This window comes from Cupressus sempervirens, chromosome 5, assembly GCF_028749045.1.
Source record: "Cupressus sempervirens isolate cs-2001-9-10 chromosome 5, ASM2874904v1, whole genome shotgun sequence".
NCBI classification, from domain to species: Eukaryota; Viridiplantae; Streptophyta; class Pinopsida; order Cupressales; family Cupressaceae; genus Cupressus; species Cupressus sempervirens.
In genome coordinates, this window is record NC_143122.1 from 32116067 (window position 1) to 32404424 (window position 288358).

The following is a 288358-nucleotide window of genomic DNA, read 5'->3' on the forward strand; positions in this document are numbered from 1 at the left end:
TACTATAGCTTGGCATCTATATTATACTCAACATCATCTTAGAAATGTCTTAAGTGTGTTGACACTCAATTATCAAGACCAATCTAAGACCAACACTTATCTATCTTAAACTTCCATTTCCTATATCTAGAATTAATTGGTTTAGATCTCAAGGGAAAGGTGTATTCTTTCCCCACCTTCATAATTATTAGATCCTAACTCACATTAATGCTCCTTTATCCCTTGGATTGCATTTCCTTGCTAGGATTTAACACCTTTAAGGTTTAACTTAAAAGAATATATTTCCTTGTAATCCATCCCTTTTGAGATGTGTGTGGCTATATGGTGAACTTAGGTTTATTCTTTATGATTCACATTTCCCCTAACATGCTTAGTCTAAATATGATCTTCCCATAGAGAAAATCTAAGTTGTTGTACCAATCCTAGTGATTTTTCTCCAACAGATATTTGGTAACCTCTGGGAGGCGCTTGTTGGTTGATTTTGCTACCACATAACCTTACAGATAGTGATTAATTGAATATTTCAAAGTAAGTTTTCTTTCATAATACCACTATAGGAGGTCGGTGTAGATGAATGGCATGCCATGGTAGCATTCAAGGGAAAAAGGCATTCCAAATCTAGTGGTAAAATTGTGCTCGATAAACTAAATTACTACATCCATCATGATGTTCTTACAAGGGATAACTTTGGACCTCTAGTACAATAGTCTATTGTGGTTAGCATGTATAGGTGTTTAGAGAATGAGTTGATAGTTATGTCTATGATGAAATCAAATACTCATTGGGTGAAAGGTCTAGGCTTAAAAATTAGTTGAAGGGTCATTGCATGATTTTTATCTCTAGGAGGAGAAATTTGGTAAATGTTACATTTCCTCATGTAACTATGGACATCATAAAAGAAATAAGGCCAATAATACCAATCCTAGAACATCTTCTAGGTCATAGCATTAGCTAAGTCATTTATGATCTTAGACTATCTATGGAATTCTTCAATCATTTTATTTGTTTTATCCTGACCAAGACATCTAAGATATATACCCTCAAAATTTTGACAAGACAATGTCCAACCCTTGATCATGAAATATGTGCTCTTTAATCAAAGGGCATGGGATTTGTGGTTAGGGATCCCCTTTAGACATTTTTTGTGTAACAAGAGGTATACAAAATTAGCATACCATGAGTCTTGGTTTAGAGTCTCCATGGTGTATGTTTGGAATTCTATTTTGGGGTCAGTTGAAGCCATGAATTTTAATAATCCTTGCTTGCAACTAGCTTTGCAAGAGGCATTTATAAATCTTATTCTTAGAGGATGGTCATCCACTTCCCATTTCTTTCATTGAGTTCACTTTGTAGAAGAATTGATTTGATCACTTGGACCAAAATGATTGCATGCAACTTATTTCAGAGAATATAATGTCATAATTTCTTCATAGCTCTAACAAGAGTGAAAACTCTCTTTTTAAGGGCGAAATGTTTCATTTTGACATTCTTTATGGAAAAGCTCATGAAAATATTGGTTTTCTCCTTTCCTTTGACCTTTTGAGTTATTATATTAGTGACAAAGTGTGTAGATGCAAAGGAATGAAAGTAGAACTAGGGATTGTAATTGGGACTCCCTTAGACTGGGTCCACTATCATAGCCTATTTTATTGGTAGAAAGGTCTTCTTTTCCTCTAGACTCCACTTGATCTTACTCTTCTTTTCACAACCTCAAAAAATCATGTCATGAAACATTGGATAAAATTTATCTTCTCAAACAAAAATCTCATTTCTTTGTTTCTATGAGGAATCTTCAAATTTAATAAAACCTCTACACTCTAGTGTTTAGTTGTACTATCCTTCTTAGAGATGATATGTCCTAGTAATTTTCCCTTAGTGGTCCTTAATGTAGATTTCTTGGGGTTTAATGAGATACAAAATCTACAATATCTCTCACAAATCTTGGTGTTGGTGCTCAAAATTGTAGTTCCAATTTTGAGTACCATTGAGAATTTGAGCCCTATAAATGCTTTTTGATGCACGTGTACCTAGTTGTACCTTTGAGCCTCATGAGGTGTTTAATGTTTCTTAAACCCTCCATTCAACATGTCCACTTTTCCCATGAAGTTAAACTAACATTCTAAGCTATTTCGTGAAGTCTCATTTCGAACAAATTCCAAATCTACATTTTCACCCCAAGTGTCAGATAGCGATAGGAGGCTATGTTTGTAAGTGAATATCTCGCACCCAAAAATGTTTCATGACTTACCACTTTGGGAATTTTTAATATCCATACCAGAGAACCTATGTTTCAAATTTTGAGTTGTTTTGAATATGTTTGACTAGGTTTTGAATCCCTCAAAGTTGATAGTTTACTGTTCTCATGTTTTTTCAAGTAATTCTAAAATATGGGAAGCCCTATTTGATGTGTTATAAATTTGACCCAGTTGACCCAAATGATGAAATTCCTTTTGCATTATATTGTACGCATCAAAGACTTGTTGTGTTTTAAGTTTCAGCTTATGATGAATCCGTTTGATCAGTCTTCAAACATGACTCCAAATGCAATTTATAACATTTTACTAGTGTCAACATTTGCAGATTTGTTGGAATCCCTATTTGTGATGTTATAACTCCTAATCTATGATTGGTAAGAATTAATGGATTATACCATTGTGTTGTCCTCTGAAAATAATTCAATTGTGCTAGTTTTTAGGTCATGAAAAATCCATTTGAACACTTTTCTGAGTCAATTCCATTTCAAAAAATCACTTGTTTGCCATTGTTCCTAGTCTATGATTCCAAGTAGCCTATTTTGATCATCTACCATTTGTGCCTAGTTATTTGCCATGAGCCCAAATTGCAGATCCATATTCTCCTCATGACAGTGAATCAACACCCCAGTGTTTGTTTTCCCAAGAATCCATTTGGTTAGTTTTCAAAGCCAAATCTAAATCCAGTTTATTGCTTTCTAACATGTTTGCTTGCAGGCAGTTCTGAGAGGTCAACTTTCACAGGAAATAGCTTTTGACCCTAAATTCGTCATGAGACGAGATTCAAATTGGTGCAAGTTTGCAAAAAAAAGATTTAATGTGCTAGATTTTAGAGCTCGATCAAGTGATTTGATTAGTTTTTAAGGCCTTTCAATAGACATCTTGACAAGAAATTCACAGTTTGTAGATGGGTGATAAAGTGAGCTTTAATTGACAATTTCTGGATCTATGGTAAAATGAGTTTTTAACGATCAATCAGTGATCAAAATTGATTCCAGTCAGTTCAAGAGGGTTGATGGATCAGTTTGCCAGTTTAGTTGTTCAAAAATGAAAAAAAAAATTAGTTGAACCCACCTTGGGGCTCGACTAAATTCCATCTAATTGATAAGGTATCAACAACAAAGGTTTGACTTAATAAAGGAATAGAACTTGCACATTGCTTTGCAAAGTTTTGGAGGCAACATGTGCAAGAAGAAGATGTCTATGATGAGAATGTTGCTTCCATGCTAAATGAGACTTCATATCTGTATCAATAATGTAAAATGATAAACTTGGCAATAGAGATCATACATTGAGTTGGTTTTGTTTTTCCTTTGGATTATTGTCAAAACCTTTTTCAATAAATAATTCAACATTCCTCTATAAGAAGTTCACACAAAAGAAAAAAGGAGCTCTATTTATTTGAAGGGAATTTTCCAACAATGAGGATTGCCAAACATATTAAAAGAGCACCAGTAAATCATAGGCAAGGGAGCTCCCACAATGTGAAGAAGAAGATCACATGGGGAAAAAGAGAAGTAGATCAAAGTATAAAAGACTATGCCATTAAAAAGAACAAGCTACTAGACACTGGGCAAAGAAACACATCTCTATCAACAAATAAGAGCAAGGCGTGAGCAATTGAAAGGAATCCAAACAACAATGAGTGGTCAAAATAGAACATTAGAGATAAAAAGGACTCACGCAATGAGAAATATGTAGCCCACATCCACCAAATAGAAGCAACTACAGATTAAGGAGGGACTACAATGTGGAGCTATAGCTGGAGTGTACACTAGATTGGAATATGGCATAGAAAGGGTTCGTGGTAGGTGAGACTGGGGTCCTCAACAAGATGCCACAAGGAAGAATATCAACCAACCTCAATTCACCCACTATTGGTGTGTTTGTTGATATGGGATATCCTTTACTTAATCGAGTAGTTGATGGATTCTTCAAAATTGGAACTGTGGGTGCTTCATGCATGGCTACAGAAGAGATTTATAGTGCTTTGGATAAAGGTAGGGTGTCAAAGCATGAATTGGAGAACACAGTGAGTGCCATTTCCAAAAAGTAGACCTTTTTTTGAGGCTTTATAATTTTATTTTTGGGTCACACCTCAAGAAGAGGGAAAAGGAGTTTTATACAAATGAGGGATGCATTCCAAAATCATTCAAATGCAAGCAAGCAACTGGCTAGAGCAAAGTGCAAAATGATGAAAATTCCACATTGCCTGTGTGGGTTAATTTTAAAGCTTTGAATACAATTTTACACTACATCACTAATGTGTTAAGAAAAGGTTCCTTTTGAAAAGCAAGTGTGCATGTGATGCTATGGGACTTGACCTAGATGCGACAACTAGAGAATAGAGGATATTAACTTTTGACCAAGAAAATGCACAAAGAATGATGACATCAGCAGATTTAAGCCACCAAAAAAGTTTTGTTTCCTTTCTATTTATGCTTTCTTCTTCTCTTTTGCAAGGGTTGGAAAATATTGGAAAGTTTCTCTGGAATGAAGGCATTTAGTAGAGTTGGCCCTAGAATTGATGAACTCTGAATGGAAGATCTGGGATGTGCTGGTTCCAGACCATGAAGCTTTTGCTTTGGCTATGATACCCTCTTCCCATCCCATCAACTTCTCATTCCTGCCATTTTCTCTCTTGTATGATAGAATTTTCTCATTGTATAGTCCAGTTTATTAGGTTCTTTGTGAGTTAATTTCATGCATTTGAATGTATTGTTTCAAGGAAATCAATACAAGGAACAACAAGTGTTTAGTTTCAATTCAAATCTTCTCTCCTTTCTCAGTTTAGCTATGATGTTTTATGGTCTTGGAACAAAGAGCCTCGATCATAAGTGTAATCCCTTAAGGCTATATGTTTCTTCACTGTTGCTTGTAATTCAAGGAATTATGTAAATGCTTTAGAGATTCAACTTGGTTGCAGGTTTATTGAGGAGGATATAAGGTAAGAATGAGATTTAAGTTCAACATTGATTTCTATTTACAATGTGAATGGATAGATCATATATCTGAATATATGAATAAGCATTAGATATCCAAAATGCATGAGGGAGATTCATGAATTGCCCAATGGATTAGGCACTAATCAACTACAAGATCATTAGTTTGTTTTCTATACTTGGTTTTCATCCACATTCCCCATCCACATAAAATCAAATCAAAATTCAAATCAGCTTTACATTTTATGTTGAAGATCTATAATAGAATACCCTCACTCAGCTTGTGAATATCATAGATTTGCATTTAGCTACTGTAGATCTGTGTTATTGCATGAGTTATTAGGAGAAATACGAGTTTTATCTACTTTGAATAGATTTAGGAATATGTTTTGCACTAGTACTATATTAATTGGATCTAAGGTTCACTCGCCTAGGTTTTGCAAAGCCTGAAATGAAGAAGGAGTTATGCCTTATAGTTGGCCCAAGACTACAGTCAGGTGTATCTATCATAGGAATTTGCTAGCCTTAGATGCATTTTTCTAGTTTCTTGGTTGTTTGTAAAACTATTAAATTAGGAGCTAGCAAAATGGTGACTCTATTGGGGAATGTATTGAATTTGAATGGTAGACAAAGCTTGAGAATTTAGAAGAGGAGATTCAATATAACAGGAGAAACACAAGGGAAGTAGTATAATAGTGAGGTAATTATGATGTTCTTTTCATATCCTTGCTGATTTTTGTGTTCCATAGTTAAGCTTTGTTCATGGAAAATAGTATGTTGTGAGACTTGGATTTAAATTTTGTTTTATGAATACTACAAGTCTGTATTCAATCAGTTCAGTCTTTACAAGTGCTATTATAAAGTTTTAGAGTCAAAGAATGGATCACTATCTTGTTCTCTTTTCAAAATGTTTGAGGATCTACAAGTTTATTTCATGCTGAAAGTCTAGTTCAGAATTAGATTAGTAATAATCTATGTTTCAAAATCTTTTCTCACAAATTGTGAGTGGCGACTCTATCTTTGCAACCAGTGGCATTTAATTGTATGTGTATTTTGTTGAGGACTTTCAGCACATTGTTGGGCAGATCTGAATTTGTTGTTGAATTTTTGTTTGAAAAGAGGAGTGTAGTTTGGATTTGATAGTGTAGAAGAGTTCTGTTTCAGCCTTGTTTAGAAGTTTCAAATTCAAGATAAATCTAAAGAAGGTTTCTGCTATGTACTATTGTTTCAAATCAGTTTATAGTTTTGTTCAAATTTAATCCAATTCATGTCTCACTTAAAGTGAGTGGCGACTCAAAGTTAATCTATGTACCAGTGTAGTATTATACATGAATTGTGATTAGTTGTTACAAGAGAAGAACAGATCTAAAGAGGTTGAAACATTTAAATGGTTGCAAGATTTGTGGTGTATTGATTCAAAAGGTTCATTAAGAATTTGATAAGATTTTGGGTCTGCTATTGTAAATGGTAGGCAGAGAATTCTCAACCATCCAGATCTTGAGGTATTCTCATTTTCATGTATTTTCTTTTCATGAAAATTGATTGTGAAAAGTGTTCTCCATCAAGTGATTTTCAGCATCGTGAATTTGATAAGATTTTGGGTCTGCTATTGTAAATGGTAGGCAGAGAATTTTCAGCCATGTTGATCTTGAGGTATTCTCATTTTCATGTATTTTCTTTTCATGAAAATTGATTGTGAAAAGTGTTCTCCATCAAGTGAATTTTAGTACTAAAAGGAGGAGAATAGTGCGATAAGTTTCATACACTTCATTGGATCAAGTTTCAACTTGTTGTATTAAGTTTATGAAGTGTATTTGAAGAGAATTTATTTGGTAGAAGGTTGTATAGATCCGCTAGAAGTTGTGAATCTAGGTATTAATGGTGAATGAGTTTTGAACCCTTGAAAGAATGTCAAGTTTTATTTGACCTAACATTCAGCCAGTTAATGAAATGCCTATATCTATTTCTACCAAGTGGTATATGCCATTATGTTTTAATGTTATTCATGGTTTCCCAAATGTCATTCCTAGTGATGTTAGAAAATGTTTGCCTAATTTTAGTGGGAACCATCTTGTTTCAGCTAGTCTGCATATTGAGTTGTTCAGTGATTTGATGGGTGACTATGAGATTGCTCATGAGGATGTGCACATGAAGTTATTTGTTCAAACCTTGGAAGGTGATGCTAGAGATTGGTTTTCTTTTTTACCAGCATGTTCTATTTCATCTTGGGGTCAGTTGCATTCCACTTTCATGGAGCAATTTGGAGAAAGGGTAAGCATATCTGATTCTTATGATAAGTTCTTGAAGATTCACATTGAGTGTGATGAACTTGTTCGTCAATTTAATATTAGATTTGCAAAAGTTTTGAATGAGATCCCTGAGAGTTATAGACTCGATGATCAAATGTGTTTAGCTATTTATTTTGATGCATTTGACAAGAAAATGAATTATCTACTAAGGGATAAAGAACCATAGACATTATATTAGGCTTTCGTGACCACTAGGGATATTGAAAATAATTTGAAGTATGGATTGACTAGAGGTCATTTTTCTATGTATGATTGCCGGTATAATGGTTATGAAAGAAAGGATGAACATAGTGTTGATACTTTAATCCCAAATCAGAATATCAACACCCCTACTATAATGTATAATCATATTGAGAATTTAAATAAAAATGTGTGTATAAGGAAGGTTAGTCTAGTTGTAAATGAAGACACACATGTTTTTGATGTTGTAGTAGTAAGAAGTATCTCAAACTTTGATAGGGTTGAGCATTGTGTTGGTTTTATAAATCAAAGTTTGGTTATAGCAGTAAGTTCCTCTCATGATAATTATATGTATGATGATGCAACTAATGCTTCAAAATGTTTTGTTGCTGCACCTAGGTCTCAGTCTTGTACAAGTGAGGAGGTTGAGAGTTATCTCTCTAGTTATGAATTTGGTGTTGCTGATCCAACATGTCATGGAGAGATAACAGAGGATGAAGAATGTAAGTCACATTCATCTTAGTCACAGTCAAAAGAATAGAGTGCATATATTTCTAATGCTTCGATACTAGATGGTAATATGAATTCACTTGATCAGTCAGATATGCAAGAAACACATTATCTTATTCATAGATTACATCATGTTGAGAATATTATTAAATCTGAAGTTGAAAGACAGTCATCTCAATATGAGTACAAAGAAGCTGAAAGTTATCTTCCAATTGATAAAGTTGAAGTTTCTGATCTAGTGTATTGTGAAGAAGCTTCATGTGAAGACAATGGAAAGACTTTTTGCTCAAGTCAAGAAGAGGATCATGATAGCATATGTCCATCTTCATGTGAATCAGATGCAAATTGGGAAGAAGAAAGAAATGATGGGAGTGTGTATTCTTATGTCAGTAAAGGTATGAGTTCTAATTCTAAATTTGAAAGTGAAGTTTCATTTCAGAGTTATACAAATCAGCTTGAGGTTGAAAGTTGTGAAGAAAGCTTGTTTACACAGTATGAAGACAAAGGGATTATCTATAAGAATGGATTACCTAATTGTGTAGATGAATTCCCTGAGCATGTGTGTAGTGATAATCAACATATAATTGATTCTAAGATTAATGCTTCAGCACCTATTGGTAAGATAAATGATGATTTTCTTGTAAGATATTTGAATCACCTCCATGAAGATAATGAAAGTAACTTTGATTTATATTCTACATGCTTCGTTGATCGAGTGGATGTCAAGTCTTCATATGGTTCTGATTTTTCTTTACATGCTGAAAGTCTCCATGAAGATGAGATGAAAAGTGGTTTTAAAGTATATACTAATCCTTTATATGATGAAGATCCTGATGATGAACAACCCATATTTTGTCCAAATGTTCAAAAAGGATCCCTACATGGAATTATCAATCCTCTTTTCAAAGAGCACATGGACAATTCAGATTTAGTTGAGAATGAGTTTGATGATGATACCTTGTCTTACTATTGTAAGAGGTCAGACTATTCTTCTTCCAAGTATGAAAGTGAAAAATGATGATTATATTGCATCTCGTGATGAGAATAACGTGTTTGATGAAGTTGTTATTGAAAATCAGTACACACCTTGTTGCAATTTTTATGATGAATGTTTTAATATGACTAATTCATTTGTTGATTGTGAAGAATCAATGAAGAACTCTAGATTAGTTTTAGATTCTGACATTGATGAAATTTGTGAGTACAAATTTGATTGCTCATTTGAATATCATCTAGTTATGCATAAGGATACACATTTTCAAGGTATGTGTGATCCCTTTCTCCAAGTTGAATATGAATCTTTCATATTCAAGAATGATAGCATGCATGAGTCATTAAATGAAGAGAATGTTTAGTTTCAGTCTAATATGTTTGAGCATGCTGATTAGAACTTTCATAAGAGAAAGTTGTAGAAAATGAAGCTAGTTGTTATATGCATTATGAAAGTGAAGTTGTAGATTCATTTTTACCAAGAGAGTTGATTCATGATGCTAATTTGATTGGTGAAATTGATAGAAGAAATATTTCCACTTTACCTCATACAATTTTAGATGACAATTAGGTTTTTGACAGAGGTAAAGGTTTTTGTTCAATTTTGGTGGCCCGGGGCCATTGTTTGTACATAGTAGAGGTAGTTGTTTTTGCTTTCAATAAAGTTGTTCAAGAGGAATTTGTGTTGTTTTGTGAGTGTTCTGCTTCTCCTAGAGATCTGAATCCTTGCCATGCTCGCAAGGGACATGCATCCCCAAACAGAGCCACTATTGGCGCTCAAAATTGTAGTTCCAATTTTGAGTACCATTGAGAATTTGAGCCCTATAAATGCTTTTTGATGCCTGTGTACCTCGCTTTACCTTTGAGCCCTGTGAGGTGTTTAATGTTTCTAACACACTCCATTCAGCACATCCACTTGTCCCATGAAGTTAAACTAACATTCTGACCTATTTTGTGAAGTCTCGTTTTGAGAAAATTCCAAATCTACATTTTCACCTGTGTTAGACAATGATAGGAGGCTGTGTTTGCAAGTGAATATCTCGCACCTAGAAATGTTTCATGACTTTCCACTTTGGGAATGTTTAATATCCATACCAGAGAACCTATGTTTTAAAGTTTGAGTCATTTTGAATCCACTTTACTAGGTTTTGAATCCCTCAAAGTTGGTAGTTTACTATTTTCATGCTTTTTCAAGTAATTCTGAATTCTGGGAAGCCCTATTTGACGTGTTATAAATTTGACCCAATTGACCCAAATGATGAAATTCCTTTTGAATTATATTGTAGTTTTCAAAGACTTGTTGTGTTTCAAGTTTCAGCTTATGACAAGTCTGTTTGATCAGTTTTCAAATGCAATTCCTAATGCAATTTATAACTTTTTACTGGTGTCAACATTTGCAGATTTGTTGGAACCTTGGTTCATGATGTTATAAGTCCTAATTTGTGATTGGTAAGAAAGAATGGATTGTACCACTGTGTTTTCCTCTAAAAGTACTTCAAGTGTACCATTTTTTAGGTCATGACGAATCCATTTGCACACTTTTCCAAGTCAATTCCATTTCCAAAAATCACTTTTCTATCATTGTTCCTAGTCTCTGATTCCAAGTAGCCTATTTTGACCATCTATCATTTATGCCTAGTTATTCATCATGAGCCCAAATTGTAGATCCATATTCTCCTCATGACAGTGAATCAATGCCCTAGTTTTCATTTTCCCAAGTATCCATTTGCTCAATTTTCAAAGCCAAATCCAAACCCAATTTATTGCTTTCTAACATGATTTCTTGTAGGCAGTTTTGAGAGGTCAACTTTGATAGCGAATATCTTTTGAATCAAAATTCTTAATGAGACAAGATTTGAGATGGTGCAATTTTGTAGAACAAAGATTCAGTGTGCCAGTTTTCAAAGCCCGATCAGGTGATTTGATCAATTTTTAAGACCTGTCAACAGACCTCCTGACAAGAAATTCACAATTTGTAGATGGGTGATAAATGAGCTGTAATTGACAGTTTCTGGATCTATGGTAAAATGAGTTTTTAACGATCAATTAGTGATCAAAATTGATTCCAATCAGTTCAAGAGGGTTGATGGATTAGTGTGCCAGTTCAGTTGTTCAAAAATAATTTTTTTTTTAGTCAGACCCACCTTGGGGCCCGACTAAATTCCATCTGATTGATAAGGCATCAATAAAATAGAGTCGACTTAGTAAAGGCATAGAACTTGCAAGTCACTTTGCAAAGTTTATGAGGTGACATGTGCAAGAAGAAGATGTCTGTGATGAGAATGTTGGTTCCATGCTAAATGAGACTTCTTATCTGTATCAAGAATGTAAAATAATAAACTTGGCAACATAGATCATGCACTGAGTTGGTTTTGTTTTTCTTTTGGATTATTGTCAAAATCTTTTTCAATAAATAATTCAACATTCTTCTATAAGAAGTTCATGCAAAAGGAAAAAGAAGCTCTATTTATTTGAAGGGAATCTGCCAACAATGAGGATTGCGAAACATATTAAAAGAGCACCAGTAAATCGTAGGCAAGGGAGCTCCCACCATGTGGAGATGAAGACCATGTGGGGAAAAAGAGAAGTAGACCAAAGTGTAAAAGACTATGCCATTAAAAAGAACAAGCCGCCAAAAACTGGGCAAAGAATCACATCTCAAGCAACAAATAAGAGAAAGGTATGAGCAATTGAAAGGAATCCATATAGCAATGAGTGGTCAAAATGGAATAGCGGAGACAAAAAGGACTCATGCAATGAGAAATATGTAGCCCATGTCCACCAAATAGAAGAAGTTGTAGATTAATGAAGGACTACAATGTGGAGCTATAGTTGGAGTGTACATTGGATTGGAAAATGGCACAGAAAGGGTTCATGGCAGGTGAGACTAGGGTCCTTGATAAGATACCACAAGGAAGAATATTTGCCAACCTCAATTCACCCACTGTTAGTGTGTTTGTGGATATGGGTCATCCCTTACTTAATCGAGCAGTTGATGGATTCTTCAAAATTGGAACTTTGGGTACTTAACGCGTGGCTACAGAAGAGATTTATAGTTCTTTGGATAAAGGTAGGGTGTCAAACCATAAACTGGAGCACACGGTGAGTGCCATTTCCAAAAAGCAGACCTTTTGTTGAGGCTTTGTAATTGTATTATTGGGTCATAGCTCAAGAAGAGGGAAAAGGAGTTTTATACAAATGAGGGATGCATTCCAAAATCATTCAAATGCCTACAAGAAATTGGTTGGATCAAAGTGCAAAATGATGAAAATCCCACATTGCCTATGTGGCTTAATTTTTAAGCTTTAAATATAATTTTACACTGCATCACTAATGTGTTAAGAAAAGGTGCCTTTTGAAAAGAAAGTGTGCATGTGATACTATGGGACTCGATCTAGATGTGATAGTTGGAGGATAGAGGACATTAAATTTTGACCAGGAAAATGCATAAAGAACGATGTTGTCAACAGGTTTAAGCTATTAGAAAAGTTATAAATCTGGCTGGTCACTACCTCGCTAGCCAGAAAATTCCAAGTTTTTTGACTAGTGACATAGCGAGTTGTTGAAAAACCTCCAAATTCGACAAGATAGTCATCAATCCCGCATGGCAGTGATGCGGCAGTGTTAGCAAACCAAAAGTTGCCAAGTGGCACCTCATGAGTGATCAGAGTAAGATGCCAAAAAAGTTGCTGCAATCTAGTGCTCGCTATGTCGCCATCAAAAAATGAGAGATTTTTTGGCAAGTGACATAGCGACTTGCCAAAAAATCCAAGAATCTGGTGAGGAGCTAAATGAGATGTGGGACCTACAACAGTCAAACGACTAGTAATATGATGACATGTGGTGCCATTGGAGAGATTAAGTAGATATAAAGGAGTTTTAATTTTAAAATAATATCCCTTGTTTGCACATCCAATGGAGAATTTGAAAATTTTGGTTTCAAATAATGAATTCCTATGGTTTAAACTATGGAATTTTAAAAAAAATTCAAATTCATTTTTTTTAATGTGCAAGGCCATAGCAAGAGCCTAGATTTTCAAAGGAGCATGACAGGGGCATTTTTTCATCAAAATGTGCACTCCAATATATCGTCGAAACTAGGAAGAGATGAACTTTCCAAATATAGAGTTAGCTTTTGCACACATTTTCACTAGTTCTCACTATAAGTCAATTTGTGATTCCCAAGGCATTCTTAGCAAAATAGGCAGATTTCATTATTGATCATGAAAATTGGTTATAAGGAAGATTTGAAGACCTTTTGAAGCCTGAATGTGGTAAAAATAAGTTGGAAAAGATTATTTTGCATTCTTGAGGCCATTTTAACTAATTTTCACTTTTTACCATGAGTTCAGCTTGGCATCAAAATCAATTATAATGGTGAATCAAATATCTTAGATATTCCTTTCTTTTAGAAACAAATTATGAGGATTTGATTCTGGCAGTTCAGGCGAGAAGGTAGAGAGAGGTTTTTCATCTTCTTGGGAAGGAATTCTGAGGGTACACTTCTCAATTGCAGATTCAATCTGAGTTTTGTTTCCTTTCTATTTATGCTTTCTTCTTCTCTTTTGCAAGGGTTGGAAAATATTGGAAAGTTTCTCTAGAATAAAGTCATTTAGTAGAACTAGCCCTAGAATTGATGAACTCTAAATGGAAGATCTAGGATGTGCTAGTTCCAGACCATGAAGCTTTTTCTTTGGCTATGATACCCCCTTCCCATCCCATCAGCTTCTCATTCCCTCCATTTTCTCTCTTGTATGATATCATTTTCTCATCTTATAGTCTGGTTTATTAGGTTATTTGTGAGTTAATTTCATGCATTTAAATGTATAATTTTAAGGAAATCAATACAAGGAACAACAAGTGTTTAGTTTCTCTTTAAATCTTGTCTCCTTTCTTAGTTGACCTATGATGTTTTATGGTCTTGGAACAAAGAGCCTAGATCATAAGTGTAGTCCCTTAAGGTTGTATGTTGCTTCATTGTTGCTTGTAATTCAAGGAATTATGTAAATTCTTTAGAGATTCAATAGGGTTGCAGGTTTATTGAGGAGGATATAAGGTAAGAATGAGATTTAATTTGAACATTGATGTTTATTTACAAGGTTAATAGATAGATCATATATCTAAATGTATGAATAAGTATTAGATATCCAAAATGCATGAGGGAGATTCATGAATTGCCCAATGGATTAGGCGCTAATCAGCTACAAGATCATTAGTTTTTTGTCTATACTTGGTTTTCATCCACTTTCCCCGCCCACATAAAATCAAATCAAAACTCAAATCATCTTTACATTTTATGTTGAAGAGCTATAATAGAATACCCTCACCCAACTTGTGAATATCATAGATTTGCATTTAGCTACTGTAGATCTATGTTATTGCATGAGTTATGAGGAGAAATAAGGGTTTTATCTACTTTGAATAGATTCAAGAATATGTTTTGCACTGGTACCATATTAATTGGATCTAAGGTTCACCCGCCTAGGTTTTGTAGAGCCCAAAGTGAAGAAGGAGTTATGCGTTATAGTTGGCCCAAGACTGCAGTTAGGTGTATTTGTCATAGGAATTTGCTAGCCTTAGATGCATTTGTCAAGTTTTTTTGGTTGTTTATAAAACTATTAAATCAGGAGCCAACACTTGGCAAGGTGCATGATGTGATCATGCTTATCCCTAGAAAAAGATTATGAAATCATTTGTGTAGATAATTATGCATTTGTTAATTAATCCTTTGAAAGATGTATACATTTCCTTTTTGGAATGTAGCCCTAGAAATGATCAGCCCAAAGGGCATCCATCTATAGGAAAATTTGGCCACTTGGTGGTAAATGTCATCTTAAGCTAGTCTTCATGATTGATTATGATATGAGCCAAGTTCGAGCTGATCATGGGATACTTTAGTCACCTAACCATAGTTATTAAAATATTTTCTCATTTGGGGTTTACTACCAACTTTAATTTGGCTTTGTTCCCCATCCAAGGAAGCCATAGGTGGGAAAATTCTCTAAAAATATACCTATTTCAAGATTTTGACCAAATTATGACTTATTAACATCATGTAAGTTTTAGGGATGTCTACCATTTGGATTTCAATGATATTGGACACCCAAGGTTCTTGGGTGAGCTAGATCTAGCCATTTTTAAGCTCAACCACTATCTTGACAATAGTCTTATTGAGTTCCACTACAACACCTTTCGATGATGTAGGGACCAAGTTGAATTTATTGCATATGGAGATAGGAATGACATTACCCAAAGCTCCTAAATCCACAAAGAAAATGTGCAAGATTTTACAATATATTTTAAAACTTGGTAGAAACTGAGGATCTTTAGTATTTCCTTGAAAGATGGTTATATTGACATCATTACAAGTCACATTCTTGTAATAGTTGGTCGTGCCTTAGGTAAGTTAAGTTATTTTATAAGATCCTTTTGTCATTGGAGTAGTTCAACAAAATGTCAATCAGGGACATAGTAGTATTGGTACTCTCCATCACCCATGTTATATCAAACTTCACTTTGGAGGAGCCTAAGCCTTTCATCAAAGAGCTACAAGGCTGGTCCTTGAGAAGGAGGTATATTTATGTTAGTATGCAATTCCAAGGGTATAAGTTTATCTTGCATGGGACTAACATTATGAAGGGGCCCTTTTTGCATTATCTTCCAGTGTTTTAAGAAGGCCATAACTTAGTGAAAGCATTGGCATCATCAGTAGGGATGGAGTCATCAAAGAATCCTTAGATAATGGGATCCTTATCTTCTTGTTCACCCTACCCATAGAAGATAGTTTTTTAGATGAAGGCAGAATTGGAAGGTTCTATTAGTCTTTGGGGTATTCTTCTTAGGATCATGATTGCAAGTCTGAGTGGGAAATATTGGTTAATTTCTCTAAGGTGGCATAAGTGGCCTCCAAATCTAATCTCGTATCATGTAACTAACAATAATTTATTCGGGGGTAAAATTCCATGAGGAGGAAAAAATACTAGTTATTGCATTCCCATGATTATGTAGTGGACTTGGGTGAACTCTCCCATTATTTGGCATGTTATTCCATTTTTAGTTACCTAATTATTGGATTCAATTTCCATTATTGGTTCCATAGGGACCAGAGTTACATGAACCTCTTTGTTCTGAGTATATATTCCCCTATTATGGAGGGATGGATTGTTGGCTTGTTATCATAGATTTGTCTATCTTGAGTTGGGTCATATTATTAGCCATATTGGTGAAAATCCTCTAGAAGGTTTCTATGCCAACTAGAAGACACAAAATATAAACATGTATTTCTTATGACTATACCTGCATGCATGTCGAGGTAATAGGACAATAAGGTATTTCTCACTAGGGACTTTGTATGATGATATGACCTATGGGGTCATAGTGAGAAATAAAGTCATGGGTACCTAAGATACTAGTGGCTAAGTCCAATAGTAATATTCTAGAGCTAGGGTAGGAGTGACTTATAGTGTGTGAGTATAATGAGAGATGGGATAAGCTTGTAATCCTACCACAAGAATCATGATGTAACTGCTTGGGTAAGGACCTACTCTTGGGTCTAGCTTTTGTAGCATACTTTTTTGAGCATCAAAAAAATGGTAAGATGGACTAAAATTTCCAAGCCAAAGGCATAAAATTTAACTAGGGTATCATGGTCTTCTTGAGGTAGGGTCAGTATGATATATATTGACACAACTCTCTCGATGACATTGAGGTACATCCTTAGAGAAAGTTCTGAGTTGCCATAAAAGAATCTAAACATCACTTGGGGACCTATTGAAATAAGTTGTTAAATATAGGTAGAGGTTTATTTGGTTCTTTTTGGATCCCAATGAAATGATTATGGTACATGGGAGAATTGACCTAGGACTGAAATGTTGAGAGAAATGTTCTCTCTATATAAACCCATCTATTAATGGAATTAGTGAGAAGATTAAGGCACAAGTTCATCTCATTAGGGCCCAAGGTTATTGGGGATTTAAACTAGAAAGAAACATCTTTGGGTTCCACATTGTTTCTAACCAAAGCATCCTTGAATGCCCAAACCTATTCTTCCACCATTCATGATCCCAAATGCTTGAATTTTGGGCAAAGTTTCTCAGGGTTGGATGACATATTTGTTGGAATTATTGTAGAATAACTGAGAGGGGGTGAATCATTTATCCAAGGTCTAGATGTACATATAAAACTTTTCAGATTAATCAAATCTGTATCCATAAAATCATAACATGCATCCATCAATTAGATCATACTATACCTTAACTTAGTAGGTTACTATTCTAGGTCAAAATAACTTTGCATAAAAGTAAACATGAGATACCATAAGAACATTCACACAATTCGACACAAGGATTTTATGTGGAAACCTAATTTGTGAAAAACCACCAGTGATATGCTAGTAATTCTCACTCTTTTGAGGTGATGCCCTATGAAAGACCAACCCTATTAAAGGTTACAATACACATTGTTAAATGTGAAATGTTTAAAGGGTTTCAATCATCCTATTAGGAGTGAGCCTTATTAGAGTACTTTAGAACATTCCATTAGAATATCACCTAGTTAAAGGATTTTACAAATGATTGTTAGGTCAACCTTAATCAAAAGGATTTTATCTACACTAGTATAGTTATTAGAAATAAATAATAGAACTTGATCTCATAAAAACTTACAACTTAATTTTTTATTATAGATCTCTAGTTTAGTCCTCCATTTTTCTTGGCATTCATACTCTTCATCTCTAATAGCTTATTCACCCTTCAAGAATTCAACCTCTTAAGCCTTCTTGCTCAGCATGCCAATAGTATTCTCTTCTATTCGACCACTAGATGAAGCAACACCTTAGACTTCTTGTCTTCCTTAGGTTCTTGCACATGACAACCTTTTCTTTTGGCCAAATATTTCTATAACTATAGAATTTAGATCTTTTTCCACTTAACCACAACTATCCATTTTAGGGTTAAGTAGGATTCAATGAAACTACCTACATTTCCATCTTTATTCCTCTACAATCTTCCTTGAATTTTCCTTGACATGGTTTAACTTGAACTGTGTGCCACCATATCATCATAGTTTTCTTCCACATCATTTAGAAAATCAAATTAGTTAGCTCAAATTTGTGAAATCTTTGATTTAACACTATTTACTATCACTTGCAACCTATACTATTATGTCACTTGGCCAACACTAGTTCACTTAGAAAAAACTAAAGTTTACTAGTGCTTAACATCAACTAAACTTTACTTGGCATATACTAACATTCAATCAACTTGTACTATTTGTCTTCTTTTCTTAGCATCTATTAAATTTCACTCAGCTTCTACTATTTTCTGGTCAACTTCCACTGACTGCTTGACAAGGCTTGACTGACACTTTACGTAAGTAATATTTTATTTTAGGATTTAAGTAGATAAATAATACACTATAGTATCAATGCCTTACTTGGTCTGAGTGATCCTTTTATACACCAAATAACTCAAACTTTCTCTAAGTTCTCTTATTATCTCCTCTTCATCAATCAACCACATGATAAAATTTAGACCAAAAAGCAACTTTCTCATAAGTAACTAGCATGTTTGAAATCATTGAAAAAATAATGATTATTCCATTACAAGTTCTGCACTTCAAAACAATATATTTTCAACAATATTATACATGGTAGGAAAACATGCCAAGGGTGATAACTGACTCCTAAGGAATGCAAGATATTGTGGGATAGGCATTATCCCTTTTGGTAATTGGGTCACATGTGATAGAACTTTTATTAGTGGTGGGTTAGGGCTTGGTTTTCCTTACCCTTCTTTAGTCTATTTTTCTTATTTCATAGTGTGGGTCCAAGTTCTACAAAATTTATAGAGATGATAGATGATTGAAGCTATCAAAGGTGTCTCACAATAAAGGATCCCAATAGACATAGGATTTGGGAGCTATGATATTCATTAAACTATTGGTCAAGATTTTCAAATCAACAACTAAATCTGGGTCAATTTGGTGAACTCAAACTTTCTTGTGCTATTTTTTACATTGCAAAGAACCAAATGAGACCAAGAATCACCATGGTATGCATGAAAATCACATGAATGTTTAAATGGGAACTCCTTCTAGTGTGATTTATCTATTGACAAAAAAAAAAATTCACACACTACCAATAGAGTAACAATTGTCACGAGGCTAGAATGTTTGGCCAACATCACCTAAAAGAGAAGAAAACAAAAACTCTCTATTCCAAAGCTCACTATAGACCTAGTATCAATCATACAAGGAATAGAAAAATTTGGATAAGGAAGTGACTATATTTATAATAAGGTGAGAAAAATCTTCAATAGTTCTCTATACATATTAGTTTACACAATGATTCACTTAAATTGGGTTGGATAAAAATCTTAGGATGGGACTTGGTGGATACAAAAAAGTAAATAACAAAAATGAAAGAGCCTATAGCATTAGAAACTTAATATACCTATTGTCAACTTTTGTACTATTATTATAACAATGAATGCTTGGATGTTAGGATAACCTAAAGACATGCTTGATCAACCAATCTAACATAAAAAAATATTACAAATGTAATAGTATCAAGGTAAACAAGATCATTTAGTTTTATCCAAGCCAAGGAAGATAATAGAAAAAAAATAGAAAAATCTCACTGCTTTTGATAATAAATGAATCCCATAGCAAGCACTCTAGGATTCGTCTACTCAAAAGACAACTTATGAATACCAGCATGCATTGGTTGAAATAGAGAAAATGCTCTGAGGAAGCCAAATTATAGAAAAGACAGTGCATTTTTAATTCATAACAATGGTGTTACAATAAAATGGAAGGTAAAATCATGAATTTAACCTACCCTAGAATAGTTGACATTTTTGTCATTTGTAGACAACTATCTAAAACTTTGGACAATAAACTAGCTCCTTGCCCTAATTAATTTATATTCAACCTTTAGTTTCTAAATCTATAAGATCTACTACTACCTTCACTCAGAAATAGCTACGGAAGTGAAAATTACACCAGAAAAAAGCATAAAAGGGAGAAAGAAAGAACCAATGAATAAAAGAGGGTATTTCCCAAAGAAAGACTTGAATTTCAAAAGGACTTGAATTTCAAGACTCCTATATATGATACATTTTTTTGTAAATAGATTTGTAAATAAATAATGAAAAGATTTTATAACCAAACTCACAAGACAAACACAATTTTCCAAAAGTTGAGGAATATTTTGTTTCTTCAATTCCTCTTTAAATTTTAATAAAGCTCAGCTCCCTTATTAGATATTTAATTAATGCACTCTCTTAAACAAGGATTACTTTTAACCAGAAAGTAATAAGGAATCTTCTCATGTCCCCTTTTCAAATAATTAAAAATAATATCTTTAGCTAAGGCTAACAAGCTCAAAAAAGTGAAGTTTCAAGAAAAGGGGCTAATATTTAGAAACCAATGGATTAATAAATGAAAATTATTATTAAAATATGTATTATTGAACCCTCTTGGTTGTGATTTAGGGTTATGCTCTTTTTTAAAGGGGTTTGGAGGCATTTCAGGCTTATTTTAGAACTTGATATTTGCTCATTGCTTTGTTGTTCTTCAGAGGCTGCCAAAATTGTGTAGAAGGAGACCCAAGGATGGGATTTTATAGGTTTCTAGGAATGCCAAGGATGGGAGTTTGAGGCCATTCCATGTGCAAGCTCATGCAAAGTTTTTCCTTGTGCTGAACAGTGCAAATTTGTGAGTTTTTAGGTGTGTTTCTTGTAAGAGTTTGGTGTTTCTGGTTGAATATTTCATATCATTTTGGTTTTCTATTATATTTTAGACATTTAGCTGTTAAAATATAGTTGAATACATGTATTGGGTCATGGTTATACTTTTTTGATAGATTATAAGTGTTTTGTGGTGTTTTCAGGCTATTTTGTGTTGTTTTTGGCAACCCGATGAGCATTGTTTTTGTCCTTCATTTGGAAGCTGTTGTGTAAACTCTATGTATATCTAGAAATTTCATTTTTTGGGATGTTATGCTGAAAAAATTTCTGTAAAAATTTCTACTTTCAGATTTATTAATAATATGTGAAGCTGTGAAGTTTTTGGCACTATTTCAGGCATACCCGATTTGGGTTGTTTGATTTTAAAATCTGATTAGAGGCTTTAAATATCATATAAAATCAGAAAGGGGAAATTTTGCATCCCATCTATTCTTGGATAGGGGGATAATCAAATAAATATAAACTAAGAAAAATGTACATTCTACAAAGGAAAAGGAATTCACAATTTCCCCATCAACGACCATTCAAGAAAGATATAGAATAGATAAATTATCTAAATCACACAAAATATATGTACTTCAATAGTAGAAAAAGATCCCACAATTTGATAGTGATTTAATCATAAACCAATAGTAGACCATTCAAAGCATAAAATCTTCAAATCTATTTATAGAACCTTTATCATTCAAAAAAAATCTTGTTTTTTCCTATAACGAGAATTCCAAAATATTTTCATAACAACTAAACTAAAAATCAAATTATAGTTCATAGTTTGATGCCAATCAAAAATTTCCAACGCTCTATACTACCAATTTTCTAGCTTAAAATAAAGTAGTTTATGAGAATCTCCATCAAAACCCAATTCTTGAACAATTAAAAAGTAGCTAAAATAACCAAGTTTTAATGGGTACATAGACTTGAGAAGAAACTAATTAAAAGTGTAAACTTGAAGAAGAAAAATAAAGTGGAAACTCCTCAAAGAGAGTCTTCATCCTATTTCTTTAACAACTCTTCTTCCTCTTTATCCTCATCCTAGTTGGAAGATCCTTGCACAATTTTCTAGACTATGTACATGCCTATGAATTTTGACATCACATTCTTGTTCGGACTCTTTATGTACTACAGGAAGCTTTTCCATGTGTCCCTATCCTATTTCATTTTAGTAACACAATCTAAATACCCCATAAAAATTTGGTTTCACATGTTGTTCATAGTTTCCACCTTATATATTTTGGTAAGATCTACTATGGTCAGACTGGTTCTATCTTTGATTGTGTGTAGGGGTTCTTCATATTGCTTAATGAATGCATTTACATTTGAACCCCTTCTATGAAAAGTTTCATAGGAGTCAAACTGATAGTATGCAATTCCTTATTCATTCTATCCTAAACCATTTTGAACTCCCTCTTAAAAGCTTGTCTGTGAGAAATGGCTAAAATATAGTTAGAAACCTGCTAGGATATGTTCTTTCATAATACATGGATCAACCCTGCATCAACCAGTTAGAAAGGATTTTCCTCCAAAAATTTATCCAAATCATAGTTTTCCACATCTACTAACTGAATGACCATGGCTGATAGCCTTTTAGATTCTTCTTTCCATACTATCACTTGTATATGGGTTCCATCTATCACCACTTCAACAAGAGTAAATATCTTATGTAGGTCACATATAAACTTAGTGAGAAGGTTTATCATACAATCTATCCAATTATGGATGATGTAAACTATGGCCTTCCCCTATCTTAAGTCATTAATTAGTTGTTGATTCTTGGGTGCACTAGGATCAAATTTTGGCTAAGATGTTCACCATCAATTGCTCAACTTTTCCCTTTTAATGATTTTATGTATTTTTCCAATGCATGGATTTTTGCCTTTAATATCTTTTTTCCAATGCCATTCATTTGCAATTGTAGAATAATTTGTTTTGTGAATGATTCCACCTAGTGTTATTTCATCTCCCAATTTATCATGCCCAAATTGGTGTGATTAATATCAAAATTACTTAAATCCAATGCACCAATATCATCTTTGTGATTATAAGTGGTCAATTCAGCAATGTTGTTGCCTATTTCCTAGTCAAACACTATTCTGGCTGAACCCTTAGTTCTTTTGGACTTTGAGGCTCTAGTAGTATATTCACTCACAATATCATCAACAGGGAAGAAAATAGGAACTAGGCTCCTCTTTTTGGTAACTGAGGCCACTAGCCAATTTGGCATGGAATCAAGAACCTTCTAAGATTCATTTCCTTTAACTAGAGTGTTTAGATTACCTATCCTCTAAGGAGAGGTTCCCACAGTCATTTGAATTCAATAAAAATTATCAATGGTTACATCACCTATATCTTTATCATGTTTACTATTAACTTGAATAGGTTCACTAGGCCCAACAAGCGTTGTTGTCTTGGTTCTATTCTTAGAATGAGCCTTTTGCACTAGTGGAGGGTTATTGCTTGGCACCTTATTAATCCTTGCAAATCTCCTACTACATGAAAATTTGTGATGGACATAAGAATAGGAATTGGTTGATTTTTTAGCATCTTGGGTCTTTCTCATCTTTATCCAAGAATTTGTTCCTTCAAGCACATTTTTTGTTCTTTCAAGAATACCATCCTTTTCATTAGAATCCCAATTTATAATGGTTTTTCTAGAAATCAAAGACTCAATTATTTAGATGCTCATGAGGTCTGTATTATCTTCTTTAATATCTATGAAATCAATATCTAGATCTGGGAAATAGTGATTCTAGTATATTCTCTTCTCCAAACTTCTAGTTCATCTGCACAATCTTCCCAAAATTCTTCAATATTTGGAATATGCAAAATCTTCACACAAGATTCAAACAAGCTACGAGCTATCCCTTTGCTATGAAATTTTTGTTTAGCATGATAAGAGCCAAGATGAAAATTGATTAAGTCTAAACTTGTTCATGTTGCATCCTCCATACTTCTATAGGTTAATTTACCTAGCTTGAGTGGCAAAATGATATCAAAAGCTTCATCAATGGTGAAATTTTTTATGTCTAAAATAAATTTCTAAGACACCTCTACCAAGATGAAGCAATCAAGAGAAAATCTATGGAGATGTAAAGGTCTCTCATCAAAACCACCTACCCTCATATAAGTAAATTTAAGAAATTGAATGTATATATTTCCAAAAGTTTGAACACACTTCTAAGATTCATGAGAAAATATTTGGTGAGGAGAACTTTTCATTTCAAAACACAATTTCCCTAGGAAAATATCATTAACCTTCCTGAATTTTTCCAAAGTTTTTTCTCTATGTAACACAAGTTAATAATTATATATATTGACATCTTTTTTCTAGGGTTTATGAGGTAGATACTAGAAATCCTAAGTACTAGCCAACATATATGTTAAATACTAAGACATATGAAAATTATAGTTCATGCTTAAAGCTCCTCTAAGCTGATTTCTCAAAGAACTAGCAATCAACTTCTCCTAGTCTAAGAATTGAGACCCTTTCAACACAATCTAAATGTAAAAGTACATCCATTGTTCAAACAAGGACACATATCGAGAACCAAAAACTTGGTGAAATAGGACCATTATGTCATGAACTTATGAGGTAATTTTACCTTTCTTGAGGGTATTGGGTAACCTTGAACCACCTTTGTAAGGAGTTTTGGTTTAGCTCTTTGTAATGATATTTTTATATACATTAGACTTTTCTAAAAATCTGGCTAGTGATAAGGCAGGAGTCAAATCTCTAAATTCTTGAACTTCAAGATAAAATAGCTTGGACATGGTTTCTCTAGTGATACTTAGTAATAAACTTTTATCCTTTTTCAAAATATTTCTAATAGGAATATCATACATTTGGATATATTCCTAAACGAATTTTAGAGATGGGTATGTAGGCAGGAAGGTAGAGGCCATAGCAAACTTAGTATACAAGACTTTAGTAGAAAAGAGCTCTGCAAGTTTCTCACGCAACCTTTTTGATATCCCTCCTAGGTCAACTCCTAAAAGGTTGATATCCAACACAATGGGTGACTTGCTATTTAGACTATGGTTACTCATAAACATATGCAAAGGGGACCTCATGATTTAGATTTCCCTCCTGTTTCTTGAAAATTAAAGAAGTTTTGGTGTAAATAAGCATTTACTATTTACACTTTACTTAAGTTTACTTAGGTTAATGCATATTCATATTAGTTTTCATGTAGACACCTAGGAGTTTACATATTCATATGAGTTGTCATGTTGACAACATATTAGTTTGCACTCCAATTGAGCAAATGTTGTCTACTACATCTCTTTATGAGATACACCTTTATATTCTTATCCTCTCATTGTTGCACATACATTCATGCACAATGGAGGATAATCTACTCTTGATGGACATGTGCTCAGTTGTTATGCTTATCTCTTGCATACTCCTAGACATATTAGTTACCTTTATATACAAGTCTCTTCTATGATGTGTTAATCCAATTATTTGATTAATCCAATCATCTAATATCCATTTTTATTTGGTCATATCTTGTCTCTCTTGAGCTTGTAGATATTGGCATTTATTCTTTCCTCAGGAAAATTCTTACATAGTATTAGAGCTATACCAAATTCTTAAATGGTATCAGAGCCATAATATTTTCATTACATAGCCATTGGAAGATTTCTATTTTGCAGGTCAAGATTAGAGCTTGCTAGTGCAAATTAGATGTTTGCATCATATTTAGAAGGTCAAAAAAACCCTAAATAGACTCTTGTTTCATCAAAATTGGACATCTAATGTGAAATATAGAGTCATTTTTTTTGGAGGTACTATGGCGGTGATTCAAGAAAAATAATTACAATGGTGATTTTCAAACAACAATATCTCCCTCATACAGACTCCTTTTTTCAAGAAATTTTTTTGTTTTGGGGTATAATTTCATGATCTACACATTGATGCAAGTTGTTTGTAATCCTTGTTCCTAAATTTTTCTTAAAATCACAAATTCTAATTTTTGCAAATTTAAAAGCTTAGTTCAAGCTCATTTAGACACATATTCAGGTGCTATTTTTTTTGAAAGTACATATTTTTTGTCTACTTTCTAGATTTGGTATTAGTTTGAAGTAATTCTTAGTAGGCATAGTACTTTCAACATTTGGTCATTTTTGGCCTATTTTGGCACTTGTAATTAATTAGATCCTTGAGAGGTCTTGTGTCTTATCATGTTGAGTCTGATATAGATTCATATTTGTTGCTGAAACCATCAAAATTATAAGTCCACTTTGGTTCATTTTGACAAGTGGCAATTGTATATGTACTAAATATAAAGTGCCAAAATCATCCATTTTGGGTGGGAGTTCTTTGATTGAGTGATTTGGGGGGTGTGTCTCAAGTGTTTTTGTTTCTCTTTCTTTCATTTTGCATTATGGGTTCTCCTAGGTTTCCACTTTTAACTCCACATAATTATGGTACATGGAAAATAAGAGCATGGAGTAAAATGAAGGAAAAAGGTTTAATTGATTATGTTGATCGAACCATGTTTGCACCATCTAATCCTGATAAACTAAATGAATGGAATTATAAAAATAAGGTTGATATTGGTACTTTGAGAAAGTATGTACATGAAGATCTTATCTTCCATATTGATAATTGTAAAATAGTAAAGGAACCATGGGATAAGTTTGCTAGCTTCTATGCAAAAGTAGACAAAGCTAGGGGTTTTGAACTTGATAAAAATCTCATGTCATTAGATCCAAAAGAGTTTGACAGTATTCAAGACTATATCACCAAAGCACATAAGCTAAGGTCAATGGTTAAGGATTGTGTAATTACCATAGAGGATGAAAAATTAATCTATAGTTTGATGAGAAAACTTCTTCCAAAGTATACATTATTATTTTTGAACTTCAACACTCTTAAGCTGACCTAAGCTTCTTCCTACACCATGCCTTCATTTGATTGCTTCACAGAGATATTAATGGTAGAACAATCAAAATTGATGAGCATGGGGATTCTCAAATTTTCAAAGTCCAAAGCATTGGTGGCTAGTAAAGGGAATCAAGAAAAATGATCTAACAAGAAGAAGAAATCATGGCAACAAAATTCACAACAAGAGAAAGAAAAATCAACCTCCTCACCACAAGACAACTCCAACAACAAGGGAAAGTCATCCAAGAAGGAGTTTCTTACTTGTTCATATTGCAAAAAGAATGGAAATGAAGAACATCATTGTTATAAAAATGAGATAGATGAACTCAAGAATCTTCTTAAGAAGAATCAAACTAGTCTACCATGAAGAATGACTACTTCATGATCTTCTTCACATTCAAATTTTGATAAAGAAAAGTATGACATGGGAATAGGTCAAGCCTTAGTAGCTACTTCAAGTCAAGATTCAAGGACATGGCTTCTAGATTTAGGCACTTCTCATCATATGGCATCTTCATAGTCTATGTTTTCATCATTTGATCCTTGTCATACTCCACCTATCATGATGGAAAATCATACTTACATGAATATTTCTAGGAAAAGAAATATTGATAAAGGGGAGAGATGCTTCAAATATGTATTATGTGTACCTCACCTAAGTCATAATCTTCTTTCCATCTATCAGCTCACTCATGGAGATAGAAGATAGATTGTGGAATTCACACCTGATTCAATTTTTATCAAAGAGTTGGAGACTAGAAAAATCATTGCTATAGGGGTGGTTGATCACACATCTAGGCTATACTACTTCTCTAATTTTTCTGATGATGATGACAATAATTTCTCAGCAAATTCTTCAGCAGATTTTGATCATATTTCTAGTGATGATTTGAATTTTGAGGAAAACTATGGCTACTTGAACTTGGGTGTTCTCACATGTGATCAAGTTCTTGAGCCATCCATTTCTTCTCCTCCTACTAATATTATATCTACTGTTGTTCCTAATGATAGTTGTATTCACATACCCATGGATTCAAGTGATTCAATGCAACAAGATATTCATTTTCTTATAGACTTAGTTTCATGGGATGACTACTTAATAGACATTTTTAGTTTGTTTGTGGAGTTCTACATTGCAGATTTTAGAGACACTATTGATGACATTCATCTTCTCTTTGGGATAGATGACCATTCTTTAGTTGTTGTGAGGGAACACTTTGACCCTCATATTCATTCTCTACTTGATCAGTCTTTTGAGGTTGAAATGATGGTAGATCCTTTGATACAAAAGTTGGAGGAGGTCACTTTCTCTTTAGAGGAGACACTTGAGTCTTTGATACATGTTCTACATTCATCCTCAGTTGAGCCTAATTTGTCTTTTTTACTAGAGTGGCATAGTACACATGATTTGGAGGAGTCACCTTTCAGTGTTGGCATGAGGACACTTGAGCAGGTTTCAGAGATTTCATACATTTTGAGGTTTCTTCCTATAGAAGGGAGAGGCTTCATTGATACACATTTGGTTTTGTTTCTTCCTAAGAGTAGGAATTTTTCTCTACACTCATGGATGAATTTCTACATTGAGCCTTATGCATCTACCATAGGTGTACATTCTACATTAAGGGGGACTTATTTGGTCTATCTTCCTCTTCTTCTTTCTTATCGAGGGGATCTTTTCCTCACATGAGGTCTTCTTCTCTCTCATTTTTTTTTATTTCATTTATCTCTCTTTTTAGAGGGGAGTTTTTCCCATGTGCCTTTCCCTCTTTCTCCACTTTATGAGAGATTGAATTACATCTATATTTTGCACCTGCATATTGTACATAGGTACTTAACATGTTCTAGTAGTCAAGACCCATCTTCCATTATTATATAGCTTTTGTGAGCTTAAGTACATTTCCCTAAGTTGCACGTAAGGGAGGTGTTGGTGTAAATAAGTATTTATTATTTACACTTTACTTAAGTTTACTTAGGTTAATGCATGTTCATATTAATTGTCATGCAGACACATAGGAGTTTGCATATTCATATGAGTTGTCATGTTGACAAAATAGTAGTTTGCACTCTGATTGAGCACATGTTGTCTACTACATCTCTTTATGAGATACACCTTTACATTCTTATCATCTCATTTTTTCACATACATTCATGCACAATGGAGGATAATCCACTCTTGGTGGGCATATGCTTTGTTATTATGATTATCTCTTGTATGACTCCTAGATGTATTAGTTTCCTTTATATACAAGTCTCTTATATGATGCATTAATCCAATTATATGATTAATCCAATCATCTAATATCCATTCTCATTTGATCATATCTTGTCTCTCTTGTGCTATCTCTTGAGCTTCTAGATCTTGGTCTTTCATTCTTTCCTTAGGTAAATTCTTACATGGTATCAGAGCTTTACCAAATTCTTACAAGAAGAAATTAAAATTTGTTATACTAACAAGTGAAAGAAAAAGAGTTAAAGAACACAAGAGTTACCTAAAGAGAAATGACTATGATAACTACAAAAAATAATTCTCCTTTCTTAGACTCCTACTAATAACACTTAAACAACTAAAGAAACTTGGGTCTTTTGAAAAAGAGACAAAAAATTTACTCATATATAGTTCATAGCAATAATAGGAAAATAATCATGATTAGGACAAATTGAACTGCACATTTCATAAGAAAAGGAGGATGGGACAAAATGGTGTCTATCATTAAATACAAAGAAGGTAACTTAAATGATATTCTGACTCTGAATGTGCCAATTTTCACTTTTGACCCTTAAAAATAAATTAATGTATTATAAATAACAATTTCATTACTTCAATTTACTACCTTTTTGAAAATGATGAAGTCATACACAAGTGTGTTAGAATTAATGAGGTATCCAATTATCTTCTAAAAATTGAGCATAGTGACACATTAGGCTAGGGCCCACTAATGACATTGCATGAGAACTATAAATGGATTAAAGTGTTGAACCTTTTGAACTTTGTTCAAATGGTACAACATGTACAAGAGGTTCGTGTTTACTTTTCTTCATTCACAAGTGATACAAAAGGTTCAAAAGTTACTTAAAGAAATTTGAATCTTTGAACATGATCTCAATCAATATGTTTACCAAGGAATTCTAGGGATGAGACTTGGTCCACAATAAGCATGAAGGAAGTAGGGACTATAAGGATGAGGTTTGTGAATGAATAATTAAAAAAGGGTTTATTGAACCTCAAATTGCAACTAACACTAGTCAGAACCAATGGTTCAAAATAAACAATTGAAAGAAAGAGTGAACTAGAAATATAAAAATGGTGACTCTGAAAAATCCTAAAAGAAAAACATTGAAATATAACTACCACATAATGCAAACTTTCCTGACCAAGTCACAAGGAAGAGGGAATTCGGGACCCAAATCTATAATTCATAAAATTTTAGTGCTTCTAAAAGAAAGTGAATCTCCTTATCATAAAATATTTAATCTAGCCAAAAGGTTCCCTCCATACAAAAAATATTGCATGTACGAGAGTCCACATTATGAACTCTCCCACATCATAACACTTGGAGTGTTAGAGATGAAAGGGGAAGCCTCATCAAAACTAGGAGATAAAAAGTTTGATGTTGCTCTTACAGAGTGTCGATTGTCGATTGTCCAAGAATCCTTCTATTTTTTCTCATTTCTTCTAAACTTCACTTCTTGGGAAGCCTCATCTCATGGTTTAGATCTTGGAACCTGGCTAAACTTGGCTAGCTTGGAACTCTTGGGGAATCATCTTTCCATGTTCACTTGGAGATGTCCATTTTAATGGGCAACATCCATCTTTTATAATTTACATTTTCCCTTATCCCACCATGAAATTTGAGGATTTTTTCTAGTCCTCCAAAGTTAGTTCTCATTATGACCTATGAAGATTGGACAAACATCAATATCATGATCCTTTTCAAGAAAATATAATCATTTTACTTCCTTTATTAGACTCAATATTTTAGGTTTTTTGGGAACTCATGTCTTCTTGTCCTTTTGAAGGATAAATATGCTACATGGAGAAGAAAAATGAAACCCAAAATCATGGTAAGTAAACTAAATCCTAATAAAAGATGAAATAATGGTATCCAAAATCCATACCTTAGAAGAATGAAAAATATCTATTGCCAAGCATAGGAGATGGAATCCTCAAATCCCATAAACCTATAATTTTAAATCTTGTGAGTGAACAAAATAGATGGATTCAAATGTAACACAACATCAATCATTTCCTCTCTATTAGAAACCAAAAATACATCACCCAAACTAAACTTATGGCAAAGTGGCTTACAACACTAAGTTTTTCTTAGGTGATTGACAACATCACTTATTCAAAATTTACTTGTGGGATGCATGGGATCAATAAATGATGATTATGTTTGATGTGATAGGTATTTAAATTCAAAATACTAGGCAACTTATTATAAAGGATGCTAGGCACTCAACCCAAGGAGGCAAGTGGCATAAAAGTAGATGATTAAGGGAATAAAATAATCATTAAAAGACACCCAAAATGTAATGGAACTACCAAAACAATACCAACAAGCCACCACTTACCCTACTAGGACTAAATTCACATGTGTGCATGTCAAAATTGTCAATATGAGATTATTTTGGAGTAAAAAACTTGTAATGGAACAATCGTTGTTTTCTCACTAATGTCAAACCTACTACTTGTTGGTAAGAAAACTTCTTAGTTAATGAGAGTACTATTATTTGTTTTATTGATGGAGAGGATTTGATCAAATAAGATAACAAGAGCACCTAGGGGAAAGGTTGAGTTATGGTATGAAAAAGGAGTGCAAAGATTGGTTAAGATAGTGAGGATATAGTGTATTAATTATCTATTGAAGGTCATAAAGTTTGAATACACTAACTAAGTCTAGAAGAACATGTTAGAATAATTGATTCTACCAAGCTTGACTATGTGGACAATAGGTGCTAAGTAAAGTTAGTGCAAGCCCAAGAAAAAAATTAGTTGGAGCTGAGAAAAGTGAAGATTTAGTGTATGCCAAGTGAATTTAGTTTAAGCTAAGTAAAGTTTAGCTGATTCCAAGAACTAATAAACTTTAGTGTTTGCCAAGTTAACCAAATGAAGACAAGTGGAAGAATAGTATGGAAAATGAGTGACAACATATTGATTTCAAGTGCTAGTATTCATTTTAAATCATAGATTTGATGAATTTGAGCTAACCTTTTTATTTTCTTCAATTATGTGAAGCATGTGGAAGATAACTATGATAAGCTGGTGACACAAAATTCAAGGTAAATATTTTTGAGGTGAATTAAGGAAAATTGAAGAAGAAGTTTCTAGAGGAACCAAATGGAAAAGTCGGTAGATTCATTGCATCCTATTAAATCCTACCTAACCCTAAAATGGATGATTAGGTTTGAATAGAAAAAGATCTAAAATCTCTATTTATAGAGAGAGTTGGTTGGAAACAAAGGTTGTCATATGCGAGAACCTAAGGAAAAAAAGGAGTCTAGGTATTTTCTTCATTTAGTGACCAAATAGAAGAGACTACTATTGGCAAGAAAAGAAAGAAGGCTTAAGTGTATGAATGCTTGAAGGGTGAACAAGATATCAAAGCTAAAGTTTGTGAAATCCAAGTAGAATAGAGGACTAAACTAGAGATCATTAATCTACAAGTGAGTTGTAATTTGTTATCAAATCAATCCTTGTTGTTCCTTTCTAATCATTGTATCAATCTAGTGTAAATCCTTTGGATTAAGGTTGACCTAATAGTTATTTATAAATCCCTTAACTAGGCAACATTCCAAGTGAATGATCTAAAGTCCTCTAATAAGGATCACTCCTAGGGTGATTGAAATCCTCTAACTAGGTCACATTTTATAGTTTTTATTGTAACCTTTAATAAGGTTAGCCTTTCATAGGGCATCACTTCAAAAGAGAGAGAATTAGTAGCATGTTATTGGTGGTTTTTCCCAAATTAAGTTTTTTTGGGTCTCAGAATGGTCTTGAAATTTGAGTGTTAACACACTTAACCAATTCCACCATATATGTCAAGTACACTATGTATGCTGAGTGAGTTATAGTACCTACCAAGTCAGAATCTTAATATGTGTTGAGTGACTTCATATACCGAGCAGTATTCAGGTGCTGACCAAGATAGAGCATAGTATGTGTTGAGCAATTCAAGAATATTCATGTGCCAAGCAACATAGAGTGTAATAGGTGCTAGCAATCTAGAAATGTAATATGTACTAAGCATCAATAATATAGTATGTGCCAAGTAACACAGAATTAGCATACAAGTTTGTACTCTCACAAACTTAGATGTAAAACATTTTTGGAGCTAACATAGAGAGATTTCAAAAATGAAAAATGATAAAGACAAATTATTTACATTTCCTATGTGATCTGCATCTAGCCAATCCGAAAAATGGAAATGGCATGCAACCAATAAGAAAAATGCAAGGAATGAACAAGTATTTGAGATTCAATATGGATCGTAGATCCATACCTAACCCTAAGTCTTCACATTATTTAAAAAGGAGGTCAAAAACCCATTGCATGTGTGGATGAGAATAGTGTATGGGGAGATTATAGAAAAAACTTAGTGTGAAGAGGGAAGGACTTAGAGAAATAGAGTAGCATTTTCATATCCAGTTGATCAAATTAGGACAAGGGATAAGGGACAATATTAGATATCAAATCTCAGAGGATCAAAATCAGAAGAGAGCAGATCAAGTGCTTAAATCCAATAGTTAGAGACTACATACTATCAGGTCAAATGTTCTAATACTTTCTTACCATTGTGCTAGATACTAAAATCCTATATTGATAGGTTAGCTTAATAGGTAGGTGGGAAAACCTTTGGAGAAGGTGATTGAAAATCCTATGTATTAGGTGGGTTTAACAACCTACTGTAAATCCTTTAATAGGGTGACACTTCATGTAAGTGTTTGTAAATCCTCTAACCAGGTCACTATTGACATACTGTAAAGCCTTTAACAGGGTAGATCATCAGAAGTGGTTGAGCATGTTGCTACAATAATTTTTGTGGGTGCCATCCGCACCCTAGTTTTACCTTCTTATTCCTAGAGGGTTTCTAGGTTACCAAATCTCTTGTGTCATGTGTTGATGCATGCTTTCATTTCATGTATGCTTGTATGTTTACATGCATGTACTCTACTTTCAATTATGTGTATCAACTCAACTCAAAAGTACTCTTCCCATTTGAACATTCCAACAAGTGTATCAAAGCATTGGTTCTCACAAGGAAAAGCCTAATAGATTGGAGAAAAAGGTTAGAAGATGGAAGTCTTCAAACTTGGGAATATTATTGACAATCCAGTTATTGATGTGCATCTTTCTCTACACAAGGTAGAGGAAGCCAGAGAGGAACTTAGAAAATCCTTGAAAAGAATAAAGGAGATAGCCATAGCTGAAAATGACATACACTACAAGGAGATTGACATGACACAAGTGTTTTCCAATGGAGATTCCAAGGAGTTTGATGCAACAATAGCATAAATGATGGAGAAAAATAGAGCACAAGATAAAGAAAATAGATTACTCAAGCTTGAACAAGAATCACAAGCCATAATGCTTTATTAAGTAACTAAACAAAAGAAAAGAGCTATTGAAGACAAGGCCATGATAGAAGATGACAAGAGAAATCTCATCAATAGACTAGAGAAGAAGACAATTGAGTTTGAAAAGATCTCAAACATGTAGCTAGACACCTTAATCCAAATGATGAATGCTCATCATGAGCTAAACATGAAGGACATTGAGATCTACACCATAAATATGTAGAATGAACAATTGAAGAATGAACTAAAGAGAGAAAAGGAGATAGCAAAAAGCTACAACAAACCCAATGAGGCTATCAAATATTTTGAACAATTACTGAAATCACCAAGGGCTAGTAATGATACTTTAGGATCTGGCTACACTAGCACTAAACAAGGGGAATCATCCAAGACTGTAGAAGAAAGAATCAAAAAAAGTAAGAACACTAAACCTACTTTTCATTTTTGTAATAAAAAGGGGTACACTACTAATGTTTGCAGAAGTAAAAAGATCAATCAACAAGACATATCCATAAACAAAGGTTATTGTCACAAGTTTAACATGCAAGGACACTCAACACAAGACTATAGAACCAAGACCATGAGGATACCAAGATTTGATGGTCACTACTACAATTGCAAAAAGTATGGACATAGAGCTTTTGAGTGTAGATCAAAGCCTATGTGGACACCAAATCAGCCTACAAGGAGAAACAACTATGCACACCAGTACAATTGTGATTACAATACTAGGCAAAGTTGTCACTACTATTAGGAATATGGTCATGTTCCTCATAATTGAATAGGAACTCATTTGAAGGGAAATTACAGTAGGTGGTTAAGCCAAACTACATGTTTTAGTTGCTTGAAGATAGGACATGTTAGTGGGAATTGTCCAACAAAGGCCAAGGCACACAAGTTAGAAGTCAACAAGGGAAAAGAAAAAGTTAATGTGGAACACATCAGGGTAGAAAAGAAAAATACATGGCAAAGAAAATATGGATCAAGTACATCCAATGGAGAGCTCACTTCACCCAAGAGGTCAAGTGATCACAATTCATCTAAATAAGCAAAGGAAAATGTATGGGACTAATATACTAAGTCAAAGCATACATCAGTTCCAAAAGAACAAAGAAGTGTTGCCAAGAAGAAATCTGCATGGGAAAAGATGTCAAGTTAAAAATTGAAAATTTTGAAGATGTTGAACTACCCTTGGATGCCGAGTGAAACTCCAATAGATGCTGAGCTAAAAATACTAGTTGATGTGAGATGAGATATGTTAGTGGAAGTTGAGTAAGTGAATTAAAATGGGAGTTGAGTTACAATGAATCCTTCAAGTGCCGAGTGTATAGCTGTAAGCACTATGTAATAAATGGTAGGTTTTAAACCTAATAAAGTTGAAAATCACTCATTTTCAAGCCATTCAAACACAAAGAAAAAATGAAAAGAGTAAAGAGGCAATCAAATAGTGATTTAGCAGTGACTTGCATCGATCCCAATAGCAATTCAACTCAAACTCTTTGATTCAAAGGTATTTCATCAAGTGCTGAGCTATGTAGTATTTGAAAGTTCATTTAAATATTAAACCCTAGTTTGGTCAAGATGGAATCTGGGTCTAAAACCATAAAGGGAAAGAATGATCATGAGTTTCAACATGTTAGTAATGAAGTTAAATAGCATGAGTTTAGGCCAATACCTGAAGTTTCCTATAAAAATGACCTAGCTAGTGCTTTTTTAGTTATTCTAAACAAAAAAGAAATGGTTGAAGACATTAGGAAATGATATAACTGTAAGATTGGAGCCATAGGTGACCCAAAAATTTTCAATTCCTTTGACAAGCTATGTGACAAGGGTATATTAAAGGATGAGTTTCAAATTGTTGAGAAGAAGGGTTTAACTAAAGCCCTAGTTTTCCCCATTATATTTAAGACTGAATGGATTGATATAGTGTTGAGCCAAATTATGATGGATCATTTTTGTTAGAAATAAGGCTAGTAAAGATCACAAAGAAAATTTTTCATAGGGTCACTGGATTCCCAACCCTAGATCAACCTAAGACCTTGAGAAGTGACAAAAAGGAAGCCATAGAGAAAAACACTGGTGCCAAATGGAACAACAAGGGAATGACCATTGATACCATCACTAAACCCCTACTTGATTTCACTATTAGAGTCATATCTCATAAATTTTATCAATCAAGAAGATTGAAAAAAATGCCATGTATAGTAGTAGATGTTGCATACAAACTTGTGAAGAACGACCACACTTATGATCTAGCAGAGCTCATGCTACAAAAAATTAATGAAAACTTGGAAGCCATAAGGAAATCTAAAGGAGTTGAATGCAAATTTGGATCAGTGTTGGTTTGCATATTTGTCTATGTCATGAAAGAATTTCCTTTAGTTGGAAAGGTAAAATGGGATCCTAACAAGACAATTGTTACACAAGTCAATGAGCTTATTGAGAAAATGGGAGATAATTTTGATGCTTAGATGACAAGATACTTTGAGGACTTCAAGAAGTCCATGAAACAAAGGATGACGATACTAGTATCATTGGTTGAGCAATATGTAAATGGTATTCGTTTCTTGGTTGACATAGATTGCACTTACATCCAAGAAGTGATACCAAGAATAAGATGGCTTATGTCACTTGGTAATGAGCTTGATGTAGACCAAGCTTCAGCTACAATCACTGCTTTACTTGCAAAAGAGATTGACAAGGATGCTCCTCATTTTGGTACTTACGATATTATCAAATCTAGGGTGGTAATAGATTTGAAGACAGCCTCTACAATGAAGAAGAAGGAAAAAATGATGAGAAATCTCAAGAAAACATTTAGAGATGATATAGAAGCAGAAGGCATTGCACTAGAAGAAGAAGAAGTGGAAGGAGGCAGTGAGGAAGAAGGTGAGCAAGGGCAAGAGCCATTGGAATTGACATAGGGCCTAGGAGAGGACAATGAAGAAGGTGCTGAGGAAGAAGAAGCCAAGGAAGCACCTACTAAAGTCAAAGCCACCAAAAGGAAAGCTAAAACTCAACCTACATCCTAGCCCAAGGAAAAGAAGGGGACAAAGCTCATTGCAATCAAAGAAAAGAAATCTACTACAAGGGCTACCACAAGAGTTGCAACTCAAAAGGAAAAATATGAAGCCAAAGAGAAGAAGAAGGCTACAAAGTAAATTGGTGAAGAACCAAGGAAGAGAAGGAGATATGTTGCCCATCTTGACTCAGATGAAGAAAGAATAGAGTTAGATGATATCAGTCAGTTTAAAGTGGAAAGTCATCCCATAAAGTTTTCCATTGACAAGTTATGTGTAGATATTAGAAAAGAAAACTTAAATGGTTTAAAGACTATTGAATTTAATAAGCTCAATAAAAAAGAGCAACATTAAATATAGGAATCAATGCATGTAATGTTGGTTGAGTACAAACGCACACCTCTAGAGTTAGATAGTACAATGCCCAAGAAGCTATACAAGATAGTTGTAGATAAGTGGAATTTTTGTTTGCAAATGGAAAAGGAAATAAGAGAATCAACCCTAGCTAGAGTACTACTAGACCTGACAAAAGGTCAAATAGCTAAGGTGATTAAAAGGCATACTATCAAATTTTCTCCTAAAAATAGAGCATTTTGCATCCTCCAATATAAGATAGAGGATGTTGTAAATAAATCCACAAAATTGTGGAAATCGATATACAAGTCAATTGATGATGTATTTGATGAGGAATATAAGGCAAAGGCTAGCTCAATGAGAAGAGAAGTAAAAGAAATAGGAAAGAAAGAGGAGAAGAGAAGTCAAGAAGAGAAGAAAAGTGAAGAGGAGAAGAAAGTTGAGGAAGGAAGAGTAGAAGAGGAAGTAAATAAGGAGGAAGAAGAAAATACAACTAAAGGAGAGGAAGAGGCATTGGATGAACAAGAAGAAAAAAGTGTGCAAGACAAACAAATGCCACCTCCTAGCCCTCCTCATGTCATGTCATCACATCTATAGAGACCATAATAATAAAGGATGCTATTAACACTTCATGTGAAAACATCAATCCTTTAACTACAAAGGATCTCTCAAATATCCTTCTCCAATCCACTCTATAGGCACAGTTGTGTACAAGCTTTATATTGGTGACTATAGATGAACTAAAAAGAGCAATAGAAACACCTCAAAGAGAAAAGGTGAAGCCAAAGGAACAACCTTTTACATACAATGCTACTAAACTCCTACTACTTCCACCACCATCTCCACCAAAAGCAGTAAGTGATGCACTTTAGATGCCAAGTGCAGCAACAGGGGAAGAAACAAGAAAACAAGAACAATTAATAGGTTCACCCCCAACAATTGATAGTGATAAAGGGAAATTAGAAGAAAAGAAGGAGGAAACAAGAGATGAGGAGCAAGTTGTAATATAGACATTGGTTGAATTACCAAAATCTAGTACTCCCACTCAGACTCTTTAGAAGTCAAACACTAAAATGATATCAATGCAAGTTCAAGCACCAAGCTTGAGCTCTAGAAAGGTAGCTAGGATACTTCACTATGGAGATCCTAAACTTGATGAAGAGATATCATTCTCTCCTATGAATCCAACACCCTCACCATAGAAAAGATAAATGAAATACAGAGTGTACTGGATAGGAGAAAAAGTCAAGAAGTATTGAGAAAAGAATACAAGTATAGTCAAGCATTGAATGAGATAAAGGACATATTCATGGATGCCTTCAGCTTGTAGTTACCAAATGAAAAAAAGCCTATCATAGAACAACTATCAGAAATAGTTGATCTGGTGACTAATGCAGACCATGATACAAATGAAAAATTAATGGAATGGTCAGAATGAAAATTCTAGGGCAAAGTAAATTAAAAAATATCAAATGATATATCATTAGCCCAAGTTGAATTGGCTAAGAAATTGGAAAGAGTAAAAATTGTACTTGGGAACACTTTCTCTTTGTACAAAAAATTGTATAATTTTTCCAACTTCACACAAGAGACTAGCCAAAGAATAATGATCTTGGAAAGAAATCTCAAGATTTCTAGCATGCAACTTCCAATGAATCCAACTTAGAGTGAGAAGCATTTTGCATAGACACTTAACACATAAAGGGAATTAGCTATATTAATAATAGAAGAGGAAAGTATAAAGGAAAAATTGATGCAAATCTTGTCCTCCATAACCCCACACTTAGAGGTCCTCCACAAGGAGAAAGCATATGCAGAAACAATCCTAAAGAAAGATCCAAATATTTCTACCCTAAATGGACTTGTACATCTTGTTGCAGAGACTTCCATCCAACACAAGTCACTAGACATTGCATTGGAAAATTGGGATGTAGCTTTGAAGATACTTTTGGAGGTAAATAGTACATTTTTGGCTAAGTATGGTATTACTCCTTAGAACCCTTTGACATTAGTGTCAAAAAAGGGGAAGATATAGACATTAGGGGGAGATATGTATATATGGGGAGATATATGAAGATATATAGAGAATAACAATTTTTTTGATAATTTTGATTACATTCTTTCTTTCATTTTGAGAATAAAGTGGAAAGTTTGTAGATAGCCAAAAAGGGGGGAGACAAGAAATAAAATAAGGTGAAGGGGAGATGCAAAATGATGCAAAATTTTTACAAGCATGTGGAAAACAAATCTGAAATAGGGAATTCATAAAGACCAAATATAGTATATAGGCACAAGGAGCAGGAACAAGACAAAGGATAGAGTGAATTAGGCACATCAGCATAGAATTTTAGTCTCAAGAATGGACTAGGCATAATCAACTCAGGAGGAGTCATAAGGTATATTTTTTCTCACAAAATTTTGAACATTTTTTCAAATTTTGCATGTATGTTAAGCAAGAGTAAAAGATTGTACTCAATTAGATTAGTTCATTAATGCATAATTAGGTGTTTTTGACACTCATGTCAAAGGGGGAGATTGTTGGTTTTTGAATGGTCTTGACATTCGAGTGTCAACACACTTAACCAATTCCACCATACATGTCGAGTAGACTATGTATGTCGAGTGAATTATAGTAGCTACTAAGTCAGAATCTTAACAGGTGCCGAGTGACTTCATGTGTTGAGCAGTATTCAGGTGCTGAGCAAGATAGAGCATAGTATGTGCCAAGAAATTTAGGAATATTCATGTGCCAAGAAACATAGAGTGTAATAGGTGCCAAGCAATCTAGAAATGTAATATGTGTCAAGCATCAGTAATATAGTATGAGCAAAGTAACACAAAATCAACATATGAGTTTGTACTCTCACAAACTCAAATGTAAATCATTTTTGGAGCCAACATAAAGAGATTTTGAAAAGGAAAAAGGATAAGGATGAATCATTTACATTTTCTATGTAATTTGCATGTAGCCAATAAGAAAAATGGAAATGGCATGCAACCAATAAGAAAAATGCAAGGAATGAGCTAGAATTTGAGATTCAATATGGATCATAGATCCATACCTAACCCTAAGTCTTCACATTCTTTAAAAAGGAGGTCAAAAACCCATTGCATGTGTGGATGAGAATAGTGTATGGGGAGAGTATAGAAAAATTTTAGTGTGAAGAGGGAAGGACTTAAAGAAACAAAGCAACATTTTTATATCTAGTTGATCAGAATTGCACAAGGGACAAGGGACAAGATTAGATATCAGATCTCAAAGGATCAAGATCAAAAGAGAGCAGATCAAGTGCTTGAATCTAGTAGTTAGAGACTACATACTATCAGGTCAAATGTTCTAATACTTTCTTACCATTGTGTTAGATACTAAAATCCTATATTGATAGGTTGGCTTAACAACTAGGTGGGAAAACCTTCGGAGAAGGTGATTGAAAATCCTATGTATTAGGTGGGTTTAACAACTTCTTGTAAATCCTTTCCTAGGGTGAAACTTCATCTAAGTGTTGTAAATCCTCTAACTAGGTCACTATTGACACAATGTAAAGCCTTTAATAGGGCAGACCATTAGAACTGGTTGAACATATTGCTGCAATAATTTTGGTGGGTGTCATCCCAACCCCGGTTTTATCTTCTTATTCTTGGAGGGTTTTTGGGTTACCAAATCTCTTGTGTCATGTGTTGATGCATGCTTTCATTTCATGTATGCTTGTATGTTTACATGCATGTGCTTTACTTTTAGTTATGTGTTAATAAGGGTTTAAAAACATAAAACTAGTTACTTCTGATTCACCCCCCCTCTCTCAAAAGTACTCTTCCCATTTGAACATTCCAATAGTTTTTACATAAAATTCATTTTGTCAAATGTGTTATTGAATTTATTATGTTTCATGTTTACATTTCTACAAATCTTTTTTGACCTAGGACAATAACCTACAAAGTTTAAGCAATGTATAGTCTAAGGGATGCATGCATAATAATGTTTTATGGATATGGGTTCACTAAGCTATGAAAAGTTTTATTTGTACATCTGGACCTTGGATAAATGATTCAACCCTCCTCTGAGTTATTCTAAAGAATTCCAACAATTGGTATCAAAGCCATTTTCTTAAGAGGACTAGTTTGAAGGTACTAGAAGCAAAAGATCAAGATATCAAAAAGAGAGATACCCAAGTTTAACAAGGATAACTTCCTCACATGGAAAATTCTAATGAAGCTACACCTAGGGGGTCTTGGAGATCATGCACAATCTACAATTATCACTAAGTATGTCAATCCTACTAAAGCCCTAACTATTGAATATCTAAAAAAAAAAGAAAGAACATAACCAGACAATGTTGGGGATTGCTTCTATCTTAAGTTATTCAGAGTTTGATGATATCAAGGGTTGTGACAATGCAAATGTGATGCCCCCTTCTAGCTAGAGACATCACTTTAGCTGGTGATTATCCTATTAGAGACCCTCGTAGGCTAATAAGATTGGATAGAGGGTCACCTTGGTGTGGAGATCCTCCAAGGACATAAGAAGAGTACTCTTCTAGGATGCCAGAGTTTGTTTATGATGAGTTTTCCTTTGAGTTTGGCTTGGTCAGGCTATTTTTAGCAGTTTTGGAGTTCTAAAGATAGAGCCCTTCCATTTTTAGAAAAGGGGTATGGTCATATGCAGTTCTATCATGTTAGCTCCCAGTCCAAATGACATTCAAAAATGTTGAGTAATAATGGAGATATTAATGTTTATTTAGTTAAAATAAACATTATTGGTTTTGAGCCTATATTGTTAAGTTATAATATATAACTTAAGTGAGGGTCATGATATCATAAAAGGGGCCATCGTTTCAATTAATTGTGGGTCCAAGCTTATGGAAAAATTAAAAGGGGTTTTCTAAGTTTTAATGTAATAACATTTTTTATGTTATTATTATATCTTTTATCCCACATTGAGCGTGGAGACTCATTCTAGAGTTGAGGAGTCCTTATAAACAAACCTTGTCTTCCTTCAAGAGCAGGTTATGAGAATTGCTTAAAAACTTTGCCTTGTGAAATTTCTTGAAGTTGTGGCAACAAGGGTTTCTACAAGTTTAAAAAGAATTCAGACTGTGGAGAACATAGTATCTTCAGAGTTGATGCAATTTGAAGGTGTGAAATATCACTTGAATTTTGCCTGTGAGTTGACTTCATTCTGGAGTCAATATTGTGTTTAGTAGGAAAGAATTGGATGAATCTATTACAGGTTGGAAGGGGTTATAACAGCAGCTACAGTGCTGTGAACAGTACAACGCTACAGTGAATTAAAAATCAAAGATTTAATATTGTGGTTTTTGATAGGCGCTGCCCAAGGAGGAAGCAACCAGCAGCGTGGTTGCGTATCAGAGACAAAAATCAGGTTTTTTTCAACTATTAATGATGATGTTTTTAATGTATGCTTCCAGCAATAAGTATTGTACAAACATTAGGAGCCATCTGAATAAATGAATTTGATTAGCATTATAATTAGATTTGAGTTATAATTTGAGGTAGATTAGTTTTCAATATTTGTATTTTCTTTTCATCAACTCAAAAACCCAAAAATAGCTTAAAACATTCAAAAACAAACCAAAAACAATTATTTCACCCAGGGAAACAAATAGTGATTAGCGTAGAGCCTATTTGGGGTTCTTACATTGGTATCAAAGCCTAGTTCCTGCCATCCTAAGGGTTCGGGGAGTCATATGCAGCCACCAGAAATTGGACCACATAGGTACCATACTCGTAGGAGAGCTCTGATTGAAAGAGAACAGTTACAGGAAACAGGAAATATGGAAGAGAGGCATGATGGTAGTCCACCTAGAAACAAGAAGAATAATGATGATCAGGATACCAGAGAATTCTACCGTGCTATGGTTACAGGGCAGCAGCAGATGGCACAGGCATTACAGGCACTCACTACTATGGTAGAAAGGATGAACCCAGCTGTTAGATAGAATGGGGAGCTAGGAGAATAGGGAGATAATAGGAGTGCTACAGGTAATCAGAGACCACAACGGACCCATTCCAGAATAGCTGATAGGCCTACATGCCCTACATTTGTTCTGGAGGAGCCTGAAGAAGCTCCAGTAGAGGAGGCGACAGGAGACCCCATATTCGCAGATGCACTCATGGCTGCAAATGATGAATGGGAATTATTAGCTCCACAAGTTTGGGAGAGGATGACCTTTGAACACTTTTTAAATCAGAGGGAAGAGCATTACAGGTCACTCAGACAAGATAGGAGGCCTAGAGGTCAAAATAGTGAGCTGAAGAGGGCTACAGGCAAGCTTACTATGCATACATTTGATGGGAGTGGTGAGATGACAGCTCAAGCTTGGATTCATAAGCTTGACACATTTTTGACACTGAGGCCAATGACAGAGATTGAAGCTATCAAATATGCCACCTTGCATTTGGAGGGAATAACACATGATTGGTGGTACCATGGTATGGTAACACTTCAGCATAACCAAGTGATAGAATACCAGGACTTTGTGGATAGGTTGGTTGAAAGATTTGACAAAAAAGATCTAGAGATTTACTTCTAGGACTTAGCACAGCTGAAACAAACAGGCAACTTGGAGTATTTCATTGGTGAATTTCAGCGGTTGGCAGTCATGGTACCAAACATTTCAGAGCATAGATTGATAGTTCTTTTCATTGAGGGCCTATCTGAACCATTGAGAGGTTGGATAAAGGCATTTAATCCTATTTCTTTACAGGAAGCGATGAAAAAGGAAAGAAGTATGGAACATGCAGTCCCAACAAACAAATTTCAGTCCAAAGGAGCATCTTCTAGTAAGGATAACAAACCATTTTATAAAAAACCAGAGAGGACTGATTTTAAAAATGATTCTAAAGATAAAACTCCAGCACCTTTTGACAAGGAAACATTAAACGATTTGAGGAAGAAAAAATTATGTTTCTACTGTAAGGGACCCTATGTTGCAAACCATGATTGTCCTCTTAGGCCAAAGGGAAAAGCTAACAGATTTATGTGGGCATACTATGAGGAATCAGAATAAGATAATTCAGATCAGCAGTCTGATATAGAGGAAATAGATGGTGAAAAAGAGGAAGACAAGGCTGAAAACTTGTCTAAAATGGATTCCAAGGATGGGGAAGGAGATGGGCAACTTAGGGAAGCTCGTCTCACTAGTATTAAGCAAGAAGGGTCATTCCGGATGAGAGGAGTACTCGCTAGACAGTGAGTCATAACATTGGTTGATACAGGTGCCACTCATAAATTCATTGATGCTAGGATGGTGGAGAAGCATGGCATACAAACAGAGGAGTTTGGGGGAATTAGAGTGAGGGTAGCGGATGGCTATGTCCTCAAATGTGATCATAGGATCACTGGACTCCCATTGAAAGTTAATAATTATGACTTTAAGGAAGATTTTTATGTTGTACCTATGGGAGATATAGATATAGTTCTTGGGATGAGTTGGTTGCACGATATTGGTGAGTTCACTCTTAACCTCAAGGAGATGGAGATGAGGTTTAAAGTGAATGGGAAGACACATATTCTTAAGGCAATCAGGGATAGTGATCTCAGGATGGTCTCTTTTTGTAGAATGGCTAGATTGATTCGACATGATCAGGTAGAGTGGGCAGTAGAGTGCATGTTGATGCCATCACAGGAGGGACAGCATAAGATTGAATATCCTCCTGATATCCAGGAGCTTAGAGTTAAACACTCTAAGGTGTTCAGTGACATTCCACCATGTAGACCACCAGACAGAGGTATTGAGCACATCATTGAGTTAGAGGAGGGGGCTAAGCCCATCATGATTACACCTTACAGGCATCTGAAGAGGTTGAAGGATGAAATTGAGAAAACCATAAAGGAGTTACTTGCTATGGGCCACATTAGACCAAGTAAGTCTCCTTTTGCTTCTTCTGTGGTGTTAGTAAAGAAGAAGGATAGGACATTGAGGATGTGCATTGATTACAGAGTGCTTAATAGGAAGACGATTAAAAACAGATACCCTATTCCCAGGATCAATGAGTTAATAGATGAGCTTCATGGAGCTTGCTTCTTCTCAAAGATAGATTTGAGATTAGGTTATCACCAAATCAGAGTTAGAGAGCAGGATATCGAGAAGAAAGCCTTTAGATGTCATTGTGGCCATTTTGAGTTTGTAGTTATGCCATTTGCGCTAACTAACGCACCTGCTACTTTTCAGGAAACAATGAATAGGGTTTTCCATCCTCAGTTGAGGAGATTTGTACTTGTCTTCTTTGATGATATCTTGGTATATAGTAGATCTTGGGAGGAGCACTTGGTTCACCTGGACACAGTGTTGGGTATATTAGACAGAGAATCCTTGTATGCAAAGGAGTCAAAGTGTGAGTTGTTGTACTTGGGTCACATCATTAGTGTAGAGGGCGTGTGCATGGATCCTGAAAAGATTCGTGCCATTGTGGAGTGGCCTTCACCGGTGAACCTTACACAGTTGATGGGCTTTCTAGGACTATTTGGTTTCTACAGAAGGTTTGTAGATGGATATTCCAGGCATGCAGCACCCTTGACAGATTTGATGAGAAAGGGAGCTTTCTTGTGGACTCTTGAAGCACAGGAGTGTTTTGAGAAATTTAAGGGGTTGATGACTTCTTGTCCAGTGTTAGCATTACCGGATTTCAGCAAATCTTTTGAGCTACATTGTGATGCTTCTGGAGAGGGCATTAGAGCGGTGCTTATGCAGGAGAAGCACCCTATTGCTTATGAGAGCAGGAAATTGAGAGGGACAGAGCGGAGCTTCAACATATATGATAAGGAGATGTTAGCCATTATGCATGCTTTGGCCAAATTCAGGAAATATTTGGTAGGTAGCAAATTTTGTATCAAAATTGACCATAATAGCCTAAGACACTTTTTGGGGCAGCGAGATCTCAATGATAGGCAGCAAAAGTGGGTGAGCAAGTTACAGTCCTATGACTTTGACATTACATATTTTAAGGGGACACAGAATGTAGTTGTTGATGCCTTATCACGTAGGCCCCATTTGAGCTTACTGACAGACATATCGGAGGATTGGAGACACTTGATCCTTGCAAAGTATGCAAAGGACACTTGGGCAGCTGGATTCATAGATGGGACTATTCAGGACAGCAGATACACCCTTCTGAATGAGCTCATCATTCACAAAGGACAAATATTTTTGGTCCCAGGATCAGTAGTGAGGAGGGTGGTTTTGAAATCTTTTCATGATTCACCTATGGCAGGACATCCTGGTTTCTACAAGACATACCGACAGATTAGAGAGTGATTTACATGGAAAGGGCTCAAAGCAGAGGTACTTCAATATGTTAGGGAGTGTCCCACTTGCCAGCAGAATAAGCAAGAACACTCCTATCCAGCCGGTTTACTTCAGCCACTTCCAATTCCTAATAGGAAGTGGGAGTGTTTTTCTATGGACTTCATCATAGAACTGCCTAGAGCCCAAGGCAGAGACTGCATATATGTGGTTGTGGATTGCCTTACGAAGTTTGCACTCTTCTTTCTGATCACTGCTACATACACTGCTACACAAGTGGCAGAGTTGTTCTTCAAAGAGATATTCAGATTACATGGCTTACCTTGGAGCATTGTAAGTGACAGAGACAGTAGGTTTATGAGTCACTTTTGGCAGGAGCTATTCAGATTGTGTGCGACAAAGCTCACTCTGAGTACCAGCTACCACCCTCAGACAGATGGTCAAACAGAGATAGTAAACAAATGGGTGGAGGGATATCTCAAAAATTATATAGTAGGGCAACAGAGGGCATGGGTAAAGTGGATTTATCTTTGTGAGTATTTCTACAATACCACTTATCATATGTCTATTCAGATGTCACCCTTTATGGCCCTGTATGGATATGAGGCACCCAATTTTATGGATCTACTTTTAAGTGACAGTAGAGTGCCCAGTGCAGGTGATTTGTTACAGGAGAGTCAAGACCTTGTTAAGACTCTCAAGGATAATCTAACTAAGGCACAAAATCAGAAAAAGCAGTATGTAGATCAGAAGAGGACTGAGCGGACTTTTGAGGTTGGAGACATGGTGTATCTTATGTTGTAGCCTTACCGTCAATCCACTCTCAATAAGAGTGGTGCCGAGAAACTCAAGCCATGATACTATGGTCCATTTAGGATTATCAAGAAAGTGGGAGAGGTGGCTTATGAGTTAGACTTGCCAGCGGAGAGCAAGGTGCACAATGTTTTTCATGTGTCACGCCTCAAAAAGGTGCTAGGGCATCATATTGTGCCTTCTACAGTGCTACCACCCCTAGATGATGAGGGAAAACTTGTTTTGATACCAGAGGCTATCATTGATTTTAGAGAGAGGAACTTGAGGAAACGTACCATCCGAGAATATTTGGTGAAGTGGAAGGATTTGTCGGTAGAGGATGCTACTTGGGAGAGCGAGGAGATTTTACAGCATCCAGAGTTGAGATTGCTTGAGGACAAACAATTTCAAGGAGGGCGGACTGCGATGTCCCCTTCTAGCTAGAGACATCACTTTAGCTGGTGATTAGCCTATCAAAGACCCTCGTAGGCTAATAAGATTGGATAGAGGGTCACCTTGGTGTGGAGATCCTCCAAGGACCAGAGCAGAGTACTCTTCTAGGTTGCCAGAGTTTTTTTATGATGAGTTTTCCTTTGAGTTTGGCTTGGTCAGGCTATTTTTAGCAGTTTTTGAGTTATAAAGATAGACCCCTACTATTTTTAGAAAAGGGGTATGGTCATATGCAGTTCTATCATGTTAGCTCCCAGTCCAAACGACATTCAAAAATGTTGAGTAATAATGGAGATATTAATGTTTATTTAGTTAAAATAAACATTATTGGTTTTGAGCCTATATTGTTAAGTTATAATATATAACTTAAGTGAGGGTCATGATATCATAAAAGGGGCCATTGTTTCAATTAATTGTGGGTCCAAGCTTATGGAAAAATTAAAAGGGGTTTTCTAAGTTTTAATGTAATAACATTTTTTATGTTATTATTATATCTTTTATCCCACATTGAGCGTGGAGACTCATTCTGGAGTTGAGGAGTCCTTATAAACAAACCTTGTCTTCCTTCAAGAGCAGGTTATGAGAATTGCTTAAAAACTTTGCCTTGTGAAATTTCTTGAAGTTGTGGCAACAAGGGTTTCTACAAGTTTAAGAAGAATTCAGACTGTGGAGAACGTAGTATCTTCAGAGTTGATGCAATTTGAGGGTGTGAAATATCACTTGAATTTTGCCTGTGAGTTGACTTCATTCTGGAGTCAATATTGTGTTTAGTAGGAAATAATTGGATGAATCTGTTACAGGTTGGAAGGGGTTATAACAACAGCTATAGTGCTGTGAACAGTACAGTGCTACAGTGAATTAAAAATCAGAGATTTAATATTGTGGTTTTTGATAGGCGCTACCCAAGGAGGAAGCAACCAGCAGTGTGGTTGCGTATCGAAGACAAAAATTAGGTTTTTTTCAACTATTAATGATGATGTTTTTAATGTATGCTTCCAGCAATAAGTATTGTACAAACATTAGGAGCCATCTGAATAAATGAATTTGATTAGCATTATAATCAAATTTGAGGTAGATTAGTTTTCAATATTTGTATTTTCTTTTCATCAACTCAAAAACCCAAAAACAGCTTAAAACATTCAAAAACAAACCAAAAAAAATTATTACACCCATGGAAACAAATAGTGATCAGTGTAGAGCCTATTTGGGGTTCTTACAGCAAAGATGATGTGTGATGCTCTTTACACCATTTATGGAGGAGATAGAAATGTTCTGACAGCCAAATTTGAAAGTCTTAGAGGTAAGTTTGATGATATGAGAATGCAAGAAGGTGATAATATTGCTCAATATTACTCTAGAATAAAATATTTTGTTAATGATATAAGAGGAGCTACTAGTATTATGATGATGATATTGTACAGAGTAAATTACTAAGAACACTATTTCTCATCTATGTTATTAAAGTTTCTTCCATACAAGAACTGAGATGTATACTAGGTTCAAATTTAACTTTGGAACGTTAGGTAGGTAGGCTCACTTCCTTTGAGCTCTCTAATTTTGATAATTTCAAACTTGACAATGTTGAATCTTCTTTCAAAGCTAAGATGTCATTAAATAAACCTAAAGAGAAGAAGAAAAAGGTTAACTATGTTTCTAGTGATAGTGACATAGATGGGGAGGATGTGTAACATTGTGAAGCACTATTACCAAGGAGTTTTCACATAGGCAAAGGAAAATTTCAAGGTAAGTTACCTATCATGTATTTTAGTTACAATGAGGTTGGTCATATTGTTGCTAGATGTCCATAGAAGCAGAACTATAGAAATGGAGACAAATACAAAAGTAAAGAGATGAGGACAAAAATGTTTTCAAAGACAAAGGCAAGAAGTCTTGCTACATTATAGAAGAGTAAACCAAAAATAGTTCTAATGATCATGAGATGAAGTGGTGTATATTGAAATGAAGGATGAATATGATAAGGATGAGGCAAGTGCATTGGTATCTTATGTGAACAAGAGTGATTGATGGATCATTGACACTAGGTGTTCACATCACATGACTGGAGATAAAACTTAGTTCGCTACCTTAAATTATTATGATGGAAATAGTGTAAGGTTTGGTAATGATGCATCATTTCTAATAAAGGGAAAAGGATCTATCAAACCCAAAAAAAAGATATTTTTTGACAATGCTTATTATGTTGAAGGACTTAATTAAAACTTGTTGAGTGTGTCACAACTGAATAGTTTAGATTTCAAGGTTGATTTTGAGAACAAGATAGCTAAGATATATGACATTGATGAGAAACTAATTGGGAAAGGTGATCAAACTAGAGGTAATCTATCTTATCTTGATATAATGATGCTACTTGTGTTGTTGTAGAATTTGATGATGTGTGGCTATGGCTCAAGAGATTATGTCGTGTTAATTTTGATAACTTGGTTAGTATCAATAATGTGAGAACAGTCAGAGGTTTTCCTAAATTGAAGAAACCTAACAATATAATTTACAAATAATGTCAGTTAGGCAAGATGAAAAAATCTAGTTTTAAGAGTAAGACTCACATCTCTAGAGGAATTTTGAAGATTATTCATACTGACTTGTGTAGACCAATTGATGTGCAAAGATAATAGGGTTACAAGTACATTATGCTATTTGTTGATGATTATTCTAGGGTGATGACAATTATGTTTTTGAAATAGAAATTTCATGCTTTCCAAATCTTTAAGTGGTTATTAGCAAGAGTTGAAAATAATGTAGGTCAAATCTTGAAATGTTTGAGATCTAATAGAAGAGGAGAATTTACATCAAATGATTTTGAGATGTTCTATAATTACTGAGGATCAAAACACATACATTTGCACCTAGGACACCTCCATAAAATGGAATTCCTGAAAAGAGGATCATATCTATAATGGACTATGCTAGGAAACTCATGATGGAGAAGAATGTTGCTTTAAAATACTAGAGAGAGGTTGTAAGTACATCTGTCTATACCATGAACAATTTACAAGTGAAGAAAGGCACTCATTCAACACCTTTTGAACTATGGTATGGATACTCACCCAATGTAGAATATTTTAAAGTATTTGGAAGCAAGTTCTATATTCTTAAATATTTTAGGAATTGTAAATTATATGTTAAAAGTGAAGAAGGTATATTCCTTGGTTATTCCACAAGAAGCAAATCTTATAAGTGTTTAAATACTAATGCTAACAAAGTTGTGGAAACTGCAACTGTGAAGTTTGATGAATATATAGAGGTACACAAGGTTGAACCTATGAAGGAATTAGAGGAATAAGAATCTTTTTGTATACTTTTATGAAGGTATGTCTATTGATGGAGAAGTTGTAAATCAAGTTACAAATCAACAACAAGTTTTGGTGACTACTAAGTCACATACAACGAATGTCAATTTTTATTTAGGAACTGAGCTACATTCAAGTTTTGATCCTAAGATTAGTGTACATGAAAGATATATTGAATTAACTAATAGAGAAGTACATAGTGACTCAGAAGCTAATAGGCCTAATGAGGAAAGTAGATTATAGTCAAGATTGTCAAAGTATGTCAAGAAACATCACCCTACTGAAAAAATTATTAGAGATAGAACTGCTAGACCAATGACAAGGAACAAGCTAAGAAGTGATACATTTTTTTTGAGTATGCATGAACCTAAGTTAGTAAAAAATGCCTTAGAAAATGAGGACTAGATTAAAGCCATTAAATAAGAGATTTAGAAAATTGAAAAGAATAAGACATGGACTCTAGTTCCCAGATTAGAAGATAAGAATGTGATTGGAACCAAGTGGGTATATAGAAACAAATTAGATGAAAATGGTGAATTCATAAGGAACAAGACAAGATTATCTTGCAAGAGGTATGCACAAGAAGAATAGATAGACTATGGAGAAACATTTTCCCCTATTTTAAGATTGGAAGTTGTAAGAACTCTATTTGCTTACTCTACATACAAAGATTTCATATTTTATCAAATGGATGTGAAATATGAATTTCTAAATGGCATATTAGAAGAAGAGGTCTATATAGAACAGCCAAAAAGATTTTTTGATGCTAACAACAAGAACACGGTATGTAGACTACACAAATCTTTATATGGTTTAAAGAAAGGCCCAAGAGCATGGTATGAAAGGCTTCACAATTGTCTTGTGAAGATTGGATTTTAAAGGAATGATGATAATAGCAATTTTTACTTGAAGAATGAAGGTGGTCAAGATGGATTATGTAAAGTATTTGCAAATGAAATGAAGCAAGAATTTGAGATGTGTATGTTTGGAGAGATCAAGTTCTTTGTTGGTTTGAAATTATATCAGATGAAATATGGTATATACATCACTTAGTCTAAGTATGTAAAGGAAATATTGAAAACTTTTGGATTAGAAGATTCGAAACTAGTTAGCACACCTATGGTGATAGGACACAAGTTTTCAAAAAATGACTATTTAGTTGATGTGAATCAAACATTATATAGGTCTATGATTGGAAAATTGCAATATGTAGTGCATAACAGACCTAAGATTGCATTATTTGTTAGGATAGTTGCAAGATTCTCTACTAATCCTAAGGAGAATAATTTGATGGTTGTTAAGATAATTATGAGATATCTAAAAAGAATAAAAGACTACGGTCTATACTACAATAAAAATGAAAAATTTGAGTTAAGGTCTACACTGATGTTGATTAGGTTGGAAGCAATGATGACAAAAAGAGCACTAGTAGAGGAGAATTTTTCTTAGGAAAGAGGTTGATTACCTAGACCAATAAGAAACAAAACTACATATCTCAATCTACTATTGAGGTTGACTATGTGGTTGTTCCAATAAATTATAAATACATTGTATAGATCAAACAACTACTCAAAGTTATGAAGGAAGAAATCACTAAACCAATGATACTTTGTTGTGATAATACAAGTGCTATAAATATATCAAAGAACCTATGATGCAAACAAAGACTAAACACATTGCAATATAGTATCACTACTTAAGAGAGTTACTTCAAGACAAAGAGGTGAACATAGAATATGTCAATACAAAAAAGTAGATAGAAGATATCTTCACCAAAGAATAACCTAAGGATTCTAATGAGTATCTAAGAGGTTAACTAGGGGTGATACCCCTATCCAAATCTACTTAAGAAGAATGAGTAGTGCCCTACATCAACTATAGTTGAATGTTGTATCTTACATATTGATGCAATGGATCTTACTTTAGGAGCTACCTAAAGTAGTCAAAGAGTTGGAATAGTAGATCACTCACATCAAAGGTGATAGGGAGAAATTGAAATTGCTAACATCTGCATGTTGAGATGACAAGTATTTGCATTATTTTCAAAGAGGGAGATATAAGAATATAGCATGAAATATCTACTCAGGGGGAGATAGTGTAATAGATGTTTACTAAAGAAGGAGAAATCATTAAAAGAAATACATCTGCCTAGTATGAGGGAGAAATTATTCAGGGAGATATAAGTCAACAGGAGAAAGTGATATAAGTTGATAGATGAAGGGAGTCATAAGGAAGAGTTGATTGTCTATTGATTAGAACAAAATTTTGTAGCCTATAAAAAAGATGAAAGATGCTAATAGAGGGAGAGATTTCAACATAAGGAATTATTTTCTTTTTGGTATTGTTGTTGGTAATGATTTTCCATTAATGCCATTGAGGGAGTTTTTCAATATGAGATTTTTTTAGAGTAAAAAATGTGTAATAGAATAACCATTATTTTGTCATTGATATCAAACTTGCTACTTTCTAGTAAGATAACTACTTACTTGATACAAGTAAATTTATTTGTTTGATTGATGCAGAAGATTTGATCAAATAAGATAACAAGGGCACCTAGAGGAAAGGTAAGCTATGGTATGAAAAAGGAGTGCAAAGATCAATTAAGAATGTGATGATATAGTGTATTGATTATCTACTTAAGGATACAAAGGTTTGATACACTGAAAAAGTCTAGAAGAACAAGTTAGAATAAATGAGTCTGTCAAGCTTGATCGAGTAGATAGTAGGTACCTAGAAAAGTTAGTGCAAGTTGAGCAGAAAATCAGTTGAAGCTAAAGAAAGTAAAGATTTAGTGTATGCTGAGAAAATTTACTGTAAGCCAAGTAAAGTTTAGTTGATGCCGAGCACCAGTAAACTTTAGTGCTTATTGAGTTAACTAGTTGAAGACAAGTGGAAGAAAAGTATGGAAGCCGAGTGATAGCATATTGATCTTGAGTGCTAGTATTCACATTAAATCATAGATTGAACAAATCTAAGCCAACTATTTTTTTTCTTAAATTATGTAAAGCATGTGGAAGATAACTATGATGGCCTAGTGGCATAGAATTCAAGTTAAACCATTTTGAGGCAAATTCAAGGAAGTTTGAAGAATAAGTTTCTAGAGGAACCAAATGGAAAAGTGGGTAGATTTATTGCATCCTACCTAATCCTACCTAACCCTAAAATGGAAAATTGAGGTTGAATGTCAAAAGATTTAAAATCTCTATTTATAGAGAGAGCTAGTTAGAATCAAAGGTTTTCATGTGCAAGAACCTAAGGAAGACAAGGAGTCTAGGGTATTACTTCATTCAATGACCAAAGAGAACAGACTACTATTGGCAAGAAAATTAAGATGGCTTAAGTGTATGGATTCTTGAAGGGTGAACAAGCTATTAGAGATGAAGTGTGTAAAAGCCAAGTAGAATGGAGGACCAAAACAATAATCTATAATCTATAGGTGACTTGTAATTTGTTATCAGATCAAGCCTTACTGTTACTTTCTAATCATTATATTAGTCTAGCTTAAATCCTTTGGATTAAGGTTGACCTAATATTCATTTATAAATCATTTAACTAAGTGACATAAGGATTGAAATAGAGATCTATAATTTGCAAGTGACTTGTAATTTGTTATCAGATCAAGCCTTATTATTACTTTCTAAACATTCTATCAGTCTAGGGTAAATCCATTAGATTGAGGTTCCTAACAGTCATTTGTAATTCCTTTAACTGGGTGACATTCTAAGTGAAAGATCTAAAGTCCCCTGACAAGACTCACTCCTAATAGAGTGATTGAAATCCTCTAACTAGGTCACATTTATTTGTTTGTATTGTAACCTTTAATAGGGTTGGCCTTTCATAGGGCATCACTCTAAAAGAGTGAGAATTGGTAGCACGTTACAGGTGGTTTTTCTCAAATTGGGTTTTCATGTAAAATCCATGTGTCAAATGTGTTATTGACTCAATTATGTTTCATTTTTACATTTCTACAAAGTTGTTTTTGTTAGTGTAAATAATTATTATTTACACTTTACTTAGGATAAATGCATTATTTTATTATTTCTTAGGTTAGATACCTAGGAGTTTGCATACTCATGTGAGTTGTCATGTTGACAACACATGAGTAAGAAACTCTCATTTAGTGCATGGTTTCTACAACACTGGAGTTTGCATAGTTAACTAAGTTGTCATGTTGGTAACACAATTGTTCTGACTCTTAATTAACCACATCATGTCTACAATGTAATTTTATGTGACACACCTTTCTAGGCTTATCCTCTCATCATTGCACTAACTTTTGTGCTTAATGGAGGATAATCCACTCCTGGTGGACATGTGCTTAGTTGTGAGGCTTATCATATTGCTAAATCCTAGACATTCTAGAAGCATTCTAGAGGCCTCTATATATAAGAACTCTTAGTGTACTTGAACATCAATATAAGAAAATTAATTGAATTATCATATCATTATTCTGATTATACATTATTTGGTCAATATTGTGCTAGTTTGGTGCTTCTTGATCTTGGCATTATGTTGCCCCACTTTTCATCCTGTACCCATTTTGCAAAGTGGAAAATAATCTATTGTCTTAGTTTGGTCTAGGTGTGTCCAAATCTAGTCCTTTCCCCTCAAGTGAAAAGTTTCTCCATTGGGTTTTCCATATTTTCTCTTCCCCCGCTTTACATAACTAGGTGGGTTTTCCTTGTTATCATGAGTTTGTGGGTAGTCTAGAACCTAATTCGATGGAGATTCTTGGGTCATATAATGATTTTTATAGAGTCATTTCCAAGGATGAAATTTTTCATGGCTTATTATAGTTTTAACATAAAGAAAATGAAGTTTGTAAAAAACCCAACACTGTCGTCTCCTCGATAGGTTTTTGACCCATGAAGGTGATTTTCTACAAAGGTCAATAAATGAGGGTTACAAGCTAAAGCAAGGAAGAAATGAGTTGTTTTATGGATAGATCATCACTAAATTATAGTATTCTACCTTGGGAGTAACTCAGGATTCGTCATAGTGCTCAGAATAGCATTTAGCAAAAAACTCTAAAGTAACTTCTCCACGGCGGGATTTCAACCAATAAAGTCAATTTTTTGATAAAGGTATTTGTGGGAAAGGAAAACAAGTAAGTGGATTTATTTTTTCAGTATTCACAGCCATTTTTAGATTCTTTGAAGCTTAGAGGCACATTAACTTTGAGGGTAAAATGAAAATAAAGGCAAGGGAAAAAAAATAGAAGTTGCTTTGTCCTCTGTGGGTTTCTAACCCTAGAAGGCAATTTTCTGCATCTATTGAAAAATCACTTCTACAAGCATGTTCAGCTCATAGATCAATCACAAGATACTTAAAAATGAAAATGGAAGAAAGTTAATCACATTTGGGAAGTCATTTTAAGAAAAATCTTGCTGAGCAAATTTTTGCTTATAGAGTACTCCATTCTTAATTCTCCAGAACTTGGTAAAAAATGGGAAAGTAAGTATGTAATTAAAGAAAGCTACCATTAGGGCAATAGAAATAGTGAAAAGACATGGAAGAATCCATTACAAACACCCACATTTACCAATCTAATGGATTCATCATTTAATTCAATTGTGTGGCATGGATCTTGAAGATTAAAGGGTGAATTAGGATTTCTATATATAGATGAACATAACAAATTTTCAAATTACACTTTCTTTATTGAACTGTTATGCGTATGAATTGAATAGCATTTTCAAAGCTCTTATACTTGCAAAGTTTTACTCTCTACACTTCTTTCAATTTTAAGATTTCAATTCATCTCTATCTCAAATTAAATGGCAACTAGATTTTTTGGATTTGATGGACTAAATGGAATTAAGTCAACTTTGGAGAATGTTACATATATCTCGCTCCATTTCTTCGACATGCAAGATTTTCAAAGAAGGTTGAGGATGGAGCCAATTCATCCTATAATATAAAAGCTCCAAGGAAGCAAGCTAGTGGAGGCAGCTAGATTTTTTGTGGTAGTTCAAGCTCCTGAACTAATTTTTGAATGCATAAATCACTACAATCTGGACACTAAGAAAAATTTTCTTCCTAATCATATAGTTTTAATCTTGATTGATAGGAAAACTATAGTGAATTTCCTCCAGATTCCAAAGCAAGAAGAATTTTCTAAATTGACAATAGGAGGAGCCATATCTAAGTTCTCTTTGAAGAAGATGGTGTCGCAGAAGGAAATTATGAGGTCCTAATTCCAAAATCCATGAGGAGCTAAAACTAAGGTTCCTAAGACTCTATTCGATACTGATCTCAAGCATAAGATCATAAACATTCTAGTCCTTTTACATCGACTAAAAGGTGAGGTAGAAGCACTCAATTTTTTTGAACAGTATATCTTTTTGGTATAAATCATCTATTTAGATATAGATTATGTTGATTGGGCATATGAGTTAAGTGAGCATCTATCTAGAGCCCTCAATGCTGTAAAGTTTTACAATACCTTCTACATGTCTTCTTTCCTAATTTATATGTTAGCCTCTCTACAATTGTGGCTAGGCCTTCCCAAAATAGAGAACTTCCTTGTTGATGTGAAAATCTATGAATTTTGTCCATGCTTGCAATTATAGAATAACTATGCAAAATATGTCAGAGTTAATGACTTGTTTACAATGAGGATTTGCAGGGAACTCCAACGATGCCCAAAGAGGAGGTTCTGCCTAGAAGCAATGTAGCAATCAATTCTTTATTTAGTTCTCATCCCTTTTCATATTTGCATCTTGCAACTTTTGATAGATTTCCTTTGAAGCTATCTAGATACCCAAGTGATATGATTGTGCTGATAGAGATCATGAGACAAGCTATCCAAGTGAACGTGGTAGGTGCCAGTTTAAAGAAGAAGCAGTATGAATTCCCCATGATGGTTGGAGATTCTAGTTGTGAGTCTCGATCTAATGCAAAAAATATGCTCAAGGCATTCAAGACTAAGTACAAGTTGGAATAATATGAGGTTGTGAGACCCATGTTCAATCCAAATGGGTATGCAAGAGAGGTGCTGAAAATTGGGAGTGTGATCAAGCATGTCACCACTATAGAAGATTATTGGATAGATTGCAAGGATTGGAGGATGATGGTCAAAATATGTATAGCAATACATATTTGATGAAGTTAAAAGGAATTCCTATAAATTTTTTACCATATGTGGATGTGGAAGAGAGTCTTGATATCATGATGGCTAGGATCATAAAGAGAATGGGGAAATGAGTTGAATGGACAACCAAAAAGAGCTAGAGTAAGGGTGTAGCCACTCAAGCTTCTCCAGAAGCTACAATGCCTAATTCATCCCAGAGTGCTACACTAGACATGACCATAGCTTCCACTCAAGGGCTAGCTCAGCCTTCAAGTATAGGTGATCGACCTTTAGACAAGAATGTTCCTATAGCCCAGACCTATCATGATGGTTCCTTACTAGTCATAGGAACCTAGACTGGCACTGAAGAGAAGAAGGAAAAAGAACCAAAGGATAGTGTCCCTACTCTAGTGCCTTTCCCTTATACTACTCTAGTTCCATCTCCTCAAACTATTGTTGTTCCTTCTCTGCATACCACCCCAATTCCATCTCCTCACCATAGCCTCGTTCCATCAGCAAGTACTTCACTTTTAAAGCTAAGTGGTTACCCTATATAGATAGTAGACCTAGGAGATGGAAAGAGTAGCAACAGTGAGTCTACTAAGTCAGATGAGGAGACAAAGAAGACTTTAGAAATGGTGAAGAGCTAGAATTCTTCTAGATTCATCTCTAAGGATTCAAAAAATCCTTTCTCTTCAACTACTGTAACAATGACTCTAGTGAAGAAAAAGATGTTTAGTATTGAATCAATCAAAATGGCTTCCAAAGTGATAAGAACAGATTCCTAGTTGGAAGATACTTTGGTAAGGAAGAGAAAGAGAAAAGATGAAAGTGTTTCTAAAAATGATACTATATCTCTCATAGTTCATTCTATGACTGCATTGAAAAAGGTTAAGAAGAAATAGACTTTGTCAATACTTGGGAAAGATCTAGAAATAGTGCACTTGACAATGGAAATAGCCAAGTTGAACAAAGGAGGGAGAATTGAGGATATGATGCTTGATGATTTTACTCTACATTCAATTGATCTTGGAGAGGCTAGACATGATACAAAAGTTGTCTTGTGGAGATCAAGTAATGAAGTAATAGAATGACAATTAGAAAGCCTTAAGCTATCAAAGATCAAGATGAAAGTCAATATAGAAGAATTGAACAAATTTATCAAGTAAATAGTCACTCCACTAGCAACTATCTCTCGTATGTTTGTGACCCAAACTCCTACCATAGCTGAAGTGCAAGTCCTCATTTCCCAGCTCCAATAAGATAGGCATTATGGCCAAATTGGTAAAAAATGGATTCAAAGACTCAAGTCAGAAGGAGTTTCTCTCATAGATCAATTTGGAAATGTTATCCTCAGACTAGAGATAGAAAAGGAGAACATCTTGTCTAATAGTAATACTCTAGCCAAAGAAAGGGTCAAATGTGATGATTGCATCTCTTTTTTGAAGATGAACATCTAGATGAAGATGAAAGAAGTAGTTGAAGCAAAGATCCTAAAGAAAGGAAATGAACCTTTATTAAAATGGCTCCAAAGTATGCAGTTCAAGCTAGAAATGATCTAGGTAGCTGAGAAGGGACTCATGTAAATAGAGGAGAAAGCCAAGAAGACTCAAGATAGAAGATTCAAGCATATGAAATAATTACACACTAATTCAAAAACCAGTGGTCACGGAAAGGCTCTCATTGGAGTAGATATAATGAAAATAAACTTTTCTGCATTTTTGGATAACCTATCCAGAGTGACTTCCAGTAGTCAAAATAGAGTTGCACAACTCCAAAAACTTAGTGGTTCTATACACGTGGCTATGGAGGAGTTTCCAAATTAGTTGAATGCTATAAAGAAGCTAGCAAGGGAACATTAAAATGGCTCTTGAGATTCACTAATATACACATGCCCAATCATGAGGAGCTAATTCCAATAATAGTTGTTGCTAAGGCATATAGAGAGAAAACATAAAAGGGGAAGAATTCTAGATGATTCATATTATACCTTCTTTTCATTTTCTTTTGTAATATTGTAATACGACAAATTGGCATCTTGCCATTTGTCATTTTTAGAAGATGAACTGATTAAACTTCTATTGTAATGGTCATCTTGAAACTCTATATGTATGAAATTGAAAGATTAATGAAAGGTCGACAAATTTTTGGTGTGAAGTACTTTTTGTTGCAGAGACAATTGAATGGTATTTTATGTCAATCATTTTTTGTCCCATTTGTTGTTATATTTATTTTATATTTTATATTTTGTTTGAATCGAGATGAGGGAAAAATAGAGTTTTACCTCCCCTATTTTGAGGCAAAGAATTAATGTAATAGGTGTTTTTATTTTTCATTCAAAGAGAAATCCCTTCAACATTTTCAATTTATTAATCATAGTTTAGATTCAAACTTGTTTAGTTTTTTATTAACATTTTTTCAATTAATTTTTATGAATTCATAATATGTGTGAATGCATAAAACTATTTTGGTATTGAGAAACTTCTATTTGCTTGAGTTAGATTCTATTTAGGTCTAGATTGGTTATACCTCTTCTATTCTTAGGTTAAGAACATACCCCCAAAGTAGTTTAGGAAGAAAAATATAGTTCATTGCAAATCCATTTTATGGAGCTATACCTACCAATTTAGAGGGAAGCCAATTCATCCACAAGTGGCTTTCCAACTTTTTGTGATCAGATATTGTTTCGAGTTGGGTGTTTAAGAGTTAGAATTTGAAATATCAAAATCTATTTACCAAAACATTATTTTTCTTTAAGGTAAATTCTTTATGGTATCATAGCTATACCAAATTCTTACATGGTATCAGAGCTATACCAAATTCTTACATGGTATCAAAGCCATAGAGACATCATTTCATAACCACTGGAGACCATTCTTGCTTCACCTCTCTAAGAACACCTTGATTTAGATCCAAAGTATCTATAGCTATTGGGAGCATGTAGAGCCAAAAAAAACCTAACTATTGTGTTTAGAGCATCGATTTAGTTAAAATTGACAATGCATTCACGTATATTGGGCCATAGTAAAATTTGAGGCAACAATTTTTTGCAAACTAGCACCCGAAGGCCCGATTTGCAAGTACGGTATGATCATTTTCAAATCTATATTCATTTTCTTTGCAATTTTTGAATTTGCATTTTTGATAAAAATTTAGGCCATCAGGCCTATAGAGAAATATTTTTTGCAGGAACTAGGTGGTGAAATCCCAACTCCCACAGAATATTCTCTGTATATCACCAAAGGTTTTTATTCAAATATTCTAGAATATTTACACAATTTCTGACCTCAAACTAGAAACTAGACATAACTTATTTTAAGTCCTACAAGCTTTGCCTTTTATATACCTCAAAGTAAAATCTCACCCCGCATGTAGGATTAAAACCCATTGGAGAACACCATTGGCATCCAAAGACACTGTTGTCATCCCTAGTACCCAATAGGTAAATAACTCTATCACCGCTAATTAAAATCCATCATCACCTAGTTCATGCCTACATGGCTCTAGCTTAGCTAGACACATAATCACCCTCTATGTCAGCATTGACACATAAGCACTGCACAGTGAGAAATACATGTTACATGTACACTAAGTTCCATGCAGATAGACTAAACATGTCAACCAAACCTAAAACTATCCATGTCATCTTTGACTTAGTTTCCACACGTACATTTTGTACACTACCACATGGTCCTATACATATGATTCGTACAATGACATTAGTAATCTGTTAACCACATCATCTGGGGGACTATTTTTCGTTGACATCAGCCAATCATGTGATTAAATTTGATGATCATTTGACCATCATTTGCAAGACAAATTGTATTGCTGTAATGGTTGTTTGGATGTCAAATTTAACATCATAGTTTGCTGCACAAACCCCTCTCTAGATTTAGTTTTGATTTGACAGCCTGAATTTAGGAGGCCATATCTCAGTCATCTAGGCTCCAAATCAAGTGCAATTTTTTTTTTCACTAGAATTTCCTAAAAATTTTACTTGTACTACTATTTTTTGGTTTTGATGCATGAATTTGTCAAAAAATGTAGTTTTTGGTGACTATACCTATCCAATCCTACATTTTGCAACTTCATTTGCTTCGTACGGGCTCATCTGTAAACCAAATTAGGTTCTATTTTTTTGAAAGTGAATAATTTCTTGTCTAATCTATAGATTTGTAATCAGATTATAGACTTGCGTGGAAAAAAATACCACTTTTAGAAATATGTCCTATCTTTGTGTTGTAATACTTCAAAATTATTATATTTCTAAGCTACATTGTAAAGTTCCATATTTGAACTATAAGGGTAGGTTATAAATAACAAATCAGAAGTCCACTAGGGCCAAAATTGGCAAGTGGCAATTGTAATCATACTAAGTATAAAGTGCCAAAACATGCATTAAGGGGGGTTGAATGATTATTTTTGCATTTTGGGGGATACATACATTGATCTCATGAATTTTTGTTTCACATGTCAGGGTGGTGTTAGAGTGAGGTTGTCAAATAGGAATTATCAACAATGGAGTGCCTTGATAATTGGTCATCTAAGAAGAGAGCATAAGAAAGTATTTCCTTATTTATGTTCCAATGAATTGATCTCTTCCATTGAAAAGTGACCTATTAAAATAATTTTGGACATCATTTATTTTAGTGTCAATCATTATTGCCTTGATGTCATTGACAAGTTCATGTATCCTTATGGCATTTGGATGGGTCGTTGGAAAGCATATGGAGATCCTACAACTCCTCCACTTCTAGAAAACATTCTATCTTCAGTCACTCTAGATATAGTACCAGATGAGATCCCACCTCCTAATGCCCCTATTGCTTCTATAGATCTAGTTCTAGCCATAGATGCTCTTGATTTAGTGCAACAAGATATACCATGTTTCCCTACTTCATCTTCATGGGATGACTTCCTTCTTGACATTATAGGACTATTCATGGAGTCTCACATTGAAGTGGTCAATATTGTGCTAGTCTTGTGCTTCTTGATCTTGGCATTTTTTTTCCCTAAGGAAAATTCTTCATTGTATCATAGATATGCCATATTCTTACATGGTATCAAAGCTATACAAAATTCTTATAGTTTTGACCTAGGATAGTAGCCTACAATGTTTAAGCAATGAATAATATAATGGATGCATGTATAATATTTTTTTTATAGATACCATTTCACTAAGATGTGACTTACAATGCTATTAGAGCTATACCAAATTCATATAGTTTTGACCTAGGATAGTAACCTACAATGTTTAAGCAATGTATGATCTAATGGATGCATGTGTAATAATTTTTTATAGATATGGCTACCAGGCCATGTTAGGTACCCAAGTACTAATGCAATGAAATGCAATCTCTCTGGAAAATATAGAAAGAGGGAAAACCTCATAGGAAAAACCCTCCTCCAAAAAGAGAGATATGTACAATATAGAAGAGAAGGATCATGTGACCCCTCCTAGTGAAAAATCCATCACCCACAAGAGATCTCACAAATGAAGATACTTGACCTCTATGAAGGGCTTGGTTAAGATGTTGGCTACCTGCTACTTAGTAGGACAATATTGTAGTGCAATGACTTACTCATGAATTATCTCTCTAATGCAAAGCATATGAACCTCAATATGTTTGGTTCATTGATGTTGTACTTGATGATTTGAGATCTCAATAGCACTCTAGTTATCACAATGGATGACTATGGGTCTAGGTAGATCAAATCCAAACTCCATTGCTCTCTCATCTAGTAAGGCTAAGATAGTTATTACTAACTCCTATGCTTAATGGAGGATAATCCACTCCTAGTGGACATGTGCTTAGTTGTGAGTATTATCATATTACTAACTCCTAGATATTATAGAAGCATTATAGAGGCCTTTATATATAGGAACTCCTACTATACTTGAACATCAATCTGAGAACATTAATTGAATTCTCATATCATTATTCTAATCATACATTATTTGGTCAATATTGTGCTAGTCTTGTGCTTCTTGATCTTGGCATTATTTTTCCCTAAGGAAAATTCATCATAGTATCATAGCTATACCAAATTCTTACATGGTATTAGAGCTATACCAAATTCTTACAGTTTGGACCTAGGATAGTAACCTACAATGTTTAAGAAATGTATGATCTAATGGATGCATGTATAATAATTTTGTATAGATATGGATTCACTAAGCTATGAAAAGTTTTATTTTTACATTTGGACCTTGGATAACTAATTCTCTCCCCCCTCTTAGTTATTGTAAATAATTCCAATAGCAATGACAACATACCTTGATATTCTCCATATTTTAGAGTCTAAAAAACTAACTAGACACTCTATGAAAGCATGCCTATAGCATCTTAGACAAGATGAAAAAATGATCTCAAATAGTGAGATCCTACCTCACAAAAAACTAGGACAAATTAGGGTGTTAGAGGGCACCTAGATCAAGAAAGTAGGGTAAACACCTAAGAAAACTAGAAGAAGTGAAATTGTAGCACCAAACTGAATGAAACAAAAAGAAAATAGAAAAACCAAACCCATCTTATCTATGGAGGAATATGTCTTGCACTATGAATTTCAAACAACTCTATTCAAACTACCAAGCTCATTTTATTGAAAGAAGGTTAGCCTACTTCACAAACAAAGTGGGTGGATCCAAAGGAACTCTAATCTACAAAAAAATGTCAAAAGAAACAAAATAAAAAATACAAATTCAACCCCAAAAAAATAATATTAAAGCGACCACCAAAACCATGGTAAAATTTGTGGTGAAGACAAGCAACCCAAAAGAAAGAAAAGGAGGAATAGACCACACATAAACTAGGAAAGACAAGCACCTCTAAGAAAAAAGAAAAACAATCAAGGGAGGAACACCAACTTGTAGCACTAGAATGTAAAGATATCACAATGTTGAAAGCTATCCCTAGTTCAAACCCAAAAAAAACCAATCAAGCCCTTAGAAGACACTCAGACTTGTAGAATGAATTCTTATAGGTAGGGTGATGACCTAAATGAAGGATTTTTTTATCACAGAGCACAATTGTGATTATTGTACAAAGTTACAATTAATCCCTTTAGCCATCTTAAATAACCCATTGGTCATGATAATTAAAAGGTACATTAATTGTACTTATCCATCATTAATGAACTTTTCCATGCGTCCAACCTTAGGACCAAAGAAATCTTTTCCTAGAACTAAAGACATGTAAGAATAAGTTCATGCTTGATCTGAATTTTTCTTTCTTGAAGACCAAGAATCCCATCCCTAAGGAAAAAAATACTCACATCCTTCTTCCACACAAAAATGGTTTTACATCTAGGATAAGGCTATAGGAATCTAAACACCAAAAACCAAAAAAACATATAGGCCTACCTTAAGCAAGGCAAGGAAAAAGGAAAAAATGAGGGGACTCAACTTTTTGCTAACAAAAAATAGGGACCTATATGTAGGATTTAATAGTTACTAGAGTTTATGATAGTTGGTTATAGTACATGAGATTTTCTCATATACACTTTGATAATGTTGTGAAGATAAGTAACAATAATGCAATAATGTATTTACCAAAGATTATGAAACCCTCTAACCTAATATGCAAGGAATGTGTAATGGATAAATATAAGAAGAGTTTATTTCCAAAAAAATTATTTACTACATCAAAAAAGTTGGAGATGGTTCATAAACATTTGCATGAAGCTACAAAGACAAGAACATTTTATGGTGAAAGGTATTTTATTCTTTTCATTGATGACTTTAAAATAATTATGTGAGTATCATTTCTTGTAGGTAAATAAAAAGCATTTGAGAAATTTAAGATATTCAAGGATAAAATTGAAAATGAATATAGATTGAAAATTAAATCTTTAAGATCTAATAGAGGAGGATAATTCAAATTAAATCATTTCAATAAATTTTGTGAAGATAATTGAAACAAAAGACATCTTTCATCTCCTAAGACCCCATAACAAAATGAGATAGTTGAAAGAAGAAATAGGTCAATAAGTAAACTACCCAAAGAAATTATGATTGAAAGGAATGTAGCATATATCTATTGGAGAGAAGTAGTTACTACTATAGTACATACTATGAATAGAGCTCAAATTAGACAAAGTACTAATAAGACACTCTATGAACATTGGTTTGGGCATACACCTACTAGGAAATACTTTAGAAAATTTAGAAGTAAATGCCATATCAAGTGAGAAGATGACATAGGAAAATTGATCCTAGGTTTGATGAAGGGATTAATTGATTTAATTGATAATTTGATTAGGGATCTAATTAATTTTGATAAATTATGCTAGTAATTGATTCCACATAATTAAGATTGATATTTGATGAATTATGCTAGCAATGGGATTGACATAATTAAGGGTGATTTGATTTAATTTGATAAAATAGGGCTTCTATTCCATCAACTTATATTAGCGTGATTATATTATCTTCTCTTGGAATCAATGTGCAAGTAGTATATTGATTCAAATAAATGATGATATTGACTTGAAGAAAACTTTAATATGAAGCTATGAAACTATTTTTGATTCACATATTGATAATTTTGAGTTTGATGAAATTAAATTAAATTAAAATTTTTAAGCCATCAATTCTAAACTTGATGGAATTTGAATTGGCCATATTGACTTCAAACTTGGTGGAACAAATATCAATAAGAGATTTGAACAATATTTGGAGTTCAATTCATAGGGTTAAAACTGAACATATAATATGATGATGTGTTGACAAATAACCAATTTGGTTCATAATGTTAAAATCTATCAAAGGTAAAAGATATTAAAACTAATGTTTGATTGACAAAATAACTAGTTTGATATTTTGTGATGAAACTAGAAAAGTGTGATATGGTTTGAGTTAGGCAAAGATTATCTACTTGATATGATGTGGTGAATTCAATTACCCAACAATCTCATCTTGACCAAAGACAACTACCATGCCCCTAGCATTGCTAAAATTTATTTGATTGTCAATTGATTGAATTGGATATGATTATGCACCCTTCGAAGAAAAATTGAAATGATCTTTGATGTAATGTCATTTTTTAGCATTCTTTTATGATGTTTGATTAATATAAATATGATTATGTTTTATTAGTAGATGATAAGAATCACCTAGAATTTGTTTTGGATCATTAGAATAGGTTTTGAATCTATTTTTGATGTTTTCAATCAATAAGAACCTAATTTGAGTTGATAGACTATTAAAAGAATAATATTTGACCAAGTTTGACCACTTGAAAAAGTGTGATTTGACCAAATTTGACAATTTTAAACCATGGTTAGCCAAGAGTTTGGTGATTTGACTATAGTTATTTCTTTAAGTATATCCTTCTACAAATTTTGGTAAGTTTTCATAGTTATTTAATAATATTTTGACCAGGTTTAGTAAACTTTGATCATATTTGGCCATAGTTTGTGTTGGAAACTATAATTGGAACAATTGTTATGTTGTCATTGATGTCAAACCTTATTGGTGAGATAGTTTCTACCTAATTAAATTTCCATATCAAGATGATTATGAAGAGGATTTGGAAAGAATGGATAACAATGGATAACAAGAGTACCTAGTGGAAAAGATGAGTTATGTGGAACTACAATGGGCACTTGATTAGATGGATCTTAATAAGATAATATTTTTTTAATCATAACACTAAGTGGAGAAGATAGTTGTGTTAAAACATAGAAGATATGATCAATAAAGGACCAAATATATTAGTTAAACTAAGATTCAAAGAAGAAGATTAAGGAACTTATAGTTGAAGCCGAGTTGTGCTAGTGTCAATCAATTGGATAGTAGAAACTAAGAAAATATAGTGTCAACTGATCACCAATAAAGACTAAATATCACAAAAGTTAGACCAATAAAAGCTAGTGTAATCTAAGAAAGATAGTTAGTGAAGGCTAAGTTATCTAGTGATGATTGAGTCCAAGGAACATAGTTTTGGCTGAGTCTTGAGATTATTATTTTGTGAAGGAATTGAGGTTCATAGTTGACATAGTTGAATTTTCATATTGTTTAAAGGACATGAAGGATAAATATTGATGATCTAGAGCATTGAATGTTTGAGAAATTATGTTTGGGAATTTCTAGGTATGGATTCAAAGAGAATTTTTTAGAAGAATCTAGAAGCATAAGGAGAAAATAAAATGATGGAAGGATTCAATGAATCTGACCTAACCCTAAGATCAATGATGGTGTTTAAGAGGCATAAGGATTAACAAGGAGAGGTTAATAGTTACTAACTTTTTTGACTAGTGAATTAAAGAAGAAGGATGAGAAGAATGAGCAGACTAGAGTTGAAGAGTGATTGTTTGAAGGATTTTCCAAGAAGATCAAAGATAATGATAGAGACATGAATAGAGTTCATTTGATGACTTAGAAGAGGAGCTACATTATGATTTTCATGTGTAAAGTTAGTTGTATTTATCAGATCAACCTATTGTTAATTTCTAACCATTACAATAGTTAAAATCCCTTAATAAAGGTTAACCTAATAGTCATTTGTAAATCCTTTAATCAAGGTGAAATTCTAATGGAATGTTCTTAAGTCCTTTAAAACAAAAACTCCTAATAGGGTGATTAAATTCTTTAATAGTTCCACACTTAATAGTGTGTATTGTAACCTTTAATAGGGTTGGCTCCTAATAGAGCTCACTTTAGAAGAGTGAAAAAATTGTGACATGTTATTGGTCATTTTTCTCAAATTGGGTTTCCACTTTAAATCTTTGTGTCTTACTTGTGTGGATGTTATTTTAGAGTTTTACTATTAATTTTTTACATTATGCAAGTTAGTGATTATTGGAATAGTGGACTGCAATTTTATGTTACTAATAAGTTAATATAGAGACTAAGCTACTTAATGATTATATCTAAGTTGTTTGAAGAGTTCAAAATTAATTGGTACATCTAGACCCAAGGATAATTGATTCACCCTCCCACCTCTCAATTATTCTATATCATTCTAGAAATTAGTAGTAGATATTTTGGTGCATGTGAAGAAACATTTGAAGGGACTTAAAGCTAATGATCAAGATGTACAGAAAGGAGGTGCCCAAGTTGAACAAGGAAAAATTACATGAATGGAAAAGTTTAATGAAGCTTCACATTATTGGAATAGGAGATTCAACAATATATTGATTAGATAATGAATACATAATAGTGCATACAGCTATGACAACCCATAAGATAAAGGAGAAGCAAGAGCACAATCATGCAATGTTGGAAAATGCATCTACCCTAAGCTATTTAGTGTTTGATGATATAGAGGATTGCAACACTAAAAAAAAGATGTGGGAGTAGATGGAAAAGATACATGGAGGAGATAAGAATGTACTAAGAGCTAAATTAGAAATCTTGAGAGTAAAGTTTGATGACATGAGGATGGTAGAAGGTGAGAACATTGCTCAATATGTTGGAAGAGTTAAAGAAGTAGTTAATGTCATCAGAGGAGCTAAAGGAAAGATCAACACAATGAGACTATGATCAAAAAGGTATTGAGAACCTTACTTTCTATCTATGCTATTAAAGTCTCTGCAATACAAGAACTAAGATATACTCTGAGTAATGATCTAACCTTGGATAGTCTAGTTATTAGACTTATTGCTTTGAATTTTCAAATTTTGATGATTTTATTGCCCCTTCTATTGAATCTTATTTCAATTCACAATTGTTTTTACATAAGTTTAATAAGAAGAAATGAAAGTATGAGAAAAGTGAGAGTGAATCTTTTGATGGTGATCTTGAGGATCTTGAAGCATTAATGGCTAGGAGACTACCAAGAGGCAAAGGAAAATTCAAGGATAAACTTCCTAAATTTTATTTTTCATGTAATAAAGTTGGTCATCTTATTATAATATGTCCCAAAATGTATGAAAAGGATGAAAGGAAAGACAACAAGTTTGAGGGAAGAAGAGATGGAAAAGACAATATAGGTTACAAAGACTACAAGGGAAAAAGGTAAGAAGTCTTGTTACATTGCTGAAGAAGAGACTGATGATGATTTTGATAGTCATGATGAAGAAGTTTTTTATGTTTTTTTTGAAAGAGTTTTTTTATGAAGATGATAAAAATAAAATTTATTCATATGTGAGTAATTGTGATAGATGGATAATTGATAGTGGCTTCTAACATCACATGATAAGTGATAAAAGTAAGTTTGAAACTTTTGAACATAATAAAGGAGGTAGTGTTAAGTTTGGTAGTGATGTACCATATATTGTGAAAGGTAAAGGATAAATAAGATTGATTTATAATATCAGATGTGATAATGCTTATTTGGTTGAAGAACTTGACTACAATTTGTTCAGTGTGGCATAGTTGAACAATTTAGGATACAAAGTTGAATTTTAGCACAAGAAGGCTAAGATCTACAATGGTTTTGATGAATTGATTGGAAGTGGAGACCAACCAAGAAGTAAATTATTCTATATAGACCTTTCTAGACTAACTTCCAATATTCCTCTTTGGAATTCATGATTTGGGTTAACCACCTCCTATGTTCTTGTGGTTATATGGGACATTGACAGGTTGATATTTTGGTGTAATGACAAATCTATCTTTTAACAAGTGGTATTAGAGCTTGGTCATAGGTTCAAATATTCTAGATAACAATAAGAAGGGATTTTTGGACTAATTTACAACATTCCTCTTTGTGATTTGTGACATGGCTTAACCAACTCTTATGTTCTACAAGTCTAGTGGTTGTATTAGGCACTGATAGATTGATCTTTTGGTGCAAAAAAAAATCTATCTTGTAAAAGACCTATTTGATGATACATGCTTTTTTGTGGAATGTGATGATATAAGGTTATGGAATAAAAGGTTATTTCATGTGAAATTTGATCATTTGGTAAGCATTAGTAAGATGAAGAAAGTAATAGTGTTACCAAGATTGAAGAAACCTGATAATGTGATGTGTAAACAATGTCAATTAAGAAAAATGATAAAGATTACTTTCAAGAGAAAGACATATACTTTTGATGTTATTTTATAAAAAGTTCATACCAACCTTTGTGGAGCTATTAGAGTGAAAAATACTTTATTATATTTCTCAATGACTATGATGTTTCTTAAAGAAAAATATTATGCATTTCAAATATTTAAGTGGTATTTGGCTAGAGTTGGAAAGGAAATAGGTAAAAGCTTGAAGTGCCTGAGATATGATAGAGGAGGTGAATTCATATATGAGTAATTCAACACATTCTAAAATGATAGAGGAATCAAGTTATAGATGTCTACATCAAGGACCCATCCATAGAGTGATATAGCTTAAAGGAGGAATAGATCAATCATTGACTATGCTAGGACAGTGATGAAGGAGAAGAATGTTGTACCTAAGTACTAGAAAGAAGCTATAAGTACAAAAATGTATACCTTGAATAGATTACAATTCAAGAAAGGTAAAAATATCACACCTTTTATGGTTATACACCTAATGTGAAATATTTCAAAGCTTTTGGAAGAAAATGCTATATACTGAAAGAGAAGAGACATGAAAAAATTGATGCAAAAATTGATGAAGGTATATTCTTAGGATATTATACTAAGAAAAAATCATATAAGTGTTTGAAATATAATACTAATAAAGTTGTAGAAAGTGAAAATGTGAAAGTTGATGAATATGCAAAAAATAATGAAGTTGAATGTAAGAAGGAACCTGAACATTACAAAAATTTCATATACATTGATGAAGGTGAGACCAACACTTTACTTGAACCTAAGAAGAAATTTGTTGAGAAAAAGAAACTAATACATTAAGTTATAGTAATAGAGTTTTGAGTAATATGTAATTGGTGCCGAGTGTCATGGAGAGCATGTCAAGCATTAGGAAGAGCATGTTGAGCATTAGCAAATGATTGTCAAATAACTAGAAGGACAAGTTGATATACATGAAGGTCTATTTGAAGATAATCTACAAGATGAACCTAAAGAAGAAGAAAGAATACCTCAACCAAGTTGAATGAAAATGGTGAAGTAATAAGAAATAAAGAAAGACTAGTTTTTAAGGGATATGCACAAAAATTTATTGACTATGTGGAGACATTTTCCCCTATTGCAAGATTAGGAGTGAGAACTCTACTTGTAGATTTTTCTTACAAAGGATTCAAAGTATACCAAATGATGCATTGTGCAAGTCATTTGTAGATCAAATGAGGTAGGAGTTTGAGATGTCTATGTTTGGAGAGATCAAATTTTTTGTTGGTTTGCAAGTGTATCAAATGAAGAAAGGTATCTAAATTACACAATCAAAATATATTAACGATATACATAAAATTTTTGGAATGGAAGACTTAAGACTAGTTGAAACACCCATGGCTATTGGACATAAAATTTAAAAGAATGATGATTTTGCTGATGTGAATCAAACCTTATATACATCAATGATTTGAAAGTTGCAATATGTTATCCAAAGAAGACCAGATATTACACTAGCGGTTGGTATTATTACTAGATTTTTTTCAAATCCTAAGGATAATCACATGATGGTTGTAAAAATAATATTGATATATCTAAAAGGAACCAAGGACTATGGATTGTATTACAAAAGGAATCACAAGTTTGAATTGAGAGTCTATATTGATACATGTTGGGCTAAAAATGTTGATGATAGAAAAAGTGCACGCAATGGAACTTTCTTTCTAGGAAAGAGACAAGTTTCATGGACAAGCAAGAAGAAAAATTATATCTCCTAATCTATAGCTAAAGCTGAATATGTAGCAACAATAGTTAATTGTTCTAACATAATGCGAATTAAATAATTATTGAAAGGAATTAAGGAAGATATCACTAAACCTATTGTTATATTTTGTGATAACACAAGTGGTAAAAATATACCTAAAAATCTTGTGATACACACCAAGAAAAAACATATTTCTATCAAATATAATTACTTGAGAGAGTTGGTACAAGACAAAGAAGTGAGATTAGAGTATGTGAATACAAATGAATAGATAGTTGATATATTCACAAAAAACTTATCTAAGGATGAACATGAATATATAAGATGTAAATTGGGGGTGCTTCCCCTAACTGAGGCTACTTAAGCTAAGATGAATCTATTCATCAAATGTTTTGATTAGAATATATTACAAATCAATGTAGAAGATCACACTTTAGGACTTTGATAAAGCTATGAAAAGAGAAGCATAAGATATTGAATCAAGGATAAGAACAATGACAAAAGAAGAACCTAGTTCAAAGAACTGGCCAAGAGATATCTACATGTTGAAGTTTCTTTCACATTGTTGTCAAAGAGGGATAAGTTCAAAAGTTACAATCAATAGTGCAAAATGATGGAGAGATTATGAAACAATTACCTATGTAGTAATGAAAAAAGAGGGAAAAGTCATACAATTACCATGAGAAGAAAGAGATCAATGAAGATGTTACCATAAAAGAGTGTGTTCATGTTTTGATATGAAGTTTCTTAATGAAGATCTATCACTGAACATAGAGTTAATTGAAGCAAGTCAAGTATTTTGGATTGTATGGTAAACAGAGGTATTGTCATCAATACCAAGGAGGGAGATTGTTAGAAGCTACAATTGGAATAATTCTTATGTTTTTATTGATGTCAAACCTTATTGGTGAGACAATTTCTACCTACATAGAGTGACATATCAAGATGATTAATGAAGAGCATTTGAAAAGAAGAGATAATAAGAGGACCTAGAATGGGTACTTGATCAGTTAGAATTTGACAAAATAATGTGTTGTTTAATCATAAAACTAAGTGGAGAAGATAGTTGTGTTGAAGCTGAATGTAGGAGCATCCTGGGTGTAAGAGCAATCTTGCATCACCCAAAAAAAAAGTTCCTTTCAATTGTTTCAATAAGAGTTGTCTTAATGCAGAGTTGTTGTTTGTAGAGGCTTGTTACTTAGTAAGTCAATCATAGGATCTTAGAATGGTTTAATTTCAGAGGTGAAGGTTTATTTTAGTTATATCAATTTGTCAATGGAGTTTCATGGCCATATTATATGTATTTGTGAAGTTATTATAGATTTTTGGTGTGTAATTTTGGTATCAAAACTCCACACTCAATTTTAAAGGCCTTAGAGGCCCTAGATGAGGCCCAAAAACTTGATAAATGGGTGATTGTACAAATTTGAGTCTGTAGATCAAGAGCTAAGGTTTATGAAAAGTGGTTACAATAGCCAATAAAAGTAATGGTTTGAGAGTTATGGTCTTTCAAAGTTGGGATACCCAAAATTTCTCAAATAAATGTCAAAAGTGTATTTGGCTAACTCTATATATATTGTTAGGGTCTATTAGTCCTAGATATAAAGTTTAAGTGTCTAGGACCTTCCCAAGTGACATTAAATTTCCTATTTAAGAAAAGCCCAAACAATGTCTAGGACAACTCTTGGTGATAGTTCATAGCTTTGTCTTGCAGATTACTATAATGAAGAAACCCATGAGGGTTAGCATATTGTAATTTTGAAATCTATAATTCCTCATTTGTAGTGATAATAAGAAGCCCATATTTTTTTATCGCAATTGTTGTTGTTTCTTTTTTTATGTTATGTGTTTATGGTATTAAGGGGAGCATCCTTCATCAAAGCCTAGAAGAGATGATCAATGAAGGACCAAATATATAGGTTAAACCAAGCTTCAAAGTAGATGATTAAGTAATTTTAGTTGAAGTCAAGTTCTTGTAGTGTCAACCAAGTGAATAGTAGAAGTTGAGCAAATATAGTGTCAACCGAGTACCAGTAAGGACTAAGTATTAGAAACATGGACCAAGAAAATTTAGTGTAAGCTAAGAAAGATAGTTAGTGAAGATTTAGTTATCTAATGATGATCAAGGCCAAGGAACACAATTTTGGCCAAGTGTCAACATTTTTTATTGTGTGAAGGAATTGAAATTCCCAGTTGACATAGTTGAATTTTTTGATTGGTTAAAGCATGTGAAAGATAAGTATTGATGAGCTAGAGAATTTAATGTTTGAGAAATATGTTTGAGCATTTCTAGGTATGGATTCAAAGAAAAGTTTTGAGAAGTATCTATAAGGAGAAGGAGAAAAAAAATGATGGAAGGATTTGATGGATCCAACCTAACCCTAAGATAAAAGTTACCTAGTTAAAGGGGCATAGGGATTAAATTTAGATAGATTAGCAGTTACTAATTTTGTTGACTATAAAATTAGAGCAGAAGGCTAAGAAGGAGCAGAGTAGAGGTGAAGAGTGATTTCTTGAAGGATTTTCCAAGAAGATTAGAGAAACTGATGGAGATGTTAAATGGATTTCATTCAATGACCTAGCAAAGCAGCTATACTACGATCTATTTTGGCAAAGTAAGTTGTAATTATCGCAACAACCTATTGTTACTATTTTACTATTGTATTAACTAAAATCCTTTAATAAAGGTTGACCAAAGAAATATTTATAAATCCTTTAATCAAGGTGACATTCTAATAAAACATTCTTAAGTCCACTAACAAGGCCACTCTTAATAGGTTGATTAAATCCTTTAACAAGGTCACACCTAAAAATATGCATTGTAACCTTTAATTGGGTTAGCTCCTAATATAGCTTACTTTAGAAGAGTGAAAAAATCAGTGATGGTTACTATTTATTTTTCACAAATTGGGTTTCTACATCAAATCCTAGTGTCTTACTTGTGTGGATGTTATTTGAGATGTTTTACTATTTAATGTTTTACATTATTCAAGTTAGTGATTATTAGGATAGTGGAATACAATTTTATGTTATTGATAAGTTACCATAGAGTTTGAGCTACTTAATGTGATTAGATCTAAGTTGTTTGAAGAGTTCAAAATTTTAATTAGTACATTTGGACTTGAGGATAAATGGTTCACCCCCCAACCCCCTTGCTCTTCATTATTCTAAATCATTATAACAATTTGTATCAAAGCTTTTGGTGCTTGTGAAGAAACATTTTAAAGGACTTAAAGCTAAAGAAAAACATGTATAGAAAGGAGGCACCCAAGGTGAACAAGGAGAATTTCCCTAGATGGTAGAGTTTGATGAAGCTTCACATTGTTAGAATTAGAGATTCAGTAGTATACTACTTAGATAATCAATACATAAAACTACCTATACCTATGATAGCCCAACATATAAAGGAGTAATAAGAGAACAATCATGTAATGCTATATATTGCATCTACCCTAAGCTATTCAAATTTGATGATATAAAGGATTGCAACACTACAAAGAAGATGTGGGAAAAGCTGGAAAAGATCCATGAAGGATATAATAATTTACTAAGAGCCAAATCAAAAAGCTTGAGAGGAAATATTGATGACATGAGGATGGTAGAAAGTGAGAACATTGCTCAATATGTTGGAAGAGTCAAAGAAGTAGTTAATGCCATTAGAGGAACTAAAGGAAAGATCAATGATGAGGCTGTGATCAGAAAGGTATTGAGAATTTTACTTCCTATTTATGATATGAGAGTTTCTACAATACAAGAAGTAAGATGTACTCTTGGTAATGATCTAACCCTGGATATTCTAGTTGGTAGACTTGCTACTTTTGAATTGTCAAATTTTAATAATTTTATTATCCTTGATATTGAATCTAATTTCAAGTCATAATTAGTTTTACATAAGTCTAATAAGAAGAAAGGAAAGTATGAAGAAAGTTAAAGTGAATCTTTTAATGATGATCCTGAGCATCTTGAATCACTAATGGCTAGGAGACTACCAAGAGGAAAAGGAAAATTCAAAGATAAACTTCCCATAATTTGTTTTGCATGCAATAATGTTGGTCATACTATTACAAGATGTTTTGAAAAGAATGATAAGGATGAAAGGAAAGAAAACAATTTGAAGGCAAGAAGTGGTGCAAGGGCACCTAGTCAAACTCCTTATTTTGATTTCTAGTTTAGATTTTGGCCTATACTAACTCTAGCTAAGTTAGGAGTGTGAGTTTGGGCCTTTATTGGTCACATTTTATTGCTTCTAGATGGATTGTGTTTGGTTCAATTTAGTCTAGAGGTTTTGGTGTTTTTATCTACATATTTCCTCTAAGGTGTTTTTACACCTTTTTGCATAGTTTAGAGGTCACAACTTATCATTTGGGAAAAGATTGCATAAGTTGTCAAAAATGTTGCAATATTGTCAATTGGGTCTAGGATGGAAAAAATATGAACATGCATTAAAAGTGGTAGTATTAAGGTTCAAAAATTCTTATAAATCATTAAGGAACCAATTTAAGGGTATGTGGAAAGATCCAAGTCCTAAATTGCAATAATGTAAAAGTTGTCAGCAACTTTGAAAAGTTGCATGACAACATTTGAGTAAGAATTGAACATGTCATGTATTTGAGGTTGATATTTCCTATAACTATCTAAGACCTCTTTGTAGACTTATAAAAACCATTAAATGGCCCATTCTAGGGTTTCATAGTGCAAGAATAAAGTTTTGTTATTGAAAACCATGAATTTTGCCCTAGTTTACACAGTTTTACATATTTTAGATTGCATGTTCACAATAATGGATTAAAGATTGAGTTTTGGTATTAGAATATTGGATTTCATGCTTCTATAGTTATTTTTGTTTCAGTTTTATAGGTTTTAGAAGTTTATTTGATTAGTTTTTGAAAAAAAATTGTAATCAAGTTGTGTATTGTTCTAGTCTTGACAGTTTATGCAAAAATGGGTCCCCCATGAGTTCCTACCATGGATTCATCATGGCCTTAAGGGGAATGGGAGCTAGTGTACATTATTTATATATCATTTGGGATCTTATAAATTTGGTTAAACATTTTTAATCTGATTCCCTAGGAAAATCATGGTCACTTGGTTAGGCAATCACATTATTTCCAAGAAGCTTTTGGAGGTTTGAATGTGATAGATACTTCAAAATATGAGTTGTATAAGGAGGGCTAAGTGATGTTTTGATATACAAGAGGAGGAATTTTAAAATAAAATAAAATTGAAAGGTATGATTAGACCCTAGTTAGCACTATCATTCTCCATTTAAAACCCTTCATTATAGGCATAAAATTTGCTTTTAGGTGTACAAAGAGCTTGGGGACCTATGACCCACAAAATCCTTTATTTTTTCCAAAAGGGTACTTGAATATATGATCCCTTTTCCACCTTTTTCAAAGAAATTTGGAGTTATAGTCCAAAAACCCATGTAGGAGGGTTAATTCAATTAGGCCTAATTTTGACAGTTTTGGAGTAGATGCAAGGAACTTGAGAAAAAATTGTGGTATTTGTGTCTAGAAGCCTACATGAGGTCTAACACCTCATGTATGAGCCCCTCACTCCATGTAGTTAAGGAACTGGACAAGATGGATCAAGAATTGAAGTTGGAAAGTTACCTTATAGAGACAATTGGTGAATGAAGAAGCAAAAATCCTTGGTGTAACTAGGTAGTGAGAAGTTGGAGAATATGATAGAGATCCTTTAGATGTTAGGGTACTAATTTGAAACCTAATAGGCTAAGAGAAAGCCTAAAAAAGTCCTGGAGAAGATATGGACTAAGCAACCAAACTACCTAGTATTACATCAAGAAGAGATGTAAAAGACAACAAAGGATACAAAGACTACAAGGGAGAAGGTAATAAGTCATGTTACATTGCTAAAGAAGAGACTGATGATGATTCTGATAGTCATGATGAATAATTTGTTTATGTTTCTATGAAAGATTATTCTAATAAAGATGAGAAAACTATACTTATTTCATATGTGAGTAAATGTGATAGAGTAATTAATAGTGGTTTCTCACATCACATGATTGATGATAAAAGTAAGTTTGAAACTTTTGAGTATTATAAAGGAGGTATTGTTAAGTTAGGACTAACTAACCATAACAATACATGTAGAGCTGACTAAATACACATTTGACATTTATTTTGGAAGTTTTGGTTAATCCAACTTTGGAAGGCCATAACTTATAAATTGTTTCTTTGATTTTCTATTATAAACCTTTTTTAGAATCCTCAGTTTCTAATCTACAAACTCCAATTCACACAAGTGCCCATCTGTTGAGTTTTTAGACCTCATATAGGCATATTTAGGCCTTAGAATCTAAGATCAATTTTTTTGTACAAAAAATGTATACAAAAAATCCATAATAACTTCATTGATACTTATGATATGATATTGAGCCTCAACTAGCAGGTTCATATGACTGAGATGAACCTCCACCTTTAAAATTAGGACATTTCAAGATCATATGACTGACTTACTAAATAGAAAGCCTCTATAGACAAAAAATCTATATTAAGAAAACCCTTATCCAAACAACTAAAATGACATAGTTTTGGGTTGATGCAAGATTGCTCTTACACCCAAGATGTTCCTTCATTAATTGAAGACATCTACTGGTACTTAAGAGGTGAGAATTCCTTGACTAGTTGCTAATCAAAGACAATATACTTCTACCAAATTTTCTTTGTATTTCTAATGATATAGGTTATTCAACAATTAGCCCCTTTAGCATTAATGGAAAAACATGTACCTGGGTGGGTTGGCTACCAGTAGAATCTTTATTGATGATCTAACTTAACCATTTTCATATGTTGTTGTGTAATTTACTATGTTGTGATCCCTTTGTGATGAACTTACTTCTCTCAATTGTATTTAGGGATAGAGTATTCCTTTTCATTGTCTTATTTATGGCTACTTTATCTTCCTTGCTCCTATTTGTATTGATAAACTCCTCCTTTCTTTGATCTTATCTTTCTAGTTCTTCTCCCTCTATCAATGTTCACTTTTTCATTCACTCTTCTTTTCTTTCATCATAACCATTCATTTCCACCTTTTTGTAAATCTCCCCTAGTTCTTCTTAGTTATCTCCCCTTGTAATCATCTTTCCCCATAGCATTCATCAAATTCAGTCATTTCCCTCCTTTTGTCAATCTCCCCTTTGTTGTCATAGTTTCAATCTCCCCTGGTTCTTCTTAGTCATCTCCCCTTGTAATAATATTTTCCAATAATATTCATTATTCATTTTCTTCCTTTTTCATCAATGACAAAGGGTATGTTGCTTCTATAGTTTCTATCTATCTTCCATATTCCTTGAATTTTATGGAGTGCATGGGTTAGGTTGATAATCTCTCATAGATATTAGTCCATTTCTTCAATCGTGGCTTTTTTATCTAATGAGATCAATAAATATTCCTCCTTGATATATTGTTGAATAATGAATATTATGGGAAATAGGAAACTTTTTAATTCGAATAGGGTGGAGTTTCTTTAGTGTTGAACTATAGTAACTTGATTGATTAGATGATGTTTTTCTTGAATTTGACTGGTGTACATTCCTTCTAAACTAGTGAGTATATTGAGTGATGTTTGAGTGACTCGTAGTGTCTAATGAGTTATTCTTAGTGAGCCATTTAGATCTATCAGAATATTTTATGAATCTAAGATATATTGGAGGATTAGAGAGATGTCCATAAACAATTCAATTTTAGTGTCCCTGACTTCTGCAAGTTGTTGTATGCGATGCCCAATTAGTTTATTGAACTTATCTTTCTCTATCTACTTACTAAGTTAACCTATTCTATTAAATATGTTTGTTTTCTTCAAGATGTGGCTTAGTTGATCAATAAGATTAGTGGTAGTGTTGATTTGCACATCACCAAGTATTATAGTGATCAATTTATTTTCTTTGATTAGGCCATGTGCTCATTATTGTTGTAGACTTTATTTATTTATCTGAGTGAGATTCTTCAATAGAGTATTATGATGATCCTTTTAGAGTAATAAATTATTTTCTTAGTAATTAAATCATATTTATTTAATTATTAAGTCACTTATTCTCTATAGTTTACTTAATCTAAACTTTAGGCATATAATAATTAATTATTTTATTAATTACTATCATGCAACCTAGGTTTAACCTTTAGAGTTCTGATCACCTTTATAAGCATTGATCTCTTTGTAATTTTTTCATTCACTTTTGATAATGTAAATCTCTTTTTTTTTCTCATCAAGAATGTCTCATCTATGGATGTAGGAATTTTAACCTCCATAGTTTTGCTTCTCTCACTCTGATACCATGTCAAAGTTGGTGAAAAATCAACCCACAACTCCTTGATCAATCAAAGATAGAAGGTATCTTCATGATTATCTTTGTTCCTATTTTCTAGGACATTCCTTAGTTTGGAGGCTTCTTCAATCCTTCACTAGTTTTTTTTAGTATTATTTCCATCTCTTTTTAGAGTAAGGTTTTTCCCATGTGCTTTTCTCTATTTATCCTCTTTTCAAGAACTTGGTCGTGCTTGGGTGCCTCATAAAGCCTTGTTTGTCAGGACCCAAATTTCCTTTCAGTAATAGTTTCTAGGTTTTTAACTACTCCCTAAGTTTTTCCTAAAGGGGGGTGTTATAGTAATAAATTATTTTCTTATTAATTCAATCATATTAATTTATTTATTAAGTCACTTATTCTCTCTAGTTTAGTTTAGCTAAAATTGAGACATATAATAATTAATTCTTTTATTAATTGTTGTCATGCAACCTAAGTTTTACCTTTTAGGGTCTTGATCTGATGATCTCCTTTATAAGAATTGATCTCTTTGTAATTTTTGCATTCACTTTTGATAATAGTAATCTCTTTTTTTTCTCATCAGAAATGTCTCATCTTGGATATAGGAATTCTAGCCTCCCTAGATTTTTCTTTTCTCTTTCTATGACAGGTGTTTGCATGCAAGTGATTCTTGGGAGCTATGTAGTTGATCTTTCATCAACTTCAATATATCCAATTCTTTAGAACTCAATTCCTTTATTCTACTTGCATATATGTCTAGTGCACTTTGAATTTTCTCATATTTCTCCACTTCCTAAGTGTGTCATTCGAACAATTCACTTTCATCTTCAGAGCTTGAAGATGAAGATGATGAGGATGGTGTCTTTCTCCTCTTCATCCTTATCCCTTTTATTTTTTTTGATTCTATGCTTCTTGGTTTTAGCTCTCTGTTTTTTACTTGGGGCATTTTAGTGCTCTTATATTTGGTGCAAGAGGTTGGACTAATTGGTCAACACCATTCTTTGAAGTTCTTTCCTTTGTAGCTATGTTTCCTTTTGGACTTGTTTGGCCTTGATTTCCTTCTCCTATAACCTTTGGTGGTGAATTTTTATCCTGTAGTTTTATTTATACTAGTATTATTGGTTGAGTGTCAATTTCTTCTTATCTCTCCTCATATTGAGTAGAGTAGGATTCCTTCATGTTTGTTACTAGTTGTAACTCAGATACCTTAGAGATATTATTACATGTGTGACTATAGTTTCTTGTGACCTTTTATTTTCAATGGCTTTTACTATACAATTTCACATCTTTAGATTTTCTTGGTGAGGTCAAAGGATTGAAGATAATAGATTCCTTGTCAAACTCTTCAACATATCCTTCAACTTCTATTGCTCTATGCATTCTAAACAATGCAATAGTCTTTTTCTTTCCCTTTTTCCTCCATATCTATTCTAGCTAGAGCTTTTGTTAAACTAGTTGACATACTAACACATATTACCTCTACTTGATCTATTATTGTTTTCCATTTTTTTATTTATTTTTCATGCATTTCACATTCCCCTCTTATTTTGACTAATGATATATTTTCTTGGGTTATAGATTCATTATTGTAGGAATCTATGTATGTCTGTATATCTATTGCAGTGAATTATGATCTCACTTTAGTTAGAGAGTCATTAATAACACTTTTGAGCTATAAAAAACATGTTTTCCACTTACTCATTATAACATCAACTAGATCTTTTCATAGAACCTTCTTCATTACTTTATGTGTTATATTGTAAGTCCTCATTCTGATGAATACAACACTTATGACACTATTTTGATCTCTCTCTACTTCATAATTCCATATATCTATATTATGGTATTGTAGTTTCCATTGTGCATAATTTCATTCAATATATATTTAATGTAAAGTACAGGGGTGGGTTACCACTTCTTACAATTTCACAATCCTTGGATTTATCTTTTTTCTGAAGGTGTACGCTTCTCCTTGGCTTCTTCTTCTATCTTCTTTTCTTTCTTTCATAGTCATCACTGGACTCAATTTTAGGTGAGGTTGTTTCTCTTCATGAATCATCAATTTTTTTACCACATTTCTATTTCTTAAGGTTTGTACTCTTGATACCAATTGTCTTATTCCTCTTTCTTGTACTTTTAGCTTCTATTTTTTCTCTTCATTATTTATGTCATGGAGCCTAGTGGGACTAATCAAAAGGTTATCAACTAGTCCAAAAACCCTCTTCACTAAAGTCCTTCAACCAAATCTCTTGTTAAAGATGATCAAATTTGCAAGCACCAATCACAAATGCTATAAGGATGATACAAGTTTATCACAATCCTACACCTAAACAAGGGAAAACCCTAATCACTAGGGAACCCTATGAACAAGACAACTTATCACAAGTTTCTTACAATGCACAAATTGACCAATTTTGGGAAAACAAACTTAAACTTCTTCAAATGATAAAGGAAGACTCCAACATGTTGGAAAAGTCTATTTAGGTCACCAATGACACGAAACAATGCTTAAAACCAAAAAATGTAAGTTATTCCACATAGTTGCTCTATTAAACCATCCAAAAGTCTAGTAGCCCTTTTTGATGAAAATTAGATTTTAAAGGAAATATCTGCACATAACCTAGGAAAAAAATTCCATTTTGGAGACCCTTTTGGGAATTACAAAACATACTAAAGCAACAAGGTTTTCCAACACAAACAAATGGGATTTTTTTCACTTTCTCACTTAGGTAGCTAGGGCAATTAGGCTTGCATTTAGAAAGGAATTACATGTTATACAACTCCATTCCACAAAACAATTATGGGAAAATGTGAGGAAAATCCTATACAAGTTACAAACTTGATTTCAAGCCTTGATGCTAAGTCTAGTTGGAGTTGTGGGAAATGTTGGATCCCTTTCCTAGCATGCACATGGGAAATGCATGCCTAGGGCATCAAATTTCTCAATGAATCTTACAATTAAAAACTTTAATCCACTTGCACCTAAAAATAAATATCTAATGCTAGGATTTCACTAGAGGTCATTAAATTCTCATGGTGAAATCCTCTTCTATGCTTGAGAATGTTTCAAAACCCTAGGTTAGTAAGAAATTTGGACCTACTTATACAAAAGTGTGAGTATCTGTAGTTAGGGAATAGATGGAGACTTCAAACCAGAACATTGGAAAGTTATTTCATCCACCTATCCATAAATATAGATATTAAAATTGGGAAGAATTCTTTGAATCTATATGATGCTAAACAACAAACTATATGTAGTAAAAACAAAGTATCTTTATTGATTGAAAATTGAAAGTACATCTCTAGAAGGGCTTATTATATGCCTTCAAATGGTCATAAAAAAATTTCAAACTTGTTATGTCCATTGGGGAAGCTTTTTTTTTTATTTACAAAAGAATTCTTAAAAGTTGCTTGACAACTTTTCAATCAATTTTGTATTTTTTGCACTTTTTATGCTTTATAAGAAAAAGTTATGAAAACTTAAACCTATTGACCTAGATAGGTCTAAACATGATAAAACATGAAATGATCTATAATCCTAATATTTTAGGCCCTTTGAACATCTTTGAGAAAATTTGACCAAGGGCTTATAACAATGCCAATCTTAGAAATAGGTCATACAATTTTGGTCTAGATGCTTATTGATTAATATTTTTGAGGTTTTATGTTTGGATTCAAGGTTTGATATTACTTCATTGTGTGTGCTCCTACACCATACTCCCCTTTTGTTTGAAAAATCAAGTTCCTACCTAAGGGAAATTGCTCCCATCAATATTCGAGGAGCCCTTTCCACTTGACTAAGTACTAAATGTACTTATTGGTTTGTGTTTGTTTTAGCAACTTGGTGTCCAAAATTTCTTCTAACTCCATTGGTTTTCTTTGAGGGAGATTAGTTACATAGTCTTCACTATGGATGTCTATTTTCTAACCTTGTTCACTTGCTGAATCTACTACACCTTTGTATGGGGTGAGGTCTATAACATTGAACACTGGAGAAATTTGTGAGGTAGAGGGAAGAGAGATCTCATATGTATTTTCACCCATCTCATTGAGTATACTGTGTGGTCCAACTTTCTTCATCTAAAGTTTGGAATATCTACCTTTAGGTAGTCTCTCTTTTCTCAAATATACCCAAACCTCATCTTCAATTTTGAAGTGGATTTATCTTCTTTTCTTATCAGCATGTTCCTTGTATTTTAGTGTTGATCACTATAATGCTTCCTTGACATTATGTTGCATATTTGTAATGAGTTATACTAAATTTTCTCCTTGAGCACTAATTTTGAAATTAGATGGTAGTTCTATTAGGTTTGATGGTCCCTTGGGATTAAGGCCATACCCTGCTTGGAAGGGAGTCTTGCCTATTGATCTATTCAAGGAGTCATTAAATACAAACTCTACTTTGGGCAAGAGTAGATCCCAACTTTGAGCATACTACTTTTTAGGCATCTCAAGAGATTTCCTAAACATATATTTACCACCTCAATCTATCCATTAGTTTGTGGATGGTACACAGAACTACAAGTTAGGTTGGTACCAAGTTTCTTAAAAAGTGTTCTCCAAAAATGGCCTTGAAATTTTACATCCCTAGTAGATATAATAGTTTTTGGTAAAGCATGGATCATAACTACTTCCTTAAGGAAAAGATGTGTAATATGAGAAGCATCATTTGTGCTTTTACATGGTATAAAGTGAACCATTTTACTGAATCTTTCCACTACCATGAAAACACTATCAAAACCTTACATACTTCTACATAGCCCCATGATAAAATCCACTGAGATTGATTCCCAAGGTCTTGTGGGGATTGGTAAGGGTTGATATTGTAGGAGTTGATGAAATCCAACTCTACAGTGTTGCAAGATCACCTGCATGCAAATAGCTTGTTGAAGAGAAACTGAAGGAGCAAGAGCTTGAAGAAATCAATTTAAAATGAGAGAGAGACTGAATATAAAGGCCTCAAGAAAGCTTGTAGAAGAAGCTAGAAAGTGCAAGAAGATAAGGTTGAAAACTAAGCATACTTCTACATAAAGGTGGAATTCACTAGAAGGGAACAAACTCCTATGTTGTAAACAACTCATCAACTACAACTATTAACTAATGCATTAACCTAAGTAAACTTAAGTAATAGAATAAGTAATTAATAAATAATTATTTACTCTAACACCCCCCCTTATGTGCAACTTAGGGGAATGCTTTAAGCTCACAACACTAAGAGAAAATGTAGAATGGGTCCCGACAATAAGGCCATGTTAGGTACCCATGAACAATGCAAAGAAATGCAACCTTTGAAAATGGAGAAAGAGGGAAAACCTCATTGGAAAAACCCTCCCCGAAAAAGAGGTTAAAAACATGCTAAAAAAAACATGAAGTCAAGGAAGGAAGGCCTCAACCAGTCCCCTCAAGGATAACTTGCATAACCCCAGGCATAGAACATAGCTCAAGATAGCATGGTGATGCAAAATATTTAGTGAAGATGTAAGCAACCTGGGCATTGGTGGGAATTTACTCTAATGCAATAGCACCATCCTAGATCAGCTAACACATGAAGTGCATATGCAGCTCAATATGCTTGGTATGTTGATGCTCCACTAGGTTGCGAGAAATGTGGATGGCACTATGATTATTGCACCACAAAACAATGGGACAATTTGGAGGAAAGCCAAACTCAGTCATCAACTGCCAAAGCCATAAAACCTCCTGACTAGCAAGTACTATGGCCTGGTACTCAACCTCTATAGATGAAAGTGCTTGAGAATCCTACTTCTTACATGACCATGTGATAGGACTAGAGCCAAGACAATACAAATCCAAGAAAAAATACAAAGCCAAAAGTAGACTTTCAATCATTAACATTACTAGCCCAGTCTGAGTCAGTGTAGCCAACAATGTGTGGAGTCCTTATGGTGTAATGAATTGCATACATGAGTTTACGCTAAATGTATGTCAAAATACACCTAGAAACTTGCCAATGACTCTCATGAGGGTCCTAAGAAAATTGAGAGATAAGGCCAACTAGAAAGAAGAGATCAGGATGAGTGTGTGTTAGGTACAACAAGCTACCAACCAACTATCAATACAAAGTAGCATCCATGGAAGGTGAAGAGTAGGAGGTAGACAAAGTGACACCTGACTTAAAAGGTGTGGGAGTAGGCATTCAATCAATCATGTCAAAGTGGTAAAGCATGTCAAGAGCATACTTTTGTTGATACACAAAAATCCTAGTAGAGGACTAAACAATCTGAAGACCAAAAAAGTAGTGTAGCAAACCAAGATTAGTCATCTCAAACTAGTCCATCAATGCATGCTTAAAATCCTAAAGCATAGATGATAAACTACCCATGAGGATAAGATCTACAATACATAGAACAAGAATCAAAATCTCATCTCCAAGATGCTAAATGTACATTGTAGGATAGAAGTGGTAGTGAGTGAAGCCTGTAGAAAGTGAAAAAGAGTCCATCTTCTCATACCAAGCCCTAGGGGCTTCCTTGAGACCATACAGTGAACATCAAAGTCTAGAAACAAAGGAGGAATCCTACACAAATCTTGGAGGTTGCTCCATATAAATCTCCTCAGTGATATCATCGTACAAGAAGAAACTCTTCACATCCATTTGATAAATAGCCCATCCTTGTGAACCTGTGAGGGATAAGACAAGGTAGATAGAATTCATCTTGGTGATAGGGGAAAATGTCTCAGTATATTCAATACCCTCAACCTATGAAAAACCCTTCACAACAAGATGAGCCTCATGCTTATCAATTGAACCATCAACAACATACTTAGTATGATAGATCCATTTGCATCACACTAGCTTTATCCCCTTAGGATGAGGACAAAGATCACATGTGTGATTATTCATCAAAGAAGAATATTCCTCCTCCATTGCACTATCCCATTTAGAATGTCTTGTCACATTTGAAAATGTCTAAGGATCATCATTGATAGCATGACTAAGAAGACTAGAGCCCACAGTATGAGAATGGGTGTGATGGGAAGTGGAAGGGTCACCAGCTAGACATCCTACAGCCTCAACTATAGCTTAAGCCCATTTATGCATCTAGGGAGGATCCTATGGCAGAGGTAAATGGGGATCACCATGATCATCATCCTAATCATCCATGGAAAAAACTAGAAAAGAGGAGGGAGTAGTGGGAGGTGAAGTAGGTGTTGAAGGTGAGGTATGAACTACAAGAGGGCTCTCATCAAACTGGACATCCCATTGAAATAGGACCTTTCTAGAATTAGGATCAAACAACTTGTAAGCCTTAACATCCTCATAGTAGCTAACAAAAATAAGTGGTCAACTCTTCCATTCCATTGCTTTCCTCTGAGCGTTAGGTATAAATGCCGATGTTGCACTCCCAAAAGCTCAGAATGATGATACATTAGGCTTGACATGAGAACAAGCCTCCTCAGGAGTCATATGTCAAACTTCCTTGTGAGGCATCTAATTTTGAATATAGTTGGCACAATTGACTACCTCTACCCAAAAACATGAATCCATGGACTTGGACTGAATCATATAATTAGCCATCTCCTAAAGTGTTCTATTCTTTCTCTCAACCACACCATTCTATTGAGAAGTGTAGGGCACTAAAAAATGATGCTAAAGACCATGCTCAGAAAAAAAATCTCTAAAATCTTGGTTCACATACTCCCCCTATTGTTTGTATGTATTCGCTAAATAGATAGACCAAACTACTTCTCTACAAATGCCTTAAAGACTCGAAATGAATCAAAGACATCAAAGTTGTGCTTGAGAAATTATACCCATGTGCATTTGGAGATGTCATCAATGAATGTAAGCACATATCTAGCACCTAAAAAAGGAGTGGAAAATGATATGAGGTCACTATGAATTAACTCCAAAGATGCCAAAGCACGAGTGGCTTGTCCATGTGGAAAAGAATCCCTATGTTTCTTGCCAAGTGCACAACCTTGACAAACACCATCTAAATAGGAAATCTAGGGAAGCCCAAGAACAAGTGTCTATGTGCTCATCTACTGAAGATATCTATAATTGATATGCCCAAAATGTTCATGCCAAAGTCTACTTACTGAATCTACATGTGCAACTAAACATGATCCTATGTCATCAGAAGACTCAAATCCATCAAATCTGTAGAGGCAAGATGCAAATTCAACACTCCTAGTAGCCACAATTATCTTAGAATCATGTAAGTCCTAGATAACCATATCATGTGGTGAGAATTCAACTATCTTTCCAGATCCAAAGTGGAAAATCTGATAAATAGACAATAGGTTCATTGAAATGTTAGGGACACAAAGAACATCCTAAAGAGAGCCCTCGACTAGTGCAATACAACCAAAACCCAAAACTAAAAGTTCTAATGAGTTCCCAATAGTAATCTTTGTGGTAGCACAAGGAGAAAGTAAAGTAAGCAACTTATGAGTATTTTTCATATGGTGAGAGGTGCCAGAATCAAGAATCCATGTAGACCCTGAAGTCGTAGCTCAAGTAAAAATATCATGACCTTTCCCTACAGGGGGGATGAAGATTGAGGGGCTAAAATATGATGCTCCTTCATGTATTCCTTTAAAGCCTCCAAATTCTTCCAACACCTAGAAATGGGATGTCCATCCTTGCCACAAAAATTGTAGGTCTCACTAGATTTCTTCTTGGTCTTGAAGGTAGACTTAGCAGACTTCGAAGAATATTTACCCTTTGAAGAGTTTGTTGGAGGAGTAGTTAGAGGCTTAGGATTAGATGTTGATACATATTTCTTTTATTTTCCTTTCTTCTTTGATTTCCACTTAGAATTTTGAGCAACCAATGCTTGGCTGGAAGAGCTAATTGCATCCACCTATTAGATCTTTGCCTATTACCATGTCAGCCAATCACAAAATGTCTCAAATATAGGCATCCAATGTTTTCCACCAAGGGAATCCATGGTGGTGTAGAAAGTAGAAGAAAAAATCTAATAGTGTCCCCAAAACTTTAAGAGTATCAAAAAAATGCACTCATCATCTATTTTGGTTTTTCCACATCCTTGTAAAACTACATGTAGAGATTTGAACTTCATCAAGAAATCTTCAATGGTGAGAAAATTGGTTGGTGACAAAGAAGTCAACTTTGCATCAAGCTAAAGTGCTCAGAACTCATCCACTATGCCAAACAAAGTCTAAAATTTGAGACAATAAGCCTATGGAATGGTCAAACCATCCAAGTGAAATAGTAGAGTATCTAAAATGTTTAGTGCAATCAATCCCATGGCCTCATCCATTTTTTTCCTGTACTAAAGAACCTCAAAAGAGCATTTAAGAATAGGTTGATTCTCATCTAGACATGACCATAAGCCCCTTTTCATGAGAAGCCTAGTCATTTGTGCCTTCTAGGTGTGATAATTGTGTGGCATGAGATGGGTCATAGATGCATCTACCATTGAGAGAAGAAGATGAAAGTAGAAGGGTCTTATTTTGAACTAAGTCATAGAAAAGAAAATTACCCCCCCCCCCCACCTTTGCCACCACAATAGATAATGATATCCCTCAAATACCAAAAAAAACAACTATGGAAAGGAAGAAAAATTGAAAATGAACCTGGATTCTAGATGCAGAGGAGGAAACAGAAGCCTCTACTTTGACACAAAAAATGGGAGCTCAAATGAACTTGGAATTGGATGAAATCAGCACCATTGTCTTCATCTCTTAATCAACTTTTTGGTGCTTCTTTTGAATAAGAAAAATTCCTCTATATGCTCAAGTCATGGAAAAAAAAAAACTACTACTCCAAAAGATAACCTTGCTAGAAAAATACAGTCACTGGAAAAAATTTCACGGCTACATGGCCATCAACAAGACATTGTTGGAAAAAAAATTCAATCACTAGATTGTTGATGTCAATAGCTAAAAAATGACATCACTAGGCTAGAAAATGACATCAACATAGGGCTAGTGGTGATGACATTAGTGGCCAAAAAAGTGTGATGTGGCAATTAAAAATGATGTTAGCAGCCCTGCAATGCTAACATAAGCCTAATAAATAGTGACATCACTATTAAAGTGGTGATAGTTAGTGAAGCACCAGTGGTGGTGGCACCTAGGAGGAGAACTCGATGGCATAGAGGCTATACTATTAGCGGAGGTAGAGTGGAGGGTTGCATACAGGTGGTGGCCAGGGTCGGGTGTCACGTGCATGGCACAGTCAGCTTTGGCAAGGTGTGGGTGGCATATGTGTGGCCCTGTGGTGGTGCGCAAGCACTGCTATGGTGGTGCACCTTTTTTTATTTTTAAAAATTATCGAGTCTATACAGTCTGTACGGCTACCTATAGGGGCACTAATTTTTTTTCCATTTGCTCAATAGCTAAAATTGAAAATTTTTATATGAATCCTAATTGTAACTAGCCTTTTGGATCCAACGGTAGCATTTTTTTGGCCCCAAAGTGCTTTGAAATATTTCTCTACCCCTGGATTAAAGAAAAATGCACAAACAAACTAGGGTTTGTGTCTCTGAATCGTGGCTTCAAAAAAATTTCAACCAAGAAGCAATAGGGAGGCTCTAATACCATATAGGAGTTGATGAAATCCAACTCCATAGTGCACCAATATCACCCATTAAGCATTTGGGAATGGATAATTGAGCTCCTTTCAATAGGATTCTATTCTAAATCAAATAATCATAGAAATCTATATGGTATCTTCCAACCATCTCTGTGTAAACTTGAAAATTTTCTACAAAATCAAGATCATTAACATATAAGTGCTTGAGGGAATCAATTCCAACAATTTTTAGTTTTACTTCCTAAACTAGGCCAGTGCTTCAGCTAAGGGCATCAACAACTTTATTTACAACACCTTTCTTATGTTTGATGTTGAAATTATAAGTTTTCAACTACTCTATCCATTTTAGATGTTTGATAGATAGTTTTTCTTGATAATTGAACAATCTTAATGCATGGTTGTTAGTGTATACTACAAACTCCTTTTTAATTAGATAGTGTCTCCATTTTTTAGGGCTTGTACTATGGCATAAAGCTCCAAGTCATAAGTTGAAAATTTTTTCTTAGCATCATTTAGTTTCTCAGAAAAGAAGGCTACTACCTTGCCTTCTTGACTTAGGACTACACCTATGGCCAAATTGCTTGCATTACTTTCCACAGTGAAAACCTTATTGAAGTCAAGTAGAACCAAGATTGGGTATTGAGAGACTCTATTTTTCAAGTACTAAAATACATCATTGGCTTCCTTTGCCCAAGAAAATTTAGTCTTCTTTCCTCCTTTGATGGTGTCAAGCGTGGGCACACACACATGAATCAATTTCTTGATAAACTTCCTATAGAAGCTGGCAAGACCATAGAAGCTTCTTACATTACCATGGTTCTTTAGTGGGGGCCAATTGATGATTGCTTCAACCTTCTCAAGGTCCATCTTGAGGGTACCTTGTGAGATCACAAATCTTAGGAATGCAAGTTCCTTCTTCATAAACATGCACTTTTCCAAGTTGATCACCAAATTATGTTGATGAAGCCTCCTTGGCACCCATTTTACATGATCATGATGTTCTTCCTTGCTATGATTGAATACTAGTACATGTCATCAAGGTAAATAACAACAAATTTTCCAATAAAATCTATGAATATCTCATTCATAATCCTCAAAAAAGTGCTAGGGACATTGCTTAACCCAAAGGGAATTACTAACCATTCAAACAAACATTTAGTAGTTTTGAATGTTGTCTTCCATTCATCACCTAGTTTTATTCTAATTTGATGGTAGCTAGACTTCAAGTCTAACTTTGTGAAATATAAAGCTCCTCCTAGTTTATCCAATAGATACTCAATTTTGGGCATGGAGAATCTATACCTTATGTTAATCTTGTTGATAGCCCTACTATCAATACACAACCTCTATTTTCCATCCTTTTTGGGAGCAAGGATAGATGGAACAACACAAGGACTTAAACTCCTTTGTATTAGACCTTCTTTAAACAAATCATTCACCTCCTTGGAAATTTCAACATGTTGAGTTGGTGTCTTTTTATAGGGTGCCTTGTTAGGTACAAAAGAGCCAAGTATCAAGTTAATTTGGCTGGTGATTGATATCTCTAATGGGAGGGAGGCTTGTGGAAAGATTAGTAAGAATAACCTAACTGTACTTTTGCAATAGATCTTGTATTTCTTTAGGGATAGGATCCTTTTCCTTATAAGTTATTTTCTCCTTTGTCTTAGAGACCAAAATAAAACCTTGGGCATCAGGTTCCTTCAAGGCTTTAATTATTTCTTTCTCCCCTATGGTTACAATAGTAGGTTCTACTTTAGGATCAAGAATGGGCTTCATGGTGAAAGTTACACCATTCCTAGTTATAGAATAAGTATTATTCTTCTTGCAATAGTGGATAGCATCAAGATCACATTGCCAGGGTCTTCCTAGTAGTATATGAGATGCATCCATTTCTGCAATATCACAAAGTACCTTATCCTTGAAATTTTCTAGAGAAAATTCTACCAATGCTTGTTTTTTTACTAAGGTTTGTTTACCCTTTGTTAGCCAAGAGACATGATATGGAAATGGGTGGGGTTCCTTAGGTAGTTTGAGTTTCACTACCATTTCAAAAGAAGCTAGATTTTTAGTAGAACCTGAATCAATCAACAAATTACATACTTTGCCTTGGCACTTGATCCATGTCCTAGAGAGATTCTTTCTTTAGGGTGGCTCTTGGGTGTGTGGGTTCTACAAAAATTCTTGCCTCATCATTAGTCATCCTCCTTCCTCAGATGTAAGTTCTTTGCAATCAAATTTATCTTACTCCATAATTTGTGCTCTTCTTTCCCCTTCATTATTGTTTCTCTTTTCAGGGCACTTTCTTGCATGGTGTCCTACCTTATTACAATTGTAGCATGTGAGAGGATCATTTCCTCTTCCTCTACCTCTAAAAGGCTTTCCTCCTCTATAGTTTCCCTTAGAAATTTGTCCTCCCTAATCCATATTATAATCAATACATTTGTTTCCACTACTCTTCCCCTTGTTCCAAGAATTGTTCCTGGGCTTGAAGTTTTTATTATTCTCCTTACCTTTATTTTGATCCTGCTTCCTCTTCCATTTTTCTTCCACCTAAAGTGCTAATTGATAGCACTTGTTCACAATAATGGGGGTGTGAAGGCTGGTTTCTTCTAGGATGGGTAACTTAAGGCCATTCATGTACCTTGCTAGTTTTTCTTCCTCATCCTCTACTGTGTTGATCTTCATACACAATTTTAAGAGTCCTTTGAATGGGAACTAACTCTAGATCTTTTTGTTTCAGACTTTGTTTCCTCTTATGGAGTTGTACACCATAGTATTTAGGCACATATGTTTCCCTTACTAGTGACACCATTCTATCCCATGAAGAAATCATGTTTCTTCCTTTCTTCACCCTTTCTCTCTAGATGAAGTTCCACCAAATTAGGGCTGCTCCCTTCAACTTGGATTTTGCCATCTTTACCCTATGCTTCTCTAGGATGTCTTCACACTCAAAGAAACTAGTTAGGTGGTGTAACACCCCAACCTTTCTTCCAAACCCCAAGCTCTCTCAAGGCTACCTTATGTCATTCACTAGACCCACTAGGGATTCTTCACACCCTATGCTTACTAGGACCTTGCTCAAGAGATCCTAATCCCTGAGTTGAGGTCACACCAACAAAGTAACATGGAATTCCTTACTAGCCTACTCCAATCCACTACTAACCCTCAAGTCCATCTATAGCCTTAAGGGTTGTAGTTCTTCATCTAGGGTTTTTTCTAACATCCATGAGCCTAAAAAATGTTGATTTCATAGGTGCATTCAATCTACTAGGGAAAATACACCAAATTGCTCCAAAAAGGCTACTAGGAATTAGCCCTCCTAAATAGATGGCAACAAGATTTCTTCAAAAAATTATTAACAAACCTAAAAAAAATTACATTTATGGATACCCTTTTCAAATTACTTCAAGATTCTACGATTGTTCAAATCCCAAACTATTCATACAGCCAAAGTACAATTTTAGGCCAAAAATGAGGGTTTCAAGTGCTCTATTGATGTTGTGATGGAAAAACACCTTAGAAATTGTTACAATACCTATCCTTTGGATTAAAGCAAGGCTAGACCTTCTCCTTACTCCCTATGTTTCTAGATTGAGGTATTTGCATGTTCATTCCCCTCCATAGCTCATTTTTCCCACTGTGATTCCTAGCCAAGTTGCATTTGGCTTGCCTAGGGAATCACTTTAAAATGGCTTGCCATGATTCCCATGGGCTCTCATTTTTTGTACATAATTTAAAATGAGTCTAGTTCCAAATCCAAAGAGCTCGTACATTTTATATAGTGGGAAATGGCCCTAAGGCTCCAATTTTTGTTGGTTGCCCAGTTCAGAACAACAACCTGCTAACTTACAAAATAATTTATTTTAACAAACAAAACTCTTTGTAACAACACAAAAGACAAAAATAAAAATAAATTAAAACCACCACTAACACTTCCAACTCATAAAAACCTAAGTCTGATTTTTATAAAGCATGAAATAACACTCAAAGTAAGAAACTATTGTAATAAATAAAAATGTTGATTACAATCCGTAAACTATCATTTCTCCTTCTTCCAAACTCTTGAAAAGGTTGAGTTTGACCTTATATAGGATTGGAATGGATGTTTCCAAATAATTTAAATGGTTGAAGCTGTCCCATAAAGAAGTTTCTCTTTTTGCATAAAAGTTGCAAAAGTTGTCAATGACAACTTTGCAAGAAATGAGCAATTTTTGCAATTTTGCAAATTGTCTATCCAAACTTGCTCTACTTGCTACCAAACTTTCCAAAAGGCTTAATATGAATCCAAAACACCTAATAAGAACCCTAAAACACTTTTTTTCCCTATTTTTCCCTCCAAAAAAAAAATCTCTATTGAGCCAAATGAGCAATTTTGAGCATTTAGGAGCAATATTGCATTGCGGGGCTCTTCTAACCTATCTAACCTCACCTTAGGACCAAGTTTATCCTATTATTAGAATAGTGATGTGGCTAGCATCACTACAAGCCAAAAATAATGAAATAACTTGGTTTCACACTTATCCTACCCAGGTGCTCCTACACCAGACTCCCCCCCCCAAGGGAAAGTCAATTAACTCTAGTTTGAAGAAGGTCCAAAGGAATGACCAGCTTCTTGAACTCAATCTTAGCCACCCAAGTAGCCTTTGAATTAGGTTTTCCCTTCCATTTGATAAGGTGCTCAAAGTACTTCTTGTGCCTAGTTGCCTTTGTGGGTCTTGTTTCCAATGCCTTCTCTACTTCCAACTTGATGACTTTAGGTATTGCAAGAGGGTACAAATCTTCATGAACATCTATAGTAGTTGGACATACAACACCCTTGAAAGCTACCAAATCTTAAACATTAAAGATTGGTGATATGCCTAGACCATGAGGTAAATCCACCTTGTAAGAATTTGCTCCATACCTTGCCAAAATCTTGCATGGTCCTATCCTCTTCATTTGTAACTTGGTGGGAACACCTTTTTGGAGTCTTCCTTTGTTCAAATGCACCATGACATAGTCATCAATAACAAATTTTATTTCTTTCCTCTTTTCATCCAATTTAGCCTTGAGTTTTTTAGTGTTCTCTTGGATAGTTTTCCTAACTTGGTCTTAAATCTCCTTCATAGTTTGAACAAAGTATTCAGCTTGTCTCCTCCTCTTATCCAAGTCTCCAAGATTCCTCAACTCAAACAAACCTCTAGGATGCATTCCATAAACCACTTCAAAAGGGCTTTTACTAGTTGTTTTGTTCTTGCCATCATTGTATGCCTTTTTAGCTTGTGAAATCACCAAATCCCAAGACTAACATACTCCTTTGTAAGGCACCTCAAGAAGTTTCCTAAGGTATGGTTAAAAACTTTAGTTTGACCATCAATTTGAGGATGGTAAGCCAAACCAAAAAACATGTTAGTACCAAGCCTCTTCCATAGAGTTTGCCAAAAATGAGTCATAAATTTCACATCTCTATCTAAAAAAATACTCATATGGAGTCCATGAATCCTAACCACCTCCTTAAAGAAAAAATGAGCAATATGACTAGCATCATTGGTAGTCCTACAAGGAATGAAATGTGTCATTTTGTTGAACCTATCCACCAATACAAAAATACTATCAAATCCTTGCTTGGTTTTGGGTAAATAACCAATAAAATCCATACTTACATAATCACATGGATGGTTAGGAATTGTTAAAGGTTGGTAAAGACCTAAATTACTCATACCTCCTTTTTCTTTCATGCATATGATACATTTCTCCACATACCTAGTAACATCTTTGATAAGTCTAGGCCAAAAGTAGAATCTTTGTACAAGTTCCAAAGTTTTGTTCATGCCAAAATGGCCACTTAAGCTACCATTGTTTTTTTGTCTAATGAGATTCTCCCTTATAGATCCCTTGGGAACACACAACTGATTAACCTTTAAGAGTAACCCATTTTGCAAAGTATATTCTAAAAACTTGCTATGAAAATGGTTCTCAAAATTTGAACATGCCTTGTATGCTTCACCAAAATCTTCATCATCTTTGTATATATTTTTAAATCCTTCTATTCCATGCTATGGAGCTGCACTTCTTGGACTATTGTGACCATTCTACTTAGTGCATCTACCACTTTATTAAGCTTCCCTTTCTTGTGCTTAATGGTGAAAATGAAAGCTTGCAAGTATTTCATCCATTTCAAGTGCCTATTACTTAATTTCTCTTGGGTATTTATGTAACTAAGGGCTTGGTTGTCAGTAAACACCAAAAACTCCTTAGGTAACAAATAATGCCTCCACTTCCTAAGACATTTCACTAAGGCATACAACTCCAAGTCATAAGATGAATACCTCTTTTTGGCTTCACTTAAACTTTGTTTTTACCCCTCCTTTAATAGTATCCAAAAAAGGTGCACAAATTCCACTAAAGTTTCTAATGAAATTCCTATATAATTTTGAAAAAACATGAAAACTTCTTACCTCGGTGGCTATAGTAGGTGTTGGCCAAATCAAGATAGCAGTAACTTTCTCTTTACCCATCTTCAAAGGACCTTTGGATATGAAAAAACCCAAATAGACCAGCTCTTGTTTGAAAGATTTACACTTCTCAAGATTAGTAGCCAAATTCTCTTCATGAAGACTCTTTAGGACTACCTCCACATGCTTTGACATTTTCTTCTTTTGTCTTGCTATAGATGAGAATATCATCCAAGTACACCACCACAAATTTTTGAAGTCCTTAAGTACTTCATTCATGAGTCTCATGAAGGTACTTGGAGCATTTGAGAGACCAAATTTCATTACAAGTCACTGATAAAGACCATCATTAGTCTTGAATGTTCTTTTCCATTCATCTTCCTCCTTAATCCTAATTTGGTGATACACACTTTTCAAGTCCAACTTTGTGAGGTACACCACCTAGACAATCTATTAGGTCTTCAATACGGGGTATGGGAAACCTCTACTTGATTATGATCTAGGGTATGGGAAACCTCTACCTAATTATGATATGATTTATTTCTCTTGAATTAGTACAAAGCCTCCATTTTACTCCCTTCTTAGTTGCCAAAATGATAGGAATTGCACATGGGATTATTCTCTTTCAAATTAGGCCTTGATCCAACAACTCTTGAACTTGTCTTGCAACTTCCAAATTTTGTTCTAGGGTAAGCTTATAGGTTTCTTTGTTGGGAAATGAAGCACTTGGAATGAATTCAATTTGATGGTTAATGACTCTCCTTGGAGTTAAGGTAGTCGGGGTAGCATCATTGACAATATCTTTGTACTTATCAAGCAAGGTTTGCATTTCAATAAGAAAAGGTTCTTTTTCTAATTTTTACTCTTCTTTGGACTTAAAGATGATAGAAAATCCTTTATTTTTAGTTTTTTTAAGTTCCCTTAAGAACTCCTTCTCACCACACAACAACACCTTAGGAACCTTTTCATGTGTTCCCTCTTCTTCTAGTAAAGACTGAATTTTAAAGGTCTTACCTCTTTCTTGAATAAAATCGAATTCATCCTACCATCATAAACCATCTCCCTATAAAATTTCCAAGTCCTACTTAGTAAAATATGGCAAGCATCAATGGGAAAGATACCACACAATAATCTATCCTTGTAACCAACTATGGAAAAATCCACCCAAGCTTTCTCATTAACCAAGATACTTTGACTCTTATTTAACTAGGAGACCTTGTAGGGATTATCATGAGGTATCCTTGTAAATTTTAGCTTATTAATAGCCTTTTTAGAGATGAAATTATTAGTGGATCCTGAGTCCAATACAACCTTGCATACTTTGCCTAGAATCTTGCACTTGATTCTAAACAATGCCCTTCTTTGTTTTGGTTCATTAGGGGCAAGTTGTTTGATTAGCACCCTCCTATACATCAAACTCTCTCCTCTTTTAGACACAAGATGATCTACATCAGCATCCTTTCTATTTCAATAATTCTCTTATAAAAATGCCACTCTCTTGCTTGGATTCGAAGAAGAAGGCTTCTTAGGACACCTATATGTAGGGTGTCCAAGTTGGCCACAATTGTAGCATTTCATGCTTACAAAATAAAAATTTCATCTACCTACTCCTCTTATACTTTGAGAACTAATATGATTGCCTCTTCCTCTATTATGACCTCTACTTTGTGAGGTTTCATTTGGATGCTCATTGGTCTTACTTTCAGCTTTACCTTTTGATTCACCACCTCTTCCTTGGTAACCTCCCCTTTATCCTTGTTGGTTTTTACCCTTGGCTTTGAAATTTGAATCATTTATCTTCTTGTGGTTCTCTTCTACCTTCAAGGGTAGTTGATTACACATTTGGACTATGGTAGGAGTCCACAAGTAGAGTTCTTCTTGGATACTCAACTTCAAACCACTTAGTTATCTAGCAACCTTGATTTGCTCCTCCCCTTACTTCTTGGATCTCAAGCATAATCTCTAAAATTCTTCTATATAGGAAGCCACATCCATGTCTTTTTGTTTCAGTCCTTTCCTTCTTTGGTGGAGCTAAACCTCAAAGTCTTTAGGTAGAAAGTTTTCTTGAATCTTCTTCACCATAGATTTCCAATTTGCAATGGGTGCCTTGTCAACCATAACACTCTCACCTTGGACATATTTCCACCAAGTGAGTGTTGTTCCTCTAAGCCTAGGGGTTTCCACCTTCACCTTCTAAGCCTTTGTTACCCCTTGACACTCAGAATGGTTCTCCATGCCTTCAATCCAATCTAAGATAGCATCTAAGTCCATCTTTCCTATAAACAGAGGCATTCCTTCCAAATCTTTGCCACTTAGTGCTTTGGTGGCTTTCACAAAGGGCTTTTCTTGCAAGATAGGATTAGGTTTAGGTACAATGTCTTCCTCTACTATCTTTTTACCCTTCCCATCTTCTTCTTCATCTATTTTCTTGGCTATCTCTACAATTGCATCCAATTTTTGCTTCACCTCTTCAAATGCTTCTTTAAGAAGTCAATTCCTTTTCCTTTTTTCATTAACCTCTTTGACTAATTCAACATTAGTCACCATCATGGATTCACCTACTAATTTTGTAGCTTGAGACATCCACTACCTTTTCCCAAATCTTTAAATTTATCTAATACCACTCTTATGTAACGCCCCAACCTTGCTTCCAAACCCCAAGCTCTCTCAAGGCTACTTTAGGTCATTCACTAGACCCACTAGGGATTCTTCACACCCTATGCTTACTAGGATCTTACACAAGAGATCCTAATCACAAAGTAACATCAAATTTCTTACTAGTTGGCTCTAGTCCACTACTAACCCTTAAGTCCATCCATAGCCCCAAGGGTGCCAGTTCTTCATCCAGCATTTTTTTAGACTTCTTATAACATCCATGACCTAAAAAATGTTGATTTCATAGGTGCATTCAATCTACTAGGGAAATATACCATATTTCTCCAAAAAGACTAGAGGAATTAGCCCTCCTAAATAGCTAGCAACAAGATTTCTTGGAAAATTTCTTGACAACCATGAAAAAAATTACATTTATGGATACCCTTTTTGGATTACTTGAAGATTCTATGATTTTTTAAATCCCAAACTATCTGTACAACCAAAGTACAATTTAAGGCAAAAAATGAGGGTTTCAAGTGCTTTATCATTGTTGTGATGGAAAACCACCTTGGAAAATTTTTCAAGACCTCTCCTTTGGAAAGAATCAAGGATATACATTCTCCTTATTCTTTGTGTGGCTGAATTGAGGTATTTTCACACTTAATCCCATCCATAGCTCATTTTTCCCATAGTGATTTCTAGCCAAGTTGCATTTGGCTTGCATAGGGCATCACTTTAAAAATTCTTGATATGCTTCCCATGGTCTCTCATTTTCTTTACATAATTTAAAAGGAGTCTAGTTCCAAATACCAAGAGGCCATACATTTTATATAGTGGGAAATGCCCCTAAGACTCCATTTTATGTTGGTTATCCAATTCAAAAAACCAAACCTGCTAACTTATAAAATAATTTATTTGAACACAAAAAACTTTCTATAACAACACAAAAGATAAAAACAAAAATAAAGGAAAACCTAACACTTCCAACTTAGAAAAACCTAAGTCTAATCCATAAAAAGCATGAAAAAACACTCAAAGCAAGAAACTGTTGTAATAAATAAAAATGTTGATTACAATCTGTGAACTATCATTTCTCCTTCTTCCAACCTCTTGAAAAGGTTGAGTTCAACCTTATGTAGGCTTGGCACGGGATATTCCAACTACTTTAAGTGGTTGAAGGTCTCCCACAAAGAATTTTCTATTTTTGCATAAAAGCTGCAAAAGTTGTCAATGACAACTTTGCAAGAAATCAGCAATTTTTTCAATTTTGCAAATTGTCTACCCAAACTTACTCTACTAGCTACCCAAATTTTCAAAAGGCTTAATATGGATTGAAAACACATAATAAGGACCCTAAATCACTTTCTTCCCCCATTTGGCCCTCAAAACCATAAAATTCTCTATTGAGACAAATGAGCAATTTTGAGCAATTAGTAGCAATATTACATTATGGGGCTCTTCTAACCTATCTAACCCCACCTTATCACCAAGTTGATCCTATTATTAGACTAGTGATGTGGCTAGAATCACAACAAGAAAAAAATAAGAAAATACCTAGGTTTCACACTTAGCCTACCTAGGTGCTCCTACACCATCAAGTCTTCTATCCAATCCAATGCTACATCAACATTCATTTTACCATTGAAAGCTGGCAATTCCAACTTCCCCTCCATGATTCTTTTCTCTATAGATTTGAGAGCATTCAAGAGAGGACTTTGTGTAGGAGGTACTTCATCATCTTCCTCAAGATCTTCAACCTCTATGTTCTAATCTTCTTCAAACTGTGTGCCTCTTAGTTTATCCAACTTGCCTTCAACTTCCTTCAAGCTCTTTGCAAGAGCAAAATTGGTTTCTCTTTGTTCCCTTACTATTTTTTCCAATTCAGCATTTATTACCTTGGTAGTTATTCCTTCCTCTTCTTTAGCAAGAGCCATGGCTCTAATACAACTTGATGGCATGAAGCCTAGTAGGACTGATCAAAAGGTGTTCAACTAGTCCAAAAACCCTATGTATTTTGATCTTCTTCATTCTGTGTGTCTCTTTGTCTATCCAACTTGCCTTCAACTTTCTTCAACCTCTTTGTAAGAGTACCATTGATTTCTCTTTTCTCCCTTACTATTTTTCTAAGCTCATAATTTGTTACTCTAGTAGGTATTTCTTCCTCTTCTTCTATAAGAGCCATGGCTTTGATACCACTTGATGGCATAGAGCCTAGTGGGACTAATCAGAAGGTGATCAACTAGTCCAAAAAAATATTTCACTGAAGTCCTTCAACCAAATCTCTTGGTAAAGATGATAAAATGTGCAAGCACTAATCACAAGTTCTACAAAGATAATACTAGGTTATCACAACCCTATGCCCAAACAAGGTAAAACCCTAATTACTAGGGAACCCTATAAACAAGACAACTTATCACAAGGTTTTTACGATGCACAAATTGACCAATTTTGGGAAAATAGCCTTAAACTTCTCCAAATGACAATGGAAGACTCCAACACATTGGAATAGTCTATTTAGGTAACCAATGACATAAAATAATGGTTAAAACCAAACTATGTAAGCTTTTCCACATAGTTGCTCTATTAAACCATCTAAAAGACTAGTAGCCCTTTTTGATAAAAATCAGATTCTAAAGGAAATATCTCCACACAACCTAGGGAAAAAAAATATTTTTGGAAACCCTTTGGGACTTACAAATCATATTAAGGCACCAAGATTTGATGACACAAACAAATGGGCTTTTGTTCACTTTCTCGCTTAGTCAACTAAGGCAATTAGGCCTCCATTTACAAAGTAAGTACATGTTATAGGACTTCATCCTTCAAAATAATGATGGGAACATCTAAGGAAAATGATAGAAAAGTTATAATCTTGATTTTGAGCCTTGATGCCAAGTCTGGTTGGAGTTGTGGGAGACGTTACATCCCTTTCCTAGCATGCACATGGGAAATGCACACCTAGAGCATCAAATTTCCCAATGAACCTTGAAAGTAAAAACATAAATATACCTACATAATAAAATTCATATCCAATAATATTATTTCACTAGATTTCATTGAATTTCCATGATGAAATCATCTTCTATGCTTAAGAATGTTTAAACACCTTAGGTTAGCAAGAAATCTAGACCTAATCATACAAAAATGTGAGTATCTTGAGTTAGGGAATAGAGGGAGACTTAAAACCAAAAGAATTATAAATTTACTTCATCCACCTATACATAAATTTAGGTCTTAAACTTTGAAATAATTTTTACAAATCCATACGATGTAGAACAATAGGCTATTTGCAGTAAAAATAGGGTATTTTTATTGGTTTAAAATTGAAAGTACATCATCTGTGCCTATTATTCACCTAAAAGTTCTTATTATAGGCCTCCCAATGGTCATAACAACATTTCAAACTTTTTATGACCATTGGGGAAGTTTTTTCTTTGATTTCCAAAAAGTTGCTTGACAACTTTTCAAGCAATTTTGCATTTTTTGCACTTTTTGCGCTTTATTAGTAAAAGTTATGAAAATGTAAACCTATTGACCCAAATAGGTCCTAAACATGAAATTATCCAAAATCCTAATATTTTAGGCCCTTTTACCATCTTTTACCATAGTTGACCAAGGGCTTTTGGCAATGCTAATCTTGGATTTAGGTTATACAATTTTGGTCTAGATGCCTATTGATTAATCTTTCTAAGGTTTTATATTGACATTAAAAATTTTATATTTAGATACAAGGTTTAAATTGATTTATTCTTGGTGCTCCTACAACAATTATCCTTTTCAATTCTAGTTATTGTGCTTCTTCTCATTATGGTGGTGACACACACTGGTAGCATGTTATCAACAAGTATATACAATATTAGTTCTATAGTTGATCTTTGTCTCTTAATCAATTACTTTATATTGGAATATGGTAATATAATGAGCTCTAGGATTCACTATTTCTATCATGCAGTAGTTAGTACAAGATAGAAAACATAATTCATTCTTGTATTCTTCCACTAGGACAAATTGAATTCTCTTTCTTTTTCTCAATATATTCCTAAATCTATCAAAATATCCTTTTTTTATGAATAGTTCCTTCCTTATAGTAAAAAAAATACAATAAAGTTACATATTCACAAAAAAAGGGGCCAAGGGAAATAGGGTCACCCTGTGAATTCATATGGCCAAAGGCTAGAAATCAACTATTCATCAAATAAAACTTTAGAAAACATAAAAAACCCTCAAGTTGCCAATGCAGTGCCAGCCAAAGGAGGAGGATCCTTATCATCAGAGCCCCACTCAAGGGAGGGGTGAGTAGATGGCTTAGAGGGAGTCCATCTTTCATTAGTATCATTAGCATTATCTTCATCTTTCTCTCCCTTAGGCCTAGGAAGAGAAATGGCTAAGTCTAGCCAAGGAAACACCCACTTGGGGTCTAAGTGCGTAGAGGGCCAACCGGTAGAAAGAGTACTAGGAAGAGCCATTGGGGACCACCCTAAGCTAGATCTCTGAGGAGGCAAGGTAGAATAGTGCCAACCACCAAATTCTCTAGAAGAGTGGTGCCAACCAAAAGCACCACTTTTAAGAGAGCAATGTGGTTGAAAGCAAGGTGTGTGAGAGTGACAAGTAGAACTACTATGTCCTCAATGATGACCATAAGGAGAAGTATGATATTTAGAGGCCAAATATAATGGAACACAAGAAAATATACATGGGGCATTTCCCCAATGAGCCAAAAGCTCCTATATGTGAGCTACCTCTAGAGCCACTTTATCTATTTATACTTGAATCTACAACATGACATTGTTATAAATACATGCCTTAGCATACATAGCAACATCAATGTCAAGTGTGTTGTTAGCATAAATAACTACATTGAAATCTTTCCAAATGGTAAATAAGATCACCAATTTGAAAGCATGCCATATATGGGAGTACTTGAAGGGTATCTAAGTATTGTCAACTAGAAAAACTATAAGCCAAGAGAAAGGTTATGGGTAGAAGGGGTGAAAGACATCATGGATCCATCACTAGTAACATTGAGCCCTTCTATAGAACCAAAAAGTGTGCAAAAAGTCTTTGGTTGACCATAGAAAGGGCAACAAGGGTCAAGAACACCCAAGTGTCACAACCCAAGGCCCAAAGGCTAGCCTTAGAAAAGAATACACTAGGAAAAATGCACAATTTCAGGCTCAGTAATGGCTTGCCACATAGTGGAGAACCTCTGAATCCAAGTATGATGAGAAGATTGTAAATGCCATCATTGGTTGAGAACATCAACCAAGGGCAAGTGAGGAACTAGCCATCAGTAGCCTAGCCTAGGCTTATATCTATTTATCAGGGTGTTTGGATACCACTTTTAGTGTTTCCACCAAGGGAAAAAGGATTGAATGCCCACTTTATGTAAGAAATGTTGAGGCACCACAAAAACTAGAAGATACAAAGTCTATCGATCTAGATGAGTTAGCCAAAATTGTACTTTCATATCCTCCCATGACCATAAACTCATAGTAACTCTAGAGAAAATATCTTTAGGGGTTTTTATGCCACATTTTAAAAAATGCAGAGCACTAGCCCCATGCACCTTAGCTAGGGGAACACCTTGGATAGAAAATAATTGTGACCACTAGAGATTGTGTTGGTTCATGGAGAGCTCATCTCTGAACCCACTACCCCCATGCACCTTAGCTAGAGGAACACCTTGGATATAAAATAATGGTGACCACCAGAGATTGTGTTGGTTCATGGAGAGCCCATCTCTGAACCCACTAGCCCCATGCACCTTAGCCAGGGGAACACCTTGGATATCAAATAATGGTGACCACCAAAGATTGTGTTGGTTCATGGAGAGCCCATCTCTGAACCCATTGCTAACCTAGTAAAGCTAGGGCTTAACTGCTTCCCAAGCTTTCCAAATACTCTTGGAAACAAAAGTGCCCTGAATCTAGATAGGTTCAGTGGTGACAAGAAGGATCTGAAAAACAATCCCCTTCTAGGCTAGTTGGTGAACTAGAAAGCCTAAAGAACTGCAATGTCTTAACAAAATCTTCTAGGCTTCATTGTCAAAAAGGGCTTGAATCACCCATTTGACACATAAAGTAGTACCTTTCTTCTAGGTGGACAGCAAGTCTAGGCCACCAAACTCTTTGGGAAGACAACAAAAATCCTAAGCAACTCTATGAATGCCCTAGTGAGAAACATCTAATACCCAAAGGAAATCATGTATTAGGACCTCGATTTTGAGATAAGAGGCCTTTGAAGGAGCACAATAGGAGGAATAGTACACATGGGTGGAAGCCAACACTTTGGAATAAATCTATAATTTCCTTACAAGGGAGAGAGGTTTACTGATCTAATACTCCAGCTTCTTCTCTATTTTGGCAAGAACTGCATTCTAGAGCTCAATGGTTGAGGCTTAGAAGACAAAAGGGATGCCTAGAAAATGAAATAATTCCCCATGTTGAACCCATTTCCATTGATATTTCCCAATCCAAGCAGGATGGGGAAGGGAAGACTGCTTGTAGAAAAGGGTTTTGTGCCACTAAATAGCAAACCTTGAAGCAAGATAGAATGTGTCAAAACATTAAAAAGAGGAGGTAACATTCTCTTCATCCTCAATGAGAGTGAGGAAGAATCCATCTATGAAATGAAATTCACAAGCTAATCAGGGGAATTTGGGAGGGAAATATGATGGACCCTCCCTTGTGAGATGGCATTTGTAAGAAAATACCTAAAATCTTTGGCTGCCAACAGATATAAAGAGGGTACCAATGGATAACCTTGTCAAATTGAATAATAAATCCCAAAGGCTTGAGACTAGTGGCCATTAATGGAGATACAAGTAGAGGCATCCCCAAAAAGCATCAGGATTGATTACAGAAAAGAAGGGCCAAACCCAAGTGCCTAAAGCATTGCAAGAATGAAAGGCCACTCAATCTAGTCATAAGCTTTGGCAAAATCAATCTTGAGAAAGATGGCCTATTGCTTGGAATGTCGAGCCCATTCCATCTCTTCCCATACAACAATTATATTGTCCAAGATATAATAGGATTTGATAAAACCTATCTATTCAAGGTGAATGATCTGAGGAAGAAGATGATAGAATTTAAGAGAGAGAGCCTTTGAAATGATCTTGTAAGAGACATTCAACAAATGGATGGGCCTCTAATTACATATATCTTCAGGGTCATCTACCTTAGGTATGAATTTGATATTCCCCTTATTAATAATATTTCCTAGAGAGAGGGAATTGTAGGCCTCAAGGTAAACCTCATGCAGGTCTAGTCTAATTTTATCCTAGAAGGTTTTGTAAAATTCACAAGGGAAACCATCACAACTAGGGGCCTTATCATCTTCCATGGAGAAGTTCCTTTCCTTGAGGTCTACTAAAGTGAGCTTCTACTCATAGAATGCATATTGTTCTAGAGAACGTCTTTTAAGATGACATTCAAACAAGCCTACAAGGCTTGATTATGGGTTTTGAGGGACCCTGTACTATGAAAATAAAATTCATAGTGGTGAATGAATACTTGCAAAATGCTAGGAAGCTTACAGAAGGATTTTTGACCCTCTTGAATGCATTTTATCCCCACTACAAAATGGTGAGCCCTCAATGCATTAAAAATTTCCTTGGGTTGAGCTACCTAGGTAGTATAATTTTCTGCAACCTACTTTTGGTGGTGAAGGTTGGAAAGCCAAACCTAGAGATCCATGTCAAATAGATTCATGGCTAGAGCTTAAGTAGTCATGCAAAGATCTATGCCTACAAGAAGTCAAAGTCTTTGGGTTTCTTCAAAATATCTTTTGAATTGAACATCTTTATCATTCCCTAACATCAAGTGATCTTTGTAAATTTTTGCATAGACAAGCCTCTCAATTAGCCACATGACTTGACCTTGTCCTAAAATTTCTCTCATAAAATAGAAGATTATATACTAGGAGACCCTTGAACTTAAATGGATATACCTTAGGTTTTTTCTTCATATTTTTCAAGTTTAAAGTTAGATGCTTTTATAACCATACACTTAGGTTGAGTGGTGCACCTCTGTGACTAATTTGTTAGGCTACATGTACCACTCCATAGGGTACACTATTTATTTTTCTTGAAAACCAAAGTTTGTAAACAATTTCTATTACAGTGAATCTCAATTTAGGATCATGAATTTCTTCAATGGCTAATATTTTTCCTTCCTTCTTTTCTCCTATCTTCCTGGCCACTTCATCAAGTTTTTCCTTTCCTAAATTTAGCCTATGCCATTTAGTCTTTTTACCGTATGTATAACCTATTTTGTGATTTCATAGGGTTTATCAAGCCATGTGTAGTTCCCATGTAGTCTACTCAGTAAACTTCTTATCTAATCTTTTAAGATGAAGTCAGGAAACTCTAACACTCAGTGTAGAGTGGTGTTTAATAGGTGCCATCTCTTCTTTGTTATTCTTCCATCCTTTAGAAATGTAGAGAATATTTCATGAATTTTATCCACTTGTAGTTCCACAATATTTTTATTTAATTTTTTTTCCTACATCTTATATCAGTAGAACACTAGTAGACAATGAGGATAGTGTTATTTCCTGGTTCCTTGCATTTCCTTTGATTCCTTGCATCTCCTTTTAGTAAGGTGACTATATATGTTGGTTCTGACATTTCTTTATTTTTGATAAGCATAGATTTGTTAATTAGGCCAGCCATGATACCTTTTTGAATTAATTATTTTTATTGAAAATTATCATGCATATTTTTTCAGCTTTAGAGAGCTTGATGATGGAAGGGATGGTTTAGTTGCTCAACTACGTTAAATTTTTTTGATTAGGAACAATAATTCAATTTGCAAGTTAATTTATCAATCTCATATTTCCCTATTTATATCCTCTGATCTATCATTAGGACTTTTGTTAATGAGTAATTATAAACATAGTGCTTACCTACATGTATTTTTTCAATTAATGCTTATACTTTGTGTAACAATGGTCATAATCTTAACATTCTCATGCCTCAATCTAGGTTTCTTATACTTGTCTTGTGTTTCATTTCACTAATTTTGAATAGGATATCGGTGTGTTGTAAATATATTTCTTTTGTAGCACAACCCCTTTTAGGCTAGGACTATCTTAGTTTTTCGCTAAAGTCTCACCATCAATAGGTGAGATCTTTGTTTCTTCAGACTTAACATTTTTATTTTTGTCTATCTTTCTTGTCCATATCTTTTTGAAGCCCTTTTTGACTTCTTCCTTATCTATTATCTTGATCTTTCCTTTATTATTCAAGTTTTGCACTTGGGCTCCTTTCCTTGTTCTACAAACATGGGAAACATGCCCTATTGTGTTGCAGTAACAATAGGTTACACCCATTCCTTTCTATGGTCCGAAATGATTTATTCATACAATTCATGTTTGCTAGTGATTACTTGCATGTTTCTTTCTCTCATAGGTAGGATGTACAAGCATGTTGGTTCTATTCTTCCATCCAAGATTAGAGTTCCTCTAAGATTTATGATTTTTCCATAGTCTTAATCTACATGCCTCATCCTTGTGTATGTACTTGTTATAATAGTAATAGCACCCATCAAATACTTTTTCTTGAGTGTGAGATCTACAATCTTGAGAAGAGTGACATTACCTATAATAGGTGTTTTACTTCGCTTGGAAGGTGTGTTGTGCATTGGTTACAATCCTTTTGTGTTAGCATATACTTGAGACATGACATATTTTACCATATAAATGACAAGTTGGTTTCTTACAATTCTTACCTTTAGATGATTTTTTCCCTCGTTTGTATTTGGTATGTGTTTCACTCTTCCTTCATAACAAAGACCAGTTGTGTCATTTGTTCCCTTTTGAGCTTTGAGTTTCTCATCTACCTTTTTGAAGTTGTCATTGAACTTTCTTAGCTTCTGATTTATTTCATTGGTGTATTTTAGTTCTTCTCTTATCTAATGAATCTACTAGTCCTTTTGTCTAGCATTTTCTTCATCATCTTTCTTGGTTTCCATGGCTTCACTTAGAGCTTTTTCAGATTTTTCCAATGCTTTCACTATATTGCTTTTTCTTTTTGTGCATGACTCAATCTTTCTAATGCTTCTTCCAATTCTTTCTTTATCTTGGCAACTGACTTTCTTAGCTTCTTGTTATCAGATATGAGGTCAAATATAGTTTCTTTAAATCTATTAGATCCGCTCTACTCCTCTATTTTCTTGATGATTTGATGACTCTCACTAAGTTTCTTCACAAGTTCTTTCCTTTTTACAAGGGATTTTTTAAGCTTTTCTTTCAAGTCTTCTATGGTGTCAAGTGATTCTTTGTATAAGTGTATATACTTCATGGTTGTTTATTGATCTTCCCTCAAGCTGTGAGGCTTTCAACTTTTAGAGTCCAGTCTCTTATACCAATTTTTGTGCCCAACTAGTACTGAGAGGGGGGTGAATTAATAGCATTTACTAATATAATTAAAATTTCAACCTCTTTAAATACAACACTTAACAACCACTTGAGAGCCAATACATTTGTGAATCTAGTAAAGTAAAAGAATCTAATATCATACACAAGAATTCATCAATGAACACATAGATTTTGCACGTGTAAACCCTTGATGAGAGGATGAAAACCATGGTGGAGATAATATACCCACTAGTCTTTTAATATAGATAAAAGGTTTCCAAGTTAGAGGCTATAAGTTGTTCCTTCTAACAACACATCCTATTGGCTTATGATTTGACATAAGTTTAACAATCTCTTAAATGATCAGAAAACCTAGGGGTTAGATAGAAACCATAATGGGCATTCTAAGGCCCACAATAAGAGGTTCAACTGACAAGACTCTATGATGTCTTCTCCACTTTGAACTCTACAAAATTTAGGTAGTTGTACCTACGAGATTACTCTTTAATTCTCTTAAACTCAAATATCAACATGAATTCCCTTATAGAAGATAATTTAGCCTTAATTCTTCTAATTCTAAGACTATAAAAGAGATGATAAATGGTTATTTTACCAAACCCTAAAACTCCATGAATCACTGACATTCAAATATTTAACAAAATAATAAAAGGATTGATATATAAATGATTTATATTATAGAGACATTCCAAACTAGATCAAATTTTATGGATGGCCAGTGCTTTATCTATTGGGCTATTAACTTCACAGGAATTTAATATCTATTTATCTGATATATCTTAACACTTTGTGAGAAGAATATCAATATTCATTTTTAGATCTTATTCTTATCAAAATATTCAATGAAAAAAATAGAATTCTTTCAATTTACATCAAGAATTTACATAACCCATTAGATCATAAGAAGAATGTAAACTGAAATATAATTAAACAGGAATTACAACTAAAATTTGATAGACTTAGATATTAAACCTTAGAGATTTAAATGGTAACAAAGGAAGTGACAAGATCTAAAAATGAATAGCCAACTTTTTCAATCTTTGTATTAATTTATTTGAAAATATATAATTTAAATGTCAATTCATATTAAAGAAAGCTCAAATGGATCAGCAATTATTTACTTTTTTTCATTCTATCTCTAGAAAAAAGCATATACAATATATTTGGACTAACTCAAGAAGAAAAAAGACTTAGTTCAACAAAAAATGAATCTTGAATGCTCACTCCACATCTTAGAAGTCCTTTTATAGAATAAGGATTACAACAAGCTTCAGATGGGAGGATACATGTTCAAAAACAAGATACAACAACTGTTCCATATGTTGGCTTCTGATTTAATAGTTTTAAAATTAACCAAGGGACCAGAACAATGCATCTAAGGCTAGCAAATTCTTATGATGGATGCACCTAATTGGAATCTTGGGCCAACTATAAGGCATAACTTCTTCTTCACTTTAGGCTCTATGAGACATAGGAAGGTTAACCTTGAGGTTCTGATATATGGTACCAGTGCAATTAAACATAAATTTGAACCTAATAATAGCAGATGAAAACCCCTTCTATCTTCTAATACTTATGCAATAACATAGGAATGAAATAGCTACAGATCATAACCTATGAACCCATAAGCTAAGTGAGGGTTCATTCTTTTCAACCCACTACAAAATGTGAAAAATTGAATTGATTTTGATTAAAATGATTTGTGTGAATGACCATATTAGCTAGCATCTAATTTAGTGATAAGTGCCTTATCCATTGAAACATGGACTCATTACCACCGGGATGACCTAACTTGATTGCCTTACAATTAAGTTTTTCAACTACAATCCCCAAATACTATTCTTATGAAATATCCTCTTCATATACCTAGAAAACCTATCAGAACATTGAAGCATTCACTTAACTCCTTGAATCAAAAGTGACAATAGATCTAATACACAACTCATCCAAGCTATCTTAAATCAAATGAACCTTATTCACTCAATCTCAAAGTTAATAGCATATGAAGAATTAGAACACAGAATAAGGGAACACAGATAATTCATTTGCAAATCCCCTTTTATATTTATCCTTGGAAAGACTGAATAGATCAACTAGAAAAACTAAATGTAACTCAAGATACTCCTAATGATTTAGCATCAATTACCATTATCTCAAAGAAACAATACATAAAATGAAATGAAAATATACATAAGAGTGGATGTGTGGCCTTCACTACTAGAGGTCAACTCAATAGACAGGAAGCAAAACCATCAACAACCTTGGTTTCATAGTGAAAACTAGAACCCTGCTAGTATCACAAAGAAAACTACCAACCACAACAATCAGAAAGAAAGAGAATGATATAGGGGAAATGAATTTCTGAATTTCTTATGAAGATCACATGTGTCCACTTGAAATTCCATCTCCTAGAAATGAAAAGAATCTCTCTAATCTCTCTCTACAATTGCATATCAAATCCTTGATCATTTTGGCTCCCCAAAACCATAAAGTGATTCAGATATTTGATGGAAATCATAATTAATTTTAATGTCTAATTTGAACTCAAGGCAACAACAAAAATTAGTTTAAAATGAACTCTAGAAGCCAATAAAACTTTTTAGAATCACTTTAGGCTCTAACAAACTTCAATGTTGGCATCTAAATTGATTTTTATGCTCCATGATGAAAGCTACCTATTCTATTGAGAATGCCTTGAAAAACACAAAACTGCTTATAAAGTGAACCAGTGAAGACCTGCTCAAAAACTAATCCCATATCTAGAAAATTTATCTCCTCCCAATTCCAATGGTATGTTGCACTGCATATTTTGCACAAAAATTGTGCCTCTGAGGTTGATTTGAATTTTTGGCTCCTAGACCATGAACAGAGCCATAAAATGAAAAAAATTCAAAGTTCATATAGTTTGAACTATATAAAAGCTTTTAAATTCATTTAAATCTTTTCATTTGAAAACTTTTAATTTTAATTTTAATCCTATATTTCCATTTCTCTTTATTTCCCCCAATCTCACGACACCACATGTTGGACTCTAATTTGTTGAAATGCTCAGGTGGGCCCCACAACTCATTATGCATTTGAAATATTTTAAATTTCTACTTAATTTGTAAAACTGTAAAGCTTCAATTTTTGCCTCTCAATCATACACTCACATACCACTGTAGCCCTTTTAAATTTTGCTTCATGCCCATATGGGGTATTTCAATTTTCAAAGCACAACCCATCTTCTAACAATATGCTAGGCTGAGAAACTTGTAGCACTAGGACCCTTTAAATTTTGGTTTATGACCGTACACAAAGCTTGAACCACCATAACATCAGGACCCTTTGAAATATTACATTTCGACCACACAATGCAAGCATCTTTCGTATGTGCCATGTGGCACTCTTTCCTTACACTAGCAATGAGTCAAAATTTTTTGACCATGGTAGCTAACTAGCTAGGTGGGTCCCTCCACATACTCGCTATGCCTACCACAAAGAAGCGTTTCTTTTGAAGAAAACATACCCTTACATGTTTGGGCTTTTAAAATACCCTGAGAACTAAATCCCAATCAACATGGGATATATAATGGTAGACTTTCTCATCCACATGAACTTCCATCTTTCATGTGTGGATCTTCTCCTTCAAACTATAGCCTTGCTAGGTGTGGAGACCCCTAAAAATAGAGCTTGCATTCAATTCTACAATCAAATCATTTGCAAAGAGGGGCTTTACTCTACAACATGGGGTACCCTACTGCAAGCTACCCTTCTTCTCTATTATTGTGAATTTTTCCTCTATACATAGTGACCTTGCTATATTCCTACCTTTTATGTGGGTTGCACACTTCATTCTTTACTATGGATGACTTGTCTTCAAACATAGGCTACCTCCCCCTTTTGTGTTTTATCTTTAGATGTGGGCTGCCATGGAACTTGTGGAATGCTAAAGTTAAGGTGTCTCTATAGTGCTACTCCCCTATTATTAATGTGTTCTTCCATTCTAATGTTAGCTCTAGCCTTCAAAACATGGTGGCAACTTCTAAACACCAACTATTTTGTCTCTAAGTGCTCATCAATCATAAAACATTACTAGTTGTTGTCACTATGGGTTTCTATCTCTGCTCGTACTTACTATTAGTGTCCCTATCTCTGTATCTATCTTGTTTTAGTGAAAATTTTCATCAACTCTGCCACATTTCCCATGGCATCTCCCTTTCACTATTGTGGGTGTACGCATGCAAGAGAGTCTCGCTTTAACATGTCTTTCCTCATAATTCTTCAACTCAAGACCTCTTCACATGACATGAGACTTTAGTGATAATTTCCTAATCACATTCTTCCTATGCATTGGATTCTATGGAGGCATCACCTTCTTCTTTACATTTCTTGCTATGCTCTACAAATATGCATATGGAGGTAGCAGACCATGCCATAAAGGAAGGTGTTCAATTGGGAATTTGTTGCTTCTATAAAACAAATATCCACTATATTCATGATATATAGTGACCCAATTTAGTAAGATTTAAGGTAGATGAAAGTCCCCTTGTTTAAATCCTTCTAATATTTATTATTCATATAATCCCACATACCCACTTTCAAATGAGAAGGTAATGTACATGCTAAAACAAATGCCTTCATTACTTGGTCAGAATAGGTTTACCCTCATGCCTCATTCATACCATCACCACCTATATTGCCTTTGCATTAAAATATTTTAATAAATCAAATTCATTCCAACCACATTTAATCATATCAAAAACCTCATTATGTCTTATAGATTTGATAGAATTAGTCAGGCCCCAAAGTAGGTCTGGCTAAAAAAAAATCATTTTCAAAAAACTAAAGTACAAAATTGATCTATTGAACCCATCATACTGATTGAAATCACATTTGATCACTGAATTGCTAATTAAAACTCATTTTATCACCTTCTTGCAGATTATTGACTTTGTGCCAAGAGCTCCTTTAACTGGCCTTAAAAACTAATCCAAACAAATTATTGGGCTCTGAAAATTGGCACATTGATTCTTTGTTCTTCATACTCCTACCTAGTTGAATCTTGTCTAATGAAAAATTCTTAGTCAAAATATATTGACCTTCGAAGTTGCTTACTTAAAATCACCTGCAAACAAAGATGTCAAAAATCTAGAAAATGCATTTGGTTTTGGCTTCAAAAACTAGGTAAACTAACACTTGGGAAGATGAAAACTGGGGCATTGGTTCATTGTCACTTATGAATCTATTATTTGGGCTCATAAAAATAACTGGGCACAAATGGTGAGAGGTCAAAGTAGGCTACTCAGATTTGCAGACTAAAAGTACTGGTAGAAAAGCATTTTTTGCAAATGGAATGGACCTGGGAAAGTGTGTAGATAGATTCATCAAAACTTGAAAATTGGCACACTTGGGGTATTTTTAGAGTACAATAGAGTGGTACAAACCATTTGATCTCACCTATCATAGATTTCAAATTATAACATCATGAATAGAGGTACTGATCAATTTGCATTTCAAGATAGTAGTGAAACTTTATAAATCACAAATGAAATTGCATTTGAAAAAGGAGATTTCTTATTCAGGTTAATTGATCAAAAGTTATGATAGGTCAAATAGGGCCTTCCAAAATTTTGCACCTTTGGCAAATGCATGAAAACAGTAAACTACAAACTTTGAGGGGTTCAAAATGTAATCAAATAGATTTGAAATGACTTGAAAATTGGAACATAGGTTCTTTGATATGTATATTAAATATCCCCAAAGTGGTGGGTCATAAAAGATTTTTGGGTTAAAGACATTCGAAGGAAAATTGGGCTTCGTGTTACTGTTTGACACGGGCAAAAATGCAAATTTGGAAATTACACAAAACAGGACTTCACAAAATGGTTTGGAATGGAAATTTAACTTCAAAGACATTCATATGTCAAATGAAGGGTGTTAAAAAATTAAAATAACTCCTAAGCCTTGAAATGTCAACTAGTTACATATGCACAAAAAACATTCATAGGGGGGCTCAAAGTAATTTAGAATTTGAAATAGACACTCAAAATGGGAATGCAATTTTGAGTGCCATCACCATAAAAGACAAAATAGTTACAAAAATAATGTTGGAGATAGCCAAAATTTAAATAGTTGTCAATCTAGATGTTCAGAATCAACTTCATTGTTTATAATGAGAGCATAGTCATAGCTAGTGAACCACAAAGATAAGGTATCTCTTTTAGATGTCATCCCTCTTGATGTTACTTTGACTTTTCCTTCCATGCTCAGTCACTATCTCAAGATGGAATTTCATTTATGTCTTTTATAACCTCCCAAATGGTAATGTCTAATTCCTCATCTGGCCAGGTAGCTACTCTAACTATATTCACTTCATTTAGGTACTTATTCTATTTAGCATTAGTTAATTCTCTAATCTCTACAATAGTTTTATTCATATCTATCTCTAGCTTGTAGAAAATATCAACAATATCAAAAACTTTTATTATGTTAGTTTCACCATTTCTATAGCCAATAAACCTTTCATGCCTCAAAATGTCATCAAAATATCTAGCCACTCTTGTCATTCCCTTAGCTTATTGTCATCATCAATAATTTTTTGTATGAAGCCAAGTGTACCATTGGCAATGGTCTTCATTTTATTATTTATTAATTTTAGTTTACTTGAAAATATTGCATTTAATTCTTTTACCCTATTTATCATTTTTCTAGTGTAAATGATAATATCTTTTGGCAACTCATTCTTCTAGGCCAAAATTAGGACCAACCTATCCAAAATTGGAATGTAGGGGCTCCACTTAGTCAATAGAGGAGAAAGAGTGGATAGTTCCCAGGGCACTAATACTCTACTCCCTGTAGTGCAATGTAGCTACTTTGGAGATTCTAGGAAGCTTGTTTGAGGACATTTATTTTGTGTGAGAGCATTCCCTCCATAGTCCTAACTTCTACTTCTTTTCTTGCTTCTAGCTCATTCACCTCCATTGGCTGATCCATACCCACATTTCATGTATCAACATCTATTTGGGTCTCCTGATCCTTTATCTCTATTATAGGCCTTGTTACATTCTTTGGATTTCTCACCTCATCTTTTAGGGAAGTTACCTTCTGCTCTAGTACATAAGTCTTCTTCACTTCTTCCTTGTACTTTTTCCTTATTTCAATGGATATGGTGTATGTTTGAAATAGTTGTTCTACCATCATATCTAATTTTCTCTTCCCCATGAGTGAAACAATGTTTGAATCATGTTTTCAATCTAGTCACTTGATGTTGTAGTGACATTCCAAAATATCACATTACCTTCGGGTGAGTCTTTAGCTTCCATTAATGTTGGCTTGCTAGATTCAAGGCCATGCACCCTACTATCATTTTCTTGGTATCAACATTAAATCTAGACGCCTATACTTCTCCTACAATGTTAGTCTCCTCAAATGAGATAGATTTTAATTTCCTTTTTATTTAATCTAACATAAAACATTATCTTAATTCCCATCTAGGGGAGAGAAACATCCCACTTCTCTTCACCAGCTCTCTAGCCTCATGAACAATGAGAGTCTCACTACTTGGGTCATATTCTTGCATTTTTTGCACCCATTTAGCCACTTTCTCTTGTGAGTCTCTTGGTTGCAATTGCAAAGTGAGATCATTTTGTTTAATTTTAATCATAAAGGATTTGAACTCTTCATACATTATGAATTCATTGTCCTTCATAAACTCTTGAGCTTGAATTATTCTTTCATCTAGCATACTTTCCTCAAGCTCAATTTTATTGTGGAATCATTCATTTTGGCTTGCCTTGCTTATTAGGATATTATGCTTGATATTATCAAAGCACTTAGCTCCCCTAGGCATAATTTTTAGTGCCTCCTTCCTTGCTTTGTCTAGGATTTCTATCAACTTCTACTTTTTTCTGCTACCTTAGGCTTAGCCTAAACTCTTTGGGTGATCCTCTTTATTGTCAATATCAATCATGTCATCATGGTCTAGAGATCTAGGTAATGCTCTATCTCTTGTTTCAGGACGCACCTTAGACATTATGCTTTCAAAATTTTTGATGCACTTATTAAATATCTCAAGATGCCTCTCCTTATGATATAACCCTTTCAACAAAGGATCTATTATTTTCATCTCCTCTTCTACTCTCATGATTTCTTTCCATTTCAATGTTTTGTCTCGACATACCTATTTCTTTAGGAAATTCATGAGCACATCCTCTTCCCAACAAGGCTTGCTACTAGATAGGTTAATTTTTCTCATCTATTTCAGGGCATGCCTAACAATATCATTAGGATCATAGGTCCTAGTAGGTGTTTTAGGCAATTAAAATTCTCTCATGAATTCATCTAGCTCCTCATTAGCATGCTTTCCTATAACAAAATCCCATTGCTTTACATTCCTACTAAAAAAGGATTCCTTCTTGATTTTAGGTCTCAAATACTCCTAGTTCATTATTATCAATTGCCAAAAGAATTCTACAATCCACATTCTCTCTAGAATTACTTTGGCAAAACATGATGGGGCTAGGGGCATCCATAAACCCTTATTATTGAAAAAGTTTTAAAAAGGAAAAAACTTTCCCAATCATGGCCCAACCTCCTATCCTCATTAGGGCATACATCATATCTAATTAGCATCAAAAACCCCTAGGAACCCTCTTAATTAATATTAGCTAACATATTTGAAATTGGAAATACAAAATCATTATTAAAAGATAAAGCATTAGAATAAGGATAGAACCTTTCCCATAATCTGGTCCAAACCTGTATTTACAATTTTTCTCCATTCTCCTCCATCCCTTCAATAAAATCAAGACTAATGTTCCCTATGTTCTTATGGAGGATGATATCCATCATTAACGAATAATGGTGGAATTTGACATTCCCCATTTCCCCCCTCTATGTTGTTGCAATCTCATTGTGCATCACATTTCTTATATGTGTCACAAAATCATGCCCTACATTATGGTGCAAGTCTTGTATATATAGGGCCATGATGTATACACTATCAGTAGCATTCATCATTCCATCCAATATAATTACCTTATCTACTCCAAAAATTGTATATTGGAAGTATTTGTTAAGGAATTCTAAAGACATAAAATCTCCTACCTTCTTAGGAAGCTCACCCTTTTTCTTTTTGGACTTAGGGATATGTCTTCACATAACTCTCCTAGTGAAGAAACTCTTTTAAGTCTTCAAATTTTCATCCATCTTTTCTTTCTCAAAGATCTTTGTCATAGGTCCTCCCAGGTTGAAGACTTCTATGAATGTCTCCCTATCTACTTTGTATAGTAGACTTATATCCTTCCTATGAAATCCATGATTTTTAGGATTGTAGGATTGTATCAAGGCCTTCATCAAATCTATGCCTACAATCACCTCTAACATAACCAACTTTGCTAAGTTTTTATTCCAAGGATTGGAGATTGGTGGCTTATAGAATTTTTTGTTATAGAAATACCAGAATAACTCATTCCTATTAGTTTCTGGCACTATTGCATCTCTACAAAAAATGTATCCATCTTTGAAAAGATATGAATTAATTGTTTTGGCATTTGAGGACCCTGGTAAAAGTAAACCCATTCTTCAGTATATAGGTTGGCTATCTTTGCCTTGGCTTTCTTAGTGCTATGTGTAGCTTCCTTTACATTCACCTATACTATCAACTTTCCCTCTTCCTATGCCATTTTTCCAAATTTAGAAACTTTAATTACCTTTTTGCAACTTGATTTTCTTGAAAATTTACACTCTCAAATCTTCTTTGGCTCTAAACTCTATGAAAATTGTAACTGGAGATATGTTACATCACCTTTTAATAATATTTTAATATAGGAATAGCATTGATGGCATCTTTAAGTTAGCATGCATGAGAATTTTCTAAAACTTAGAAAGGTATCACAATCTAGTTTCATGGCACTCATACTACCAGCATTCAAATTTCGTTTCTATGCTTTTTCAAACAATACCTCTCATTTTGGAAATTGTGGGGTTTCAATAGTCATTTTACTATTTAAGTCCTATGATGTGACCATTGGAACACTAGATACTGCGAGTTGTTTGTGGCTTCATGAGGCTTATTTTCTAACCCTTATTTATACTAGTGATCATCCAAAACCCTTGATCACAACATCATTGTCTATCTTAATGCTTGGCCTTTAAACCTTGCAAAAGAGTGAATACTTCTAAAATTATCTTATTGCTTCTTCGATTTTATTTTTTTCTTTATGCTTTTAGCCACATGACTAGGAAAACACTAATATCATATTTGATCACTACTTCATAGTCTATGCTTTGCCTTGTGTTCATAATCATGAGAGTAAGTGATCACATAAACTATTACATCTCTTGACTACATCACATAATCACATTTACCTAATGCAACTACATTTTATGAATTGTGAAGTTCTAAGAACCTTTATTTGTACCATAACTACTTGATTATGGCATTGAAATTTTAAGCTTACAACCATGAAAGATATGCTAAATATAAGATGTCACTACTTCACACCTTCTATTTCACCATTAAATCATAACTATGCGACCACACAATCAAACAAACTTCATAAGCTCTTATCCTTTTTTCCAATTTGTAGCTTATATCCTTCATTGTTATTTTAAATGGTGCAACTAAGCATCCAAGCATCACACTCATGCAACTTAACCACTTTCTTTAGCCATGTGACTGTGCATTAAAGGTTGATTGCCAAGTCACTCCATTATTCCATCTATTTTAAGCTTTAAGTTGTGAAACTATGAACAACTTCCTTAACCTTAGTTGCACCATCGCATCATAAATATTTATGTTTAATTAAAACACACTATCTTTAGATGCTTCCACATGTCATATCCTTGTGTTCTTAATAGGGTAGTGATTGAATGTGAATGCCCTTTTTGCATGGTCGTAGTTTAAAATTCTAGCATTATACTTAATTGTGTAAAGCTATGAAAGCTCATCACTTAACTGTGTCATACCTTTGTTGTCTAAAATCAACCATTTCTAATTAACTATAGCAACCAAGTAAACACTAAGCATTTGAATGTGTTGCACCATTGCATCATAAAAGGGTTAAAGGCTTAATAATGTAATGACAGAGTGATAATCTTGGTCATAGGGTCATGCCTTCAAGTTTCAAAAATATTTTAAAAGTGTGAAACACTATTTAAAACAAAGATGGTTTCAAACATGAAAACATGCATGTGGATAAAGACCTAGGTTTTTCTAGGGAAATCTTTGCACATAAAAAAATGTAAACCCTAACTGCACAAATGAAAGTTGGATTTTCACAATAAGTTCTTAGCATTTAAACAAGGTGAAAGTATAGGCCAATAGTGGTCATGTCTAGTGATAATGGATAGCTAGCATCCATATAAGGATTCAAAATCTCTAGTTAAAGAAGACGACATACTTGGCACATTGAAAATATTTTTAGATAGATGCACACATAGAGGAAAAGCACAACATGTATAGAGAAACAACATATTTACAAGAACCTAAACTACTATTCATGGAAAAAAAGGTACCTTCAATAGATGTACTTCTCCAGGGATTGTCCATGAAATGGCGATTCAAGAATATTTCTTGATAACTCTTTTATAAAATAGGGTCAATCTTTCCATGTTTACCATTTTCTTCCATTCTAACATTTCACATCAAGATCGGATCTTCTAATTCAAATTTTCTTGCAATAAGTTTTTTTTTCATACAAGTGTTTGGCTTATAATTTCAACTTAGCATTCTTGGCAAAGGCTCCCTTCCTCATCTTAGTTAATCCAACTAGTTCATCCATCCTTTCTTTCATGTAATCTATGATATCCTCATCATACATTTGGATGTATTGAACAAACTAGTCAGATTATTTTGAGGCATTATTTCTTGAATTCCATATACCAAATCAAAAGGTGAAACACCTATTGTTTTCTTAACTATTTCTATGTCAGCCCAAACTACCAAATGTAGTTTGGAATGGCATGCCTTCTTTCTATCATCCAATGTTGTTTGATGATTTTTAGTAGACTTTTGTTTGTAGATTTGACCTTCCCATTTCCTTGTGGGTGATATGGAGATGAATTTGATACGGTGATGCCAAATTTGTCACAAATTTTTATAAACTCTTATGATCTAAAGTACATGGCATTATTAGTTACAACCCTTTCAAGACATCCAAATTTAGTGATTATGTTATTTAGTAGGAAATTGTTCACCACTTTGCTAGTAGCCTTCCTGGTAGGAATGACTTCTACAAATTTTGTGAAGTAGTCAATGGCTACAAGAATCCTTGAATAATTAGTATTGGATTTGTTTAATACTTCTCTAATGTAATCCACTCCCCACTTTTGTAATGGTGCTTAAATGTCTACTAGATTTAAAGGGGTATTCCTAGAAAATTTTATTCTATCAGTAAATCTTTGACAAGGATCACATTTTATGACTAAAACATGAGCATCCTTGTATAGTCTTAGCTAGAAAAAACCATCTCTCATCGCCTTATGGTCTATAGTCTTGGCCATATTATGACCTCCATATACTCCTAAATGAATCTTAGTGAGTATTTTTATTGACTCCTCATAATCAATACACTTCAGTAACACTCCTTCAAAAAAAATTTGCCAAACCTTTCCATCAATGATAATACACTTGATTTCTTGCAGCTTCACAGATCTTTCATTATTAGTCAAATGATATGAAACTTCTAGCTAGTGCAAGTAATAAATAATTTTTTTATACCACTTACAATCATCCATATTACAAGTATGTGGCTTGTGGTCTTCATCTAAAACATTTATTTGATTGACATCAAAATTAGACTAAACCATCAACTTAGCCAACACCTAGTCTCTCTCCAGTTTTGTAATTTGGATTTCAATGTTGAATTCTTAGATTATGTTAATCCATTTGCACCTTCTACCTAACACTTCTTCTTGGGAAAACATATCCTTTAGAGTAGCACTAGGAACAAATGTTATGACAGTAACTCCTATCAAATAATACCTAAAAGTTTTAACAGTTTTCTCAAGAGCATATTCTTGTTTTTCATTGATCTCATACTTTAGCTCTAGAGGTTGGTGTGACTTATTGATAAAAGCAATGGGATTTTCAAAATGATCTTCATTCCTTTGGAGATGGTTTGGAAGGAAGAAAAATAAAATACACTCTTTAGTTTTGTATAGTTAGGTGTCTTAAGGATAGGGGCATTCTTCATTGCTTCTTTAATTTCTTGAAAGAACACTAATGGTTCACCTTCCGAGTTGATCACTACCCCTTTCTTAAGCATCTTAGAGATGGTTCTACTAATCTTAGAAAAAATTGTTACAAACCTCCTTAAAAATTGGACTTGGCTAAAGAATGATTAGATACCTTTGACATTTTTTGTCATGTGAACATTATCTATTGTTTCCACTCTCTCTCTAGATCAATCTTAACTCCATCCTTGGATAGTATATGGCCTAGTAGTGTGCCTTCTATAACTCCAAATGTACATTTCTTTAGATTCAAGGAAACTCCATATTCGAAATCTTTCAAGAAGATCTTTTCTAAATGTCTATAGTGATCTTCTTCTTTCTTGGAATAACTTGTTAGATCATCCTAGTAAGCAACCATTAATTTATCTATATACTCTGCGAATGCAACATCCATGGGTCTTTGGAAAGTAGCCCCTACATTGATTAAGCCAAAGGGAATTCTAACATATACATATGTTTCCCATGGATTTGTAAAGGTTATCTTGAACTATTCCTTTTCATCAACTAGCACTTGGTTGTAATTAGAAAAACCATCCACCATGGACATCAATTTAGAGCCATTAACTTGTTGTAGCATGGCTTCCATATTTGGAAAACCATAATTATCATTTAAGGAGGCACTATTCAAATTTCTAAAGTCTACACACAACCTTATATCACCATTCTTCTTCCTAACTATAACTAAATTTGATACTAATGAGGAATGTCTTATAGGCTTAATAATTCCCCCATCATTAAGCTTCATTGGCTCATCTTGCATTTTGGGGGCTAGTGTGGGGTTGGAAAGTCTCTCTTTTGTCTAAAAGGTTTGGGATTCTCTTCTAATGGGATGACATGCTAGAATAAGTATTCCCTATAAGCTTTTAAATCATCATAGGACTATCCAAACACATGTCTAAATTTACTTAATAAATTAATTAGGTACTTTCTTATAGCAAGAGATAGATACTTACCTATATATACCTTTTTGGGAGAATCACTTATTCCAAGGTTTATTTCTTCAATTTCCTTTGATTTTTTTTCTTTGGCCTCGAGGTGGGCCCTATCTTGATTATCAAACACACATTTTACTAGTACTAACCCATTGGGCACTTTGTTTGTCTTCAGCTACAAGATCTCTTGGCCAAAGATGGCATCCTTTCCATATATGTTCTCAACAAATGTGATGCAATCCAATTCCTAGCCATGGTATTTATCTTCATTTAAAAGGAAATTTAGAATATCTCTAACATCTTCAAATACCTGCCAATTCTCTATACTATCAAGAATTGAAGGTTTGTTCTTCCCTTCAATATTTGGAACCCCAACAAAAGATATATCATCAAGCTTAATGTCTATATTAGCTAGAAAATAATCTATTTTATTACTACTCTTATCCATCCAAGTGATTCCAAAAGGATAAAATGCTTCAATCTAATCCCATTAAACATTTCTACACTATTTCAACCTCTTGTTCTTAGATGCATATGTCTCTTTAATATGAGATGCTATTAACTTAGAATCACCAATAACATGTGGCTTTTGATAATGTGACTTGTAGCTACTTTTAATCTGAGTAAAAGTGCTTCATATTCTACTATGTTATTTGTACAAGTAAAATTCAGTGTAAATGGATATCTAGATGTGTTCTTCTCTAGAGATATAAAAACTACTCCAGCCCATAACATTTCTTTGGAACTAGCCCCATCAAAATAAATTGTCAATAGATTTTGCAAATCTATGTGTCTTACTACTTCTTGTGAAATCAATGGGGTTGTCTTTTCTATTTCTTGAATAGTGATTCCAGCCCTAAAGGCATTTAATCTTGTATCTCAAAAACAAGTAGAAAGAGTGTCAATATTCTCTTCAATCATGTGAATGAGCCTTGGTTCTCTATAAACCTTGATAGCTTTATCATCTATTTAAAATGTATCAAATGACAAGTCACATTGTAGGCTACCTCTCATTCCAACACTCTACTTTCTTAAGAGTAACATTCCATATTGGGGAGGAATATCAACTAATAGGATAGTCATAGTCAAGTCAACATCAGGATAAGCAACTAACCTAAATGGAAATGCATTAATAGTACCTATAAAAGCGACTTCTCTACCATCCATCGCTCTAAACCTTGTTAGGATTAACCTCAAATAGAAATAACAATTACATACAAATATAAACAATATAAGAAATTAATAGACTGCATAGAAGAGAACACAAGACACTAAGATTTAACATGGTTCACCCAACCCTTGGGCTATGTCAACCAAATAGCATGTCTGATATTATTACAATCTAATGATTACAACCTGATTACAATTCATAATTCCTTACAGCTCAACACCACTGCAAGAAACAATTTTGGATCACACATTATGAAAGATACCTAATCCTAAGCACTTTTATGCAACTAGTTATGCCACTTTAGGGCCATAACATGTTGGCCATATGTCGGCTAGCCCAAACATGTCAGCTGCATTAAGAAATATTATGAAGTATGTATAGCACTTCCTTGATCAATCACCACAAACTAACACACCTTCCCTATTTTGTATCTACCTTTAGAACAAGGGCCTCCATATCATAAAAGGCATGATAGTTGTTGGTGTTTGAAAATACAAGAGGGTTTTCAATTATCCCACTAAGAAACTAACATATCTAGGGGAAGCTAACTCCCATTTTCAACATGTCATTTCTGAAAATAGGCCAACTATAAGGCATGACCCTTCTTCTACTTTAGGCTCTACTAAACCTAGGCGGGTGGATCTAAGATTCAATCGATATCGTACTAGTGCAAAACATATCCCTGAATCTATTTACTGCAGACAAAAACCCCTTATTTCTCCTAAAGACTTATGAAATGACATGACCTACAGTAGCTAGGTGAAGATCTATGGATCTCAAAAGTTGAGTGACAGTTCAACTTTTATGCCCACTTCCAACATGAACAACTGAATTTATTTGAATAAAAGATTTGTGCAAATGCCATTCATATCAGCTTGCATCTGATTTAGTGATCAATGCCTTATCCATTGAAAACATAGAGTCATTACTAGCAGGATGACCTAACTTGTTTTCATTACAATCAATTTTATCAACTAAAATTCCCTAATTCCATTCTTATGCAATATCCCCTTCATACACCCAAAAACCCTACCAGAACGATGAAGCATTTACTTAACTGCTTGAGTCAAAAGCAACAAAGATCTTATACACACTTCATCAAAAATGTCTTAAACCAAATGAGCATTATCCATTCAATTACAAAGTTAATGACACATGAAGAATTAGGAGACAGAATTAGAAGACTCAGATAATTCTTGTAAATCCCCTTTTGTATTTATCCTTGGAAAGATAAATACAATAATTGGTAATACAAAATGAAACTCAAGATAATTCATACAATCTAGCATCAATATCCAATGCTTCAAAATAACAGTGCATAACATGAAATGAAAATCTGCACAGGGTGGATGTGTGGCCTTTACTGCTAGAGCTTAGCTCAAAGTCAGGAAGTAAAACTATCTACAATCTTGGTTTCAATAGTAGAACTGGAACACCGCTGGTATTACCCAGAGAAAACTGTCAACCCCTACAAATGAGAAGAAGAATGAAAGATATAGGAAAGAAGCAATTTCCCAGATTGAATCTAAACGTGACACTTGTCCACTTGAAAAACCTTCTCAGTAGGTTAAAACCATATTTCTTATCTTTTCCCTCAAATGATGAATCAAATCTTTAGTCAGTTATGGCTTCAAAAGCATCAAATATCTGAAATGTATGATTGAACAATTAACTAATTTCATTCTGATTTTTGCTCATAGTAAAATAAAAATCAGTTAAAAAATTAACTTCTAAAAGCTAAGGAAACACTCTAAAACTGATTTTCTTCATACCCAGACTTTACCAAGCCTTCAAAACTGCCTTGAAACAAACTCTAATACCTCATGATGATTTTAGCCTATTTTGCCACCAATGCCCTGGATTTTACAAATTCACCTATAGCTCAAATTGATGAACACCTATGCATAATCTAACTCCAAAAATGAAAAATTCAGCTCTTCTCAATTTCAATGGTATATTGGAGTGCCCATTTAGGTTAAAAATCACTCTAGTTATGGATGTTTGAAGTTCTCAGTTCTGTTCATGGCTTCCATATGATTTTGCAAAATTTTTAATTTTTATATAGTTTAAACTGTATAGAATTCAGACATTGATTTAAAAGACCTGCACATGGATTTGAGGAAAAATAATAATAAAATATTAAAATTTGAAATATCTCAAATTTCTCGTCATTTTCTACTCAGGTCAAACTTCCTTTGACCGAATGCCATGTGGCACATTTTGATTGAATGCGTGCTTGCTACCACATCATACTCGCTATGTCACTATACTAATTGGCATGCATCTCTCCCTTAGTGACATAGTGAGAACCACATGATCTACCATGTATCACAATCTCATGCATCTCGTAAACTTGCTCGCCACATCACCATCTCCTAGACTTGCTGCCATGTGTCATCATTGCATCAATCCTTGCCATGTTGCTATGGTAAATCACATGCATCTTCCATTTGGCAATGTAGCAAGGACCACATGATGAGGACATGTGTCAACATCTCCTTCTTTCTAAGCTTGTTTGTCTTCGCCAGATCTCTAGGTTTTTTTTGATGACTCGCTATGTCACTAGCTAGAAATCCTTGATTTATCAGCTAGTGAGGTAGTGAGGTGCCCGATTTTTTATTTTTTGGCAACCTCCAAATCACTGTCATCACCTCTTTTATGTGCATGTTTGTTTAAAATTTATGTTTGATTGCATGACTTCCATCCTAACATCCCATCTGGGTCGGGCCCACCAACCTATGCTTCTATATGCATAAGCATGAATTGCTCAAGTTACTTAGCTATTGAGTGTCCCCTCTTTTAAACAAGCGTAAAGCATGCACAGGAAGAATGTGGGACAATGTATGCCCACATCTGCACCCTCTTCACTCGACACTGCAGGTTCATCCTTCTTCTAATGACTTCTCCTCTTAAATGCCTGCATGGAATCACGTGGAAGGCCCCTTTGACCTACACGAACCTCTGACCTACCGGCTCACCTTCTTCTTCAAACTATGATAAATTCTTATTAATGTGAATGCTATCTTTTGCATGGATGGCCTCCTCTATTCTTGACGCCTCTTCTTGCGTGGTCTAATGTGCCTTTCTTTTAGCATGCATGGGGCTTTTGTAAAATCGACTTCCCTTCTCAACATCAATAGATGAGAGATTGCACTTGTCTATACTACCTCCTGCTTGCCTCACGCTGCGCATCTACCTTGAAAGCCATGGACTTGCTTCCTTTTAGCTGCATGGTCCTCATTAAAGGTGCAAGCTCTTTTTATGATAGCTTGATGTGTTATGGGCAGTTGTCCATTCGCTGCATGGGGTCTTCTTTTTGATGCTATGGATTTTGTCTTTGACTTTTTGACTGGCCCCTTTGCATCAAATGTGAACCTTCCCTATTCAACATGGGTTCTATTTGATTGTTCCTTTGGTCATTCACATCTGTTGTGTCTTCCTCTTTATACACGTGATTTCTCAATGCTTGGCATGAGCTCAAAGCTCTATCCTCAACAACTTCTACTCTACTCTTTAAAACACAAAGCTCCTCCTCTGGAGTCTTTTCATAAGATTCAAAAGCTTGAGTAGCTTTCTTTGGATTAGAATTCAAGTGAAGCGCAACTGTAAATCCAATCCAATTCATACATTGATTAGGCTTTTGAGTTAAAAGCTTCTGTATTGTTTCCACAAATCCAACTAAATTTCGCATTTGAGCCTTGGAGAAGAGAAAGATCTATAATTATCAGGGTTTGCAGCAAGAAGAGATTGATATGATGCCTTAGCTTCCTCTGTCTTAATTGGTGTGGGATCTCTATTTGTTATTGCTTCCATGTGCTTTAAAGACTAAGGCAGATCTCATTATTTTTAATGCATGAGATGCTTGCTTGCAATTGTTTTACTCCTTATCTTAGCCTGAGTTTCTTTTAGAAAATGTGGCTCCTCCCTTCAAAAGTGTTGTCTCTCTTTATGGTGGGTGTTGCTGATTGCATACCATGGGCTGGTGTTTGGTCATGTGAGATGCCTTTTTCTTTAACTAGCGTAGAGCTAAGTCTTCTTTTCTAGCTCCTCCACAAGACCCTATACTATCTTGTCAATTCCTTCCTTGATGGCTACTAAGTTTACTCTAGATGTAACATTGAGAAGTCCTAACTTGATGATCTCCCTTGCCAAAATGGAGGTAGTTCTCCAGTCTTCAACTCTTCCTGCGCTATCTAGCTTTTGAGACTTGGTCATTTTACTGGCAATGGCCTTTGTTATGCGTGACCTCTGTTGCTAGGTGTCAAGGCTCTTTCACATTCTTCAATTATGTTATTCAAGTCTTACACAATGGGATCACTCCTAGGATGGCTAGAACTATACTTATGCATTTTGATTAGACTGTTCCATGGTGATCTCCATCTTAAAGATGTTTCCTCTAAGTCTGTTGACAATCACATATAAGGAAGTCAGGTCCAAATTTTCTAACTAGATACTCTTTTGTTGCAACAGACTAGCTTCTTACCTTATGAAGAAGCATGCAAACAAGCCAATTTTTCCTCCTTGTACATTTTCTAGCAAAACCAATTAAATAACAACTCTTAATGTAAAAGTGAAATGATTCTACGAATGAATTAATTTCTTGACTTGAATCAAAGAAGTTTCGAAAGTCTTTTGTCCATGAAGCAATATGGCCATCACCATGACATCAAATGTTTTTAAAGTGACTTTTAAAATCCCTCTCTTGTGGGAATTCCTTTGTGAATTCGTTAATTAAGTGAATAATGATGTCTTCATTCTTCAAAGATGACTATAAAAATAGAGTCACTTATCCTTAATACTGAATCCAAAAGCAATTGACATATATTTCATTTCTAACCACCATGAATCAATTGCAAAGACCACACTCTTCCAGAAAAATTGGTGTCTCTAGTTTGTCTTGAAACTTCACTTTAATTGCCTTCACAGGAAAGTGTAAAAGCTTTATCCTTTTCCCTTGTTGATTTTTTAAACAACACCAATTTTCTTTCATAAGGATTTGAGAAACATTAGTTTGAACACCATTTATGTATTAAGACATTTCCCCTTCCTTTGTATTTTAATGCATAAGCATTCCTTCATGCCTACCTCATGTGGGGGTACATAAATGTTTGAGATATCACAAGCAATCAACTATGTTTAGATGCCTTCAATTCCGACCATTTTATTGATATGGTGAAAACAGTTGGGCCCCAAAGCGGGCCCGGCTAAAAAAAATTTCGTTCTCAAACAAATGATATGAAAATTGACCCAATAATATTTTCAAACTAGTTGGAATCAAATTTGACCATGAATTTACCATTGCAAACTTATTTCAATTATTCCCACACCATCGTGAAATCTATGTTAGGAGACTGTTGCCTGGCTTTAAAAACTGATTCAAACATCTGACAGAGCTCTAAAACTCAAGATCTATGTTCTCTCTGACATGTCCAACAAGTCTGAAAAAACTTGTTGCATGATGACATCAGGATCAAAAGATATCGATCTTCGAAGTTGCCAACTTAAATTCACCTACAGATAAACATGTTAGAAAACTGGAAAGTGTGTTTGGAAATGGCCTGGAAAATTGGACATATGGGCACTTGAGGATCTGGAAACTGGGGCATTGGTTCTTTTTCATGAGGAAAATATGGATCTATGGTTTGGGCTCATGAAAAATAACAAGGCGCAAATGGCGAGCGGTCCAAGTGGGCTACTTAGATTTTGCAGATTGGAAACACTGACAAAAAACATTTTTTGCAAATGGAATTGACCTACAAAAGTGTGTAGATGGATTCACCAAGACATGAAAATTTGCACACTTGAAGTATTTTTAGAGGACAACATAGTGGTACAATCCATTCAATCTCACCAATGATGGAATAGGAGTTATGACATCCTGAATAGGGGTACTAATCAATCTGCATTTGCTGACACCAGTAGAAATTTTAAAAATTACATTTGGAATCATGTTTGAAAACTGATCAAACGGATTTTTCATGAGCTGAAACTCAAAACATAACAAGTCTCTAATGTCTACAATGCAATGCAATATAAAATTTAGCATTTTGATCAACTGGGTCAAAGTTATAACACGTCAAACAGGGCTTCCCAAACTTTTGAAGTAATTCCATCAGCACAAAAACTGTAACTGACCAGCTTTGAGGGATTCAAAACCTAGTCAAAAGGACTCAAAATGACTCAAAATCTAAAACATAAGCTCTAAGATATGGACACTAGATGATCCCAAAGTGGAAAGTCCTAAAACATTTCTAGGTGCGAGATGTTCAATTGCAAACACAGCCTCTTGTCGGTATTTGACACTTAGGTGAAAATGCAAATTTGGAACTAGCTCAAAACAAGACTTTACGAAATAGCTTAGAATGGAAATTCAACTTCATTGAACAAGTAGGCATACTAAATGGAGGGTGAAAAAAACATTAAACACCTCATGGGGCTCACAGGTACAACCAGCTACAAAGTCATTTTAAAGCATTTATAGGGCTCAATTTTCTCAACATTGCTCAAAATTTGAGCTAAAATTTTGAGCACCAATAGTGGCTCTATTTGGGGATGCATGTCCCTTATGGGCATGACAAGATTTTAGATCTCTGAGAGAAGCAAACCACAAACCTGAATAGCAAAACTTTCTTGAACAGCTTTATTGAAAACAGGGAAACAACTACAACTACTATGTACACATGATGACCCCGGGCCACCAATCTTCAGCAAAATTTCTTACCTCTGTCGAAAACCTGATTTTCATTTCTTTCCTCATGAGGTAAACTAAAATTACTTCTCATATTAGTTTCACCAATCAGATACACATCTTGAAAATCAACTCTTAGCAAAACTGAATATACAACTTCACTTCCATAATGCTCACAAAAACTAGCTTCATTTTTAAACATTTGTTCATTATGAAAGTTATGATCAGCATGCTTATACATATCAGACTAAAAATGAAAATGCTCTTCATAAAGTGACTTGTGCATGCTATTAATTTCGAATATGAATGCATCATATTCAACATGGAGAAAAGGATCGCTCATACTTTTAAAATGTGAATCATTATGTATGAGCGGATGATACTCAAATGAACACTCTAACTTATACTTACACATGTCATCCACATCAGAATCTGAAACTAATCCATAATCTTCAAATGGTTCTTCACAAAAAACAAATAGATTAGTCTTCACATCAGAGAGTTCATCATAAAACTCATTGCAAGGTACATAATAATTTTTGAAAACAACTTCATCAAACACCTTGTCATCTATCTCATCAGATGCAACATAATCATCAGTTTCACTATCAAACTTGGAAGAAGAACATTCTAATCTCTTACAGCAGTAAGACAAGGTACCATCATCAAACTCATTCTCAACTAAACTTGAATTATCCATGTGTTCTTCAAAAAGAGGATTGATAACTCCATGCAAATCACCTTTGTATACATTAGGACAAGTGATGTGCTAATAAACATCAAAGTCCTCACTATATAATGGATTAGTGAAAACTTTAAAACCATTTTGAACATCACTATCATAGATGCTTTCAACATATGAAGAAGAAAAATCATAATCATCATTCGAAGACACATCATTAATTCCATCAACGAAGCATGTAGAATATAAATAAAAGTTACTTGCATTGTCTTCATGAAGGTGATTCAAATGTCTTGCAAGTAAATCATCATTTGTCTTACCCATAGGTGCTGATGTATTAATTTTAGGTTCACTTATATATTGATCATCACTACACATATCCTCAAGACATTCTTCTACACAATTAAGTAATACGTCCTTATGGACAACCTCTTTGTCTTCATATTGTGTAGACACATTTTCTTCATAACTTTCAATCTCAAACTGATTTACACAATTCTGAAATGGAAATTCACTTTCAGATTTAGAAATAGTACTCATACCTTTACTGACAAAAGAGTACTCACTTCTGTCATTGCTTTCTTCCTCGCAATTAGCATCTGATTCACATGAAGATGCATATGTGCTATCATGATCCTCTTCTTAACTTGAGCAACAAGTCTTTCCATTGTCTTCACATGATGCTTCTTCACAATATGTCGGGTCAGCAATTTCACCTCTATCACTTGATACATCACTTTCAAGTTTTTCATCCTCATACTGAGATAAATACCTTTCCTCTTCCTAATTTGTTATGTTTTCAACATAATGCAAATCATCAATGGGAAAATGAATGACTGGATTTATATCTTGCACGCATAACTCATCAAGTGAATCAACTCTATCATTCGTTGTTGTAATATCGTAAACATATGCATTCAATTCAGCACGAATGGAATCATTTCTTCTTTGCAACAAAGAGATTTCATGTTCACATGTTTTTATTTCTGAATCTTCAACAAAACTATTTACATTAGAAGGGGTGCTTATTTTTTGATCTGATATCAAACACTCCTTATGACATTGACTTGCGCTTTGTACCTCATCTTGTCAGAAAACATTCCTAGAGAAGTGACTCCTGGTTAAGCCATATTTTATGTTATTCTCAATCTCTATCATTGTCATGAATGCTTGATGCAAAGTCTTAGGTTCTTTATCTCTCAACAGATAGCTCATCTTCTTATCAAATGCACCAAGATAAACCACTAAAAACATTTGATCATCCAACTTGTAACTTTCAAGAATTTCATTTAAAACCTTTGCAAATTTGATATTTAAATTCAAGAACTAACTCACTATTCCTGACTTGGATATTCAACAACTTATCAAAACAATCAGAGATGCTTACTCTTTCTCCAAATTGCATCATGAAGGCTGATAGTAATTCATTCCAAGATGAAATTGAGCATGCTGGCAGAAAATAAAACCAATCCCTAGCATCCCCTTCCAAAGTCTGAACAAACAACTTCTTATGAATGTCTTCATGAGCAATTTCAAAATTGCCAACTAAGTCACTAAACAACTAAACATGATGACTGGTGAATTTTCATGGTTCCCACTAAACTTAGGTAAGTATTTTCTAAGATCATAGGGCATAGTATTCGGGAAACCATGAATACCATTAAAATTTAATGGCATATACTCCTTGGTAGAAACATATCTAAAACTTTCACTAACAGGCTACATACTAGATGAAATGAAACTCGACATTCTTTCCAAAATATGAAACTCATTCACCCATAATAAATTTTGATTTATAACTTGCAGGAGATCTACACAACCTTCTACCAAATGAATGCTTCAAATACACTTCACAACTTTAAAACAACAATAGCTAAAACTCAATCCAATGAAGTGTATGGAACCTTTAAAACTATTCTCCTCTTCTTAGTGCTGAAACTCACTTGATGGAGAACACATATGTAAAGCTTACTTTCATGGAAACAAAATCACATGAAACTGTAGAATACCTCATGTTGTTGCTGAAAAAATTGATCTGCTAGTTGGCACAGGTGCAAGACTGAAATTCCTTTACACCACTGATCAAACTTTGTAGAGCCGCCACCTCTTTGCAAGAGGAATATAATAATCACTACTGTGATTCACTTTTTACACTTCAATTTCTTATAATAGTAGATTGCAAACATCACTTAAAAACTTATCAAGAATTCAAACTCCGTTTTCAAGAGATTACCAAAAGCATCAAATATGCCCATACAACTGAAAGTCCTTCAAAATTTTGTAATTAAATCAACTAGGAACAAACTAGTACAGAGATTTGAGAGTCACCACTCACACTTTGTGAGGAATAAAACATTTTACTTGACAAATCTAAACTAGACTTTTAATGTAAGAGAAACTTGTAGATCATTATCATCTTGAAAAAAATTTACACTTTATAAATCGATTCTTGACTCTGAAACTTTCTCAATAGCACTTGCAAAGACTGAATTGATTGAAAATAGACTTATAACATTCATAGAACACAATTTACATTCAATTCTCACAACATATTTCTGCAAATGGATAAAACCTTAATAGGAGACATGAATCTTCAGGAAAGAAATGGAAAACACTCCATGACCTTACTGTTTATACTAGAGATTTCAGTAATTCTAGCAATGAATTTCTTCATAGACTCCCCAACAGAGTCGCCATCTTGTTGGTGTTTGAAAATGCTAGAGGGTTTTCAATTATCCCACTAAGAAACTGACATATCTAGGGGCAACTAACTCCCATTTTCAACATCCCATTTTTGACAATAGGCCAACCATAAGGCATGACCCTTCTTCTACTACAAGCTCTACTAAACCTAGGCAGGTGGACTTGAGATTCAATTGATATCATACTAGTGCAAAACATATCCCTAAATCTATTTACTACAGATGAAAACCCCTTATTTCTCCTAAAGACTTATGAAATGACATGGACCTATAGTAGCTAGGTGTAGATCTATGGATCTTAGAAGCTGAGTGAGGGTTCAACTTTTATGCCCACTTCAAACATGAACAATTGAATTTATTTGAATAAAAGATTTGTGCAAATGCAATTCATATCAGCTTGCATTTGATTTAGTGATCAATGCCTTATCCATTGAAAACATAGAATCATTACTAGCAGGATGACCTAACTTGCTTGCATTACAATCAAGTTTATCGACTAAAATTCCCTAATCCCATTCTTATGTAGTATCCCCTTCATACACCCAAAAACCCTACTAGAACGATGAAGCATTTACTTAACTGCTTGAGTCAAAAACAACAAAGATCTAATACACACTTCATCCAAAATGTCTTAAACCAAATGAACATTAACCATTCAATTGCAAAGCTAATGACACATGAAGAATTAGGAGACAAAATTAGAAGACTCGGATATTTCCTGTAAATCCCCTTTTGTATTTATCCTTGGAAAGATTAAATATAGTAACTAGTAACACAAAATGAAACTCAAGATAATTCATAGGATCTAGCATCAATATCCAGTACTTTAGAATAACAGTGCATAACATGAAATGAAAATTTGCACAAGGTGGATGTGTGCCTTTCACTGCTAGAGCTTAGCTCAAAGTTAGGAAGTAAAACCATCTACAATCCTAGTTTCAACAGTAGAACTAGAACCTTGCTGGTATTACCCAGAGAAAACTGCCAACCCCTACAAATGAGAAGAAGAATGAAAGATATAGGAAAGAAGCAATTTCATGGATTGAATCTAAACATGACACTTGTCCACTTGAGAAACCTTCTCAATAGGTTAAAAACATCTTTCCTATCTTTTCCCTCAAATGCTGAATCAAATCTTTAATAAGTTATGGCTTCAAAAGCATCAAATATTTGAAATGTATGATTGAATAATTAAATAATTTCATTCTGATTTTTTCTCACGGTAAAATAAAAATCAGTTAAAAAAATTGACTTCTAAAAGCTAAGGAAACACTCTAAAACTGATTTCCTTCACACCCAGACTTTACCAAGCGTTCAAAACTGCCCTAAAACAAACTCTGATACCTCATGATGATTTCAGCCTATTTTGCCACCAATGTCCTTGATTTTACGAATTCACTTGTAGCTCAAATTGGTGAATGCCTGTGCATAATCTGACTCTAGAAATGAAAAATTCAGCTTTTCCTAGTTCCAATGGTATATTGGAGTGCCCATTTAGGTTAAAAATCACTCTAGTTATGGTTGATTGAAGTTCTCAGTTTTGTTCATGGCTTCCATATGATTTTGCAAAAATTTTAACTTTTATATAGTTTAAACTATATAAAGTTCAGACATTGATTTAAAAGACTTGCAAATGGACTTCAAGAAAAATAATAATAAAATATTAAAATTTGAAAAATCTCAATTTTCCCCTCATTTTCTACCTAGGTCAAACTTCCTTTGACTAAATGCCATGTGGCACATTCTGATTGGATGCCTGCTCACCGCCACATCATACTCACTATGTCACTATACTAACTAGCATGCATCTCTCCCTTAGTGACATAGCAAGAACCACATGATCTGCCACATGTCACAATGTCGTGCATCTCAGAAACTTGCTCACCATCTCACCATCTCCTAGACTCGCTGCCACGTGTTGTCACTGCATCAATCCTCACCATGTCGCTATGGTAAATCACATGCATCTTCCATTTGGTGATGTAGCAAGGACCACATGATGATGACACATGTCAACATCTCCTTCTTACTAAACATGTTTGTCTTCACTGGATCTCTGAGTTTTTTTTCGATGACTCACTATGTCGCTAGCCAAAAATCCTAGATTTCTCGGCTAGCGAGGTAGCGAGGTGCTAGATTTTTTATTTTTCGGTGACCTCCAACTCATTATCATCACCTCTTTTATGCGCATGTTTGTTTAAAATTTATCTTTGATTGCATGCCTTCCATCCTAACGTGCCATCTAGGTCGAGCCCACCAACCTATGCTTCCACGTGCATAACCATGAATTGCTCAAGTTACTTAGCTATTGAGTGTCCCCTCTTTTAAAAAAGTGTAAAGCATGCATAGGAAGAATGTGGGACAATGTACACCCACATCTGCACCCTCTTCACTTGACGTTGCATCTTCATCCTTCTTCTAATGGCTTCTCCTCTTAAATGCCTGCATGGAATCACATGGAAGGCCCCTTTAACCTGGGCGAACCTCTGACCTGTCAGCTCACCTTCTTCTTCAAACTGTGATAAATTCTTATGAATGTGAATGCTATCTTTTGCATGGATGCCCTTCCCTATTCCTGACGCCTCTGCTTTCCTGGTCCGATGTGCCTTTTTTTAGCATGTGTGGGGCTCTTGTAAAATTGACTTCCCTTCTCAACATTAGCAAATGAGAGATTGCACTTGTCTATACTACCTCCTGCCTACCTCACATTGCACATCTACCTTGAAAGTCATGGACTAGCTTCCTTTTAGTTGCATGGTCCTCATTAAAGGTGTGAGCTCTTTTTATGATATCTTGTTGTGTTATGGGCAGTTGTCCATTCATTGCGTGAGGTCTTCTTTTTGATGTTGTGGATTCTATCTTTGATTTGCTGATTGGCCCCTTTACATCAAACGTGAGCCTTCCCTATTCAACGTGGGTTCTGTTTGATTGTTTCTTTGGTCTTTCACATCTGTTGTGTCTTCCTCTTTATACACGTGATTGCTCAATGTTTGGCATGAGCTCAAAGCTCTATCCTCAGCAACTTCTACTCTACTCTTTAAAATGCAGAGCTCCTCCTATGGAGTCTTTTCATAAGCTTCAAAAACTTCAGTAGCTTGCTTTGGATTAGAATTCAAGTGATGTACAACTATAAATCTAATCTAGTTCATACGTTGATTAAGCTTCTGAGTTAAAAGCTTCTATATTGTTTCCACAAATCCAGCTAAATCTCACATTTAAGCCTTGGAGAAGAGAAAGATCTATAATTATGATAAGGTTTGTAGGAAGAAGAGATTGATATGTTCACTCAGCTTCCTCTGTCTTAACTAGCATGGGATCTCTGTTTGTTATTGGTTCCATGCGCTTTGAAGGCTAAGGTAGATCTCATCATTTTTAATGCATGAGATGCTTGCTTGCAGTTGTTTTACTCCTTATCTTAGCGTGAGTTTCTTTTAGAAAATGTGGCTCTTCCCTTCAAAAGCATTGTCTCTCTTTATGGTGGGTGTTGCTGATTCCATACCATGGGCTGGTGTTTGGTCATGTGAGATGCCTTTTTCTTTAACTAGCATGGAGCTGAATCTTCTTTTCCAGCTCCTCCACAAGACCCTATACTGTCTCCTCAATTCCTTCCTTGATGGCTACTAAGTTTACTCTAGATGTAACATTGAGAAGTCCTAACTTGATGATCTCCCTTGCTAAAATGGAGGTAGTTCTCCAGTCTTCAACTCTTCGTGCGCTATCTAGCTTCTATGACTTGGTCTTTTTACTAGCAGCAACTTTTGTTATGCATGACCTATGTTGCTGTGCATGAAGGCTCTTTCACATTCTTCAATTATGTTATTCAAGTCTTTCACAATGGGATCGCTCCTAGGATGGCTAGAACTACACTTATGCATTTTGATTAGACTATGCCATGGTGATCTCTGTCTCAAAGATGTTTCCTCTAAGTCTATTGAATGGCGAGCGGTCAAAGTGGGCTACTCAAATTTTGCAGACTGGAAACACTAACAGAAAAAAAAATTTGCAAATGGAATTGACCTAGAAAAGTGTGTAGATAGATTCGCCAAGACATAAAAATTTGCACACTTGAAATATTTTTGGAGGAAAACATAGTGGTACAATCCATTTGATCTCACCAATGACAAAATAGGAGTTATGACATCCCAAATAGGGGTACTAATCAATCTGCATTTGTTGACACTAGTAGAAAGTTTAAAAATTGCATTTGGAATCACGTTTAAAAATTGATCAAATGGATTTGTCATGATCTGAAACTTGAAACATAATAAGTCTCTAACATCTACAATGCAATGCAATAGGAAATTAAGCATTTCAATCAACTGGGTAAAAGTTATAACACATCAAACAGGGCTTTCCAAAATTTTGAAGTAATTGCACCAACACAAAAATAGTAACTGGGCAACTTTGAGAGATTTGAAACCTAGTCAAACAGACTCAAAATGAATCGAAATATAAAACATAGGCTCTAAGGTATAGACACTAGATGCTCACAAAGTGGAAAGTCCTAAAAAAATTCTAGGTGTGAGATATTCAATTGCATACATAGCCTCTTGTCGATGTTTAACACTTAGGTGAAAATGCAAATTTGGAACTAGCTCAAAACAAGACTTTACAAAATAGCTCGAAATGGAAATTCAACTTCATAAAACAAGTAGGCATACTGAATGGAGGGTGTAAGAAACATTAAACACCTCATGGGGCTCATAGGTACAACTAGCTACAAAGTCATTTTAAAGAATTTATAGGGCTCAATTTTCTCAACATTGGTCAAAATTCAGGCTACAATTTTGAGTGCCAACAATAGTATTAGAGGCTCTTGAATCAATCATGCAATTCTTCAAGGTTTATCCATTTTATATTAGGGTAAGGAAGAAAGGGTCAATATTTTCAATCTATGACAAACTATCCAAATACATTTGAATACTTTTGGATATGACTCCTTTGTCTTCCTTTTCTTTTACTACAAGTGGTATCTTTCTCCCTAATGATGACTCTCCTTTGATAAATTGTTGTTCCCAATCCCACCTGACCAAGAAAGGGCTTTACTATTATGTTCCTCTATCTTAAATATTTTAGATCATGGAAATTTGACATTAATCTATGATAGCATAGAAATCATGTTAACTGGGTCACAAACTAGAGGTTTGCATAGATTACCTTTAGTTCCTAGTATTTGAATAGAACAGCCCTCAACTTGCTTGATAGTATCATACACTAATTGTCTTTCATCTTTATTTTTTTTGAAAAATTCTACATTATGAGTTTGTACCTTCTTAGATTCCCACTTCTTACATTTATTTTCCTTGATTTTGACAACCACTTCATCCTTTGTCTTGTTTTCATCATTCATCTTGTGGGTTATATCCATAATGAAGATACATGATGTCTTCTCAATAGTATTGTTCACTATCCTTTTCCTTTGATTGTAGGTACTATGAACTTGAGCCATAATCTCAGTAGCTATCCTATTAATTTCTTCCTTGGAATATTTTCTCATATTCATATGCTCAACATCTAAAATCATGTTACACATCTTATCATCATCTTGAGCTTCATCATCTAAAAAAACTTGTTGATGGTATAACTGATATATGCTTCACAAATTAATGACATCAATTTTAGATTCTTCTTGATTAGATTCTTCACAACTATCACATAAATTAATCATGTTTCAAGGCACATTATCATTTCTCTTTTCTTCCTCATCCTCTTCAGGTTGTGTCTATTATTGTGCAAATAAAGATTGAGCAACTACATAGTAGTTAGGAGAATGAGGAGATTGACATATTATACACCAAGGCATTTCTTCCATCATATTCATAGAATTTATTTGCAATGGATCTAGTGTATTATTTTCATTTGTGCCTTGTATAGGATTAATAATGGGTTTTCCATCCTTCCATTGTGTTTTATAAGGATAGTTCTACAATCTAGTCTACCTATTGTACTTATTATTGAACTATGGCTTCTCACTAGTATTAGGCTTGCTTTTATGGCTTACTGGAGGATTTAGATTCTTAAGCATATTCAAAACCTAATCAATTTTTTCATCTTCAAGATTTTTGGTTGTGATAGGCTTATCACCTTCTTTCCTATTTCGCCTAGGATTGAACAACTTAGGATCATCTCTTACTTCTAGTTTACCAAAGGCTCTTCTATTGTTTTCAATGTTGATAGCTATATCCAAAACATCTCTTAATGTCTTGGGATCTTTATCTCTCAAAATATAAGCCATTTTTTTATTAAAGGCATTGAAATACGTAGTGAGACACACATTCTCACCTAGTCTCATAACTTGGAATAAATTGTACATTCCTTTTTGGAATCTCACATTAAAATCAAATGTGGATTCATTTTATTTTTCTTAATATTATTGAGCTCATTCAACATGAAGCTTTTATTAGTATTGTCCCAATACTGCACCTTAAAAATCTTTTCTAGATCATTCCAAGAACTAATACTATCATCAGGTAGTCTCCTAAACCAATCACTTGGATCTTTAGTGAGTGAATGCACAAATAACTTAATGCAACATTCTCATGTTTCACTTCATAATCATTTAACATGTCAATAAATTTCTTGAGATGTTCTTCACCAATTATGGCATTGTTTCCTAAGAACATAGTGACTTTATCTCTCAAGTCATTGGAGATAGCATGAGGAAAGCTAGGGACACCAATAAAGGACATTTGTTTGTATCTTTCCATATAAATGGGCCTCTTCTAGAAACCTAAGACATTTAAAATGCTATTTCTAGCCCCTTGGGTCTGAATGGACATTTTAACTTCTTGAGTTGTAACTACCTGACCAGCAATAGTGGAAGAGGAAGCTAGTATTGTCTTATAGAAACCTTGGCTATTTATTATAGGTCCACAAGTTGGGATAGAAGATATAGATTGTGAAGTCAAGTTTGGCCAAGATGTTAAGCTAGAGGTAGATTTAAGGAAATTAATTTTCCTCCTTGTCTCTACAACAAGATCTTCCCTCTCCTTTTTATCTTTCCAACTTTAGATCAAGTTTTGATATAACAGGGTTCTTAGGGGTAACTTGAGGCTCATTAATTTTTACACCTACAACATTTTTCTTTCCTTTATCAGAATTATTAATGGTAAGATCTATGGAATTTTATTCAATAGGTTTATAAGGTTGGACTTGAGAAATTACAGGTCCTTCCTTCTCTCTTATAAGGCATTCTTGATCTTGGATTTTTAACCTTATCTCTCCCACATCTCCAAATAAGTCTGAATGTAGAGTGGAATATTTCTCTTCTAAATTTCTATTATACTAATTTAGAGCTTCCATCCTTCTAAGAAAGGTTTCTCTCTCTATAAAATCATTCATGGTAATTACTTCTTTTTCTTTTTCCAAATGCATACATTTGGCATCTTCCTTAGCAACCTTCTTCCTCAATGTTTCAATCTTAGATAATAATTCTCTAGGATCTACAAAGGTAGTTTAAGAATCTATAGGAATCCAAAACTATGAGATTTCTTTTAGTATATGGAACCTACCCAAGGTAGTTCTTCCTACCACCCTAAGGTAGTTATGTGTATAGAGGGACCTCTGGATTTGCCTTCATATATGCTCTTGTATTTTTCCTTCTATCGGCCATTTCAACAATACTTCAAATATATAGCATTAGCTGCTAAACCTTTGATTGAGTCACCACCCACTTAAGGGAAAAAAATTAATATGGCTAGAGGACATGAAAACAACACAAGAATAGAATATTTGACCATAAATATAACACAAGGGCCCAAAACAAAAAAAAAAATTTTCATGACACGCTTTGGGAAATGAAAACTCTATCACATAGACAAGGCGCTATTTAAACAAAACCCACATCATGTGCTTCCTTTTGTATTGGAATTTTTTAGATTCTCAAGATTTTTCTATTAAAATAAACCAATACAAGAAATCCCCAGCAAAGTCACCATTTTGTTGGCTTCTAATTTGACAAAATTTTAACAACCTCTTAAATGATCAAAATACCTAGGAGTTAGCTAGAAACCATAATGGGCATTTTGAGGCACACAATAAGAGGACCAACTGACAAGACTCTATGATGTCTTCTCCACTTTTAATTTTGCAAAATTTAGGTGGGTGTACTTAGGAAATAAGTCTTTAATTATTTAAAACTCAAATCTCAACATGAATTCCCTTATATTAGATAATTTATCCTTAATTCTTCTAATTCTAAGTCTATAAAAGAAATGATAAATAGCTATTTTACCAAACCCTAAAATTCCATGAATCAAGTACAAGTTGATGTTTCAAATCTTCAATAATACAACAATAAAAGAATTGATTTATAAATGATTTATACTATAGAGACATTCCAAAATAGATCAACTTTCATGGATGGCTAGTGCTTTATCTATTGGGCTATTAACTTCATAGGAATTTGACATCAATTTACCAGATCTGTCTTAACTCTTTGTGAGAACAATATCAATATTCATTTCCAGATCTCAGTCTTGTCAAAATCTTCAATGAAAACCAAAGAATTCTTCCAATTTACATCAAGCATTTACATAACCCATTAGATCATAAGTAGAATGTAAACTGAAATATAATTCAAAATGAATTACAACTAAAATTTAATAAACTTTAATATTAAACCTCGGACAATTAAATGGTAACAAGGGAAGAGACAAGATCTAGAAATGAAAATCCAACTTTCTACATCTTTCTATTAACTTATTTGAAAATATATAATTTAGATGCCAACTCATATCAGAGAAAGATCAAATGGATGAACAATTGGTAACTTTCTTTTTTAATTTATCTTTGGAAAAAAGCATATACAATATATTTGGACCAACTCAAGAATGAACAAGACTTAGTTTAACAAAAAATGAATCTCAGACCCTCAACCCACATCTTGTAAATCCTTTTATAGAATAAGGATTGCAACAAGCCTCATATAGGAGGACACAGGTTCAAAAACAAGATACAACAACTTTTCCATATAAGACAAAATAGTTACAAAAAGAATGTTGGAGATAGCAAAAATTTGAACATCTATCAATCTAGATGTTTTTAATGAACTTCATTTTTTGTAATGAGATCATAACCGCAATAGGTGAAACAAAAATATAAGGTATCTCTTTTAGATAGTTGTCCTCCCTCTTTGTTACTTTGATTTTTCCCTATTTTCTTAGTCACTATCTCTATATGGAATTTCCTTTATGTGAGCTATAACCTTCCAGATGACAATGTTTGATTCCTCATCTAGTTAGGTAGCTCCTCTAACTATATTCAACTTTTTTAGACACTTATTTCATTTATCATTAGTTAAGGTTCTAATATCTTCAACTATTTTATTCAAATTTGCCTCTAGCTTGTACAAAATATCAACAATGTCAAAAAGTGTCACTATGTCAATTTCACCATTGCTATAGGAAATAAACCTTTCATGCTTCAAAATTATATCAAATCAATAACCAAAAAATCCTATTAATAATATATTTAATCTATCAAATTTATAATTAACCTATTAAGGTTACCTTGTTAAAGGATTTAGCACTCTTTTTGAGAGGCACCTAGTTAAAGGATTTAACATATGCTTACAACTAAAGCATGCTCTATTAGGAGCTTACAACTTTATTACAATGGTTATAAAGAAATCATATATGCTCTATAAATATAGAATCTTACTTCTTAGTTGATCATGAGTGATACTTTTGAGATGTGGCAATCTCTGTCTATCTAATAGGCATTCTCAGTGATTTCCTCTATATCACTCTACCTTTATGTCCTCATCTTTCTGTTATAGTATACTCAATTTCCTCTAGTTAGGAGTGGATCTTTTTTCTACAACTTCTAATTTATTTATTTTTTTAGTATCATTTTTTTCTGTGTTCTTGTCCACACTTTCTCCACCTTTCCTCTATTTCTTTCCTTTTTCTTAAAATGTGTAAATTTACCCATTTATCTATGGGTTTTAGAATCCTAGCGATGTATCCCCCTCAAACCAATGAATTCAAACTTTTTGGTGTTTCATGAGTGACCCATGACACCTATGTGTTGGAAATGAAAAGCAATAACTAAGAGGGGAGGGTGAATTAGTTACTACAAAAGAAAATCCAAGTTCCTTTAAGATGTCAACATAATATAAAACAAAATCCTATTGTAACTTAGTTAACACTAAATGTATTACTATCACTCAGTTAGTATTAAGATACTAATGTGATTAACCTTTTTAACTTAGTTGTAGAAACATAAAGGAAATAATATGAACACAAGAGACACCAAGATTTAACATAGAAACCTAATTTGGGAAAAATACCAATTATAACTAGTTACTATTTTTCACTCTTCTGAAGTGAGCCCTATTATGAGCCAACCTTGTTAAAAGTTACAAAACACACTATTAGGTGTGACCCTATTAGAGGATTTAATTCACCCTATTAGGAGTGCTCTTGTTAGAGGTCTTCAAAAATTTCCATCTAGAAATGCCACCTTATTAGAGGATTTTTTGAATAGTTGTTAGGCTAACTCTATTAAGAGATTTGATTCACTGCTACAATTATTAGAGAGTAAACAACAACTTGACTTCATTACTAATGCAACTGACTTTGGTGGTTTAGATTCCAGTTCTAGCTTGATTATTTGAGCCTCCTTGATCAAAATTCTCTTTACAACTTGGTCAACTTAGATACTCTACCTATATAGATATCCTTCAAATTCACTTCCTTGATTCATCTTCTTCAATTTCATACTTCAATCCCCAACTTGACATTTCATATATGATTCACCTTGTCAAGTTTTCTTGAACACTCTTTTAATCAATCAAATATTAACCCTTAAGTTGGCTTGTACTAACCAATAAATTTACCAGATTAAATATGTTGATAGTTGGCTAATATAGAATTGAGTACTCAATCAACATTGAGAATCACTTCGTTAACAAACCCAATTTAGTTAGAACAGGAGTTCTAGCATTAACCAACCCAATTCGCTCAATCCTAACTTCATGTTAACTTTCCTTTGGTAATTGAATTAACTTATTTAATATAGGATTTGTTTCATTAACCAACTAAGCTCAGTCAATACTATCTCTGGAATTGGTTATAACTAAATGCTCAGCATACACAGGAAACTACCTTTGATGCTCGAGTAAGATCAGCTATCATTGATTTCTAAGTAAAGGCTTCACATTTTGTGTAACATCAAAGACAACATAAATTGAACAATTGTTTTCAACAATCTCCTTGCCATTGATGGCAACACAACATGTCATAATATAAAGAAATTTTAGAGAAAAAAGAAACACAATATCCTTAGTTTCATTTTGATTCTCATCCATGAGAACTCCCTCTATCCGTGAGAACTCCCTCTGACATTAATCTCTCCTTCTAGAATGATTTTCTATGACATGAACTTTCTAATGACAACAAACTCTCCCTCTAAAAAATTTCTATGATATGATAGGAAACTCTCCAAAAAAATCAATTTATTTTCCATGCACCTAATATACTAATTCATGTGCAATCTACTCTAATAATACTACATCAACTTGACTGATCTTCAAAATGCTTGGTTGATGCACCACTAAAATATGATTAGTAAGCTTTAGATAGGGAATGACCCCTAGCTTACCTCCTAGATACAAAAATGCATCCTTGGGTAATGTCTTGGTGAATATGTCTACAATTTGTTCTTTTTTATTCACATATTCCAATCTAACCTCTTTGTCTTGCACTAATTCTCTCAAAAAATGATACTTTGTTGGAATGTGCTTTTTCTTGGTATGCATCACTGGATTCTTGGATATGTTTCATACATATTTGTGCAATCTCTCGTATTGGGCTTTGGGGGCTTGTTTGAGACCATATAAATCTTTGTGTAATCTGCAGACCGTATCCCTTTTGTTAGGATCTATGAAACCTTCAAGTTGCTCAATGTAGAATTCTTCTGCTAGAATTCCATTCAAAAAAGATGATTTTACATCCATCTAATATACTTTGAATCCTTTATGTGTAGCATAAGAAACTAGTGTTCTAACACATTCTAGTCTTGCAATAGGAGAAAAATTCTTTCCATAATCAATACCATCTTCTTGAGAATAACCTTTGCATACTAACCTTGGCTTGTTCCTTGAAACTTCTCTATTTTCATTCAACTTATTCCTAAATACCCATTTTGTGCCAATTATATTTTTATCCTTGCATCTAGGAACAAGAGGCCAAGTTTTCTTTCTTTCAATTTGTTCAATCTCTTCATTCATTGCCTCAATCCAACTTTCATTGTCTAGTGCATCTTTAAGAATTCTAGGTTTAAAGTCAACTAGAAAATATGTACCTATTATTTTGCTCCTTACCATTGCACCTTTTGACTAATCTTCAATGATTTTCTCAAGTGCATGATTCCTTCTGATATATCTATCAAGTGCATGTACCTTCTCTTTGGATTTAGAACTTGTTTCACTATGTTCACCATGCTGAAAATGACCTTTTGAATCTTGCTCAAGTCCCACTATTTGTAACTCAAGTCCTTTTTACTATGATTTGATTTTCACTGGCTAAAGTTTGGATCCTTCTAACTATGACTTGGGTCCTTTAGACTATGACTCAGGTTGCATTGGAGATTTAGGGGACTCGGATGGTGAAGAATGTTGATTTCCAATTACATTTTCTTGCATTTCAGGTATAGTATCACGTTTAAAGTAGACAAAGCTTCTATAGTTTTCAAGTTCTTTTCTACTTTGTTCTTTACTCTTTTCTACAAACTCATCAATTTTTACATGTGTAGTTTCTATGACTTTGTGAGTAGTGAGATTCTAACATTTATATGTTTTTCTCTGGTTGGAGTGTCCTAAGAATATTTCTTCATCACTTTTCACATAAAATTTTCCTTTCCTTGTTTCTTTGAAGATGTAACATTTTCATCCCAATACTTTGAAATAATAAACTTTAGGTTTATATCCATACCATAGTTCATAAGGAGTTTTATTAGTATCCTTCTTTAGCTGAACTCAGTTCAAGGTATGAACTATTGTACTGATTGCTTCCTTCTAGTATTTGATTGCAACATTTTTCTTTATCAATAGTGTTCTTGCATAATCCATAATAGATCTATTTATTCGTAATGTGATGCCATTCTATTGAGGTGTACCAGGTGTGGATACCTATCTTTTGGTTCCTCTTTGATTGTAGAATTCATTGAATTCATTTGAGATGAATTCTCCTCCTCTATCTAACCTTAGACATTTTACTTTGTTTCTTTCTCCACTCTAGCCAGATACCTCCTAAATTTTTGAAAGGCTTCAAATTTTTCTTTTAAGTACATCACTATCATCATCCTAGAAAAATCACCAACAAATAAAATGAAATTCTTATCTCTATAGTAGCTTTCTATACCAATGGCTCCACAAAGATCTGTATGAACCAGCTTAAGAACTTCTTTTGAATGTTAGTTCCTTCTTTCGAAACTTGTCTTTTCCATCTTTCCAATTTGATAATTTTTGCACATGCCCATATTAGGATTCCTTATGCTTAGAATGCATCTCACTCTTTTGTTCTTTCTTATGTTGACCAAGTTATCAAAATTCACATAACACAATCTTTTATTCCATAATCAATTTTCCTCTACTTGGGCTAGGAAACATGAACTTTTAATTAGATCTAGATAGAATAGATTGTCTTTTGTTTGATTGCCAATTCCAACCAAATTTCCTTTTCCATCCAATAGCTTGGCCTTTCCATTCATGAATTCTACCTTGAATCCAATGTTGTTCAACTATGCTACACTACGTACAATGTGTTTCACTCCTTCAACCGAGTAAGCATTGTGACATTTGAGTTCATTAGTTAATATAATGCAACCTTTTCCTTTTACATAACAAGGTTCATCATTTCCAAATCTGACACTCCCAGCATCATAGTGTTCCAAGTGCTCAAATTTAGATTTATTACCATTCATGTGATGAGAATAGCCACTATCAATAATCCATGTACCATTTTTGCTAATATGAGAAATGAGGGTCATCTTATCATTTTCATCATCTAATTCATCTTTAAGAGCAATGTAGACCATTTCATCTTCATCACTACTATCAAATTCTTTATCCATGTAAATAAGATTTCTTACCTTTATCCTTACTATCTTTGTAGCTTTGGAAATCTTTCTTTCCTTTGTACTTTTCATGCTTCTTTTCTTCTTTTTCTTCTTTGTTTGGACACCTTGCATCAATGTGATCAACTTCTTCACAAGAAAAATAGATTAGAGGTATTTTACCTTTGTACTTTCCTTTGCCTTTTGGGAATCTTCTTGCAAATAGGGCTTCAATGACTTCAAGGTCATCATCAAAATTATCTTCATCTTCATTGTCAAACCTTTTTCTTTTATATTTTGCACTTGTATTCTTAAGTGATAGTTTAGCTTGAAATGCAGACTCAATGCTAACAAAGTTAGGAACATAGTTATCCAAGTTATCTAACTCAAAGGTTATCAACATTCCCACCAGTCCATCCAAAGTTATATCATTTTTTGGATCACATCTCATTTCTTGAATAGCTAAAACTCTAATTGCATAAATAGGAAGAAGAGTTCTAAGTACCTTTCTGACCACTACCACATCATCTATTTTCCTTCTCGATGCTCTAGTTACACTCACACTTGCTTTGATTCTTTCACTATATTGAGCAATGTTTTCATCTTCTCTCATCTTCATTTGATCAAAAAAACCTCTTATACTTTCTACCTTAGCTCTCCTTACATTTTCATCCCCTCCATAGATATCTTTTTTAGCTTGATCCACATTTCATGATCAGTACGGTAATCTTTGACTTCATCAAATTTAGCATAATTGAGAGTAGAAGCAATGTCAATCATCATTATGTTGTGATTCTTATTTTTCATAATTTGATCAATAGACAAAGGTCTAGCAGGTGCCACATACTTGTTCTCTAGGTATTTCAAGCATTTGTCTCCAATAGTTATCCAATGTAGCTTCATGAGTTCCTTCCATGCTTCGAAGTTATCTCTATCCAGCTTAGGAATCTCCCTTTTGTAAAACATCTTGATCTTGAGCTTAGGTAACTAAAACCTTATCTACAAACACCAAACACTCTGATACTAATTGTCGGAAATGGAAAGGAGTAACTAAGAGGGAATGAGTGAATCTATTACTCCAAAAAAAATCCAAGTCCCTTTAAGATGTCAACACAATGTAAAACCAAATCCTTTTGTAACTCAATTAACACTAATTATTCTATTGCAACTTGGTTGACATTGAATGTATTACCATCACTTAGTTAGAATTAAGGTATCAATGTGATTATCCTTTATTAACTTAGTTGCAAAATTATAAAGGAAATAACATGAACATAAGAGACACCAAGATTTAACATGGAAACCCAATTTGGGAAAACCACCAATTGCAACTAGCTACTATTTTTCACTCTTCTGAAGTGAGCCCTATTAGGAGCCAACCCTATTAAAGGTTACAAAATACACTGTTAGGTGGATTTAATTCACTCTATTAGGAGTGGCCTTGTTAGATGTCTTTAGACACTTCAATCTAAAAATTCCACCTTGTTAGAGGATTTGTTGAATAGTTGTTAGGCTAACTTTGTTAAGAGATTTGATTCACTGCTACAATTATTAGAGAGTAAAAATGACTTGACTTGATTCACATCTTAGTTCGAGCTTGATTACTTGATCATCCTTGATCAAAGTGCTCTTTTTAGCTCAGTCAACTTAGATACTCTATCTTTTATAGATATCCTTCAAATTTGCTTCCATGATTCATCTTGGTATGGTATGTCAAAGGATGGTATGGTAAATCTAGTACCAAAAGAATCCTTGGTGGAATAGAAGGTAGAAGCAAAAATTTAAAAGTTTCTGGATGAATCTTAGAAAGAATTAAGTAAATGCACTCAGTGTCAATCTTGATTTTCCCACAACCCTACAGTAAAGATCTCTATTGTTTGTACTTCATCAAGAAGTCCTCAATGGAAGGAAAAGAATCTAGTACAAGAGAGGTAAGCTATTTCTTAATCTAAAGTCCCCTAAACTCATTCACTCTACCAAACAAGCCTTCAAGCTTGCTCCACATAGCTAGAAGGGTATTGCACCCATCAAAATGAAACTATAGACTATCAAATATCTTTAAAGAAATAAACTCCATTGCCTCATTCATCTTTTTTCTCTTTTGTATGACCTCAAAAGGCCTCTATAAAATTAGTAGCACTACATCTAAAAAAGATCACAACTCTTTTGACTGGAGAAGTCGTGTCATCATGGTCTTCCATGTGTGATAGTTATGAGGGGTCAAAAGTACTAGACAAGAAGAGGTCTCAGCCATTTTTTTTAGAAGGTTTTGGATTTTTTTGAAAAAGTTCTAGTTTATTGATATAAACTATAAAAACAATAATATAAAACACACCCCATAATACAAAAAACCAAACCCTAGCTGCTAGAAGGAATGCATATACAAGAAAAGAGCTAGAAAAGATTCAGTTTGAGAATCACATATACCTTTAAAAATTACTAATGAAAATAATAGAGAATTTGGATAGTTCTTGGGAAGAGCTTTCCAACACTTCTTTTGGATTAGAAAATGGAGCTAAAACAAGCAAGTTAACCAAACTAGAAAGAAAACCAAAAAAAAATTTCACCATCATGTCTATCTCTAAATCAGCTTTCCTATGCTTCTTTTAGATCTAAAAAATGCCTCTGTATGCTCAAGTTAGAGGCAAAAAACTAACAAGACCTCCATAGCAAAGAAAATTTTTCAAACCCCCTCAAAAAATTGAAAAAGGGCTAAAAATATAGCTCTTGTCCCCCCATATGACTGCGGGCTAGGTGGAGGAGGCAGAGGTGCCCCGATAGTGGCATGCTAGATAAAGGAGGAGTGAAGGTGGAATTTAAATGGTGGCTTGGTAGAAAAATGGTAGAGCCCTGCTACAGTTAGGAAAGTCATGGGTTGTGACTGCTGGGGTTAACAAGATTGCCAGTGGTTACCCTAACCACTATGGTAAATAATAAATGGCCAACACTTTTAAAAAAGCTTTTTTAATAATAATAATAAATCAATTTTTTTATTCCACAAAGTGCATGCCAAAGGTTGTATGACCCTAGTATGAAAAAAACTTTTGGCCTCAAAAAGTAAAGTTGGCCAAAATAGATGTATTTTATATGGAAATGGGCATTTTGGCATCTTCTAAAGCTAATTGTGAGGTCTGTTTGGCCTTAAAGTTATCCAAATTTCAGAGATCTCCCTATTTTCATAGAAAAAATACCCAAAAATAAACAGATATTTTTTGTCAAACCCTCATTCTTCTTTTTCTCCAAATAAGAACAAGCTATAATACCATTTAGGATTTGAGCAATACAAATCCACAAAACCGAAAGAGCACCTTGTTGGAAATAATCAAGACTAGCTAGGTTACTAAGAGGGGAGAGATGAATAAGTAACCTCAAAAACTTTAAACCAATTCAACACTTAACAATATAAATCATTCACCATTCATTCATCTAATCTACTGCATGCATGAGAAAGATAAACATTCATAACACATGAACATAGTAATTTGGTGACCCAAAAACCTTCCAAATAGAAAGTAAGACTGCGGTTGGGATGAAACCCACAAAACTTCACTACTGTAGTATAAAGTTGGCCTATTAGGGCTTACATTGATCACTTCTAATTATCTTCCCTGTTAAGAGAAATTTGGACTGCTAGATCCACCTTGTTAGAGGTTTTAGGAACATACAATGAAGTATGCACTCTATTAGGAGATTTATACAAAGACTATTAAGTCTGCCCTATTAAAGGATTTGGAAAACTATTTCACCTATTAGGATGAAATAGTAGATCTAACTTACAACTTGATTACTGATTAAATCTTTGAAGTACAGATCACCTCTTGTGATTGATATGTCTTTGTTGCTCCTTGTAGACCTTAATGAATGATTTTCTATGCTATTGATTTGCATTCACTCTTCTCAAAACATTACATGTCCATTTCATTAGCATTCCTTCATGATGCATTTCAAATGATACAATACATTACATTTATACCATTCCCATATTTACACTTGCAAGGTTGGCCAAAAAACAAGCAAACAAAATACTACTGAGTCGACCAAATAGTAGAAAACTCATGTTCTTCAAGCAAACTTGGTGACCTTCTGATACATAGCATCCACTACATTACTCAGCATCGTCATGCACTCAGTAAAAGTAGAAGTTCATTCCATACTAATCACACAATGTAGCTTGGAACTTGGTAACCATTGGAGACATAGTAGATATAATGTCACTCATTAAATATTTAATTCTTTGTTTACATGTCTATCACTTGGTAAACACTACACATCCATCACTTAGTAGACACTGACTTCACATCACATAAACTAATAACTCGGTAGACACTATGAAGTTCGATGACCATTGCCTGTTTGGTGAACATTATAAGTTCGGTAAACACTGTTGAACTACACATTCACTCAATAGCTATAGAAATGCTTGGTGTGAACTACTTAATTGTTGAACTTACAAGGTAACCACTAAATGCTCAGTATATACTGTGGATTGAGTGATGAGCTCAGTAACCTTTTAGAATCGAATAATTTTTGTCACTAATGAAAAATATAACATAATGCCAACAATCTTCCCTTTTGGCATTAGGGACAAAAATACTTATGAGCCAAAACTTATGTACAATGACATACTGATTTTGATTTTTCAAAATTGATCTTTGTAAAATTGATGTATTTACATATCTTACATATCTCACATATCTCCCCCATACATATGAGATAATATATACATAGCCTTACACTGTACATAAATCAATCTATTTTCTCCCTAGTTTCTCCACAAGTCTCTTATCAACTCTTACTCCCATGTCTCTTACTATCTCTTTCTCCACCTTTTTGACAGTAATGCCAAAGAGATATGAAAAATTTTCAAGAGAATAAGAGCCAATGTCCTATCCCAATTATCTTGCAAAATTTTGCAGGTAGAGAGTACCACTTGAACTTGTGCAGAAAGTTCAATCATGTGATCTTCTATAGAAAAATTGTTATCCTAGACTAATATTTTTTAATATGAAATGTGTTTCTGCATTGAGTCCATAACTAGAAGGGTCATATTCTGGATATCAATTAGTGTAGACATGACCCTAGTTTCCTCTCATAGCAATGCTACCTACATTTCTGACAAAAAATTCACTTTTAGGTGATGAGCTAAACTTGAACTCTAGTCAAGCTTTAGCCTTTGAGTGCTTGCCTTCATATCCACATCAATATTATTTAATTTATCCTTTATATCCTTGGTGAACTTGGTAACATCAAAAAGCTTTCCAAAAAGTGATGTTACATTTGTGAAGAATCTAGGCTGCTCAAAATTATAGACAACTCTACTTGATTTATTGTAATGTGCTGAGCAATGTGCTCAAGCACCTTGTTATCAAATTTCTTCTCTACCTTCTCAATGAGCTTCTCTTGGCCAAAAGTGTCCTCAATGAACTTATTCATAGCCTTTTCCAACTGTAACAAAATGTATTAAGATGAATCAACTTCAACACCTATAGACTCAGTAATTATATTTTTGGCATTCTTAATTATCATAAATTCTCTGTCTCTCTCATCTCTAAGTTGTTTCTACCTTTCTTTTTGCTCTAAAAGTTGACTGACCAATTTCATTTCATTAGCTGTGGTAGTATCCTGATCTATCTTAGGAATAACAATTTCCTTGTCCAAGTCAATATCTTCATCAATTGCTTTGCCAGTAAGCATAAGTTTTACAAGAGTCTTTGGTTCTACTTTCGAGCTTACTTCGTTGGACTTAGAAATGGAAATAATAGTAGAGGTAGTTGGACTTGCACTAAAAACATGGATTGGTCCAACTAAAGGAAAACTGAGAGAGATACTAACTATATCCAAAATTGATGTGCTTCCCAAAAATAAAGTACTAATAGGTAATGTACAAACTGGAACATTTACAACTGAAGAGCTAACTAGAACAAAATCTATTGCAATTAATATTGTAGTTGACAAAATTGTAGAACATACTGCCAAACTTATTGAACATGCTATGATAGAAGTTGACACAATTAAAGAATTAGTAGTTGTGCATACTGCTGGAGTAGATTTCTCGGGAGCTAATGAAGAAGGTTGTAGCTTGGTAGATGAAGTGGTAGATACTTCCATTGTAGATACCTGGAACTATGAGGTAGCAAGTGTAGATGATATTTCTAAGGTGGTTGCAATCATTCTTGTTGAAGCTAACTCCAACCCTAATAATTTCACTGACTTAGGTGGAGAGTGAGGAAGGGAAGCAATGACTTTTGTTACAATTTTCATTGGATCATCTTCTTCATCTTCTTCCTTGTCTTCCTCTTTAGCTTCTTCCTCTTTCTCTTCATCATCAGCCCTTAATGTCTAATAGTCTTCAACATCAACAGTAGCACATGGAGTGTTATCATCTTCTTCATCATCACTATCATCATCATCATCCTTGATCTCCACTAGATCATCACTAGGCTTATGTAGATGATAGATGTTTTTCCACATGTTTGTTGCATCTCTAACAACGTGATCAATATCTTTCATTAAAATCAAACATGTATGGAATCTAATCATAATTTTACCTTCATTATTCTTCATTGCTGCCTTAACTTCTACATCAGTAAGATTAGGTAGTAACTTCCTCAAAGATTGTTCATTAATATCTTTTGATGTCTGCATAGCAGATTCTCACCTTGGCTACAATCTTACCAACAATTCTTTTGAGATTTGAGGAGCCATTTGGTCCAGGGAATACTTCCATTTTCCCATTTTGGTGAGTACCAACTCCTCAATTTGCATCTTCTCAACATCAGTTCTTGTTTCAAACTTTAGGGCCTTGAATTTTGTGATGCTAGCTCCTTGTTCCATTTGTTTCAACCTTTCCTAGAAGGTAAGTGGGGGCTTGTTGAGAACAACTTCACCTTTGCCTTTTCTTTTTGATCTCCTAGTGAAAATATTTATGGAGGCCTTTGGAGGTTTAGTAATGATTACCCTCCCTTTTTTCTTGGCTAGCTCTACCTCCTTCTCTGATTCTTTCTCTTCTCCTTCTTCTTCTTCTTCTTCTTCTTCTCCTTCATCCTCTCCTTTTCCTTCTATAAGCATAAGAGGGCCAGTGGCAGTTTTCATCTTTGTTTTTTTCCTCTTTTCTTTGCTAATTGCCTGAGGTAGCTTAATTTATAGTTCAATTCTGGCTTTTACCTCATCATATGTGCCAAAAATTGGTTGCTTTGGATCAACTAGTTCATTTACTAGTGCTTCAATAATGTCCCTAGTTTCATTAATATTGACCTCATATGGAAGAGGTTTTACCCATGCAAATTAGGGCCTGACTACCTGAATGTATACTCTATCATAGTCAACTATGAAACACACCTCATCTTTATAATCCTCAGCAAGTTTAGGAGGAATCCTAAACCTGTTCTTCATCCTTTCCTTGAAATCTTCAAAATAATTATCCATGATGTTGTCAAAGTTTACACCCATTTCAGCAATAAACTCATTTATTTGATACAAAATAGGAACATCTTTTCTCCACACAATAGATCGTTTATATGGGGAAAAATTTTACACATAAAAGAAAAGACATGTCAATAAAGAACCAAATTTAAAAGGGTTGTCCTTTGATGTTTAGATGTTGTCCATATTCTTGTTTAATTGCTTTAGCAGTAACTCTGACAAGTCAAATTCCATATTTTTCTTCACAACTTTAAATGCTAAGTCCACTACCTCACATGGCATGCTATTTAAATGACTAGAGCTATAAATTTTGTGGGCGATTACATGAATGCCAAACCTTAACTCCACATCAGAAACAGTGCTAATTTTCAAACCTCTACCATCCCACTTGGCCAGGATTTTTTTTTGTAGTTCATCCCAACCTAGGGTTTTGGTAGATTTTACTTTACTCAGTATGGGAAGACCAGTAATCTTATGAATCATCTTCTTGGTTATTAACATAGGCTACTCTAACCATAGTTGTCCATTCTACACATGACTAAGAATCTATCTAATCCATTTTATCTAGAAACTCCTTGGCAGGTGTGTGATATGGGTCAATCCTTTTGTTTCAAGATGCTTATGCTCGAGTTTAATTGAACCATCAACATGCATTTCCTCTAAAGCACTATCCATTTCTAGGGTTCCTATCTCCTGAATAGAACACTTAAAATGAGTGCAAATGTTGTTAATTAAGAGTACCTTTGGTGGAATTTGAGGTTGCACACCATTAGGGTCAAGTGCCTCCGCAACTGCTAGAACTAGCTTGAAATTTGGTGCTTTCCACTCCACACCCTTAACCAACATATATGAACCTCTTTGCACCTTGCTACCGTTGGTGCTTCTGAATGCCATTGCTACTCGGTAAGTGATAGAAATTTTTCAAACAAATTCTTTGTTTCAAATTCACTTGAAATCGCTTGAGTGCACCTGGAAATCTCTTAGCTCTATGAATTATGAAGTCATGGTGAAAAATGAAGTTAAATTCTACCCTTTTTGACAAAAATTCACCATTAATGCTAGGTACCATAATGGCGTTGTGTGTGATAGACTATTGAATCCACTCACTAGCTCGGTAGGAACTTGTGACTCAATGATCAAACAAAACTTTACTTCTCTCAACCTAGCTCGGTTGAGTCTATGACCAACCTTGCTCAGTATGAAATGATCTCATGTGATCCCTTTGTATCTAAAATACTGATTTGAATCTTCTATTTTCTTTTCTTTGGAAATACTAGAGATTTATATTGAAGATGCAATTCCAGTTCCTCCTTCGTGATTCTAATTGGAAATGGTGGAGTCACCCACTTCTTGAGAGACATTGCCATCATTTGAATTGTTCTGCTCAGTAGATTTAGGAATCCACTACGATCTCATCTACTTTCTAATGTCATTAGCTTTAGCTTTCTTTTAATCTTTAACTCTTCCTATATTCATGCATTTTTTTAGCTATATGACCAATTTTAGTGCATGTATAATATCTTACTATTGAATCTCTCTTTCTCAAGTGATGCCTTGTATAGTCTATGCCAATGTGTCCATATTCTCCACAATAGTGACATCTACACCAAGTGTTTTAATCCCAACCAAATATTGCTTTGACAAGTTTTTCAGCTGGATTGAATGGTTTGGATCTGCATTTAGATGCCTTGTGACCTTGTTTCTTCCATTTGTGACATTTGCCTTCAAATTTTGGTTTTTCCTTGAATTCATTAGCTTTATGACCATATTTACTACAATTGTAGCATTTTCCATTGAATTTTTCCTTTCCATTACTCCAATATTTTTTTGATGTATGACCTAACTTACCATAGTGATTGCAAGTAGGTCTTTGATTCCTTTGGGCACCTTGTTTGGAAGATTCACCTTATTCTTTGTAACCAAGTCCTACTTTACCCTTTTGCCTATGAAGATTCTACTCACTTTGTTGATTCAATTGGTCCATGTCTAATTGAGTTTTCATCATCCTTTCATTGAGTTGCTTTTTAGAAATTAGATCAGTTTTCAATCTTTCATTGATCTATCTTTCAGTGATTAGATTATTCCTTAAACTTTCATTTTTAGATCTCATATTCATGATTTCTTCATTTGCATTGCAGAGTTGATTGATAAGACTTTCTTGCTGAATGGATTATCTTTGATTTTCATTTTTCCTTGCCTCTAAGTCTTCACTTTCCTTATATCCTTTGTTCCAAGATTTCACACATTCTTATTGACTGAATTTCTTGTTCTCTTTTCAATTTTCTTACCTCTTCTTGCAGAGAGCCATTCTTTTCGAGGAGTTCCTTGATTGCCTCATTTTCTTCATCTAAACTACTTGAAGGGAAAAAGTCTTCAATCTTTTCTTCAACATACTGATGGTCATTCATTTGTCTTTCAAGTTCCTTCCTTCTTTTTAGTGATTAAGAAAGATGCTCTTTTGCTTCCTTGAGTTGAGCTATTGCCATCTCCAGATCTAGCTTCTCATTCTCAATAGTTTTGTCAAGTCTGAATATCTCCATTGCCCTTGATCTTTACTCAAGTTGTCAAACTTTATCCTAAGAACCACACAGGTTTGATACCAATTGTTGGAAATAATCAAGACTAGCTAGGTTGTTGAGAGGGGAGGGGTGAATAAGTAACCTCAAAAAATTTTAAACCAATTCAGTACATAACAATATAAATCATTCACCATTCATTCATCTAATCTACTACATGCATGAGAAAGATAAACATTCATAACACATGGACATAGTAATTTTGTAACTTAGGAACCTTCCAAATAGAAAGTAAAATTGGGATGGGGATGATACCTACAAAACTTCACTACTATAGTATAAAGTTGGCCTATTAGGGCTTACATTGATCACTTCTGATGATCTACCTTGTTAAGAGAAATTTGGACCGCTAGATCCACCTTGTTAGAGGTTTTAGAAACATACAATGAAGTATGCACTCTTTTAGGAGATTTATACAAAGACTGTTAAGTCTACCTCGTTAAAGGATTTGGAAAAATGATTCACCTATTAGGATGAAATAGTAGATCTGACTTACAACTTGATTGTTGATTAAATCTTTGAAGTACAAATCATCTCTTGTGATTGATATGTCTTTGCTACTCCTTGTAGACCTTACTAAATGCTCTGGTCTATTGCTAATTCACATTCAATCTTCTCAAAACATTACATATCAATTTCATTAAAATTCCTTCATGATACATTGCAATTGATACAATACATTACATATATACCATTCCAATATTTACACTTACAAGGTTAGCCAAAACACAAGCAAACAAACTATTACTAAGTCGGCCAAACAGTAGAAAACTCGGGTTCTTCAAGAAAACTTGGTGACCTTCTGATACACAACATCCACTGCATTACTTGGCATCATCATGAACTCAATAGAAGTAGAAGCTTGGTTTATACTAATCACACAATGTAGCTTGGAACTTGGTAACCATTAGAGACTTTGTAGAAATAATGTCACTCAGTAAATATTGAATCCTTTGTTTATCTTTCTATCACTCAATAAACACTACACATCCATCACTCAGTAGACATTGACTTGACATCATACAAACTGATAACTTGGTAGACACTATGAAGTTTAGTAACCACTACCTATTTGATGAACACTATAAGTTCGGTAAACACTGTTGAACTGCACATTCACTCAGTAGTTACATAAATGCTCGGTGTGAACTACTTAACTATTGAACTTACAAGGTAACCACTGAATGCTCAGTATAAATTGTGGAATGAGTGATGAGCTCAGTAACCTTTCATAATTGAATAAGTGTTGTCACTAATAACAAATATAACATAATGCCAACACACCTATATGCAAGAACCTATCACATAGAAGAAAAGACAAAGAAGAGGCAAGGGTTTTGTTCTAAAAATATGAAAAATATATTATGAGACTAAAAAGACAAGATGAAATTTGCAATTGATCAATCCTTATAGAAGGAAATGGAAAACCTAAAAGGGAAACCCTAAGAGGTAAATGACATTTAATAATTACTAGTTAATTATTAAATTGAAATGCAAGTACATAAAGGGAAATCTTAACAAAGGAGTAAAGGTAATTTAGTAAATTAAATTAAATTAACCCTTTACTTAACATTTCCTTGATCAATCCTTGGACCGTAGAACAAAAATGTAAATATGTAAAGGAAAGAAAGACAAGTTTAATTATTCAACTTTCTTGTAGAAACCATTATAATAAGCATTTGCAATGCTTATATGTTGTACATGTTGGAATTCTTTAGAATAACTAGGGGAGTGAATCACTTATCCAGGGTTGAGATATACAATTAAAAATTTTCACAATTTAGTAAACCCATATCCATAAAATATTTTCATCATGCATGCATCCATTAAATCATGCAATCACTTAAACTTATAGGTTACTATCAAATCAACTTTGCAGAAATGTAAGCATGAAACATAAGAGATTCAATAACACATTTGAGACAATGATTTAATGTGGAAACCCAATTTAAGAAAAACCACCAGTAACATGCTACTCATTCTCCCTCTTCTGAAATGATGCCCTATGAAAGGCCAACCCTGTTAAAGGTTACAATGCACAATATTAAATGTGACCTAGTTAAAAGATTTAAATCACCCTGTTAGGAGTGAGCCTTGTTAGAGGACTTTAGATCATTCACTTGGAATTTAACTTGGTTAAAGGATTTACAAATGAATGTTAGGTCAACCTTAATAAAAAGGATTAAACCTAAACTAGTACAATGATTAGAAAGTAAGAGTAAGGATTGATCTGATAAAAAATTACAACACACTTGCAGATTATAAATCTCTGTTTTAGTCCTCCCTTCTACTTGTCTTCACATACTTTAGTTCTAACAACTTGTTCACCCTTCACGAATCCATACCCTTAAGCCTTTTTTCTTTGCTTTCCAATGTAGACTCTTCTCTTAGGTCATTGAATGAAGCAATACCCTAGCCTCCTTGTCTTCCTTAAGTTCTCGCACATGACAACCTTTGCTTCTGACAAGCCATCTCTTTAAATAGAAAATTATGATCTTTTGTTGTTCATCCTCCATCATCCATTTTAGGGTTAGGTTGGATTAGTTAGGATTCAATGAATCTACCATCATTTCATATCATTCCCTTCTAGAAAACTCTCCTTTAATCTTTGTTTAATTTGCCTCAAAATAGTTCATCTTGAATTTTGTGCCACCAGCGCATCAAGATTATCTTCCACATAGTTCACACAATCCAAGAAATCAAACTTGTTGACTCAAATTCATTGAATTCATGAACTTTCTCATAATGCTGACACTTGGCATTAACTTTCTTATGATGCTCAACACATACTGTATTACTCAACATCCACAATCAAAACACTCAACATGAACCAAAGTTTACTAGTGCTCAACATCAACTAAACTTTACTTAGTTTACACTATATCACTTGATATACTCTAAACTTTGACTTTTCTTGGCTCTAACTAATTGTATGCTCAGCTTACACTAAATTTTCTTGGCACCTATTGCTCTAACTGATTTTTTTCTTGGCTTACACTAAATTTTCTTGGCACCTATTATGCAGATTGTTAAACTTGGCAGACATACTTCATTTAACTTGTTCTTGTGAACTCAATCAATATTTTCATTCTTTCCAACCTTAAGTAGATTATCAATGCACTATATTTTTAATGTCTTAACTGATCATTGTACTCCTTTTCCATATCATAACTCAACCTTTCCTCTAGGTGCTATTGTTACCTTACTTGATTAAACCCTCTTCATCAATCAAACAAATGATAGGACTCAAATCATCTAAGAAATTTTCTTACCATCAAGTAGTAGGTTTGATATCAGTGAAAAGAATGATTTCAAAACACATATTCATACTTGTATCAAATTGTTTAAAAAATTTCCCTCTTTGGCGTTTATGGCAAGCCAAACTGACCAAACCCAATTAGTACAACCAAAAAATACCAATTTTATTTTTTAAATCCTTGTATTGAAATGTCTCCCTCTATCATTAACTTTAATCTTTTGAATAGGTTACAAAATTTTGTTTTGATCAATAGACAATCAATCAACTCATCCTCATGACTCTCTCTAGATCACTTCTTATATATCCTTTGACATTAACTTCCTCTTACTAGGTATTCCATGCTTCTTCTATGTTTCATTTCATCTCCCTCTTGGAAAACAATATCTCATATCTCCCTCAGCAGTAAGGATTTCTCCCTCAATAGGATTTCTCCCTTCAACAGGATTTCTCCCTCTTTGACAAAAATGCCAAATACTTGTCATCTTAATATGCAAATATGAACATTTTCAATTTCTCCCTTGCTCACCTAGTTTGTGACTGATTTCTAGCTCCAACTCTTTGATTACTTTAGGAAACTCCTAAAGAGGATCCACTACATCAATGTGTAACATATGTCAATTAACTTGTTTGATGCAGGACACTTCTCATGCTTCCTAGATAGCCTTTGATAGGGGTATCACCCCTATTTTACCTTTTAGATACTCATGAGCATCCTTAGATAATGCTTTCATGAAGATATCAAGTATTTTCTCTTTTGTGTTAACATATTCCATCTTCACTTCTTTATCTTGGACTAACTTTCTCAAGTAATGATACTTGATTAAAATGTGCTTAGACTTTGTATGAATTATAGGATTCTTTGATATATTTATAGCACTTTTATTATCACGATAAAGTATTACAGGTTCAATTATTTCCTCCTTCATACCTTTGAGTAGTTGTTTGACCCATACAACGTTTGTACAATTTACTGCAACATCAACAATATCAAGTGGATCGATGTCTTCCATGAGTGATCATATAATTTTCTTATATGTGAGCTATATGTTATGCAAGTGTGAACTTACTTTGATAGTTTATTCAACAAGGTGATAGTGGTAGCATGTTTTGTTGTAGAGGTTCAACAATTATATTCTATGGTGTTTCTACTTTTATCTTCTATATACTGGCTATAAACCTATTTTTTATTGGTAGTAAGCACTTCTTTATCTTTGGGGTGTATCTACCCTAGCAATGAAGCCTACTGGAAGTACTCCTTGTTATAGTGAGTGATTATGATAGTTAGCCTTTTTTTTGTAAAACCCACCTTAATGGGATTTTGTCATTTCCTGAGAATTAGTTTTTGCATTGTTTTTCCCAATTGGGGTTTTCACATATATCCTAGTGTTGATTATATTGTTATTTTTGTGCTTTCATTGTTCACTTTATTATGGTGATTTATTGTGGATTAACTAATAAATCTTAAGTATTTATTGATGGTTGTTAAGTATATACCAAACTTAAAAATCTTTAATAAGTGTGTGGGAATAACCAATTCACACCATCTCATTTATTCAACCTTTTCAACAATCTCTAAGGAAATTCCTATTTATATTTTAAAGCATGTGTAGAGGAAAAGGCTTTATGTGTAAGGTGCATCTAGACGTGTCATATTCAAATCCATATTTTGAGCCCTATAGTTCAAGGGAAAGGTCGATAGTGACTGTGTTCACAAAAAAAGAAAAAAATGATTAAAGAAAAGAGAAAAGTATCAAGACTGATTGGTAGACTTTGCAAGCTCTTCATCTAGGATTCCTACATAAGTCAAGGACTATAGTTTGGAATCAAGATTTTGCACAATACATGTGTCCTATTTTGATAAGGTGCAGGAGGCCATACTAGAAAAGGTACAAAGCAATAAAGTAATGGAACAAAAGTAAACTAAATTCAATATAGATAACAAATAGTAAAGGTAGACTAAAATATAACTAACTTAAAGACAAAATGAAAAACAAATCTTATATCCATTCAAAAGATTCTTTCAATATGCTACTTTAGTCTACTCTCATTTTGGTGTTTCTACCTCCAAGAAAAACCAACATAGATGTGATAAAGAATCCATCATCTCATGAGCATGTAGAACTCTCCTCAAATGCTTAGAAATGAGAAAACAACTATCCTCCAATATTTCACTTTCTTCTAAAAGTATCGCTAATTTCTTTGAAATATTATAAAAATCAAATATATTCTTCTATATACAAGAATAAAACTTCTATATAGATATACTAACTCTTCCATTATTAAATTTTCCATTATTAAATGCTAGTGAACTACCGAAAACCTGTTAGAATTTAATTTAGAACATATTACATTGCGCTATTGCAAATGGTATATGGCTGTATTTCCTCTTTATATATACATTCTCTTTATTAATTGGTTAAAACATTTATATATTATATATTAAACTTTCTGCTCATGTAAGATAATTTGGTGATGACCATCTGAATGGAAATGAAGTATGGACAAATGGAATCTGGTGAGCAAATGATGTAAGTAAGGAGGCCCGTAAAAATTAAAATAGGCATTTCATATTCTATTACTGGAGGTTGTGTAAATATAGTGTTAGGGATGTCTTAAAGCTAAAAAGTTCCATTTATATGTAGCATTAGTAACTCTATTTGAAGTACCAATGTGGAATATTAAACAAGTACAGAGTTTGTAGTAAGACATGCAGATTTTAATACAGGCCACTGCCAAAAAATTAAAAATTCAATGCCTATAATTTGACTACTTATATGGGTTGTTGGAGGATGGAAAAATTAAGGCAAACAAAAAGCAGGTCTGAAACTGCTAATATCAAGGGCATTTAAGAGCCCAGTAACACTGGTAGTGCATGCATATGGAGGTTAGAAGTAGTTATTGAAGGTTGTCTATTCAAGGGTAGGTAGTTTCATTTCTACAGTGTTTTAACATGTGGTTAGAAGAAAGATTAGTCAATATTATTGCAAACACTTCCACAATAGTAACAATGTTAATTTTTTTTCAATTATTCAATCATAATTGTTTTTCAATTATTCAATCATACAACTTAAAAATTATCCAAAATTGATTACAATCAACTGCATACAATCCCAAAGGTGGCAGGTATAAAAAAAAAGGAGATGGAAATAAAGAAAATGTTCTTGCAGATCGACCCAATTAATAAAACTGGAGACGAGACAAGAGAAACTGAACAATCAAAACATTGAAAGTCTTAATTGTTTAGACCCACATCAGTAGTAAACCGATGCAGCAACTAGAAGAGCTAATCAATCATCATGAATAGGGTGACCAAAGAGATGATAAAGCCCCATAAATCCGTCTAGACCAGCTGAAAGAGTTTAGGCCTCCATACAATCAATCAAATGGCAAAATTCTTAGAGTGTCATCAGAAATAGTTACTCATTTCTTTATCAAGCGAAGAGAAAATAAAATAACTGTATAAATGCATTCGCAATTTTTACAACCATGTCTTTATTAAGAAGTAAATTGATACATATATTGAGGAAATGAGATACAATGATTACATCATTCTTCACAAGTTAATAATATCCAATATATTAGATCTTGATTAATTAGACAATACAAACCATGTACATTTATATTGAGCTTTAAAATGTATAAAAATAAAGATCAATAAATGTAATATGTTTTCTATATATAAAGGGTGGATTTAAAATATTGGATGGAGTGGAAAAAAGAATTTAAACTAATATTTTTTCTAAAAATAAGAATATTCTTTTATATGTAACTAACACACCTAATATGACTTATCAAATGAAACTTATATATTTAATAGAAATGCATAAACATTTTAACTTTCAATTCAAACATAATATAAGAAACAGTTTGAAATTTTTAATAAATATATACTTATACAACCTTTTTTTTTCCCAAATTACTATTCCAAATTACCATTCCCTACCTCTAAGCTGATAGATCAAACCTCAATATTTAAATAAATATACACTTTATATAATTTTATTCTCTCAAAATTACTATGCTCTGCCTCGAAATCAATAGATCAGACCCAAGTAAATATGTAGATTATACAACTTGAATCCCCACAAACTACTATTCTGTGCTACCAAACCCACCTGACCTGCCAACGCTGGGACATACATTTTTAAACCTCTTTAAAGAGAATCTAGTAACTGACGTACATACACTCCAAATGCATGCTTCTACCATCTTGGCTTTGTTGCTATCTTATGCATGTGAAATATCAGTGTTTTGCTTATAAACATGAACACAGTGTACCTTTTGAAAATAACGTAAGTTTCCTCTAATGTGTGTCATTCGGCCTTTGTCTTCGAGAAAAACCATTTCCAAATTGAAATTGTAAACATATATCTGATATCATCCATGGAAATGATGTACAAAAATCTAATATCAAGTAATATACAATACTATATATAATTATATTCTTCCAACTTACTGTCATGGGTATAATGGCCTTAATTATTACTCAAAAATGTCAAAAAAATCACGACACTTAAAAATTTTGCTCAATAACAATTAATGCCGAGTGATAGTGCTCGGCACAATAGAGTGCTGAGTGACAAGCAGATGGTGCCAAGTAAGCTCGGCACACAAGGGCAACTCCGCACAAGTGTATGCCAAGTGAGCTCAGCAGCAAAGGATGCTAAGTGAGCTTGGTCTCCACTGCAAGGTGGTTCTTGGCAGAAGAGGATACCAATTGAGCTCTTTAATAACTGAAGAGATGTAATCCAATCTAAGACTAGATTGATTAGGCAGTATAACATACTGCCATTAAAACGCACAGAGCCGAAGGATGAAGATTTCAACAATGAACTTCTCAAATGCAAAACATGCAACAATAAATAGAAGGAGAACAATAGATTGCCAAGTATGCCTACTTGCCTTCTATTCAAATATGATAAAACTATTATAGAATCTGGGAGCATTCAGCTTCAATGAGAAAATCCTAAAATCTTCAAACTGATAAAATATGAAACTTTAAACTTGAAACTTACAGATCTAATGGTTGCATACAATAATGCGTAGAGCAATCACTGCTTCACATGAAAAATCTAAAAAAATAACGAGCTTACAGAATAATAAAAAAGGATGCAATATGTGCAACTGCAAAAATGAAACTAGAACTTCCTTCTATCTTCTGACTTGATCTGTTGATCAATTTCTTTTTCTCTCTATGCTCTGCTTTAGAACTCCAACTCTCTTCTACTCATTGAATGAGATAGATTCATTCCTTTTATCTCTTACCAAAATTGTTTTCCCTCACATTTTTTAATTTTGAATTCACCTACTAGCATCAATGCTTTTCATTGTTATATTGATCGTCAGGGTGGTAGGTGGGCATTTGGCTCTAGGGGCAATTGACCTACCTGCATTAAATATATCAACACTCCCCCTTTGTCCCGAGCCAAACCAAATAAGGATCACTCCTGATCCAAATCAACTACACCAAGCCTCTCTCTTAGGTATACAAAAGTTTAAATGCCTAATGGCTTAGTGAATATATCTGCCAACTATTGTTCAGACTTACAAAATTTCATTTAGATATCCTCATTCTCCATCAATTCTCTAATGAAATGATATCTAATTTCTATGTACTTGCTTCTCCCATGGAAGACTAGATTCTTGGACAATGCAATTGAGGACATGTTGTCATAGTAAATTGTGGTTCCATCCTCTTGCCTTTCATTCAAATCTATCAAAATCCTCCTTAGCCAAATAGCTTGACATGGTAATGCATTCACTTCTATGTATTCAACCTCTACTGTAGATTGAGCAACAATAGGTTGTTTCTTGGATGTCCATGAGATTACACCCAATCTCATATGACAATATACAAAATTTCAAATCCCTTGGTACCATTCACATACTTTAGGATCCTCTTTCCTGCTTGACAATGGAAATCTTTTGGTGTTTCCATAAATCTGAAAATCAAAGTTACTGCATGCATTATGTCTAGCTGAGTTGCAGTTAAATATATCAAACTTCTAACCATACTTTTGTATAGTATTGGATTCACACTTTTGCTGCAATCTTCCTTGCTCAACTTCAAAACTACTACTATTAGTGTTGGGGCTGCCTTACTGTTCTACATTTTGAATCTCTCTAAGATCTGTCTTGCATATTTTTCTTGATAAATGAAGATGTCATCATGTATTTGTTTTACTTATATGCCTAGAAAGTATTTCAAGAGACCTAGGTCTATCATTTCAAATTCATTTTTCATGGCCTCTTTGAACTCATCAATTACGAAATTTTCATTTATAGTAAAGATCAAGTCATCAACATACAAGACAACAATCAACACATTACCATTTGTTGCTTTGATGTAAAGTGTGGGCTCACCATCACTTTTTCTAAAGTCATTGCTCATCAAATATGAGACAATCTAGTTCTACCATGCTCGTGGAGCTTGCTTGAGCTCATATAGAGCTCTCTTCAATCTATAGATTTTGTGTTATTCACCTACAACTTCATAATCAGGTGGCTGCTCCACATAAACTTCTTCTTTCAATATACTATTCAAGAAGGCAGACTTTACATCCATTTGATTTACTTTCAAATTGTGTTGCATTGCAATTGCTATGATAGCACGCATAGTTTCCATTCTTACAATTGGGGCATATGTCTCATCATAATCTCTGCCATACTACTGCTTGTACCCCTTGACCACTAAATATGCCTTATGCCTATCTATTTTTCTTTCAGCATTGCACTTGGTCTTGTAAAGCCATTTCACTCCAATTACTTATTTCTTGGGAGGCAAAGTAGTTAACACTCATGTCTTATTCCTTTCAATAACATCTATTTCCTCATCTATGGCATTACACCATTTCTCTTCATTCATAATTTTCTTAAAATAAATTGGATCACTATGAGAAAACAATGCAAAATTTACACTCTCATCGTAATCTTTATCATACCTTTCTTCTTGGTATATCTCCCTTAGACTCTTAGTCTTTCTTGAAAATAGGGAGGTGAGAGTGGGATCTAAATTTTTAATATTGCTACTGCTACTATTTTGCATACTAGCTCATGGTTGTCCTGAAGTGCTTTGAGCTATTGCTTGGCATGTTAAGGGTTGCTTCTATTTTTTCCTTTGTCTACAATCCATGTTTGTTACTCCATCTTCTTTTTGTTCACCAATGTCATCTTCTTCCTCTTCAATAGTAGGCACTTTACTTAAAGTGATTGAGGATTCATCTATCAAGCCATCCTATGACTTATTTTCAAAAAACTTCACATCTCTTGAAATGATGGTCTTCTTGGTGATTGGATCATATAACTTATAGGCCTTTGATTCGGAGTTGTACCTTGTGAAGATGCAGTTCACACCTTTTTCATCCAACTTTTTCCTTTTTTCTTTAGGCACATACAAATGCTACACATCCAAACACTCTCAAGTGTCCAACTATCCATTTGTTCCTTGATCAAGCCTCAAAAGGTATCTTGTCACGAACTGACTTTGTAGGACACGTATTGATCAAATATATTGTTTTTGCTATAGCTTCTCCCCAATATTTAGTTGGGAGTCCCTTTTCTTTCATTATGCTTCTATCCATTTCAACAATGGTCATGTTCTTCCTCTCAACCACTCTATTTTGTTGTAGAGTATAACTGTTGTAAGCTCTTTTCTTATGCCATTTTTTCTACAAAAATTTACAAACATATTGGAGGTATATTCACCTCCTCCATTTGATCTAAAGACCTTAATATAGTGTCTACATTATTTTTCATCCAGGGCTTTCAATTCAACAAATTTATCAAATGCTTCAAATTTATTCTTCAAAAAATACACCCATGTCCTATGACCGAAATCATCTATGAATGTCATAAAATAAGTACTCCCCCTAATAGTAGTAGTTTGCATAGGGTCTACCAAATTAGAATGCAGCAATTTTAATAGTGCTCTATCCTTTCTAGAATTTTCAGAATTAAAGGAAAGCCTATGTTGCTTACCCAAAATGCAAGCCTCACACTTGTCATAGGAATCTACTATGCCTAACAAACCATCTACCATTCTTTTCTTGAACAACAAATTTAAACTAGAAAATCCAAGATATCCATAATTGAGATGCTAAAGCTTGGATAGGTCTTCAATCATGCTCCTAAGAGTGGATTGTTGATGTACTACTATACATGCATGCTTGGGAGGTGCAGCCCTGACTTGAGAAGAGAGACATGTCTCTATCTTCAACGAGAAAATCTAGTTCTTTGTCATTTGGACTACTGCAAGTAATCTACTACTCCCATCCTTCTCATGAATGACACACTTATCATTTTCCATCAGAACTTTGTACCCATTTTGAATGAGTTGTCCACCACTCATCAAGTTGTGCTTCATATTGAGGGACAAATAAATATTTTGTATCTCCTTCTTCTCACTTTGTTTGGTGCAGACCATAATAGATCCTTTGCCCACTATGGGAATGGTTCCATTATTTCCCATCTTAATTTTAGACTTAAAAGTCTTATCAATGAAAGAGAATAAACTTTCATTACCACTCACGTGGTTGCTACAACTGCTGTCCAAGTGCCATACTTTAGGGCCTTCTTTACAAATGTTACACATGATGAAGGTTGTGGGATTGATTGCATTTCTTGTGTTCACATCAGCCACATTTGCATTCTGCTTTGATTGATCACCTTGTTTTTTCCAACATTCACTTGCATAATGCCCATACTTATGATAGTAGTAGCATTCAAAATTGCTCTTGTTGGAGTTGTAATTCTTTTTACCTCCTTTAGAGCTTTTTTAAGAGGTGCTTTCTCCCTCTTGGTTTTTTACTCATCTTGAGCTTTCTACACCAGCATTTCTTTGACCATTCCTTTTATGACCTCTACTTCTTGAGCCTCTATCAGAGTCATTTCTTCCTTCCCCTACCTCTTGAATTCTCTGGAGCCTTGAAAGATTTCTCTTGGGAAGTATTTGTTGGCCTATTTATCCGATGCTCATGGGTTTGAAGAGTTCCCATCAATTCATCCACGGTCAATGTGGTGAGGTCCTTTGCTTCCTCTATGGTAATCACAAAGTTGTCATATTTCTAAGATAAACTCTTCAATATCTTCTCTACTATTCTCTACTCATCATAAACTTCTCCATTTGATTTAAGCTAGTTTATCAAAGTGGAGATTAATGAGCTAAACTCTGCAATAGGTTCATTGTCCCTCATCTGAAGGTTCTCAAACTCTATTCTGATCATTTGTAGCTTTACTACACTGACCTTATCAGTCCCCTTGAAGTTCATCTCAAGAATGTCCCATGCTTCCTTTGCATAATTTGATGCTACAATCTTGGGAAAGACTCTCTATCATTACTGCCTCAATCAGACTTAATGCCTTTACATCCTTTCTCCTTGACTCCTTCAACTAAGTCTTCTGATTGTTAGTGAGGGCAGCATACTGAGTTGGATCTATCACATCATTGAACCCATTGATCACAAACTCCCACAAATAATTTATAACCATTATGGTTTTCATCTTCTTTGCCCATGTGTCATAATTTTTTCCATTAAAGGATGGTGGTTGCTGCCATATCTTTCCTCCATCTTCTGCCATGTTAAATATCTCAAAAAAAAAAATGCCCTAACTCACTATGGATGTGGAGCCTCAAAGCTCTAATACCATGTGAAAAAAATTACAACACTTAAAAAAATTGCTCAGCAACAACTAATGTCGAGTGACAATGCTCAGAACAAGAGAGTGCCAAGTGATAGGTAGATGATTCTGAGTAAGCTCAGCACAAGAGGAAGCCGAGTGAACTCGACACACAAGGGCAACTTGGCACAAATGTATGCCCAATGAGATTAGTAGCAAAGGATGCCGAGTGATCTTGATCTCCACTGCAAGGTGGTGCTTGATAGAAGAGTATGTCAAGTGAGCTCAATAATAACTAAAGTGATGTAATCCAGTCTAAGACTAGATCGAGTGGGCAGTATAATAAGCTGTCATTAAAACACATAGAGCTAAAGGATGAAGATTTCAACAATGAACTTCTCAAATGCAAAACATGCAATGATAAATAGAAGAAGAACAATAGATTTTTGAGTATGCCTGCTTGCTTTCTTGCCTTCTATTCAAATATGATAAAACTATTACAAAATATGGAAGCATTCAGCTTCAACTAGAAAACCCTAAATCTTAAAACTAATAAAATTTTAAACTTGAAATTTTAAACTTACATCTCTAATGGCTACATATAACAATGCCTAGAGCAATCACTACATCATAGGACTAATCCAAAAAAAATAATGAACTTATAGAATAACCAAAAAGGATCCAACACATGCAACTACAAACACAAAATTGGAACTTCCTTCTATCTTTTGACTTGATCTGCTAATTGATTTCTTATTCTCTTTGTGCTCTGCTCTACAACTCTACAACTCCTTCAACTCTCTTATACTCATCAAATGAGACAAATTCATTCCTTTTGCCTCTTGCCAAAAATATTTTCCCTCTCATTTTTCAATTTTGAACTCACCTACTAGCATTAATGTTTTTGACCATTCTAGTCATTAGGGTGGTAGGTGGGCATTTGGCTCTAGGGGCAATCGACCAACCTACATTAAATATTTCAACAAAAAAATTGGTACTTTATTGATTTGAGATTTTTGACTTGAATGCAATTGGTTGAATTTACAATGTCCATGGCTTTGAATAATGCAATTGATCTTTGTCTCACATATCAAAATTTACTTTTTCTATCAATGTCTTTATAATACCTTCTCCCTCTTCACCAACTCATGTTCTGTGCTTTCCATTTTCCTCTATGGTGATTATTTCCCCTTCAAAATTATTTTTATCCTTTGAAAAGACCGTTGGGTTTCTACTAATCCTCCTTTGTTTGGAACTATCCAAGGGGAGCTTATTGGCAAACTTGGCTCTGAAGTATGTAACTATTGGGATTTAAGTTAGAATCCCATTGCTTGAAAGATTGACTCCCTTTGGTTTGTTGGCTCATTCAGTATGTTGGTTGTTGAACTTCAACAAATTCTAAATACTCAAAGATTCTATGGATTAGATCAGCATGACAAGCTCATTTGGAATCACTCTGTGAATGGGATTTATTCTGTGAAGTCAAGTTATATGTAACCAACTTCCCAGTGGCCTCAAGAGTTCAATTGGTTAAAGATGTAATCTTATATGTCATAAGACAATAATCAATAGATGTTCCTTATCTAAGATGGATTTAGAGACTACTGCTCACATTTTGTTTTCTTGACAGTATTCTTGGTCGATCGAATAGAAAAGTATATCTATGTTTGATAAACAATGGATTTAGTCTATGGATCCCCATTTTATGCCTTTGGGTTGGATCCCTCCCACTACCATTCATCCAATCATGATTTTTGGTGGTATTCTCTCTTATATGTTAAAGCTGGGTGTTATGGGATGAATAGAGTAATCAAATCATTAGAGATCAATCTTCTAATTGGAAGGCCTTTTCCTTTACTACTATCAAGAATATAATGGAGAACATAAGGATTATTGTGACAATGTTCTGACATTGTTTTGAGTCAAACTCATCAACTCATGTTTCATGAGTAGTGATTCAAAAATGAACTTATCTCTCATAAAAATAAATGTAACACTTAACACTCATTGGATTTAGGTGATGCTCATAGAGGTGAAGCATCAGGACTTCCCAAGAGGTCACCCATCCCAATACTACTCCAGCTCGAGCACATTCATGATTAAACCCACTCTACTTGCAACCTCATTTGCAAAACCTTCACCAAGTGTTGTTCTTTATATATAAACCATTCATTAGAAAGCCCATTAGGCTCATTATTTGGTAAGTAAGAGATATTTTTCCATAGTAAGTCAAATTGTGATATTGCTGTAAAGATTTAACTATGTACTTTTTGAGCTGAGTTATGTTTCATGAGTAGTGATTCACAAATGAATCCATCGCTTATGAAAATAAGTGGAACACTTAGCACTCATTGGATCTATGTGATGCTCATAGAGGTGAAGCACTAGGACTTCCCAAGATGTTACTACTCCAGCTCGAGTGTGGTTAACTACAGATTTTCCTCCATGGTTAAACCCACTCTGCTTACATCCCCATTTGCAAAACTTTCACCCAACAAATATTTCTTCATCTCTAGACTGGAAAATTGTTAAAAGTGCCCGACCTTTCCTCTTCTCTAGAAAAATACAGCTCACCTCCTTTTGAATCAAAAGTAATATAAATCGCCCCCCTCCAAAGTGAACACTAATGCATCAAAACCAACTTTGAGGGATCTCCAGATGGAGACCTAGTCAAGTAGGTTGGTGAGGTCTCATTTAGAGAGAAACTAGGAAAATTACTTATTGTGTATTTGGTGAATTTAGATATCCAAAAAACCCACATGGATGAGGTGGTAGAAACCTCATATAGACTTGAGATGGTGATTAATTACGGTTCAAAGTCATAATTGAGAGTGATATCCTCATTGTCATGATGATGCTCAAGAAGGCCCATAACTCAAATTGGGAAACCAACATGATATAATCAAGAAATGTATTGGCCTCATGGCCAAGTTGGATGATGACATCTTCTAGAACACCTTTTTTGAGGGCAATAGCATGGCAGATAGACTAGCTAGGGTAAGAAGATTTACAAAATCAATCCAAACTTGGTTTGAATATCAAGACTTACCTCAATAAGCTCGTGTGATGATAGACCCAGATATGGCCACATCTAGAAAAGGACACACCTTCCCCAATATGTATTAATGATGAGAAAATATCATTATTTTGTGTGACATTTTAGATCTTTTGAGATTATATAGATAGGTGTTGTTTCTTCTTGCTATGGTTAAGGTTTGAACCTATTGATCATCTCTGTGAACTCTCTTTGTAACAAAATAATAGAATGTGATCTCAATTAGATTGAACTAAATAAATGCAATGAGTAGAAGAAAAAAACACCCTTTAGCTTATACTACGGGCTAGGTATCTCAACAATTAATTTGAGAGCATGACAAGGTTCTGAGGTTTTGGCGGAGACAATAGAAACAATTATTAGTTTAGTCATGAAAAGAAAAGCCATTCCTAGATATACCAATCAGCATTACAAACAAGGCCTCAAGTGTTTCCTTGGCCTTGGGAAAGATGTTTTGAGGCTTCAAAATAATTTCAATAGAAATGTGTTTCTTGATGAATGGAAGGATGTTTCGTCATCCTAAAAGGTAGGCTCAAAGATTTTTAGTCCCATTTATTTCCAATATTAAATCATTTTTGATGCAATGTACATAATTTCCCTTTTTAGATTCTTTCATCCATATCTCCATTTGTTAGTGAGGCTAGAAAGAAGTCCCCATTCCCCACCCTACCTTCACCAAGGTTTAATCCTTTGTCTCAATAATTTGCATCTAGCCCAATTCCTATTGATTGCACCCAAAAACCCTAATCTCATTGTCCTTTCTTTAATTGTGGATCTCAACAAACCTATGATTAGCTCCAAAGATACTCAACCTCCTTTTGTCTTCCCTTGATTAGCTCTACCTGCATAAAGCAATGATGGAAGTTCTTGGCATTAACACAATTGTAGCATCTAAGGATTCTGAATTATCTTGGTCCATTGAATTGGCTTGGTCCTTTAAGAATTCTCACACCAACACTATTGGTCAACCACTTCATTCTCCTTCACTTCTTAAGCACAAAAAGTACTTGAATGACCCAAAGGTCCCTTTTAATGTTTCCCTGCCCATTCTAAAACCCCAATTTTGTAGATGATTTTCCTAAGTATTCCTTAGTTGTGAATAAGGTCGATAGACTATGCATTCTCTTGAGTAGCTAAGTTCCATCTTCAAATGGTTACTTGCCCAATTGAACACAACAAGAAAAGTTTTCCTTAATTGTGAATAAGGTTGATAGACTATGCATTCTCTACAATTGCAAAAGTTCCATTTTCAAATGGTCACTTGCCTAATTGAACACAACTAGAAAGAAAATCAGCAAACTAGAAGTCTTTGCTAAGGTCAAAGTTAAACATGGTGAGGTCGAAGATAAAAATGGAAGTCATTGTTGAGGTCTAACACCAATATGGACACTAGCTAGATGAGATGTGAGAGAGGAGTTGGCTCAAGAATTGGACAATTAGGCCATCATGAATAATCAAATTTGAGAGCTTGAAGCCCTCATTCCCTTTAATGAGAAGAAGCAGAAAATTATAAAGGCTCTAGAGAATGTTAATGCCAATCAAAAGTAGATAAACAAGAAAATTGCAAAAAAAATCTAAGTTCAACAAGGAAATGATAGAAAGAACATCCTCTTCTCCTAATTGCCTATGTGAAGAACTAGAATAATAGGAAGACCACAATAAGGATGTAGAAGAGATCAAGTTGATCATCACCTAGTAGGCAAAAGAGAGACATGGAATGGCTCAAGGGGGACCTATTCTAGATACTACAATTCTTCAACCCAGAAAGTCTTCTTTTCTAAACACTCTTAAAAGAGTTTAAGGGGAACAAAAGGAAGTTCAACTTCCTTTTTTTACTTGTTCCTAAACATTAGTTAGATTAGTTGCTAGTTTTCTTGCTGAATTTTGTTTTTTTCTATTTGAGCTCATAGATTGTGAATTCTTTTGGAACCATCATTTGACTTGATCTTTTCTCTATGGGTTTGTGTGAAAGTAAATCACAAACTTTACTAATTTTTCTTGGCACAAGAAGACGTCGAGTGATAGTTTGCTTAGCACACAAAGGATGTCGAGTGATAGGTAGTAGGGGTTGAGTAAGATCAATACATGAAGGAGCCAAGTAGCTCGACACAAGGGAAAATTGGCATAGTGTATGCCGAGTGAGCTTGGCAATGTGGATGCCAAGTTAGCTTAGCAACAGGGTATTGAGTGAACTCGATAGGAACAACAGAGAAAGAACTTGGTTAAAGAACAAACCAAGTGGGTTGTATTTCAGACTTATAGCCTAGATATTTCCACCATTAAAGTGGAGAGAGCTAAAGGATAAAGCTTTCAAATATAAACTTCTCAAATGCAAAATACCATGCAATGATGAATAGAAGGGAAGAACAAAGATTTGTATGCTTGCTTGCTTTCTATTCAAATAAGATAAAACTATTACAAAATTTGGGAGCATTTGAATTCAAGAAGAAAACCCTAAAATATTCAAACTAATAAAACTCAAAACTTAAAACTTACAACACTAATGGCTACATACAACAATGCCTAGAGAAATCACTGCTTCATAGGACAAATAAAAAAATGAACTTACAGACTAACAAAAGGATTCAACACGTACAACTGCAAACACAAAATTGAAACTTTCTTCTATCTTCTGAACTCTAACTTGATCTATTGATCGTCTTCCTTCTCTACTCAGTGCTCTACTCTGCTCTCTTCAACAACTATTCTACACGCTGAATGGATCCAATTCATTCATTTTTGTCTCTTCACAAAAATGTTTTTCCCTCTCATTTCGAATTTGAACTCACCTACCGAGTTAAATGCTATCAGTTGGGTAGGTGCGCATTTGGCTTTGGGGGCAACTAACCTACTACATTAAATTTTTGATAGTTTGAGCCCTTACTTAATTGAACTTAATCAAAACTTATTTTTTATCCTCTATAAATTTTTCATAGTTTGAATGTGTTTCATCCCCTTTCTTTTATCTCAATCTTGACCATCATATTTAATGTTCTATATTGTCATTTTGACATTCTGATCTAGGATCACACTCTTTTTTTAGACAATTGTTAAGATATATCTAATAAAATTAAAAGAAAGTTTTTAAAAAAAAAAAAAGATGAAACACCTTTCTTTATATCATACTTGGATTTCTAGCTTTCCAGCTTTCCTAGCAAATGTTAATCTCATCAATATGAATGTTGGTACCTAAAATACGATTCTACATTTAATTCCCTTCAGAATTTCTCTAATAAACTTAGAACCACACCTAAAATTTTATCTTTTATATAATTATGAATTCAACATGGGGCTCTTTTAAACTTGAGCAACCATGGATGGTCTAACTATTAAACTTTCTCATAGATCCAAGCTTGTTTCCCCTTCTAAACACACATGTTGGCTTCTATTTCTTCATGACCCAATTTTAGAAAAGATGAAGTTGGGCATACTGAAATTCTTAATGATGAGTCTAAATAATTCTTTTTGATTTTTGAATATAGAATAAAAAAAATTGCTTGTACATTTTTATTTTTCTTCTCACCAATGAATGTTTTAATATATATATATATATAGTAAGACTAATTTAGATTATGATCGATACAAAAAAATCTTTTGATTTTTTATCAATATATTTTTTAATACTTACATTAATATTTTTTCAGTTAATTTATAATACTTATATCCTTTCCATTAAAGTTAGAGAGTCTTATAGAATCTTTTAATAGTTTATAAGTAAAATGTTATTTTTATTTGTATTGTTGAACTTATAAATTTGTTCCTTTTATCAATATAAAGTTTTTTAATTTTCTCTTAATTATTTCTCTCTGATGTTCCTCTTGATATACTGTAATTGACAATCGACTTATACAAACGATTTTGTTGGATGTTTCCTTTCATGACAGACTTGATCTGGATCTTTTAAAAACTAAGTAACAAACTATAAAATGAGTGGAACCAAATATTAAAATGGGAAAAGTAAAAGAAAATGATGTAGATTGTGTGCCAAGTCACTTAAGCAAGCATGCAAATTAAGAGTACGGAAGTATATCTTATGCTAGTGATATTGCTAATGATGTCTTCTTATAGTCTTGCAATTCTTTCTAATATTGTTCTGTTTTCTCCTGGTATAAGTATGGAGAGAACACTTAAAACATACAAGCATATGAATGCTCAGAATATGCAGCAAAATACAGCCCTTGCAGACCCTGACGTTCAAGTAAGTCTTTGAAGATTTCAGTATCTCATTGAAACTATAATTTTAGGGTAATAGTTTGGTAATAATTGTATTTTAGCTGAATTGGGTTGATTCTAACCATGTAAAATATTCAGAACATGGAATGTTGGCAAGAAGAAGCCAGAAAACTTAGGGAACAAAGTGACAGTCTCATCACTTCCATCAGGTTGTACTTATAAATTTAGTCTGAAATTCACCTATATACATTGATATATGATTGTAGGTCTTCATTTTTTCTCCAGAGAAGCTACGATCATTTTTTATTATTCATTTATCTTACTTTCTAAGCTTATCTAAATAAAATTGAAGAATGACCTTTTGTCCTATATTTGTTTTGTGAATATATATATATATTTATATATATATATTGAAATTATGTATTAATCGACACAGAAAAAATGATGACTCAATATGACAGGCATCTAATGGGAGAAACATCTACATCATTAAATATAAGGGATCTCCAGCAGCTGGAAATTAGGATGGAGAAGGGCCTTAGGTGTATAAGATCAAAGAAGGTATTGAAGCAAGCATGAAAGTTTTGTTCTTCTATATATAATCAATATGCTGACTTCTCCTCTAACATGTTTAAAAAACCCATTATTTAAGTGCACACAATCATAGTTCAAACTCTTGAGAAGGTTAGCAGGAAAAATGAAGAAATAATTATTAAATTAAACTTCTATAAAACTACTTTAGTTAACTAATAAAATAAAGATCTTGTAGGACTAGTTATCATTCCCCCCTAATCTGAAAAATGTCTATCATGCCAAATAGCATTCTGAATTGCTCAAATTTCACGTCCCAGTGCTTCATAAAGATATCAGTGATTTTCTCTTCAATGGAACAATGTTTCAACTGTATGGTTTGGCTTCAACATGATGTCAATCACGAACTCTAGGATTCTTGACCAATTTTATTGCAGAATTGTTATCAACAAACAAATGTGTTGAAGTCATTTGTTTCTTCTGCATTTCAGCAAGAATTTTTCAGAGCCACACAAATTTCGTGACTTGAACTACTGCTGCATATTATTTGACTTGTGCTGCTGCTACATATTCTTTGATCTTCAAGTGATAGCAGCTGATACCAAGTGTTTGAGAATGTGAAGTTTAATGATTATGAGATCGTTTTTTTTTCTCTGCTCATTTTTTTTTTTTTGGCTGTTTCATGATAGTCCTATTTTTTAAGTTTTACTGTTTGATATTATTTTATATCCTCTTTAAAAACAGGAGGAAATGCTATTTGAGGAGATTGCGAATCTGAAAAGAAAGGTAGGAGACAGTAAATTTCTTGACCTATAAGCACCTGTCATGATTGTAAACCACTCAATTCTTCTTCAATTATCATTGGATTAGTACAGATTGTTAAATCTATTTCTTAGTCTAAATTATGTACTGTTTTAATAGGTAGAGGTATATATGTTAAGATTTGATAAATAATTTGTTCTCAGCAATGTATCACTCCTGATCAATCGTACTACTGTGAAGGTTTAATGTAAATTTGTTTTTCTTGGCCATACCGGTGTACATGAAACATGACACTAATTTTCTTCTCAGGTAGAGGAAATAGAAGGTTGCACAAGTATTACAGAGCAGCAGAGTATATCTGTGGATGATTTGCAGAATACTCAAACAACAGTTTCGGAGAAATCTACGCAGGACTCAAATCCCAATGCTCCTGTTATTCAAACTGACCTTCAACTTGGGTAAGCAATTAAGTTTAAAGTTTTCATATTTTCAGACCTGTTGTTCAATATCCTAATGTTTTTCTAAACTTACTAGCATAGATTGTGCCTGTTACTAGCCAATAACAAGCTTAAATTCAATCTTCTAGCAGTTTCTTGGAATGGGTAATATGAGTAATGAATCTCATTCTACTCATAAATCATCAAACACATTGTTGTAATTGCTTAGCCTCTATTAATAGGGAATGGTTGATAGTTTAGTGTTTTCCCCATATGTGATTCATGTTAGAAGTTAGTCACAACTAGATTGTAGTTTAGATTGTAGTGAACTCCAAAAGCAATTGGAATGTTCAAATCCTAGTTATCCAAATAAGCTGTGCTCTACATGTAGTAGCAGAGTTAGGTTAGGAGCTTTAAGCACGTATAGTGTTGCTTAAGGTGGAGGTATTGGAAATAAGTCACATTTGAATTGACAATAGAACAAGTAATTCAGTTTGATAGAATACTTTAATAGATAATAAAATGATAATAGATAAATTTGAAGTGTTCATAATAAAAAATATATAATCTGATTGAAATACTAGTTAACAGCTTTACTGAATTTTGAAAGCCTAATATCATTTAGAAAATAGAATTCTAAATTTGAATTATTGCTGATCCAATGTCATCAATAATCATAAGGATGTTCGAAAGGTTGAAAATAATTAATTTCAGTGAGATGGACACTTCTTCTTTGGATTCAAAGTTAAATGATAGCGTTTTTTAATTCGAGTCAGAGAAGAAGCGTTGAGTAGGTTAATTTGTGTATTGTGATGCAAAAACCATTGGATAATCTGGTTTTAAACCACCTTGAATTTGGGTTCGTTATTAGATAGGTTTTATCACTTTTGCTGAGTTTTAGTTGTTTCTCTTGGTTGTTATTTTTGTTTCTCTTTGTTGTTCTTTTTGTTTTATAGTAGTTTTTGATTCTCTTGTTCTATGTACCAGCGTTTGGGTCCTTTTAAAATCCCTGTTTTTATTAATAATAGAGGGAATGATAATTTCATGTTTTCTGTAGAAACTCTGATTGGTTAGAGCTCGGCAAACTCTAATTTTTTTTTAACATTTAATTGTTTGACATTTCGTCAGACACATTGCAGGTTAAATAAATCAGAACCAACTCTGTTGCTTGTTTGATGGATTGCAAATGAATATATCCTTCTCTGTGTTTAGCACTTTGAATTTTAGATAATAATGATAATGGATAATTATGCAATGCAAAGAATTTATTGTAAGAAATAACGAACTCTTTTAAACCCAATTCTGATTTCCTTGCAAAAATGTCAGTTCTATAGCTGTGATTACATAAATTAAACACCAATAGGATTTGGAAACTGGATCATAATGCACTAATGGCCCAGCTAAACTTCTAGCTTCTGGCATGGTACCAAGCGATCCTGTCCAGCACCCACGTTAGGAAGTTTTCAATTCAACTGCCGCCTCATAAATAGATCGCAGCATCCATCAGATTATGTGGCCTTAAAACACACAACACGCAGGTCTCTTCCAATTAGCCATTTATGCTGGAAATGGTGACTAGACAGCTACCAATTTGCTCACCCCTGTAGCAAACTCACCTCAATGTTCAAATGGGCAATTAATTAATATAACCAAGCCCAAAATTATAATAGAAATGGTGCTCGAACAATACCAGGTAGTTGCAGCAGATTCACCCACCAAACAAGTTTCTGGACTGAACATAATTACACTTTAGCAATGTTTGAATTCCTTACACATGCAACACCTTGTAATGTAGATAATTTCAAACGCAAGTATGCAGATATCCAAACTTATGAATGCTGCAAGAAGTCATGCTAGGGTAGTGATATTAAAGCTAAATCTCAGTCACAAATGCAGATCGAATCTTAGCAGAAATTGATTTCCAAACCACAGCAAAAACAGTAATGGAAGACTCCCCAAACCAATTCACAAGTACTTCCTCAGCAGTGATTCGCACATGAATACAAGAACTATTCTCCACAAAAAACTTCTTCCAAAGCAACAGTTACACAGAAATGGAAGACTCATATTCAAACAAGAACAATCTCAGAAATTAATCTACAATACCTCAGTTGTAGATCAGATGTTTCCTCGGGATCAAACCCTTATATTTCAGCAAGGCAACAGAATTTCAGAACTTAGAAAAGCCACAAAGGCAACAAAAGCATATAAATATTGAAGGGTCTTTTTCCCAATGAAATGAGCTCTCATTTATAAACTTTTGTTGGCAAAAGTTTCCATAAAACTCCACTTAAGAAAATGTGGAAGTTTCCCAAAAGAATTCAACACTAGAAACTTTTGAACTTGCTTTTTAGAAATATCTCTAAAAGTCATTATTATAATAATATAAATATTATTATAATAATGCAACTCAATGAATTATAAATAAATAAGAGCTCATGCAATTATTAGTCTGATCAACCGCAGGTGACGACCAACTGCCAAGCCACCCACTGCACTGCCAAGAATAGTAGCTACTACAAATAGACTTACTAAAAATAGTAAATCCATAATTGAGACCCCCAAAATGCCATGTCAGCTCACAAGGGTCACGATGATGAGCTAACTCTATCAACTGCACAGACTGGCCAAAAACAGGGACATTACAGTCCTCCCCCTCTAAGATTGCTTGTCCCCAAGCAATCTTGGAGCAAAATAAACACACAATCTACCTGGATCCCAAAAGTAGAACTGCGTACCAACCTTGTTGTGTACAAGCAACTCTTGTAGCACCAAGATCCAAAAACAAACATCAACATCAGAATCATTTGAAAACTGATCCCAGGTGTTGACGAAGGCAACAACTCATTAGAACTCAATGCAGCTAAAATACTAACTCTGTCCACACCTGAGTTCCCATTAAACTGATAATCACACCCAACTACACTGTGGGGATGGTAACAACCATAGGTACTTGAATCACAAACACCAACTCCAAACTCTACCAAAATGTCTGGGATGTGTAGATACTACAAGCAGCTATCAATCCTATCTGTAAAAGATAGTGCCAACCCATCCCATAGTGGATGGTATGAAATTGGGGCCAACCCACATTAATGTGAAACCAAGTCCTCTACTTGTGGGTCAAAAGAAAAATGATGAGCAGTCCTCACAGAACTCTCAATCTTTGTCAAGGGCTCATCATCATCAAACTAGGGTCAGAAGATGGCTCCAATCTCTAATTCTAAACTACTAGTCGGCCAGGATCATGGGCAATCCTCTCAGCAAACCCAACCTCAAAATTCTTATTAGGAAGTATTGTAGCCAAGGTCTCTACAATCCTTCCCACCAACCTCTGAATAGCATGAGAGCCTCGGATGAGAGTATCCTTAGACATTCTATATAAATCTTCCCTCACATCTGAACTCTCCAATAGATACTCCATGGAGAACTCTATGCAGTAAAAATTATATGTGGAAGCATCCACCTGCTCTCCTGCAACCCACAACTGATCCCTCTAAAAATGTGGCATTGCCAACTATCCAATGTTATCAGCTATATGAGATGAAGACATAGATTCACTTCTAGCATAAAAAAGAAAATTAGCATGAGAGCCCAAGTTCCCTGATACTCTAACCTCATCCATACCTACTACACCCATATCCTAGACAGTTGTGTTGGCCACCTCGTTGTGTCCATCATCCCCAACTATAGAAGCAAACTTGCCACCAGCCACAATATGCAATTGAACTAGATCTAGGGTTGGTGTGGTTCAAACATGCTCCAACTCCACGATCACCTCATCCAGTCATGACTGTGACTCCTGAAGAGTTAACTAAGTACACTAAAGAGAGTCCACAGTCACCTCAAGCTCTTGGGTGAGCTCTACAACCTCCTCCTCTTTCGCTAACAATGTCACATGGCAGGTGCTACCCCACTCTAGAAGGTAATCTTAGTTAGTAACTAGCTGTGAGTAATTATGCTTCAAGATCCTAACAGTCTCTCGAAGTACATGAACCTTTGCTAGAAAAAGAGTACTATCACTGTGCTTATTAGACATAGGAGCACCCCAACCAAATGTAGCTAACATCTGACGAACAACATCATGATGCCCAAGAATTGAAGAAATGTCACTATCGCTCACCTTCAACTGACTGGTCACATGATATCCCTATAACCCCTGACTCCTATGCAATCTCTTTATCTCACTAACTACATTGTAATAGGAAACTAAATCAAAACTGCCCACCACAAGATCACTCATATGTGTGCCATCATCCTCACACAACTCCTTATCCAAAGAAATGGAAGCCCTCGCAATATCAATCTCCTCACATGTCTCAACTTCTATCTCAATTGTAAGATCATGTAAACATCAATCCTGGGACTTGTTCAAAACTTCCTCGAAGTCATCACCCAATATCTGATAAGGGATATCATACCCAGTACAGCTCATAGCATCATTGGATGTGTCCATGCAAACTACATCCACATCTCTCGACTTTGTTGTAACACCTATATCACGAACATCATAGTTGGCTAACTCCATACGTGCCTCAGTCCCATCGAAAGAAGCAATTGCTTCTGCATTGGAGCAACACTATAGTAGCTAACATATAAGTCGCCAATAACAACTCCCTCCTCCAGTGAGTCTGAAAAGTCAGTGACAACTAGATAACCAAATGCCTCTGAACTATCCATAGTGACTACTTTGGGAGCCTCAACCTGCTGAAGCTCAGTGTTGCTATCCATCACAGGCACATCTACATGTCCCTGCAAAACTAGTCCATCATCAATACCATAGATAGGACTAGCAGTTACCATACTAAATGAAGGAACATCAACATCATGTACACCTGTTGGGAAAAACTCAAGCTTCCTTCCTTACAACCTCGATGTCGGCCTTCTATAGGCAGAAACCATATACCTCACTACCCTTTCAACTGTTGTTGGATCCGACAAGCTCTTTGCCAACCTTTGTTGATGAAGCTTCAATTTCTCCAAACTCTCCTGCAAGGCATTCATTTTTATGCTAACTTCCTCATTACTCCACTGACTTCTAGAACTGCCAGTCCTATGTCTACCCATTAAAATGCTGGTGACTCTAGAAATCAAATCTAAAACCTTCAAAGTCAGCATCGAACAAAATAAAAATCGAGCTTAATTTTTGTAAGCTGGCAAGAAATCGCTTTGATACCACTGTACAAACCTTGATTGGTTAGAGCTTGGCAAACTCTAATATTATTTAATTATTTGACATTTCGTCATACACTTTGCAAGTGATTACAATAACACTAAAATAAATCATAGCCAACTCCATTGCTTTTTTGATGGATTGCAAATGAATATATCCTTCTCTGTGTTTAGCACTTTGAATTTTAGATAATAGTGATAACGGATAATTATGCAATGCAAAGAATTTATTGTAAGAAATAACTAACTCTTTTTGACCCAATTCTGATTTCCTTGCACAAATGTCAGTTCTATAGCTGTGATTACATAAATTAAACACTAATAGGATTTGGAACCTAGATAATAATGCACTGATGGCCCAGCTAAACTTTTAGCTTTTGACATGGCACCAAGTGATCCTGTCCAACACCCATTTTTAATGCAACTACTGCCTCATAAATAGATCGCAACCTCTGTTAGATTATGTGGCCTTCAAACACACAACACACAGGCCTCTTCCAATTAGCCATCGATGCTGGAAATGGTGACCAGACAGCTACCAATTTGCTTACCACTATAGCAGACTCACCTCAATGTTCGAATGGGCAATTAATTCCAATAACCAAACCCAAAATTATACTAGACATGACACTTGAACAGTACCAGGTAGTTGCAGCAGATTCATACCACCAAACAAGGTTCTGGACTGAACATAATTACACTTAGCAACGTTTGAATTCCTTACACATGCAACACCTTGTAATGTAGATAATTTCAAATGCAAGTACGTAGATATCCAAATTTATGAATGTTGCAAGAAGTCGTGCTAGGGCAGTGATATTAAAGCTAAATCCCAGTCATAAATGTAGATCGAATCTTAGCAGAAATTATCTTCCAAACCACAACAAAAACAGTAATGGAAGAGTCCCCAAACCAATTCACAAGTACTTCCTCAGCAGTGATTCACACTTGAATACAAGAACTATTCTCCACAACAAACTTCTTCCAAAGTAACAGTGGAAGGAACAAAAGCATATAAATATTCAAGCGTATTTTCTCAATGAAATGAGCTCTCATTTATAAGCTTTCATTGGCAAAAGTTTTCATAAAACTCCACTTCAAAAAAGTGGAAGTTTCCCAAAAGAACTCAACACTAGAAACTTTCCAGTTTGCTTTTGAGAAATATCTTTAAAAGTTATTATTATAATAATATAAACATTATTATAATAATGCAACTCAATGAATAATAAATAAATAAGAGGATATGCAATTATTAGCCTAATCAACCACATTTGACCACCAACTGCTAAGCCACCCATTGCACTGCCAAGAATAGCAACTACTAAAAATAATAAATCCATAATTGAGACCCCCAAAAATACCATATCGGCTCACGAGGGTCTCTATGGTGAGCTAATTCTATCAACCACATAGACTGGCCAAAAATAGGGACATTACATTTTCTCACTATATATGTTTGTCACACTTAGATGGATGATGGTCCAGCAGTAAACAAAAGATCTTATGTTCAAATCTGAGTTGATCCATATGAGTTGTGCTGTAGATGTACAAGAAGAGTCGTGCTAAGAGCCCCCAGCACCTATAGAGAACTAATAGCTCGGTTGATAGAACACTAAAACAAAAAAAGGAATCATAATAGGTCAGAGAATCTGATATAAAATATTAATTAACAACTTTAATTGATATTATTAGAAAATAGAATCATAAACTTGAATTATAATTAAATAAAATCTTCAGTTTAATTATAATTGATCCTCATGAACTGTGAATCAACAATTGAATGTATGATGTTTACTCTTATTCTCTTTGTTAAGATTATCTTTTTTTACTAACTCTGAACATATCTAATAACTAATTATCTGTGCTCACTATTGAAAAATGCAGATGCAAATGAAGCTGATATAGTTTGACACAGAACCTACTTCACTAGGTCTCTGCTACCCCACAGGAAAACTAAAAGACACAGTAGAACATACTGTTAGATATTCTTTATATATTCAATAAATCTTATATTTACACAAACACGCTTACAGTCTTTCTCAATATATAGAGTTCTCATTCAGGTCATAACACGGTAAATATCTAATCTGCAAATCTCGTTTAACAATGTGATAAAATTCATAAATTCTCTCATATTTATAAATAAACTGAATTTATTTCAATAAAAATGTAGTTTTGAATTAAGTATAGAATTTCTATTAAGTTTTGAATATAATCTGCAATGAGTGATGCCATGATCAAGAAGGGTTTTTCTTATGTAGTCTTCATCGACCAATTAGTCTTGAAAATGCTCGAGTCTTACATAGTATTGTAAATAATTTTGATAATTATTATACAAATTTGTTACTTGTTTTCAAAATAAATCCAATTTATTATTATTATTAGTTGTGTAATTTTACGGATTTTTGTATTTATGAATAGAGTTTAAATTGATTGTTGTTGTTTCGGAATAATACATTTACAAGGGGATAAACTATGTTTACAATAAATGGTACAAGGCAAATCTTTATAATAAAGAATGTTCAGTGTTGATGTTCATAGAAAAATAATTTGAGAAAGGATTTATTCAGTGAAATGAAAAAATGAGTTAGTGATACTAGTCCTTCTGGTGGTTGAGAGTATACTGCCTATAAATCTCAAACTTAAAACTCTCCTATGCTGATATCTATTTTGAGTTTTACTAGTTAATGATTGTAACATTAATCAATAATAGATTTTGCAAATTAATGAACATGCAACACATAAACAATTAAACACTTAAGACAATATGTTGGTCTCATGGAAAATCTTTAGTTGGAGGGGAAATTTGTGGTGGAGATGGTATCCACAACTCATCAGTGTATTAATAAGATTTTCCATTAAGATCTTACATAAATGTCATCTTTTGAATGACTTCATTTTATCCCACTTATACAATGTTCACCCCTTTAAAGGATTTACAATGAGTTCCTAAATAGAACTCCCTAAGTCCAATTAGAGACGACCTGGTTAAGGGATTTCACAATCTTATTGCTAAACTATCAAGAATAAACTAACAATGGATTTGACATGTAAATACTTCCTCTAAAACTTGTCAAATCCGGTTTTGTTCTTTTTGTATTCTTTCCTTCACTTGATCTGTAATCTGCTAGTCTTTGTTGAACATTTTATAAAATTTCTTGTCCATCTGTTCATCTATCATACTTATTTTTACCTTTGCCTAGTCTCTCTTTATGCTTGCTTGCCCTAGTTAGGGTTTATCACACTTCTTCTAGAATCCTCCATAAACCATTTTGATAATAGATGTCGTCTTGACAACTTTTCTAAAAATCATATCCTTTATGTTGATAGCCTATCCTTCCTCTGATAGCACTTCTTCCTTTTTCAATAGTATAGTTGATATGTCTTCCCTTCTTCAATTCTTTACTTTATGTTATTTTCCAGCAATGACGACCCTAGCAAAATCCACGTAATCTTTTCAAATTACAATCTCCCTCTTAGACATTGATGTCAAAATCTTTCTTGTGTAGGATTTCCTATTCCGTTTTCATCCTGTTTACTGCTCCCCATTTGATTCTATTTCTACTCTCTTTTTTCTTTCTAGTTCTTATTAGATTTCCCTTCCCCTTTTACTTTCTCCACTCTTTCTTTTCTCCTCCCCCATTCTCTGTTTGTTCTCTCCATTCTCTGTTTGTTCACTCCCTCTTTGACAACAATGCTGAAGGCAATGAAAAACTTGGTCTGCCGGATATTATATAGTTCCTCATCTGTCAAGAATATTTTGATGTTTTTCATTTATATCTAACAAAACCGTGTTCCATTGCTCCTTTAGATGATTTATTGCAGTAATATGACTTTTTACACTTATTACTTTGTGAGTAATATATTCATTGTCATTCATTTCTAATGCGCTCAACAAGTTAGTCGTTGCTTGTATCTATTTCAATATGATATCCGTAATCATAGCTAGCATACATGATCTTAAATTTATGTATTATTTCCTATAAGTATCTTATTTGAGATGTTAGTCGCTTCAGTCAATGTCTCTTTTATATCATCTAATTTCTTTGATAATGTTCTGTGACTTCTGCTAATTTATTCATTCTTGAATTTTTCTCTCTGTGTTCTCTTAATTCTTCTTTTAGATTTTAATTATTACCAATTGTTTCCATAAATATTTTTATTTGTTTTATAACTGATTCATTCTTATTAACAATGATTTTCGGTAGTAATCTTTACAATGTTTAAATGGTCTTCTCAATGATCTTGTTCTTTTGTCTCTTCCTCAGCTATTTCTCTTTGGATATTCTCTTTATATTTTTCTACATAAAATAGTTGTTCCTTGTAATGCATCTTAGTAGGGTACTTCAAAATTGCATATTCACGTCACGTTTCTCATCTGAGTCTTCATCAGACTCTCAATCTATTTTCCTCCTTTCTTGTGTTGTTCCAATCATTGTCATAATTTGTAAAGTCTTTGCAACTTGTCCTTCCCTATTTCTGCTTTTTGTTCCTTATTCTTTTATGTATTTACTACATGTTTCTCAATTATTACTGCTACTAATATTTCACTGATACCCTGTTCCATATCGGTAAGATTCGCTTAATTCTTTGTTCCAGTATACGCTTTTGTAACTTCTGATATGTGATGTTGTTCAATTTTTTTTTCTCCTTTATTACTTGTGTTATCATCAGATTCATCCTGAATTTCAGTGGGTTGATTGTCTATTCCATCATATAACCTTATCAAGGTGTCTTCTTTTGTAAGATCAATATGTTCTTCTTGTTCTATTTTTTTTTATTTAATTCATGCATTTCACCAATTTTTACAGATTCATCTGATTCTCACTATTATGTCGTTTCTACATCAAAAATTGTCTTCCACATTTGTAGTGCTTCATCTTATATTTCTTCTTATATTTCTCTTGGTATCTTGGTTGTTCTATACTTTACAAGAAATTTGTTTTCATTTTTCTTTATTACTGAATCAATTTCTTCAACACTCATGCCTGGTTTCATAAAGATCAAGATTCTTTTTGTGACTTCATCCCATCTTCCAGTGATTTTGTCGAGTAGTTCTTCAGGAATATCCTATCTTTTTTTCACTCAGAAATGATTTGAACTTGTGAAGTTGAAATACTATTGCGTACTTTATAATTTTCTTATCTTTTTCTGACCATGTTCTAAACTTGCTTTGATGTATATATCTGATAGTCCTATATTCGCTTATTTCTTCATCTAAATCTATAGCTATACTTGGAATTCTTATGCTTGATTTCTCTTTCTCGGGTTCGTTTCTCTTTCTTTGTAGCTGAGTGCTCGCTTCTACTATAGACTGACTTCTTATGTTTCTCCTTGTTGTGGTTTTCATTGTTCTGGATCTTATCCCTTTTTGTTGCTTGTATGTTCCTCCTCGGCTCCCTTATCCTTAGCTTGCCTTTGTTAGCTAAATTTCTCTTAATCTTGGCATTTTCTCTGAAACTATGGTCGATTTTTGTACTCTCATTTTACCGCTACTTTCTTCTTTTGATTTCTTCTCTTATGATATTTTTCTATATACACTTCTTTATAAGTTCCAAAAGGATTAGCTTTCTTATCCTTAGGTTGATCCAATAATTTTTCAATATTGGTTATTAGTCCATTTTTTGTGTTTTATACCTAAATGCTTGTAACCATGATGCTCATGGCTCCACAACTTTTATATGTTTTAAACACCTTTTATCAACTTTAACAAATCTTAAACATGTAACCAAAATATATAGCAACTACAAAATAATAACCATGTAATGTGACACAAGATATGTTAATTGTGGGCACCCTTGATCAGAGAAAAAATCTAGGTGGGAATGATGCCCACAAGATGATGTACTAATATATATGCTTCTTGTGAAAGGATGTGACACTGTTAAGAGTGAAGATAAGTTGAGATTTGGTAACTATAATCTTAGGCTGCTTTCATGTCGGATTTGCATTTATTTGGAGTCATCATGATATTGTTACTTTTTAAATTGCATTATATTGTTGAAGAGTTGGAACCCTAACCATGTTGATTTGATCATCATTTGATCATCATATATCCATTTTTAGCAACAAAATTGAATTATGAAATTGGTCATCTACTAAAAATCACAATTTAAACCTTGGGTCAAACACAATTAATTGTTTATGTAATAAATCATCACAATGTACAATCAACTCATAGTAAATGTAAAATATTTTTTAATTCTATCAATGTACTGCAAAATTATGGTTAGACAACATCAAGTCATGGTCAAATTTACTCAAACATGGTCAACAAGGCCTTAATAAAGTGTAGAATGGATTCCAAAATGTATGCATCTCAATCAAATGAGACTAAATCTTTTATAAACTAATTGTAATATATATAGAATTTTTTTTATCAAATCCAATTACTTGAAATTACTATGGCATCACTCCATATGTTGATTTTATCTCTCAAGGGGTCATGATTAATAAATCATCAATCCATGATCAACATCAAAGATAAATCTTTTAATCAAGATTTTTTTTCTTCATCGACTAAGTTATCAATCAAATCTAATCAATTGAATAAGATCTCATTTCTAAGGGCATCTTAGTTTCATTGCAATCCATATTAACTTCATTATAATCCTTATCAATCAAATAAGGTTCTTTGACTCTTCTAAGCATATCAATTGTTGGCGATTTGGCTAAATAGGACAAGTTGGAATAAAGTAAGAGTTTCCATTTATGGAAACATATACTTTGTATAAAGAAGGCATTATGTACAATGAAGATTCTATAGTTAGACATGAAAAATTGTCTAACTACAAGTTAGTCATCTAGCAGGACAAACAGATTTGATCAGCGTGGTTAGCAGAGATATCATTGGCACATGTGTAGTTGAGTACAAATAGTATAGAGCATTAGGATGACATATCTAAGCTCATAGGCCAGTACGATCAATACATAATAAATTATGGATTAATTATCAGTAAAGACAATGTACATGACATAATAGAGTATAATAGAAAAGTGTGAATTATGAGTTAAGAAATTATTTTGGTTACAAAATAATTACTTAACTAATTAGGGACAACATCCTAGATGTTAACATAAAGAGGAAAAGTGTTAGTTTTGTATTTTGACAAGCATGTGAAAGCTTGAAAGTCGACTGGACAATTTTTTGTGATTGTAAAGGTGGGTATGTGCATGATCATGGTGTGTCAAAAAGTGGTGATCTGAAAAATGTAGTTCTGAAATGCCTCAAAGTATTTTAAAATCTATTCCAACTTTTTTCCCACCCATCTTGATACTAAATGAAAACAATTAATACCTTTATAAGGCCTACTATATCTTTTGATATCAAACCTATATGATCAACTTTAAAAGCTTCTTGAAAATGTGTTTTTGGCATGCTCTTGTGTGTTTTTACTTCAAACATGTAGCTAACAACTTTTTTTCACCAAAATTTGACGAAATGAAAAGGGTTTCTTAATATTGTTCTTAGCTTTCCATATATGTAAGGTTTGTCAAATTACGAGTTCAGTAAGTAATTATTACTTATTTTCTAATGGAGTTATGTATAAAGAGTTGATTGACACATTTCTTAAAAAATAACTTTAACTTTCAAATGGTACAATATTTTTGAAATCCAAAAGATGCATCACATTCTATGCTTCTTCTACTATAAGGGAAAAAAAACAAAAATTAAAATTTTTAGAGTTTTGAATTAGTTAAGGTAGTTAGACACAAGAGTTTCTTTATTCCAAAAATACTAAAGTAAAAAACTATTAATTAATTAATTATTTAGAATAAAAATGTGTGTCACATCCAAGTATGAGTCTACTTCTTTTATCTAGAATATTATTTAAAAATATTATCATTTGATTTTGATTAAAGTGGTTAGAGATATGTCTACTTCTTATTTTTGTCCTAAAATTTTTGTATTAGTGCATTAAAATTCAAAATTTTATTTGATCAATTTTAATTTTTTAACAAGGCCTAGTAGTTTAGAAACCAAATTCAATTTCCTAGAGATTCTTTTCTCTCAATTTTTTGATATAAAGTTTATAACAAGTAGAAAATTACACATCAAGTTGACATAACCTTGATTTGCTAATTTTTTTATTGCCACTTAAGAGCATAGTTTGGTTGATCATGATCTTGCACATACCTAGGTATAAAGTAAGGATTTTGATATGCAAAGTCATGAAAAAGTAGTCAGTGATATGCGAGATTATGTGAAAGTCATATATATGATATGAGAGTTATATGTGGTGTAAATTTTGATGTATGATTAGAGGTATGTGAAGAGCAACAAGTGTGTCATATATTGAAGATATTAGCATTGTAAAGAGGTTTTTGTATCTATCTCAATTTATCAAGGAACTATATTGTATATTGTATATTTTACCTATATAAATTATTAACAACACAAACTATTAAAATTATTTCTAATGATTGATATCTAGAAATACCATTATTACTACACATCCTTAACAATTTCTTACATCTAGGCTTCCTAACCCTTTGGGAGGATCCCTTGTGTTTGAAGGAGTGGTCCTCAATTACTTGGCCTTCCTTCTTGAAACTACCTTTCATGTCTAGCTTCATAATCCTCTGTGAAGACCCTCTAGGCTCCATAGGAAAACCCTCAATTAGTTAGCCATCTCATTGTTAAGATTTACTAGGTTTGTCTATCAAACCCACTACAATTCTCATATTTAAGTCAACCATTATTCCTTACAATTCCTAGTCTTGACAATCTAATCTAAATATATTTATTCCTATGATCTAATTTCTTACTAGAATACAAAAATTACTTATTATTCAAAAAGATCCTAATTATACTTCTAAGAGTTCTTTTGTTTAATTTATATAATCTAAATTGATAATAGTACTATTATTATGTAGCTAAATACAATATTGTGTCTAAGTATAACATTAATTTCTATCACTAAATATTCCTACACTACTTACCTAGCCAATAGTGATATAACTGTATGTACCCTAATGTGGACAACATCTCTTTATTTACTTTCCATGCACTTTGATTGGGAATCTACTCAAGTCTTATATCACCTTCATCTATGTGGAATTCATACAACTAGGGTGGTGTTATCCTTGTTATTGTGGTATCCTTCTTTCTCAGGTTTGAGTCCCTTCGATGCATGTACCTTTCCCTTGATTGAATCCACTAGTCCTTTTGTCCTGTGATGTGTGCATTCTCTTTACTATCCTCTGTCTTTGGTATATGTGTATTTTTGCATCTCTTCCCTCTTTTCCAACTCTTGTCTTCCCGATGATGTGGCTAGTTTTACATATCCTCTCAAGAGTATGTGGATTTGTGCATAGGTGGCAAGGAATATCTTCTATTGTTCTCCCCCTTCTATGGGTTTTCCTTTGTAATTATTGATCCACTCTTATCTGAGAAGTAATGTGTGTTTTGATTTGGTGTGGAAATATTAAAGCACCTGCCTAATCACCTTTGATCCTCTTAAATATTGTACAACCTCCCTTATTGTTCTCTCTCCAAATTATTCCTTCCTGCCTTTATACTGATCATGTGGAATGGCCTGTGCCCCTTGACTAATGAAGTCATGACGTATGGTGTAGGAGTCCTATGTTAGGGATATATTATTTATTTTATACCTTTTGATTTCAATGTTTATTTATTAATTGACATTATATATATATATATATATATATATATATATATATATATATATATATATATATATATATATATATATAGAGAGAGAGAGAGAGAGAGAGAGAGAGAGAGAGAGAGAGAGGATTTATTTATGGATTGAACATGTTTAAACTATTAATGTTAACATTACTATTTATTATTGATTCTCTTTATATTGAGTAACATTATTATTTCACATTAACCATAAGTAAGATTATACTATTTTATGGAGCATTTATCATTAGATAAATAATTTATATAATATTCATGTTTTGATTACAATTAATTAGGGCTCATCATAGTTGAACATCTTGAACGTAAGATAGATAAGAAAAATAAGATTGAATCAAGTCAGTCTAAAGATGTACAAAAAGAAGTTGAGCAAGCACTTACTTGAGAAAATTGATGAACCTAAGAAAGTTGAGCAAGTTGAACCACCAAAAGAATTAAGGTATAAATTTAAAGGTATTATAATGAATGTGGTAATATCAAGAGAAATTGTACAGGTAAGTCATTTAAGCCTATTACCAATATTTACTATTATAATTGTCATAGTTTTGATCATAAAGCAATTGATTTGAAGAAACCTAAATTTGATAATAATAATAATAATAGCAATAGCAAAATGTTTAGAGATACTAACCCTACAAGTAATGGAAGAAGAAGATCTAGTAAAAAGACATCTAGTAGATCCAATGAAGTAGAAAGATTTAATGGAACAAGGAGAAACATTGTGTGTTAAAAGTGTAACAAATTTGGATACATTACTAGAAATTATAGAAAATTAGTTAATTAGTGTGGATCTAAGGGTATGTGTAGGATCATGGTCAACCAAACTATGGCCTTAAATGACAGTGAAAAACTAGTAAATCAGGGTTATGTCAACTTGACACATAATTTTAAAATGGTTCTTGACTTTATATCAAAAAGTTATAAGAAAATAATCTATAGAAAATTGAATGCAGTTTCTAAACTACTAGGCTTTATCTAGAGAAAAAAATATTTGATTGGTCAAAAGTTTGGATTTTAATGCAGTACTACCAAAATTTTAAGGCAAAAATAAAAAGTAGGTGTATCTCTAACCACCTTAATCAAAATCAAATGATAATATTTTTAAATATAATTATAGATATAAAAAGTAGACTCATGTCCAGATGTGATGCATATTTTTTGGTATTTTTATTCCAAATAAATAATGAAATATGAATTTTCTGCTAAAACTTTTTCAGAATACAAAACTCCTATGTCTGACCACCTTAACTAATTGAAAATTTTACCAAATTAATTTTTTCTCCTTATACTAGGAGAAGCATAGAATGTGACACAACTTTTGGATTTCAAAAATGTTATACTGCTTGAAAGTTATAGCTATTTAGGTATGTGTAGGATCATGGTGTGCCAAAAAGGGGTGATATGAAAAAAATAGAGTTTAAAAATGTCTAAATGTGTTTCAAAATTTGCTATGACTTTTTTCCACCCATCTTGATACCAAAGCTAAAAAGTAGGTCTAAGCCTTATCGAGTATTCGATTTCATATCAGATATTTGATATGCAATCGAATACCTAATATCTGTCTTATGATTTTATTTTAAAAAATAAAATTTGAGGGCTATTTACGGCTATTTGTTCACTGCATTTTGTGTTTTGAGCTCCGATATCTGATCCGTGAATAGATAACCAATATAGGTTAGTGATTTTTTGTTTTTTTTTTCAATGTTTTCAATCAATTTTATTATAAATTTATTAGTTTTAACTGAATTTGTTAAAATTTAGGTTTTTTTGATAGAAATTGTTAAAATTTAGATTTTTTTAATAGAAATTATGTTTTGTGAATTAATACTTGTATGGCTGACCAAAATGATGTAACTAAGGCAAAAAATATTATTCCTCATAACCCCCCAGAAAATGATCTAGTGCCCCCTCAAAATCATCCACCAAATGATCCCTTACTATTAGAATTCTTTAGAATAACTGGGGGGGGGGGGTGTGAATCTGTTATTCAAGGTCCAAATGCCCTAATAATACTTTTTCACAACTTATAATGAGTTTATAAACTTTTCGTCCATCCAAACTTAAATCAACCATCTTAGCAAGTTACAACAAATCAACATGCAGGAATAAAACATGCAAGATCAACACATGACACAGTGATTTACGTGGAAACCCAATTTGGGAAAAACCACCAGTAACATGCTACTTGATTTTCACTCTTCTAAAGTGATGCCTTGTTAAAAGTCTGCCCTGTTAAAGGCTTACAACACACTGTTAAATGTGACCTTGTTAGAGGATTTCACCATACTGTTAGGAATGGGCCTGATCAAAGGACTTTAGAATATTCACTTGGAATGTCACCCTGTTAAAGGATTTACAACATGGCTATTAAACCAACCTAAGTCCATAGAATTTAAACTATTTGTTACAATTGCTAGAGATTAACAATAATGTATTGTTGATCTGATACAACTTACAACATACTTTATAGATTTCAGACCACTCTTTAGTTCAGTCCTTTTGCTTGGCTTTTAATCACTTCAATTCTTACAGCTTGTCATCTCAAGCTTCATCTCCTTGAGTCTTCTTACTCATCATACCAATGCATCCATATCTGTGGTCATTTATTGAAGTAGAGTAACTGTGCTTTCTTCCTCCTTAACACCTCCTTCAACACTTTATGCTTTCATGCTTGACCTCTTCTCTTTTTCTTCATGACCTTATGATTCCTTAAATAGAAATCTAGTTTGCCTTTTCCACTTGATTCTCCCTTTCCAACTTTAGGGTTTCAAATGATTAGGTAGGATACAATGTATATACCCCATATCTTGCTCTTATCTAGAAAACTTCATCTAGAGTCTAGTTGTATTCTCCAAAAAATGTTCTACATGGTGTTCTGTGCCACCAGCTCATCATTCTTATCTTCCATTTAATTCACAAATTTTTAGGTAACAACCTTGTCAGCTTAGATCTGGCGAATCTTCAATTTTTGAAATAATGCAGCAACTCGGCACTATTGGTTTATTGATGCTCGACATCTCTGTGTTAGTCTGCACTTGTATCTACTCGGCACTTGATACTTGATTATGTTCAGCACTCGACACTTGATCGGCTTCAACTAGGAATCTATTCGACTCCTTAATGATCTTAGTTAGTCTTTACAAATGACTTAGCTAAAACCTTACATCTTTGATATGTTTCAATGTGCCTATTCTCTGTGTCTTAGAGTATGTCATCAATACACTTTTTCATCGATGACTTAGCTGATCCTTGGATTTCATTACAATATCATAACTTCAACCTTTCTCTAGGTGTTCTAGTTATATCTTATTGGTTGCCTCCTCCTTGTCAATCAACCAATTGATAGTATTTGGATCATTAAAGAAATTTTCATTCCTGCAAGTAGCAAGTTTGACATCAATGAAAAAAAATGGTTGAGAACATTATTTACTAGTTCCATATGATCATTCCAACAATTTTCCTCATGATCTTTTCAATCATTTCCAACAATCTCCCTCTTTGGCATTGATGACAAAACCAAATTGATCAATTGACCATCTTAGTTACCATCAAGATTGTATACGTTGTCTACTACTTTTCCTGGCTGCTTGCATCCTTACTACTGATCTCATATATCTCCCTCTTTTATATATATCTTCCTCTTGCTTTGTATTGATCAGGTTTCTGCATATTTCTCCATCTTTGACATAAATGCCAAAGAAGCGAAGTATAAGTTTTGGTTTCTTGATGTCTTCTCCCTTTGTCACCATGCTTGTGAATGATTTGGAGTTTCTGCTCCTCCTGTCATCCTCTGCATCATTCTTCTAATATTTCAATAATTTGTTCCTGTTGATGCAGGGCAACATCCTTGTTGCTTTAAACTGCTTGAGTTGGGGGTATTACCCCCAACTTGCCTCTAAGATATTCATAAGCATCCTTGGGCAATGGTTTGGTGAAGATATTTGCAGTTTTTTCCTTTGTGTGAATGTATTCCAACTTCACTTGTTTGTCTTCTACCAATTCTCTGACATAATTATACTTGATTGCAATATGCTTGGTTTTTGCATGCATTACTAGATTTTTGGATATATGTTTATAACACTTGTATTATGAAAATACAATATCACAGGTTTTGTTACCTCTTCTTTCATTCCTTTCAATAGATGTGTGAGCCACACAATGTTTGTGCAATTGATTGCAGCTACCACATACTCTGATTCTGTAGTGGACTGGGATGTGCATGTTTTTTTCTTGCTAGTCCAAGTAACTAGCCTTTTACCTAAAAATAATGCACCTCCACTTGTGCTTTTTTTGTCATCAATGTTGCCTCCCCAATCTGCATCTATATATGCATTGAGTTCAAACTTTCCATTCTTTTTGTAGTATAGACGAAAGTTATCAATTCCTTTAAGATATCTCATTATTCTTTTTACTGCTATGAGATGATTTTCTTTGGGATTAGCAGAGAATCTAGCCACTATTCCAACTGCTAATGCTATGTCTGGTCTACTATGTACAACATATTGTAGTTTTTCAATCATGGATCTGTACATTGTTTGATTGACTTCAACTGATTCATCATTTTTGGATAGCTTATTTCCTATTGTCATTGGTGTGCTGATTGGTTTGGACTCCTCCAATCCAAACATTTTAAGTATCTCTTTGATGTACTTTGATTGTGTCACAAATATACCATGTTTTAGTTGATGTACTTGCAATCCAACAAAATTTTTTATCTCTCCAAACATAGACATTTCAAACTCATGTTTCATTTTTTCAGCAAAGCCTTTGCAAAGCACTTCCTTTCCTCTAAACACTATGTCATCTACAAAGATTTTAGATACAATAATATCCTTACCTTCATTTGATTTGATGTACATGTTGCTATTATCATCAGTTCTTTCAAATCCTATTTGTACTAGATATTTGTGAAGTCTCTCATACCATGCTCTGGCTGCTTGTTTCAGACCATAGAGTTCTTTATGTAGTTTACAAACCATATCCCTATTGTTCTCATCAACAAATCCCTTTGGTTGTTCAATGTAGACTTCTTCTTCCAGTATACCATTTAAAAAAGTAGACTTTACATCCATCTAATAAACTTTGAAATTTTTATATGCAACATATGCAAGTAAAGTTCTTACTCCTTCCATTCTAGCAACAGGGGCAAATGTTTCCCCATAGTCTAGTCCTTCTTCTTGAGCATAACCCTTGCATACTAGTCTAGCTTTGTTTCTAGTAATCTCACCATTCTCATCTAGCTTGTTTCTGAATACCCACTTGGTGCCAATCACATTCTTTTCAACTGGTCTAGGAACCAAACTCCAAGTTTTGTTCTTCTTTATTTGATCAATTTCTTCTTCCATAGCTTTATACCAGTCATCATCTTGTAACGCACCATATACTATTTTAGGTTCAGATTTGCTAATCAGACATGATTCATGTCTTAGTATGTTCCTTGTTATTGGTCTTGCATCTTTGTCACCAATAATCTATTCAGCAAGGTGATGTCTTTTTACATATTTGGATAATCTTGGTTCTGCCCTTGTTTCCATATTTGATTTTTTTGATTTAGGGTCACTATGCACTGAGTTGTCAGGTTGTTCTTCATTTATTTCATGTGTACTGACTTCAGTATTAGATTGTGCATTTCCTTCATTTTGCAACTCAGCTTCTGAATGTAACTCGGCATTTACTGATTGTGACTCGACTAGGACTAAAATTTGTTGTTGAGTTTAATTTTGATTGACAACATCCTCATCAACAAGCATACCTTCATAAGAATACACAAAGGTTCTGCATTCATTCATTCTCTTTAGTTCTTTAGCTTGGACTTTTGTATTCTCATCAAAGTTTACAATTGCACTTTTCACAATTTTGTTAGTGTTAGTATTCAAACACTTATATGCTTTACTTCTAGTGGAGTAAGCAAGGAATATGCCTTCATCACTTTTTGCATCAAATTTTCCATTTCTAGCATATTTAAGGATAAAGCACTTGCAACCAAATACTTTGAAATGTTTTACATTCAGTGAATGACCATACCAAAATTCAAAAGGTGTTGTATTTGTACCTTTCTTGACTTGTACTCGGTTCAGTGTATTAACAGCTACACTTACAGCTTCTCTCTAGTATTTTAGAGCAACAGTCTTTTCCATCATTAATGTTCTAGCATAGTCAATCACAGATCTATTTCTTCTTTCTGCAATTCCATTCTTTGGGGGAGTTCTAAGAGCTAATGTTTGTCTTTTGATTCCTTTTTCATTACAAAATATTTTGAATTTTTTTGATGTGAATTCACCACCTTTGTCTGATCTCAGGCATTTCAGGCTTTTTCCTATTTCCTTTTCAACTCTAGCCACATACCACTTAAACATTTGAAAGGCATTAGATTTTTGTCTTAAGAACATAATAGTCATCATCCTGGAATAGTCATCAACAAACAATATTATGTACTTATCTCCTCTATAGATTTGTACTTCCATTGGACCACATAAGTCAGTATGAACTAACTCAAGTACTTCTTTAGATGTATATTTTTTTCTTTTGAAACTTGACTTTGTCATCTTTCCTAGCTAACATTGTTTGCACATGATATTATCAGGCTTCTTCAATTTTGGTAAACCTTTGACTTTCTTCATTTTACTAATATTGACCAGATTGTCAAAGTTGATATGACATAGCCTTCTATGCCATAACCATTCATCATCAAATTTTGCAACAAAACAAGAAACATCATCCATATCAAGGTAAAACAACTTACTTCTTGTTTGATCTCCTTTTCCTATCAATTTACCATTGGTACCATAGATTTTTGCAATTTTCTTTCCAAATTCTACTTTGCATCCTATATTGCCTAATTGTGAGACACTTAGCAAATTGTAGTTTAATCCTTCAACATAGTATGCATTATCACATGAAATTTGTTTTGTAAGCTTAATGGAACCTTTTCCTTTTATTTGACATGGAGCATCATTACCAAATCTAATACTATTTCCATCATACTGAGTAAAGTTAACAAACTTACTTTTTTCTCATGTCATGTGATGTGAGCATCCACTATCTATGATCCATCTGCCATTTTTGTTCATATATGTTACCAGTGCTGTAGGTTCTTCTTCATTAGATTGGTCCTTCATGGCTACATAAACAACTTCAACATCATTATCATCAGAATTCTCTTCAGCAATATAACACTTCTTGCCTTTGTCTTTGTAATCTCTCTTATCATCTTCTCTTCTATATTTGTATTTGTTGCCATCCTTGTAATCATTTTTCTGTGTACACCTTGCAGTAGTATGTCCTACTTCATTACAATTGAAACAAATGATAGGCATCTTACCTTTGAATTTTCCTTTACCTCTTTGAAATATTCTAGCTAGCAAAGCTTCCAATTGTTCCACATCTTCCTCATCAGTGCTACTGTCGCTAGATACATATTTCATCTTTCTTCCCTTCTTTGATTTCACCTATTCAACATCTTTCAGTGATAGCTTGGCTTTGAAAGTAGATTCAAAATTCTTAGGTCTGTAGTTGTCAAAGTTAGATAGCTCAAATGTAGTGAGTCTATCCACTATTCTTTCAAAACTTAGATTGTTTCCTAGTACACATCTTAGTTCTTGTATTGCTGATACTCTAATAGCATAGATAGGGAGCAAGGTTCTTAAGAACTTACTATTAACAATATTTTCATCCAATTGACAACTCAAACATCTTATTGCACTTACCACTTCCTTTATTCTTGCACCATACTGGGCAACATTCTCATTTTCCTCCATTTTCATATCATCAAACTTTCCTCTAAGGCTTTCTCTTTTTGCTCTTTGGACATTCTAATCTCCTCCATAGATGTCTGATAGAGCTTTCCACATTTTGAATGCAGTGTCACATTCTTTGATATCATCAAATTCAGCATAGTTAAGTGTAGAGGCAATTTCCAGCATTGTCTGATTGTGTTCCTATTTATTTTTCAAATCTTCTATAGTAAGAGTACCAATTGGATCAACATATTTAGTAACAATTAAATTTTGGGCATAATCTCCTATGGATCCAAGATGTAGCTTCATCAAACTTTTCCATGCAAAAAAGTTGTCTTTGTTGAGCTTGGGGACTTCTCTCTTAGGCATTTTGATCTTTCCTACTTATAGTCCCTTTAAATTGAATCAATAGTTTGGCTCTAATACTAATTGTTAGAATTCTTTAGAATAACTGAGAGGAGGGCGGGGGGGGGAGGGGTGAATTAATTATTCAAGGTCCAAATGCCCTAATAATAATTTTTCACAACTTATAATGAGTCTATAAACTTTTCATCCATCCAAACTTAAATCAATCATCTTAGCAAGTTACAACAAATCAACATGCAGGAGTAAAACATGCAAGATCAACACATGACACAGTGATTTATGTGGAAACTCAATTTGGAAAAAACCACCAGTAACATGCTACTTGATTTTCACTCTTCTAAAGTGATGCCCTATTAAAAGCCTGCCTTGTTAAAGGCTTACAACACACTGTTAAATGTGACCTTGTTAGAGGATTTCACCATACTGTTAGGAATGAGCCTGATCAAAGGACTTTAGAACATTCACTTGGAATGTCACCCTGTTAAAGGATTTACAACATGGCTATTAAACCAACCTAAGTCCATAGGATTTAAACTATCTGTTACAATTGCTAGAGAGTAACAATAATGGATTGTTGATCTGATACAACTTACAACATACTTTGCAGATTTCAGATCACTCTTTAGTTCAGTCCTTTTGCTTGGCTTTTAATCACTTCAGTTCTTATAGTTTGTCATCTCAAGCTTTGTCTCCTTGAGTCTTCTTAGTCATCATACCAATGCATCCATATCTGTGGTCATATATTGAAGCAGAGTAACTGTGCTTTCTTCCTCCTTAGCACCTCCTTCAACACTTTATGCTTTCATGCTTGACCACTTCTCTTTTTCTTCATGACCTTATGATTCCTTAAATAGAAATCTGGTTTGCCTTTGCCACTGGATTCTCCCTTTCCAACTTTAGAGTTTCAAATGGATTAGGTAGGATACAATGTATCTACCCCATATCTTGCTCTTATCTAGAAAACTTTGTCTAGAGTTCAATTGTATTCTCCAAAAAATGTTCTACATGGTGTTCTATTTCACCAGCTCATCATTCTTATCTTCCATTTAATTCATAGATTTCTAGATAACAACCTTGTCATCTTAGATCTAGCGAATCTTCAATTTTTGAAATAATGCAGCAACTTGACACTATTGGTTTACTGATGCTCGACATCTCTGTGTTACTCAACACTTGTATCTGCTCGAAACTTGATTCTGCTCGGCACTTGATACTTGATTCTGTTTGACACTCGGCACTTGATTCTACTTGGCACTTGATTCTACTTGGCACTTGATTCTGTTCGGCACTTGACACTTGATCGGCTTCAACTAGGAATCTGTTCGACTCCTTAATGATCTTAGTTAGTCTTTACAAATGACTTAGCTAAAACCTTACATCTTTGATATGTTTCAATGTGTCTATTCTCTGTGTCTTAGAGTATGTCATCAATACACTTTTTCATCAATGACTTAGCTAATCCTTGGACTTCATTACAACATCATAACTTCAACCTTTCTCTAGGTGTTCTAGTTACATCTTATTGATTTCCTCCTCCTTGTCAACCAACCAATTGATATTATTTGGATCACTAAAGCAATTTTTATTCCTACAAGTAGCAAGTTTGACATCAATGACAAAACAATGATTGAGAACATTCTTTACCAGTTCCATATGATCATTCTAACAATTTTTCTCATGATCTTTTCAATCATTTCCAACACTTACCCCCTCAAAACCCTCCTCGAATCAAAGATTTAATATTTGAAAAATCTCATTGAATTGAGGGCTTTGTGATCAACATATAATATTGTACCCACATTGGCTCCTATGTTATCCATGTTAAACACCATAGTGGATAACATTGAAACACTTACCGACAAACAAAATGTTGCTATTCATTAGCATGATGAAATGCATGAGATGTTTGATGATGGGTTGGACTATGATGAGGTTGCGGCCCTCAATATAAGTAAAAATGATTTGGTTTCTCTTTTTGTGAACCCAAAAACTGGTTTACCAATCAACCACAAAAAGCCCAAACTATCAATTAAATGGTGCACAAATGATGCCATATGTGTGAACTTTTGAGATTGTAGGTGGATGGTTTTTGACATGCCTCCACATAGAAATTTAGAGGTGCCATTTTATTTCCTTAGAAAATTGTATGCAAAACTTGTGATGGGCCTCAAGGTGAACTATTGTAGCATGAAGCCCAACATGGGTGTAGGAGGAGGAGCTCCTCAGGATAGATCCTCTTCCCAGCAAAAGAAAGCTGACACTTTGGTCCCCCCTATTGATGTATCCCCCCTCCTCGAGTGTAGCATCCTGGTATCATTACAGAGGATAGCTCTCAAATAATTGGAGCCATCCATAGATTGGGTAGCCTATTGATACCCTAGGCTAGGTTAGTGCTGCCTCCCCATGTTGATGATGTTGGTGCAATTTCATCATCAATGAGCTCATCACATGTTTGTGTGCCCATACTTGAATAATGTACAAGAATATTTGTCTAGGTCCCATAGGTGATCTTTTTGAATATCAGTTTGTATTTGACAAGGATACAACAGATGCGCATGCAGAGGCCATAGACCTTGGTGTCAGAGAGGAGGGACATGCAGAGGCATGGACTCCTTCTGTGTTGGTACATGTATAAATTATTTTGTTACAAAATATGTGATTGAAATTTAATCTTTATAATAGATTAATTTTAATTTTTAAGCCATACTGACTTATACATGTATGTGATCTTCATTCATGTTTAGTTGATAACTGCGGAGGAGCTAAGACAGGTTGATGATGCCATGCTCTCATCTATTTCATTTGGCCTTAAGACATCTAAAATAGATTATGTTGTGTTCTCATTATTTTTTCTATTTGATATTGTAGCATATATGGTTTCTAATCTTTCTTTTTTCTTGTAGGTATCACCTGTCCCTGAGGGATAAAGTGCAGGGGATGAGCTAGGACCCATTGACAAGGGAAAGGTAATTAGGTTCTTTTTATTTTATTAAATATTGATGCATTCTTGTAAAATGTTTTTGGTAATGAAATTTAATTACATTCTTTATTGTATAGGGCATGGCTACTAGCAATGAGTCCATGTAGATTTCATGTTATAGATGCTTTGGCATTTCCATTCGCATTGAGAGCCCCATTGTATGTATAAATATCATTTATTTTTTATTTTTCTTATTTTTGTAAATAAATTCAAAATTGATTTTCGTGATATTAAAAAATAGTATTTTTTATCTCATAGGAAACTCCTAGTGCACACAAGGTTGGACGACAAAGTTTTGTATCTTTGATGATCTAGCCACTATATCCTGAGGAGGAGCTAACACAGGTAAGTTTTAGTTTGAATTCTTGATTATATGTTATAAATTTAGCATGCTACGAATTATAATGTTATAGTTTAAGTTGTAGATTCATCTGAAAAACATATTTGAACATACACAACCCACAATCAATGAGGTACAAGCATTGCCAAGGACATATGAGAGGACTCCTGACTAGAGCAAGAGCTCGACGAGAGAGGTATTTATGATGAAAGTTTAATAGTATAAATATTCATTAAAAAAAAGATCTTTATGCATTTGAGTAATTCAATGTTTGAGTAATTCAATATTAGATACAAAGAATCATATAAATTTAGTAGTCTAACTTTGGGTTTTCCTTTTTTGTTTATGTCCTGAAGCATCGAATCTAGCTAGTGCAGCAAAAAGACTACATTTTGATCATCCACTAGCAACCTAGAATAGTATAGTTGTCATAGGATGTGTCATGAGACATTTTGAGATGGCATATGCCACATTTTGTATATGGATCTATGTATTTTGATATATATTTGTGTAATTTGCCTATGGATACATGAACTTTGATATAAATTTGTGTAATTTGTCTGTGGATACATGTATTTTGATATATATTTTTGTCATTTATGTGCACAATGATATACATATTAATTTGGTATCTGGTATTGTTCAATTTATTGTGGATCATGTGTACTATTCATGTTTATGGAATATCATTAATTTTGATCATATTTGTTATATTCAATTCAAATACAATAATTTTTGAATAACATTTTAACAAACTTTATTATCAAATTTGGATGTAATGTTTAATTTGAAATGCCATCATGAGTTATATATTTTTTCTATAAAAAATTCTATAGTTAATATATGAGAGTTCACTTTCTATCATGTGATTTAGAGTAAGCAAAATAAGCAAACCTTATTTATAGAGAGAAACCATAGAAATGAGTGACATATAGAAAACCATTGTTTTCCTTGTGGTTTTAGTTTTAGATAGGATTTATTTCTTATCTTGGTAGAATGATGCAAAGCCCTTTGGTACACCTTCAATAAATATTAATTTAAGTAAGGGGATTCACAAAATGATGGTAGTCTATCTAGAAAATGAGATGAACTCAAAGGCTTTAGCAAAGATCCATGGCATTTTAGAAAATAATATCAACACACTTTTTAACCTTCTACACAAAATTCACATGACCCCAAATATGATTTTAAACTCCACCTTCAACCTTGAAACTAACTCTTGGCTTCAAATCTAATCTCAACACACTTAAGGACTCCATGCCTCAATCATGGTTTCTAGTCCCAACCATGAACTCCTTCCTAGACTCAAAATCTTTGATAACTAGCCCTTCACTTTGTTACTATCCTCATACTACAACTTTTCAATTTCAACATAACCTCAAAATATCCCAACTTAAGAGACTTGATTGGATCAAACCTTTTTAACTTGGTTCCCCAATACTATATCCATATGAATAACATCTATACATGTATGCTAGAAATCTAGACCTATTGGAAGCAAGGGTTAACAAACAAACATTAGTTAATATGCATGCATTAAAGATTCAACAATGAAATAAAAGCTAACATTTTCTTGAGTTTTGCAACTCAAAGAAACCAACAACTCAAGTCCTCAAGCAACTTGAAATAGCTCAACAAAAGCACCCATGAGAGGCTTTGTTGGTGTGTTGGATTAGAGGGATGTTTGGTGTGCTCTCTTCAAACACTATACTTGAATATCTTGATGTGAAGGTGCAAGTGTGATTGATGAAACTATGAAACTATGCTATATGAGATGAAGAACACCTCAAACAATGGCTATGGAGAAAACCATTTTAAAGAGCATTCAAGGATGTGGAGATGGAATGCAATAAAGAAAACTAAGCTAATGTGCAAGCTAAGTTAATATGCAAGTGGAATGAAGATCTAAATGCAAGAATAAGCTAAATGTAACAATGCAAATGCAATCTCAAAATCAGCTACCAAGGGTTAGTATGCAACATGAAATAACTATGAAGACTCAAATTAGCATGATAACACTATGAAAGCTCAAAACTCAAACTAACATAATAAAAATTCATGTGGAGGAGATGAAGATTCTTGAGACAAGAGCTCTATTTATAGACTTGAGAGAGACCCTAGGTGAGGTGGCATCTATGTGGCATCCACATAGTGCCACAAGAAGACACATAAGCAAGCCATGCAAGTGGTCAACATTTAAAGTTTTCTCACACAAACTTGGAGAGAGGAGTGGGGGACAAAGCTTGCAAGAGGGAGTGGTCTCACACATGTGTGAGCACACACTTAGGCTTAAGAAGGGTTTAGCAAGATGATTAAGGTAATTAAATGGGATTAAGAACTAGATAGACTTAGAAGGATGAAAATGATGGGTGTAGACTAAGTTTTAGGCTAGGTTTAAGATTAAATTAAATAAGATTTAATTTAATCATAGGTTTAGAGGAATTAATGAGATGGAGAGATTTAAATAAATATAACTTATTTAAAAGGGTGATTTATGAAGGATCATGTATTAAATAAATTTAACACATTAAGGTTGGAGGTATTTAAATTAAATTTAAATACCTTCGAAAAGTGAACCTATTTAATTAAATAAATTTAATTAGATAGGTAGAAGAATATGACGAATATAATTAATTAATAATTAATTATAATGTCAAGAGCAATATTAAATAAATTAATATAGTGTTTGGGATGATTTTAAGCATCTACATTTTGCCCCTCTTTGATGTGATGTTGGGATGACATCATATCAAAAAAAAAGAAAATATAGGTTGCCCCAGAGAAGGTAGGAGCCCTAAGAGCAATGATAGAGGAGAAGGGTGCCCCATCGAGAAAATGGGGTGAAAAAGGAATTTTTTTGCCCCATTTTCTCGAAAATAGGCACAGAAAGGAAAAGGGAAGGAAAAAGGCTTACAAGAAGGCCTTGCATGACTTGTTGGTAAGCTCAAAATGAAGTAGGGTGAATTGAATAATGATTAATCTAAATGCATATTAACTACATGAATGCATGAGATTCAGTTGTGTTCATATGGGAGAGCACACCCTAGTTTGATATTACAAGAAGAGTTATGCTTCAAATGCTATAGTAGCATAGATGACAAGATTCCTTTCCATGGACTAGACTCACAACATAATAAATGTAGGTTTCAGAGTCATGATGGAACAAATGACATATACACACTAGAGAGGCCTGGGAACACCCAAAGTCTTGTTAGGGATCTTTGTGGAAAGTGTGCTAACCCGTTGCCTCCAGTGAGAAATGCATAACCATAACTTGAAAACCAACAAAGATGTGTTAAAGAATCATGAAAATATATAATATCACAAAATGACACGTGTTATCAGGTTAAACCATTCAAATGATACCAAGATATTGAAGATTGAGAAACACTTGGGAAGGTTATTGCTGACACATAAAAATAAAATCAACAAATAGACCTTGTGACCAAGTAGTCATTCAGTCCAGAGTTCTTGCCATGAACTTGATTCTAATAGTGAAATTTGTTAAGTCTATGTAGGAAAGATTCATCTTGTAAGGAAAAAATTGATCGCTTGATTGAATTGTATTGAAATGTTTGTGATTGTTTGCTGGCAATGATAGTGAAAGGAATGATGTTCTCAAATCATTTAGTCTTAGTGTGAATTTGTGTAAGTTTATTTGCAATCACTATTTGATAAGCTCAGTTTGATGGGGTGAAGCTTAGTGTCATGAGATTGGATGATGAATTAGAAGAATTTGGATAAGATATGATAAGATGATAGATGAATTGAATTGGAATGGAAGAGGAATGTTAGAGAGCAAGTGATAAATGTTCTCTAGAAGAAAGTGTGTTTAATGGAAGACTAATAATTTGATCAAGGTATATGCAAATAGATGGAAAGATGAAGGAATTAATTATGGAAATGATTAGAAGAAGGGAATATGATTATATTAGAGGAGAAATGAATTGATTGAATGGATTGGAAGAAGTAAAAATTGATGGAAGGTGGAACAGACTAGAACCAATGACAAGGGATAACTAAGGAATGGTAAATGGATGGGAAGGGTGGAGATATTTGAATGGAGGAATAGTATGGAGGACCAAAGGATTTGGTATCAGACAATGGGGAACCAAGTACCATGCTTCAAAGGAGTTCAAATGCCCCATACCAAGGATAGGAAAATGGAAGGAAATATGGTGGGAAAGGATGTGTAAAAATTGAAAGATGGTGTAAAGGATATTGTATGGAGGAAGGGAAGGCATGTGCACTTCCAAAGCATGTATGAACCTTTTGGTATTGTGCCTCTAATAGTGATCATGAGCATGGATATGAAAGTGGAATGAATAGGGGATATAGGAGGGAGGGTATGGAAAAGGGGTAATGATATGGATAAAATGTGGGATATGAAGTGGATGAGATGGATGGCAAGACCAAGGACATATAGAAGAAGGATGGAAGTATGTAGGAGTATGGATGGAAAATAGATGAAATGAAAATGACAAGGACTATGGGATGCAAGATATGGATAGAATGTCAAGATCAAATATATGAAAGGATTATGGAAGCATATAGGATAATGTATGGATAATGCACAAGGGAGTGAGCATGGATGGATGGAAGGAAAATGATGCTCAAGATCAAAGATGGAAAAGGATGATGGTTGATAGATGGAAGTATGGAAGATATGTAAGGTAGTGTGGTATAGTTGGAGCTTGCCCCCAGTGTAGAGTGCCAGTGGAAGAGGAAAACTAAATGGAAGGATAAGTGTAATTGGAAGACATTGGATACATGATAGGAAAATGAAGGACTCAAGAATCTAGTTATGTGGATGGGATCCCTTGATATTTCTTTTATTATTATTATTTTCTTTATTATTTTCAAGGAATTTTGACTTATTTCTCATATATGTTGGTAGGATAATGAATGGAGGATAATTACTTATGAAAAGGTTTGGATGAAGGGGGTGAAGTGGGTGGGAGGAAGACATGGTTGATGGATACTAGGTTGGAATACTTGTGAATAAGTGGATGAAGGAGGCAAAAAGATTGTCATTGGCACACACCTTGAAGGATGATGGAAAGGAGGAAATTATGGAGGATATGCAGGAGAAAGTTTGGATTTTGGGATATAGGGACCCAAAATGGATGAAGGAGATGATGGATTTAGGATGGTGGATTTGGGTATATAAGCACCCAAAATGGATTTGGAAAATGGACGCTTGGATGATTTATGAATGCGAGAAGCCTTTGGATTAGCAAAATCGGATGCTATTTTGAAGTTTTCTTTGAGATTCATTGCTACATTAAGTAGCTTTGGGATCCACAAAATTTTTGCATTTTTGATTTGTAGCCTTTGTGGCCTTTTAAATTTTTTTTTGGATTGTATTTTTCTTTTCTTGGACATATCTTTTAGAGGGGACATGTTGATCCTTGGGCTTTTGTGGATTTTTGGCTTTGTTCTCTTTTTCTTTAGCATCCAATGTGCTTCCATTGGCCATGGTATGGGTGCATGAAGATAAATCAAGTGGAGAGTGTATGGATGGTGAACATTGTAAAGAATTCAAGGATGTGTTCCTTTGTTGATATTTACTAGGAGCATGAGGGGATGAAGCAGAAAGTATGGATATGGTGGATGAATGTATGTAAGGCCCCAAAATGGATGGAAGAGATGAAGGGCTCGGTGGTGGAACATAAGGACCCAGAATGGATGGAAGCGAGGAAGGAATGGGAATATGGATATAAGGGCCCAAAATGGACTTGGAACATGGATGAGGGAAAGATTTAGGTTTGGAAGGAGTAACTATGGATTTCAAAGGAGTGGAAGGTATACCAACATCTTGAGACATTATTTCTTCAATGAGATACTTATCATTTTTAATACAAGATGCGAGTCCATGTATATGGGGTTCATAAGTGGATTGGATAGGTGTGATAAGGTCAAGTGGAGGATTGGGATCATGAATGGGTGTAAGAATTTGGCTTAGGCCAAAATTCATCCAAGAACTTAGTTCCTCATTTCTGCTGAAAGTGACAATTTTGTCCACACAACACTAAAATATGATGCCAGATTTGGAAAGTAGATGAAAAAATATGCACTTTCAAAAAAATAGAACCTATTTTTGACTGCAGATGTGCTCGTACGTAGCATTTGAAGTTGCAAAATGCAGGATTATCCAGGTATAGTTGCCAAAAAATAAAAATTCTAAACAATTTGTGCACCAAAACTAGAAAATAGCTACACCACTAAAAAATTTAGAAAATTTTACCCAATTTCAAAAAAAATTGCACCTGATTTGGTGTCCAGATGTCCAAGTTATGGCCTCTTAAAGTCAGATTGCAAAATCCAAAATGAATCTGGAGAGGGGTTGCATCACCAAAATACAGAGTTAAATTTGACAGTCATATGGTCATCACAGCAATTGTAATTTGCACTAGAATGACATCCAGACGAGTGTCAATTTTAGGTTGGTATTCAGATGACGTTAGCAAAAATTAGGCCTACTGGATGATGTGGTAGTCGAGGTGGAATCTGTACTATACTGATCCATATGGTTAGTATGAAAAAAATGACTAGACAAACTGTGTGGCAGTTGACATGGCTTACCGTACTGTACAAAAAAATTAAAGTGTCCTGTTGACTGGTTGTACTACTAGCTGACTGGGATAGATGAGTGTGTCCTATGCGAAAGAAGGATGTGGTAGGAATTTTTACATGGCAAGGCTTGCTCATGCCACATGTTAGTTCTATGGGCTGCGGGGACCGTATACTTTAATGTTGTAATAGTCACTGTTGGTGGATGTTCCCGTTGCCAAATTTCACTTAACGAATGCTAGATTTTATGTGCTTAGTCTGTGGGTTTTATCCCACATTCATGGGTTGAATCATCTGTGCACTCTTTAAAAAAGAGTCTCCATAGTGCATAAAACAAATGGATGTAGGTGGGGAGGTTTGTCCGACTAGATTTGTTACCAAATTATGTGTGATCGGCTAGTTAAGATGAGCTTTCCTGTTTGGTGGGTTCCGACTGTGTAAAATTGTTAGGATTTTGTAGAATTAGACAGTTGAAGATGAGAGTGCTATCAAATATTGTATGGCCCACAGAGTTGATTAACCCACATAATTAATAAAAAAGCCCTACAATAATATAATAAAAAAACTCCACCACCAAAATACAGAGCCGAGTTGGGGTGTCACTGCTCGGTTCGGCAATTTTTTTAAATTTTTTTTGCTCTATTATAAAAAATTCAGAAAATATTTAGATCAAAAAATAAAGACAGAGATCAATTACATTCAGATCTAAAAAAGAATTAATCAGATCAATTGAAACGATCATACCCGAATTGCAAATCAAGGCCTTCGGGTTCTGATTTGCAAAATTTTTTGCCTCACGATCAACTTTCACCCAAGATAGGCAAATTTATAGTCAATCTTCACCGAATTAATGCTCTAAATGCAATGGAGAGGTTAGATCCAACTCTAGATGCTTCAAATTTTTGTGGATGCTCTAGATTTGAGTCGAGGTGTTGAAGCATGAACCATCTCATATAGCTACGTGATGAGAATCTCCCTTTACTTTTATACCATGTAAGAATTTGGCTTAGGCTAGAATTCACCCAAGAACTAAAGAACTCAACACAAGCACACAATAGACCAAAATAGATAGAGTATGATCAGAATGATGATATTCATTCAATAATTGGTTAAGAGTACACTAGGAGTGCCTGAATATAAAGGCCTCAGGAGAGCTTCTAAAATGCATAGAAATTAGCATCATGATATGTCATACAACCAGGCACATGTCCACTAGATATGGGTTATCCTCCATTAAGCATAAGATTAAGTGCGATGATATGAGGATAAGCCTACAATGGTGTAGCATGAAAATCAGTGGTGCAGACAACATGTGCTAAATGAGGAGTGTGGATAACTATGTTGTCAATATGACAACTTAGTGAATGATGCATACTCTTGTATTGTAGACACTGTGTGCATAATTAGAGTTGTGTAACTCAATGAGAGTACACAAACTCCTAAGTGTCTCACCTAAAACAAATAATGTAAAATAATTAAATAAAGCATTAACCTAAGTAAAACTTAAGTAAGTGTAATAAGTAAATACTTATTTACACCAACAAGGGGATTACGAGGGATAATTGTATCTTGAGATGGAGTGGGATCATCAAAGGAAAATGAAGGGGTGTTTGGATCTTGACTTAAAAGAGGATCATGTGGTGGAGTGAGTCGATCATGAGATGGAGTGATTTGATCTTGACATGGAGGAGTGGAAGGAATCTCTTCATGAAGTGGAGGATCTATGGATGCTAACTCTTGATGGAGAAGAATTGGTAATGTGTGTGATACATGGAATGTCTTGATCTTGATTAGGAAGGGGATCATGAGATGGACTAAGAGGGATAAATGGATATTGAGGGATAAGGGAATGATGGGACGGAGAAATGCTTGGATCTAGAGGAGAAGAGGAATCTATAATGTCATGCTTTGGAGGAAGGTCTTGAGGTGGAAGTGGGGGTATGACTTTGGGTGATTGGATCACTTTATTTTGAATATTACACTTAGCCAAGAAATTGCATGAGAAAAACCCATTATGAGGTGGGGAAGATGTTTTTGGAGGATTAGGATTGTGTGAAGGTGGAACTATGGGTAGGGGATTGGGATGATTTTTTTTGACGTTAGGCTCAAAGTATGGGGAATTGCATGGAGGATTGGGGTTGGATGGGACATGAGGACTATGTTCTCCAAAACATGGAGGAGGAGGACATATGGCATGGAAGGTGCACTTTTTCTATTGATTTGCTAGGCTCAAGATAGAATGATTTAGTTCCTCAATTTCTTTGGCCATGACATTTCTACATGAGGCATTGTGTGGGCTATGAATGGAATTGTATGTGGATGAAGGATAATGAGGTGGATTTCCCTTGTCAAAGGTAGAATAATAATGAACATGAGATGGATATGAAGTTTTGAGGATTGATTTGATATGTAGGTTGAATGGGAGGTATAACTCCATATTGCCTTTGAAGATCTCCAACCATTTGATTAAGCCAATTCTTATCTATGGATCATAGCCAAAGAGTGATGAAAGATTTTATGATGAATGGAATATGACCTTAGGACTAGGAGCAATTTTGGACTTTTTTTAAACTGGATTTGTATTGGATTTGACTTGATATTGATTGGACTTTATTTGATGTGATTTGATTTGATATTGATATGATTGGATGAGGGTTTTATTTGATTTTATAAAAACCCTATGATATTGCAAACAAGTGAATGCAGGATTTGAATTAAAGTTTGATGGTTATGACAATGCTCCTTTGTCCAAAGTAGAATATTTGATGAAAAGTTGAATTAGAAGAAGACTTGAATGGATGAAATTAGAAAGAGTGATTGTGGATGAAGATGTAAATGGATTGAATTAAGAATTGATTAGAAATGACAGAATTTGACAAGGAATTGAATTAGAAGAATGATGATGAATAATTGGATGAGGGAATTGAAGCATGATGTGGATTATGCACCATGACTAGGATGAAGATTATGAATTAGATTGAATGATTAGGAAGATGAGGAAATGATTTGGACAAATAGAGATGATGAAGACTTCAAGGAATGATTTGAATGATGAAGACAAGAGATGCATGAGGGTGATGAATTTGATGAATAGAAGAAGTGATGAGGAATTGATGTGGACAACTTGACTAAGAGGACTTAAACCAAGATTTTCTTTTGTTGTCTTTTGCATTTTTTTGATTTTTGATTTTTTGATTTTTGTTGTTTTTACGATTTTTTTGGATTTTTATGTTTTATGATGTTTTTGGGATTTTATGTTTTTTGATATTTTTGGATTTTTATGTTTTATGATGTTTTCGGGTTTTTCAAATTTGAGATGCAAAATCAAACAATGCAATATATACAAGACAAGTGTAGATAGTGTGTCCCCTTCAATTGGGGAGGGTTTCAAATATTCAAGAATGTCAAACACACCAACAATCCTATAAATTTGCAACTAAGATGTACAAGGATCAACTAGAGGGCATCCTCGATATATGTGAGGTAAGTGAGGCCCAAATCTATAGATGAAAGAAAATAATGCCACATAGCCGGGGGGAGACAAGAACCCAAATCTCTTTCTTCACTTCCCAAAGGTATAAAGTTCTTTGGGGCTTAGCTAAGAGTGACAAGATTTTACTTCCAAGAGAGGTGTCTTTCAATTCACCTATCGATTTTAATACTCCGCTAAAACACTAGAGTTGAGGTCATCCCAAGGGGTGATGAAATCCCCAAGTAGGCCTCCTAAAAAAGAAAAACAAGACCACTTATTTCTTGTGCACCCAAGATCACCCAAAGGTACAAGGGGAGAGAATACATTTCTTTCCCAATGAAACTTTAGGTTTTGTAATCTACTTTGAAGACACACATGTTTATAGCATATAATGTTCTTTCCAACTTGAAATCATCGTCAACATAAATTAAAGTGTAGATTTGTCAACAAGAAAGTAAATTGAGTGTGTGCATAAGAAAATTTGACAAGGAAAGAATAAAATTCCCTTTAGGCATTCAAGATTGAGTGAGTGTTCATTTTAAGCACCAAAATAAAATGTGCATTACAATGTTCGTTGAACCTTAGACATTCAAGATTGTGTGATCATTCATTCCACTAAAATGGCATTCAAGATTGAATTTGATTGTTTTAGCATTTAGCCATGCATTCAAAGATGAGTGTTTAAGCATACAAGTTCATTCCCAAAACATCCTTGAAAAATCACAAGTTAGGGCATCAAAAATGTATGAAAAATGGGAAACAACCTTGCAATGAAAATGTTAGCACAAAGTTCAACCTTTTATAGAAAAAAGAGATCTAAACAGTATCAAAATCTCATGAAACTAGCACCACCATGACAAACTCAAAATCAGCTTTTTGATAATATTTTGTTTTCCAAAAATGAAGTTCGTATGCTCAAGTTATGAGCAAAAAACCAAAGGCTACTCCTTATGATCTAAAAGAGCATGTGGAATGCTGATGTATTGATGACATCAGAAACCTTAAGTACTTCAAACATGATGATGGGCTTTATGGCTCGATTAGAGACTCTTTGTAAGATTTAATCTCCAAGTGCTTCTTCAACTTACAAGTTTGAAAACTCATAAATAAACTCAAAAACAAATTAGATGGTTAGTTTGAACCCATAAAGTGGGTCCCATCAGGCATGCCAAAATGTATGCTAAAAAACTAGAAGCATGGGTTAACAAACAAACATTAGTTAATATGCATGCATTAAAGATTTAACAATGAAATAAAAGCTAACATTTTCTTGAGTTTTGCAACTCAAAGCAACCAACAACTCAAGTCCTTAGGCAACCTAAAATAGCTCAACAAAAGCACCCATGAGAGGCTTTGTTGGTGTGTTGCATTGGAGGGATGTTTGGTGTGCTCTCCTCAAACACAACTATACTTGAATCTCTTGATGTGAAGGTGCAAGTGTGATTGATGAAACTATGAAACTATGCTATATGAGATGAAGAACACCTCAAACAATGGCTATGGAGAAAACCATGTTTAAGAGAATTCAAGGACATGGAGATGGAATGCAATAAAGAAAACTAAGCTAATGTGCAAGCTAAGTTAATATGCAAGTGGAATGAAGATCTAAATGCAAGAATAAGCTAAATATAACAATGCAAATGCAATTTAAAATCAGCTACCAAGGGTTAGTATGCAACATGAAATCACTATGAGGACTCAAATTAGCATGATAACACTATGAAAGCTCAAAACTCAAACTAACATGATAACAATGCATGTGGAGGAGATGAAAATTCTTGAGATAAGATCTCTATTTATAGACTTGAGAGAGACCCTAGGTGAGGTGGCATCTATGTGGCATTCACATAGTGCCACAAGAAGACACATAAGCAAGCCATGCAGGTGGTCAACATTCAAAGTTTGCTCACACAAACTTGGAGAGAGGAGTGGGGGACAAAGCTTGCAAGAGGGAGTGGTCTCACACATGTGTGAGCACACACTTAGGCTTAAGAAGGGTTTAGCAAGATGATTAAGGTAATTAAGTGGGATTAAGAATTGGATAAGCTTAGAAGGATGAAAATGATGGGTGTAGACTAGGTTTTAGGCTAGGTTTAAGATTGAATTAAATAAGATTTAATTTAATCATAGGTTTAGAGGAATTAATGAGATGGATGGATTTAAATAAAAAAGAATTTATTTAAAAAGAGGATTTATGGAGGATCATGTATCAAATAAATTTAACACATTAAGGCTGAAGATATTTAAATTATATTTAAATACCTTAGGAAAGTGAACCTATTTAATTAAATAAATTTAATTAAATAAGTAGAAGAATATGACAAATATAATTAATTAATAATTAATTATAATTTTAAGGGAAATATTAAATAAATTAATATAGTGTTGGGACAATTTTAGGTGTCTACAATACATTTCTCACATTGATCATATTACCCATACTGATCCACTTAACAAAATTTAGGAACCAAATCATCCAAAACATACCTTCTTGTTGTCCTTTGTATAGACCCAAACATAATCATTCATAACTTTTGAATCATACTTCATTTTCTCAATCCAACCATTAAGTATTTAGATCACTTGACCCTCCATAACATATCCAAAAAATAGGCCAATCCAATAGTGGAACATTGAAATATGGCTCCCATAAAAGAACTAAAAATTCTATGACAAAACAATCTTCCTTTGACAATCTCATTAAAAACATGTTACCAACAAAGTGTAACAATGGAAAATAATACAAATTGTAGAAAGAAACTTTTTTTATTACTTCTTATTAATCATACACCATATATTGTTTGCCCACTATTGATCTAATCAACATCTAAAGGCCCTAATAAGATGTTTTCCACCCTATAAAGTTCTACAAATCTTATAATCCCTTAAATTCCCATGATTAGACTTCTGGGCCATATTTTGCATATAATGCAACTTTTATGTAAACTAGCTTCATTAATGCATTCTATCATTTCACACCTTATATAGGTGTTTCCAACCCTATATGGTCATGCTCAGACCCTTAACTCTTTGCACTCATTTTCACTTTGCAAGAAAAAGTTGCAAAAGTTGCAAAATTGCAATTTTGCAACATTTACAATTTTGTAACATTTGCAATTTTAAGAAAGTTTTTTATAACTTTTAATTCTTAATTAGATCAGTTTAGCAAACTTGGTAAGGGGTTATTGATAGCCCTCATGAGCTTTGAGTTATGACCCTCGAAAGATTGACCTCGATACACACTTAGAGCACCTTGGAGACTCTTGGGTATGGGGTGGTTGTAGATGATGGAAGTTCTTTGTGGCTAGAACAAGGGTGTCACTAGGGTTCACCCACCCATCAGAGCTAATGGCACTGATGATTCGATACCAAGATCAGTGGTTTAAAAGTTCCATTGTAGTGCACCTATGAACTAAGGCAAACTGCGAGTTTTGGCATTGAGTGAGATTGCTATGTTGAATCCAAATGGAATGTGATCTCCCAAAAATGAGATAATTTATTTGAGGCCTTGGTATGACCGTCCTATAGAATTTAATGTTTCATTGATAGCCGTGACAAGCTCTAAGTTATGACCCTCAAAAGATTGACCTTGATATGTACTTAGAGAACCTTGGAGACTCTTTGGTACAGGGTGGTTGCAGATGATAGAGATTCTTTGTGGCTAGTGTAATCACCTAAAAATGGTTACCTAGACCATAAACCCCCTTCTAGCATTTCTTTCTAATGTTATCAAGTGTTTGATCACAAACTTTCAAAAAAAAGGTTAAAATCAATTTGTTTGATTTTAACCTATAATTTTACCATTATATTCTAAACACACATTTGATTAAAAGAATTTGATCCCTTTTAATTCAAATATACACATTTCTTATTTCATAAATAAAAGAAATGCATTTTTGCCTACAAATGAGCCTTCTATTTTGACTAAATCATTTTGTCTACACATGAAGGTGTCATTTTCCATGTGTAGAGCCTCTTATTTTGACAAAATATTTTATCTACACGTGAAAGTGTAATTTTCCATGTGTAGAGCCTCTTATTTTGACAAAAAAATTGTCTACACATGAAGGTGTAATTTTCCATGTGTTGAGAGCCTCTCATTTTGACAAAACAAAATCATTTTCAACAAAAATGGATAATTTTCTATGAGTGGAGCCTTTTTATTTTGACTAAGGACATTTTAATGTCAAAAATTAGGGAAGGATTATTCTCCACCCTTGATTAGGCATTTCTTGTCTTTTGATCTCAACCATTCAATTTTCTTTAAAAAGAGGTCTCTCTCCTCATATGAAAAAACACACATTCTTGAATATTGTTATGTTGCTGGTCTATCATTTGAATTCTCAAGAGCTTGTGAAAAAATTCTATTTCTTGTCTCATTCTATCATTCATAAGAATTTTAGCTTAGATTCATATAGTTTAGCTTTCATTTTGCAATAATTTGGCTCACATAGTAATTAGTTAGATTTGTAATACTCTCATATTATTTAATATAGTTGCATCTTGCATATTAATATTAGTTTAGTTTATATTTTGCATTGCATCCTTGAGGAGCTCCTTTTGGACATTTGCATACTTGCGTCTTGTCTTTGGAATCTCCCATTATGTGGTTTACTAGCAAGGGTTGCATTTTTAAAGCTCAAATGAGAGCCTATTTCATATTATTTTATGTATTTTTGCACTCCATGTATAGGGAGTTGTAAGTCGGCATCTAAGCATTCCAATCTCATAGAATACCTTGGATAGAAGGGTTTAGAGTGTGACACAAATATAGTATACATTTTTGGTGCCCACCGTAGGGCAGAGACCAAGTTTCTAGCTCCATTTTTCTTGTTTAAATGTTAGTTATATTCTCATTTATGATTTTTATAGCAACTCATTAGATCTAATCAATTATTTTTTCACTTGATTCTCATTTTATTATTAAGGCTAACTCTCATGCAGGTTAGTTGAGGATCAAAACAAGAGAAATTTGAAAGATTTACACATATCTTCCAAACCATTTGTGATATGAGTCTAAACTTTTTTTGGAGAGTGATGATAGTCTAGAGAGACTCTAGGCTGAAATTTAGACTTATTCACATTGATTTGCTTGATTTGTAATGATTTCTTTATTTTTCACAAAAATGCAATTTTGGGTGCAAATCAAATAATTTTTCAACAAAATCTACATTTTTGGATAGGTCTAAAAATTATAGAGGGGGTTTCTTCTTTGAATTTTTAATTTTTGTGTCATATCAATGCTCAAATAGTTGATTTACTAAAAATGGTCTGTTTTGACAAAGTGGGACCCACGTGAGCAAATAAGAAGATAAAACTAAAATTATTACATTTTAGAAACCTATCTCATTTTTAGCAAGGGTCTCTTCTTTTTACTTTTGTTTTTGAAGCCGAAATCATAAGAAATAAATCAAATCTTATTGACTAGTCAAAACCAAAGAGTGAAAAAGAGATCATTTTGTGATTAGCTTATAATTCCTTGCATACACTTGGTGAAAAGGGATAACTTGAATGTTTGAGGAAACTAACAACTTTTTGTTTTCAATCTTATTTGGTAACTATTCCCTAACCCATGTATTTTTTGTAGGGATTTTCTCATTACTTGCTCATTAAGCGCAAAGCAAATCAACAAAAAAAGGAATGCATGCCAAAGAAAAACTCTTAAATGAATTTGCTAAGTATTTATTCTAGAATTCATATAAAAGATGAAAAAAATAAACAAAAAAGGTGAAGACCCTCAAAAATGCACCTAGCCTTTGCTAGCTTCAAACAAGGTAAGCCTAAACTTTTGTTCTTTGCTTAAATTGTGGCATTCATTTTCGAAATCTAGCCTAAGTTAGGAGGGTTAATTCACTTTCATGTGTGACACTTTACTAGTTGTTGTCATTTTCTAGGCACATTAAACCTGTGATTGAGATTCTTTGATGATAGGAGAGTATGCTCTTCACCCTTGTAGTGAATCAAAAATTTTGACCCACCTTTGAGTTTTCAAAAGCAAGGGGATAATTGAATCTTTTTGATGTGTTTGGGAGAAATGATCAAGATAGGAGATTATACTCTTCACCCTTGAGGTGAATTAGAAATCTTGACCCTTGAAAGTAGATCCAATATATTATAGTTAAGATCCTTTAGAGGGCCTACTCTTGGGCAACCAAGAGAAATGACCCAAGTGGGGACAAGCGAACCTAGCTATTTCGATCCACTATAAACTCAAGGCTATCAAGGACACAAAACCTTGGTAGACATAGCACTTTTCTAACCTAGTGTGATTTTTTGTGGGATTTTGACCATGAGGAGATCACTAGGGAGGAATGCTTAAGGTACTCTTGTGGTTGTGAGATCAGTTACCCATCATAAGGTGAGGGGCCATGTATCAGGGACAAGAGGAGTACTATCAAAAAAAATCTTTTCTAAACACCCTAGGCTAGTAGCTACCATATTTATCTGCTCAACTTCTTGGTGCAAGGTTGATCCTAGTGGGTTACCTAGATCTCTCCAAGATTTTACACTCACCATTTGTGTCCCTTGAGGGAACTTAGCATGGGCCAAGCTGTTGAGTAATGAGTTGTGACTTTTAGGTACATCTACTTGGCATGTATTTTTTATTGTGAATGACCCGTGTAAACATTCTTGAACATCAAACACAATGATAGCATTCATAGGCTTTCATTATTTTCAAATATCACAACTTCATGGTGGCAAGGTTGCTTTGTCCCTTATTCAACTGATTGAGACATGTAATTACCCCTACTATTTTCAAACCAAATGCTTGTTGATTATTTCTTGGTGTTACTTTGCATTTGGACACAAAAAAAAAAAAAAAAAAAACTATTGGAAAACTACTATTCACAATATCTTTTGGCAATACCTAAAACTATCATGAGGCTACTATGTGTAAGCCCTTCCATTGAGAAAAGTGTCATCTACAACATTTTGCTAATAAATTATCATTTTGATTCCTCACTATACCTGGTTTTGATTCTGTAAGAGGCTATCTAAGGGTATTTCCTATCACTTTAGTTCATATATAGTGTGTTTTAAGCCAATCTAAGCTGAAAGTACTTCCTTGATGCATAGATTACACACTTAAGTTGAGAAATTGTTCTCTTATTTTTTCATTTTCCTTCTTGGCTATGCAGCTATCTTGCTACTTGTTTGGCTCAAGTCCTTGGTGTCATAACTTTCTTGGATGCTATTCTCACTACTATGCTTAATTCTCATATTAAATGAATATTTTTTTCTTCTCGATGTGGACTTCTAGTGATCTTGTGTTGTCCTATTAGTTGAGCATTGTGCTTTTTACATGCTGGGTACAACTAGGTTGCAAATTAACCAAGAAAACCACCCTTTCTTTAGTTTTATAGAATTACCCTTTCCTACTAGATGCCTATGCAAAAAAAACTTTGATTCTCAACCTATTTTTGATGTAGAGGAGGATAACCACTCTATGAACTAGTTTGGCATAACTCTAGACACTCCTCTCACTACTATTGGGTTGAAAAATAGTGTCTCTCACAATGAGTAGGGAGGAAAGGAATCGATGACTTGAAGATTTTTTTGCAAACAATGAAAGGTTACAACGATGAGAGAGAGAAAAAAGCTTATATGGAAGAACAAACTTCTCTCTTTACCACGAGATTTAATGACAACATTTTTGGAAGGCCAAGTACTAGTGAGCCTCAAAATAATGACAACATAAATCCTTTTGGTAATCATGGAGATGATGGGGGCAATTCTCCTCCTATAACTCTATGGTCACGTCATGGTGGTTTCGTATCACCTCCTAAATCATCTCAACATGGGCATGAATCCAATAAGTCTTACCATGAGAGTGATATAGCTATGGAGATAACTGATGAAGATCTCATAAAGTTTCAAAAAGATGATTTCTTGCAAAAATTGATGCTCAAGTCATTAGAACAAAATGGTGATCAATACTTCATGCATCTTGCTTCCAAAGGGGTAAAACTATGACCTAATTTTGATGTGAAAAATCTAGTTCAAAAGAGGGAGTCCACTCCCCTTGAAATGGCTATGCAAAGAATAAAAGACTTGGAAATACAAATGTCAAAATTAAAGAAAGAACAGGGGAAACCAAAGACCTCTTTATCTATAGAGTCTATATGTGCATTGCCATTTGATAAGAATCTACACATGATATTGTTCTCAAGAGATATTCACATCTCTAAGTATGATAAGTATGATGGAAATGAAGATCCTCACGACCATATAAGACAATTCTATGCACTTAGTATGGACTTTATGCATGATGATACATATCTCATGTGATTATTTCCAAGAAGCTTAAATGGTTAAGCCATGGAATGGTTCACCAAGATCACACCTCCTCTTAAATCTTTTGATGAGCTAGTGAAACAATTTATCCAACATTATTCCTATAATATCTCACATCCTTTCACTATGCTAGACTTGTGAAACATGAAACAAAAAGTGCAAGAACCCTTTGTTACTTATTTACAAAGATGGAGAAAACTATATTCAAGTTACGCACGACAACTACTTGAGAATGAGAAGATTGATATCTTTGTGTCTAGTCTCATTCTAGAATTGCATTATGACTTGAGAAAAAAAATCTACCTCACTTTTAATGATATGGTTGAAAGTGCTTTTTCTATAGAAGATGTTGCCATTAAGAAGAGTGAGATTACTATTACCAAAGATAAATCTAATGGTAATTGGAAATATAGGAATAAACCTTGGAATAAGAACAAGTATGTAGTAAATGATGGTGTTGTGGATGTTCCATAGACTAAAGAACCTATTTTTAACTTGGCTAGTGCTCTAATCACAACAAAGGAACAAGGTGTATATATATAAAAATATTCTAAGAAGGCCAAGCTTATAAAAAAACCCAAGTGTGTCTTGACTACTCTCGAAGGTTCATATGAAATCATCCTCAAAACCCTACTTGCACATGGTATCATCACATTATCAGGAAACTCTAGACCACATGATTCTACTGTCAAACCTCCTTGGTGGAGAGATGACCATTATTGCAACTATCATAGAAACAAAGGCCATATGATTGATAACTATTTTAAACTAAATGACATTATTCAAGATCTCATTGAGGATGAGAAGGTTGGTGTGGATGGGCTCATTAAAAACTTAGATCATAAGGCTTTCAAGGAACCTTTATCTAAATAGACTCAAGAAGAAAGTTCAAACACCAACATGAATGCAGGAAAAAAGAATCATGATGCTAAAATCAACTATATGTATGCTAATACTAACAATCTCATTGCTATGCTTGAACTTATTTTTGAAAGTGTTAATATAATGAGGCCTAGATATGATGACTATGATACTAGTGATAAAAGACCAAAACTTATCTTAAGAGGTGTTGGTTCTATTGAAACAAAAGATTCTACTAGATGTGAACTTTTGATCATTCTTAGAGGGGCTACTACTTCATCTCATGGTGATAAACTAAATGTTATTACTAGAAGCCATCCAAAAGTTGTCCTTAGAGGAGCAAATGGTTCTAAGCAACCAAATACTAAACCAACCAATTTATCAACTACATCTGTATTGACTTATGACCTTGTCAATCAACTGTAGAAGACCCTCACACAAATTTCTATTTTTAAGTTGTTAGAGCTATCACCCCTCTATAAGGAGATTCTAGAAAAAGCTTTACATGCCACTAGTGTCCCCAACGACATTGATGTAGATAAGTTCTAGACCATGGTCAACCATATCTCCACTCCACACTACCTTTCCTTTTTAGAGGAAGATGATAAGACTCCAAGCCATCCACATAACCTAGCATTGCATATTGAAGTTCTAATTTACCATACCTAAGTTAGGCATCTACTGATTGATAATGGTGCAGGGTTTAACATATGCTCTTTCAATTTTGTTAAACAATTGGGCATGTTAGAATTTTCTATTGACCCTAGGCATAAGATCACTATAAAAGTCTATGATGAGGTTGAAAGACCTTCCAAGGGTCTAATTGTGCTACCAATCAGAGTTGGTCTAATGGAGAAGGATGTTATTTTCCAAGTCCTTGATATACCACTTGCATATAATTTTTTGTTGGGATGATCATGGATTCATGACATGCAAGTGGTGCCTTCTACATATCATTAGTGCATCAAGTTCCCTTTTAATGGTACTAAAGTAGTTGTCCCAGGTGACAACTCAATGTCCATCAACACATTGTCTACTGCTGAAATACTGGTTCCACACAATCACTCTTCTCATGAGCCAACACCGTCTTTTATAGAGTGTGAATAGAAAATGGAAATGATGAGTCTTGGTATGGGAAAATATAGTTTAGACTCTATTGATGCTCTACCTATTTCTCCTCAGTCTTATGGAAAGCCGTCTACAAAAAAGAAACCTTTTGCATTTGCCATGACTCTTTTTGGCACATTTTTGTAGTCCTCAGTTAGCCTAGAAGTAGAAAAAGAAGAACAAGCTATTAAATATTGGATATATAGGGGAGAGGAGGATGAGGAGGATATTAAGTTTTCATAGGTCCTTAACTCGTAACAAAAAAGCTTTAGCTGACCCTTTAAGTCATACTCAAGGTTCTGATGCTTGAGATACTATTGGCCTAGGATTTGTGCTACAGAATAATATGCTAGTGTTTACTCAAAATGCACCCATATCTAGTGAATCAAGGGATGATGATTCTCTTTTTGATACTGCCACTTCATGAGATGAAGACTTTATACCTATAACTTCTCTTCTTTGGGGAGAAGAAACATTCACTACCAATAATGATGATGAGGCTTCCACCTCCAAACAACTAGAACAGGATGAAGCTAACCATGGAGATTTAAATAGAGGATGGATTAGACAAAATATTGCTTGTCTAATTGCTAGAGATCATAGTACAAACTCTCAAGAGTATGAATGGTGAATTTTGTCAAAATCCTCCTGTGAACTTGAGGTTGATGTTATTCACACATACACAATCCAATCCAATGTGGTAGATGAGTCTAGTGTAGGGTCTGATGAGTTTGGCTCACAAAATACTTTAGTGGGCTACGTTGGTCCCTCTAGGACTATTCTTGATCTAGATACGTTTGCAAAATTTCCCACAGGCTCAACTTTTTACATCACTAGAGATGACTCTTTTCACATTAATAACCTTGAAGCTTCTAACTCACTCATATTGATTCATCCTAATCTCATAGACTAGTCCATTCGACATCATAAGCTAGAAACATAGTCTTTCCAAAATGACTATGAGATCACCTGTTACCTAAATGCCATTGAACCCATCACTTCTTCCACTAGTGAACTCATGATTCATATGATAGAATTAGATATCAAGTACATTAGTCATAAGATCAAAAGAAAAAACAAATGGTCAAATGGAAAAAACCACATTGTGGCAGTATTTGAGCCTAAAAATAGTAAAAATAAAGACGTATCTAATGGTGAAAACCTCTTTGAGGCACTTGTAGATGAGGTACTTGGTAGTCTTCCTAGCTATTTTCAAGAAAGATCATTTATTCTTATTGAACCAACACAACTCATCAACCTTGGTACTTAGAAAGCTCCTAAAATGATATATCTAGCTCAGTCTTTGTCACAAGAGAAAAATGAACGATTTACTAAATTCTTCAAAGAGAAGAGAATCAATTTTTTTTGGACATATGCTAACATGCCTAGGTTAGACACTAATCTTATTATTCACCATCTCTCCATAGCTCCTAATGTCAAGCTTGTAAAATTTTTTTTGAGGAAGATACATCCTCATATTGCACTATTGGTCAAGGCTAAGTTAGAAAAACTTTTGAGTGCAAGATTTGTTAGAGCTATAGACTATGTAGATTGGATATCAAACATTGTACATGTCACTAAACATGAAAAATCTATTTGGGTTTGTACTAATTTCAAAGATCTGAACAAAGCTTTCCCTAAGGATAAATTTCCACTTCCAAAGATAGACATGATAGTGGATATGATTGTAGGGTATGAAATGTATTCACTAATGGATGGATTCTCTAGTTATAACCAAATTAAAATTGCCCCTATAAACCAAGAGAAAATAGCTTTTACATGTGTATGGGGTACCTTCTACTAGAATGTCATGCCTTTTGGACTAAAAAATACTGGTGCAACATACCAAAGGGCAATGACTAGTATTTTTCATGACATGATGCACCATAACATGGAAGATTATGTAGATGATACCTTGGCAAAATCAAAACAAAGAGAAACCCACTTAGATGATTTGAGTTTGATATTGGACCGCATGGAACAATTTCAACTTAGATTAAATCCTAAGAAGTGTTCCTCTGGTGTCACGTCAGGTAAGCTCCTAGGTTACATAATCTCAACTAAGGGAATTGAGGTTGATCTAGAAAAAGTACAAGCTATCATGGAAATGCCTCCACCTCACAACATTAGTCAGCTAAGAAGTCTCCAAGGATGTCTAAAATCTATAAGGAGGTTTATTTCTCAATTGGCTAATAAAACTCAACCTTTTAACAAAAAATTGTAAAAAGGTTCTACTCATATCTAGAATGATGAGTGTCAACAAAGTCTAGATCAAATGAAAGGATATTTAGCAAAGCCTCTAGTTTTGATGCCACCTATTCCAAGAAAACCTTTGATATTGTATATCTCAACTACAACTTCTTCTCTAGGAGCACTATTAGCCCAAAGTGATGAGATTGGTAAAGAACAGGCTATATATTATATCAGTCAAACTTTGGTTTCTTATGAAATGAACTATACTAGCATTGAGAAAGCCTGTCTTGTAGTGGTCTTTGCTTCTCAAAAGCTTCAACATTACATGTTGGCACATGCAGTTCACCTAGTTGCTAAAATTGATCCTTTAAAATATTTGTTGAGAAAAGTTGTGCTTACTAGTCATCTAGCTAAATGGATGATGATTCTTTCAAAATTTGTCATTCATTATGTTGAACATAAAGCCATCAAAGGACAAGCTATAGCTGACCAATTAGCTAATTTTCCACTAGAGGATACAACACCCACACAAGCTGAATTTCCAAATGCCTTAATTATGTACATCATTGAGAGAACTTGAAAAATGTTCTTTGATGAGTCTCATACACAAAATGGAGTTGGAGCAGGTATCTTGTTTGTTTCCCCTCATGGATATACGATTCCCAAATCTTACAAACTCTTGTTCCCTTGTACTAACAATATGGTAGAATATGAAGCTTTAACAAATGGGATCAAGATGGATCTTGAATGGAGAATAACTAAATTGTATATCTATGGAGATTCTCAACTTGTTACTAACCAAGTCAACAATGACTATCAAATGAAAGATGACAAGTTGATACCTTACAAAAAGTTGATAGATGCTCTAAGGAACTACTTCACTTTTGTGACATTTCAAAAAATTCCTAGAGAAAAAAATAAAGCTACTAATGCTATGGCCACTCTAGCATCTATTCTCCAACTACAAAAACATGAATCTCAGTTTGAGTTCTTAGTGGAAGAACTACATCATCTCACCTATGATTCCTTTGATAATCAAGCAATCTACACTATTGTAGGTCATGATTCCTCCCATTATGTTGACATCTTCTCTTACCTATGTGATCAAATTGTTCCTAAGAACCTCAAGTGCAATAAAAAATGCCAACTCCTCTGCAATGCTTCACATTACACTTTGGTCTCTAGTGACTTGTATATGAAAAGTATAGACAAAATGTTGCTTAAGTGTTTAGAACTAGAAGAGTCTAAAATGGCACTCACTGAAGTCCTTGATAGTATTTGTGGGGCACATTCTAATAGCCTTGCACTTGCTTGAAAACTACTAAGAATGGGTTATTACTGGCCAACAATGCAAGTTGATGCTGTTCATTATGCCAAGTCCTGTCAAAAATGTCAACTCCATGGTAACTTAATTCATGCTCCTAGATGTGAGTTGATTCCTTCTATGACATATTGGCCATTTCAACAATGGGCGTTTGACTTGGTAGGCAAAATTTACCCAAGTTCATCCAATCGTCACAAGTTCATCATTATAGCAACTGAGTATTTCACTAAATGGGTTGAAGCTCTACTGTTATCTACTGCTATAGGAAAACATGTTGCCTTGTTCATACTAAACCACATCATTTTTCGATATGGTATTCCTTCCTCTATTGTCACTGATAATGGAGGACAATTCAAAAATAAGGACCTAAGATATCTATGAAATAAGTTTTGAATAAAAAAAAATTGGTCTTCTATTTATTACCCTCAAGGGAATGGCCAAGCATAGGCCTCCAACAAAACATTGCTGAAAATATTGCATTGCACAGTTCATAAGTCTGGGAGAGATTGGCTTCTACAGATAAATCCAACACTTTGGGCCTATAGACCTACCATCCATACTCCTAGAAGGGCCATGCCTTTTTCTTTAGTCTATGGCTCCAAGGCCATTCTCCCATTAGAAGTAGAGATCCCCTCCTTGCAAGTCTCTTTACATGGGTTGATAACTGATGAAGACCATAGAGCTATGTGAATACAAGAATTAGAGACTCTTTATGGGAGCGGTAAGGTAGCTTTTGATCACATGAGGGCTTATCAGAAGTGCATGTCTACTCAGTATAAAAAAAAAATTTTATCCATGTGAGTTTCAAGTTAGTGACCTTGTGATTAGAGAAAATCCAAAAAATTAATAGCATAGAGAGTAGAAAGGAAAGTTTGAACCTAATTGGTTAGGCCCATACATTATCACAACAACATTTGGGTTTGGGGCTTATCAGCTATCTACTCCCAAAGGTGAAGAATTAGTAGAACCTATCAATGTTCTACACTTAAATAAGTTCTATGCTTAAAGACTTACTACTCAACTATCTTGTACATATTTATGATCCTAAAAAAATCCTAAAAATTGCAAAAGGTCAAAAAGTTAAAAAAAAAAAAGGCACAAAAAAAGTGAGAATGCCACCTTTGATTTGAAAAGGGGTGAGAGATAGCACTTTTGGACTTCCCTAAACAACACAAGGCCTTAAATGCTGAAAAGGGTTGCAATTGAATGGTTGATTTTCCATCTTTGAGACACATTTTGGTTTTTTATGGCTTTCCGTTGCAATTAATAGAAGATAGGAATAAGAGAAAGGGGTAGCATTTATAGTTGAATTATTTGGAGGTATTTGGTAGAAAATTATTTGCTTATCTGGGGTTGAGAAGCTTATAGCCTAGACTAGAGTAGTCTATCAGGTTGGTATTTGATCTAGAATTAATTTCAAAGATACCCAATTAACAAACTCTTTGGGTTTTAAGTTATACTCTACCAATCAATGGTTTCTTGACATTAGAAATAGATGGAAGTAGGGGTAGCTAGAGAGAAGGAAGGTTGTGGCTCTAAAGAAACATGGAGTCCAATTATGTATTGAGATACCATAGACATGAATTGTAGGAAAATCAATGCACATCTGCGCTATCCACTTTGGCCAATGATCTCCAATATTTATTTTAGCCATCAGTCAACCCACTTGGCATCATAAACTTCCTTCATTGCCTCTTTAGGCACCTTACGTGGTCTTGGTTACCCCCGTATTCCACCAAATCTTGCTCACATCCTCTGTTTCACCCCCATAGACCCAAAAATCATCCAAAATTATCAAAAAATTAAAAAATTACCAAAAAAACCAAAAAAATAAAAAAATTGCCAAAAAATATCAAAAAAATTCAAAAATTGCCCAAAAATATCAAAAAAATCAAAAATTGCCTAAAAATACCAAAAAAAATCAAAAATTGCGTAAAAATATCAAAAAAATTCAAAAATCATCTAAAAATGTCAAAAAATTCCATAAATAGCCCAACACATTCAAAAGGGGGCCATAATTGCCAAACATGGCCATAAAAGCTCGAAACATTAACAACACTCTAAAATTCTTATCAATTCCTGCATCACTTTAGCCCAATTAGGCTATACAATAGGACGTTAGATATTTGAACCCCACATACCTTGCTAAAATTAAGACGCAGCGTAGTAATGTCTTAAAAAATTTTGCAAGACTTTGGAAAATTTGGCACAATGTGGATAGTGCAAGAGGTGCCCCCATTTCCTTCCTCTTGTAAAGAGAAACGATTCCCAACAGATCATTAGTCTTATTTAAGTTACAGTGGCCACAATTAGTCTATACACCCCTTCAACAAATATATCAATGCTATCTCAAAAGCCCATAAATTTGTCAGACTCTTTCATCCTCATATAGTTGGGGGCATAGAATAAGTAGGCCTAAGCATGAGAGCTTGGCTCTCTGTCTAGCATTATTATTATTATTATTTTCAAAGCCCAAGTGTCCTTTTTGGACCCCTCTAGCACCTTTTTTGGCCCAAAGCGCTTTTTCTTTTAGGCCCCTTTAGTGCCTTTTTGGCCCAAAGTGCCTTTCTAAGGCCCAAGTGTCCTTTTTAGACCCCTCTAGTGCCTTTTTAGGCCCAAATGCCTTTTTCAAGGCCCATCAAGTGCCTTTTTCTAGGCCCATCAACTACCTTTTTAGGCCCAAGCACCTTTTTCAAGGCCCATCAAGTACTTTTTTTGGCCCAAGCATCTTTTTCAAGGCCCCCACAACACCCTTTTGGGTCAAAGCACCTTTTTTCAAGGCCCTATTCATCTTTCTTGAGGCTCAAGCACCCTTTTGGGTCAAAGCACCTTTTTCAAGGCCCTATTTTGCCTTTCTTGAGGCCTAGGTGTCCTTTTTGGATCAAAGAATCTTCTTCAAGACCCTATTTTTCCTTTTTTAAGGCCCCCAAAACAACTTTTTTTGGGTCAAAGTACCTTTGCAAGGGCCTATTTCATCTTTCTTGAGGCCCAGGTGTCCTTTTGGGCCCCCAAAATGCCTTTTTAATAGACCTTGAGAATGTTTATCTTAGTGTACACTTAGAGAATCATCCCAATGTTGGCCTTGTAATTATCTGTAAGGGCTATTAGTACACACAAAATTACACTTTACATAGCACAACTCTCCAAATGTTATGCAAATTTGTAGACATTCAGTTTCTCGCATACAGGTAAAGGTTTTCCTTACTCTAAGGATTGCATTATTCCCACTTTTATAAAAATTACCTTTTTCACATATTCTTCAAAAATTCCAAAAGCATTCACATATTCTTCAAAAATTCCAAAAAACTTCACATATTCTTCAAAAAAAATTCCAAAAAATTCACATATTTTTTTCAAAAATTCCAAAAAATCCATATATTCATTTTAAAAAAATTACAGAACATTTAAAACAATTTTCAATAAAATCACAAGAACATCCACCTATGGCAAGAGATCACCACAATCCACTTGAACAAATACTTCCTACCACACAATACACAAAGTCACAACATTAGTACAATGCTCGTCAATGTCCTCCTTGTGGAGGTGGGGCATTTGGGTTTCGAGTTGGGGGTATTCCTATTTGTGCAGTCCTAGATGATGAAGTTCCTGGTGTCAGTCTTGCACCTTCCTCGGATTGTATCCATCAGAATCAGGATATGGCCATGTCTCAACAGTGTATTCATCTGAGTAATAAACATCCTATCCAAGATGGATATTCCTCTCCTATGCTTTGGAGGGATTGTCCGATGGTACAATCCCATGTAGTATGCTACCTCTTGTGCCAGCTTCTTTGACTCCTTCCTCACTTCATTCATATCCACTTGCAATTTCGCTACCCCAGGTACTGTCGTCAACTGTTGAGCAATGTCTTGTTCTGCCTTATACATATTCATAGTCATCTTCCATGATTTCCTCTCATGCTTTACTTCATGCATCTAGTTCATGAAGTGAGTGATCCTTGCATTGGCAACATTCAATTGATCTTGTGATCGATATGCTATGGCATTAGTCTTTGCCATCATTTCTCTAAATTCTTCCACCTAAGCTTGTAACAACACCATCTCATTGCAAATTCATTCCACTACTACCCGCTCTACTGGTAGAGATGTCTCCATAGTTTTTGCTTGCACTCATTCAGATGAGAGTGCTGCTTTCACTCGCTTCGCTTCCTCTCATGCTCCATCTTCTCAAGCTCTTTCAATCAAACCTTGGAAGAACTCAACATCTTTCTTTGTGTTATTAGTCTACCTTGTCTCTACTGCCAATGCTTTCTTTAGCTCCACTTCTATCACCTTGGTTGCATCATAAACTAGTGGCAAAACCATGCTAAGTTGTACTTCCCTAAATGGATGAAATGCAGACCTGAGAACACCACTTGTGTTCTCCTTAGGGATGTTGATTATACCTCATAGGATGTTTTTTTCTCACCTCCATAGTGATGCAATGGGCTTTAGCATTGATCCTTGCTCCCTATCTTGGGAAGGCTCGTCCATCAGTATTTACTCCTCTACTTGGCTATCTGTAAAACTAATATGCACATCCCTAGTCTCACTAAGTCTCTCCAAGCTTGGTGATCTTGTTTCCTCTGCTAGTTTCTCTTGCTTCACAAGCTGCATTGTGCTCTCTGCTAACAATTGAAGCAAGGTAGGGTCCTCTACATTGTCTTCTATTAGACCCTAGACTGGTAGCTCCACTTGACTTGCTCTAGCCACTTTGGGGTCAAATCTATGAACCCTTTGATGCAACAATGCTCCTCTTGGTTATGACCACTTGCACTTTTCTCTTTTCTGGCCCCTTCACCCCATTCCATCCACTAAGCTATCACTTCCCTCGTCAATCCATCCCCCCTTTCTAGTATCTACCATCTCTAGTTCTTGTTGCACTTTAGCTTGAGCAATAGCCATGACTATAATAATTCACAAGCTTTTTTTTACTTCACTTCAATTTTTCAAGACTACTGATAATCTTGCGGACTTGTGAATTGGTTCAATCAATGTAGTTGCTTATTTATAGAAAAATCTCAACATACATTGTTGTCTCTACATGTCATTTCATTCATCCTGTCATTGCAACACGTCAAACTAATAATGAGAGTAGGTGAATTTTTTTGTTGATTTGTCAATATTAACTTGGGTAGTCATGGATAGGTGTCTCACACATCCTTTTTTATTAAACTTTTCACTCAATTTGTTCATTGGATACTAAAATTTTCATGATATGATAGATTTTTAGATTTCCACTATCCTTTCATAGTCCAAACAGCCTCGCACTTTTTCTTTATTCAACAAGATAAGAAGAAACTGCACATTGTTAAAAACTATCACACATTATTGTGCAATAAACAAAGACCATGTGATGTTTTCTTTTCTTTAGTCCCATGTCTCTTGCTACTTGATGATGTTCAAAACTAGAGGAGGAAGGACTGTGGGACATGATCTTTTTTTTTTTTTTTTGCTTAATGGTTTAGTTCCAATGATTTGAAGAATCCATATAAAAGGGGTGTCTACTATAAGAGCCTCTATCTCATGTTGGATGGCCGTGTATACCTTGCTCATTTTATATGGACACTTTAGTGAGGTTGGTTCTTATCCTTGTCTATTTGAGTGAGTTCTTTATGCTATAGTACAAATTGATACTTGTCCTCTTAGTGGACATATGGGTCACTATGAGTATCCTTTGCAAACTTCTATCTCAGGTTATGAACGTAAGGGTTTTTGTGGATAGATAATTTCTTAATTACTTAGCATGAGAAGGATCTCTCACGTATCTAGTGTGCTTGTCTACAAGAAACATTCTGGTCGTCCTAGCATTTATGCTTTGATGCTTATGTTCCCTTTCTAAATTAAAAGGGATAGGTGTTCTGGTCATTTTGGCATCTTGTGCCTTAATGCTTACACCTCATTCTGACATCCCAATAAGGTCATATTCATATCTTCATGGCTCATGCTAGTGATGATTGTATAATCTTATAAATGGTCGATGGTGAAATTAGAGTCTAACTATTTTGTGTTGCTTGCTAGTAAACCACTTTTTATATTAGTTTGCATAGTCTTGCATTCCTACATATGGGGAGAGCTCTCTTGTTATCTTTTTTTTTTTTCAGATATCTTAGCTAACTACTTTCATCTCATCTTTTTCTTTCTTCTTATTCATGTCTTTTCACCCTCTTGATCTTTCGCTTTGCCTCTTTGATATTCTATCATCAAAAGGGTTAACCCTATCATCACATCTATTTGCCCTTTTGTATCTCTTATTATTTTTGACCCTAGCTAATTTGGACATCTTGGATACCTTATTGGGATCAAAATCAAAATTTGAGTTTATCTTTTGGGTCAAAATCACATTTTCACATTCTACCTTCTTCTTTACAATTAGCTGACTTTTGGAGCTCTAGTCTTTGAACCTTTACTGGGGCATCTTCATTCCTCCATTTCTTCCCCATTACCATGCTTCATGTCTACTTCAATTCTCAAATTTCACCTCTACATCATTCTTTTGATTGATTTGGCCTCATTTTCATATTTTATCATTCATGGTCAACTCTTGTCACATTGGGGCATTCCATCACTTCTTTATAGTCAACCTTTGGTTCTAATCACCTATCTATCATTGTGGACTTTGCTATATCTCGATTTGTTCATATCTTGCTTATTTTTGCACTTTCTCTCTATCATTTCCTTTTTGATCCTAAGGGGACAAACATAATCTATCATTGTTATGCTTGACAACATTTTCTCTTTCAGGAGCATATGCTTGACCATTTCCATTTGTTGTTGATTTATCTACTAGTATTCTAGACTATCACTATTAGTTTGATCACTTAATGCTTGCTACATCCATTACTATTATAGTCTCTTTATTCTTTGACTGCATGTATTCCCATATTGATCACACATTAGTTAGAGAATGGCTTCATTCTTTAAAGTTACAACTATCTATCTATTTTCTATCATGGCTTCTTCATTTGATGTGTTCCCATATCGATCACACATGAGTCAAAGAGGGGCAAATCTAATCACCTAAAAATAGTTACCTAGACCATAAACCTCCTTCTAGAATTTCTTGTTAATGTTATCAAGTGCTTGATTACAAACTTTCAAAAAATAAGGTAAAATCAATTTATTTGATTTTAACCTATAGTTTGACCATCATATTCTAAACACACATTTGATTAAAATAATTTTCTCCCTTTTAATTTAAATATAATTCTTAAAAATTTATCCACTCATTTCTTATTTCATAAATAAAATAAATGCATGTTTGCCTACAAATGAGCCTTCTATTTTGACTAAATCATTTTGTCTACACATGAAAGTGTCATTTGCCATGTGTAGAGCCTCTTATTTTGACAAAATATTTTATCTGCACATGAAGGTGTAATTTTTCATGTAGAGCCTCTTATTTTGATAAAAAAAATTGTCTACACATGAAGGTGTAATTTTCCATGTGTTCAGAGGCTCTCATTTTGACAAAACGAAATAATTTTCTACAAAAATGCATAATTTTCTATGAGTGGAGCCTTTTATTTTGACTAAAGATATTTGAATGTCAAAAATTAGGCAAGGATTATTCTCCATCCTTGATTAGGCATTTCTTGTCTTTTGATCTCAACCATCCAATTTTCTTTAAAAAGAGGGCTCTTTCCTCATATGAAAAAACCCACATTCTTGAATATTGTTATGATGTTGGTCTATCATTTGAATTCTCAAGAGCTTGTGGGGAATTTCTATTCCTTGTCTCATTCTATCATTCCTAAGAATTTTAGCTTAAATCCATATAGTTTAGCTTTCATTTTGCAATAATTTAGCTCACATAGTAATTAGTTAGATTTGTAATACTCTCATATTGTTTAATATAGTTGCATTTTGCATATTCATACTAGTTTAGTTTACATTTTTCATTGCATCCTTGAGGAGCTCCTTGTGAACATTTTCATACTTGCATCTTGTCTTTGGAATCTTCCATTACGTGGTTTACTAGCAAAATTTGTATTTCTAAAGCTCAAATAAGAGCCTATTTCATGTTATTTTATGCATCCTTCCACTCCATGTATAGGGAGTTGTAAGCCAACATCTAAGCATTCCAATCTCATGGAATACCTTGGATAGAAGGGTTTAGAGTATGACACAAATATAGTGTACAACTAGAATAAGGGTGTCACTAGGGTTCACCTGCCCATCTAGAGCTAATGGCACTGACGATTCAATGCCAAGATCAGTGATTTCAAAGTTATGCTATGGTGCATCTATGAACTAAGGCACACTATGAGTTTTGACATTGACCGAGATCACTGTGCTAAATCCAAATGAAATGTGATCTCTCAAAAATGAGATAGGTTATTTTAGGCCTTAGCATGACCATCTTGTAGCATTTGACATCTTATTAATAGCCCTCATTAGCTCCAAGTTATGACCCTCAAAAGATTGACCTCAATATGCACTTAAAGCACCTTAGAGACTCTTTGAAATGGGGTGGCTGCTGATGTTGGAGGCACTCTATGGATAGAAAAAGGGTTTCACTAGGGTTCACCTACCCATATGAAGCTAATGGTACTAATAATTTGATGACAAGATCATTGGTTTCAAAGTTACGCTGTGGTGCACCTATGAACTGAGGCACACTATGAATTTTGGCATAGAGTGACATCGTTGTGCTAAATCCAAAGAGAATGTGATCTCTCAAAAATGAGATAGGTTATTTTATGCCTCAACATGACCATCCTATAGTATTAGACATTTCATCAATAGCCCTCACAAGATCCTAGTTACAACCCTCAAAAGATTGACCTCAATACGCACTTAGAGCACCTTGGAGACTCTTTGGTATGGGGAGGCCGTAGATGATGGATGCTCTTTGTGTCTAGAACAAGGGTGTCACTAGGGTTCACCTACACATCCAAAGTTAATGGCACTTATAATTTGATGCCAAGATCAATAGTTTCAAAGTTAAGTTGTGGTGCACTTATGAACTGAGGTACACTATGAGTTTTGGCATTGAGCAAGATCATTGTGCTAAATCTATATAGAATGTGATCTCTAAAAAATGAGATGGATTATTGTAGGCCTCAACATGACCATTTTGTAGCATTCAATGTTTCATTGATAGCCCTCACAAACTTTTAGTTATGACCCTCAGAAGATCAACCTCGATACGCACTTAGAGCACCTTGGAGACTCTTTAGTACAGGGTGGCCACAGATAATGGATGCTCTCTATGGCTAGAAAAAGGGTGTCACTAGGGTTAGTATTAAAATAAAAAATATTAATTTTTACTTGTCTCAAGTTTTTGGCATTGGGCACAGTGCAAGTTTGGTGTTAATATGTCTTCATCATTTTTTATGTTCATCCACATAAATTACATTAAGTCAAATCATCTTTGTTTCTTACATTAAATCAACAAGTTTACATTTACAATATATCAAGTGTTTCATCATTATTACATCAAGACACAACTACCAAAAGTCATAGTGTCAAAAATAGTAGTGTCAAAAATCATAGTGTCAATAAAAGTATTGTAAAACATTGTAGTGTCAAAAATAGAATAGATTTTTCTTCATTTTGTTCCTTATTTAGGCTGTTATCTTCATACATGGCTACTCTTTATGATGTACCTACATTCCAATATCATAAAAAAAATTAGTAACTTATTGTATTAAACAAGATAATCAATAATTTACTGAATCATTATGAACAAAATAAAATAAGAAGTAAACATACCTAGTTGAGTGTTCTAGTAGGATCCTCTCTCTATTTTAGGGTCTCCAATAGGGCTTCATGATTAGCATTAGTAATAGTAAAAAGTTCTTTTACTTTTGTTTTTCCTTGATGCTTCAAAAAATTTACATTTGTTGCTATAATAAGATGTAATTATATAAAAATTATTTTGTGCTTCTAATAGTCTTCAAATGCAAGAATTCCATTCCTTCTAAGCATGTATGTCTATAGTTGTGTTCCAGTGACAACCACTAAACTAGTAGGATATGTGAATCCATCATCATCTATCATCAATTGTGCAAGCTTTTGTTTACCTCTTACACAATGTGCTACCTAATAATCTAATTTCTCATCATTCCCTTGTGGTGCAACTAATGCAAAGACATGTCTTGGTTGAAGAAGATCTAATAGATGGTTATGCTCAAGTGAACTCTCCATGTCATCATTTGTGAAAGAGGATATGATAGACAATGGAGTAAGATAATGTGGGGCCCATGTTTCCACCCACTCACTTGACTCATAGTGATCCCAATCACACTAAAAACAACTAGGACAAAAGCAAGCATGCTATCATGTCCAAATGATCAATATACTAGAATTAAAGCTTCAGAATGAATACATTTTTGATGAGTCTCACACTATAGTAAAATTTGATCTATCACCTATGGACCCTTCCTTAATCAACCAAAAGAAACTACATACTACTGAATCAAAAGTCTCCCCCTGTGATAATATTGAACTACACGAATCAACAATGCTACGAGTATCAAGAAGCTCTATTCCTAAAATCTTCAATTGCTCCTTAACTAGAGCTCTCTTCACACATGCCCCTACTCCATCATGTTCCCCTTTCCCATTGCCAAACTCAAAAAACTCCAAATATGAGGCACCCCCCTCTCTGCGTGCATCCTACATAGCCAATAAAACATGCAAGCATTCTTGAATTGACCTATACAATTATCTAAGCAAATGATATGTCTATCCATAGCAATTGCATGCTCTTGTAAGAAATCAAAATAATTCTTGAAACAATGTTGCAAAAACTCATGAGAGTGAGATCTATCATCACTCATATAAAAATGATACTCTCTAATAATATTTTGATTATATTACACACTACTAGGGGCATGTCTATATGTTATGTGGACGAAAATAGCAATCTGAATGGAGTTGTAATACTGAGATTGTGTCTCATTTTGAGTCTACAATATATAGTTCTCAACAAAGTCAACAACTAATATAATAGTGCCAATGGAAAAAGTTTCCTTACACATTCTAAATTGTTGATCCAACCACTGAGACCTATGACTATGTCTTGCATACTTGTAGAAAAGATTTGTTTTGAAATTTGAAATAAAACTAGTCACACTAATTTCTTTTGCAACCAATTCACATATAGAGCCCTCACCCCCACTCTTCAATGCATATTTCACCATTTTATATACCTTTTTTTTTACTATTTTCTTCCCAAGATCTTTTTTGCACCCCTCTTGGAAACATGTGTCAAACTTGGATAAGCCACCACATTCTGAACACCTCTCATTTAAGCAAGTATTTCTATAAAAGAAACAACCATCAACACTATGACATAAAAATTGATCTAGAAAGTCTCTTGATAATTTTGGAAGACTACTAGCACCAAAATTCTCTAACATTTATTTACTATGGAAAGTAGAATGAATGGAGCATAACAGTTCATGGTACATAGAAAACTCGACATGATATTTACAACATGTATTTTGAATTTTAATTGGCACATAATAAAATGGCTCCAAAGATTCAAAAGCCCTTTGTGATATATGAAAACTTGGATGACTCTCTAAATTTTTTGGACAACATAAATTGACTTACCTCCAAATAATGTTTAGGACATGGCGTGTGGTCTTTGATGCCAATTCTTAACTTTAACATGTCTTTAGCATTGGGTGGTACTCTTGAGCTAGAGTGCCAAAATTGTGTAATTTCTTTCTTCACATCATCAAATAGATTTTTATTAAAATGTGGAAGTCTCCCACCATAAGTCCATGTTTCATTTTGAAGAGGATCATCAATTCTCTCTTTTCTACTAAGTGATCTTCTCAAAGCAGTACAATTTAGGTTCAAGTCAATACAAGTTTGTCTCATATATCTACACTTTCTCAAATGATGACTTACTAAAGAGGTTGAAATAACCCTTTGAGTAGCTCCCTTATCCTTATACATATTATTTTTTCCAATACTATTGAGAACACTGAAAAAATTCTTCACAATAATGACATTTCTTTGCAATTTTTTATTGACATGAATCTTGAGTTTGGAAAGCATAGGTCTCATCTTTTGCATCTTTAATAAGTGCATAAAAAGTTGACATTACTCCACCATTGTCTTGTTGCCAAAAAAAATCTTATATAGTCTTGAAGCCCATAACCAAATGGTTCTTTCTAATTTTTTGCCTTCAAAATTGGTAATAATCATTTCATCAATTTCAATTATCCATTTTGGTTTTCTAGAACCTTCATGTCAATTATAATAAGGAGATATGTAAGGTTTCTATGCATTATCATTTTCAACATGGTCAATCATGTAATTTACATTATGACCTAGTAGCATTTCATTCTCTAATTTATCAATCCAAACATTATCGTTATCAATTGGTACATTTTTATTCTCCAGCTCCACATATTCATTATCTGACTCTATGATTTCACCTTCAACCAATACATCATCAACTTGACTCACATTTAACATACCTTGTCTCTTCCTTCATTGATTTAACTAGTCCCTTTCCCTATATGTTTAAATGTCTTGATTTGATACCTTCCTTTTGTGTTTAGCCTTTTGATGACTACTAATCCCTATTCAGATGACAATATCAGACACCTAATCATATATTATCAAACCTTCTTTGATCGTATGAGCCCCAAAAAGTTAGTTTTCTTCAAATATATGAAAATGGCCCACAAAAAGCAATATTGTTGGGTCTACAGTGACAAGAAATATGCTAAGAAAATCATACCAATATTATTGGGTATCTGATCTAATATCAGGTATTCAATATCAAATCAAATATCCAATATTAGATCGGGTACTTGAAATTGATTACCAAACTTTGGAGGGAATTATGATCAATGTAAAAAAATTTCATTACTATGTATGATTAATATATATATGATTATTATTATATATTATTTATATATGATTGTTATTATATATGATTATTATATTATATTATTATGATTTTTACTATAATTATTAAATATAGTATAGAAAAAATATATTATTATTATGACCTATGATCCCTTTGGTTGGTTCTAATGCATTGACAGGAGTCATAGGTTAACCTTTGACACCTCTCGACACATTTCATGGCAACATATGTCCTTAGGGGCCCTAGGGCCCCTAGGGACGCACTTGGTTAGTTTCATTGCATCGAGAGGGGTCATAGCTTAACCTATGACCCCTCTTGACATATTTCATAACAACATAGTTCTCCAGGGGCCCTAGGACCCTAAGGACCCATTTGGTTGGTTCTAATGTGTCAAGAGGGTTCATAGGTTAACCTATGACCCCCATTGACACATTTTATGACAACATATATCCCTAGGGGCCCTAAGACCCCTAGGGAACCATTTGGTTGGTTCCAATGTGTAGAGAGAGGTATCGACACATTTTATGACAACATATATCACTAGGGGCCCTAGGACCCCTAGAGATGCATTTGGTTGGTTCAAATGCATCAAGAGGGATCACATGTCAACCTATGACCCCTCTTGACACATGTCATGACAACACATGTCCCTAGGGGCACTAGGACCCTTGAGAAACCATTTGGTTGGTTCCAATGCATCGAGAGGGGTCATAGGTTAACCTATGACCCCTTTCAATGCATTTTATGACAACATATGTCCCTAGGGGCCCTAAGACCCCTAGTGACACATTAGGTTGGTTCTAATGCATTGAGAGGGGTCATAGGTTATAGGTTAACCTATGAACCCTCTCAACACACTTCATGACAACATATGTCCCTAAGGGCCATAGGGCACCTAAAGATGAATTTGGTTGGTTCAAATGCATTGAGAGGGGTCATAGGTTAACCTATGACCCTTCTCAATGCATTTCATGACAACATATGTCCCTAGGAGACCTAAGACCACTAGGGATGCATTTGGTTGGTTTGAATGCATCAAGAAGGTTCATAGATTCCCTCTTGATGCATTTCATGACAACATATGTCCCTAGTGGCCCTAGGATCCCTAGGAATCCATTTGGTTATTTCTAATGAATCGAGAGGGGTCACATGTTAACCTATAACCCCTATCAATGCATTTCATGACACACGTTTGGTTGGTTCGAATGCATCAAGAGGGGTCATAGGTTAACCTATGAACCTTTTTGATGCATTTCATGACAACATATGTCCTTAGGGGCCATAAGACCCATAGGGACCCATTTGGTTGATTTGAATGCATTAAGATGGGTCATATGTTAACCTATGACCCCTATCGATGCATTTCATGACAACATATGTCCCTAGGGGACCTAGGGCCCCTAGAGATGCATTTGGTTGGTTAAAATACATAACCTATGACCCCTCTCAATGCATTTCATGACAAAATATGTCCCTAGGGGCCCTAGGACCCCTAGGGACCCATTTAGTTGGTTCCAAAGTAGTGAGAGGGGTCATACATTAAAATATGACCTCTATCAATGTATTTCATGACAACATGTCCCTAGGGGCCCTATGACCCCTAGGCATGCATTTGGTTGGTTATAATGTGTCAAGAGGGGTCACAGGTTAACCTTTGATCCCTCTCAATGCATTTTAAGACAACATATGTCTATAGGGGCCTGGGGGTGCTTAGAGGCACATTTTGTTAGTTTGAATGTATTGAGAGGGGTCATATGTTAACCTATGAACCTTCTTGATGAATTTCATGATAACATATGTCCCTAGGAGCCCTAAGACACCTACAGATGCATTTGGTCAATTTGAATGTGTGGAGAGGGTCATAGGTTCCCTCTCGATGCATTTCATGACAACATATGTTCGTAAGAGCCCTAGGGACCCATTTGGTTGTTTCTAATACATCGAGAGGGGTCATAGGTTAACCTATGACCACTACCCCTATCGATGCATTTCATGAAAAAATATGTCCCTATGGGCCCTAGGGATGCATTTGGTTGGTTGCAATGCATTGATGAATTTCATGACAACATATGTCCTTAAGGGCGCTAAGACCACTAGGGACCTATTTGGTTGGTTCCATTGTATTGAGAGGGGTCATAAATTATCCTGTGACCCCTCTCATGTATTTCATGACAACATATACCCCTAGAGATGCATTTGGTTGGTTTGAATGCGTTGAGAGGGGTCATAGGTTAACCTATAACCCCTATTGATGCATTTCATGACAACATATGTCCCTAGGGGCCCTAGGACCCCTAAGGACCCATTTGGTTGGTTCTAATGTGTTGAGAGGGGTCATAGGTTAAGCTATGACCTCTATCAATGAATTTCATCACAACATATGTCTCTAAGCACCTTAGGGCCCCTAGGGATGCATTTGTTTGGTTCTAGTGCATCTATAGGGGTCATATGTTAACCTATGACCCCTCTCGATGTATTTTATGACAAAGAATGTCCCTAGGGATGCATTTGGTTGGCTCCAATGTGTCGAGAGGGATTATATGTTCCCTCTCAACACATTTCATGACAACATATGTCTCTAGGGGCCCTACAGACGAATTTAGTTAGTTCCAATGGATTTAACCTATGACCCCTCTTGACGCATTTTATGACAACAAATGTCCCTAGGGGCTCTAAGACCCCTAGGGACACATTTGGTTGGTTAAAATGTATCAAGAGGGGTCATAGGTTAACCTATGACACCTCTCGATGCATTTCATGCCAAAATATGTCTCTAGGGGCCTTAGGACCCCTAGGGACCTATTTGGTTGGTTTCAAAGTGTGAAGAGAGTTCATAGGTTAACCTATGATATTTCTCGATGCATTTCAAGATAACACATGTCCCTAAGTGCCCTAGGGCCCATAGAGAAGCATTTGGTTTCTTCAAATGCATTGAGAGGGGTCATAGGTTAACCTATGACCCCTCTCAATTTATTTCATGACAAGATATGTCCCTAGGATGCCTAGGACTTTGAGGGATGCATTTGGTTGTTTCTAATGCATTGAGAGGGATCATAGGTTAAGCTATGACCCCTATCAACATATTTTATGACATCATATGTCCCTAGGGCCCTTAAGGACACATTTGGTTGGTTGCAATGTGTCAATAGGGCTCATAGGTTAACCTATGACTCCTCTCAATGTATTTCATAAGAACAAATGTAACTAGGGGCCCTAAGGCCCCTAGGAATGCATATGGTTGTTTCTAATGCATTAAGAGGGGTTATGGGTTCCCTCTCAATGTATTTCATTACAACATATGTCCTTAGTGGCCCTAGGACCCTTAGGGATGCATTTGGTTGGTTCCAATGTGTCAAGAGGGGTCATAGGTTAACTTATGACCCCTCTCAACATGTTTCATGACAACACATGTCCCTAGGGGCCGTAAGACCCCTAGGGACACATTTTGTTAGTTCAAATGAGTTGAGAGTGACCTATGACCCCTCTTGATGTATTTCATGACAACATATGTCCCTAAGGGCCCTAGAACCTTAGGGAACCCATTTGGTTGTTTCTAATGTGTCGAGAGGGGTCATAACTTAACCTATGACCCCTCTTGATGCATTTCATGGTAAAATTTTACCCTAAGGACCCTAGAACCCCTAAGGACCCATTTGGTTGGTTTGAATGCATCAAGAGGGGTCATAAGTTAACCTATGATCACTCTCGACACATTTCATGACAACATATGACCTTAGGGGTGCTAGGACCCTTAGGGACCCATTTGGTCGGTTCTAGTGTGTCAAGGGGGATGTAGTTCATCACAACATATGTCCCTAGGTGTCCTAGAGCCCCTAGAGACCCATTTCATGAGAATATATGTCCTTAGAGGTGCTAGGGCCCCTAGGGATGCATTTGGTTGGTTCCAATGTGTTAGGACAATGAATATCCCTAGTGGCTATAGGGCCTCTAGGGATGCATTTGGTTGCTTCCAATGCACTGAGAGGGGTCATAGGTTCCCTCTTGATGCATTTCATGATAACATATGTTGCTTGGGGCTCTAAGACCCCTAGAGATGTAGTTGGTTGGTTCTAATACATCGAGAGGGGTCATAGGTTGACACATTTCATGACAACATATGTCCCTAGGGGCCCTAAGATCCCTAAGGACATATTTGGTTAGTTTGAATGCATTTAAAGGGGTCATAGGTTCCCTCTCGATGCATTTCATGGCAACATATGTCTCTAGGGGCCCTAGGACCCCTAGGAACCCATTTGGTTGGTTTTTATGTGTCGCAAGTGGTCATAGGTTAACCTATGGCTACTCTTGACGCATTTCATGGTAACAAATGTCCCTAGGGCCCCTAGGGATGTATTTGGTTGGTTCTAATGCATTGAGAGTGGTCATAGGTTAACCCATGACCCGTCTTGATGCATTTCATGACAATGTATGTACCTAGGGGCCCTAGCACCCCTAGGGATGCAATTGGTTGGTTCAAATGTGTTGAGAGGGGTCATAGGTTAATTGCATTTCATAACAACGTATTCCAATGCATCGAGTGGGGTTATAGGTTAACCGATGACCCCTATCGACACATTTCATGACAACGTATGTCTATAGGGGCCTTAGAGATGCATTTGGTTGGTTCTAATGCATTGAGAGGGGTGATAGGTTATCTTATGACCCCTATTGAAATATTTCATGACAACATATGTCCCTAGGGGCCCTACGACCCCTAAGGATCCATTTGGTTGGTTTTAATGCATTTGAGGTGTCATAGGTTAACCTATGACCCCTCTCGACACATTTCATGACAACATATGTTCCTAGAGGCCTAGGACCCCTACGGATGCATTTGGTTGGTTCTAATGCATCAAGAGGGGTCATAGGTTAACCTAGGATCCCTCTAAACATATTTTACAAAAAAATATGTCCTTAAGGGCCTTAGGACCCCTAAAGACACATTTAGTTGGTTCCAATACATTGAGAGGGGCCATAGGCTAATCTATGACCCCTATCGATGCATATCATGACATCATATGTCCCTAGGGTCCTAGGGCCCTAAGGGATATGTCTGGTTGGTTCAAATGCATTGATAAGGATCATAGGTTAACCTATGACCCCTCTCAATGCATTTCATGATAACATATATCCATAGTTGCCCTAGGACCCCTAGGACCTCTTTTGGTTGGTTCTAATATGTCGAGAGGGGTCATAGTTTAATCTATGATCCCTCTCGATGCATTTGGTGATTACATATGTCCTTAGGGGCCCTATAGGGGTCACTATGGGCCGTAGGGACATATGTTATCATGAAGTGATTCAAGAGGGGCCATAGGTTAACCTATGTCCCCTCTTGATGCATTTCATGTTAATATTATATTTAATAATAATATAATACTATATATTTTAATATAATAACAATATATTATTAGATTATATAACAATAATAATCATATATATTAGTAGATTATATATATAATAATAATAATAACCATATATATTAATTTATATAATAATAATCATATAATATTGCTATATATACTTAATAATAATAATTATAATAATCATACATATTACTATATATAATAATAATTACAATCATATATTATAGTAATATTTAATAATAATAATCATAATCATATGAAACAATACTAATGCCCACACTCCCCAAAAATATATTTCCCTATAAAGTCTCCCTCTAAAAGTTTTCTCTAAAATTTTCCTCCAAAATTTCCAATGTGGGTGGTTTCCTTCCCAATTGGAATATTCGAAGGACTCAAGTACCTAATTGCATATTGGGTACCCGATCTAAAATTAGATACCCAATTTGAAATCAAGTATTCAATTAGGCTTGGTATTTACCAAACCTATTTGGTCAACCCAAAAAATGTGTTTTAGAAGGGTTTCACTAACACTCAGACTTCGAGTAGCTATTTGACAATGTTATTTTCATCGAAATTGAATGAAATGAAAAGAGTTTTTCTATAACACTCTTAATATTCAATCGATATAATATTCTAATGTTATAAATAGCTATAACTTTCAAATGGTATAACATTTTTTAAATCCAAAAATTGCGTCACATTCTATGCTTTTTCTAGTATAAGGAAAAATAATTAATTTGGTAAAGTTTTCAATTAGTTAAGTTGGTCAGACATGGGAGTTTTTCATTCAAAAAAAAAAATTAGTAGAAAAATTATATTTAATTATTTATTTGAAATAAAAATACTCGAAAATATGCATCACATCTAGACATGAGTCTAGCTTTTATATCTATAATTATATTAAAAAAATTATCATTTGATTTTGATTAAGGTGATTAGACATACACCTACTTTTTATTTTCACTTTGAAATTTTTGTAGTATTGCATTAAAATCTAAACTTTTGACCAATCAAATATTTTTTTCTCCAAATAAGGCCTAGTAGTTTAGAAACTAAATTCAATTTCCTACATATTATTTTCTTACAACTTTTTGATATAAAATCCAAAACCACTTTAAAATTATGTGTCAAGTTGACATAACCCTAATTTGGTAGTTTTTCACAGCCACTTAACGCCATATTTTGATTGACCATGATCTTGCACATACCCATTTTTAATTAGTATGTCAATCAACACTTTACAATCATCTTCAATAAAAATTAGCTAATAAATACTTATCAAACTCATAATTTGATAGCAATTATATCAATAGAATCTTGAGAGTGTTACAAAAAAATCCTTTTCATTTCATTCAATTTCGATGAAAATAATATTGTCAAATGGCTACTCAAAGTCTATGTGTTAGTGTAACCCTTCTCAAATATGTTTTTTGGGTTGACCAAATAGGTTTGGTAAATATCAAGCTTAATCAGATACACGATATAAAATCAAGTATTTAAAAAGTTTGAATTTTATAATTGGGAGGGAAACCACCCACATTGGAAATTTTGGAGGAAAATTTTAGAAGGAAACAAAAATTTGAGAAGTGTGGGCATTATTATTATTACATATGATTATGATTATTATTAACTATTATTATTATATATGATTATAATTATTATTATATATAGTAATATGTATGATTATTATGATTACTATTATTATTATTAAATATAATATCTAATAATATATATGATTATTATTGTTATATAATCTAGTAATATATTATCATATTAAAGTATATAGTATTACATTATTATTATATTAAAATATACAGTATTATGACCCTTCTCGACACATTTTATGATAACATCTATCCCTAGGGCCCCTAGTAACCCCTTTTAACGCATTCTCAATGGGTCTCTAGGGGTCTTAGGGCTCATAGAGAAATATGTTGTCATGAAATGCATTGAAAGGGGTCATAGGTTAACCTATGACCTATGACCCCTCTTGATGCATTCAAACCAACCAAATGTGGCCCCAGGGGCCCTAGGGCCCCTCGAGACATATGTTGTGATGAAATGCATCGAGAGGGTCATAGGTTAACCTATGAGCCCTCTTAATGCATTCAAACCAACCAAATGTGTCACAAGAGGCCCTACGGCCCATAGGGACATACGTTGTCACAAAATGCATCAAGAGGGGTCATAGGTTAACCTATAACCCCTCTCAATGCATTTGAACTAACCAAATGCATCCTTGGGGGACTTAGGGCCCCTAGGGATATAGGTTGTCATAAAATGCATTTCCCCTCTTGATGCATTCAAACCAACCAAATGCATCCCACATTGTCATGAAATGCATCGAGAGGGGTCATAGGTTAACCTATGATCCCTCTCAATGCATTCAAAGCAACCAAATGCATCGCTAGGGCCCCTAGGGCCCCTAGGGAAATACATTCTCATGAAATGCATTGAAAGTGGTCATAGATTAACCTATAACCCCTATAGGGCCACTAGGGACATATGTTGTCATGAACTATATTGAGAGAGGGCCCCTAGGGAAATACATTGCCATGAAATGCATCGAGAGAGGTCATAGGTTAAACTTTAACCCCTCTAGGGCCCCTAGGGACATACATTGTCATGAAATGCATCAAGAGGGGTCATAGGTTAACCTATAACCATTCTTGATGCATTCAAATGAACCAAATGTGTCCCTAGGGGCCCTAGGGCCCCTAAGGACATACATTGTCATGAAATGAATCGAGAGGAGTCATAGCTTAACCTATGACCACTCTCAATGCATTCAAACTAACCAAACATGTCCGTAGGGCCCTAAAAACATACATTGCCATGAAATGCATTAAGAGGGGTCATAGGTTAACCTATGATCCCTCTCACCACATTTCAACCATCCAAATGTATCCTAGGGGCCCTAGGGCCCCTAGGGACATACGTTGTTATGAAATGTGTTGAGAGGGGCCATAAGTTTACATATAACCCCTCTCACTACATTCCAACCAACCAAATGTGTCCATAGGGGCCTTAGCACCCCTAGGGACATACATTGTCATGAAATGCATAGAGAGGGGTAAAATGTTAACCTATGACCCCTCTTGATTCATTTGAATGAATCAAATGTATCCTTAGGGGCCCTAGGGCTCCTAGGGACATACCTTGTCATGAAATGTGTTGAGAGGGCTCATAGGTTAATAGGTTAACCTATGACCCCTCTTGATGCATTTCATCTGACCAAATGCAGTTCCAATGGCCCTAAGCCTCCTAGGGACATACATTGTCATGAAATGCATCGAGAGGGGTCATAGGTTAACCTATTATGCCTCTTGATGCATTCAAACCAACCAAATGTGTGCCTAGGGGCCTTGGGGCCCCGAGGGACATACATTGTAATAAAATGCATCTAAAGGGGTCATGGGTTAACTAATGACCCCTATCAACACATTTGAACCAACCAAATGTGTCCCTAGGGGCCCTAGGCCCCCTAGGTACATATGTTGTCATGAAATGTGTTGAGAGGGTTCATAGGTTAAGCTATGAGCCCTCTCGACGTATTCAAACCAACCAAATGTGTCCCTAGGGGGGACATACATTATCATGAAATGCACCGAGATGGGTCATAGGTTAACCAATGACCCCTCTCGGTGCATTCAAAGTAACCAAACATATATGTAGGGGTCTTGGAGCCCCTAGGGACATACATTGTCATGAAATGCATCGAAAGGTGTCATAGGTTAACATATGACACCTCTTAATGCATTCAAAGCAACCAAATGTGTCCCCAAAGTTCCTAGGGCCCCTAGGAACATATGTTGTCATGAAATGTGTTGGGAGAGGTCATAAGTTAACATATGACCCCTCTCAATACATTTGAACCAACCAAATGCATCCATAGTGGCCCTAGGGCCCCTAGGGACATACATTGTCATAAAATGCATCAAGATGGGTCATAAGTTAACTTGTGACCCCTCTTAATGCATTCGAACCAACTAAATTTACCTCTAGGGGCCCTAGGGCCCCTAAGGACATACATTGTCATGAAATGTATCGAGGGGCATCATAGGTTAACCTATGGCCCCTCTCGATGCATTTTATAACAACATATATCCCTAAGACCCTGAGTGACAACTTTTGACACATTTCCAATGTGTCCCTAGGGGTCTTAGGGCCCCTAGGGACATACATTGTCATGAAATGTGTTAAGAGGGATGATAGGTTAACCTATGACCCCTATCAATGCATTTGAACCAAAAAAATGCGTCTCTAGGGGCCCTAGGGCCCCTAGAAATATACATTTTCATAAATGCATCGAAAGGGGTCATAGGTTAACCTATGACCCTTGTCGACATGTTTCAGAATTCAAACCAATTAAATGTGTTCCTAGGGGACATACGTTGTCCTAAAATGTATCAAGAGGGGTCATAGGCTAACCTATGACCCCTTTCAACATATTTGAACTAATAAAATGTCTATCTAGGGGCCCTAGTGCCCCTAGTGACATATATTGTCATGAAATGTGTTAAGAGGGGTCATAGGTTAAGGGAAATATATTGTAGTCAAGTGTATTGAGAGGGGTCATAGGTTAAGGGACATATGTTGTCATGAAATGCATTGAGAGTGGTCATAGGTTAACCTATGATGCGTCTCTATGCATTTCATGAAAGCTATGTACCTAAGGGCCCTATGGCTACTATGGGTGCATTTGGTTGGTTTGTTGTCATGAAATGCTTCAGATGCATTGAAACCAACAAAATGTGTTCCTAGGGCTCCTAGGGACATATGTTGTCATAAAATGCATCAAGAGCAGTCATAGGTTAACCTATGACCCCTCTCAATGCATTCAAGCCAACCAAATGTGTCCTTAGGGCCCCTAGCGACATACGTTGTCATAAAATGCATCGAGAGGGGTAATAGGTTAACCTATGACCCCTCTCGATGCATTTAAACAAACCAAATGTGTCCCTAGGGGCCATAGGGATCCTAGGGACAACATTGTTATGAAATGCATCAAGAGGGGTCATAGGTTGACTTATGACCCCTCTCAACCCAAATGCATCCCTAGGGGTCCTAGGGCCCCTAGGGACATATGTTGTCATGAAATGCATTTAGAGGGGTCATGGGTTAACCTATGATTTCTCTTGATGCATTCAAACCAACCAAATGTGCCCCTAAGGGCACTAGGGCCCCTAGGGACATACATGAAATGCATCAAGAGGTGTCATAGGTTAATGTATGACCCCTCTTGATACAATTAAACCATCCAAATGCATCCTGATGGGCCCTAGGGCTCCTACAGACATACATTGTCATGAAACTATATCGAGAGGGGTCATAGGTTAACCTATGACCTATTTCGACACATTCAAACCAACCAAATGCATCCCTATCAGCCCTAGGGCCCCTAGTGACATACATTGTCATGAAATACACCAAGAGGGGTCATATGTTAACCAATGACCCCTCTTGATGCATTCAAAGCAACCTAATGTGTCCCTAGTGGCCTTAGGGTCCCTAGGGACATACATTGTCATGAAATGCATCGAGAGGGGTCTTAGGTTAACCTGTGATCCCTCTTGATTCATTTGAACCAACCAAATGCAACATACTTTGTCACGAAATACATCGAGAGGGGTCATAGGTTAACCTATGACCCTTCTTGATGCATTCAAATCATATGATGTCATGAACTGTATCAAGAGGGGTCATAGGTTTTTAACCAAAAAAATGCATCTTTAGGGGTACTAGGGCCCCTAGAAACATACATTGTCATGAAATGCATCAAAAGGTGTTATAGATTAACCTATGACCCCCCTGAATTCATTCAAACCAACCAAATGCATCCCTAGGAGCCTTATGACCCCTAGGCATATATGTTGTCATGACCCCTCTCGATGCATTCAAACCAACCAAATGGGTCTCTAATGGCCTTATGGCCTCTAGGGACATACGTTGTCATGAAATTTTTTGAGAGTGGTCATAAGTTAACCTATGACCCCTCTCGATGCATTCAAATGAACCCAATGGATCATAGGTCATAATAATAATAATAATAACAATAATAGTATATGTTGTTTATACTATATTTAGGAATTATAGTAAAGATCATAATAATATAATATAATAATCATTTATATTAATATATATATATTATATCTATAGGTTATAATAATAATAATAACATATATTACTATATTATATTTAATAATGATATAATATAATAATCATATATATATATATATATATATATATCTATATATATCATAATGAAATTTTTTTACATTGCCCATAATTCTGATGATGTGAAGGAAGAAATTATATAATTTTTGCACTCTAGCTCAAGAGTATCACCCAATGCTAAAGACGTGTTGAAGTTGAGAATTGGCATCAGAGACCACATGCCACATCCTAAACATTATTTGGAGGTTAGTCAAACTATGTTCTTCAAACAATTTAGAGAGAGTCATCCAAGTCTTCATATATCACAAAGGCCTTTTGAATCTTTGAAGCCATTTTATTGTGTGCCAATTAAAATTTGAAATAAATGTTGCAAATATCATGTCTAGTTTTTTATGCACCATGAAATATTATGCTCCATCCATTCTACTTTACACAGTAAAGAAATGTTGGAGAATTGTGGTGCTAGTGGTCTTCCAAAATCATCAGGAGACTTGGTAGATCAATTTTTATGTCATAGAGTTGATGGTTGTTTCTTTTATAGAAATACTTGCTTAAATGAGAGGTGTTCAGAATGTGGTGGCTTATCTAAGTTTGACACATGTTTCCAAGAGGGCTGCAAACAAGATCTTGGGAAGACAATAGTTAAAAAAAAAGGTATATAAAACAGTGAAATGTGCATTGAAGAGTGGGGGTGAGGGCTCTAGATGTGAATTGGTTGCAAAAGAAATCAGTATGGCTAGTTTTATTTTTGATTTCAAGACAAATCTTCTACAAGTATGCAAGACATAGTCACAGGTCTCAGTGGTTAGATCAACAATTTAGAATGTGTAAGGAGACTTTTGCCATTGGCACTATTATATTAGTTGTTGACTTTGCTGAGAACTACACATTGCAGATTCAAAATGAGACATAATATTAGTATTATAACTCCATTTAGATTGTTATTTTTGTCCACATAACATATAGACATGCCCCTGATAGTGCAGAAGATAATTGAAAGATTATTAGAGAGTACCATTTTTATCTGATTGATGATAGATCTCACTTTCATGAGTTTGTGCATCATTGTTTTGAGAACTATTTTGATTTCTTGTATGAGCATGGAATTGCTATGGATAGACATATCATTTCATCAAATAATTGTATAGATGAATTCAAGAATGCTTGCATGTTTTGTTGGTTCTATAGGATGCACATGGAAAGGGGAGTACCTCATATTTGGAGTTTTTTTTGGTCCAGCCATGTGAAAGGGGAACATGATGGAGTAGAGGCATGTGTGGAGAGAGCTCTAGCTAAGGAGCAATTGAAGATTTTAGGAGCAGAGCTTCTTGATGCTTGTAGCATTATTGATTGGTGTAGTTCAACATTATCACAAGGGGCACTCTTGATTTAGTTGTATGTAGGTTCTTTTAGTTGGTTGAGGAAGGCTCCATAGGTGATAGATTAGATTGTGCTACAATGAGAGACTCATAAAAAATGTATTCATTTCAGAGCTATGATTCTGACATGACAACTAGCTTGCTTTTTTTCTTGTTTTTTTTAATGTGATTGGAATCACTATGAGTCGAGTGAGTGGGTAGATAAATGGGATCAACATTATCTTACTCCATTGTCTATCATACCCTCTATCAGAAATGATGACATGGAAAGGTACTTGAGCATAACCACCTATCAGATCTTCTTCAGCCAGGACATGTCTTTGCATTGGTTGCACCATAAGGGAATGATGAGAAATCAGATTATTGGTTAGCATGTTGTGTAAGAGGTAAAGAAAAGCTTGCACAACTGATCATAGGTGATGATGGATTCACATATCTTATTGGTTTAGTGGTTGTCATTGGAACATGGCTATGAACATACATGCTTAGAAAGAATGGAATTCCTGCATTCAAAGACTATCAAAAGAACAAAATAATTCTCATATATTTGCATCTTATTATAAAAAAAAATGTAAAGTTATTGAAGCATCAAGGAAGACCACAAGTAAAAGAACCTTTTACTATTACTAATGCTAATCATGAAGCCCTGTTAGAGACCCTAAAATAGAAAGAGGACCCTATTAGAACACTTGACTAGGTATATTTACTTCTTATGTTATTTTTTCATAATGACTAGGTGAACCAATAATTATCTTGTTTAATACAATAAGTTATTAATATTTTTTATGATATTGGAATGTAGTTACATCATGAAGAGTAGCCACGGATGAAGATAAAAAGCTAAATAAGGAGGAAAATGAAGAAAAATCTATTCTTTTTTTGACACTATGATTTTTGACAATATGATTTTTGACACTATGATTTTTGACACTACTATTTTTGACACTATGATTTTTGGTAGTTGTGTATTGATGTAATAATGATGAAACACATGAGATATTGTAAATTTAAACTTGTTGATTTAATGTAAGAAACAAAGATGATTTTACTTAATGCAATTTATGTGGAGGGATCTAAAAAATGATGATTTTAATAGATAGTAACACCAAACTTGCACTATGCCCAATGTCAAAAACTTGAGAGGTAAATTTTTTTTTTTCTTTTTCTTAATATTAACCCTAGTGACACTCTTGTTTTTGTGATGGACAACCTCCATCGTTCGTGGCCACCCTGTACTGAGGAGTCTCCAAGGTTCTCTAAGTGGGTGTTGAGGTCAATCTTTCAAAGGTCATAACTTAGAGATTGTGGGGGCTATCATTGAAGCATCAGGCCTAAAATAACCTATCTCATTTTCAAGAGATCACATTCTATTTGAATTTAGTACAACAATCTCACTCAATGCCAAAACTTGCAGTGTGCCTCAGTTCATAGGTGCACCACAATGTAACTTTGAAATTAATGATCTTCGCATCAAATCGTCAACACCATTAGCTTTAAATAGGTAGGTGAACCTTAGTAATGCCCTTGTTTAGGCCATGGAGGGCCTCCATAATTCACACCCATCCTATACCAAAGAGTCTCCAAGGTTCTCTAAGTGCGTATCAAGGTTGATCTTCTAAGGGTTGTAATTGAAGCTTGTGAGGGCTATCGATGAAACCTAGAATGCTACAGGATGGTAATTTTGAGGACTAAAATAAACTATCTCATTTTTGAGAGATCACATTTCATTTGGATTTGGTACAACGATCTCTCTCAATTCCAAAAGTCACAGTGTGCCTCAGTTCATAGGTGCACCACAACGTAACTTTAAAACCACTAATTTAGACATTGAATCATCAATGCCATTAGCTCTAGATGGAAAAGTAAGTATTATTGACACCCTTTTTTTGGCCTTGGAGAGCCTCCATCATCTATGGCCATGCCATACCAAAGAGTCTCCAAGGTGCTCTAAATGTGTATCAAGGATGATCTTCTAAGGGTCCTAACTTTGAGCTAATGGGGGCTATCGATGAAACATTGAATGCTATAAGATGGTCATGTTGAGGCCTAAAATAACCTATATCATTTTTGAGAGATCATATTCTATTTGAATTTAGCACAATGATCTCACTCAATGCCAAAACTCATAGTGTGCCTTAGTTCATAGGTGCACCATAGCGTAACATTGAAACCAATGATCTTGGCATTGAATCATCAGTTGCATTAGCTCTAGATGGGTGGGTGAACCCTAGTGACACCCTTTTTTCTAGCCATGGAGAGCCTCCATCATCTGTGGCCACCCCATACCGAAGAGTCTCCAAGGTGCTCTAAGTGCATATCGAGGTTGATCTTTTGAGGGTCATAACTTAGAGCTCATGGGGGATATTGATGAAATTTTGAATACCATAGTATGGTCATAGTAAGGCCTAAAATAACCTATCTTATTTTCAAGAGATCAGATTCTATTTGGATTCAGCACAATGATTTCGCTCGATGCCAAAACTCGTAGTGTGCCTCAGTTTATAGGTGCATCATAGTGTAACTTTAAAATTTATAATCTTTGCATTCAATCATCAGTGCCATTAGCTCTAGATGATTAGTTAAACCCTAGTGACACCCTTTTTCTAGCCACAAAGAGCCTCTATCATTCATAGCTACCCTGTGCTGAGGAGTCTCCAAGGTGTTCTAAGTGCATATTAAGGTCAATCTTCTAAGGGTTGTAACTCAAAGTTCGTAAGGGTTATTGATGAAATGTTGAATGCTATAAGATGATCATGCCAAGGCCTAAAATAATCTCTCTTATTTTTGAGAGATCAAATTCCATTTGGATTTGGCACAATGATCTCGCTCGATGCTAAAATTCCCAGTGTGCCTCAGTTCGTAGGTGCATCACACCGTAACTTGGAAACCACTATCTTAGCATCAAATCATTAGTTCCATTAGCTCTATATGGGTGGGTGAACCCTAGTTAAACCTTTGTTCTTTCCATGGAGAGCCTCCATTGTCCACAACCACCTTGTATCGAGGAGTCTCCAAGGTGCTCTAAGTGCATATCGAGGTCAATCTTTTGAGGGCCTTAACTCATAGCTTGTTAGGGATATCAATGAAATATCAAATGTTACAAGATGTTCATGCCAAGGCCTAAAATAACCTATCTCATTTTCAAGATATTACATTCTTTTTGGATTTGGCATAGTGATCTTCCTTAATGTCAAAACTCGCAGTGTGCCTCAGTTCATAGGTGCATCACAATGTAACTTTGAAACTATTGACCTTGGCATCAAATCATCAGTACCATTAGCTCTGGATGGGTGAGTGAACCCTAGTGAGACCTTTTTTCTAGCTGCAAAGAGCCTCTATCATTCATGGCCAACCCATATTGAAGAGTCTCCAAGGTGCTCTAAGTGCGTATCAAGGTCAAACTTCTGAGGGTCATAACTCAAAGCTCATGAGGGCTATCAATGAAATATTGAATGCTATAGGATAGTTATGTCAACACCTAAATTAGCCTATCTTATTTTTGAGAGATTACATTCTATTTGGATTTGGCACATCGATCTTGCTCGATGCCAAAAATCACAATGTGCCTTAGTTCATAGGTGCATCACAACATAACTTTGAAACCATTGATCTTGGTATCGAATCGTGAGTTCCATTAGCTCCAAATGAGTGGGTGAATCCTAGTGACACCCTTATTTTGGCCATAGAGAGCGTTCATTATCTGCAACCACCCTATACTAAGGAGTCTCCAAGGTGCTCCAAATGCGTATTGAGGTAGATCTTCTAAGGGTCATAACTCAGAGCTCATGAGAGCTATCGATGAAATGTCAAATGTTACATGACTATAATGCCAAGGCCTAAAATAACCTATATCATTTTTGAGAGATCATATTCCATTTGGATTTGGCACAATGATCTCGCTCAATGCCAAAACTCACAGTGTGCCTCAGTTCATAGGTGCATCACAATGTAACTTTGAAACTATTGATCTTGGCATTGAATCATCAATTCCATTACTTTTGGATGGGTGGGTAAGTCCTAGTGATACCCTTGGTCTAGTCACATAGAGCATCATCTATGACCAACCTATACCGAAGAGTCTTCAAGGTGCTCTAAGTGCATATCAAGGTTGATATTTTAAGGGTTGTAATGCAAAACTCATGAGGACTATCAATGAAATACCAAATGATATAGGATACTCATGTCGAGGCCTAAAATAACCTATCTTATTTTCAAGAGATCACATTCTATTTGGATTTGGCATAACGATCTTGCTCAATGCCAAAACTCATAGTGTGCCTCAATTCATATGTGCATCACAACATAAATTTAAAACTACTAATCTTGGCATTGAAGGATGGTAGGTGAACCTTAGTGATACCCTTAATCTGGTTGTGGAGAACCTCCATCATCCACGGCCGCCTCGTACTGAAGAGTCTCCAAGGTGCTCTAAGTGCATATCAAGGTCAAACTTTTGAGGGTTGTAACTCGAAGCTTGTGAGGGGTGTTGATGAAATGTTGATGCTACAAGATGGTCATGCTGAGGCCTAAAATAACCTATCTCATTTTCAAGAGATCAATTTTTTTTGAATTCAACACAATGATCTCACTTGATGCCAAAACTCACAGTGTGCCTCAATTCATAGGTGCATCACAACATAACTTTGAAACCACTGATCTTGGCATTGAATCATCAGCTCCATTAGCTCCAAGTGGGTAGGTGAACCCTAATGACACCCTTGTTCTAGTCATAGAGAGCCTCCATCATCTATGGCCACCCCATACCAAAGAGTCTCCAAGGTGCTCTAAGTGCATATTGAGGTCAATCTTCTGAGGGTCGTAATTCAGAGCTCATGAGGGCTATCTATGAAACATCAAATTCAATAGGATGGTCATGCCAAGGACTAAAATAACCCCTTACCAAGTTTTGTGAACTAGTATAATTAAGAATCTTAAGTTATAGAAAAAATTGCTCAAAATTGCAATTTTGCAACTTTTTCTTGCAAAGTGAAAATGAGTGCAAAGAGTTAGTTAGGGGTTTTAGCATGACCATAAAAGGTGTGAAATGACCTTTCTATTATTTTAATTTTAATGTGCTAACAACAACATCTAGTTGAAATTTGTTTGAGATATTGATTTTTAGTTATTTTAGAGTTGTTGGTTGATCCAAACTCATACATATCAATGCCATGATGTTGATGGAAGCCTTGAATCTTTCTTGCATTTCCAAAATGTCATGTGGGCTTGGTAAGTAGAATGTGTAAGTCTCATAATAACACTTGTTCTCATTTTTCTTTGTAAAGTTAATATACCAGGCTGAAGGAGGTGGATTGCAAAGGTTATATCAAATTAAACATATATGATAGCATTTCAAATTAAGAATTGCATCAAATTTTGTTAATAAAGGTTGTTAAAATGTTATTCAAAAATTATTTCATTTGAATTGAATATAAAAAACAAGATCAAAATGAATGATATTCCATAAACATGAACAATATACATGATCCATGATAAATTGAACAATACTATACTAAATGAATATGTATATCATTGTGGACATAAATGAAAAAAATAAATATCAAAATACATGTATCCATAGACAAATTATAGAAATATATATCAAAATACATAGATCTATATACAAAACGTGGCTAATCATGCCATCAGAATGCGTATAATATCAATGTTTTTGTAAATAATGTAGCATATGCCATCTCAAAATGTCTCATGATGCATCCTATGACATGTATACTATCCTAAGTTGCTGGTGGATGATCAAAATGCAACATCTTCACTGCACTAGGTGGATCAGATGCCTCCTACATAAACCCAAAGTTAGACTACTAAATTTATATGACTCTTCGTATATAACATTGAATTACTCAAATGAATAATGATATTTTTTCTAATGAAGATTTATAATATTAAACTTTCATCATAAATACCTCTCTCATTGACCTCTTGCACCGGTCAAGAGTCATCTCTTATGTCCTCAACAATGGTTGTACCTCACTGATTGTGGCTTGCGTATGTTCAAATATGTTTGTCAGATGAATCTACAACTTAAACTATAATATTATAATTTATAGCATTTTGAATTTATAACATATAATCAAGAATTCAAACTACAACTTACCTGTGTCGACTACTCCTCAAGATATAGTGGCTACATCAACAAAGATACAAAACTTTGCCATCCAACCTCATGTGCACTAGATGTTTCCTATGAGATACAAAATACTACTTGTTAATAGCACAAAAATCAGTTTTGAATTTATTTATGAAAATAAGGAAAACAAAAGATAAATGATACTTATACATACAATGGGGCTCTTGGTGCGAATGGAAATGCCAAAGCATCTATGATGTAGAATTTGCATGGGCTCATTGCCAATACCCATGCCCTATACAATAAAGAATGTAATTAAATTTCATTACTACAAACATTTTCCAAGAATTCACTGATATTTAATCAAATAGAAAGCATCTAATTACCTTTCCCTTGTTAATAGCTCCTGCCTCATCCCTCCACTTTGTCCCCCAGGGATAGGTGATACCTACAAGAAAAAGAAAATATTAGAAACCATATATGCTACAATATCAAATAGAAAACATAAGGAGAACACAACATGATGTACCATAGATGTCTCAAGGCCAAATGAAATAGCGGAGAGCATGGCATTATCAACCTATCTGAGCTCCTCCTCAGTTATCAACTAAATATGAATGAAGATCACATACCTGTATAAGTCAGTATGGCTTAAAAATTAAAATTACTCTATTATAAAGATTAAATTTAAATTGCACATGTCATAAAAAAAAAGTATTCATATACCAAAAAAAAGGAGTTCATGCCTTTACATGCCCCTTCTCTCTTGCATCAGGGTCTGTAGCCTCTATATGTGCATCTGGTGTATCCTCATCAAATATAAATTGATACTCAAAAAGATCACCTATGAGACACAGAAAAATATTCTTGCACATTATGCAAGTATGGGGCACACAAAAATGTGACGAGATCACCAATAATGAACTCATGCTAGCATCATCAACATAGGGAGGCAACACTAACCTAGCCTAGGATATCATTAGGCTACTCAATCTATGGATGACTCTAATATTCTAAGAGCTAGATGCTAGAATGATATCAGGATGCTACACTCAAGGAGGGAGGGAGACATTAGTAGGGGGGACAAAAGTGCTAGCATTCTTCTATTGGACAAAGGGTCTATCTTGAGGAGCTCCTCCTCCTACACCCATGTTTGGCTTCATGCTCCAATAGTTCAACTTGAGGCCCAACACAAATTTTTCATATAATTTTCTAAGGAAATAAAATGTCACCTCTAAATTTCTATGTGGAGGGATGTCAAAAATCGTCTACCAACGATCCCAAAAGTTTAGACATATACCATTATTTGTGCACTATTTAATCTATAGTTTGGGTTTTTTGTAGTCAACTTGTAAACTAGTTTTTGGGTTTGCAAAAAGGGAAACAAAATCATCTTTACTTATATTGAGGGCTGCAACATCATCATAGTCCAACCCATCATCAAATGTGGCATGCATTTCATCACACCAAAGAAGAGCTACATTTTGTTCCTCAGCAAGTGTTTCAATATTATCCACTATGGTGTTTAATGTGGATAACATAAGAGCCAATGTGGGTATAATATTATGTGGTTCACAAAGCCCTCAATTTAGAAAGATTTTCAAATATCAAATCTTCAATTTGAGGAGGGTTTTGAGGGGTAGGGGATCAATTGGTGGATAGTTTTCAGGGGGCACTAGATCATTGGGTGGGGGATTACGAGGAATAATATTATTTGCCTCAATATCATCATTTTGGTCATCCATATCTATTAATTCACAAAACATAATTTCTATTAAAAAAAACCTAAATTTCAACAATTTCTATTTAAAAAACCAAATTTTTAAAAAATTCAATTAAAAAAAACCAATTTATAATAAAATTAATTGAATAAATTAATAAAAACAAAAAAACACTTATCAATATCGTATACCCATTCACTGATCGAATACCGAAGCTTCAAGCCAAAAATGCAGCGTGAAACAATGCTCGAGTTTTTAGGTTTTTAAAAAAAATCATAGTCATAAGTATTAGGTATCTAATTTCATATTGAATACTTGATATTATCAAATATCAAATATGACATTAGATACCCATTATTATTAGGTATTTGATATGAAATCAAATACTTGATAAGGGTTGGTCCTAACTTTTTAGCTTTGGTATCAGGATGGGTGGAAAAAAGTCAGAGTGGATTTTGAAATGCTTTTAGACATTTTCAAACTCTATTTTTTTTCACATCGTGACTTTTTGGCATGCCATGATCCTGTACATACCCCTAATTAAAAAATTAGTACACCAGTATGTCAATTATGTAAAAAATTTGGTCATATAGATTTTTTTTGCAAAATGGACATGAGGAGCATAAAAAAGAATCCAAAATTTAGAAGAAAAAATAAAAAAAATGTTAGAAGGAATGATAGCAACAATAATAATTAGAAAGATGAAGTGAGAGAACATGTGGAAGAATTCAATGAGATATTTGTCAAAGAAAAAGATCCATCAAGTTCACAAGTAATATTGGAACTACAATATTTTGATGCATCTAATGAAAGATTGAAGACAACTATTGTATATGATTCATTCTATTTGAATTAAACATATTTGTATTGAAGATTGAGTACTAGAAAGAAAACACTAAAGCTAGAGATTGAGTTAAGACTTGTAAAGTAAATATGAGTTAGAAGATGGCATGTAGAAGCTATGGCTAAGTGCATAGATAATTTAGAGATTGCATGAAGTTATATGAAGAAAACAAGGTTATTGATAATTAGAAATAACTTTTTATGAATTACATACTTGTGTAATTAATGCAAAGATTGATTTGGTGAGATATAAGCTATGTGACCAAGATTATATGTATCATTCAATCATGTGAAGAGTTAAGAAGCAATTATGAGAAATTTTTTAGAAAATTGAAGGAGAATTGAAACATTTTAAAGTGTGAATAGAGAAGCCCTAGTTATGTGAAATCTATGTATTTTTTAAATTATGGTTGTATTTTTTAGATTTGAATCACTAGTAATGCAAAATCCTATAGTTTGTGATGTGAGTGAGAGACCTAGGTATAATTTGAAGAAGCATCTATATGTATCATTGGAGGATGATTCACTAGGAGCATTTCACAAGTTCTACAGAATGTATTGCACATGGAAGATATAAGAGCCTATATAAATTTCAAGTTTGAGAGCATTGGAGACAGAGACATTCATAAAGACTTAGACCTAGTATGAAATAGTGACCTATCCATGAAACAAGAGTTTGTACATCTAAATGACATAATCATCATTAAGCATATGTTTTACATAGATTTTGACAACCATGAATGGAGCATAATAATTTTGAGAAGAATTCATAAAGGTATGATTTGGGTAGGAGACATCCCTATGATGATAGAGAATAACATGATTCATAAACTTACTGGTTTGAGCAATGAAGGATGTAAGCCTATGAATGAGAAGAACATGAAGAAGATGGTTATAACCAATATGAGAACAAAGTTTGATAGATGAAACATGAGAATTGACTTGATAATTGAAATAGATGTTAGGGTTACTAGCAAGACCATTGGTTATAAGATGAACCACATCTCTAGAGTAAACTCTATACCTACTATATTTATCCATGCAACATACCTTATGACAATAAAGAAAGAAAAATTTAATGTGTCAGATTGTGAGACAACAATTGCTTGATAACATTGAGAGATTGAAGAAAACCAATAATGCAGTATTCAAATTTGAATATCTATTGACACACTTATTCTTCCAAGTGGTTAGATAGTTCCTTGATATGTTAAACTAGGAATTAGACAATGATAAGTGCACAATGAGTTTGATAACTTAGCATTACAGAATTTTTTTTAAGGAAAGAATTGTTGGAGTTAATTATTCAATTGTATATTCTAATTGATGTTACAAAAATGTCAAGATTGAACCAAGCACAATTAGTCTAAGCTAATCTCAGTCAGGCACCAAAGGAGATTCAGGTATCAACCGAGTAGAAGTCAATGTTAACCAAGCTTGGTTAGTCATCAAAGTAGATAGTGTTAACCAAGTTTTGTCAATCATCAAAGAAAGTTTTTTATTAACCAAGTGTTTAGTCTAGTGTTAGCCGAATGACAAAAAAAAATACATTTGTTAATTATTTAGTTAATACAAGTTGACTAAATGGATGTTTATTGATGTTTTGAAAGGGTTTTTAATCCTAATTTTTATATAAGAAAGGTCAAATTTTGAGGACAAGATGTGTATCAATTTGAATATGAAAGAAATGGATATGTGAGTGAAAGCAAGGTAAAGTAGGAAAGTGTGAAAGTTAATTTGCAAAGAAACATCTAATCAAGAAGGATCTAGAGGTCAAGCTAGAATAGTGATTTGAATTTGCAAAGTTGGTTGCTTCAACTATCAGGTCAATCATTATTACTCTCTAACAATTGTAGCAATGAAGAAATCTCTTAATAGAGTTGGCTTAACAATAATTTTGTAAATCCTCTAACCAGATGAAATTTCTAGATTTAAGTGTCTAATGACCTCTAAAAAGGACACTCCTAATAGGGTGATTAATAGAGTCACACTTAACCTTGTGTTTTGTAACCTTTAACGGAGTTGGCTCTTTGCAGGGCTCACTTCAGAAGAGTGAAAATTTGTAACTAGCTGCATTGGTGGTTTTTCCAAATTGGGTTTCCACATTAAATCTTGGTGTTTGGTGTGTTCATTTTACTTGTTGTATGGTTTATGTTTCTGCAACTAAGTTGCTAAAGGTTAATACACATTAATATACTAGAACTGCTTTGTTAACCAAGTTACAACGAATATCCAATTCTAATTGAGTAGAGCAAGAATTTGGTTTGTTAAGTAAAAGTGTGTATTGACATCTAAGGGACTTGGATTTGTTTTTGTGGTAACACATTCACCCCTCCCCTCTCAGTTACCCCTATTGCATTTTGAATAATTAGTATTAGATTAATTGGTGCTTGTAGAAGAAAAAGGTTTTAAGCACATAAGCTAAAGATCAGGATGTCTTATAGAAGGGAGATTCCTAAACTCAATAGAGAATTTTTTTTAGCATGGTAGGAGTTGATGAAGCCTCATATATGAACCATTAGTGATGTTGGTGTACTCTAGCTAGACAACAAATATGTGCCACCGCCCAAGCCTACGACTGTGGAGAAGATAAAATAAACAAAGGATCACAACATTATGATTATTGTTATTGTTTCCTCTCTCAGCCATTTTGAATTTGATGATGCCAAAGATTGTCCTACTACATTTGAAATATGGGAAAAATCATAGAACATTTATCGAGGTGTAATGATTGATGAGTTTGCAGAAAGAGGTGGAGAATAGAGCAACAAAGAGCTTGAAGATTATAGAAGGTTTGTATACCGTGAAGACTGTAATACATTACCTTAGAAAGTTAAAAACAATAAGAAACTAAGTGCACCTAAAAATTCATTGGTAGTTTATCTTGAGTCACAAGAAAAGGTACTCGAGTTATAGTTAGTTCAACCTAAGTTGCAGCCCCATGAAGTGCAACCTAAGTCATAGGAAGTACTACTTGAGTTACATAAATTTCAACCAAAAGAACTCACACATCAATATGAAGATCTTGAAGAACCAAGTTCTAAGAAAAGAAAGAAAGATCCAAGGCTTTCAAAATATGTCAAAGGGTATCATGCACTTGATCAAATAATTGGAGGAGAGATAGAAGGAATATTGATAAGGAACAAACTAAAAGGTACATGTTTACTTAGTGAAGTTGTACCTAGATCTATAAAAGATGCATTAGAAAATGAAAGTTGGATAGAAGAAATGAATAAAGAAATTGACTAATTAGAAATGAATAAAATGTGGTTTCTTGTTCCTAGACCTAAGGATAAAAATGTGATTGATACAAAATAGATAATCAAGAATACAATAAATGAAAAAGGTGAAGTAACAAGACACAAGGCAAGACTTATTTTCAAAGGTTATGGTCAAGAAGAAGATATTGATCATGGAGAAAAATTTTCCCCTATTGCAAGACCTAAAGGAGTAAGAACACTTCTAGCATATGCAACACAAAAGGGATTCAAAATATATCAGGTGAATGTCAAATAATCTTTCTTGAATGGAGTTTTGGAAGAAGAAGTCTACATTAATTAGCTTGAAGGCTTCATTGATCCATGCCAAAGAGACATAGCATGTAAAATTCATAAAGCCCTACATGGATTGAAACAAGCTTCTAGAGTATGGTATGGAATACTTCATGGATATCTAGTAAAAATTGGTTTTGATAAGACAATTGATAATAGCAATTTGTATATCAAGGAAGTACCTCAAGAAAATATATTGATTGCAAAAATATTTTTAGATTGTTGGATACAATTGTTTAATTGTGTATTATCTTTGATGTCACACAAATGTCATATCAGTCATTAGATAGTGTCTACCAAGCTCAAAAGGTCAGCAAGGCAAAGGATAGTGACTACCGAGCTCAGAAGGTCAGCAAGGCAAAGGATAGTGTCTACCGAGCTCAAAAGGTTAGCTACACAAAGAAAAATGTTTACTGAGCTTTCAAGGTAATCAAAGAAATTTAGTTCTTACCAAGCTCACTCAATAATCAAGGAAAATGTGATAGAAATAGTTCTTATCGAGTTCACTCGGTCATCAAAGGTAATTTGGAAGAAGTAGTTCTTACTGAATTCACTCGGTCATCAAAGGTAATTTGGAAGTAGTTCTTATTGAGCTCACTTAATCATCAAAGGTAATTTGGAAGAAGTAGTTCTTACTGAGGGATTTAGTTCTTATCGAGCAAACTCGGCAGCTAAAGGATTTTAAGGATATTGCAATGTTAACCGAGTCAAGATGGTTAACTTAGGAAATTTCTAGAAGTAGTATTTATCGAGTAGGGTCAGCCAGTAAAGGATTTCATTATTTTATGTGATAATGTTTATTTGTTTAGAGTAATATTTGTAGCTGAGTGATGTACTGTTTATTGGTAAATGTGACATGTAAATGGGCCAACTTGACAATCTAAATGGTATAAGTAAGAGGTCAAGTTGCAAATTCTAAAATGAATGAAATGAAAGAATGTGGAATTAATGTGATATGAAGATAGATTATTATGGAAGTAGATTTGAAGGATGATCATAGATCATTGAGGAGTACCAGAGCTATATTTGATCAAGGAGGATCTAATGATGTTGAATAGAGACCTGTAATTAGAAAATTTAGTTGCATCTTGTTCAGGTCAATTCATTGTTGCTTTCTAACCATTGTAGTAGTGATTTCAAATCTCTTAATACAGTTGGTTTAATAGCCATTTTGTAAATCCTCTAACAAGGTGATAGTTCAATTGAATTTTTCTAAAGACCTCTAGCAAGGCCACTTGTAATAGTGTCATGTCCCGCCCCGACCATCATAGCACTATTGACATTTTGTTTCTTTTGGACTTTGATAGTTAGACTCTAGATGACACATTATTACCCCCTATGGACATTGATATTTTGATCCTTAGACTATTTGATTTCATGTTATGTTATTGGGACATTGATACCTATATCATTAGGCTATATGATGATTCCTTATGATGTTACTAGGACACTAATATTCTAAGTAGTTTTTATGATGTTATTAAGATATGCTTACTTACCTTCTTGATGATCCATATGTCATGATTAAAGCTTATGTTATACTCAAGTGAATGTTTGATTTTTGAATTGTGGTCTCCATATGGTGCTAGATTATCATGTCTTAGCATATTTAGAGTAACATTAAGAATTCATGTATCATTTGAATAAACTAGAATTGTATACTTATATTATATTTGATGCATTGCTTAAGGTAGATTAATTCCATAATTTTCTATAAGAATAAATGATCACAATGTTTTACTATCTAGATTAGAGAATTGCTACAAATGTGAAGTGTGTAATGTGATATGAATGGAAATACATATTTAATATTAGTTATGTTATTCATTGATGATAGAATCTATGTGATTTATATCTACATTATCATTTTATCACCTTATTCTTGGACTACTGATATTTGCAATAAGTGTGCAGGAAAGAAGCCCATGGATTTATGGAGAACCTTGCTAGGTGTTTGGAAAAACCAAGGTTAACCCTAAGGAGGGTATAAACTTTTTACCCTTTTATTTTATTTGTAAAACCAATTTTTGTGTATTATTGTGATTCTATAAAAGTAAATTTGTTTTTCTTGATGGCTTGCCAAGTGTGTTGTGTGTATTGTGGTGTCACTTGACACATGTTCTCCTTTGTAGCATGCTTAGTGGGATGGTAGGTGGTTGAGTGAACCAAGGAGTGGTTTGGTAGGATTTCTTTTCCCTAGGTGTATTTATGGGTCCAAGAGGGATTCTTTCCATGCTAGGTCGAATGCACACCTTTTGTGAATTTCTAGGAGGTTTACACCATCCCTAGGGGTAGTTTGAGGTCTTATTTTAAAGCTCATATGATATACCTAGGGGGTAGGGGCATTTTTAAGTATTATAAGCTTCCCTAAGAATTGAAAAGAGCACACAAAAATTGTGGATTCCCAAGTTGGCCGAATTTGGAAACTTAAGCATCAAAAGAAAGCATTCTTTAGGGAGAGTTCTTGGGGGGAGAATTTTTGGATAGATCTGGAAAAAGAATCTAAGTGGGGTAAATTTTGGAAAAGAAAAAAAAAACAAGGAGAAGAAGATAGCTTAGGAGGAGGATTGCTGGTAAAAAATTGAGGGAGCTCAAATTTTCTTGGAAACTAGGTTGGTAACCTTATGTACCCTTGCTATGAAAGTTTGTTGTTAAGTAGATTATTTTTATTGTGTTATGCATGTGAGTTTTCTGTAATGTAGTTGTAATATGGTGTGTTGTAATGTTGTGTTGTGTAAGGTTGAGGCATCATCTTTCAGTTTTGGTGTATGTGTGTATTGTGATTTACTTTGTGTTGTGAATTCAAATGTTCTTGTTGCAATTTTCTATTTTGGGTGTGACAAGGTGAGTCTCATCCCTTGGGAGGGAAAGAGAGCCTTGTGAGGGTACGGGGTGCATAGGGAATGTGTTGGCTGAGAGTCTCTCCTAGAGTAGGAGAGGGATGCCATATGGGTGTTATGGGCCCCATATGCCACCTTGCTGGAGTTATAAGTATTGTAAAGATGCCATGTGAGGGCATGTATGTGGTGTTGGGTTGCCTTGTGAAGGCATGTGTATAAAGTGTATAGCCTAATGAAGGCATAGTTGCAGGTGGAGTCTCCTCAACATTCATTTTCCACCCTTACCCCTTGAGATGGATCTACATGTGATCCTAAGTGGTCTACCTTGGTTGGGAATTTTTGTGGTTTTATTTGTCAACTGTAAAATGTGTGAACAGTTTTGTAATGTGAGCATTGTGTTGTAAATGGTTGTTAGTAATGTATGTCCACCTAGTCAAGGTTCTCCCTGCTTGGGGGAGGCCTTTAAAAGGCCTAAGGTTGGGAGGAGAGTACCATGAGCTTGTTGGTGTGTGTTGTACTGCAGGTTGTGATCTATGGATTGAAGACTTGAAGAGAAGAAGGATGTTGTCTTATTTTCATGTGCAGCAAAAACATACTTCCAAGTGAATTCTTATTGTATTAGGGAGAGTCACCCTTGAGTAACTCCCAATATTGTGTTTTATGACAGCTTGTAAGCTGGAAAATTGTATAAGTGGACTGTACTTGTTGATATGTTGCTACATTCAGTGATTAAAGAAATTTATATATCATGCATTATCCTATAGTATATAGAAATGAGTAAAGTTGTTATGTTTTTGTTTCTAAAATGATTCTAAGAGAAAATGTGTGTCTCCATTTGAAATTGATACATTTGGTTATAAAGACATTTTGTTAGAATTTCAAATAATGTTCTGGTTGGAAGGAACTAAAGTGGTTAGTGAAGTTAGTTAAATGTATTGTAGTAATGTACATCACTATTGTAGATCAAGGAAAATAAATATAACAAATAAAATACTACATTCAGTGATTAAAGAAATTTATATATCATGCATTATCCTATAGTATATAGAAATGAGTAAAGTTGTTATGTTTTTGTTTCTAAAATGATTCTAAGAGAAAATGTGTGTCTCCATTTGAAATTGATACATTTGGTTATAAAGACATTTTGTTAGAATTTCAAATAATGTTCTGGTTGGAAGGAACTAAAGTGGTTAGTGAAGTTAGTTAAATGTATTGTAGTAATGTACATCACTATTGTAGATCAAGGAAAATAAATATAACAAATAAAATAAAATAAAAATGCTTTCATTGAAAAAGAAAAATATATTTATATTTGCTGGTTCCTTTGACTATAATATTGGTGCACTACAAATAGGGTGATTAAATCCTCTAACAGGGTCACACCTAACAGTGTATATTGTAACCTTTAATAGGGTTGTCTCCTGATAGGGCTCACTTCAGAAGAGTAAAATATTGGTGACTAGTTACTTGGTGGTTTTTCTCATATTGGGTTTCCATGTTAAATTTGGTGTCTCTTGTTTTCACTTTATTTTTAGTTACATGCATGAATGCTTGAAAAGAAAGTAATAGCTTAATTTACTGAGTTACAACATTTGTTTACTGAGTACAAGTAGTAACTAGATCTTTAAGACATGTAAGAGATCTGTTGGAATTAATTTTTTTAGTAACTGATTCAACCCTGCCCCCCCTTAGTTACTCTATCTTTAATTCCAACAATTGCTATCAGAGCTATTGGTGCTTACAAGAAAAGATTTCAAGGATCTAAGCTAAAGATCAAGATGTCTTACAAAAGGGAAATTCTAAGACTTAATAGGGACAACTTCTCAACATGGCAAGGATTGATGAGGCTTCATCTAGCTTCTATTGGTGATACAGGGCTGAAGTACCTTGATGAAAAATATGAAGAACCTTCTGGTACATTATCTGTCAATGATATTGCTGAAAAGAAAACTCATAATAAAATGATGATAGATATAGCATCTACTCTAAGTTATGAAGAATTTGATGATATCAAAGATTGCAAAACTGCCTTTGAAATGTGGAACAAGCTAAAAGAAATCTATGGAGGAGATGATAATGTGAGAAGAGCCAAAGTAGAAAGTCTGAGAGGACAATTTCATCAAATGAGGATGAGAGAGGATGAAAACATTGCAAAGTATGTTGAAAGAGTTAAAGCATGTGTTAGTTCAATCAAAGCATCTGGAGGAGATATTAGTGAGGAGATAGTTATAAGTAAAGTTCTTAGAACTCTACTTCCCATTTATGCAATCAGAGTCTCTACAATTCAAGAAAGGATATGTGAGGCAAACCGTAAAATAAATTTAGAGGCCATAGTTGGAAGATTGACTGCATTTGAGCTAGACAACTATGACAATTATGTTCCAACTGCCAAGAATGTTGAATCAACACTTGAAGCTAAGCTTTAACTCAAAGAAAAAGGGAAAAAGATGAAGGATCCACAATCAGAGAGTGATGAAGAATCAGAAAAAAGTTCATATAGTGATCTTGAAGTGGTTGAAGCTCTACTAGCAAGAAAATATTCAAGAGGCAAAGGAAAATACAAAGGTAAGGTTCCTCTAATCTATTTCTCTTGTGAAGAAATTGGACATATTGCTACTAGGTGCTCAAATAAACAAAACAAAGATGAGAATAAAGGTCACACGTATAATGGCAAGAAATACTTCAAATCATTCAAGGATAAATGTAAGAAAACATGTTTTATGGAAAAATATTCTAATGATTTTGATGATGAAGAAGAAGATGAAATTGTCTACATTGCTGTAAAAAATGAGTCTGATAATGATGAGGAAATGGAGCTCATTTCACATATGAGCAAAACTGATACATGGATCATAGATAGTGGTTTTTCTCATTACATGACTGGTGATAAACTAGTGATAAAACTAAGTTTGAATATTTTGAAGACTATGATTGTGGCAGTGTAAGATTTGGTAACAATGAACCTTGTTGTATAAGAGGAAAAGGAAGAATCTCACTAACTAAGGAACTTGTATGGGATAATGCATATTGGGTAGAAGGACTAAAGCATAATTTGTTGAGTGTGGCACAACTACTCAATAATGGATTCAAAGTAGAATTTATGCATGGAAAAGCAAGATTTTTGGATGGAAAAGGAAAGCTGATTGGATCAGGCACTCAAACAAAAGGTAACTTATTTTATCTTGAACTTGGTGAATGTTCATGTTTCATTGCTCAAATTGAAGAAAGTTCATTATGGCATAGGAGGTTGTGTCATGTAAATGTTGACAACTTAATAAAAATTAGTAAATTCAAGAAAGTAAGAGGTATTCCTTAGATAAAGAAACTTGAGGTTGGTCTATGCAAGAATTGTCAAATTGGTAAAATGGGAAAGACTAGTTTTAAAAGCAAGAACTATCAAACTGAAGAAGTTCTAGAAATTGTGCATACTAATTTGTGTGGACCTATTGGCATTGAAAGTTATACTAGTGAAAAATTCTTCATTTTGTTTGTTGATGATTATTCAAGAATGATGATTGTCATGTACCTAAGAGAGAAATTAGAAGCATTTGAAAAGTTCAAATGGTATTTGGCTAGAGTAGAAAAGGAAACATGCAAAAGACTGAAATGCTTAAGGTCTGACAGAGGTGGTGAATTCATTTCAAATGAGTTCAATAATTTTTGCATTGAAAGGGGAATAAAAAGATAGGTTTTAGCACCTAGAACTCCTGAACAAAATGGAATAACAAAAAAAAGGAATAGCTCTATAATGGATTGTGCAAGAACCTTAATGATTGAGAAAGGCATTACTATCAAATATTGGAAGGAAGATATCAACACTGTAGTTCATACCTTGAACTGAGTATAGCTGAAAAAGGACTCATTCAAAACACCTTATGAGTTGTGGTATGGCTACAAACCCAATGTAAGTTATCTAAAAGTATTTGGAAGAAAATCTTACATTTTGGAAGAATCTAGAAAAGGTAAATTTGATGTAAAAAGTGATGAAAGAATATTTTTGGGACACTCTTGCAAAAGTAAAGCATATAGATGTTTGAACTTATCTACTCACAAAGTTATAGAAAGTGCACATGTGAAAGTTGATGAGTTTGCAGAAAGAACAGAAGAATAAAGAAAAATGGAACCTAAAGAATATAGAAGATTTGTTTACATTGAACCTAATACAATGCCAAGTATACCTATTATTTAGGAATCCTCAACTCCAGAGTCTTTAGTTATCAAGTCACAGGAAGTTCAAACCGAGCTAATGCCTCCCAAGCTGCAACAACCCGAGTTGCAAACATAAGCTACTGAGTTAGCATCTACTGAACTTGAGCAACTAGAATTAGAACCAGAAGTTGAGACACAGAAGGATAACAATGCAAGTCATTCAAAAGGCAAGGATCCCATGTTAGCCAAGTATGTTAGAAAGCATCATGTACCAGATCAGATCATTGGTGATAAATTAGAAGGAACAATGACAAGAAGTAAGTTGGAAGGAACTTGTTTACTTGTTGATTTTGAACCTAGAAATGTCAAAGATGCACTAGAAAATGAAAGTTGCATTGAAGCTATGAATGAAGAAATATAACAGATAGAGAAAAAAAAAACATGGACTCTTGTACCTAGACCCAAAGACAAGAATGTGATTGGAACAAAGTGGGTATTCAGAAAAAAACTAAATGAAGATGGTAAGGTATCAAGGAACAAAGCTAGACTAGTATACAAGGGATACTCTCAAGAAGAAGGTGTAGACTATGGAGAAACTTTTACTCCTATTGCAAGATTGGAAGGTGTCAGAACCTTACTTGCATATGCTGCATTCAAAGGATACAAAGTTTATCAGATGGATGTCAAGTTAGCATTTCTCAATGGCATATTGGAGGAAGAAATTTACATTGAGCAGCCTAAAGGTTTTTTTGATCCAGACAAGAAGAACATGGTTTGCAAATTGCATAAAGTATTATATGGTTTGAAACAAGCCCCTAGAGCATGGTATGAAAGATTGAATAACTATTTTATTCAGATTGGTTTTCAAAGAACTAATGACAACATTAGTTTGTACATAAAGGAAGGACCAGATAATAAGATTGTTTTGGCAAAAATATTTGTAGATGATACTTTGTTCATAGGAAATGATGATCTTTGCAAAGAATTTTTAGAACAAATGAACAATGAATCTGAAATGTCAATGTTTGGTGAAATCAAATTCTTCATTGGTCTTCAAATTCAACAGAATAAGAATGGCATCTACATCACTCAATCTAAATAAATCAAGGAGATACTAAAAATGTTTGGTATAGAAGATTGCAAACCAGTTGGGACTCCTGTGTACCAGATTAAAACTAACCAAGGATGATGAATCAAAGGAAGTGGATCAAACATTGTATAGATTTATAATTGGAAAGTTGCAATATGTAGTACACACAAGATCATACATTGCCCTTGTAGTAGAGATTGTAGAAAGATTCTCAGAAAAACCAAAAGAAAATCACGTGATGGCAATCAAAAAGATCATGAGATACTTAAAAGGAACTGAAGATTATGGATTATGGTATAAACTTGGAGAAAAACTAGATTTAAAGGTGTTCATTAATGTAGATTGGGTAGGAAATATTGATGACAGAAAGAGCACAAGTGGAGGAGCTTTCTTTCTTGAAAAAAGGTTGGTTTCTTTGACAAGAAAAATGTAGAATTGTACATCTCAATCCATAGCAGAAGCTAAATATGTTGCAGCAGCAGTAAATTGCTCAAACATTGTGTGGTTTAAACAATTATTGAAAGGTATGAAGCAAGAAATCATAGAACCAGTTGTTATGTTTTGTGATAACACAAGTGCAATTAACATCTCCAAGAATCCAGTGATGCATTCAAAAACCAAGCATATTGCCATAAAATATCACTTTGTTAGAGAATTGGTGCAAGAAAAAGAAATAAGATAGGAATATGTGCATACAAAGGAACAAATTGCTGACATATTCAAAAAGCCTTTACCTAAGGATGCATTCTTGTATCTAAGAGGTAAGTTAAGGGTCATTCCCCTATCTGAAGCTCACTAAAATACAATTTTAGTGATGCATCAATAGGAACATAATTGAAAATCTATCAGTTGATGCAGCAAACCAATGAAGATATTGCATATGAATCAGTACATCAGGTACAATGTTATTCAGTTGTTTTGAGTTGTCTTTGGCATGTGTTGTCAAAGAGGGAGAATATACTATCATATCTTTCAAAAATTTGCAAAATAATAAGAGTTTGTGTAAGAGGGAGAGATTATTATGAAAGAGGGAGTTTTGTATTCTGTCATTAAAAGACTTGTTTTCAAATTTCATCCTACTATGACATGTTGTGTTGCCACCAGTGCCAAAGAGGGAGATTATTGGATACAATTGTTCAATTGTGTGTTGTCTTTGATGTCACACAAATGTCATATCAGTCATTAGATAGTGTCTACCAAGCTCAGAAGGTTAGCAAGGCAAAGGATAGTGTCTACTGAGCTTAGAAGGTTAGCAAGGCAAAAGATAGTGTCTACTAAGCTCAGAAGGTCAGCTAGACAAGGAAAAATGTTTACTGAGCTTTCAAAGTAATCAAAGAAATTTAGTTCTTATCAAGCTCACTCGATAATTGAAGAAAATGTGATAGAAATAGTTCTTACCGAGTTCACTCGGTCATCAAAGGTAATTTGGAAGAAGTAGTTCTTACCGAGTTCACTTGGTCATCAAAGGTAATTTGGAAGAAGCAGTTCTTACCAAGCTCACTTGGTCATCAAAGGTAGTTTGGAAGAAGCAGTTCTTACCAAGGGATTCAGTTCTTACCAAGAAAACTCGGCAACTAAAGGATTTTAAAGATATTGCAATGTTAACTGAGTCAAGATGTTTAACTTAGGAAATTTCTAGAAGTAATATTTACCAAGCAGGGTCAACCAGTAAAAGATTTCATTATTTTATGAGATAACCTTTATTTGTTCAGAGTAATATTTGTAGCCGAATAATGTATGGTTTATTGGTAAATGTAACATGTAAATGGGCTGACTTGACAATTTGAATGGTATAAGTAAGATGTCAAGTTGCAAATTCTAAAATGAATGAAATGAAAGAATGTGGAATTAATGTGATATGAAGATTGATTATTATGGAAGCAGATCTGAAGGATGATCAAAGATCATTGAGGACTAGCAGAGCCATATTTGATCAAGGAGGATCTAATGATGCTGAACAGAGACCTGTAACCAAAAAATTTAGTTGCATCTTGTTTAGGTCAATTCATTGTTGCTTTCTAACCATTGTAGTAGTGATTTCAAATCACTTAATAGAGTTGGTTTAACAACCATTTTGTAAGTCCTATAACAAGGTGACAGTTCAGTTGAATTTTTCTAAAGACCTCTAGCAAGGCCACTCCTAATAGGGTGATTAAATCCTCTAACAGGGTCACACCTAACAAGGTTCCTAACAAGGCTCACTTCAAAAGAGTGAAAATTTGGTGACTAGTTGCTTGGTAGTTTTTCCCATATTGGGTTTCCACATTAAATCTAGTGTCTCTTATGTTCACTTTATTTTTAGTTACATGCATGAATGCTTGAAAAGAAAGTAATAGTTTAATTTACCAAGTTACAACATTTGTTTACTGAGTACAAGTAGTAACTAGATCTTTAAGACATCTAAGGGATTTGTTGGGATTAATTTTTGTTAGTAATGATTCACCCACACCCCCCTCCCCCCCCCCCCTTAGTTACTCTATCTTTAATTCCAACAGTAGATGACATCTTATTTATAGGACATTATAATTTATGTAAGTTATTCATTGAAGAAATGAGAAAAGGTTTTGAAATGTCCATATTTGGAGAAATAAAATTCTTTGTGGGTCTACAAATCAATTAGATGAAAGATGGGATATTTATCACTCAATCAAGATACATTAGGGAAATAGTGAAATTATTTATTTTCTCACCATTAAAAAATGTAGATGCAAATGAAGCTGATATAGTTTGACACAGGACCTACTTCACTAGGTCTCTACTATGCCGCAAGAAAACTACAAGACATAGTAGAACATATTGTTAGATATTCTTTATATATTTAATAAATCTTATATTTGCAAAAACATGCTTAGAGTGTTTCTCAAAATATAGAGTTCTCATCAAGGTCATAACAAAATAAATATCTACTCAGCAAATCTCGTTTAACAATGTGATAAAATTCATAAATTCTATCATGTTTATAAATGAACTAAATTTATTTCAATGAAAATCTAGTTTTGAATTAAGTATTAAATTTCTATTAAGTTGGATTGTTCATTTCCTTTTGCATTCTTTATCATTTCCAATAATCCATTGTACCATAGCTATAAATCCACATGGAGAGACTATAATGTACTTGATCTTTGAAAATATAATCTACAATGAGTGATGCCATGATCAAGAATGGTTTTTCTTATGTATTCTTCATCAATCAATTAGTCATGAAAATGCTTGAGTCTTACATGGATATTGTAAATAATTTTGATAATTATTATACAAATTTATTATTTGTTTTCAAAATAAATCTAATTTATTATTATTAATTGTGCAATTTTATATATTTTTGTATTGATTAATAGAGTTTAAATTGATTATTGTTGCTTTAGACTAATACTTCTACAGGGGATAAAATATGTTTAACATAAATGGTGCAAGGAAAATCTTTATAATAAAGATAGTTAATAGTTGATGTTCATAGAAAAACACTTTGACAATGATTTTTTTTAGTGAAATCAAAAAGTGAGTCAGTGATACTAGTCCCTTGGGTGGTGGAGAGTATATAGCCCTATAAATCTCAAACTCCAAACTCCAAACTCTCCTATACTGATATCTATTTTGAGTTTTACTAGGTAATTTTGGTAACATTGATCAATAATAGATTTTGCAAATTAATGAACATGCAACACATTAAAAATAAAATACTTAATACAATATTTTGGTCTAGTAGAAAATCCTTCTTTAGAGGAGAAAACTTTGATGGAGATGGTATGCACAACTCATCATTGTAGTAAAAGGGTGCTAGGTCAAGATCTTACATAAATGTCATCTTTTCAATGACTTCATCTTGTTAGGAGTGACTAATAGCCTATTAGAAGTATTGAAAGTCATGTCAAAGACTACTTTGTTAAGATATTTAATCCTAGTTATATAGTGTTTACCCCTTTTAAGGATTTACAATAAGTTCTTAATAGAGCTCCCTAAGTCCAATTAGAGACTACCTAGTTAAGGGATTACACATTCTTGTTGCTAAACTATTGAAATAAATTAACAAGGAACTTGACCTATAAATACTTCCTTTAAATCTTGTCATATCTAGTTTGGCTCTTCTTGTATTCTTTCCTTCACTTGATCTCTAATCTGCTAGACTTGGTTGATATCTTGTTCAATACTTCACACATTTCTCGTCCATTCATTTATCTATCATACTTGTTTTTGCCTTTTCCTACTCTATCTCTTTATGCTTGCTTTCCCTAGTTAGTGTTTATCATACTTCTTCTAAAATCCTCCATAAACTATTTTGATAATAGATGTCATCCTTAATCATGTACTCATAATACCTTTTGACAACTTTTCCAAAAATCATATCATGCATGTTGATAGCCTATCCTTCTCCTGATAGCACTTCTTCCTTTCTAAATAGTATATATGACATGTCTTCACTTCTTCAATTCTTTACTCTACATCATTTTCTAGAAATGATGACCTTAGCAAAATCTATGTGATCTTTTCAAGTTAAAATCTCCTCCTTTGGCATTAATGGTAAAATGTTTCTAATACAAGATTTTCTATTCCATTTCCATCTTGTTTACTATGCCCCATTTGATTCTATTTGTACTATTTTTTCTAGTTCTTATCAAATTTTGCTTCCTCTTTTACTTTCTCTAGTCTTTCTTTTCTTTTCTCCCCAATTCTCTATTTGTTCTCCCCCCCTTTGAAAATAATGCCAAAGGAAATTAAAACCTTAGTCTATGGGTTATTATCCAATTGTTGTTCTATCAAAAATATTTTAATGTTTGCCCTTTATATCTGATGAAAGTGTCTTAGATTTCTCCTTTAGATGATTTATTGTAGTAATATAAATTTTTACACTTGTTACTTTGTGAAGGTACTATGGTGGCTAGTATGGAATTAGCTAAGGTGATCAAAGAGTTAACTTAGTAAGGGGCTTTGGTTACTAGTTGGGTTTTTGGTCCTGGTTTTCCTATTTCTATTTCATTTCAAGCTATTGTTTATCTAATACTCTCTTAGGTTCTAGGTACTTGTAAAACCTAGTGCTAAAATTTTCTCTTTAATTTGTAGGTTCAAGGTCCTTGTAAAACCTGGGAAACTTTTATCATTTTATCTTTTTTTTTTCTAGCTAGAAGGGTCTTTGGGTCCCTTGAAAACTTATTTTTTCCTTAATATAAAATATATTCATTGTCATTCATTTCTAATTCATTTAACAAGTTAGTCATTACTTGTATCTATTGCTATATCATATCCATAATTATAGCTAGCATACATGAATCTTAAATTTATGTATTATTTCCTATAAGTATTTCACTTGAGATTTTAGTTAGTTAAGTCAATGTCTTTTTTATATCATCTTTTTTCTTTGATAATTTTCCTCAAACTTCTACTAATTTATATATTCTTGAACTTTTCCCTATTTTTTCTCTTAATTTTTATTTAAGATTCTAATTATTAACAATTGTTTTCATATATATATAATTGATTCATTCTTATTAAGACAAATTTTTGGTAGTAATCTTCACAATGTTTAAATGATCTTCTCCATGATCTTTTTCTTAAGTCTCTTCCTCAAATATTTCTCTTTGGTTATTTTCTCTCTATATTTCTCTACATAAAGTAGTTGTTCCTTGTAATGCATCTTAGTAGGATCCTTCAAATTTGCATATTCTTGTTTTTCATCTAGGTCTTCCTCTTCTTCATTAGACTCTGAATCTCCTTTCCTCCTTTATTTGTTGTTGCAATCATTTCCATAAATTGTGAAGTGTTTGCAAATTTTCTTTCACTAGTTTCTTCCTTTTGTCCCTTATTCTTTTATGTATCTACTACATGTTTCTTAATTATTATCCCTTCTAATATTTCACTTACCTTATTCCATATCAGTAAGATGTATTTCCTTCTTTATTCTAGTATATGCATTTGCAACTTCTAATATCTAATGTTCCTCAATTTTTTTGTTTCCTTTATTACTTGTGTTATTACCAGATTCATCCTAAATTTCAAGGGGTTAACCATTTAGTCCATCACATAACCTTATCGAGGTCTCTTCTTTTATAAGATCAACATGTTCTTCTTGTTCCATTTGTTTATTTAATTAATGTATTTCACCAATTTTTAAAGATTCATCTGATTCTCACCATTGTGTCATTTCTGCATCAAAAATTATCTTTCATATTTGTAATGCTTGATCTTATATTTCTTCTTGTATTTCTCTTGGTATCTTGGTTGTTCTATACTTTATAGGATTTTTTTTTTCATTTTATTTGGTTAGTGAATCAATTTCTTCAACACTCATACCTAGTTTCGTAAAGATCAAGATTATTTTTCTAATTAACTTATCCTTTTATGTGACTTCATCGCATCTTATACTCATTGTATCAAGTAGTTCTTTAGGAATATCCTATCTCTTTTCACCTAGCAATGATTTGAAGTTTTTTTCAGTTGAAATACTACTACTACATCCTCTTTAATTTTCTTATATTTTTGTGACCATGTTCTAAACTTGATTTCATGTATATATCTGATAGTTATATATTCTCTTATTTCTTTTGCTAAATTAGGAGCTATCCTTGGTATTCTTATCCTTGATTTCTCTTTCTTTATATCCTAGTGCTCACTTCTACTGTAGATTGACTTCTTATGTTTATCATTGTTGTGGTTTACATTATTTTGGATCTTGTCCCTTTTTCTAGTGTATGTTCCTCCTCATGTCCCTTATCCATAGCTTGTCTTTTTTAGCTAGCTTAGTCTTAATCTTGGCATTTTCCTTTGAAACTATGGTTGATATTTGTATTCTCATTTTATTGCTACTTTCTTTTTCGATTTCTTCTCTTATTCAATATTATTCTCTATACACTTCTTTATAAGTTCCAAATTGATTAGCTTTCTTATCCTTGGGTTGATCCAATAAATTTTCAATATGGCTTATTAGTCCATTTTTTTGTTACATACCCAAATGGTTGTAACAATGGTATTCATGGCTCCTCAACTTTTATATTCTTTAAACACCTTTTATCAACTATACAAAATCTTGAACATGTTTAAACAAAATATATAGTAACCACAAAATAATAGCCATGAAATGTGATAGAAGATATGTTAACTAGGGGAACCCTTGATTAAACGGAAAACCTTGGTGGAAATGATGCCCACAAGATGACGTACTAATATAGATTTTCCTTGTGAAAGGATGTGCTACTATTAGGAGTGAAGATATGTTCATGTTGGCATTATGATACATTTTTTTCATTAGTCACAACACTTATTGGATTCTGAATGCTTACCAAGCTCTCACCGGACATTCTTTTGTAAGCCAAGCTTTACCTAGTTCTCAGTGTTTACCGAGTGTTTGAGGTAAAGAAAGGAATCAGTTTTGAACGAGTGAAGATGTACTTAGTATTGACCGAGAACTTCGTGATAACTGAGCTCCTGAGGATATCAAGGAAATTAATTTTACCGAGCTCAAATGGTTATCAAGGAAACTAACTATCACCGAGTCACAAGGTTCTATCGAGTGTTTCCTTTGATCACCGAGCTACAGTTCAGATAGAAGTGTTCACCGAGTGACATCTCTTCTACCGAGTCTCCAGTGGTTACCGAGTTCAAAACTACTCGAAGTGTTTAGTATGGACCGTGCCTTCACTTCTGCTGAGTGCATGACGATGCCGAGTAACGCAGTGGACGCTGAGTATTAGAAGGACATCGAGTCAGTTCAGTGAACCCGAGTTTTTACCTTGGGCTGACTTTGTATAGAGATTTGCACTTGTTGTTTTGGCCGACCTTGCATGTATTGTTTATTTAGATGGTATATATATGCAATGTATTGTATCATTCAAATGTAATGGTAATGAATGAAAATGTGAAAGTGTGAAAGAAATACATGCGTGCGAAAGTATGTGTGCTGAGTTGTGAAGGTATTCAGCAAGGTCAAGTTTTGGAGCAGAAAAGTTTTATCTATCACATCAAGATGAATCAGAGCATAGAAGATCTTATCAGCAATCAGTTGTAATTAGATCCATTGTTTCATTCTAACAGGTGAATCAATTTTTGTAAATCCTTTAACAAGGTAGACTTAACAGTCTTTTGTAAATCTCCTAACAGAGTGCATACTTTATTGTATGTTTGTAAATCCTCTAACAAGGTGGATCTAGCAATCCTTTGTGCTCCTAACAGGGCAGATCACCAGAAGTGGTCATTGTAAGCCTTAACCGGCCAACTTCATACTGCAGTAACGAAGCTTTGTGGGTTTCATCCCCACCCCAGTTTTACTTTCTATTTGGAAGGTTTCTGGGTCACTAAATCTGTGTGTTCAAGTGTTGCAAATGATTTTGTTTCATGCTTACAGTAGGTTACTTGGATGAATGGTGAATATATCAGTATGCAATTTTATTGTTTGAAATTTTAAAAGTTACTGATTCACCCCTCCCCTCTCAGTAACTTGTCATATCTTGAATATTTCCAACAATTGGTATCAGAGCAATAAGGTTCTCAAGATAAAAGTTTTACAGCTTGAGCAAAGATCAAGGACAATGGAGATATTCAGACTTGACAAAACTATTGAGAATGAAAAGCTAGATCTGAAAATGGCCATGGCTCAACTCAATGAAGAAAAAGAGCATCTTTCACAATCCTTGAAAAGAAGAAAAGAACTTGCAAGGCAAATGAATGACCATCAGTATGTTGAAGAAAAGATTGAAGATCTCTCACCATCAAGTAGTTCAGATGAAGCTGACAAAGCAATCAAAGAACTTTTAGAAAAGAATGGATCTCTGCAGGAAGAAGTAAGAAAGCTCAAAAGGGAACAAGAAATCCAGTCCATCAGGCTATGTGAAATCTTGGAGCAAAGGAACAAGGCAGCTGAAGACTTAGAGGTAAGGAATAATCAATCCTCTCAGCTTGAAAATCTTGTAACTCAATTATCTAATGCAAATGAAGAAATTATGAATCTAAGATCTGAGAATGAGAATTTGAGAAATGACTTAATTACTGAAAGGCAAATCAATGCAAGCTTACAAAGTGATCTAATCTCTGAAAAACAAGTCAATGAGAGAATGGTAAAATCTCAAAAGGACATGGATCAATTGAATCTGCAAAATGAAGAAAACTTTCATAAACAAAATGGTAAAGCAGGCCTTGGATACAAGGAAGAAGGTGAATCCTCCAAACAGGGTAATCAAAAGAATCAAAGACCTACTTGCAGCCACTGTGGTAAGTTAGGTCATACATCTAATAGATGTTGGAGCAATGGAAAAGGCAAATTTAATGGAAAGTGCTACAATTGCAATCAGCATGGACACAAAGCCAATGAATGCAAAGAGAAACCAAAATTTGAAGGTAAATGTCACAAATGCCAAAAGCAAGGTCATAAGGCATCACAATGAAAATCCAAATCATTTAATCC